At 41.9% G+C, this 285,787-nt stretch overlaps 3 protein-coding genes and 3 pseudogenes across 3 annotated transcripts; 4 read left to right on the top strand and 2 right to left on the bottom strand.

Moving 5' to 3' along the window:
- The first annotated feature begins 45,085 nt into the window (after positions 1-45,085).
- Positions 45,086-48,890, top strand: RPS16 (ribosomal protein S16). The gene is made up of 5 exons (XM_066633964.1): positions 45,086-45,203; positions 46,722-46,823; positions 47,816-47,912; positions 48,273-48,320; positions 48,693-48,890. The coding sequence occupies exons 1-5, from the start codon at positions 45,156-45,158 to the stop codon at positions 48,836-48,838; spliced, it is 441 nt and encodes a 146-aa protein (XP_066490061.1). The 5' UTR covers positions 45,086-45,155; the 3' UTR covers positions 48,839-48,890.
- A 7,749-nt stretch (positions 48,891-56,639) lies between these two features.
- On the top strand, positions 56,640-147,528 carry OTOGL (otogelin like). The gene is given in 57 exon segments (XM_066634501.1): positions 56,640-56,715; positions 57,734-57,773; positions 60,529-60,577; positions 62,209-62,275; positions 62,663-62,761; positions 63,438-63,592; positions 65,222-65,343; positions 65,871-66,076; positions 67,908-68,035; positions 68,714-68,820; positions 69,567-69,673; positions 70,361-70,486; positions 70,784-70,892; positions 71,209-71,255; positions 72,231-72,376; positions 74,296-74,422; positions 75,642-75,819; positions 76,578-76,702; positions 77,767-77,976; positions 80,092-80,257; positions 81,237-81,311; positions 82,625-82,677; positions 84,142-84,304; positions 85,360-85,467; positions 86,799-86,937; positions 98,298-98,459; positions 99,867-100,013; positions 101,004-101,123; positions 103,475-103,591; positions 106,074-106,230; positions 107,826-107,852; positions 108,513-108,680; positions 109,138-109,416; positions 110,236-110,353; positions 111,152-111,231; positions 113,352-116,032; positions 117,935-118,112; positions 118,728-118,870; positions 119,361-119,384; positions 119,496-119,588; positions 120,691-120,880; positions 123,096-123,307; positions 124,729-124,870; positions 125,610-125,795; positions 127,225-127,437; positions 128,398-128,502; positions 128,612-128,719; positions 129,812-129,913; positions 131,673-131,777; positions 131,874-131,914; positions 134,776-134,839; positions 136,494-136,672; positions 137,698-137,802; positions 138,317-138,436; positions 140,164-140,209; positions 145,978-146,057; positions 147,328-147,528. Coding segments are annotated over 57 exon segments (9,621 nt in total).
- Positions 147,529-155,347: 7,819 nt separating this feature from the next.
- Positions 155,348-282,852, top strand: PTPRQ (protein tyrosine phosphatase receptor type Q). Its single transcript, XM_066633369.1, has 63 exons — positions 155,348-155,407; positions 156,535-156,672; positions 159,735-159,870; positions 160,453-160,707; positions 160,971-161,188; positions 161,796-161,982; positions 162,577-162,861; positions 164,162-164,446; positions 165,169-165,438; positions 167,671-167,931; positions 168,869-168,999; positions 170,468-170,597; positions 171,497-171,647; positions 172,785-172,891; positions 175,105-175,202; positions 177,764-177,929; positions 179,285-179,545; positions 180,436-180,596; positions 181,494-181,605; positions 182,221-182,447; positions 188,483-188,552; positions 190,737-190,936; positions 192,292-192,526; positions 194,457-194,585; positions 197,292-197,438; positions 201,005-201,177; positions 202,016-202,226; positions 203,293-203,418; positions 203,533-203,712; positions 205,243-205,350; positions 207,017-207,298; positions 208,763-208,945; positions 209,197-209,298; positions 211,945-212,065; positions 215,187-215,347; positions 216,862-217,007; positions 218,742-218,910; positions 220,837-221,130; positions 222,713-222,988; positions 224,607-224,758; positions 225,310-225,451; positions 228,641-228,913; positions 234,764-235,090; positions 240,363-240,484; positions 246,095-246,281; positions 247,772-248,016; positions 248,455-248,521; positions 250,855-251,013; positions 254,615-254,837; positions 256,496-256,569; positions 257,065-257,164; positions 258,263-258,391; positions 259,690-259,734; positions 264,824-264,850; positions 265,467-265,548; positions 270,495-270,585; positions 272,567-272,643; positions 277,272-277,406; positions 277,519-277,644; positions 278,264-278,412; positions 279,193-279,328; positions 279,753-279,876; positions 282,464-282,852. Exons 1-63 carry the CDS (start codon positions 155,348-155,350, stop codon positions 282,499-282,501), a joined length of 10,182 nt encoding a protein of 3,393 aa, XP_066489466.1. The 3' UTR covers positions 282,502-282,852.
- LOC136657893 (5S ribosomal RNA) lies at positions 170,309-170,427 on the bottom strand (annotated as a pseudogene).
- On the top strand, positions 199,036-199,159 carry LOC136658277 (5S ribosomal RNA; annotated as a pseudogene).
- LOC136658222 (5S ribosomal RNA) lies at positions 237,794-237,910 on the bottom strand (annotated as a pseudogene).
- Positions 282,853-285,787: the final 2,935 nt, after the last annotated feature.

Here is a 285,787-nt window from a genome sequence, read left to right as displayed (position 1 = left end):
TGTACAAGGTCTTTTATAGGCCATGAGCTATTGCAAGACCTTCATTCATGAATGAATGAATGAATGAATGAATGAATGAACGAGCTAAACAAGCGCATCGGTAAAGCAGCTACCACATTTTCCAGACTCACAAAGAGAGTCTGGTCCAACAAGAAGCTGACGGAACATACCAAGATCCAGGTCTAGAGAGCTTGCGTCCGGAGTACACTTTTGTACTGCAGCGAGTCATGGACTCTTCGCTCACAACAGGAGAGGAAACTGAGCGCTTTCCACATGCGCTGCCTCCGACGCATCGTCGGCATCACCTGGCAGGACAAAGTTCCAAACAACACAGTCCTGGAACGTGCTGGAATCCCTAGCATGTATTCACTGCTGAAACAGAGACGCCTGCGTTGGCTCGGTCATGTCGTGAGAATGGATGATGGCCGGATCCCAAAGGATCTCCTCTATGGAGAACTCGTGCAAGGAAAGCACCCTACAGGTAGACCACAGCTGCGATACAAGGACATCTGCAAGAGGGATCTGAAGGCCTTAGGTATGGACCTCAACAAGTGGGAAACCCTGGCCTCTGAGCGGCCCGCTTGGAGGCAGGCTGTGCAGCATGGCCTTTCCCAGTTTGAAGAGACACTTTGCCAACCGTCTGAGGCTAAGAGGCAAAGAAGGAAGGCCCATAGCCAGGGAGACAGACCAGGGACAGACTGCACTTGCTCCCGGTGTGGAAGGGATTGTCACTCCCGGATTGGCCTTTTCAGCCACACTAGACGCTGTGCCAGAACCACCTTTCAGAGCGCGATACCATAGTCTTTCGAGACTGAAGGTTGCCAATACATATACATTCATTCATATAAGCTCCATCTCTAATGTATTCATTTATGTAAATTTATTCAAATTTGAAATGTAAATTAACTCTTTTTTTCCAGGGCCCCGTCACAGTGTCAGAGAAATGATGTGACCCTCATGCCAAAAAGTTTGGACATCCCTGCAAAGCATTCTAAATAACCAGGCTTGGCTTTCTCAGTGTCTTGAGTCAATGAATGTATTATTAGGCAGCTATTTTTACAAATGCACATTTAATTTCATAAGTATTCCAAAGTTAATGAGCCATTCTCAGTAAATTGTGAGGCAAAACCGATCTTATTTTCAATGTTGTAAAATTACTCATATCATTTTGCAGTTACACAGAGAAAAAGGTGGATTTTTTTAATATCCTAAAATAAAAAGTCATATGTGTAGAGTGTCAGTGCTGCTGTGTATTCACTTCAGGAATTTTACTATTGACTCTTCATTTTGCTCTATTTTAAGCCTGTTTTCATGGTCTGTGCCTGTTTCGGGATGCATTTTTATGTGAACTTTAAGCTGTCTTTTCTTGATTTCATAAACCTGCTTTGACTCTCACACGGGGCTGACCCACCTTTGAGGTAAAGTGAAAGGGCTGCTTCAACCAGCACATGGGCAGCGGTGACATGCTATGCTAGCCAGTCACCTCTACAACCACCTCACCTTTCCCCCATGTGGCCGACATACCTCCTCTGATTTTGCTCTCCTGCTGAGTTTTGAAATAGAGGAGCAGAGTGGGGACAGAACAAGGACTTTGAGAGAAACACCAAAAGAGGACTTTTATTTTTTTCCTTTTTTGAACGTGGGACAATGGTTCCCCCAGCTTCTTTGTTCTGGTCCTGCTCTGGCCCTCTGTTTCAAAACTCTACAGCTGAGTGAGGGCCCAATCCTAACCAATTTTTCAGTGCCAATGTACATTTGTGCCAATGTGTGGTACAGTTGTGCCAATGGGGCATGCACTACATCCTGTGGTGGGGAGGCAGTCACAGAGGCCTCCTTAAGGTGTGGAATATTTGTTCCCTTACTTTAGGGCTGCATTGCGGCTGCACCGGTGCTGGAAAATGGGATAGGATTGGGCTCTCAGGCCATAAGAACAAGGCAAGGAAGGGAAAGTGGGTGGGCAGGCTTGGGGACTGCCTTCAGTGCCACTGCCAAAGATCACAGGAGAGCTGGAGGAGAGGTGGCAGTTGTTGCCACTACAGTTTTTGCCAGCATCCTGCATGACCCATTGCTGTTGCCTCCTCTGCCACTTATTCTACACCAGTGGTAGAGAAGGAGACACTTGAGAGGTGTGGAGTGTGCACATGCATTTGTGTTTCCTCTACACACATGGAAAGGGGGGGGGTGAAGATGGTGGAACAAAATTTCAGTATTGCCTTAAGCACCAGTCTGACTTCCCAGGCCTGCTTGCACAGTATGGAAGCATGTTCTACACAGTCTCTCTTATTGTGCTTCCTTATAGCTATACCACTAGCCCATCTAGCTTCTATAGCTACCTCCAAAGTCTGCCCCAACCTAATAATTATAAAATGATTACACACTGATATTCTCCTGGACCCAATGCAATGCATAGAACTAGGTGGAAACAAAGAAGCAATGGGACTCTAAAAGCAGCCGTGTGAATGCTTCAGATCTGGTTTCTTAGGTAACCTTACAAGGCCATTACCTGAGTCAAAAGTTATACATGATTGATTAAAAAAAAAAGTCCATTCTCTAAAGAGCTATTGTATAATGTGAACATAAAATAGTTTTTTTTACCTTTATGTAGACTCGCTCGCTGTTTAGCCCACCATCTCTAAGAAAGGGCAAAGCTGAAGTTATGCATTAGTATGATTTTTTTGATGAAAAAAATGGCACTTAAAATATTTAAATGTACCAGGTTCTTTGTGTTTAATTTCATTGTTTAACTGTTGCATAGTTTCCCAACTATGTAGCTGCTGGCAGAAGCAGTGAACTGCTTGGTATTTATGCTCTGCTGCTTGCAAGAGCTTTCATGGTCGGCTAAAAGGTTCAGTTACAACTGAGGCTGCAATCCTAGCCATACTTACCTGGGAGTAAGCCCCATTGACTGTAATGGAACTTACTTCTGAGTAGACATGCATAGGACTGGGTTCAGTCTTTTATATGCTGAAGATGTATGCTAAAATACATAGGATACCAATAAACCCTCCTTTAATGGTACACAAAGTCACACAAGGGGAAAAAAAAATCCCAGAATATTTAAAGTATTAGTTTTAAAATAAGCTCTATTCTTATAGAACATTTCTGGCATTGCATTTTCATTCTGGTGTAGGGAGAGCCACGTTTATAGCATATCTGTTCCTTCAGCAGTGTTTGACATGCAGATTTAGTATCCAAGCACCTTTCTAAGAAATGTTCTCTGACAACCTGGATGTTATTGCCGTCCGTTTGCAAATAAAACAGAATTTATAATATTTGACTGGCTAGATGTAACACTACCCCACACCCTAGAAGACAGCTTAGCATAACAGTAGTTATATGTACTGTACAAACACATTAGCCAGTTCTTTCTTGATGTGCCTTTTTTACTGGGAAATGCTGGGATAGGGAAAGCTCCTAATCCTGAGTTCTAGTTTCTGTGTAAATTATGCAATGTCTGGGTGAATTGGGTGATGGCACTGCCAACGACTGCTGGGCCCCCAAACAAACCTGACTGTTTAGGTCTCCCAGTCTGATGGGAGGCTCACATCCGCCAATGGCCCTATTAATAAATGACCCTCTCCCAAATTCCCATGGCACACCTGCAGACCATTCATGGCACACCAGTGTGCCATGGCACAGTGGTTGAAAATGGCTGGAATAGATCCTCAATGTCCAGTTGCTCCACAAGAGCCCTTTCTTCCTTTGTTGTTATTGCAAAGCAATTATGGAAGTGGGATAGCCTGGTATTTCCCAAAGATAAACTACTCAGCAAGCTCTTAACCTACGAGATACACAGATGAGCAATCACAAAGAGACAAGCAATGCGGTACACATATCTATGCCTACGTACGGAACAGCCGAGAAAAGAACTACATGGATGGCTACTAGTCAGAACACAGGTGCGCATGACTTTGTTTCTGTGGGTCATATAGGAGGGAGGAAGCTCTCCATGTAATTCGAATCCTTGGCTTTGGAAATGCGAGAACATTTGCAAAGTATTCTATTAAAGGGTATGTTCCAAAATGGGATGTAAATAGAGGCTGGAATGTCATCTCTGAGGTTCTCATGCTTTATGTCAGCAACAGAGCCCCTACATGGAACGATTGCCTTCTTCTGTACAGTTCACATGAGGACAAACAGGGTCTCCATTCCCAAGGGAAGCCCTGATTACCAGTCCAATGCAGAACTTCTAAAGAGCTCCGTGCAAACAAGCACAAAGTTTGAATTTCGGCTCAGGCAGAGTGACAACAACACATTTGCATTTTTATTTGAACAAAAATGATTTTCTTGAACTCTTTATGAAGTCCTATGGTGTAGTTGTTGTTTTACAGCCAGAGTTTGCCAGTATAAGTAAATCGACAATAATTTAAAGGCAGATTAAGCAAAGACTAATTTATGCAGCTGTGGGAGGGGCTTAATTCAATCTGCCCAGCCATTTGCTTATTGCATAATATGATTCTGTGCATGAAAAACTGGTTTTGTGGTTCAGCCTCCAATGCATACAAACCATAGAGAGAAAACCCCATACAGCACATTGAAAGAATGCCAGTGGAGTATGTTTGTTGAAAGCTGATGCAAACCTTAAATATGCAATGCACACATTCTGTTCATTCAAGAAGCAACAAGTGGCAAAAGAATCCCTGAACCTAGTTAGGTGAAATTAAACAATATTAAAGTATAATGTTTGGTAGACAGGTGTGCATCTATTAACCGGAGCCTTTGGGGAATTAGCCCAGTCCTGAGCTTCCCAGCTCCCAGGGCTGCAGGGGCGCTGAAATGGCTACCACTGTATCTCATGGGGCTGGGAAGAAGCGCTGCACCTACTCCGGGTAAGGGAGCTTACACTCCCTTACCCCATGTAGCGACAAGGTGGCCCCAATGGGTCTCCTTGAATCTAAACCCACTATTAAGCAGACACAGATTTAAGGAGATCCATGTCAGGTCTCCTGGATCGGGCAGGGGGATAGGATATGACAGAAGGACCTGCTGCCATCTCCACCTGTCTCCTACCCCACTCCCTCCCCATGCCATGACTTCCCCCACTCTCACCAAGCCCCAGAACATGTCCCTCCCCACCCCAACCTACCAATCTGTCACCTGTCACGGAGTCACCTGTCACCTGTCACCTGTCACGGAGTGCTGGGTGGCGTCTGGCCAGCTTCCAACCAGCACTCATGCAGTGTGAGCTTGCGCTGAAGCAGCTATTGTTCTGGGCCAGCGCTGACTGTCGCAGGCATGCCTTATGGCATATTTGCTACAGTGTGTGCCAGCGGTGGGCCAGCGCTTGCCCTTCAAGATCAGGCTCTGAATGGCTTAAGAATTTCAAGGATCTAATACAAGGAGAAAGGGCCCTAATCCCACAAGTACAGAACTTATGCACACATCTCAAATCTTAGCTAAAAGTTATGACATGTATGCAAGCATGTACCTCTAGAACAGGTACAAACCCCAGCCCAGGGGCCACTTGCGGCCCTCAGGGACTCCTAATCCAGCCCACGGGGAGCCCCCAGTCTCCAATGAAGCTCTGGCCCTCCAGAGACTTGCTGGAGCCTGTGCTGGCCTGACACAACTGCTCTCAGCTTGAAGGTGACTGTTTGACCTCTCACGTGATCTGTGGGACAAAGGCTGCTTGCTGTTTGACATCTGTGGTGCAGTAGCAACAGCAAAGGAAACACCGACCGTGCATTGTGCAAGATCTTCTATAGACCTCGAACTATTGCAAGACCTTCATTCATTCATATAAGTTCCATCTCTAATACATTTATGCAAATTTATTCAAATTTGAAATGTAAATTAATTCTTTTTTTCCTGGCCCCCAACACAGTGTCAGAGAGATGATGTGGCCCTCCTGCCAAAAAGTTTGGACACCCCTGCTCTAGAAAAAGATTAAATACCATCATGACAATGTCCTGTCTTCCGGCAAGCTTGCTGGTAAATCTGATTTCTGCTTGTCACAAGAGATTTCTGTCCCCAAAGAAGGCTAATAATAGTTTTGGGTGGAGTAGTGATAAGAGTGTCAATCGCAGGTTGTGCTAAATTTAAGAGACCCATTATGTTAAAGGGGAAAATGAAGCAGCAGTCAGATAATGGAACAAAATTGGCTCTAGTAGGGAAGAGGTTGAAAAACTGGATGGAAAGATCCAAGGAGGAGCCAGGGAATGAAACGCAGAGCAGTGTTTCTCAAACTGTGGGTCGGGACCCACTAGGTGGGTCATGAGCCAATTTCAGGTAGGTCCCCATTCATTTCAATATTTTATTTTTCATATTTTAGACTTGATGCTCCATATGTCTGTGACTGCATTTGGGGAAATGTTACAGACCTGTACTTTTAACAAGCTACTATGTATATTCTTTTAACAATGATAGTAAATGGGATTTACTCCTAGGTGAGTGTGGGTAGGATTGCAGCCTACAATTGTGAAAAATTTTTCTTCTTGATGATGTCACTTCCAGTGGGTCCTCATAGATTCTCATTCTAAAAAGTGGTGCTAAATATGCGAGAACCACTGATGCAGAGGATGGCGGGGGCAAAGGAACCAAGGAAGCAAAGAAGTACGTTCTTCAAAATCTTCTAGAGAAATAGCTATTCTGGTGTTGTTAACACTACAGAATCTTCTGATGGAGCATAGAAAAAAATGGAAGACCAGTTACAAAGAAAATCCAGACCGTATCCTATTTACATGGCCTCTCATTGGGCAACCTGGTACTTTGCTTCTCCTTCTACCACCTCCTTGCACTATTCTGAAGCTTCAAAGCCATTGGAGGATGAACTTCTGCTCTGCCTCATTGGAATGCATGAGAAAAAGGAAGACTGGCCTGTTAGACTGATATGTGAAGTTCGCAACAACTTTTGTTTGGATGGTCGCTGTATTTTATAAACTGCAATAAAAGCTTTGAAATAATGAAAAAAAAACCTCACAACTATAACCTGCTGTCATTCAATAGTGCTTTATTATTTTAATTTAAACTTTTCTCCTTTTTTTCTGGTTAATACATAAAAAGAAATATGTAGGATAAATGACAGACCTGGCAGCTGGCAATACCAGAACTCTAAAAGACTTTTACTTGGAAACATCCCTCCTGTGCAATGCATTGTCCTATTTATAAAATTTCACAAAAGACCTGTTTGTAAGTAACTTCATTATTCCAGCCAACTAGCCCTCAGAAGCCTTATTATTATATGTTAATAAAAGAGTTACTAGTCTTGTTTTCTTTAATATTATGTACTCTGTTAGTGCTTTAAAATTTTTGGAAACCAAATTTAAGCTAATGCGTTGTCTAGCAACACAGAAATAAACATTTTACTGTTTTCTTATTGTGCATGTCAGTTTCTTACTCCATGCCACTGAAAGCAGCCTACTGCAAGGAGTAAGTTAATTGTTCCTCTGGGACCTGCTTTAGGTTTAGGCTTTGGATAAGAGCCAGATCATTCCTTTCCAAAAACCCCTAACACTCATTAATTCCTTACAGTGCATTTGATCAAGTCCACCATCCAACCCCCATAACTGAAAATAATGAACTTGCTAGGAACGATTCTATTATTTTCTCTCTCTTTTTTTACTTGTTAATAAAAATAATAATACTTTACATTTGTATTGAAATGTCTGAGCATGCAAATAACTTTGCATACATTATCCTGATTGAATTCTTACAACAATCCTTAAGGTTTTATTGTCCCCATATTGCAGATGGGGAAGACTGAGGAGGAGAGTGTGAGGCTTTCCTAAGGCCACCTGGTGAATTCATGGCTACAATGAGATTCAAACTGAAAAAGGAACCCGTGCTTTGCAGTTCAGACTGTAATCCTACAACACTTTCCAGGGAGTAAGCTCCATTGAACACAGTGGGACTTACTTCTGAGTAGACATACATAGGATCGCACTATCAGTATCTTGGCTACTACTACACTTTACCAGCTATGGGAAAATGATACTGGGTTGAAAGAGCTGGGATGAAGGACTGCAACATTACTGACATTTGTAATGAACCCTGTGCCATTACTTGAGGTGTTTGTTTCTTCTGCTGAATAAGATGGAATTACAGCCTAAATCTTACTAAATACAATGGGCTTACTGTTGAGTAAAATAAATAACATCATTTTCAAACATCTCTAGTTGTTAGTTAATTGTCATTTGACCTTTTGAAAGCTTGCATACTGCTTTCATGAATAAACTACCCCAGGAACAATTTTTCTTCCATTTTTCAGGCAAGATTCTCTAATTAAGTTCTGTGTACTGGTGCATCATTGGGCAGCCCAATCCTATCCAGCTCTGATGGAGTAGGGCCTCATGGCCCACACAGTTTCTAGCACTGAAACTGAGCAGGCTAGAAATCTCCTAGGGATAAGGGAACATTTGTCCCCTAACCCTGTGTTGAGCTCCAGCCTTCCCAATGAGGCTACTCGGATCTGCACCAGCAAAATCAATGGCACAAGTCTAAGAAGTGCCTTAGAGGGCTTTCAGGCCCCAGGAAGGGGGTCAGGATATAGTGGAGGTCTCCTCTGCTAAAGTTCCCCCTCCATTGGACCTGATCCACTCCCGTTCCACCCTCCCCTACTCTTACACCCCTTCCCATTTCCCTTTCACCCTGACCAAAAAACCAGAAAACAAAATGCAACTGTCTTATGTAACAAAAAAGTACATCTCCTTAATTCAAAGTGGACTAATGAGACTGATTGTTCAAATGAGAACTGATTGTTCAAAGAGCCAATGAGATGTTATTACGACACAGCATGAAACCAATAAGGTGTTAGTAAACACTCGGGGGAAGGGGTGTGTGTGACACCATTAGTGACCAAAATCTCTAAAATTGTGATTTGTAGGAATAATACTATCATGTTATATACCATTTGATGTGTAATTTACAGCGGAATGCAATGAAAAAAAACCATGTGGAAATATCTGTGTTCTTTCAAAAAGTATAGCCAAAAAAACAGAGGAGGTGGGGCGATGCTACATTACCATGCCCACCAGCCAAGTCAACCACTGACCAAGTCAATCTTTCTAGCTTCTGTAGTGAAATACACATTGCATAATCCTTGATCTATTGTGACGTGCTTGTGTTTTCTTATATAAAAATTATCTCAGGGCTGGGAAAAATCTACATACAACAGTGGCCCAAGTAAAATCCAAGTCTTATTCCACTTTACCAGCTTTGTAGATCACAAATTAACATTCCCTGTGAGTGAGAGTAAATGAATATAATGCTATATTAAAAATAAAACTGACAGCTGACAAAGTCCTCTGCACAAATATTCTTTTGCATATTTAGTCAATTTTTCCAGCAGACTGAATTCAATGCATTTTATCTTTTCAGGGTCATAATTAAAATGACATTGGAAATGCTATTGAATTTTTTTCCTTTCAGTGATCAGTAAATGGACACTCTATTTAGCTGACTGGGTTGTAGCCTCTTCCCACTTAATTGTTGCATCCTGAAGTTAATTTTTGAAAATAATCCTTCTTTTATCTAGAAGAATTTACATAGAAATTGCTTGTCTTGAAATTTTTCCAAAGCCACATCAATAAAAAGGTATCCAGAATATTGGGTAGAGATCTGCCATCTAGCTAGGAAATGATGCATAAATAAAGAATTCCTACATGGCATTTCCTTTAAAACAGCTTAGTATTTAGATAGTATTTTTTGAGTATCCTTGTGTACCAATACATTATCTTCCTAATCAACAACATCCGTATAAGGTAGGTCAGTTTTATTATCTTCATATTGGAGATGGGAAACTGAGGTCAAAAGATAGGAAATATTTTGCCAATACTGTACTCCCTAACAATCAAAGGAGCTGGGGGGGGGGGGGTGACGACAAAATCTGAAGTGAACACTAAAACTTCTCTAGCCAATTACATGAATACAGGCAATGTCAAAATGAGCCCCTCCCCACAAGCTCGTGGCTGAGTAATTGTGATATCATAGAATGCTCATGAACTACCTATCAAGAATTAAACTATTGGTGCAGCGGCATAAGGATAGAAAGGTGTAGGAGCAGTTGGCAGGGAAGGGTGCAGGCAAGTGAGATAACATTAATGCCGTAGCAGTGAGTGTCAGGGTGGATGAGTGCTGTATGTGAGTGAGAATGGGGTGTGTGGTTTGTCTGTGAGCCTGTGAATGGTGCGTGGAAAAGCAGTAAGTGTCAGGGTGCGTCAGGTGCGCACCCTGTGAATGGTGCGTGGAAAAGCAGTGAGTGTCAGTGAGTGTCAGGGTGGATGAGGGCTGTATGTGAGTGAGAATGGGGTGTGTGGTTTGTCTGTGAGCCTGTGAATGGTGCCTGGAAAAGGGTGGAAGGAGTGGGTAGTGCATGTTTGACTGATATGAATACTGTGTGATAGTCAATAGGATATCTGAGTGAAGTGTATGTGCATTCAGGTAGTTACATGAGTATCTGCTTGAATTTCAGTTTACCAGAGGCAGTGGATGAATAACAAGGGATGGTCACCATCATCAATTGTTTATAAGCTTCTCAGTGACATCTAACTCACTATTGTTGAAGAGAGAGTCCTGAACAACAGGGATGGCCTCAGAGGTGGGCTGGGTCAAGCATGTATGCCAGGCTGACACTCATGCCTGACCATGCCCCATCTGTTCCAAGTGGTAGGCTCACTGCTTCTGCCCATCACTCCATAAGTATTCCTGTGGCTTACCAGGTAGGTGGTGGGTGGCAGCAGCATAGCAGCAGGAGGCCATACTTCTTACCTGGCACCATTTTAGAATTCCTGAATGCCCTGCTCTGATGCAGCTGAGACACTTGCTGGCAATGGGGGTAAGGGAAACAGCAGTTTAATGGATTGAGTTGTCCTTTGTGCCATGATCGTAGTAGTGTCACAAAAAGAGGACACTCCATCTAGCTCAGTTTCTGGGCAGATGGGAGGAGGGTGCAGCTGGGACACTCACTCATGCATTTGTGCACATAACAGGGGGGCCATAGGGCTTATGCAGAAGGGCCCTCCCAAACCTGGCACTGACTGTGCAGAAGGGGATAGACCTTTCAGATGTTTGGCAAGACAATTTTTATGTTCTTATTCTGTCTGGATGTGTCCTTTGAAATGAAAATAGTTCTAGAATCAAATAATGGGCTGCTGCACAAGGGGAGAACTTACTCTCTGTGGCTCATGAGGGAAGAACTAGAATTACTTGAAACTACAAGCAAGTAGGTTCTGGCTGGATATTAGTAAGAAATTCCATAACTATAATAGCTGTCCCAACACTCGAACAGTCTGCCGTGTGCAGCACGGGACCTTGTTGGGTGTTTTTAAGCAGTGGCTAGACAATCACCATCAGAAATACTAGAGTAATTGCCTTTACTGAGCAGGTGATTGGACTAAATGAACTAAGATCCCTTTTAAGTCTAATGTTCTAAGATTTTGCAACTGAAAATAATCCCTTGTAAGAATTTACAGTCGGTTCTTGTTATCTGCTAGGGTTAAGTTCCTGGAAATCCTAGTGGATACAGACTTAGCAGATACTGAATCATTGAGCCTATGGGGAAAATGGGGTTCGTTTCCAGGAGACTCTTTTCACCATTTACTCTATGAGCTTTATGAACCTGAATCTTACCTTGAAGCAGTGGCGTAGCTAATGATCCTGTAGCCCAGTGCTGAGTTCCAAATGATGCCCTGGAAGAGATGTCAGAAACTGAAGTGAAGTCATGCCCTGGCTTTTTAAGCAGTAAAAATCAGAGGAATATCCGCCTCCTCCCCCTAGCAGCTTGCCACCCACTTGCTCTGCCTCCTTCCTCCAGCCAGTGGCATAGCTAAGGTATCTATCTGCTTCTTGGGGTCAAAGAAGATCTTATAGCCCCCCCCCACTCCACAATACCCAGATGATTATCTTTTTCAATTGCTTCACTGAACCCTGTGCTTCTTACAGAGATAGACAGTAAAAGGAAGAAAGATATAATTATAAAAGGAAGATGCAATTTTCCCTTTACAGGTAGACACCTTGGAAACAAGACAAGTCTTATTCTACTCCACTTGCACATATCTTTCTTGTTCGGGAACCATGATGGCACTGCTGGTAACTGTTACATTGCCGTGTTGCTTCAAACTTCACTGCAGTAGTTGAGAATTGGACCGGGATTAAATAGTGCAAAGATCATGGCAAGTTGTATCCCTTTGTTTGCCATTTTTCCCCTGGGGGCAATTTGTTCCAATTAGTGCTTCAGCAAGCAATTACTGCTGTACAGAGTGCAGTACAGCTGGGCCTGCTGACTGAGAACTGTACAGTCTCATGGGCAGTGGGTACATAGCAGGCCAATGCTCTGTCTATAAAGATCTCCTGTTAGGGTTCATTTTCTACCCTGTGTTTTGAATGAAGTCTTTCTTTCACCTTCAGAAACACTCATTTTCCCCAAACAATGGCAGATGATGTTTTAAGAGCAGCATGTCCCATGAGGAAATAGTAACTGTACCTTTAAGCTAATCCAACTCCTTTCCACTGAAATAAACACAGAGTGCTATAAGACACATTCTGCTAAAAAAAAAAAATTATTCCCTGGTATGTTTTATTGTAATTATGGATTTATACAGAATTAGTTATAACTCAAAGTGATTTGCCATCTTAATATTCACCCTCATGATAGCCCTTCAGGCAGCTAACTATTCTTTACACATGGAGAGATTGCAATTATGATTTGCTCAAGGCCACCCAGTGTGTGTGCATGCCTGAGGTCTTCTAGGTCTAACTCCAATCCTGCATTTACTATTATGAAATAAGAAAAGCACAGAGAAAAATGCCCACAGTATAATTGGCCCTCTGTCATTTATGTTTTTTTTAAAGAGCTGTAACACTGAGCAGAAGCTGGTTCCTGGGGGGGAAACCCTGCTTCTGAATATAAAACCTTAATGGTGATGATGTTTAGAAAAAAATAATCTCTTTGGAACCTTATTTTAAGCATTTCATTTTGCTGACAGCGTAGAACCATTTAAGTCAGAGGCAATGTGATTTACTGCAGTGCTTTCTGCTGTTATGACTTTCATACATTTGTTTTTCCATGAAAATTGTCAAGGCAAATAGAAATGTTGCTTCTTTGCTTGTACCATCTGAAATACAATGGGATTTGATGAAGGATCCTCTGCAGTGCCATTGTCCGAAGACATATATGAAATATCTCTCAGTATGCTCTAGGAACAAGAGCAATCTAACACAGTGAATAATGAAGTATTCATGTTGAATAGCTTTCCAAAAGTACTTTATAGGAAAGGAGGTTGGCTGATATCCGTGTCCCAGTATGACCTCAGAAAACACACATCTATTCCCCACTACAACAATACAAGGGGACTTAGCTCTCCATGGTCTCCCATCCATTCATTTTGCAGACATGTGTCACCACAGGCTCTATGCGTAGAGATTCACAGTATCAACAAGGGAGACAACGTACTTTATCACATATGCATATTTTTCATTTTCAATTAGCACTGGAATGCCAAAATGAAAGTGCAGGGAGAGACTGCATAGCCATCTTTCATTGGATTGCCGTGGTGGAACTGCAACTATCATTACCCAAGCATGAATTGTGAACCAGAAGATCTTATACGTGCCGGCAGAGTTTTTCCACTATGCAAATAGTCCAGGAACCATTAGTGTTCAGTGTACATTCAAGTGGTCCCCAAGACCACAGCAAAAATAATAAAGGCAACCACTGAAAGGTCAGAGGTTTTTTTTGAGGTTTCTACAGCTCACTGAAACACCCCAAGTCTATGCTGGAATATTTAAACTGAAAGTGCCTTTTCAGCAATGCAACCTGAAGCAGTGGACACAGGGTGAAACTACACATTAAGAGCAAGAAATGCATAATTTGGCCCAAGGTTTTGGGTTTTTTTTTAAAAAAAAAATAGTAAGTGCAAGGTGCACAACATGGGGAATAACAGTGGAGGAGTAGGCAGATTTTAGAACATTGCCCTGCCATCGTTCTTACCCTGAATGCACCTCCTGTGTGCTATTTAGAGGAAAAAATTAATTCCATTGGCCACAGGACGTGATCCGGGTCAAATCCATGGCAGGGCAAAGTTCTAAAACCTACAAATAAAAGCAAAAACCTCAAACCATTTCATTTAGTACTACAGCAACTGTGCACCTGCTTCTTTCCTATGCAAATAGAGATTTCCCATGCAAATACCTGCAGCCACACCAGAACAGAGCTACAGAGGTTTAACTGAGAAGCATTTAGAATCTAACCTTGTGATTGCCATAAGAAAATGTGGTGATCCACAAGGAACAAGAAAACTAGAACAGCTGTTAAGGAGCTGAACATTGTAACATACAAAAAAGAGCCCTGAGTAAATGCAAATATAGCCGTACAGGTGCAGGATAGGCACCCTTCCCGTTCCCTGTATCTCACAGCTGAAATATCGCATTGTGAAAGCACCATCAGATTATGCAACATTTTGGGTAAACTACTGTAATTTGAAAAGTGCCTTTCAGTGAGAATGTGGATCGCTGCTTTCTTGTCATGCTAGAAAAGAGCCTCTATGCTTTGAGCCATAAGAACAGTGCCTACATCAGATCTATGTGGAATCTTGGCTAACTGCCACTGAGGGTTTCTTCTTAGTGGCATGGTGGGGTAGCTTTACTGGTGACCCCCATCTTTATCTACCTATAAGACAATGTACCCATCCCTGGCTGTGTCACTAGAAGTGATGGGGACAGGTAAACCAATATGCTAGGTGCCAGCACTGCAGGTGCTGAAGCATAGGCCAGATCACAGACAGTAAAGTAAGCCCAGACAAAGGTTTGGGAGATAGTTTATCTTGGTAACGGTTGTGATAGTGGTAGTTGGAGCACTTCTTAAGAGCTGCATGGGTGGCCCCCATCATTTTCGCCAGAGCCTTAGAGGGTAGTCATGGTCCCTTTGATCGCCATGGGTCCCCAGCCAGTTCCCCAGCTGGCCAACCCCTGTTGCCAACCCTGCATAAGAAGTTGTAAAAAATGTGGAATAAACAGGCACATTCTTCAAATATGAATATGCTCAAATCATTACATTTCTGCAACAATACTGTAACTGTGGTGCTGTACTTACAAATAAGAGTGTATATCCTTTTTAACTCCATGGTTAATAGGACTAAAGAGATTATTTGCAACAAGGAATTCCATTCCCTCCCTCTTTGGTTGCTTTAGGAAATGAAAAAGAAGTTGGAAGAGCCATTCAGAGCACACTCCTGAGTGCCCAATTGGCTGGCGCAACTTCCTTGCACCGGTCAATGAGTGTCGGAAACGTTCCATAAGGCACGTCTGCACCTCCTTTCGAGATACGGAGGCTGGCGTAAGGACGTGCACCGTCCTCCGCACACCAGAGTAAGCCCTGGTGGAGGTCAGTTCATGCCAGTGGTGGGCTGCCAGCACAGGGGTTTGGGGAAGGTGGGGAGAGGGCATTTTGGGGGCATTCTGAACCAGGGGGAGGAAAAGTGGCAGGTGGACTGGTGGGAGGGGTGGACTTGGAAGGGGGGGTGGACTTGGAAGGGGGGGTGGGACCAGCCTCCTGCACTTAGGCCAAATCCTAATCCCCCTTCCCAAACAGCCTGTCCTAACTCCAGGCTGCTTGGATCTGTGCCAGCAATTTAGTGGTTTCTGGGGCAAAATCCCCTTGCCTCAAGTTACGTCACAGCCACCTCTAACCCTGTGCTGGATACAGTGCAAGCCAGCTGGCCTGCCTGTTTCATCGCAGGTTAGGATAGAACTGCCCATTAGCAAAACTGTTAATCTGCACCTTATTTTAGGGCAAAACTAAACATGATGATACCTCATGGCTTTTTATTTTGCCAACAGCAACAATTGGGGGGGGGGTTGGATCAGGAATGCAGCACTGGGTTGGAGAGATCTAATGACCCCCCCATGCTACTCCGCCAATACCAATCACCTCCCTGAAGCTGGATTCCTCACAGAGGGAAGTATGTACAAGCACAATATGTACAGCTAGTATCATAAGGTTTCCAACTCTTACTGAAGCTATTCCTTCCTAGAGATTTTTTAAAAACATGATGTAATGTTCAACATTCCTGGAGGCACTGCTAAAATCTCTACGATTGGTTTCTGTAGTTTCCTGAAGATGGATGCTGATTCCTAGAGACTCCAGGTCAATTCTGAAGGACAGCAACCCTACTTCAGGAGGAGATCCTCACTGGAAAATCAGCAAAGGGAAAGGGTTTGTGCCCCCAGCCACAGTTGACTTCCAGAAAAGACATATGAAGCAGTAGTGTAGCTATGGGGGTAACGTTGACACAGCATGTATTGTAGGTACCATAATGCACCTTGTAAGTGGCTCCTCACATTCACCGCTGGAGCCATTCTGGACAGTAATGGCAACTGCGTTGCTGTCGCTGCCCAGAATGACTCCAATGGTGAGTGGGAGGGGCCACTTACTCCGGTATGTTGTGGCACCTACAATACTTAGCGTGCCGCCCTCCTGTAGCGACAGTACTGATAAGGAGAACCACTTACAGATCTCCTATTTACATCTAGTTTGATCCTAAGGGGCACATCAGGAGAGACGTAAACACGTTCTTCTTGACTTGGAAGGCTTGTTCAGGAAATCTTATGAGGTTTTCTCAGCACCAGTGAAACTATTCTTTGAAGAAAGTTTTGAAGCCAAATGGATCATCCTGGGACAGGATAGTTACCCATAGACCAGTAGTTCCTCCCAGTGGTTCCCTGGGGAGCTGCTGAAACCAGTCAGGGGAGCCATAGTATCCTTGCAGAAAACCTGCCACTCTATACAGTGCGCAGGATTGTAGACCTAATGAGGAGCCTTGGCCAAAGGCCCACCAGGGACAGCACAGTCAAAGAGGTTTGGGGATTACTGCCATAGTCCATTCAAGATCAGTGTCTTACACTCAGGAAAAGAAATACTATAATTTCTTCAAATGAGATTTAAAAAGGAGAGACATGACTTCTCTTAAGGCTGCCCTTATTTTTTTACATTGGCATCTGCTAGCTCTCCCCTCAGCCTCCTTTACTTTAGAACTGCATCACAAACCAGTTCTAAAAGAACTTTTTTTGAAATCTTGATCTGGCAGTCTTCACCACTAGGGTCCTTTTACACCACAAAGGTTGAATAGTATTGCAAATAAGATTAAGCAGAAAACCAAAGCAAATCATAAAGTTGAGTTTAGAAAACAGGAGTTTGACCTTAGCTAGAAAGGCAGCACAGGTTGAACAAATCTATTAAACTCAGAATTGGTCAACCAGTGGAAATTCGACATAATGTTGTTTATTTGAAGCCTAACATAGTTTAGCTTGTATCAATAAATGAACTCATTTAGATGTCATTTAAGCTGCACTAAATTAAAACTGAAGTAATTACATTAGGGATTCTTAAACTCAGTCACAGCAAGCCTAACTCAATCATGAAAAAACCCTGTTTGATCTTTCCCAAATGTAACCAAGAAAGGTAAAGACGTCCTCCTCCGTAAACATTGTTTTCACTCCTCCTTGTTCCTGAGTCAAGAGATGATGTTCCACTTTGCCACCAACTATACGCTCTGGGTCAGACTAGACACTATGTTAAACCCATCATAGTCTGTCTTAAAAAGAAAAAAAGAAATAACAGTTGTGAGGGTTTTTTTTCTGGACTGGGGCTTCTACAGAGAGTGTAACCCTTTCCTTCCATGTTGTGGTGCCAGTGAAAATGCCCCAGAAATTGCTGTTTACCCCATGAAGAAAACTGCCATTATTGCCAACAGGGTTAACCAATAGGGTTAAATCTCCCTCTGCTCAAGCCACCCTTCCAATGTAGTTCAGGGCCTTGCAGCTGCTATTCATGGTGTGTGTAATGTCAAATCTCAGAACTGCAGCCAATCCTAGCTTTCTTACAGTAGTACCTGCGTATAGTATATGTGTTTGTAAAACCATTTTTTTTTTGCATTCGCGCTTTATAATTTTGTGACATAACAGTAGAGCCGAGGGACTACGATCCTTTTCAAATTGTTGTAACTAACTCATTACAAAGGACATTTTAAACATAAATGGTTCAATAGAAAACAAAGTATAATAATATTGTTTCAATAGGAATTACAATGAATGCAACTTAATAAATCATTGGAAAATAATGTTACAGTGTATATAGAGTACAATTCTTTGCAATCATATACACACTTTCTAGGGTGCGCGTGCCATTTAATTTAATGGCCCTTACTTCTCAGTAGATATGCCTAGGAATGCATTTTCCTGCTTGATTGTGTCACTTCTAGTCATGACATCACTTCCAGCGGGTCCTGACAGATTCTCATTCTAAAAAGCGGTGCTAAAAGTTTGAGATCCACGGCATGACCCACCCTTCCTGTTTTGGGGGAAAGAATTGCACAGGAAGAAGCAAGGTAAGTGGCTGCTTTTGTTTTTTGCAGGGAGGAGAGGTGGCACCAGCAGGTGCAGTATCAGGGCAACCAGATTCCTGGGTGACAGTTATCGGAATAAAATATTCTTGATTTGAAATGTGGAAGGCCTGCTGACTCTACCTGAGGGACATGGGATAGAATTAGATTTGAAGTTTTCATCTCCCTTTAAATTTCTCTTGTACAGCATGCAAAAGATAGCTCAAGGCCAGGACTTTTCAAACTGGGGCGTCGTGACGCCCCGGCCTGTGGGCCCTGGCCCCTGCCCCCTTAAGGGGCAGGAGCAGCCTGGAGGCAGGGAGGAGGCAGTGGCGCAATCCCCAGGATCGCATCGCTATCTTCCACCTTCCTTTGTCATTTAGCCAGTGACTTTCCTGCTCCTTTATGGGAATTATTTCACAGGAGCACTAACGTTTGATTTTTCACGTATACTATGAAAATGTTTCGTGTAGGAGAATACTATTACAGGTCGCATCTCGTTGTCCACTGGGTTCTGTTCCAGAACCTCTAGTGCAGGGCTTTTCAGACTGGGATGTCGCAATGCCCCAGCCTGTGGGCCCTGGCCTGTTTCCCCTTAAGGGCTGGGGGCAGCCAGGAGGCAGGGAGGAGGCAGCGCTCGGGGGAGTGCAGGGTCTTGGGTACACCTACCAGAGCCTCCTGCAGCCTCCCAGGGATGCGGGGAGCCCTGCACAGCTGTCCGCAGGGCTCCTCAAAGCTTGACAAGTGAAAGTGGAGCAATTGCGCTCCACTTCCACTAAACCGGAAGCGGAGTGCGATAGCTCCACTGTCACATGTGAAGCATCAGGGAGACCTGCGGACAGCCGCGCAGGGCTCCCCACACCCCCAGGAGGCTGCAGGAGGCTTTGGTAAGTGTACCTAAGCCCCTGCAGCCCCCCTGAGTGGCAAGATCCTGGGGATCACACCGCTGCCTTACCCCTGCCCCTGCTGCCTCCTCCCAACCCCTGCAAGAATTTACTGCGGTTTTCAAACTCCCTGAGAGTTTGAAAACTGCAGCTCTAGGGGATAAAAAAATCAGTGGATAAAAAAAAACAGTGGAAAAATAGATTTAAAGACTCACTTCCACGTTTCTTGCCCCTCCATAGCTCCTATTAAGGTCATGTCTCAACATTCACAGGGGTTTGATTCTGGGACTCCCTGCTGACACCATAAAACGTGTTAAATAAAAGCAATTTTTAAAAAAATTAAAAAGTGTTGTCCCTTTACAATTGTGGTTTAAAAACAGCTTTACTTACTGTTGTAAACAGGCAGTCAGCAATTAGAAACGCAAAGGACCCCTTGCCATTTCCTGGATCGGCTGAAGAATGGAACGATCACTTGCATGACTGTCTCTCTAGAACAGCTTTTTAAACTGTGATTTTAAAGAGATGTGTTTTCCCCTTCTCCAGAGATCAGCACATTCCTTCTCATTTGCAGTGGCCATTTGTGTTGAGTCAAATCTGTGTATAAAAAATCCGTGTATAACAAGGTTGGACTTGTATAACTAAGGGTGAAGTCCTAACCCCTTATGTCAATGCTTTCCAGCACTGCAATGCATCTCTGAGGTATAGGAACAAACATTCCTTTACTTTGAGGAGGCCCCCATGAGTGACACCCAACTGCAGGATGCAGCACACGTCCCATTGGCACCACTATGACAGTGCTGGAAAGTACTGTCATAAGGGGTTAGGACTGCACCCTAAAAGTATAAGAAAAATGTTTAGAAATGAATTCTAGAAGAAAAAAAATTTCCCCCCAACCCTACCCCTTATCTTTCTTTACTAAAGCTCCCTAAATATGCACCCCTTCCAGGAGGTGACTGATGGGAAGCCAGATGAGAGGACACAAGGGAAAGCAAAGGGAAAGAGAGATGCAGGTTGATGATTAGGCAGTCCATTTAGGGATGCTGTGCTGCAGGAATGCGTTCGGAAGGCGCAACATGCTTTATCGCAAGTAGCAACAGGCCATAGAGTATGGCTGGGCCACTGCTGCAAGTAGTGAGCAACCGCATGCCAGCAGAGCCAGGAGCAGCCCTGGCACTAGTAAATCAGTGCGGGGATTGAGGCAGGGAAGGTAGTAGTGGCAGCAGCGGCGCTGACATCTCCCTTCCAGGCCATCTCTAGGAATGCCCCCCCCCTCCACATGATGCAGTGCATGTTCTGGTGGCACATCTGCATCGGTAGGGCTGGATTTAGTTAGGACTGGGCTGTTAACCTGGCAAAAATATATGGAGGAGAGAGGTGGATAATACTGAGCTAGGTGACAGATCTTTCATTCATTCATTCATTCACTCATTCATTCAGTTTCAATTCTGCTCTGTCCCTTGGGTTCAGGTAGTTTACAACATCCTTTCTATATGTTAATAGTCCTGTCCCCAAAGGGCTCACAATCTAAAGAAAATAATAATTTGGGGGAATAAAAGAAACCAAATGACCCAAAATGACATCATAAACCCAGCAGCTATTTTAAAAGAAGAAAGAGAAATTGAAATGTGGCAGGAAAGAGTATCTCTAGAGGTCTGCCTGGAGAAAAGCAGACCTTAATTCCAGAATCCTGGAGTCTTTCCTTCTCCTCTGGCAGGAGCAGCAACAGGCAATGATGACTATTCAAAAAGCTGCCGCCGATGAGTTGGGCTGACAGTTCTGGCCTGGGGACAGAGTGCACTGTAGACTTACCAATGGAATTCTATCAGCCTTTAACTTTTGAAGTGAAATGTAGCAAAGAAGTGGCAAGGTCCATTCTAAGGGCCAAATGAAATGTGATGTCAAATCAGTGGCATTATTAGTGGGGTGAAGAGATGTGTGAACTGTGAACCATTGGGGAGGTGATACCAAGATGACTCTCTATACATTTTTTGTACAGTGTTCAAGGTTGGACCCAAGTCACCCACCCAAAAACATGAAAGAAGGACAAGAACAGAGGCCAGGTGGAAGGCTTATAACATTCCAAAGCCCACAAGGCCTTCCTCAACTCGAAGGGCACCTGCGTACAGTGGGGCTACAGCCAGGGCCAAAACAGAGGGTAGGGCCAGTTTGACACCATGAGTTAGAAACTAGATAGAAACTAGTTGAGAACCACCCTAGTGATGAGACTGTCAAATGCATCACCTTTTACTTTGGGTTTATTGTCACTTTCACATAGTAGCATAGCAGGGCCTCTGTCCAGATCACGGTATGGAGGTAGGGGATGATTAAGTCTTTGGTTTCATGCCATTTTCCTGTCAAAAATCTGCCTGGAACCAGTGGTGCTATTGTAACAAATCACAATTTCAGATGCCTATAGCAGCTCCAGAGGAATTTTCAGAGGGGAAACAGCAAAAAATTAAAGGGTTAAAACCATCTACAACACAGATTATCTGGATTGGGGCCCTGCACAGCTGCTATTTGAAAGTGAAAGTAAAGCCCTGAAGTAGTTGACACATTTATCATCACATCTAGTTCAGCCTTTTAAGCACTCCTAGTTGATTAACATGGAACAGCTGCTTCCATATTCAAAGTTTTTGAAATATGAATATTAACATTATCCTCTGTAAGTGGGATGCCTGGAAGACAGAGAGATGTAAACTATATGGACTCATAAATTACACAGAATCCAAACTACAAAAAATTTCAAGATCATCTAGCTTTTTCCAGCTTTCCCTTCCACAAATGAGTAAAAATGAGCATGTTTGTAAAAGAGCCAGGGTCTTTTCACCCTATTCAATAGTGTAATTCTTCACAATATGAAGAATTATTGTGAGTACTCCCAACTTGAAACCTTCCAACATTAAACCCTAAATTAACAGTGGGAGGCATTCCAAGGCTTTGCGTCAAAATAGAATCATAATGTTCAGAGACTTATTGTTTTGGAATCCTCCCAAGATCAGACTTTTTAAGAAAAAGGGGGGGGAGGGAGATTTGCAGTACTTCCTGGTTTGGAAGAGGCTAAAAATAGTATTTTTTAATGGAATATTATTCATTATGCTGTCCTCCAGGGAAAAAATATTGATGTATCAAGCACCAAAACAGGCATATCCCAGAACTGAAAAGATAGGTTTCTACAGCTGAAGAGCTAAAGGCCATTTTTAACATAAATTTCTGTACTCGCGTTCTGAAAAACAATGACTGAAGGCATACAACACTAACATGGGATTGGTCAGACAAGTATCTAAGACATATGCATATGGCAGAGTTCTTCTTTGTGACTTTTCTACCCTACTTTCATCTCAGTCATGTATTTTACCAGTTGCAAGTGATTCCTAGGTTATGTGATTGTATTCAAAGGTGACCTTCCATGTGCAGAAAGGCTCTTGCACTCACCAAAGAGTTCCAGAGTTAACATGAGACATTGCATGAAAGATAATTAAGGGCCCAATCCTATAAAACTTTCCAGCATCAGTGCATCTGCAATGCAAGCCCAAGATAACAGAACAAATGTTGCCATACCTTGAGGAGGCCTCTGTGACTGCCTCCCCACCACAGGATGCAATGCACACCCTATTGGCATGGCTGCAACAGTAGTGAAAAATTGGATAGGATGGGCCCTAAGAGAACCAATGCTTTACATAGTAATGTTGATAAACAAAATGCCACAAGGTGAGACTTGCACTGTGGGGGAAACTACAGGTACTCTATTCTGGAAACTCTTCTTTCCATTCTAGCTCTTGTACTAGCTCTTGAATAATGTTTGCATGATGTTGTTAGTGGTAAGACTCCTGTAATGAGAATTACAGGAGTCTCCTGTAACCAGGAGTCTCTGGTCTCTTCGTGACCAGAACAAGGAGTGGTACCGACAGGGCATACATGCCCTTGTGTCTCGCTGGAGGAAGGCCATAGAACTGGACGGAGATTACGTGGAAAAATAGGGAGTGTAGAAGAAACATCATTCTTTCTTGTGTGTAAGTTTCATTGTGTTCAATAAATAATTATTGAAGAAAAAAAATGTGGTGCATTACTTTCTAGGTGACCCTCGTACTCTGGATACAACTCAAGGTATAATATTTTGGAGGTGATAAGTTGATGGAGAGTATAAAATGAATGGGCTAAACCTCCTGGATTTTCTTACCTTCATCTATAGATAAGCTGATCCTGAGTACCAGATGATGCTTGAAATGGCTAGATAATGTGGCACCAGATGCAGGGCAAGAATACCCATTGGCTAATTGTTTGATCAATCAGCAAATGTCCCAAACAACACTTTGATGGATGGTCCCATATATTTTCCTTTCCCAGCCTTTGAATGGTCTGCATTCCATACATAAGCCAATGTGGTGTATAAGACAAGGTACCTCCAAAGGAAAACCGCCTTGTTTTAGCCTGAAAAATAAGGCAAATTGTTACTTTATTGTGGGGTTGCGTGAGGTAGGAAACTAAAAAGTAATTTTACATTGCTCTGAAAGAAAAGGAATAGCTTTTTTTTTAAATTCTAAAAAGAATAAATTAACCCTTCCCTGCCTCTTGGCTTGAACTTCTCTGCTGCTTGCCTGATCTGAATGATGGCCCCATGAGGTTTTTCATGCCATGAAGACAGTAAGCAAGCACACCCAGACATAGACACACTTGATTCTGTATGTGTGGAGATGGGTGCTGAGTAAAGGGGCCCTTGACTCAAGTGTTTTGCTGAGTCTTCCATGCACACGACTTGAGTGTAAACAAGTCAGTGAAAAGCACTGATTTTCTCCGACTCAGACTTGAGTCACCTGACTCGAGCTCCCATCCCTGCTAAGAGGTAGAGGTGCTGTGTTGTGGGGGAGTTCAGCAAGACTGATGGTGGGGGGTGGGAACCATGGTGGGTGCAACAAGGAAAACATCTGCATGATGCCCGACCTTTGTCTCTGGTACTGGAGGGCTTAAGACAAGCCTCACACTTCTCTGTAAGAGTTTCATATATTTTTCTTGACAGATCATCCAAGTGTTGGTACTTTCAGGCCTTTGGATAAGTATGAAGTAATCACAGAAGCCTCTGAGGAAGCCCCAGTGCAAATGGACAGGATGGGGGAAGGCAGGAACTGTCCCACCTGGTCAACCTCTGATGCCAGCCCTGAAGTAAACAGATCAAAGCTTACAGACCTAAATAATACACCTGATGCAATTGCTGAACTTCACAGAAATGAGAGGGTAGCTCCCTTTGGTGATCATCATCATAACAGTATTTATATACCGCTTTTCAACAAAAAGTTCCCAAAGCGGTTTACAGGGGAAAAAAATCAAATTTTTTTTGATCATGTGAATAGTTCCATTTCCATTTGCCTGCCATGATTTTTCTGTGCCCATTGATGACCAGAATTTTTCATGTAACTTGCTTTAACTTTATAGGCTTCTTGGGCTTTGTGCTTGCTTCATAGTTTCCTCTCAAGAGCTGCCAAAATGGCACTTCAGAGGAAACAGATGGTTGAGTGTGACTCTTAGAAAGCCTTTTAGCACCCAGAACTAGTTTCTATGACAACCAAGGTCTAGAGAGATGCTAGATCATTGGTGTATTCTCTTTCTGCAGGGATGCCTCATCAGATGGGTAGGTGTGAGAAGCCCTGCCCACATTCTTCCCCTGCTTCCTAACTCCAGTTTTGCAACCCTTGAAACACTGGGTTCTGGTACCCCAATGAAATGTGAATGAACAGAAATTGTGCATGGGTCAAAGGAATAAAGGAAGGAGACAAGAGTATGAAGCAAATACATATTAACGCTGGAAATTGACTTGGATTAAATATACATGAAATATATTTCCATGCACATCCCACAGAAGCAATAATAGTGACCAACAGCGGTGACACAACCTTGTCATACTTAATGGGCCATTGGTGGTCATCTCTGTCATCACAAACATACAAATAAGCAAAATGTCCTTTATTGCAACATAACATTGCTGAATACTGATTGTATGTTCAGTATTGTGGTTTCAGTCTGGAAGACCTTTTGCACATTTTGCTAACTCATTTCATTCACCCACATATTTACAGGCTTATAAAGAAGTGGCCTCAATGTTCAAGAAGAAGTGGCATATTTGGTTGCAGAGACAGTAGAATGAGCTCCACAGACTTGCTGGCTGGACTAATGCCCCAGTCTATGGGCATTCTCACATGTGATGCTTAATGGAATGTACTTCTGAGTTGACATGCATAGGATTGTCTGGTTAGCCATCTCTATTTCATCCCTGAAATTAATTTTCATGGCACACTTCCAGACACCTTTCATAAACTATCCTAACCTAGCATTGCCTGATTTATTCACTGTCACTCTTACTCTTGGTCCATCACTTGTTACTAATTAGTAATTTTTGTCCTTTCCCATCCATGTGTTCTCTGTCTAATACAGGCTGAAAGCCTTCTGGGCAGAGATTAAATCACTTCAGTGTTTGGTTCAATCAATATCTAGAACACAGCTGGTGCAATGCAAATTTTTAATAGCAACAAGCAGGAATGTCAATAAGGATTGCAAACAATGCATTCATAACATGAGTTTTACCTGATGGCAGTAGCAACAGTAGCATGGGGTGAACACCACACCTAACTATATGTAACCTGCTCTCAAATTGATGCACTGCTTTTACCCTTGAGCAGCCAGCATTCATCAGAGATCATTCATCAGCTGCTGGCCCATGCTCAGAATTTGATTACTATTTAGCCCAGCCATTTTCAACCACTGTGCCGTGGAACACTGGTGTGCCACGAATGGTCCCCAGCTGTGCCATGAGAATTTGGGAGAGGGCCATTTATTAGTAGGGCCAATGGGGGATGTGAGCCCCCATAGATAGCATGGTGTGCCTTGTCAGTTGTTAAAAAACTGATGGTGTGCCTTGACCATTTTAGTGCCTTGACAGTGTGCCGTGAGATGAAAAAGGTTGAAAATCACTGATTTAGCCCCTTACTTAGTCTCAAAATAATTTAATCCAGAGTTATTCACACTGGGGTGTCATGACGCCCCAGCCTGATAGCCCTGGCCTTCTGCCCCCATAGGGGGCGGGGGCAGGGGGAAGACAGCGACGTGATCCCCAGGATCGTGTTGCTAGGTGGGGCTGTAGGGACTGGGATGCACTTACCAGTCCCTGCAGCAGCGTTCCTGGGGTGCGTGGAGCCCTGCGCAAGCATCTGCAGGGCCCCAGAGCCTTCCAAAAGTGAAAGTGGAGTGATCACGCTCCACTTGCAATCCCAGTACCAGTGGTGAGTCAAATCAGTGAATACCAAATCAGTGGATAATAAGGCGTGACCTTTAATAAATTGGTAGCTCTATTTGCTTAGATATTCTGTGGCTTATAAATTACTCCAGTTCTCAAGAATGGGTAGACTAGGGGCCCAATCCTATCCAACTTTCCAGCACTGGTGCAACCGCAATGCAGCCCCGAGGTAAGGGAACAAATGTTCCTGTATCTTGAGGAGGCCTCTGTGACTGACTCCCCACTACAGGAAGCAGTGCACACCCCATTAGCTTGGCTGCACCGGCACTGGAAAATTGGATAGCATTGGGCCCTAGGGCTGCAATCGTAACCTCACTTTCCTGGGAATAAGTCCCATTGAACAAAATAGGACTTACTTCTGAGTAGACCTGGTTAGGATTGTGCCCTTAGGGTGTCAAAAATAAGGCCTGCAGGCTGAACTGCTTCCCAGTCCAAACCATGTCTGATTTCATAAACCGACACCTCCTCTGTGCCCCCTTTTACCCAAGCTAAAAAGCCCCTGATTTTGGTAGTCCTTCTTTGTACCTTGGTGAAAAATCACATGTGCCTTTCAGAAGGCTCCAGGAGACTTTCTAAGCCCAGGGAGGCTGCACCTCAGAATACCTCCAGGACATGACTGGAAGACACTCCTGGTCATGTCTGGACATGTGAAGCCCTCCAGCATGGGCCAGCACCAGCTTTGGATCAAACCTGTGGATAAGAAGGGCCCACTGTACTGATATATGTAGGCAGGGCTGGATCATCCAAGAGCGCAACTGAAGTGGTCACCTTAGGCAACAGATTAGCATGGGGCATGCACTTCTGTCTGCCCATTTGCCTCTTCTTCCTTCTCCTCTCCACTTCCTGAATTGGAAAAGGAACAAAGCTGAAGTGGGGAGGAGAACAGAGTAGTGGGCTACAGTGTTGGAGGAGCAGAGGCTAGCACATCACCAGGTAAGGAGGCAGCGTTTGGCGTGATACCTCAGGTGCCAGGAAGTCTTGGACTTGTCCTTTCTGTAGGGAATGATCAGGAGGAAGGTATGTTCTTCATGGCCCTGCAATCTGTACAGTTGGATAAGGCCCAATCTTATCCAACTTTCCAGCACCAATGCAGCCCTGAGGTAGGGGGACATTTGTTCCCTTTCCTTGAGGAGGCCTCTGACTGTCCTCACCTGCACCACAGGATAGAGCACATGTCCCGATGGCATTGCTGCATCAGTGCTAGAAAGTTGGAGAGGATTTGGCCTACAGTGTAACATGTTAAATTGTGAGTAACCTCTCACAGCATAGAATGGACAGATGGATGCATGAACAGCTGAATCCAGTTTGGCCATTACATCTTCAATTACAAGCAAAAGACTGCCATTTTTCTGTTTTCAACTCCACATGTTAGGACAGCCGCCAGCTGCAATCACCAAAGATTTTTGTTCTTTGCAAATAATAAACATCTGATGAATGCATCATTTCCTCCTCCAGTAAGGTTGCAATTCATTTTCTGCAGCCTCTTAAAGCCTACAAAATCCTCACTGTTAAGAGGCTGCTCAACCCATTCATCTGTGTCTATGTCGAAGGAAATAATGAAGGCTACAGAAAAGTAAGGTCTTGATCACTCTGAGAAAACAAATGGTAGGTTGCAGGGAGATCGAAGAGTTATGTTGAGGATTTAATAGAGTCTTTAATCTGAAAAGGTTGTATAGATTTGTGGCAGTGCCAGGCTATGGCTGGTAACTGCTTGGAAGCCAATGCGGAGGCCAAAGCAACTATCTGGGCCCTTGGGCTACCTAAGCACTGACGAGAGTTTGCAGTGGCAGCTTAGGGTGAGCCTGGAAGCAGTGAAGGTGACCCAGAAGAGAGGGGCCTCACAGTTACAAATGGAGTTGGGTGGCCAAAGGAGGAGGTTGGATGAGGTGAGCAGCTGCTTTGGGAATGGAAGAGGGTTGAATAGATCATGCCATGTCCCAGTGATCTCTGTGAGATACCCTCCTGTCCCCTGAATCTGGGGCACAAGGGTAAGGGACATGACCATTACCAGGTGTGTAGTGCTAAGAGCTTTTGAGAATGTGAACAAGTATTACAGATCTATAAACAACTCTAGAATTGGTATATTGGAGTGCACTGATACTATGAAAAATAGTTATTAAACCTACTCTGCTATTATTAAAGGAAGAAATAATTACAATTATTATTACAATAATTATTTAAGAAAGTTGTTAAAGCAGAAATAATTAAGAGCGGCTTTGGACATTTTTAGATACAGTACTGGGGAATTGGACCTTTGGGAAAGGTAATTGGTGACTCTTTGCACTTTACTGTAATACCTGGCTCAGAGTTTACATAGAGTTTGCCCCGCTAGTGGCATAGCTAAGGCATTTATCTGCTACCTGGGGACAAAGAAGATTTGTAGTCCCCCTCCAAGACAAAATCAAATTTAATTAAGTAAATAAATAAAAAGTGTGCCTCTGATTGGTTTGAGACATGTGCTGGGGAGAAGAGGGATGGTTATTCTCTCCCTGCTGTGTATAAGAAGAGCACCACATGATGAATTGCATCTTTACCCAGTTAGCAGGGGTAGCTGTATTATGATACATAGAAATGAGAGCTGACTCATATTAACACCTTCTTGGTTCCATGCTGTATCATAATAACATATAATTGCAACATGTCAATAACATGTCATTGGCTCTCAGAACGATCAGTCTCATAGATCAGTTTTAAGTTAAAGAAATCCTCTTTTTGTTCCTTAAGGGAGTTGTGTTTTCGTTTTCTGGTTAATTGGCCATAACATTTGATAGAACAGAGAAATTCTAAGGTGGTTTGTTTCATTGCATTCTGCTTTAAATTACCTTTCCAATGATATGTAACATGATAGTATTATTCACACATACCAAGATTTTCACAATATTGGTCACTAGTGTCAAGCTCAACTTGTTGCCCCCCTAAAGCTTGATGCCTGGTGCAACTGCTACCACCTGCACTCCTTTAGCTACGCCACTGATCAGGCTCTTTAATGAGATCAGCAATGGTGGACAAGCTTCTCTGAAAGACAGATCATGTGTCATTGTTGAACACCCTGGCAATGCACAGCTGCAGGGAGTGTTGCAATATTTTTGAGCACACTGTCAGTTTGCATGAGCAACACCCTTGAGCAGCACACTAAAAGCCCCCTCCCAAAACCTGATTCAACATTCAGGGCACATCAGCCAACAATTTGCTGTTGGTAGGAAGACTGAAAATTATTTATCATGAGGAAGGAGGCAACACTGGAGTCAAAGAGCATCTTATATTAACAACATATCCCCTTGTATTTCTGCAGGAGTTCCACTATGCAGAGAAATGAGAGACTGTGAATATTGTTTGGGTTGGGAAAAAGGATTTAGGAAAGGAGATATTGAGACATGGAGCAGAGGAAGGCTATTGCAGCTATATGTCTGACAGGGGCTACCAAGTTCTAACACAAGTTTCCCCCATGAATACTACATCGAGTCTGGTAACAGTATAACTATAAAAGGTAAAGTATGTTGGCAAGTCAGAGGAGTCCTTGCAGTATTCCTTTGGCCTTTCAGATTGTTTTAATAGGGTAGATAACCACTGGACTGAACTGCTGTGCGTGCACATCCCTCTCTAGCTGCTAATTGCCATGCCCTCCCCTTGGCCTGCAAATTGGGAACAACCCTTTTCCTGGGTAAATAAATGTGCATACAGTTGCAAAGGCTAATAGGTGCAGGGAAAGGATGAGCAAGTAGGAGATCTCAGTTATAATCAATATCAAGGAGCAAACCAATGCCTTTCCCAAATACCTTATACGGCTATAGCCAGCCTTAGTCACTTCTTGCCAATTTATGTTCCCTTTGTGTTGGTGCCATGGCAACTCCTCTCCGTTTATTGTTGGCATGCTTGACAGAGGAGTTCTCCGAGGATGAATTCCTTGACCTTCCCAGATGCTGCTTATTTGGAGTTCAGAAGATGGTTTCTTTTTATAGGCAGCGAGTTAAATTGGGATTTTCTTACATGTACAAATAAATCAGCTTGGTCTCTGATCTAGTAAGAACCAGCCTGCTCCCCTACCCCCTCCCGTATCAGCTGCTATCTAGCATTTTTTATTGTCTCAGGTAAAGATTTTAATTGTATGTCTAAAACCAGAAGAAATGTAAATTTATGAACATGATATGCCTAAGAAATATAAATGCAAACGGCTGATGGAACCTGAAGCCTGGATAAGCAGGAGTGCTGTGTTTATGTAGGGGTAGCTGGATGGAGGACAGGAACAGAATTGCAGTAACAATGAAATGTGACTAATCGAGGTGTTGGATGCTCAAGTCAAAACGGTAGCAAATATTTGGAGCACCACACACTGAGGGATAGCCTCAGCTACAGGTTTCCAAACTGGAGAGGGTGCGCTAGATCTGGGGGCTTTATAGAAGACAGTGATAGGGACTGGCTCTTGGAGATAATCTGATTCCCAGGCTAAAATCAGAATTTGGAAACAGAGGTTGGAATTCAGAGCTAAATGTCCTCTCTTCAACTGACTGCAGTTCCCCTCTCAAATCAGTCACCACAATGGCTTAGGGAGTACAGGATTGGTACCTAATGCAAAGGGCTCTTCAAGTGCCTCATACAAGCAAGCTTCAGAAAATGTGGGGTTCTGCTATTTATTTATTTATTTATAACATTTTTATACCGCCCTTCCTCAAAGCGCTCAGGGCAGTGTACACGGCTGCTCCCCTCCTTTTTTCTCACAACAACCCTGTGAGGTGGGTGAGGCGGAGAGAACGTGACTGGCCCAAGGTCGCCCAAGAAGCTTCGTGGCTGAGGGGGGCTTTGAAACTGAATCTTCCAGGTCTGAGTCCACCTCCCAAACCACTACAGATCGCATTATAGATCAGGCACTAGTTGAGAGCCCACCTGGCCAGGGAGACCCTCTGAACCCTACCTCACCTCAAATTCTTCCCTCACCATTTGACGATGGGGAAAGTGGGCGAAGCTACCACCTGCAGTCAACGCCTGAAGGCTGAGGGGGTGGAGACAGTACATGGCTTTATGCAAATCCCCAGCAATCTGGTGCTGGCACAGGTTAGTTTTTAAATTATAGCTGAGTCATAACAGCAATTTGTACATTGTTAAATACTGTATCTGCTAATGTGAGAAACAAGGACAAATATCTTGCCAGATTTAAAATTAGCAAGATGGCACCTTCATACAGATAAAAAGATGACATATTTTCTTTGTTGTTCGCAGACATTGTTACCATCCACTTTATACCGTCCACCTGTCCTGATTTCCACCCCCAAGCTCCTTGGCTTTCAATAGAACTCCTCCATACCTTCCAAGAATCATATTCAAGGATTCTGACGCTTCCAAATACAAACTGCTGTTGCACAAATCAGTAGCACACTTAGGGCCCAATCCTATTCAATTTTCCAGTGCCTGTGCAGCTGTGCCAATGGGGTGTGTGCTGCATCCTGTGGGGGGTGGGGGGAGGCATTCACAGAGGCCTCCTCAAGGTATGGGAATATTTGCTCCCTTACCTTGGGGCTGCATTGTGGTTGCCCTGGTGTTGAAAAGTTGGATAGGATTGGGCCCTTAAATGCTACTGGGGGCAGGGATTAAATAGAATAAGGGTGGGTAGGGATCTGCTGTAATGGCACAATCCTATCTGCACCTTACACTGATACACCACTGTTAAGTCCCAGGCAGGCCACTAGCACAGCAAGTGCTCTGCTGTTCTATGGGCCATCGCTGCCAGCACAAAATCTCAGAGGGTGATACTGGCCAGCAGAACATCTGTCACCAGGATGATTGTGGTGGGGGAGTGAATTGGGGGAGAGTTGGAGGTGGTTTGGGGCAGGGAGCAAGGCAGGCCATTGGTGCTTTGGGAGTGGTAGGGACATCCCTCAGGCTTATGCCAGCTAAAGAGCTGCTGAAGGTCCAAAAAGACCCATTGGGGACCAGGCAACCCACAGGGAGGTACATAAAAATGTTATTTATTTACCAAGAAAACACGTTCTTCATCTGGTCTTCTGTCTCCCACAGATGTAAACATGCATGTAAAGATGTAAACATGTTGGTGATGCTGCATGCCATGGACCGGTGGATGACAGTATTGGGCTGTAACCTTTGAAGTTGTTTCAATTCCAAGCTTAATACATGAAGAAGTAGAAAAGGAAATTGTCTTTAAGCATATGCGCAGTAACTTTTCCTCACTGGTAAATAACTGCAAATAGTCCCAAACTGCCCATTTTTAAGTCCTTTGTTAACACCTGACTTCTCATGATTCTTATAGCAGGTTCTCTGCTCCAGGAAGACTCCACACACAATCTCCCAAGTGGAACCTGCATTTCACCACCTCAGCAGAGGGCTGCAAGGGCAATGCAGCCCACAAGGCAAGCAACAGAGGATAGGGAATCCCATGCGGCAATGCATTGATGATGCATCTCAGACTCTTGTCACCAAATACTGATCCTTCAGTATTGTCAGATGTGCCTTGGCTACACACTGAGTTGCCTAAGAATCCAAAAGAACATAAGAAGAGCCCCATTGGATCAGGCCAAAGGCCCATCTAGTCCAGCTTCCTGTATCTCATAGTGGCCCACCAAATGCTTCAGGGGACACACAAGTCAATGAGATACCTGCAACCTGTTGCCACTCCCTTGTAACTGGCATTCCGAGGTAGACTACTTCAAAGCCAGGAGTCTGCACATGCCCTTTATTGTTTATAACCTGTGATGGACGTTTCCTCTAGAAATCTGTCCAATCAATCTCCTTATAAAGGCATGTAGATCAGACATTATCACCACATCCTGTGGCAAGGGATGTCACAGACTAATTACACGCTGGGTAATGAAATATTTTCTTCTACCTGTTCTCTTCCAACACTCACTTTTAGTGGATGTCGCCTGGTTCAGGTGTTCACTAGTCCCTTCCTTTTCAAATACCAGTGGGGTCTGCTCTTCCTTGGTGAATGCCACGTACTGCAAAGGTGAGTGTGCTGTTAGTTATGGCAAGCCTCCTGGCTGGGCTGAAACCTGTCTTCCAGCCTGCTTCTTTGTGCTGTGGGACACCAATATCCTAGCTTTCCTGTGGCTCCTCCTGTGATTTACCCAGACAAATTCCCCCAAGCAAAAGCTTCCTTCTAGCTGGTGAACTCAAACTCTCTCAAACGAACTCAAATCCTGCCATAGAAAGACTTGTGCATTTGTTTCAAGCACCTGCCTGCTCCCAAGGGACCTATGTTCCTTCCTGTGTGCTGCTGTAGTCAAAAAAATTACTTCTTGGAAGTGTTTGTGTGAGTAGCATAAGGGGCAAACCTCAGTTACTGGAATTCATAGCAGGTCTCTGCTTTTGCATCTTTTAGAACATAAGAACAGCCCCACTGGATCAGGCCATAGGCCCATCTAGTCCAGCTTCCTGTATCTCACAGCGGCTCACCAAATGCCCCAGGGAGCACACCAGATAACAAGAGACCTTATCCTGGTGCCCTCCCTTGCATCTGGCCTTCTGACATAGCCCATTTCTAAAATCAGGAGGTTGAACATACACATTATGGCTTGTAACCCGTAATGCATTTTTCCTCCAGAAACTTGTCCAATCCCCTTTTAAAGGCACCCAGGCCAAATGCCGTCACCACATCCTGTGGCAAGGAGTTCCACAAGAAGTTCTTTGCTGTTTACATCACAGTAGCCCCTGCAAGGCATACTTATGTGCAGTGGAGGGATGTCTTTTGGCATCTCTCCGTGGTTGGCAGCAGTTGCTGTTGCTGTGTTACTCATTCCTGGGGACCAGAAGGGGGATGTCATCCCAATGGTGGTTGCTCACTGGAATTGTGCTTTCTACTGCTCCCTGCTTGGTTTACTCCCTGCTTCTCTAGTCATTAGCAATGGGGCTGGGTAGGTTGCAATGATTGACTCCTGCGATGATTGGGCCAACTGTAGATCGACATCAGATCAACACCAGGCAAACATCAGGTTGATATCAGTCCACTGCCCCGTGACTGGTGCACTGTGTCAGGGTTTTTGTGGACTGGGAGGGCCAAACCAGAGTGGATTTGCCAGAGCTCTTGTGGCCCCTCCCCTTTTGTGCTGGAAGTGCTTAGGATATGTGGGACATCATGCCCACATAGCAGCATTGTGGGTGCAACTTTGGCATTGACCGCATGGTTATCATCCTTTCTTACCTTGCTGCTCAGAAAAAGGAAGAATTCCCAATTAATTACTTCTATATTCAGCATTAAATGGCCCTCTAGTGCCAGTACTATGAATTGCAATTCATGAGCTTGATTCAAAGTCCAAAGACTGCTGTGGATGGGAATAGAATTTTGATCAAGCAGCAACTATTTATTTAAATAAACTACTCTGGATTCAGCAGTATAATTATAGTTACTTCACTGTCACTTTCAGTTTGGCTGTTTGTATGATTTCCTTGTTCAAGCCCTGCCACCATAATCTAAACCAGCTGTCTTTCAGTACCTTTTTCATTCACAGTTGCCATACCAAGATCCCATAGTCCAAAATGGCTATGTGTCCTGATGGGGATGACAGAGTATAGATCAGTCAACCTGTATATATTTACTTGGTCACAGAAATCTGGCAGGAAACCTCTCTGTCAAGTTTCAAGGTGAATAACAACATTTTAAAAACAATCATATTAGCATGTAAAATATAAAGTATTATTACTGTTTTATTATTAGGAAAACCCATATACTGACAGCACAAGCCCAGGCATGTCTACTCAGAAGTACATCCTATTGTGTTCAATAGGAGTTACTCCCAGGAAAGTGTGCATTGGATTGCAGCCTGCTTTTCAACATTGTGGGAAACTGTATTCATTCACAAAGTGTATGAACCTATATGGGTTGTGAAAGATACTTTCTCTGTGCCCACTTCCCTTTAATGCTGATACACTTAGATAGATCTTTCACTGGACAGTCCAGGGGCAAAGCTAGCCTCCTTTGCTGCCAAGGATTCCTGATCAAGGGAAGCATGTATGTGCCATTCTCTCCTTGCTGCAGTTGTAGAGGATTTGGAAGGGAGAGGTAGGTCCAAAGAAGCCCCTCCCACTTGTCCTGTGGTAACAAATGATACTAAAAATAGGAGTATCTGGGTATTTGCATCCTGGACAATTGTGCCCCAATCAAATCCATCCTGGTCGTGGGCATTCCCTGGAAATTCACATCTAGTTTTTGGTTTTTTGCATCTTGGTCATTTGCATCCTGCTATAACTGGGTGACAAACCCTATGTTATATATCCTAAGCCTTTTATCCTAGCCCTAAGCCTAACCCTACCTAACCCTAACCCTACCTTTGTGTTTTAAAAATAAAAAAGGAAATCTACAGATGTTCGGAATGCAAAAAGAAGGACACAAATGTTCAATCCCAGGGTGCAACTACAGATAAGCTATCATGCTAAAAAGACCCCTTTCTCAGCCACAGCAACTGTGAATATAAGTCTCAATGAAATTGTTTGTTTGGTTTTGGTGGATTCTTGGGCTTGGAACTTGCCAGAGAAAGGGAAGCTCACAGATGGAGAGCAGCCTCCAGGGACATCCTTGTCAGCCTTTGCAAGACTATTATGGGAACGGCCAGCGCAAAAGCAATTTGATATTTCTTATTTTATTGGATTCCTTTTAACATGATTCTGCTAATGTTTTAACAGGTGTTACTTAACCAAGAATGTGTGCTTCACGTCTACTTGCCAGTAATGTGAATAAGCAGGCTGGAAATGGCTTAGATTGCATGCACCCAAATGTTTTCTGTCCTACTTCTGGGGTCCTTGCTGGTGTGTTCCAAGAGACTACAGATCATCACTCTAGAAAACAGCTCATCCTTTAATGGTTTCTTTTTCATACTGACTAAAGCTGGTGGCAGGAAGCCACTGTTGTTAAATATGTTTATCTCTCTATCTGACAGTGCATAGCTATTTGCATGGCAAGGAACTTTGGTGACTGTACAAAGCGACTATATGCTGAGACGTTCGCAACCATACATTTGATGGAAAATAAGGGTAAATTTTTTTTTAGAAGTGTAATAAGTTAAGAGGGGAACTAATATTAATCTTTAGTATATTAAAACAAAACCTCCCTTGACGATTCACAAAGGCATGTGCATCATGCATATAAATCCAGAGAAAGAAAATTGTTCCGCTTATTCCGCGTTGGGCAAAACAGAATGTCTGAAAGCAGTGGCATAGCTAGAGGGAGTGCAAAGCACTAAGTTTTGCAGGGAACCTCACTACAGTGTGCAAGTGGCCCTTCTCCCTCCCCTGCAGATTCATTCCAGGCGGTGAGAGCAAAACGGAGATCGATGGCCATGTCAAGTGACTTGGGCAAGTGGAATCCCAGGTCAGATCTTGGACAGCCTGTGCTGTCATTTTCACAAACGGCTTGATTTTTTTTTCTTTTTAAACAAACCACCCAGGTTCCTTCAGACATCTATTTTCTGCACATTTCCAGCAATGTCTGTTGCATGGATTGTGCTTGCAGGACCAAATGTAATACTTATCTTGACATTTTTATTGGTTTTTAATTAATGGAATTCATTAATAGGCCAGATCCTCTAGTACATTCTGAGTGCTTCTCATCATACAAATGATATAGCAGCAGTAAATCAAGTTTAAATGGCCAATTAAATATTTACAGCTGTTTTCCCCTGCTGAATAGGTTCTTTCTGGTTTATGCCTACGAGATGATATGAAAAAGTGAATCTCTTTTTTTTATTTTAAAGAGGAAATGTATAATTGGAGGCCAATCTCTTAGAAACAAAAGTCCGCCTAAAAGTGACAACAAAAAATTGAGATGATTGTTTTTAAAAAAGTATTGATGTTTGTCTTTTGTGAAAATTGATTGCACTGACCTTGCAAAAGCCATTTTAAACAATGTGCAGAACCCACTTCCTGAAATCTATGCACAGAAATCAGGATACAGACACTTCAGTATGCAAGGACTGCATGCGTAGAACATCCTTTACTGCCTTGAGTTGATGGCACAGCAAGGCAGACCTCCAGTGCCTCCCTGAGGGAAATCCCATTGCCACACACTTGTCACTGTGCAAAGGATGATCCGGCTTCAGGCGCACACAGTCCTCGAACATGTCTGGATGGGGAGCATTCAGAAACCATATCTAAAAGAGGAAATCCTGCAACCTTCCCATTGCTCCCACCAAATCATGGCCCATGGGCTGGATCCAGTGTTTGGGGAGAGCTCCCCCCCCCCCCCGTGAGTAGCGCTTACTGTTCCGCCACACTGCTGCTTAATTTTCTTCCCAGTCTGGACACAGAGATGCTCTGGGAAGTCATGTCTGCCTGGACATCCTGCTGCAAAGACTGTTGGGACATTAGGCAATAGACACAACTGCCCAGAGCAAACCTGTGCTCAAAGATGCTCAAACATTTATCTCCCTATATTTACACAAGCTTGCAAACTGCAGGAATTCAGCTCTTTGCAGGGTAATTAGCAACTATCTGTTTTTTTTTGAATAGCACCAGGGCTTGAGGAAATTAGTTGTCTGATCTTTCCATCACCTGTATTTTTCATTGGAGGCTCTGAAATCAGGTCCTGACCTATCAAGTGGGTCCTGATCTGCAGTTTGAGAAACACTGCCCTAAGAAGATGCTGCATCTAAGGTCTATAAGGATCTGGATATCACTGTGCTGTACGTGTTACTGTCTGTGCTATGAGCTGTCTGATATAAGAACAAGAGAACCCTGCTACTGTTGAATGGTCAGTGCCTACTGTTGGATATACCTTGATAAATCTATAGAATGCATGTTTGCTTCTTTTCAAATTATTTCCTTATTTTTTCTACTATCTTCAAAGTGGTTACAATATAAAAACAAAGTCAACAAAGAAATTACACATTTTAAGTGCTAGATAATAGCTTACGTGTTTCTCACTGTTAAAATGTTCCAATGTCTTTTGTATGACTTGTGTAAAGACTGTTTCAAGAGGCTCATTAGTTGTGAACTTTGTCTGCATAAATAAAAACATCTGGCTTACTGTCTATAACCATATGGTTGTCTAAAGATTTAGGTCTCCAGAGTGTTACGCACACAGACCTACATATGACCAATTCTTCACAGACCTTTTAGTTTTGTAGAAGTTTTCCCACACCAATTTCTTTGGACTTAATTGCTGGTCTGTTTTTAATCTTGTTTTAAATCTTGTTTTGTTTTAAAGAGTTACATTTTAGTAGACTTCCTAATGTTCTCTGTTTCTACATGTGCTTAGGGTGTTACTACTGGCTAAACTCTGCTTCCTGTCTCTGTTGGGGAAGCTGAATGAAGGGCATATTCATATGTTAATTTTCTGAGTCACAACATGGTGTGGTTCCATAGGTATAATGAATAGCCCACAAGGTCATTCTCCCTCTTGTACATCCTCTCTGTTATAGTTGTGTAGCTAGTTCGAGCTTTCCAGTCTCAAAGTGCTAAGTGGTGTCTTTGAAAAGTCTGGTAATACTTCCAAAAACATTTTAATGCTCCTTATGCTTGTTGTAAAAACTGTGGCATAGACTTATCTTCTGCAAGCAGTGCACTGGATCATGGCCATCTTTGTTGGTCTCAATTCCTTCCTTGTAACCTCATTTCCACCCTGTTTGCGGTTATACAGGTAAAACATTTCTTTTTTTTTTTTATAAAACTGTTTGCTCACTTGGTTCATGAGCCACAACCTTATGCAACAGAGCTCTGATAATTATGAGCAACAGGGAAAGATATGGGTTTTCAAACACACCCCATATCAAAAGGAGCTATTCATTCATACCTTTTCTATCATGGATCATAGAGATGAAATGAGTAGCATGACAATAACAAGTCATTCCAGTGTTGCTGGACTGGTTTTCTTGAAAAAACAGGTTGCAAATACTTGGTTTTAAACAGAGGATGACACACCCAAAGATGGTTAATCTGTCACTTTGATTGAGCTCTGCACATTGATCACATGCAGATCTTCTGAAAAGTTAATTTGTGTTGACTTCTGTTTCAGCCTAGGACAATTGTATCACTACGCCCTTAGGGTGCAATCCTAACCCACTTTCTAGCAAGGGCAATGCAGCTCCGAGGTAAGGGAACACATATTCCCTTACTTTGAGAAGGCCTCCATAAGTGCCCCCCAATTGCAGGATGCAGCACACGTCCCATTGGCACAGCTATGCCAGTGCTGGAAAGTGGGTTAGGATTTGGGCCTTAGGCACTTAAAATCATGTGATTTTAGGGTGAGATTATAGCAGTACCCATTCCATTCCTTAAAGACCACTCAATGGGCACCCTTTACCCATTCCAAATGACCACTCAAGAACCACATAAGAAACCACTATCTTCAGCTATATCAGCATTAATAATGCTTCATCATATTTTGGAGAGCGGCCTAAGAAATATTTACATTATGCCAGTATAGGTAGTAGGAAATCTGTTTATTTATATCACCATTTGGACCTTGGTCAATAACTTGAATTTTTGTTCCTTCAATTTTAAAAACTGAACCGAAAATGCAATTTGGATCCTCAAACCTTTTTATGCAAACCATGAGGTTGTATAAGGACCCAACCCTATCCAGCACAGGAGCAGCTCCAAACAGCCACTGCTGAATCTTATGATGGATTCGCGCAGGCTGGAGGTCTCCTTTGGGGAAGGGGACATTCACCCCCTTACCCCGTAATAAACCCCAGCCTGCTCAGTGGGGCTTCTCAAGTCTGTGCCAGCTAAAATCACTGGCAAAATCTCAAGGGGCCCCATGTCAGCTTCCAAGCCCAGCACAGGGGATTGTATTTGATGGTTCTAGCCCCTCCTGGGCCTGTTGCCCCCCCTCTTGTTCTGGCCTCCCCTTCGCAGAAATACCTCCTCCTGCCACGCTCCCCACACTCCCCATGCCCCCATGCCACTTACCTCTTCACCACTGGTGGCCGGGGGTTGTCCTGGAGCATTGATGGGCCAGTGCAAGCCACCCCACTGGCACTGCTTCCTCTGAGGGTTGTGCAGATGTGCTTTACGACACATTTGGTACACCCATCACCAGCACTGGGGCTGCAGTACCAGCTGTAGGGCAGTCTAGGATCGGGCTGCCCATCTTCTATTATTTCAAATGCAAGCTTTAAATATTGTCAAAGAATAAAGGCTTATGAAAGAGCGTAACCTCCCCTAAGATGACCAGAAGCTTCCATTTCTAAGGGAAACTTGGGCTCTTGGTTCTCCTAGCCAGCATACAGAGGAATTTATTAATTCCTCTGGTTGATTTACTCTTCTGTCATATCATGTGCAAAACGGTTTTTATCAAAAGAAGAAAGTCAACATTAGAATGTAGAAAGATTTCAAGTAGAGGCATGAATAGGCACAGCTAAGTCTTGGGCCTACAAATTTAGTTGAAAATCCAGAGATAAGTATCTGCAACAGTTTTTGTGTGTGTGTGGGCAGGGGGGACGGACGTACAGCTCTTTTTGACCCTGCTCTTGATGCTTCCTCTGAGGGTCCAATCCTAACCAACTTTCCAGTGCTGATGCAGCCATGCCAACTGGGCGTATGCTGCATCCTGCGGTGGAATGGGGCAGTCAGAGGACTCCTCAAGGTAGGCAAATGTTTGCTGCCTATCTCAGGGCTGCATTTTGGCTGCATCAATGCTGGAAAGTTGGATAGGATTAGACAGTGACAGCCTTTCTGCTCCCAAGAGCAAAGTTTGCTTTACAGAGGAAAAAAAACTACTAGGGAGAGAAAACAAAACAAACCCAAAAACCTCAGAGTTGGTGGGAAGAACAAGGCCTGAAAATGACTCACTCTGTGCATTTGACACCATTTTCCTGTGATTGGTGACCCCAGATCTCTTACATGTGTGACGGGAAGTCTTCACATTCACATGTCATTCCATCCTTGCTGTTGATTTCTCTTGAGGGCAATGAAGGACCCCCGGGATTTTCTGAGATGAGCTCCTAACATTCTGTCATTTCTCACAGTTCCGTCATCTTTGAGCTGCTCTGCAGAGAAGAAGAATGGGCGGGGGGGACTAGTTATAAAGGACCTAACCCCTCTCTCTCCCAGAGAACTTCTTCCCTTTTGGCCTTTTGGGCAACCTTGTGAAGCATATATCATCCAATGCTTAACCAAAAGCAGAACAGTTACTAATCAGGGATATTAACCTTGATCTACTGTGGTCCTAAATTGAAAACCTTTAAAAAAAAAAAAAAAAAAAAAGTCTGGAAACCAGTCTGTTGCAAAGCTTATCTCGAGCTACAGAGTCCAATCATATACTGTATGTCTTTAGTATTAAATGTGCGATGTGCTCATTTCATTGTTTATATTTGTACCTTGTGGCAGTATATTTATTTATTTAGCGTATGGCATATAATACATGGACTTATATGACAATTAACCCAGATCAAATATCAATGTCCAGTTCATCCAGCCATTCAAGAACAGAGTTATCTTCATTGAAAAAGTCAGACCATGGGCCAGCATACACACTCAGTTTGCAGCCAAACACAATGTGGTATATGGTTTGGCGGGAAAACCCACAATCACACTGTGGGGTAGATACTAGCCCCCATTTAAACACTGAGTCCTGACTAACACCATGTAGGGTACGGATCCTGTTCAAAGTTTTCCAGTGCTGGCGAGGTAAGTCGAAACCTGGCACCTTAAGTGTAGGATTGTCTATATATCTACCCGTTTCTGGGCATTCGACTGTCCATTTAACTTTCCATTGGGCATTGATGTTGAAATTATTGTGTAGATGTTGTGTGAATGCCAGAGAAGGCTTCCTAGATTTAAGCCTACCAATTGATAGATAAGGAAGATTGGCATGCACTGGTAAAAGTGGGTTGTTGATGATTTTTCTATATTCTTTCACTAAAGCCTCTTGTCTCCTTAAGGCTGGCCATGCTACGTGGCTCAAAACGGGGAGCCAACAGACAGGAGTGGGTCTTATACAGCTGCTTATGATCCTCATAACCCCTGGGGGCTGGGGGATAAGAATAGGCCCTCGGTTTGGCTGTACTTGTCGTAAGAGGCGACTAAACAGCCACCGGGTAGATGGGACTTGTTAGCTTGGGAAGGCAGCTCATCTAAGAGAAGGAAAACTCTGATCCCAAACTTCCACTGCCTTGTGGCTACATCTAGTTATGGAAGAGGCTTCAGGAGTCAACCTCGAGGCAAAATCCGGAGCCGGAGTCCCTGAGACAGTTCATGACTGAACACAGTCACATTCTGGCAACTCCTGCGACGCCGCTAGAACCAACCGTATTGGCTCCAGCCTTTCCATTGGACCATTGCAGCGACGTGGAGAGGGTAACAGTCTATCCTCCATATCTACTCTACCCAGGCTTTGTGCACTGGAGAGGACACTCTGTTCCAGAACAGAGTGCAATACCATAGTCTTCCGAGACTGAAGGATGCCAGCATAATGATCCTCACGGTTTCATTTAACCTGGCATCGATCTTGCTAGTATGACAGCTATTAAGCCATACTGGAGTGCAGTATTCTGCTACGGAGTAGATCAATCCTAATGCTGATGTTCTGAGAGTAGTGGCTGAAGCTCCCCATCTTGTTCTTTTTAATTTCTGGAGTATGTTGTTCCTGGTATTGATTTTTGCAGACGTGTTCTTGAGGTGTGACTTATAAGAGAGAGTCCAGTCCAAAGTTACTCCAAGATATTTTGGATGGGGATTGTAAGGGAGTAGGTTGTTATTTAGATAGACCTTCGGGGCTGCATTAGCTAATTTATTGTTAAGGTGGAAGCATGTAGTCACCATTTTGCTGCTACTGGGTATAAACCTCCAGTCAGCAAAATATTTTCTCAGGATCTTAAGGTCTTCTGAGAGGAGGCCATCCAACACCTCCATGTTTTTTTCCCTGCACTGCTAGAGCCAAGTTGTCGACATATCCAAATTTACGTCCCCTTGTTACTGGCAAGTCTGAGATGTACAGGTTAAATAGTGTGGGTGGCATTACAGAGCTTGTGGGAGGCCATTGTTTAGCCTTCTTACCTTACTTGCATTGTCCCCCATTATTATTATTATTATTATTATTATTATTATTATTATTATTATTATTATTATTATTATTATTATTATTATTATTAACAGTGTTTATATACTGCTTTTCAACTAAAAGTTCACATAGCGGTTTACAGAGAAAAAAATCTAAAATTAGATAAAAATCTAAAATTATGATCTGGAAACATCTGTCACTTAGCAAGTTGACTAATCGATACAGTTTTTTACAGGGGATTATTTTTATAGGGGATGACAATTTATATAGCAGTGCCCAGCTGTCACCAATGTTGGGTCCGTCTTCCAGACATCCTCAAACACAGGCCAGGAAGTAGGTTCAAGACATTTGCAGTGCTATCCTATGCATATTTATTTAGAAGTAAGTCCCGCAGAGCTCAATGTGGCTTACTCCTTAGTTATTGTGCTTAGAATTCATTGACCCTAATGACCGATCAATGATCCTATTGGAAACACTAAGGGAAAGTCATGGTGGATCTATGAGTTGTCTATTCATTGTAAGCATATGAGATAACCACTAGGTGGCACACAGAATCTTGTACAGAAGCGGCCAAAACTACCACAGATAAAGACTGAAATAATGGCAGAAAAAGGCAGGCCCTGCTCCAGAATGCCTTGCAGGGCCAGCAAGGCAGGAAGGAAGGTAGCTAGCTAGAAAGTGACATCATTGTTGTTAAGTTGTTAAGCAAAGTGACATCATTAAGCAGAAAGTGACATCGTTAAAGAGAAAGTGACGTCGTTAGCGATGATGTCGTTAAGCAGAAAGTGACATTGCTAAGCAGAGGATGGCCAGAAACAAGCACTCTGTTTTCACATTAGCTGCAAATGGTAGAAGAGAGAATGTTGCAAACCTTGTTCATGTTTTCAAGGTATGAGAGAGCCCAATTATCAGGCTGGCAGAGCCCAAGGAAACCTGGGGCTGCACTCGGCTGGCGGGCCTGGTGCTTTGACACCCCTGGTGTAAAGGGACCAAGGAAGGAGGGAGGCTGCCTGGGAGCAGGCCCATTGACTGCAAGGGGACTTCCTTCAGAGGAGGCAGGCCCAGGCTTGGACTCTGAGCGGGAAGGGCCTGCATGAGGCGAGTGCTGCTTTCTCTCAAGGCAAATGTCACTTTAAGGTGCAAAGGGCCTTCTTTTAAGGCCCCAGCTTAGGCCTGCCTACTCAGAAGAAAGTCCCATTAGAGTCAATGGGGCTTACTCCCAGGAAAGTGTGGCTAGGGTGGCACCTTGGAGCCCCATCCTCTCAGGTCTGTCCCATTCAGGTCAGCGGGGCTCACGGCCAGGTAAGTGTGGACAGGAGGGCAGCCGCAGAGCCTGGCCTCTGCAGGTCGACTCAGAAGCAAGTGCCATAATAACCAATGGGGCTTCCTCCCGGGAAAGCGTGGACAGGAGGGCCAGCGGGGCTTGCACCCAGGTGGGCGTGGCTGGGCCTGCAGACTCGCTGCCCTGATTCTCGGAGCGCGCGTAGCCCCACCCCCTCGGAGCCCCGCCCCGCCCATCTCGGCGACCGTTGCGCTCCCTGCGGCGCGCGGGCCGGTTTCCATAGCAACCCCGGCGTTTCCCTGCCCCGCCCAGCCGTAAAGCTGCGCGGCGGCCGCGACGGGAAGTGACGTCAGCCTGCGCAGCCCCTGGAAGGCGGCCCTGGAAACCCCGTCCTTCCTTTTGCGGCTGCTCTCGCTGACGGCAGGCGCGTTTGACTCTCTCTCCTCGCATCGCCATGCCGGCCAAGGGGCCCCTCCAGAGCGTGCAGGTCTTCGGCAGGAAGGTGAGGCCGCTGCCCGCAGGTCTGGCCTCGGGGGCGGCTGGCTAAAGGGAGGCGCGGCACCCACGGGCGGCCCCGAGGAAGGAGGCCTCCCCACACATGCGCCGCTCTCCCCGGTTCCTCGCAGCGAGGGTGGCCGCCTCTGCGCCTCCCGAGGCCCGCCGGCCTCTGCGCCGCCCACCTGCCCCCGTTCCCTTCCTCCGCCCCGTCTGCGGGCCAAGAAGAGGGACTTGCAGCTCTGTGCAGGTCTACTCAGAAATAAGCCCCATTGGAGTCCATGGGGCTTACTCCCGGGTAAACGTGGATAGGGTGGCAGCCTCAGAGCCCCATCCTATGCAGATCTACTCAGAATTAAGGCCCATTAGAGCCCATACGGCTTACTCCCAGGTAAATGGCCAGCATGGCAGTCTCAGAGCCCCATCCTATGCATGCCTACTCAAAAGTAAGCCCCATTGAAGCCAATGGGGCTTACTCACAGGAAGTGTGCTAGGAAGGGGTTGTCAGACTGCAGCTGGAAGGAGCAGTGGAGTCCAAGGGGTTCTCAGCACACATGGGGATGCCTGTAGGATCCTAGTCTAGTGTATAAGTTATCCTGTTTAAATAGGTACTGTATAGTATTGCTAATGGAGATTACTGTTCTATACCATAATAAATACTAACAATAGTAATAAGGAATGCTCTATAGCGCCTATTTAAACTGTTAATTACATACAAGGATAAGATCCTATAGGGATCCCTGTTAGGAACAGCTTGGACCCCCATTGCGTCCTCTCGACTTACAGGGATACGTATATCTTATCCTTGAGTATATAATCAATACTGCTTAAATAGGTGCTGTGCAGTTACACTTTAATAATAATCCAGTCAAAAGCATGACTGTGCAAGAATAGAATGTAGATCATCATCATCCAAACTATATGGAACAGTTATTAACTGGTGCTGAGCAATAGATACAAATCTCAGCCTGAGACACGTGCCCGTGTTCCCATCTTCCTTCTCTCCCACTGCCCCAAATCTGGTGGCTGAGAGAGATACTCTGTGTATTCAGACTGCAGCTGAAAGGGGCATTAGTAGTAGTAATGGGTTAGAAGTAGTGGTTCTTAACATACAGGGATGCGTGTAAGACTGTTTCTCAAGGTTTGTCCTCTGCTGTACCACTTCACACGGTCCACTTATTCAGAGTACCACCAGATGTAACTGGTGATGACACCATCACCAGTTACTTTTGGGTTGGGAGGCCAGGTGCGATACAACAAACACCAGTAAGAGTCTCAGGGTGGACAGAAGGGCTTTTTTGAGCATGGAAAATTATGCTCTGGAGCTCTGCCCACTGAGCCAAGCCTCTCACCACGGTTTGTTACATTGTGTTCCTGGTCTCCGGGTGGCAGGTGAGAAACACCAGATACCACCTTAAGTACCACTGGTTGAGAATCATTGGTATAGGATCTTAGTTTTGAGTGCATAATTAATACTGTTTAAATAGGTACTGTACAGTTATGCTTTGACTTTTATTTTTTCAAGAAAACTGCAACTGCAGTTGCTCACTGCAAAAGAGGAAATGGCCTCATTAAAGTGAACGGAAGGCCCCTGGAAATGATAGAGCCCAGAACTCTGCAGTACAAAGTAAGTTGTTTGCTGTCATTTTAGGGGTGTAAAATGTTGTATTAATTAGTGTAACTGTGCCTGTAATTGATGGTTGTCTTTACTACTTTATTTCTTAGTTCACTTTGAATTGATTAGGAGCCAAAATAGGAACTGTTTCTAAGTAGAACAGCAACTATTGCAGTAAGCTTTAAGCAGGCTGCAAACTGTTACTCAATGAAACACCTTTGTATTTTCATCCATTATTGATTTGTAGCTTCACTGTTCAGAGCAACAGTGCTCTGAAATATTGAGTGATCTGTTTATCCATTCTATGTTTAATAAGCATACTCTGATAGTGATGATAGTGATGTCCATATGTATATTTGTAGGACACAGATGAATTTTAATTAAGAAAAGTGCTGCAAATGTCCATACAGTCTAGCACCCTTTTTTGTCACAGTGGTTCACCAGCTGCTTCTAAGACGCCCACAAACAGGAGAGAAGTTGTACTTCTCTGCATTTGTTGTCCTCCTAGAACTGCATTTAGAGACATAATGCCACTGAACCTAGTGGTAGTGAATTGACATGACTAGGAGCCATTGGTTTATGCCATCTATGAATTCTCTTTTAAAGCCATCCAAACTGGTGGGCATCACTGCTTCTTGTGACAGTGAATTCTGCACACTAATTATGCACTGTGGGGGGAGAGTACCTCTTTTTGTCAGTCCTAAATTTCCTGCCTTCAGTTCCTTGACTCCTGATTCTAGTATTGTGAGAGAGGGAAAAAATGGACCTTTAGCATAATGCATGTGTTTTAGAGCCTTTGAACCATGTTAATAGTGCCTTTAGCACCATGCATAATTTTACAATATTTTTGTATAATTAGTTTGTGTGTGTGAGTGTACCTCGAAAGCTTTTTCAACATTGTCTTTAAATGTTCCAACAACAGAATAAATGTATCACCTCATTATGAATATTTAAATATTTTATTAGTCTGTTTCATTTTTTATAACTACAATGTTCTTTCTTAGCTGCTTGAACCAGTTCTCCTTTTGGGCAAAGAACGTTTTGCTGGAGTTGACATCAGAGTCCGTGTGAAGGGTGGTGGCCACGTTGCACAGATATATGGTATGATTTTATATGAGCAACTACAGGCTTTGTTTGGGTTGAAGGAGAAGAGTTTGTTTACATAAATTAAATGCATCTCAAATATGGTATTTATTGACTGTGAATACTTGCAAAGATTAAATGTTCTTAAAATATTAGATTTAGTGCTTATGTATTAAATTTTTTGGCTTGTTCTTGTGTTGCGTTGGGATTGTATTTCTCACTATAAGTGAGTTCAGTTTTGTAGGTCCATGCATGCTCATACTTGTATTTCAAAGGTGTTAAGCAGGCCATGAAGTGAAGTATCATGGCCCTTTTGGTATCCCTGAGCTGAGCCTGGCTAGTATTTGGTTGCTATTAATTTGTCTCTTTCCTTTACAGCAATTCGTCAGTCTATCTCCAAAGCACTGGTGGCTTATTACCAGAAATGTGAGTTTCTATTTCTTAGTTTTTTCCCCTAATGCACAGTTTAAACCAGTTTCATAGAACAGGAACCATGTGATGCATTTGTTTCACTTGTACTGCCCAGAGACAGTCTTCAAATACTTTGGTACCAAAATATCCACTTCTGAGGGCCCGATCCTTTCCAGTGCTGTTGCAACTGCAATGCATCTCTGAATTAAGGGAACAAATAGCTTGAAGAGGCCCCTGTGACCCCCCCTTTGCAGGATGCAGCATGCACCCTATTGGCTACATCGATACTGGATGGTTGAATAGGATTGGTCCCTGAGCTACAGACAGCATTGATTGAAAGCTAAGGTATTCACGTCTTCATATAGATTTTCATTTTTTCTCCCTAAGATGTTGATGAAGCTTCCAAGAAGGAGATAAAGGATATCCTCATCCAGTACGACAGGACCCTTTTGGTTGCTGATCCTCGTCGTTGTGAGTCCAAGAAGTTTGGTGGACCTGGAGCTCGTGCACGCTACCAGAAATCTTACCGTTAATTTGTGCATTTGGATGCATTTAAATTCTTAAATAAAGATGAAGAAAACTGAATTCTTAAGTTGTGTTTAACTTCAGACTTTCCCTTTGAACTCTGTTTGGGTGCTTGAGAAGAACATTGCTCAGTTTGTCACATCTACAGGATAGTCTTCTAGGGCAAATGAAAATATTTCTTAGATGTATCTTATGTTTTTCTGAAGGATTTGAGCAGCTAACTGCAATGTATAAAGAAATAGATGGAGTTGGTGAACTTTAAAGGGCTCAAAATAGAAGAATGTATGGGATTATCTGAAATATTATATAATCATATACTAGAGCAGCAATTCCCAAACCCCTCCAAGGGAGTTGAGACTGCTGTGCGTTGTTGCAGTGGAGTAGCCCTGATGGCACTACAGGGACCTAGGGACTTCCCCACATACCTGGGGGTATCCTGCAGCCTCCTGGAGGGTCCCAGATGCTTGCAGTCGACTCCATGACCCTCAGCATGGTTGCAATGAGCTGTGTTTTGCTCTCAGAACTCACTTCCACTTTGCAATTGTGCAAACCAGAAGAGAGCTCCAAGAGCTACCTCTAGGAGACTGCAGGACACCCCTAGGAACGTGGGCATGTCCCTGGGTCTCCATGGCGGTGTAATTGCCCCTTAAGGAGGAATGACCCATTTCCGGTGCCCCTGGTGAATTGTGACCCACCAGTCTGGGAATGATTGTGCTAGAGCAGGGGTGCCCAAACCCCTGCCCAGGGGCCACTTGCGGCCCTCGGGGACTCCCAGTCTGGCCTGCAGGGAGCTCCCCATCTCTGAGCCCCTGGCCCTCTGGAGACTTGCTGGAATCTGTGCTGGCCTGACGCAACTGCTCTCAGGGTGAGGGCAACTCACCCTGTACCTCACATGAGCTGTGGGACAGTGGTTCCCTCCACTACTTGCTGTTTTCATGCCTGTGATGTAGTAGCAGCAGCGAAGGAAAAGCTGGCCTTGCTTTGTAAAAAGCCTTTTAAAGCCTTGAGCAATTGCAAGACCTTCGTTCATTCATATAAGTTCCATCTCTAATATATTCATTTATGTAAACTTATTCAAATTTGAAATGTAAATTAATTCTTTTTTCCCCAACAAAGTGTCAAGAGAGGTGATGTGGCCCTCCTGCCAAAAAGTTTGGACACCCCTGTACTAGAAAATTCCTGTAGTGGGAGGGGATGCTAGTACTGATGGCATTAACTTTCTAGACAAATGTGGAGGATTGCCTGCAACCTCATGAGCCTAGTTGGCTGTCACCAATTCTCTGTTACGGCTGGTTGGCATTGTACAATACCCTCAAAATATATAGGCTGTCCTTATATTGACCAGTGGTGGTGGTTTTTATGGCTAATCACCTGGTAGACAGCAGTACCCTACAGCCCCTTACCCCAGTAGCATGAACTTCGGGAGGGGTTAACATCACTTTAGTGATACCTCAAGTTAGTGGTTTGTACAAGAGTGATGGTGTTCTAATGATTCCTGTAAATCTTATCAAATCATAAAAATGACTAGTTGTGTTGTATGCTAACCTTTTGCATAATGCAGATTGCCAGAAGTTCTTGTTCTCAGGAGGATCTCTGCACAAGGTTCCTTTGTGTGAGCACAACACTCCTTACTGGAACTGAAGCTGTGACTTATTGCCCCTAAGTGCACAGCCAGTGAAAGCTGACCATACCAGGTTGCAAAAAACGAGTAGTGGAAGTCCACATTTGCAGATTTGGAAGGTAACCTTTTTGGTCAGATCTATTCAAGGCCCTCCCTGTTCCTTGGATCCCAGTCATATAGGAAACAGATTCTGTGTGGGCGATGCCATGTGCACATACATGTGCTTTATATAGAGGAAACAACACAGAGTTCCAAACAACACAGTCCTGGAACGTGCTGGAATCCCTAGCATGTATTCACTGCTGAAACAGAGACGCCTGCGTTGGCTTGGTCATGTCGTGAGAATGGATGATGGCCGGATCCCAAAGGATCTCCTCTGGAGAACTCGTGCAAGGAAAGCGCCCTACAGGTAGACCACAGCTGCGATACAAGGACATCTGCAAGAGGGATCTGAAGGCCTTAGGGATGGACCTCAACAGGTGGGAAACCCTGGCCTCTGAGCGGCCCGCTTGGAGGCAGGCTGTGCAGCATGGCCTTTCCCAGTTTGAAGAGACACTTAACAGTCTGAGGCTAAGAGGCAAAGAAGGAAGGCCCATAGCCAGGGAGACAGACCAGGGACAGACTGCACTTGCTCCCAGTGTGGAAGGGATTGTCACTCCCGGATTGGCCTTTTCAGCCACACTAGACGCTGTGCCAGAACCACCTTTCAGAGCGTAATACCATAATCTTTCGAGACTGAAGGTTGCCAATACTTATATAGAGGAAACAGCAAATTCTCAGATACATTTGATAACGGTTGATCAAGAATACTAAAACAAAAAGACGGGATAGGTGGATTGGGTCCTGCTAGTCACAAGCACTGCTGATATCCTTACCCCTTCCTTGGCCTGATTCTGCAGCACAGGTGTCAATGGGTGTTAGATGGGATAGAATTGGGTTCTGTGTTATTAAATGCTTCAGGAAATATTGCTTTACCCCATTTGCTTTTTCACTGGTAGTAGGGTGTTTCTCTGTTTTAGTCCTTGTGAGACTTTCCTCCTCACTGAAGACACCTTTCACTTCTTGCTAAGCACAGGAGAACCTCAGAAAACAGTTCAAATCCCACACTCCTGCTCCTTCACAAGAGATGCATGGTTTGTCAGGATGTGATGGAGTGAACCTTTGTGTGTGTGAAGGTTCTAGGATGGTGCAGCAGCTCTCAAGGTAGCTGGGGGGGGCTTACTGATGACTGAATCTGCATATTCCTTGCTGTATACGCACTTGCTGACAAAAAATTTTTAAGGCTCAGACCATAACTGTATTTTAGAAATTCACAGCAACCATATTTATTTTATACTTGATATATACACACATTAAAAAATATACTAAGTGAAGCATAGGTTTAGTCCTATAACTGATGGTTTAAAAATACATGCTAAGGTTGTGCTCTCCCCCCCCCCCAGTAGCTGGCCATTGCTCAGTTATGATTAAGATCTGTAGATTAAGATCTGCTCCTTCTGAAGGAGCTGGTCCGCAGCTTGGGGGTCCACCTGGACTTGCAACTGCTCCTGGATTCCCAGGTGGCGGTTGTGGCTAGGGAGGCCTTAGCTTTGGCTGGTGCGTCAGCTGCAGCTGTACTTGGATCGTGCAGACCTGGCTACGGTGACCCATGCCACGGTGACATCAAGGTTAGATTATTGTAATGCGCTTTATGTGGGGCTGCCCCTGAAGACGGTTCAGAAACTGCAATTAGTGCAGAATGCGGCGGCCCGTGTGGTCACTGGAGCTAGGCGGTTTGACTGTCAGCCCGCTTCTCTGGGGGCTACATTGGCTGCCCATTCGTTTCCGGGCCCAGTTCAAGGTACTGGTTTTGACCTTTAAAGCCCTATACTGCTCTGGGCCTGGATATCTTAGAGATTGCCTACTTCCGCACAATCCAGCTCGTCCTCTCAGGTCATCAGAGAAGGCCTTTTTACATGTGCCGCTGCCTAAGGAGGTACGTTGGGTGGCCGCAAGAAATAGGGCCTTCTCAGTAGTGGCATCAATGTTATGGAATTCCCTTCCCCTTGACTTGAGAATGGCTCCCTCTCTTGAGACCTTTCGGCGAGGCCTGAAGACCCTTCTGTTTAAACAAGCCTTCTGAGTTCATGGCCTTTTTGACATCTTTCTACTTCTTTTAGTATTTTTTACTGGCCTGATTCCTTACGATCTGCTGCTGTATGCTCTTTTTACCTGATTTTTTATCTTACTGTTTTTATGATATCTGTTAATGTGTTATTATGTTTTTATCTGTTTGTTAAATCCTGTTTTAATCTGTTTTTAACCGTTGTAAGCCACCCTGGGTCCCTTTGGGGAGAAGGGCGGGGTATAAAGTTATTATTATTATTTTATTTTTATTATCTGTATGGTTCTGGGAAGTTTCGCTGAAGGAGGTTTGTATGATGCAACCAGAAGAACCTGGAAAAAAGGGGAGAGTTATAAAACGTTGATCAAGCTGCTTTCACACACTGAGATAAAGAACTCATGCATGCTTATGTGTGAAGCAGTTGCAGTGTGAAATGCTAATCTCCTTGTGTAGTATGATGATGTTGCATTATGTACTGGTGTAATTTGACTATTGAACACTCCCCCTGCATTTGCACTTGAGTGGATGATGTCCCTTTGCAGCATTTTGTGAGACTTAAGGCTATAATCCTAACCACACTTTCCTGAGAATAAGCCCAATTGAACAAAATAGGACTTCTGAGTAGATCCGGTTAGGATTGTGCCCTAAGTGCTAAATCCTACCCAACTTTTCAGTGCTGATGCAGCCATACCACTGGGGGGTGTGCTGCACCCTGCAGGGGGGAGGACAGTCATGGAGGCTTCCTCAAGAGACTGCATTGCTGCTGCATCAGCACTGGAAAGTTGGATAGAATTGGGCCCTTAGGCTCAATCTGCCAAACACTTGGGAAGAAGTCACACTAAATTCAGTGGGACTTATTTCTGTGTAATATGCATTGAATTGTGGTGTTCATGAATTCTTCTGACCCAGAGAATGTTCAGGCACTTGATACAGCCCCATTTTTAAAGTTAAGTGGCATGGACCTGACTGATAACTGGAGGGGATTTAAGATCTCTGCATATATCACTCTGGCACCCTTATGTTTGTTTATAAAAATACCATCATCCCACCTTCTGGTTGAATAGACCAGGGGTGTCAAACTCATTTCATACCAAGGGCCAAATAGCATTCATGATGCTTGCTAAGAGCTGGCAATCATGTCATTAGGCCAGAAGTGATGTCATTAAACAGGTCATAACCAAAAATAAACATTTTTGCTCACTTAGGAACTCATTAGCTGCAAATGACAGAAGAGAGAACATGCAAATCTTGGTCATCTTTCAAGATATCGGAGAGCCCAATTTTCATGTGGGCTGCCCTTTTAGCAGTAACACCTCAGCACTACGCAGCAGCTGAGCACCTGAGGGCCGGATAAAAAGCTTCCACAGGCTGCATCCGGCCCCTGGGCCTTATCCCTGGACTAGACTCTCCCAAGGCAGGAAACAATAAAGGAAGGCTAAGCTTGAGAGACTGGTGGATAACTTTGTAGCTCAATAGTAGAGCATGTGTGGAAGACTGCACCTGTAAACAAAATCTGACATGGTTATTAGGTTGTATCCTGAAGATTAAATAAATTAGTCATAACTAAGTCCCTTTGAAATCAACCCCCCTTCCAAAACTGGAATAAGATCATTGGGTTCCCTGTCCCATATGTATTTGCCATTTTTAAAAAAATGTACACACACCCCTGTGGCAGCCTTTGAGAAAAATATGCTGGGATAATGTTCTCCCTCTGAGTATAGGACAGCCACCATTTTAGAAGGTGCTTCATTGTTCAGTTAGCAGAAATTAACTTCTCTAGGGCTAGGGAACTCTGGAGAGCTATTGCTAGTCAGTCTAGACCCAGGTGGGCAGACTGCAAACTCCTGTGTGTACTGCCTGAGCCTTGGGAGCTGCCAGCATGAAAGGTGGCTTAGGGCCAAATCCTATTCAACTTTCCAGCCCTGGTGTTGCCATGCCAATGGAGTTTGCGCTGCATCTTGTGGTGGGAGGGTGGTGACGGAGCCTTCCACAAGGTAAGGGAACACTTGTTCTCTTACCTAAGTGCTGAATTGCAGCTGTACTGGGTCAGGAAAGTTGGATAGGATTGGGCCCTTAGGCAGCTGCAGAATGGCAGCTTGTGTAATTAACAGTTTTGGTTGTTTTTACACACCTACAAAACTTGGGCTGCATCCCTCTACTCATTTACCTGGGAGTAAGTTCCTCTGAACTCAGTGGAACTTGCTTCTGTGTAGAAATGCATACAATTATTCTGTCAGTTGTGCACTTTGCACAGTATTCTAGCCATGCTCCGAAAAGGAGCCGGTTCATGGAATTTGAACTTGGATTTCCAAGAGCTGGGAAGGGCACAAGAAATAGATTCAAGCCACCAAGGTATAAGGGAAGGCAGAACATTTAGAAGTGACTTGGGATCACTGTCGGATTGCTCCTATACCCTACAGGAGGGCAGAAGGTCATTTGGAGCAATCTAGGTGGTCAAGTGAAACAATGGTCTGACTCTGTCTAAGACAGTAGTTCCAACCTTTAGCAACCCATGGACCACTGGGGAAAAATTGGAATTGTTGTGGACCACATGTGGCTGCAGAGGGTCTGGTCTTCGCCCTCTCCCAAGTGCTCCCCCACGGACTAACAGAGCGGAAAAAGAATGGACCACCCACTGCTGACACAAATGTTATTACGCCTCTCCTATATCTTGAGGATTTGTTAAAGTAACTGGTTGTTACTAAAGTAAATTGGTTGTGGCTGTGGGCACTCCATTCTCTGCCCTCATTGGTGGTCTGTGGAAGATTGCTTGCTCAGTGAGACACTGGAAGTGATCAAAGGTGATTTTTTCCCCTGAAACCACTTGTGGGCCACCTGTGGTGCACAGAAGACAGGTTGGGAACCAGTGGTCTAAGGCAGCTTCATAGGTTCATCTTCTTGTTGGCATCCTTCAGTCTCGGAAGACTATGGTATCGCACTCTGAATAGTGTTCTGGAACAGAGTGTCCTCTCCAGAGCGCGAAGCCTGGGTAAAGTAGATATGGAGGATAGACTGTTACCCATGCAGCAAATCCTCCCTCTCCACGTCGCTGAAATGGTCCAATGGAAAGGCAGAAGCCAATACGGTTGGTTCCAGCGGCGTCGCAGGAGTTGCCAGGACGTGACTGTGTTCAGCCACGAATTGCCTCAGGGACTCTGGCTCCGGATTTTGCCTCGAGGTGGACTCCTGAAGCCTTTTCCATTACTGGATGTAGCCACAAGGCAGTGGAGGTTTGGGATCAGAGTTTTCCTTCTCTCAGATGAGCTGCCTTCCCAGGCTGATGAGTCCCATCTTCCCCTGAGGGCTGGGGATAAGAATAAGCCCTCAGTTTGGCTGTACTTGTAAGAGGTGACTGAAGGGGGGGGGTAGATAGGTTCATACATATGTAAATAAAGTAAAAAAAAACAACCTGCTTTTCTGACCTTCAATGGAGAAGGGGTAGGTTTAAAATGTAAGAAATAAGTAGTAAACAGGGTATGCCTTTTCCTGGTTTAGTTACTTTAATGAATCCTCAAGATATAGGTGAGGTGTAATAACATTTGTAAAAAAATCCAAGGAAAAACTTTGCTACAAATATTTCCTGGAAGTAAATTGACATCCTTGCTATTAAAGTAGCTGTACAAACAAGAACACGGTGGAATGTTTCAAACCCTAAATTGTGTTTGTAATAAGACAACGAAGAAAAGGCAGGAAATCTTGATCAATGCATTCTTTAAAACAAACACATGCAAAATGATCTCTCAAAGTATCATGGCACAGCAAGATTTTTTTCCTCTCTGTCACTGTCCCCAAGCATTATAAAGGGGTTGATTCAGTCCAAAAGAGGAGTAGGGACGTCAGTTCTTGTGTAACTAATACTGACTCAGGTAAGAAGCCACCATGCATTACTAATGAGACTAGCCAAAACGGTGTGTGCAGCATTTCCAGGGCTCTTGAGTTCATCAAGAAAACTCCGTTCTGTTCTTTTTTTCTGATTTTATTTATATCTCTTAGTTTGCAAGGGAGCATTGAAGGACATTAATGTTTAAGATGCCATCATAGAGCAACAGTCTGGACACTTTCCATATTAAGAAGCTACACTGAAATGAACATTGTGAAAAAAGTCAATTTCATGATACCGTGGAACATATTTTGGGTTCATTTTCTGTTTTCCTTGGAAGGTAAGATTTTTTTTTTTACTATGTTATTTGTATTTTGCTTACTGACTCTATCCTGGGTTTCTTTTTTTCACTTCAAAACATTAATTCTATGACCTTGAAAATTTATTGAAAGAATGTCCGGCTTCTGATGTCAGCTTTCAGTGCAATCCTATGCCTGTCTACTCAGAAGTAAGTCCCATTGCATTAAGGAAAGTGTGTACAGGATTGCAGCTTTTGTAATTTTCAGTCTGATGAGGAGTGGTTCCAACTGAGGCATTTTGATTTAAAAGTGATGGTCTTTATTTTTATTTCACTAAGTGGCTTTTTTCCATGCAGGAAAATTTCTGAACTATCTTCATGAAATGATGCATCACCTACCATGCTTGAAACCCTAAAATAAATATTTGGCTTATTATATTTAGCTGCTGCTAAAGTTTTGGTCACAAATGCTAAGAATAGATAGCTTGGATAGTTCAGAAAAATGAATCAAGGTTTATGATTTTCACATGACGTAGCAAAATAAAAATATGTGAATCTGACAGATGGAAAGAGATACCATTTTTTGTGGCTGAAAATGCTAAAGAAGTACTAAAGAAGTGAGAACCCTTATGTATAATTTCAGGGATCCCGATCGTGTAAGGATAACAAAATGATCACTGTTAAACTCTAACGTAAGACATCCAATTCATTGGTCTGGAGTGCAATCCCAAGTATACTTACTGGGAAATAATTTCATTGAAAATGACTAACTTTCTAAGTAAACATGGTTTGGCTTTTACTGCCTATACATAAACTTGTATGAAAGAGAAGTTTTGAGCTCCGATCTTTAGCATCTTCTGAGGACAGACCTCTGCCAATCATTCAAAGCAAAACAAACAACTTTACTTTTGTATGAGAAGTATTTAATTTGGGTCCATCTTTTTCATGGAGCACAGCTTCCTGCTTTTTAAAACTAAACTCTAATAAATGTTGGTCTTGTGAGCACAGAAAATAATGTGAGAAGAAGGAGAGGTTGATTCTGTTCATTTTTATCCAACAGGATCTGTTGGTGAATTGTCTGTTTTGAAAAGAACTCCAAGGTGAGTTTCCCTTCTCGTTTGCAGATATATGATAGCACATTCAGCTGGGCTTCAGAACACTACTCAGATGCTCTGGAAGTTTAAGAATAAAAGGTGTTCTTAAATATCTAGGTGTTTAACTTTTTTCACAGTGTCCACAAAGATTTTCAGGGATCTAATGTTCAAATGATTGCTGAAAGACTTTTTTTTCTTAACGAAAATATGCTTGTTGCACAACTACATAAATGCAATAAATATGAAGCATGTTTCCATGTATGTTTTCAAGGATGTGGATGTATTATATTACATAGTGGTTGAAATCATACTGGAAGAAAGACATTGCATTTAATTAAATTCACAATTATATCCTAGCATCATGCAATATATTACTATTACTAGTCTGAGAAGTATCACTTGGGGCAGAATATAAACTACAGTGTAGACATAAATTCAAAAGATGCTTTTCTGACATCTTGTCAAATACTTTGTATGTAGCTGGGCAGGGAAAGACCATGAAATGTCTGAATAACTTCTGTTAATTAGGAATTAATAAGTGTACTCTTTATCTTGAGTACAAAAGGAAATATGGGAAGATGTGTGTAGGAGATGGATTACCCAGGCCAACACACATTTTGCTTCCTTAAATGTTACACTAATTCCTGGGTATATTTGGGGTGCTGATTCCAAAAATGGCATCCGTTTTGCCCTATCACATCTAGTTTTGGAGATCTAGTATAGCCTCATTAGTGAATGGTTCAAGCAGCTTCCTCATGAGGAAGCTGCTTGAACCATTCACTAATGAGACTATACTAGGTCTCCAAATCTAGATGTGATAGGGCAAAACGGATGCCATTTTTGGAATCAGCACCCCAAATTCATATCAAACCACCATAAAGTCTGGGAAAAACTTTTCTGACCCTCAATTTTGTAGGCCTGTGTTGTTTAAAGTGGAATCCTATGCATGCTTATCTGAGAGTACGTCTTATTGACAGCAATGGGACTTACAGCACATTCTTATGTATGTCTACTTAGTACTCAATCTAATTGAGTTCCATGGTATTTGCTCCCAGATTACTGTGTGTAGGATTGTAGTTCTGAATAAACATTCACATAACTTGCAATCCTATACACTAATGGTTCTCAAACTTTTTAGCACTGGGACCCATGCTTTAAAATGGCACTCTATTGGGACTCAGCTAACTTTATGAGACTTTAAAAAAAGTGATCTAGAAATAAAATTATTTATTTATTTGCAAAAAAAATTCATTTCTTGTAATGAGGCAACCCTAATGAATAGCCTTGCGGAGCTTAGTTATATGATCTAGCCTGCACCTGCCCCCACTGCACCCCCACTGCACCTGCCCCCACTATCGGTTACAGATGAACTAGAAAAAAAAAATCTGAAAAAAGATGTTCAAACATTTATTTCCCTATATTTACACAACCTTGCAAACTGCAGGAGCTCAGCATTTTGCAGGGCAATTAGCAGCTATCTGATTTTTGAATAACCTCAGGGCTTGAGGCAATACACTTCTGATCTTTCCATCACCAGTTATTTCATTGGAGGCTCTGCGGGATCCACCAGAAGTCATGACCCACCAAGTGGGTCTTGACCCACAGTTTGAGAAATACTGCTGTACACCTACCTGGGAGTAGACCCCATTGAACTCAATGGAGCTTACATCTGCTTCTGAGTAATGATGCATAGGATTGGGCTATTAGGTGACTACTTCTTTTCTGGAAAGCAGTAGTAATTACTCTGGATCTTGAGACCATCCATGTTTAATATCCCTTTAATATTCCCTTTACCATCCCTTTAATATTGATTAACCTATGAAGTTGTTGCTAGAACTAATTTAGTGAAAACTAAATTGTTTTCTACAATTAACTTCTTTTGAAGAAGTGCAAAGCCTTTTGGTGTAGTTGCAGGAATAAACTAGTGGCAATAGAATGAGTTAAATTTCACATACACATTACAGCCTGGGCTACACACATAGCTCCAAGTAGAGATTGAATAGTGTCTAGTGGCTGTCTGCTGGTGATCTTTTTGCATCTTTTTAGATTGTGAGCCCTTTTGGGACAGGGAGCCATTAGATATTTGATTTTTCTCTGTAAACCACTTTGTGAACTTTTAGTTGAAAAGCGGTATATAAATACTGTTAATAATAATGTTCAGAAGATTAAATCCAGCTCCTTCGCCCAAATACCTGATTGCTGTTAAATTGAGGTCTCTAATGAGGAAAACAGACATGCAGATCTAGCTGGTGGACAGCTCTCCATCCAGAAAGCAAGAGGGTTTTCCATGCTCTTACAGCCTCTAGCTGTTTGGGGGGAGGAAGTTTAAAGTTCATCTTGATTCCTGTAATTTAATTCTTTGGTTTTATCCTATTTTTAGAAGATGAAAGTTTTTCAAAAGTTCCTTTTAAAATATCTGAAAATGGGCATATGTTCCTTTAAGCTTTTTTTTAGCATATGATTAAATATATATCAGATTATTTTTTTCTCACTAGGAATAATCACCAAGTAAACAAATCATGGCCAAGACCAAACATTTGGGTTGTCTTGTATTGTATCAGAAAGTTTGAAAATGGGGGACAAATGTGTGTATTGATTTCAAAAACCAAAAAAAATAAAAAATTAAAAAAAAATTTAATCCAAGAAAGCTGTCTTTGATAAGTGAGAGAAATCATAGCGAAATACCCCTCTCATGGGGGCTCATGTATTCAGGTTGCTTTGAGACCTTAGATTATACAGAATTCTTTTTGTTTTCTTCCAGGAAAGAGCTTAATTCAGTTCGTCAGAAAAGAGATCTCTTAACAGCTGAGGTAGGTTATACCTCAAAAGGGAGGAAAAACCCAGTGCCACAAACCCACACCCATTGGTCTGCAAGGGGAGTTTGCCAGCCCTACAATGAAGCCTTTGTAAAGTAGAAGGGAAACAGTCACAGCAAAGCAGGGATGAGGAGTAGTTTTTCCATACCTGTTTTCTTGCAATTCTCAAAATGCAAACCCGCATTCAGCCATTCATTCATTCATTCTTTGCAAATCGCTTCTTGAATTAATCACCCCAACAAACTAAGTGACGCACATCAAGTGGAAAAAGGGATCTTTGACTGTTATCTCTTTTGTGAGAGCAAACACAAAGACTTGGGATTTTGTTAGTGCTTGGCAAAGAGCACCCCCCAGGAAACAGGAGATGAGCTGTTTTCAAGCCTTGGTGTTATTGTGACAGCTTCTGCTCTGCCGTGCAACAGGTTCCCAGGATGGACTGGTGCTTGTGAAAACAATTCCCCCTGCTCCAGTGCCTCACTTCATTTGAGAAGGTGAGGCAGCTGGTATCGCTGCTTGAATGTGGTTTTGAGACATGGTTGCCATTTCTCCCAAAGAAAAGGAGTGAGGTGGATGGTGCAGCTTTCGCTAATTTGATATGTTTCAGGGCATACAGTGCTAAAGTGTGAATTTCCCGAGGCTGAGCTGGGAAGCAGAACCCTGGTGTACGTGTCTGTTTGAAAGTACTTTTTGATGACCAGGTTGGGAAGTATAAAGTCCTGCAAAATTTTTTGTATTTGATAGACCTGCAGGATACACAGTTGCTTTCAGGTGTGTAAAAGTGCGAACTTAGGAGCTCTGCACAGTGTTAGTCTGCTCAAAGGACAGATCTCAGCCACTCTGGCACTCCAAGAGAAGGGAGTATAAGCCAACTGTTCTACCAAGCCTAGTCACTTGTCTGCCATCTGTGCATATGGCAGTTAGAGGATTGTGTTCACTAGACCCAGTGTCCACTATGATGGGTGCCCAGAGGGGAACGGTGAACATGACATCATGATCAGTTACTTCCAAGTTGGGAGCAGACACAATGTGATAAATACCAGTAAGAGGCTCATGGTGAATGGGTGGGCTTTACTGAGTGCATGAAAAGCACTTGCTGGAGTTCTGCCCACTGAGTAGAGCCGCCTACTACTGTTTGTTGCGTTGCACCGCTGGTTTTGCTGCTTGGCAGCAGAGTCTTGGGTTCCCACATGTACCACTGGACACCACCTCAAGTACCACTGGTCATACACATACTACTGGTTGAGAAATGTTGGTCTATGGAACTCCTTGCCACAGGATGTGGTGATGGTATCTGGCCTGGATGCCTTTGAAAGGGGATTGGTCAAGTTTCTGGAGGAAAAATTCATTACGGGTTACAAGCCATGATGTGTATGTGCAACCTCCTGATTTTAGAAATGGGCTATGTCAGAATGCCAATGCAAGGGAGGGCACCAGGATGAGGTATCTTGTCAGCAGGTGTGCTCCCTGGGGCATTTGGTGGGCCGCTGTGAGTTACAGGAAGCTGGACTAGATGGGCTTATGGCCTGATCCAGTGGGGCTGTTCTTATGTTCTTATGTAAATGCTGATGTAGAGGTATTAATTTGGGCTTAGTTAGGCACGAATGTTCTGCCTTTGTCTTTTCTAGGCTGCTGCAGTTTCTCCTGAGGTTTACATTCATGAGGCTTTTATTCAGACTCAAAATTCATCAGGAGGTTAGTTCCATGTCATTATTTTGCTGCCTCTTTTGAAAAGGTATTAGTGAAATGTTCCATATCTATATAACTGGTTGCATATTATTGTGCTAGGTAGCTATTATGTCACTATTATGATAATAATACAGTAGTATAACAGAATAGCAGATTTCAAGACTGACCAACCAAAGTTTTTCACACAGCATGGAACTAATTTGTGGCATTGAAGGTGATCACCACTAGCTAAATGGCTTTGAGAGGGAATTAAATTCATGGAGGATAAGCCTAGCAAGGATAACTAGTTATGATGACTATAGCACCTACAGGCTGTTTGCAGGGGTTTTTTTTTTAAAGTTTGAGCCAAAGTGTGTGATTGTTTGTCAGCAGTTGTCTGTTTTTGTTGTGCAGATTCTTGCACTCAAGAATGCCTTAATGGAGCAGTTTGCACAGAAGCAGGAATATGTGACTGTGAGACATTCCAGGCGCAGGGAGAACGATGCCAAACTGGTAAGGCTCACTAATTAGACCAGGTGAGGATTAAGGTGAGATGTTGGCCCTCATTTGTTTAAATAAGAGACCTTACCCCCAGCACTGGTAAGTCAGCACGGGTAAGTCAGGATGCATGAATGGAGCAGGGAGGAACAGGGTGGAGACTGGGGAGGGGAGCAGCATCAGTGGCTGCTGATGTCCTATCCACCTTCCCAGGTCCATGCGGACTTGTGTGTCAGCTAAATCCCTGATGCCAGTCCAAGTAGACCCAGCCGGGCAGCAAGGGCTTACCCCCAGAAGAGACCTCCAGGACTGCTCCTGCTCAGAATGCAACACTGTCTGCAGTGGCATGGCTGAATCAGCAGGGTGGGGTTTCATTAGAATAGGGCTATCGGAAAAGTAAACTGCATTTTAAATTGAGTGCTGTTTTGCCTCTTCAGAAATGGGATCAACAGCAGGGAAAACTCAGGCAATGTACGTATTTCCTTAACTTGTATATGATTTAGATTGTGATTCGGTATCACAATGGCCTGTATCTCACAGAAAAACACCTCTTAGCATGTCTCTAACTTGAATTTTTAATTTGTCATTAAAAAACGTGAGTTGATGAATGTATTTTGGACAGGCTGTGTTGCACTTAACCATGCTGGCTTTCTATTGCTATGCTTGTAAATCAACCCTTTACTGTCTCTAGTTCCGAACGTTGGCAAAGACAGAGATGGAATTTGCAAATCATGGGGACAGCATCACTTTGAAACATTTGATGGCATCTACTATTACTACCCAGGAAATTGTTCTTACATTTTTGTGAAAGACTGCAGTGATCCAGAGCCTCAGTATACTGTGTGGGTAAGACTGGAGATTTGGTTCAAGAGAGATATAAATACAGCATGAAAAATAAGTGCACTCTTTAACGTTCTTGTAATAGACACCTGCAGTTCTTCTGCACAGCTCCCAACCAAGCTGGCAAAATGAAAAAATAACTGGCAGCTTTACTGCAGAACACGACATTCATTAAGGAGCTGCCATGATAGCAAGTGGTTATAGTGGACCACACTTTCCCTACACACCTGCATTTCTCTGTACCAATTGCCAGAAGGCGACAGATGACCAAATTAATCAGGAGTGAGCTCTCTTTGGGGCAGTAGGGGTTCATACTGATGCTTTTAAGTTTCATTTAGGGCCCAATCCTATCCCTTCCTGGCACTGTGAGAAACAGTGGCACCAAAATGACTGCTGCTGTATCCTGTGGGGCGAGGAAAGGTGCCTCGGGTCTCTTCAGGGTAAGGAAACGTTGGTTCCCTTACCCTTTTTCAAGTATGACTGGCTCTGATGGGCTTACCTATATCTGGTGCAGAACTGAGGAAACCTGTGTCAGGCAGCTTTGCTCAGCTTTGCTCTGGGGGAGATAGGATCCAGCAGAAGCTTCTACAGCTGTCCCCACCTCTCTCCTGGACTCGATCTGCCCGGTGGCTCTCCCTCCCTCTGCCTGGTTTCACCTCCTCCCACCCTCCCCCTGCCCTGAAAAGCCTCCCCACGACTGGATGGAGATACTCACCACTGGGCAGTCATCCTTTGCTTCCTTCTGGCACTGAGGTCCAGCACCAACTGGTGCTGGCCTCTCTTCCAGCAGTCAAGTGCTTTGCAGCACTTTTTCAACAGTCATTGCCGGGGCAGTGCACCAGCTGCCAGTGCAGCTGCCAGTGCAGCATAAGATTAGGCTGTTAATGTTCTGTGTTCTATATTTTGGATTCTTAAGGTTTCAGTGGAACAATGGTGTTCTATATGATAGTTATGTCAAAATGTGCAGCACATCAAATACGCAGTGGCAAATACCTGATAACAATTCTGATAAAATAAAACACCTTTATCCCTAACATCTGTAAATCTGTTAGTAGTAACATTCTAATATCCCTGCACTGTTGGTGTAATATTACTGCACAGAACAGTATGTGGCATCCAAAGCCCTTATTTGTTGTTGCAGCAAGTTTGAAGACTGGACAAGAAGCATGTATTTTATAGTGACTTTGGGTTGGCAGAACTTTGGGTTAGCAGATTTTAAAATCAGACTATATTTTAAAGAGAACAGCAGTACTGTATTCATGCATTCTTCATAATTGATACAGTACATCCAGTTACACACACACACACACACTCTTTTTATCCTATCCAACTTTCTAGCACTGATGCAGTCATGCCAATGGGGCATGCATGGCATCCTGCCGGGGGGGGGGGGCAATTACAGAGACCTACTAAAGGTAAGGGAATGTTTGTTCCCTTACCTTGAGGCTGCATTGCGGATGCATCAGTACTGGAAAGTTGGACAGGCCTGGACCATAAATATGAAAAGATGCCCTGAGTTTTTCCAGGTCCAACTCAACTCTATTTGAAAACTAGATGGAACTACACGGTTGTATGCAAATGCGGAAGAAAAGAACCATTTTATTACCAGTGTATATCTATTTCTCTTTCTTTAAGATTAATAACAGCCCACATTGTGTTGGTTCGGTGTATTCTTGTATGCGCTCAGTAAGCCTGTTCTTTTCAAATCAAGAAGAAATAATCATATCAGGGTATGAAGTAAGGAAGGACAGAATCAGGTAAGTTATCTAATCATGGTTTATAAAGACCTTTTAGCAGGAACAAATAATTGCAACTCTGTAGTCCTGATTATTTCCTCAAATATAGCATCATTTTAGATACTATTATCAAACTTTGATGTAAAATATACAGGGCTGAGATCAGATTCTGAGTAGAAAAGTATTTAATAATAATAATTTTCTGTTTTTAAACATCAAAGTAATACATGAAATAACATGAGGGCATGCTATCTAAAGGAATATTCCATACAAGAGAATAATAATTTAAAAATGAAGAATTTTCATTGACGTATTTTAAATTATATTTTGCAGTCCACATTTTGTACAACTAAAAATATTTAGAAGTAACTAAATTAGAAAAAAATGTTCATTTGTGCTGAGGATGAATTCATTACTTATATGTTTAGCACCATCCAATTTAGTGCATTAGGTTTTTGAACAAGCAAAGGTTTCTATATGGTCAAAATAATTTTTAATGAAAAGAGATACCACTGATTTGATATCGTTGACTTGTTTTACTTTTGCAGGTTGATGTTGCCTCAAACAATTGGAAATATTTTCATTGAGAGATTAGCAGATTATATTCTGGTGAAAACTACTTTTGGCTTTTCCCTGGCCTGGGATGGAAACTCTGGAATTTACGTTAAATTGACAGAAGAACATAAGGGGAAAACTTGTGGTCTGTGTGGAAATTATAACAGCAATCAGTTGGATGACCTCATAATACAAAATAGTAAGCAAATTCAGTAGTCCAACCAAGACAACTTCCTAGCATTCTGTATTAACAAGGATTATTTCAAGAATGTTGACCCTAGTTAATTATAGTTATGTAATTATTCTCATGTTCTGTTTATTTTGGGAATAGTACCAATAATTTAATACTGATATAGCTCTTTAGAGCAGGGGTCTCTAAACTTTTCGGCCGAAGGGCCATATCAAATATCTGCCACGGTGTTGAGGGCTGGAAAAAAAAACAACATAAAATTTAAATAAATACGTTAGAGATGGAACTTAGATGAATGACTGAAATGAATGAATGAATGGGCTCAAATGTCCAGGATTTCTCCAAGCACCAACAGAGTCCAAGAAATAAAGCGCGCACATTTAAATGGACCCCCGTTTCCCCACCAGAGCTGTGTTTGTTCAAGTGGGCCAGAGGATCTCAGGGGATCAGAGGCTCTCCGCGGGCCGCATCTGGCCCCCGGGCCTGGGTTTGGAGACCCCTGCTTTAGAGTCTTCAAAGCATCCATTTTCTCCTGTTCCTCACAACAACCTTGTAGATGCTGGAATAAGGGCTACTGGTGTAAATTAAGCAGAATCATACAGTGGGAGGCCCTCTTTTCTATTCGCTCCCCACCAGTTCCCACTTGTTTTCTATAAATAATAAAACAGAAGCAGAGGTAGTAAAAAGGGTTAAAAAAAACCCAGTTAATTTACAGTTCAAACATGACAATCTCTGCTGGTAATACAGGTCCTAACTCTGTATCATCTGTTCTCTGGGCAATACACTGAAATTGCAATTTGTAGACTTTGTTTTGTAAACTACTCTACTTGAGCTGTTAACTACTCACAGTTAATAGTTAAAAGATCAGCTGAATTTCCTGTTTATTAATACATCCCTTCAAATATCTCATATGACACACAGCAACCTTATGTGTTTAAACAAGGCAGTATATCCTAATCAGGCCAAGGGAGGGAAGGATGGTCATTCCCAGTTTGTCAGAAGCATCTTGTAAGGAGAGAGTGTGGCAAGAAGCTTTAAGTTGTCTCTGCCTTATTCCTGGGCATCCCCCCCTCCCACTGCAGCACTCTGAACCACACCCAGAGATATTCCCAAGGGTCCTTTAATATTCAGGAGTGGCATTTGGAGGGCTCAGGTCAGTGGTTCTCTGACTGTGAACCTTGGCTCCTCAGGGAGCCACAGAAACCAGCCAGGGGCAGCTGCGGAATTCTCACAAAAGACTTGCCACCCTTTACAGTATATAGGATTGTAGCCCTAATGGGAACCGTGGCCTATGGCCCAGTAGGTCAAGGGAGCTGCCAATCAAAAAAGTTTGGGAACGACTGGCTCAATGAAGAGGAGGGGAGGGAAGTTTCCTGTCTGTAACCTTCATTCCACTCATGCCCACCTGGCTCTGACCCACTGGGTGCATCTTGGCAAATACCTGAAAAACTAGGTAATAACCTGTTTGGAGTAAGAATGAATGAAGCTACTGCTGCTGTACTGTGTATGTGTGTCTGCAATACCCTGGCTTTTCTGCTGACATTGGCTTGGATCCAACAATACCTTATGTGACTAGAATAGTTCTTCTGCTCACACAAGGTGCTCCTCTGATTTCTACTGATTTGTTCGCTCCCATAGTACCACCCTAACATATCCTGTGCTGAACCAGTGAATCCTAAGACATGAAAAGTGGCATTTCAGATGACACAGGGGTTTGGAATAGGTATGAGGAGGAAGACCTTGTTACACCAGCAAAGTACTACTTTAATTTCTTTGTTTCCCAGCCAAAATATCACCTGTTATTATGGAAAATTATGTTGTTAAATATTGTCTGAAATAGGTGACTATAGAGAAGATATTGCTAAATTTGCAAACAGTTGGTTGGTACAAACTCCAGATGATGCAAGTTGTGTAGCTGTTGCTTCTGATTTTTCTAGTCCTTGCTCCATTGACACAGAATCTTATGAGGTAAGCTGGTTAGTTGCTATTTCACATAGAAAATTTATTTGAATGCAAGATGCTAATTTGTCTGCCTGGTTTCCCATGTAGATGACAATTTGTTTCTAACTCCAAGAGTTCTTTAATTGAAATACGTACGATTAAACACAATAAATACATTGTGAAATACAGTTAAACACAAATAATTAAAAGAAGGCAAATATGTAAAAAGGATAATCTTGTGGTATCCATAAACATGTATATTTTTAGCAAGTTATATAATTACAGAATGAATACAAGGAGCTACTCGGATCTGTGCCAGCTAAATTGCTGGGGCAGATCTGAGCATCCCAGTGCACTGTCTCAGAATCCAGCAGCCTGGTCTCAGGTGGGGTGGGTGGGTTAGGGTCTGGCCTAAGTGCCAGAGGCTGGTTCCACACCCCTCCTGGGCCACCCACTGGTCTGCCCTCCCCTGCCCTAAAATGCCCCTGTTTTGTCCTGTCATTTTGCCCAGTCAACCTTGTAAGTAGGAGACAGTATTCACATACAATCAACAAGAAGTATAAAGATCTAGTAGTAAAAATTGTACTTTCTCAGTGTGGAATTATTAGGTCATAATGTGTCTCTAGACTGGCGAGAGAAATACTTGTATGCTTGTTCATTGTAACATATAACTACTAGTAATCAATTGTATTTTTCTGTGTACAGAACATCTACTTCAAGTGCCAAATACTCTTGCAGTTTCCTTTTCTCAGCTGCCACCAAAGCATAGATCCTTACCCCTATATTTCCAGCTGTATGAATGACCTTTGTAGGTAAGTAGAGTATAAGCTCTCTGGGACAGTTATGCCTGAACTGGGTCATTGATTCCTTGCCTTGTAAATGACTTTCTGTGTTCTTAACAATATAGAATAAATCAAAATGTTGCATTGCTAAGGCACATGTTGGCAACCTTCAGTCTCGAAAGACTATGGTATCGCAGCTGTGGTCTACCTGTAGGGCGCTTTCCTTGCGCGAGTTGTCTCATAGAATCAATACTTATATCCCCAGCTGAAAGAGGGTAATAGTAAGAATGGTGTGTATACTAAAAACTTTGTGATGCGTTTTCTTGGATCTTGTTAAGTTATAGTTATTTATGAAAGATCATTCTTACTGGGTGGTTAAATACAGGAAGTGTTGTTTGCCAAGTCATTCTTTCTGTAGAGATTAATTTAATTGGACTGGACAGGAAAGATAAAGAGATTCAACAAAAAGAACTTAATGGTGCTTGACAATAGTGACTTTATAACATCCGATATACTAGATGATAGAACTAAAATTAAAACTTCCAGAACATATTCTGAAAAACAAATCTTAAATCACAGTTTAAGAACTGTTGCTGTTGAATCCTGAAGGACTGTACAGTACTTTGCTATCAAATAAATCTGTATTAATTCACCCAGAATTTCTTTTTCAAGACACAACGTTTGATCCTTACGAAGATGTGACAACCCTGCAAAGATAGTTAAACGCTTCCTGACTTAACAGTGAAAGGCTTACAGAAAGGCTTTTTCTGTTTCAGAGAGGATGATGATGAAACATACTGCCGAGCAGTGACAGAATATGCTAGATCGTGCTCTCATGCAGGTCACCCAATTCGAGATTGGCGAGATGACTTTCCTGCATGTAGTAAGTTTGGTGAATGTTTTAATACTAGGTCAACAAAAGAGTGACTGCAGTAATGTTAATCAATGTTCAAAATGTTCGTTTGCCCACACCAATGCCATCTTTGGAGCATCTTTGAGAGCATTTGGAGTGACTCCCGAGTTGTTACGTTGATTTCTCAAGGAAATGCCACAGCCACTGCAAGTCTTTTTGGTTTTAATGGAATATTGAATCCCACAAATGTGTATTTCTGTATCTCCAGCTTTCCCATGATAGGAGAGAATCACAAGGGACTCGTTCTCAAATCTGGTTTTAAGAACTTGAAGAAAGCAAATGCTCAATTTCAGATATTGGTGATTAACATTGTTCCTTCATTATATTAATATTAATTTGTGTTAAAAATTGAATAAGGGTGCAATCCTAACTAACTTTCCAGCACTGTCATAGCTGTCCACTGCTCCCAATTGCAGGATGCAGCACATGTCCCATTGGCCAGTGGGGCATGTGCTGCATCCTGCAATTGGGGGTAGTCACAGAGGCATCCTCAAGATAAGGCAATGTTTGTTCCCTTACCTCAGAGTTCCATTGCCCTTATGTCAGTGCTGGAAAATTGGTTAGGATTGCGGCCTGAATTGTTTATGTGCATTATAGCATATTAACCAGAAATGCAAAGGAACTTATTAGGGTCTTGTTTGCCTTGTCATGTTTTAGCCGATAAGTGTGAAGATAGTTTTATCCACCGAGATTGTATTAGCTGCTGTCCACCAACCTGCACTTTTGAGAAGGATTGTCTTGGTAGTAACCTCCACTGTTTAGATGGATGCTACTGTCCAGATGGTAAGTAGCTTTCTTTTTAATACATGTTATTTGGGTAGTGCAAAATAGCTGGTAGTTCAAAATAGCTGATGCAGATGCGAGTAGTCCTATGGTGAGGCCTGGAATTTTCCTCGGGGGGGGAGGGACTAAATTCCTCTGAGGAGACCTCTGGTGGCCTCCCTGGCCTCACTGGATGCAGCAGTAGCCATTTTGGCACTGCTGCACCCAGCAGTGCCAGGCTGGATAGGATTGGGCTGCCTGTCACGAAAAGATACAATCTTCTATATATTGTGATCTCATGCCGTTTTTACAACCTAGGTCTCATACTGGACAATGGAACTTGTATTTCTGTGTCAGATTGCCCTTGTGTTTATCACGGGACAGCTTTCCCGGTGGGCTCAAAAATCGAACAAGAGTGCAGTGACTGGTATGTCAGTCTTCTGTGATCACAGTGACTTCTGTGATCACTCTGTCTTGTGTCTGTCTGCCTGTTCCGTCTATGTGTGTCTGATATTTGGTGGGCCGCTGTGAGATACAGGAAGCTGGACTAGATGGGCCTATGGCCTGATCTAGTGGGGCTGTTCTTATGTTCTTATATTAAAGCATTTGCCTGGTTGTATTTTGGGAAGAACGTCTAGTTTCTAATATCTGTTTTGATGTAGGAAACATTAAGCAGGTTACAATAATGTGTTTGCCCCCTAAACTTCCCTATAGTTAACATATTTTCTACTTTATTTGTTTAGTATATGTATTGGTGGCATTTGGAATTGCACTGAACATGATTGCCCAGGTAACTTTTTCCTGCTTAAAGATATATGTGTGTGTCTGAGTGGGTGCTGCAGTTTTCCTTGTTTATCAAAAAACTTAGTTTTTGCTATCTCAAGGTTTATTAATAGATTAAAAAACTAAAACCTTACTTATTTGAAATATCTGTTGAAAGCTATGAAAACAGTAAATGTGCTAAACTGAATTCTTATCATATGTAGCTTTGGCCGTAAAAACAGCCTAACTTAAAAACATGAGCCAATAATGAGTACCCACATGTCACTGTCTCATATGCAGGTTGCAAAATGGGGGGGGCAAGCATTTTCATTGATGGAAGGGGAGCAGGGCCAAGCTTATAGGTGGCAACAGCAGTATTGGTCCTCCACTGGCCATTTTCCATCACAAAATAGTCCTCTGAAGAACAGTACGTCAGCATGTAGTATCGTTTACAGGGACATTTTGGAAAAAATGGAAAAGTACTGAGCAGGTGCCATTTTTTTCTACAACCTGTCACAGAACAACGCTGCATGTGATCATAGCATGACTCAAAAAGGGTTATGGGAAATAAAAATGACAGCTGCCAACCAGTGCCCACAGGAAGAGCCCTTCTGCCAAAGATTCTACTTTGAGAACTTAAATCCAGGTTTACATCCAAATGAAGCATAGGTCAAGTATTTATGTGTCTTCAGAAGTTGATAGTTTTGGACTGGTGGCTATAGACAACGTGATACTTCATGGCAACTTACATCCACGTGCATGTAACCATGTAGCAGGGCATCTGTCATTAGCATCTAACCACGTTTGAAACAATACTTACGATGCATCTGATCAGAGGTCTAGAAACTCAGAGAGATGGTAAAATTGTCTGTACCGCATGGTCAGATGCTAAACTCCATAGGCTACATGTTCAACTTGTTAAATTTACAAGTTGTTTACTGCTTTTTTATTCTGTTTGGTTCTCAGCAATGCATTTTCTCTATTTCTCTGTCTTTAACTTAAGCTGAATGCTCAGTTGTTGGTGATTCCCATTTCACAACTTTTGATGGTCGCCATTATACCTTCCTTGGCGCTTGTCAGTACATTCTGGTGAAAGGCACTGGGAAAGACAAATTCACTATCACTTTGCAGAAAACTCCTTGTGGTCAGGTAAGGTCACACGTGAATTAAAAAGCTTCATGGTGATAAATAAATACCTACACAATCTATACAGTTAGCGTCAATAAATTAGTTAAGCAGGATTAGCAGGTAAAATGCCTCTTTTTCTGAATATGGAGCGTCTGACTGATCATAATTTAGAGTTCGTTTCAGCTGCAAGTGTTGCCTTTTGTAAAACCAATTGTGCCTTTTGCTGAGATTAAGTATACAGAGCTTTTCATTCATGCATGATTACACAAGCATCTCCATATTCGGTTACAGTCTGAGCAGGTGTCTTAGACAGATAAATGCTCTTGGTGACAGAGCTGAACAGGTCTGATATATTGCCAACCAGATAAAGAGGCATTTTGAAGCTGACTGAGATATTTATTTGATATTTTATAAGCTCTCTCATTTCGTAAAATAATAAATCTAAGAGCTCACAAGGATACTGAAATATTAATGGTTGGGAATTTTAGATTGTGGCTGGCTAAATTCATAAAACACTGAATTTCCTGAAGCATTACATTTTTCCCTCTCTCCATATATGAAATTATTTTCTGAGTTTAATTTTCAGAGAATATTTAATGTTTTACTTGGTCAAAGGAGTTGACCAAGCTTCACTCTGCCATAGCTTTTTCCTCCAGGAGGGACAATCCCATTGGCTGATTTTAACAACAATGGCAAGCATACAAGATTTGCACTATGTTTTTAATGTAATGTTTAGTTTGGCTGTTTCAAGAGAATTCTGCTCTGCACCAGTATGGTGTAGTGATAAGAGTGTCGGGACGAGGAGGCACAGGTTCAAATATAATTCAGTCATTAAACTCAAAGGGTAACCTTCAGCCAAATTCTTTTTCCTTATCTCTCAACTTATTTTATGAGTTGAGTGGTGGGGCAGATTTTGTAAGCCACCCTGAGCTTTTTGGAGGTCGGGCAGGTTTAAAAAAGGGCAGTAAATAAAGTTGCCATTTTTATACATGATAAAATGGAATGCAGTGTAATTGCACATTGGGGCAAAAAATCAAAACTTCACATATAGGCTAATGGGTTCTTCTGAGCTGTCTGTGACAGATCAGGAGAGAGATCTTGGGGTGGTGGTGGACAGGTCGATGAAAGTGTCGACCCAATGTGCGGCGGCAGTAAAGAAGGCCAATTCTATGCTTGGGATCATTAGAAAAGGTATTGAGAACAAAACGGCTAATATTATAATGCCGTTGTACAAATCTATGGTAAGGCCACACCTGGAGTATTGTGTCCAGTTCTGGTTGCCACATCTCAAAAAGGACATAGTGGAAATGGAAAAGGTTCAAAAGAGAGCAACTAAGATGATTATTGGGCTGGGTCACCTTCCTTATGAGAGAAGGCTACGGCGTTTGGGCCTCTTCAGCCTAGAAAAGAGATGCCTGAGGGGGGACATGATTGAGACATTCAAAATTATGCATGGGCAGGATAAAGTGGATAGAGAGATGCTCTTTACACTCTCACAAAACACCAGAACTAGGGGACATCCACTACAATTGAGTGTTGGGAGGGTTACAGACAAAAGAAAATATTTATTTACTCAGCATGTGGTTGGTCTGTGGAACTCCTTGCCACAGGATGTGGTGATTTCATCTGGCCTGGATGCCTTTAAAAGGGAATTGGACAAGTTTCTGGAGGAAAAATCCTTTATGGGTTACAAGCTGTGATGTGTATGTGCGACCTCCTGATTTTGGAAATGGGCTATGTCAGAATGCCAATGCAAGGGAGGGCACCAGGATGAGGTCTCTTGTTATCAGGTGTGCTCCCTGGGGCATTTGGTGGGAGCTCACTAGATGGACTAGATGGGCCTATTGGTCTGATCCAGTGGGGCTGTTCTCATGTTAAGTTTAATAAAAATATTCTCCATATCTTTCCTTCTTTTGGGAAACATCCTTGTCCCCCTCTAGAACCTTGATCATGCCTGCATTCAGTCTGTAACAATAGTTCTTGAAGATGACATAAACAAGCAAGTGACTCTGAACCGGGGAGGTGAAATTCAATTTGGTTTTTCCAATCAAGGTTTTAACCTAATTGGTAAGATACTTATATACTATATTTTCCATTGAGATCCATGTTTGTTTATTTTTATTTAAAGTATTTATAGGCTGCTTTTCCAGACACTCAAAGTGGTGTACAGCACCACAACACAATAAGATATTCTTCCCTTTGTGTTCCTAAATGTTTTTTAATATATTAAAAATACTTCCCAAGCTCTTTCTGCGAAAACATGTTCTTTCTCAAAGCAAACAGTTTTTGATTATGTTTTCATGCAAGGCATCTTATGATAGTTTATGGATGGAAGAGCTGAGCAATAGTTTAATCCATTTTTGCCCAGGCTACAGGTGTATATATTTGGTCCCTTTTGCATATATGCAAAGTTGGGCATTAAATAACTGAAGGTACTGAATGATTAAGACATGAATTTAGCTCCTCTTATGAACTGAATTGGGTAGTTGGCTCGTGTATCTGAAGTTCTGTACACAAAAGTAAAAACGCACGAAATTACCTAAGTTTTATAGGCGACTCTTGTTTCAGGTAATTGGTATATCATGCTTTCAGCATTGAATGATTATTGTACAGATTTCACTCATCATGTGAACTGAATTACATAGTTTGCCCACATCTGTGGAGTTCAGTCCTTGAAACCAAAAATGCATGAAATGGAGCACGTTTTATAGGTATTTCTTGTCACAGTTAATTGATATATTCTGCTTTGGGCATATCTTGTCAAGAAAGGTGAAACAGTTAAAATATCTTTCACTCTGGTATATGGTACTGTATATATAAATTAGCTCCAAGAGAATGTTCTGTATAAAGTGTCTGTCAGTTAAGGCTGGATTAAACCATAGAACCCTCTGGACAACTTCTCACAAGCCCACCCCAATTTTTCTACTTTTTAGGAGACTCCAAAAGGAGAGTTTGGGGAATGGCCATTCTCAATTCTGTGTTCAGAATAAATGGGATAAGGACTGTAAAATTATATACCTATCAAAATAGTGTTGTCTTCTTTTTTAAATGTAATCCTATGCATGTTGAATGATAAAATATATGGGCCAAAGTCTGAATTTTGAAGATTTTGGTGTGTGAAAATCTCACTAAATTTTCAATAAGACTAGATGAGAATATGAACACAGAATTGCAATTCTCTGCATATATGTTAAATAATAATTAATAATTAATAAAGAGATACCATCTTAAAACAGAGAGCTCTTAAATTTCATTTTGAGATTTTTTTTTCTCCTATTATGTGTAGGTTATGTTGAAGTGCAGAACCTGTCGTCATTGTTTGTGCAGCTGAAAACTAACTTTGGCTTAAAAATTCAGTTTGCGAAAGATGGGGAGAGAGTATATATTCAACTAAGTCCTGATTGGAAGGGAAGAACCTTAGGATTATGTGGAACCTATAATGGAAATTTGAGAGATGATTTTCTGTAAGTTTGTTTTTTACTTCAGTCATTTATAGTGCAATCCTAAGTATGTTAGTATGTTGACTCAGAAGTAAGTCCCACTGAGTTCAGTGAGATTTAGGACCCAATTGTAAGGGACCGCGGTGCTGACGCTAGATGTCACAAATGAGCCATAAGCCATGTCTGCAGCACCTAGGGAGTAGGGCTGCCACTGAGTGTAGATGCCATGGGAACACCTGGGGGTAAGTCGTATCGCAGGTGGGGCAGGAGTAGTGACTGGCCTGGGAGGGGGTGGGGCTGGCAGAGCCCCACTCTACCAGATTCCATCCTCTGTGTTAGGTTGCAAAGTAACTAGTTCAGACTTGAGTAGCCCCATTGCAGGGCCTGCACCCTTACTTGGGGGAAGGGGACAAATGTTGCCACAGGGTCTAGCTACTTTTCAGAAGAGATCTTCTTGATTTTGAGAACTGATGGGTGCTGACACCAGCTTCGCAACCCTTTTTGTAGATTTATTTACTTATTTAAATGAATGAATGAATGAATGAATGAATGAATGAATGAATGAATGAATGAATGAATGATGGATATCACACCTTTCCCTCTGAATGAACAAAGCTAGAGATTAGTTTCCACATCTTCAGTTTAGCATGAGCCAGTAGCAAGCCTTCTCCCATGCATGGATCCCTAGAAGTTGCAGGAGTAAATGTGCTTTAGGTGATGGGATATTTTTCCTCTTGGGCAGACTGATTCTTTTGCTTCATCACTATTTTTTCCCCCCTTAGTTCTCCAGCAGGAATGATTGAAGGAACTCCCCAGCTTCACGCCAACGCATGGAAGGTGTCCTCAGCATGTCATGTGCCTGTCAACGTCCCTGTGGTTGATCCTTGTAACGTTAACCAACAAAATGGTGCAGTTTTATTTAGGGTTTTTTCCACATATAATCGCATTATTAAATCACAGCCCTTGTTCTGGTGTCCCAGCTTTGTTCTTGCTTATAGATGAGCTGGGGATTTTAATTTCATCTTTTCTCTAGAGTTAGAATAATAATTTTGATGAAGGTCTCTCCTGTTTGTTGTTTGTCTCCATTTATTTCAATGACCATTAAAAACTCTTAACTGGGGTGTCAAACAAGGCCCACAGGTTGGATGCAGCCCCTGGAAGCTCTTTTATCCAGTCCTGGGGTTATCCCAGCACCACTTTCAGCTGCTTTCAGTGCTGAGCTGTGCTGAGGTGTCGCTGCTGACAGGGCTGCCTGCATGATAATTGGGCTCTTCCATATCTTGGAAATATGATCAAGATATGCATATTTTCTCTTCTATCATTTGCAGCTCCTTAGTGAAAAAATGTGCTTATTTCTGGTCATGACCTGCTTAATGACATCATTTCCTGCTTAATGATATAACTTCCAATACTCAGCAAGCATAATGAAAGCTGTTTGGCCCTCTGTATTAAACACCCCACTCTTAACTTTCTGTGGATTGTGCCTGAGGACAGTGGAATGAGGACTGTGCTCCACATTTGCATACATTACAATCCCCTGTATCCATGGATTCAATATCTGCATATCGGGTCCACGGGGCACCCCTCATGCATACCCCCTTCAGAGGGCTTCCTGGGGCCTCCTAATGCCTTATAAGGCATTAAAAAGTCACTTCCGGTTTGTTCGTGAAACTGCAAGTTGCATTTTTTTCAACCTTAAGGCTCAATCTGATCCCAGCAGAGGCCGCAGACAGAGCTCGGATCTGGAGGGTGGCGGGGGCAGGTGTTCATCCTTATCTGTGGTTTCAGGTAGCTGCAGGAGGGGGGGGAGTTGTTCCGGAACTGAACCCCTGCGGATACAGGGGTATGCCTGTATATTTTAACCTGACTGTCATTTTGGAGTGGTGTGTGTTGTCATTCTTTGCAGCCCACTTTTGTCCAGTGCTTTATTACTATTCGTTTTGCTGTAAGCCCATTGTTGCTTTTCCTTAGTTGGTTATGCATCCCAGTGTGATCTCATCAATCAAGAACTCTTTGCTCCGTGCCATGTCTACATCAGTCCAGGATTATACTACCAGCTGTGCCGTTTTGATGCTTGCAAATGTGGGAGCAGCTGTTTGTGCAATGCCCTTGCACACTATGCATACGTGTGCAGCAAGCATGGAATCACTATTGACTTCAGATCTCATGTCTCATATTGTGGTAAGTTGCTGAAAATGTGTAAAACATAAATAGTTTTCAGAAAACTGTCAAATGTATTCAGTGGCGCAGCTAGAGGGGGTGCAAAGCACTAAATTTTGCAGAGAGCCTCACTGTGGTGTGCAAGCAGCCTCTCACCTTTGGAGCTATTCTGGACAGGGGAGAAAAACAGAGGAGTAAGCTGCCCCCCACTGCATTTGGCTTCTCCCCTCTTTTTTATTTTCTGCTGTGTAAGTATTGCATGCTTTGGCTTCCACACAGTAACATTTTAAAAAATGTTTTGCTCCCCTTGCCTGGAATGACTCTGAAGGAGAGGAGGAGGGTCCGCTTGCACACAGCGGTAAGGCTCCCTGCAAAACTTAGTGCTTTGCACCCCCTCTAGCTATTCCACTGACTGTATTATGCAGTCTGCAGAACAGAATCTCAGGTTTTGCTTGTTTCAATAACCCCTGTGCTGAACAAGAAACAGCACTCGTCTGTTTTTTATTGTCTGAAAGGGAAGAACACGGCAGTGATGTGGGGAGGGCAGATTGGGTCTGGGAGGTGGTGTGTTCACTGGTGGCAGTGCATGCCAAATCTTGACCCCCCCCTTTCCTGGGCCTGATCCACTTTCCTGGGTCAATATGGACTTGTACCAGTGATCAAGCTGGCGCAGGTCCAAGTTGACCCATGGCGGCTGCTGGGGGTTACCCTGGGGCAAGGGCAATAATGTTCACGAATATGGACATTATTAGTACAGGACATTATTAGTACGTTACAGTCAGTATTGGGCTGTAACATAAATATTTAGTTCTTCACTATCTCAGGGCATAACCACAGGTGAGGATGGCAAGATCCAACCTGGATCCTGTCAATTCTCTACAAAGTTGGCAGTGCACATTATGGGTGGGCAGGGGGGCAGAAATGGTCCCATTCTCCCACCTGTGCTTTACCACCCAAACAGCATTCTTAGGCCTAAGCCTTTTCTCCTAGCGTGGGTGTCTTCCAGTCTCTGTCTCCCTTTGGGAGGAAAATAGGTTGGAACAGTGGTTTCAGGAGCGAGAGGCTAGAAAAGAACAACAACAACAACAACAGTATTTATATACCGCTTTTCAACAAAAAGTTCACAAAGCGGTTTACAGAGAAAATCAAATATCTAATGGCTCCCTGTCCCAAAAGGTCTCACAATCTAAAAAAGATGCAACACCAGCAGACAGCCACTAGAAAAGACACTGCTGGGTTGAGGTGAGCCAGTTACTCTCCCCCTGCTAAATAAAAGAGGAGCACCCACTTGAAAAAGTGCCTCTTTTAGTTAGCAGGGGTCTAATTCATTGTCAAAGAATTCATTGTCTCCTGCCTTCCGTGTTTTGCTTTAAATTGCTTCTCAATCCTCTGTATATTAAAAATTTCACACACTGAGTATTTTACTATCATGTATAGTTTGGCACTTACTTATTAAAAATATATTGAGTAATGGTTTGGAAGAATTTTAACACAAACGCTTTCTAAAGGAAATAATTCTCAGCTGCAGATATTAAGTTACCCTATTAATGAGAATTAGCATGAATTTTAGTTGAGAGATCACAGGGGAAACTTGTGCTTTGTTGAATGGTGGGGCCCCTGTATCCATGGATCTGGTATCCGTGGTTTCAATTATCCGTGGATCCGGAGAACATCCCCCCCTCCCCCGCGTGTCTGTTAACGTGTTGTAAAGTATTACTGGGGTGAAAATCTGCTTGTTTATACAGGTTGCTATGAGTCTACAGGCTTATATCACCTTGCAGGCTGTCTCACAGCAGCTGGAATGCTTGAAAAAACTCAGAGGTTAACACAAAGTTGTAACTTTGCTTCCAGATGACCCTGTTGGGGATTTTTTTACAGATGTTCTGGCTGCTGAGAGACAGCCCGCAAAGTGATATAAGCCTATAGACTTACAGGGTTCAGCAGATTTTCACCTTGGTTAGGCTTTAAAGCACATTTATGGGCACACTGGGAGTTCCGTGTATCTATGGTTTCTGTATCCACAGGGGGCACATGGAACGGATCCCCTGAAGATACGGGGGCATGTCCGTACTGCATTTTGCAATCTAGTCCTGTGTTTTTTTTCTGACATGTGAATAATACATTGTTTCTCCATAGTTTTAATGTGCAAAAGTGGGATGCTGTACCACCAATGCTCATCTTTCTGTGAGCGCTCCTGTTCTTCCCTTTCGTTTTTGGACATCTGTGATGGTGATTGTGCTGAAGGATGTAATTGCCCTGATGGAAAGTACTTTGAAGAATCTATCAGTTTCTGTGTGCCAATGTAAGCTAAAATTGACTTTTTTTTCCCCACATGTTCCAAGCTAGTGTTGCAAAATATTTTTCCTGCTTTTTCCAACTTGATGTAAAAATCACAGAGCTGGAATGAACCCCCTGATACAAATTAGGACCATCTTCCTATCAGTTTTCCCTGGATTGACTGATGTAATCTGAACTGCAGTGTGTTATAACCAGAGAGCAATGAAGCACACTACAATACATAGTAGATAGAGCAATAGTTTTATTGGCTTTTTATGGAACTTTGGCTGCAATCCTAACCACGCTTTTCTAAGAGTAAACCCCATTGAACAAAATAGGACTTACTTCTGAGTAGACCTGGTTAGGATTGTGCCCCAAGTAAGCCAACTTGGGCATTTGCCTTAAAGCAACAACTTTCAGCCACTGTGCCGTGGCACACTGGTGTGCGACGGATGGTCCACATGCACGCCATGGGACTTGGGGAGGGTGATTGGGGAATTTGAGTCCCCTACCAGTAGCATGGTGTGCTTTTCAAGGACAAAAAAACTGATGGTGTGCCTTGACAATTTTAGCCCCTTGTCAGTATATCGTGAGATGAAAAAGGTTGAAAATTGCTGCCTTAAAGGGAATGTCTGGATATAAATTTTTAAATAAATGAATTACCCAGATTACCCAAGCCAGTGGGTCAAATAGCATGATGCCCCAGAAAGCAACTTACCTACCACCAAGTCATGAATGTGACCTGTGGTTACAAATATGGTGACTTCCCAAGGAAAAATTTCTTAGCATCCTGTGGCACCCTCTGAATGGGCAGTGCCTCTGCTGCAAGTACTGAGATTTCAGGGGGTCAGCTCAGCAAGGTGGGTGATGGGTGTGGACCCAGTGCCCTACCTGGCCGATGTGCCTTCCATTGCCTGATGGCAGGACCAGTCCCTTTCTCTCTGAAGATTCTTTCTGTTACTAAAGGCTTTCAGTGTCTGAATTCAGAAGTTTTGTTTTGCCAGGTCTAGCTGCCGATGTTATTATAAAGGCAGAAGTTTTCAGCCTGGAGAAATACTGCCCACACCATCAGGCTCATGGTAAGTTCCTGTATTAAGAGTTTTACCTGTTAATTATTGTATTATCCAGCGCGCTCTCTTAGGTCATCTAAGGCAGGGGTGCTCAATAGGTGGATCGCGATCTACCGGTAGATCGCGAGGCAAAATGAGTAGATCGTGGAGTGCCGACCCCCCCCTTCAGGTGCCTCTGGGAGGAAATGCCGGGAGTAAGCCCCATTGTACTCAATGGGGCTTACTCCCAGGTAAGTGTGGCTAGGATTGCAGCCTCACAGCCTAATCCTAGGCATGTCTAGTCAGGAGTAAATCCTGTTATACTCAGTGGGGCTCAAGGTACACCAACATACATTGTACACATAAATGTTATATGTTATGATGGCGCGAACATTATAAAAAAAACTCTGGTAGATCTCCGTGCCTTGCTGGGTTTCAAAGTAGCTCTCGAGCCAAAAAGTGTGAGCACCCCTGATCTAAGGGAACTTTTCAAGTGCCGCTTTTATTCCAAGTTAAAGGGATGGTAGCATGAGGGTGAGCCTTCTCTTTAGTGGCACCACAACTATGGAATTCCCTACTGGGGTGTTAAGAACTACTCCTTCATAGCTTTTTGGTGAGGGCTCAAAACGTTTCCGTCTTGCGAGTGTGTGATGTGTCATCTCTCTGCCCCTGTGCCCTTATTTTGTTTTTATTTATTGCCCTTATTTTGTTTTTATTTATTGTGGTTTATATTGCAGTGTTTGTGTTTTCGTTACTTTGTTTTTCTTTAAAACTGTAAGCCGTTTTGGGCATCAGCGCCGGCAGAGGAAAAGCGGGATATAAATCTTTTAGGCCCAAATCCTAACCCACTTTCGAGCACTGGCATAGCTGTGCCAATGGACATGTGCTGCATCCTGCATTTGGGGGGCACTCACAGAGGCCTCCTCAAAGTAAGAGAATGTTTGTTTCCTTACATAGGAGCTGCATTGCCCTTACGTTGGTACTGGAAAGTGGGTTAGGATTGTGACCTTAATTAATTAATTAACAAACAAATCTGCTATGAAACTGTAGCATGATTCCTGTCCCTAAAATGCATTGTATTTGTGGTGGCTGTATTATTTAAATATATAAAGTTGTATCTTAAGTTGAGTTAGTCATGATTAAGTCCATTGAAATCCATGTGATCTAATCATGACTGCCTTCCTTAGTCAAGACTAACTCAACTTAGGGGACAATCACATTTATGTTTCAAAAATGTCTATATATGATGAACACTACTTATTGTTTTACTATTTGACAGGGGTGTTTAAAACACACACATGCATAATTTTTATAATGTGTTAAATTTTATGTTCACTGACTAGCCAGTGTCTGAATGGAACGATGAGGTGTTCTGAAGATGCTGCAACTCCTGCAGGTAATTCTTTGTTAGTCTATAAGATCAGTTTTCATGTGTCTTTTGGTCAAATGTCCTGTTGTAGATACAGGTGCTACAAATTTTAAGGAGTGGTGTTGGAGGTGAACCTGGGTTCATATCCCTGCTTAACCATGAATTTGCTAGGTGACTTTTTGGTAAGTCATTCTCTCACAGCCTCATTCTCACTTCTCAGATGGAGAAATCCAATAAATATCATTAGATTTTGTTTAATAAAATCATAGTTTGGCACTAGGAAAAAGGGGCTTTATATTCACAAATTAGGTGATATACTAGTCTGACGTGCTGAAATATTAGTTTGTACTCAGGACCAATAAAACTCTGGTCAGTTGTTTTTTGGCCTTACCAAAATCCTTGGACTTGCTCCAGATCCTCTAACCCTTAAGATTTAGAATTTGGGGCTAAATCACATGTTACTGAAAATACATAATGTGATTCCCCCCCACCCCCCAAACAGTGTGCTGGAGGTGACCCCAAACGGCATAAAACCTTGAATGGAGAAATAGGGGTGCTTTGGCCATTTCCAAAAAAATGTGCACATTTATTTGAGCTCATCTTTCTATTGGATTTCAATTGAAGGTTTTCCCCCCAATTAAAATATCATGCGGGGGGGGGGGAGCTGTAATCATGGTGGGAACCATGGTAGGGGCAAAGCACTAAAGCCCCCCCCCCCACCGCGGTCACAGTTTTATGCCATTTTGGGTCCCCTCCAGCAAGCTATTTAGGGAACAAAGCATCCCATTACATATTCCTAGTAACATCTAGTTTGTCCTGTAATCATGTTTATTCAGTTATTATAAGCAATTTATAAATAGAACGCCATTATATTTAATGAAAATATTGACTCTCAGACTCTGTACAGATGTTGTACTTTTCACATACGTTGATTTCCTGGAGGTAACTACCAGTGTCAGACAAACACGAAACTTATGTTATTACTTTCAGAAACATTGCAAGGTAGAATTTATGTTATGCCAGCATTACTACCACAAATAATGTTGCAGTTTCCAATAGACTGAGCTGGCTGATGAAATCAAAGAAAGATCCACCAGCAATTCCAGATTTTAAATAAATTAATGCCTGTAATGATCACATGAAAAATGTAAGATAGCCTAGATCACAGAAATGGTTTTCGATCCATGTTGAAATTAGTATTGTGTTAAAAATAAAGGTATCAAATGTCAGTTTAGAATAAAAGCGTAGGTATCTTTAGAAATAGCAGTTCTAAATGCTTTCAGACTGTACTAATCCATATAGGTACTAAAACTACTGAAGGATTTTAACCATTTAAAGTATAAATGAAGTATTATGCTGCAACTTATCTATTATATATTGTTGAAAGATTATGGCATGAGCTAGTATAGTTAAGCACTTTTAAGTGCTATTGATCTCAAGAAACAGTTAAGCACATGCTGATTTCATGTAGTTTGCATTTCATCTTTGAAGTTCACGCATGTCCTGAAGGAAAGATCTACTATGACTGCCGGTCTCATGTGCCTGGCTTGCTGTCTGCTGGAGCAAACTGTGAATTATCTTGTGCCAAACTTGCCATGAACTTTACCTGCGCACCATCGCCACCATGTGTGAGTGGTTGCATCTGTCCCTCAGGGTAAGCATCTGCCTACCTCTAAAGCAGTGATTTCTAAATTCATGCGGCACCCTTTGCACTCACAGGAACACCACGTGGTCTCTTCTTTCCAGCTTGCTGGACTGAGATAATGCAAAATCCTGCACAATCTTAGCCTGGGGAGCCAGGAAGAGGGCACACAACATCACGTGTGTGTGCCATGACGTGCACAGTTTGGGAACCACTGTTCCAAAGTATCCCTCCTTCCAATGCTGCAATTCGTCCTCCCTGCCCCCACTTCCTGTGGCTGCTTTTAAAGAAATGAAAAGGGATGAAGATATCCAATGTCTCATCAGGCCTAATGCGCTATCTGTAGCAATATTAATAAAGTGGTTTTGAGTCCGTGGACCCACTTGAAGACATAACACATGGGAAGGGGGTTGCTACCATTTTAGAGATCCTGTGACCTTACAAAAGATGACTCTCATTTCGTCAACTCCAAAACCTGGCAGGTAGCAAAGGTCTCCAAATATATGTTCTGCTGCCAAGGAGTACTCTTTGATGGCAAAGAGTACATGCTTGTGTTAGCACTTAGCTAATATAATTGTACCATCTTATCATCCTCATGAAACAAGGGTGGAACTGAGATGAGGTACATGATGTCTCTGCATTTTGTTGGGTAAGTTGGATGGGACAATTATTAAAGATCCTTAAATTGATATCATTGGTAGACAAGATTAAACCTTTTATTCTGTTCAATCAGTTGCTGGCAGGTGCTCAACTAAACTCTACTATTGCTTGAACGTTTATGTGAATTATAATTATATGAATTATAATTACAAATTAATGTGGATAGTTCCTTGTTTTAAATTATTTAAATTAGCTGCCCAAGTTACTGACATCCAAATTCCAGATGGCTATGTTGGAGCTTTTGTGCTGGAGGTCATTTGGCGGTGCTCCTGTGCAGGCACAATAATGCTTGGCTGGGAAGAAGTGGGTGTTCCGACTTAAGCATGTCTCAACTCAAGTACAGACCCCTGGGACCTAACCTGTACTTGAGTAGGGAACTTAAGTGTATTTTTATTGTTATTTTGAAGGATGGCAGAACACAAAGGAAAATGCTATGTTCCTGACAGTTGTCCATGTACCTGGAAAGATTGGGAATATATGTCAGGAGAAGTGATAGCTACCCCTTGTTATACATGGTGAGTGATTTTTCTGATAGTGCCTAGGTGTCAGTTTTTAACAATAGAATCAATTTTAGTATTAGGTGTAACTTTATGTGATCGCATCTGCCTTCTTTGATTCCTGTAGAATGGTCAATGCGTCTGAAAGAAGTTAATTCAAGAAATAAATTAATGAGAGAACAATGAAAGTAGTTTTCAAATGGAACAGCATTAAAGAATACTGCAAGACCTGTAATAAATCTGCCTTTCCCAAGGCTATAACTTGATTTCTGGAGTTGCAGACACCACTTTGAATGAAGCTCTTCATGGAGCTGAAGGATCATTTGGTCACAAAGTCTCTTTGCTCCTGATATGCAATAAATGTCTCTCTCTCGAGGGGTTGTGTAACAGTAAACCACACAGTATACAATGTGATTTAAACCTTGTAAAGCTAGATAGTGGTACAGTTACACTTTTTCAAGTGCATTTAAGTCTGTTGGGTTGGAATGTGCCGTGCATAGGGTTTTTTGTAATACTTGGCCATCAAAATTTATATGTTTGTACTTATTGCTTTTGTTACCCTATTTTTTGCCCAAAAGGGCTCACAGAGTAGATTACAATCAAAGTGAAATCAATAAAAATAATAACCATTCAAACACTTAAAACATTAAATTCTGATTAGCTAGTATAGCATGGTAGCAAAGAGACAGAACTGCAAACCAGGAATCTCCCAGTTTGAGTCTCATTATGTGGCTATACACAAACTGGTCCCCCTGAGTCTCAGATCTCCAGGGTTTAAAAATGCTTACTTAGCCTACAGGATTATTGTAAGGGCAACATCAAGATGACACAAGTGAAAAACTCTGCATGTTCAGAAGGCAGTATATAAATGTCATGTGCTTTTTAATTGTTAAAAGTATAGCAAAGCATATTTCCAGTGAAAACCTAGATCTAAAAAGCCTTTGAAAATGAACAGGTTTTCACCTGCCACTAGAAAGAGACCCAGGCTCATGCCCAATTGAACCTCCTTAGGGAGTGATTTCCAAAGACAGGATGCCACAACCAAAAAGGTCCCATATTTTAAAGTATATAAATCTGCTCCCATTATGTATATTAAAATTCCTGTGTGACTGGAGAAGGGTAATATTTTTATTGATACTACCAATTGTTCCAAAATTATTAGTGTCCCATTTACACTCTTTTGTCATGCTTTCTGATCCTGGTTACCAGGAACAATCCAGATAACAATTGCAATGATGTAAATAGTCTCTTTAAACAGTGTTTTGTGGTAAGGGAGTTTGCATCTTCTTTCTCAATTTACAAATAGATATCCAAGCAAAAGTACTTGAATATTTTTCTTTACTTCACAGTGTTTGTCGACGTGGGACATTTAGTTGCACTTACTTTCCATGTCCTGCTGTTTGTACAGTGTATGGAGATCGGCATTATTATACTTTTGATGGCCTAGAGTATGATTATGTCAGTGACTGCCAGGTTTATTTGGTAAAGGTAAGAGAATAGTTTTCGCACTTAATCAGTTTTGCTTATTGAAGTGACGATGATTGTTGGCAATTTGGTACAAGGCCAAACCAGGCCACATTTTCCCTTTCTTAAACTGGTTAGGGAGAAGAAGAAAACAAAGGAGACAGTGAAAAATTTTGTCTACTGGGTATTCTTGTTCAAGAAGATTTGCTTCTATACTTGGGAAGAAAAAGGCATCAAAGTATGACAGCCACATTAACTTGCTTGTGTGTGTAAATCAGGGATTGGCAACCTTTTTCTTTAAAGGGGCCAGACATTTGGCCATGATGTCATTATATCACCTCCAAACTTCTGGGTCACCGAGCACCCAGAAGTGGCCCACACGGAGCTCAGTTTGCCTCCCGCCCAGTTTGCCAAGTGCCAGACAGGGAATGGCAAAGTTCCCAGACAGGTGACTCTGCCATTGCCTGTTTGATGTGCAGCAAACTGAGTAGGAGCTGAAAACTGCCAAGCTCTGCTTGGGCCAGACTTCAGCTGGTGGGTTGGATGACTTTGGCTGACAGGTGGAATCTGGCCTGTGGGCCATAAGTTGCTGACATTGGTGTAACTGATTGTAGATTTGATAAAGATTTATGTATGACAGAGTAAAATCTAATAGTCTCTTCTTATTCCTTTTGGTTGCAGCCAGAATGTTTTTGTTTGCATGTATACCTGCATGTACGGGGGGGGGGGGGAAGATTTACTGTCCTGCCTTAACAATCTCAAAAGGATACTCAAGAGGGCTTACAATCTAAAAGAAAATCAATCAACATAAAAAGCAGTTAAAATAAAAATAACCTAGTAAAGAAAGTGCAACAAAAACTTAACCAAAGTGCAATTGGAATAAGAGTCTTGAAATGCCAGCAAAGCAGGAGCCATTTTTATCTCCAGTGGGAGGGTACTCTGGAGAACAGATGCCATGGCAGAGAAGGCTTTGTAATGGGTAACCAGCAACTGCACCTCCATAGGTGGCAGAACCTACAATAAAGCCTCCTAAGATGTCCTTGCAGGATGGGTAGATTCATGTAGGGATTATGGTCCTTTGAGTATCTAGGTCCCAAACTATAAAGGTCTTCATAGCTCATCACTAGTGCTTGGAATTGTGCTCCGAAACATACAGGTAATCAGTGGAGATGACACAGCAGGGGTGTGACAAAGTCATAACCTGTGGCTCCAGTCAGCAGTTTTGTACTAACTGCAGTTTCTGAACAGCCATCATAGGCAGCCCCCCATAGATGTGTTACAGTAGTCCAGTTTTGTTATCGTTAATGCAAGACAAATCAAGATACATCTTGTGATTCTGAACTATTTTCTTCTGATTCTGATTTTAGTCTGTTCTTATAAAAAAAATAGAGGTTTGTTGTTTTATCTTTCTTGTGTATCCTATGAAGCTCTTGTAACTTAGGATGTGAACTCACTATAAACCTAAACTAGTTTTAAACCGCAATAGCTTTCAAGGAATCTTGGCAATTGTACCTTCCAAATGATTCATTCTTTAGGAGAGCTGAGAATTTTGTAACGGAGATAGTTAACACCTGCACAAAGTAATACTTCCTGAAAATCAGTGGATGGGTGTCTTAAGCCAGTGATTTTTAACCTTTTTCAACTCATGGCACACTGAGAAACCACTAAAATTTTCAAGGCACACCTCACTCCTGTCAAGGGCTCATATCCCCCAATGGCTCTACTTATAAGTGACCCTCCCCCAAACTCCCACGGCACACCTGTAGACCATTCGCGGTACACCAGTGTGCCACAGCACACTGGTTGGAAACTGCTGCCCTAAGCACTAAACTGTTGTAGGTCTGTGATGCAGACTTATCTGTAGTTTATATGCCTCTGTATTTTGAAGATACGAAGATTCATCTCGTAAAAAGATGAATTTGAATTATTTCCTATCTTGACTAGATATATGCATTACATGCATATTAGCACAGTCCCTGTCATGTGCCACAATATTTCATATGAAGCTATTTATTCTGCCAGGGCATTTGGAGTTCTAAAGTTCAGAAAAGAAGTCAGCGTTCACAAGAACAAGATACATGGCAAGATGCCTGCAGCCTTTTCATCCAACAAGCAAGATGACACAAAGTGATGAAAACTTTGTCTGTGTAGATTGAAGATACTAGAACTAGCCTTGTTATGTTTTGGACAGGTGCAATGCTAGCCCTATGTAGGAGCCTTTTCAGGTTTTGGTTTTTTTTTCAAAAAAGGATGAGATATGCTATTTCATAATAGCTAATTTGTTCTTAGTATTTGGATTGCATAGGACTGTTGATGGATTTTCTTGGCCCTACAGAAAAATTGTTGACTGTAGTCGATGGTAGACCAACTGTGTCATAGTTTATCTTCCTGGGAGAGACAATCAGGTCCCAGGCAAAAGGAAGGTAGCAGGACTGTACTGAGCACCATATAAATTCAATAAGGGACGCAAGCATTCTACAGGTCATATATTTCGCTCTTTCAGCCTCCTTCATCAGCCATTGAGAGTCACTGTATAGTGTTTCAGACGTGGACTGAGTTGTAACAGGAAACTATGGTTCGTAGCTGTGAGAACAAAGACAGCTCATGTCTCCCCTGTCTACTTTTGCATGTGAGAGGAGGAGATTGAAGCTTCCACTGGTCTTTTGGACTAAACTATTTATTTGAATTGTGGGCAAGTGTTGTTTATTAAAACTGCAAGTGGATAACAAGCCAGCAGTTGAAGCCATGGTTTGATCCTGGTTTGTTTTACCTGCCTGCGGCTTGAATAAAACGCATTCTGACATAATAGGAAAATGCACTTTGGTTCAAACTGAAAGTAGAAGTTTTCAGTTTTCTTCTCTTGTGCATGAAAGAGAAGAAAACAGGGAGGAGTGGGAGAACCTGCAGTTTCCTGGCGTGGCCGCTCCAAGCCTCTCTGCTGCCTGAAGTGGCACTATAGTGCACTTCCTCCCTTCCTCAGTGTTGGGCCGTGTTCTCCACCCAGTGGTGCACTTGGCTCCCTCCCCGGCAGCATGCTTCACTCCCCCCTTCCTCCATGGCACACTAGTGCCACTGCTGTTCTTCCTCCCGCTCCCTGGAGTCTGCTCCAGTGTCTCCACTCTCTCCTTTTCTCCATACTATCTTCTGCTCCAATCTCCTCATGTTTAAAATCCAGGAAGAGAGAGTGGAAACAGAAGGAGCAGCAGTGTTACCAAAAAGGGCTGTTATGTTTTAAGGGGAATTATTACAGTGCCCTCATTGGAAACTTCGGGATCACAGGCTAGGTAACAAGACAGTGTAATGCAAAGAAATTCCTTTTTAGCTTGAAAAGAGACTGGAAGAAAGATAACTTTCAATAGGATTATATTTTTATTGCAAAAAACACACAGGTAAACATAATGCACATGGAAAATGGTAAGTATATGTTTCTTGGTTCCTAGTACTTGCATCTAGTGTACCTAGCTTTATGGTGGTTGCATGTGAAAAGTATTTGGTGCATCCGAGGAAATCAGAAAAGGATAGGTTGTAGGGAAGGATTTTAGGGGTCCCTGATCTGCCAACCCAGTTGCTGACTAAAGATGGGGAGAGAAGGGGAGAAAAAAGGGGGGGGAGCAGGGAAAAGGTTCCAGACAGGTTATAGGTTACCTGAAAGGTTATAGTTACCTGTCCTGAGGAGCAGATGGATGGGGGGGGGAAGTCCTGGAAGGAGGACCTCTGCCTTGGAGGGGCAGCCAGAGAGAGAGCCTGCATGTGCCAGCCTTCTCTTAAAAGGGTTTTTGCTGACCTGGATGCTGACCTGAATGACCCGGATGTGGCCTAGAGCTGATCTGGATGCGCTTGCTCACTACACACAGTGGGGCACATGGAGCATGCAAAGATCAGGAAGTCAGGTATCAGCCATGGCTGACCTCCTGGGGGGGGGGAAAGGCAGTTTGCATACGGTACTTAAGAGTGATTAAGCTACAACAATAGGAAACATTTAAACAATTATTAGCTATGCCAGACTCCTTGTCTTCACCATGAGCTTGTGACTTTACCTGAATTTGGCCTGTGTGAGAAGTTTAAATGGGTTTGCATAAACAGTGATTGGATTGGGCTTAAAACAATAGGGGCCACTTAAGCAACGATTAACAGTGATTGAGACAACAATTTACTCTTTAGACTTTGCTGCTAAAGTCTTTGCTGCTAAAGTCTTTGTTGCTGTGTGCATGGAGAGCTGGAGTTTGTGTAAACTTATGACTTTTACCAGGGTTTTTGGAAACTGGGCCTGTTTGCTGGGCCCGTATGATATTTTAGTCCATAATAACATAACCAGATATGAAATCTCAACTTAAAAGGAAACAGGGGATTTTCACGTAGCAGCAGTGGCTGGCATGCTGTGCATCCAGGGGAGGTGCTGGCCAAACAGCAGTGTTGACATGAGGCAAAGTGAGAGGAAGTGCTGCAATGAGGAATGGAGAGAAGATAGGAAGCAGGTAGGTAGTCCCTCACCTGTCACCTGAGGCAAGTGCTCCACCTAATTTCTTCAGTTTCTTGATGCTTATCTTCCTAGCAGAAAACAGTGGCTTCCTGTTGTATCTGATCTAGGCCGAGTCTCCACTCAGCCGTAAAGGTCACTGGGTGACCGTGAGCTAGTCAGTGTCTCTCAGTTTAATCTATGTCATAGAGTTGCAGTGAGAATAAAATAGGTCCATGTATGCTGTCCTGAGCATCTTGGAAGCAGAATAAAGCCGCATTAGATAATCCACAGTAGCAACAGGATACATAACTTTGTGGTTCACAGATTGCAAGGGGATAGAGATTAATATTTTAGATGGAAATACAGATCATGGTTATGGTGTAATTTGCTTCCCTTTCTGCCATCTTCTGAAGGGATAGTTTTTTTTTTTTCTTCCTGATGTGAACTGGGGAAGGCTTTGGAATCATAATGAAATATTTAAAAGGCATTATCGCCAAGTATTATCACTTGATTAATTCTAAACCGAAGGAGCTTGATTTCCAGAATAGGAAGTTGGATCTTTGTGTCTCTGTAGGTCATGCTTTGTGGGTCATGCCAACCCATTCAGCTGGCAGTTGTTGTTTGATATGGCCACGAGCATTTTGGAATTTGATGTGCTTTGTTTCATTTGCTCCCTTTCAACTGACCACTAAATCCTGAAGTACCAAAGAGACTTTGCATTTTTATTAAAGTTTAACAAGATCCACCTGTGTGTGCTAAGAAGAAAGATTTGAGGAGTGAGGGTGACAGTAAAGTGAAATGGTTTTTTAAAATCAGATCGGTGTTGTAACATACAGGTGGTGTAATAGATAATGGTTGTCTGTCCTCACTTCTAGCTTAAGATAATAAACAGTGAAGAGCAATCTATAGCACAGAGCAAATGGAAGAGCTTAATATAAAGAAAGAAAATGTTTACTGTACACCCCTTCAGATGGACATCCTCTCTGATCAGAGACGTATGCTCTTTAAGCCCCCTAACAACCTTCTGACTGCCTCTCCAAAAGACCTTTCCCCTTCCCCTCTCATACTTGTGTACACATATGCGCACCCATATAGTTCAAAGCTTCATGTCATGGGGTGCACTTATAAAGGGAACGCAGGGAATGAGCAAGCATGTGTAGTCCACTTTTTAGATCTCCCAGCTCCAATGTCTGGGTTTTCTTCCAGCAGTCTTCCAGTTTTCTTTCAACTGTGACTCTTTTCCAAGTCACTGGCCCTGAGTCAGGTTTGAGTCAGTGACATCCGTGACTTGGGTTAACACGAGTCACAAAAGATACGTGTTTTCAAAACTCGAGTTGAGTCTTTAAGCGTTGAGTTCCCCATCCCTGCTTCGAACCATTGTAGAAAATACTTTTGTGTGCAGTCCTCATAAAGCAGGTGAATTGACCAATAACCCACCCAGGTGCTGATTACATTTATCTTAAGTGTGTTTTCTTCTTCCCATGGGTTGGATCATTTCTGTTTTTTCATTCATTTCACCTTTTCATCAGTAGGAGAAAGATCTGGTTACAGTTAGCTCTATATTTACGCTCTTCCGGCTGCATCTGCTCTCGATCTGCAATTTCAGATTCATTTATCTTTATATACCTGGCTCTTTCAGTGTATTATTCTAGGAATAATTCAGGTTTGTTCTCCAGTGTTGCTTTTAAATTGAGCAGATTGGCAGGAAAAGCATCAAAGAAGTGGCATGGATAACAAAGACAGTTATAGCAGGTGATGTAATCGATGCACTGTTGCCTCTGTTAGAGGGATCTGGGTATTCAAAAATGTCAACTTAGTTTGAAGAAAAGGACATTCAACACCCTGCCCTAGTTCTTTTTTTTTTTTTTGACACTTTCATTTCAATTGGGCATTCAGGAATCCCTTTCTAATTATCTCATAAACTCTTTCTAATTTATCAGTACTGTAGTAGCCACTCCCTTCCCTGCGCACACACTGTGTTTACTCTCTACTTGCTTCAGAGTCCTGCAAAGAATTCCTGAGTAACATTCTAGGAATTACCCCACATGGCACAATGTTTCACTGATGCAAGAACTCTTGTGTCCTTTTTGCTTTGCGCAGCAGGCTGCAGAATGGACGTGGAAAGTAGGATCTTTTGATAAGTGAGGAAGAGGCAAACTCCTTTGCTTCTTCTCTGCTACTTCAGTGTTTAGTAATGGTGAGATTGCGAAGTATGTGCATGTGGCATCCTGTATTTATTTTCAAGGGGTGTTTCTCTTTAAGCTTCTTTATGTTTTAATCTTTAGTCAGTATTGGACAACCTCTTCTGCAGCAGCATGGAACCTATCACATTCCATAGGCTTCACTCTAACCCAGTAAAGATTGTTAGCAGAGTGGAGGATTAAAACAGCCCCACACCCAGCAAACTGACTTTTGTTAAGTGCTTTACTGGAAGAAAGAAAGAACAGCAGACATTGTTACATATGCAGGCAGATATGTAACTGGCTGAAAACAAGACAGAAAAAAGAAGCCAAACAAGTCTAGTGGCAGTAGGAGAGAACAATCCCCAAGCCTTTAAACAAACAACAAAGTCCCTCTATGGTGGAGACCACCGTAAACACAGACATCCCTCATCAGGGGTGTCAAACATAAGGCCTGTGGACTGAATGCGACCCCTGGAAGCAATTTATCTGGCCCCCATTATAATTGTACTCTCCCAGCATGATAACTGGGCTCTCTTATATCTTGAAATTATGAACATGATTTGCACATTTTTTCTTCTGTCATTTGCAGCTATTGAGATTCTGTGTGAGAGCAAAGTGCTTATTTATGGCCATCATCTGCTTATTGATATAACTTTCTGCTTAATGACTACTTCCGGCTCTCAGCAAGCACCAAGAATGCTGACTTCAGCCCTCTGTATGAAACAAGTTCGGCATCGCTGGTCTACATACATAAGAACATACGCGTAAGAGCCCTGCTGAATTGACCCAAGGGCCCACCTAGTCCAGCTTCCTGTATCTCACAGTGGCTCGCTGGGCGACTCAGTTCAAATTCACATCAAATTGCCTCTCCAGCAGACCGTCTTATTCTCAGCGCTTCACATTGCTGTAGGAACAACATGTTGCAAAATGTTACAACCCAATCCTAATGGCTGCAGCACTGCCAGGTGTTTGGCTAGGTGCCAAAATGGGCACTACTGTATTCAGCGGCCCTGTTGGGGCTGCCAGAAGCTTCCTTGGGGAAATGGGGCTTTCATCCTCTTCCCCCAAGTAAGGGCACGGGGCCACAATGGGTCTCCTTCAGTCTGCGTTGGCTATTTTGCCTGCACAGACTGGAGGAGCTCTGTGTTGAGTTTTTCAGCCCAAAACGGAGCATAGGATACAGCAGAGCAGTCCTATGGATTTCAATATAATTTACCACCAAGTAAATTGATTTAGGATTGTGGCCTGTTATTGAATACAGGAAGAGAAATTTGGCCAAATATATGTAAAGACTTATATTTCTACAATATTAGTACAAAGTATACTAAACAATTTTCAGGACATTTGCCAACAGTATCACTTTTATCCTCCCCCCTTTCTTTATTCTGTTTTCACATGGGGACAAAGGATAACATTTATAACTAAGTCAAAACAGTAATCTGTTCATAAATGTGTTTATAGTGTTAGCAGAAATATAGCACAGGTATATTTCTTCATGTAAGATAGTTCGATATAGGTTACTTTTAAATGGCCTTGGGGGGGAAAAAAAAGGCAGGATTTTCACCTGTTCTGCTATGTGGATACCCACCGAGGCACATTGCTAAGTATTGTATCACTTAGAAATGGATACCTGAGCATTTCCAAAACCTAATCTTGGGACTATCATGTTTTTAATTAGGAAAGGATTGCTGTAATATAACCCAATAAAATTCCAAATCTGATACTCAGCAGGGCAAAACCAACAGAATGACACAAAAGAGAACTGTTACGGTGATTGTAGTCTTTAATTTTTTATTGATATCCTAAAGATCTCTAAGAAGCCAACTTTGGAAATTGTACTAGTTAGCTGTCTACTTCAGTAATTTGTGTGCTCATCTATCCTTTTGTGTGATGTTTTATAGGAATTATTGAATGCCCATTTACCCTTTTTATTGAATGAGAATATTCTGGAAATCTTTTTATAAAGAAACAGAGAAGAGAAAACTTGAATACGCAGCTAAGCACTCTGTTCATTCTATGGATTAACTCTTCTTTATATACAATAATTATATACAATAATTACCTAGGATTTGTTTACAAAAGTAGTTTAATTCGGCAACTCCTTAACACATCACAATCACTGATAGCAAGAAATGTGACTGAATAATTAGGGGCTTTTGGCTCACCTCAATTTAATCCTTAGGCAAATGACCAAGTAAACAAACAGTTATCATAATTTTAGACGTGATACTGCTCAAATATCGTTCAAGTACAAATCTCTCTTAAACTTGTTTCACAGCCAGGAAAAGAAGATGTCATTTATTGCTCTTATGTGCCCTATTACACATAAACAAGGATTTTTTTCCTTTTTCTTGAGCAGCTGTGTTTATGTAGCACTGGGGTGTCATTGAGGTTTTTCCCTTAAAAGAGGAAATTAATTATGTTTTTAATTGTAATGTGATTTTTAAATCCTTTTTTATTAGGCTACATTTTGTGATATCCTTCTGATCTTTTTATTAGCTGTTATGCAAATAATTTTAAGAAATACGATTTAAATTTATTGTTCAGAAAAAAATGTGTGATTTTTGTGCAAACTAAATTTTCCGTACAAAGGAGGAAAAGTTCATTTGTTTACTTATGAAGCCCTGATATTTTTTGAAAATTCAGGCCTGTTGCTGCGTTCTTGGTTGCTTGCCCAGATTTCTGTCACTGTTTCTCCATTGCTTAGCAACACCATGCTATCACAATGGAACTGAACAGGCTTGTTTTGGTAATTTAATGGGAAGATATGAGCTAGCCTTACAGTGGGAAAAGTATTTTGTTTTTGTTTTCTATCAGCTTAATTTGGCTTCATGTGACAGGCTATACTCCATTGTGTTTTACCTTAAAAGGTTACTGGAGCTCTGAGTCAGAAGGTGAAGATGCAAAAACCACATTTTCTTGTTCATCTCTATGTTGTGCTATATTTAGTGGCAGGGCATAGAATTTGCACGATGTTCTACCCTGGTATTTCAATTGAAAAAGATTTTGGGTTTTCAGTAGGTAAAGACCTTGAAAAAATGCAGGCTGTCAGTCTGAGAGGCTAGATAGCCTGATTTGCTATAGGGCAGTTTGATATGTCATTAAATCAGCTTCATAACATAGTTGGGTTGCAAGATGATGGTCTGCATACTGTACACCATTAGCGGCTAATGTTTCAGGCGAGTCTGCCACATGTAAAAATATGTGATAGCACCATTTTGCATTCTGTTCTCTGGGTTTCATTGGCATAAAGCATTTGCAGATATTAGACTGGAGGCAAGATCTTTGTTTGTGTTCCAGCTTAACTATTACAAGTCTGCTCTCCTCAAGCTGTAATGAGCTCACCCATCCTCAGACTTGCTGCCCAAAAGCTTCCACTTGTCTTTCCCAGTTGTTTCTCTCTCGCAAGACTATTAGTCATGTTATATTAGTCATGATATATTTATACCTCCCTAACATTTTCCTTGCCCCTCTTGTACCACCTTTGCACACGCGCACGCACACACACACACACGCACAAAATCTGTTCTAGAACTTATAGCATCCTTTTAAAATCTTTTAATATCTTTTTAAACATCTGGTTACAGGCCTGATCCTTTTCTAATTTGCTGCGCTATGCTCTTTTACCTGGTTATTTTTTTTTCTTATCTGACTACTGTTTTTATGATATGTTATGTTTTTATCTGTTTTTAAATTATGTTTTGTAAGTTGTTTTTAACCTTGTTTGTAAGCCGCCTTGTCCCTTCGGGGAGAAAGGCGGGGTAAAAATAATAATAATAATAATTTTAATAGTAATAGTAGTAATAGTAATAATAGTAATAATAGTAAATCCTTGCCAGAGAAAGGTTGGCCCTCACTGTTGGGATGAATTTGCAAGTTTGCCTTTAAAAAGAATCCTTAAAGTGAGGCATGTGATTAATTCAGACTTCAAGATGAGAAGGGTGTTTTTGTTCTGTTAAACACTCATCCTAAGTAATTTGGCTGTATGGTGAAACTGTGCAAGTCCAGCATCCATGGATTTGACTCACTGCAGATGCCAGTAGGTACTGTGGTCCACAATAAAAGGGCTTTATCAACAAAAAAGCATACTAGTTTCATGCGGCCAAACCATGCTGTTTCCCAGCTTCTAGAGCTGTTTTTAGCTCTGAAAACCCCAATTCTGGGTCACGCTGAGGTTCTGCTCTTCTCCCAGCATCACCCCGGAATTAATTGCAATGCATGCTGGGGTGAAGTTGGGTGAAGAGAGGTACTCCATGTGATGTGGAAGTGAGTTTTTCAGAGCTAAAAATAGCGCTAGAAGCTGGGAAACAACATGGTTTGGTGACATGAAGGTGGGAAACATTTTGGTGCACTTTTCTTGTTGTTAAAGCCCTTTTAATGTGGTCTCAGGGTTTCAGCATCTGCAGGGGTTTCCAGAACAGAACCCCTGTGAATACTGAAGTCCCACCTGTAGTCAATTCAACTTAGAAAGTGACATGGACCACTTACCTTACACATTGTGAATCAATTCCTTCACAGTCATCCCTTTTATTGCATACTGATGGATCTGAGTTTATATCTAGGTCAACTTGACACAACTTGATTTAAAACTCGGGCTGACCCACAAACAGCCCAAATATAGCCAAAGCCCAGATGAGGGAATAGGAGCTACAATCTAACAAGTTCTCTGTTGCTTTGCTCTGTGGATGCCTCAATGATATATAATTGTCTTTTCATACGTAACAATCCTTTCTCCTTTACAGGGTGTAGACAGTTCAAACTTGTCTATAATCATTCAGAACAAGAAGTGCTTTGATAATGACATTGTTTGCTCAAAGAGTGTCTTTATCTCTGTTGGAGACACTGAGCTTTATTTCAGTGAGCCCCTAGACATACAGGTAAGTTCCATCTTCTTTTTTTAACTTGTCTTTTGTTCAGGAAACCATAGTACAACTTGATAACAAAATCACAAGCTATCTAAACAAACGTAAGAAAAAAGCTCATGTTCTCAAGTAACAAAAATGCTCCCAGGTTTTTGTTTCCTGCTCTTTTTTTTTCATGGGCTTTCATATAATTAGCATTCTACTGGATACTACGGAACTTCACTGGAGCCAAGGATTCCTCCATCCTGCCCCCAAAGAGCTCTTTGTGTGTCTGACTCTGCTTGGGAGCCAGCATATTGCTTGTTGGGGATGGAGATGTAGCTCAATGGCAGAGCACAAGTTTTGCATGATGATCTATCCCTGCCACCTCCAGTTGGTCAAGGGAAGACCCCTGTTTTAAAAACATGGTAACCTGCTGAACTAAAGAGACCAAAGGCCTGACTTGGTATAAGGCAGTGTTATATATTTATATACAGGTGAGTCTCATCTTACATGAGGGTTAGGTTCTGAAATTAGCATGTAAGACAAAAATAATGTACAGGTTGGTTCTCAACCAAGGGGGATTCATTCCCAGTATCCCCACACCTGCGGATACTAAAACCACAGATAATGCAATCTGCAGGTTTCTTTCAGAAATCTAACATGTGGGATGAAAATGACAAAGAGCCTTAAAGATGAATGCGTTTTTCAGCATAAACTTTAATGGATTACAGTCCATTTCATCTGATGCTAACTGAGGATGACACCATGCATTGGATGAAGTGGACTGTACAGGTGTGCCCTGGTATTTGAGGAGTTCCACTGAGGAACCCCTCGCAGTTACCCGAAATTCCGGATACCAGGGACGCCTCCATGCCCTCCAGAGGTGAGGGGAGCTCTGCAGGTCTTCTGTGGGCCTCAGAATGACTGTTTCAATGAAAAAGTCACTTCTAATTTTGCTGAAAAACCGAAAGTGATGTTTTTATGCCTTTAAAAGGCATTATGAGGGCTGGGGAAGCCGTTTGGGGTGTCCCAGTCAGGCCACCCTGCAGGTTCAGAATCCACAGATAATCCCTGGCATGCGCACAGCCTCTCTGGGGCTCCGAAGACCCTCCAGAGGCAAGGGGAGCCTAACCTCCAAAGGGTACAGGGGGTGTGGGGACCCTCCCGTATCCATGATTATCTCTAACAGTGGATATGGGGCCCACCTGTAGTTCACTAATGGAGCAATATTGGATAAGTGTGCATAGGACAGAAGCCAAAGCCTTAGTCTTGATGTTTGATATACAACCCTACATTGATTTAGCTGCAGTAAATTCAGTTACCCCTCTGGATGTGAGACAGTATTTACCTAGACCTTGCACTTTAAGAAATGCACTTTGCTGCTTTTGTTCCCCCGACATATTTTTTTTTCTTATGCTGCCATTGAACATTAATAATTTGTCTTTCACAATATTAATTTTTTTGCAGAGGATGCTGAGGAGACATGAAGATAAAACCAAGTATCAGCTTTGGAAGGCTGGATATTATACAGCAGTACATTTTCCAGAGCAGGACCTCACAATCTTGTGGGACAGGAAGACAACAATGCATATAAAAGTTGGAGCTCAGTGGAAGGTGAATGACTTTAAGATTGAGCCTCCTGTATTTTTCAGTGTTGAGCTATTCATAGAAATGGGAGGGGCATTGATGTCACAGACTGCTAGGCTTTGTATGCTAATTGACTCTTGACAAAGACAAATCCAAAATTTGGAAGGTTGGGGGGATGGGGTAAAATAAATGATCAACATTATCATTTGAATCACTGGCATTCGACACAACTTGTTGAATTGTGAAGAAAGAATTGTGTTGTGAAGAAAAGGGAGTCAGCTCACTCTCTAGGAGAAAAAAATTGTGTCCTATTTAAAGATATATCTGTATGTATCATTATTAATAGAAGAAAGAGAGTGCAGAGGAGCTCCTGTATCCATGGATCCCATATCTGCAGTTTCACTTAACTACGGATTGGGTCCACGGTTTGCCCCCTCCAGAGGCAAGGGGAGTGGGCCTCAGAATGAAGCCCTCTGGGGCTTCCTTGGGCCTCAGAATGCCTTATTAGGCGATAAAAACATCACCTCCGATTTTACAGTAAAACCAGAAGTTGCGTTTTTTACCTCTAACAGTCATTTTGAGGGCTGCAGAGGCGGCAGGAGGATGGACATTGTCTGCTTCATTAAAAATTAGTCATATATGTTTTATACATGGTCGTGCTCACTGACATCAATGCATTCAGATTTAACGAATGTTTGGCATTAATGGAAGCCCTTCTCCCCCATTAGTCTGCTGAATCAAGGGTTCTCTGTACCAGATTTTAATTTTAAGGAAATAACCAGTGCCTGCTTAAGTAGTGTAAAATATAAATTTAAGCTTTAAAGATAGCAGCTCAGTGGGGAAATGTTTATCATATTTCTCTAACAGTTCTTGTGTTTCACTCTATTTTGTGGTCCTATTACTGGAATTTGGTTTTTTTGTCACTAAGAATATTTTGGAAATCATTATCTTGAGGGCTTTGTTCTGATTATTTTAAATCAAATGATGACCAAAAATGGTGTCCTGTTATAATTTCAGGGCAAACTGTCAGGTTTGTGTGGGAATTTTGATAAATTCACTTCAAATGATCTGACTACATCAAATAATATGGAAGTAAGAAATGCTCAGGTTTTTGGAGAGAGCTGGGCAATAGGGCAGGTAAGCAAGATGTCCATTCAGTTTCAAAATAAATAATAATGTGGTGTTTAGTGTATTGGAATTGGTAGAAATATCAAAAAGTTACCATGAAACCAACAACTAGTTTGATAGGAGGGGGTGTTTGGAAACTCTTCTCTTTCACTGCCTCCCCCATTGCTGTGATTGTGTACATTCACCTTTTAATTCTTCCCGCTCTCACTGAGTCAAGCAGTTTCCATGTGGGGCAAGGAAATGGAGAAGACAGTCATGCTCTAGACCAGTGCTTCTCAAAGTATCTGCTGTGGTGGGTCGACACTTTTTTTGTTCAATGTGCCAGGGACCAGAAAAATAAATAAATAAAACTCAGCTCTTGCCTCATCTCTCCCATTGTCTTATAGTCTTTTGTGAAACCTGGCATGTGTTGTCCTGCGGCAAGCTTCCAATTAGTCTGTGGAACTCTTTGCCACTGGAAGTAGTGATGATGGCATCTTGCCGAGATGCCTTTAAGAGGGGATTGGACAAATTTCTGGAGGAAATGTTCATTACGGGTTACAAGTCATAGTAGGTATGTGCAAGCTCCTGCTTTTAGGCTGCCTCTGATTGCCAGATGCAGGGAGGGTACCAGGACGCAGGTTGTGTCTGTTACCTTGTGTGCTCCCTGAAGCATTTGGTGGGCCATTGTGAGATACAGGAAACTGGACTAGATGGGCCTTTGGCCTGATCCAGTGGTCTGTTCTTATGTTCTTAAACTTCAGGAGAATTCATGGCTCTGATCTCTCAATGGCTCACTGGCTAGCCATAGACCACAGTTTGAGAAGCACTACTCTAGTCTAGACAGTGCCTAGAGAGGTTTCCAATGTATTATCATGTTACAAAAAGTGTGAGCGCATTGCAGTGCCAGTTCCAGTGTTTGGGGGCAGGGGTCTTTGGACATAAAGTCCTCAGTGGGCCCACCTTCTCCTAACCACTGTTACCACTGCACATTCACTTGTCCTCAGGGCATAATCCAGACAGCCAGCCAAAGGATAAACCGAGGCTGCTGCTCCATTTCCTGGCTCATGTCCTTGCTCACATTCTTAAGAACCTCTGTAATGCAGAAAACCTCAGCAGAAAGAAACAGCAGCAAGGCAAGGGGGCACCATGATTGGATTGGTAGTGGTCCCTCTGCTGAGGCAGGCGCCTGGCAGTGCTGGCCTCTGATTCCTGCCTTGTGAGGTTATTATAGGGAGATGAAAGCTGCTAATTTTTTGCCTGTGTGTATTATACTACCTCAGTAGTGCTGATGTGGACCCTATTGCTGTCAAAACAATGTATGTTGGGAAATATTTAAAGAAACTCTTGGTTCAGTTTGTTTCCCTGCTGGACTGAATGCACAGATGAATACAGTTCCTATTCAGCTGAAGCGCAGTTACTTGAAAAAATGTCAGCCCTCTTCTCCGTGACTCTCTGCCTTTGCAGATGCAGTTCAAAAGTGCAATGACTTTTTTTCTCCCATTCCTTTGCTGCCATATCAAATTACAAATGCTTTCACTAATTTTCTGTCTTCTACGTGCTCTGGGCATCTTTCTGCATTACAGTTCATTCTGACTGCTTGCCGTAAGGCCGTTTGTTTCCTATATGGATACGGCTTCTACATTAAACCAATGTGTCAAATCTGCGTATTCTATAACATTTGACAAAGGTATACATGTCTGTTTTATACATGCTTCCAGTCCTATGTACAATAGTTGGAGAAAGTTCGTCCTCTGTATACACAGTGAATGGATGCATAGGCATTTTAAAACACTTTGAGATTTATATGCGGTGTACATATAGTGTTATCTTGCAGAGAGATGTTATCACACAAAACAATTTCCTACACAGAGCCCTTTCTCTAAAAGGCTTGGAAGGAAGAGTCATATTCCCTGCAGTTTTTGACATTGTGATAAGCTTTTTGTAGTTTTCCCAACAGTTAATGTGTCTCTATTGTTACTTCCATATTCTAACTTGTTGGGTAATGTTTGCCCTCATTGTCGATGTGTTGACGTTATTGACGTTAAACCAAATAATATATTGGATAAACCAAATTTTGTTTATGATTTACAGTTGGCTGCTCTGGAAACCAGGATATGTGACAGGGAAAAATATTTGGTTTGCATGCCAAAAAAGGGGGGGAATTGAGTTTATTTTAAAAACGAAACAGTAAAAATTATCTGTTTCAATTAAATGTTTTCAGCTGTAAGGAGAGTATGAGGTTCAGGAGAAGATACTGCATGTGGGTTCTTTTTTGTGACTGTTTCTAAAAGTCTTTTGTATTCACAAGAAAGCATACTGTGCCTAAATAAAATTGCAGTGCAGTAATAATTGCAATGTTGATTTCTTCTGTAAACCAGTGTGCAAACTCAAATGAGACCATAAAGCCATGTGAAGTACATCAGAGCAAGTTCCCTTATGCCAAAAAGGAATGCTCAGTTTTGTATAGTGATGTTTTTGCCCCCTGTCGCAATGTGGTAAGTGAATATTTCATTAATTTGTGAAAAAGGAACAAATTAACTGAATCTCTGATCACCAAGTATTTAAAGGGCTGCCTTAGCACCAGAAACTGGTTAATTCTATGAATGACTACGCTTAGGTTGAGCAAGTGGACCAGACAATAAACTTCCCCTGGACTTGATGCTAGGAATCTACTTATGAAATGCTGAGAAGGTGTCAGTTATAGATTGCTTCTACACACCTTGTCCTCCAGTTGTTTCATTGGTCTTACATGGCAGCAGTAGTCCTTGGTAGATGGTATTTAAGTATGTTGGAGATTTTTCTCTTAGGTACACCACACAAAAAGAAATGACTCCAGAACTGCCCCTGAAAGATTCTGCATATATGTTTGGTTTTCTGTATTTCTGTTGGAAATACCCCAGTTGTTTTTCTTCTTGACCATCAAACTTCAGTGTCTTGTTCTTTATCCCTATTGTTTTGCCTGTAAAACGTAGTATTAGTAGGTGTGTAGACCATCCAGTTGGCTTTTTAATCTGCTGTTGTACGGTTCAACTACAGCACCACCAAACGGTGCCATAGAAGGTGGCAATGGGGTGTTTAAAGATTTCTGTGTTTGTGCAACTAAAATATTGATGTTATGATTTACCTAATATACATACTTAGTATAATATTTCAATATAGATTAACTAATCCACCAACGTTTGCCCAAGCTTCAGAATTGAATGGAGATATACTTTGTTGTACTTTCATGCGTAATGAATTGTGTCTTAGACTACCTGAAAAGGGAGCCCAGAGAGGATGTTGGAGGCACAGCCAAAAGTGAATGATCTGGAGTAAGATAACACTAAGCACAGAAGATTAACTGCTCAATTTGTTTTGGAAAATCAACCCATTTTTGCCCAGCCCACAGGTGTACACATTTGATCCCTGTTGCATATATGCAGCATTGGGCAGAAACAGTTTAAGTTCAGATGCAATGACAGTCATTGCAGTAGATGGCAGCATAAGAAAGGAAAATTATAATTGCTTATAATGTTTGGCTTGTAGTTACACACAATCTTGGGCAGAGCCAATAAAAGCCTATGTTAGGCATTTAAAATTAGAATGGCTACACCGACTGTCACTGTCTATAGTACTTTGGAAAAAGATCTTAGAATCATGATGAACAGCTAAATGAAAGTGTCAACTAACAGCCTCCCCGAACTGGGGCGTTGTGACATCCCAGCCAGGGAAGCTCTGTCTTTGCCCCCTTTAAGGCGCAGGGCAATGGCAAAGGCAGCAACATGATTGCTGTGATCGCACCCCTGCCAGGAACAAAAGGGTTTTTTTTCTTACCCCTGGCAGCGCCAACCCTCTAGAGCAGTGGTTCTCACACACTTAGAACTGGGACCCACTTTTTAGAATGAGACTCTGTCAAGACCCACCAGAAGTGATGTCATGGCTGGAAGTGACATCATCAAGCAGGAAAATTTTTAATAATCTTAGGCTGCAATCCTACCCACACTTACCCAGGAGTAAATACCATTGACTATCATTGTTAAATGAATACACGTAGTAGCTTGTTAAAAGTACAGGTCTGTAACATTTCCCCAAATGCAGTCATACCATGGTAGTATCAAGTCTAATATATTAAAAATAAAATATTGAAATGAATGGGGACCCACCTGAAATGAATGGGGACCCACCCACATAGTGGGTTCTGACCCACAGTTTGAGAGACACTGCTCTAGAGGGTGCAGGGAGCTTGTGGATTTCTCGGCAGGGCTCCCCAAACAAACCGGGTCACTATTTTTAGCTGTTCTGAGGCTTGGGGAGTCCTGCAGAGGGGTCCACAGGCTCCCCGTACCCTCCGGAGGGTTGGCACTGCTAGGGGTAAGTAAAATAAACTCTTTTATGCCTGGCTGTGGTACGATTGTGGTGATCGTATCGTTGCCTTTGCCCCTGACCCACAAGCACTAACAGCGGTTTCCAAACTCCCAGAGAGTTTGGGAACCACTGTCTTAAGCCGTAAAGGGCTTTAAAGATAATAACCAGCACTCTGAATTGGACCTGGAAAAGTATTGCCACAGAGCTGAACTGCTGAACCCCAGTAACTGTATGGGCTGGTGCATTCTGCACTAATTACAGTTTTTCAACCATCATTGGGGCAGCCCCATGGAAAATGTGCTTCAGGAATCTAAACAAGATGCTACCAAGGCTTAGTCCACTGTGGTCAGGTCTGACCAACTCAGATACTGCTGCAGTTGGTGCACAGGTCAGTCAAAAGCTCACCCGGTGACAGCTGCCACCTGGCGATACCCAGGAGCCAGCTGTGGATCCAGGGGGACTCCCAAGCTGCGCATTTGTTATTGTTACGGATTCTGTGACTTGACAGAATCAAACCACTGAGCCCCGGTATAAACCCACAGGTATCCATTTCTGAAACTGTTTCTCCAGAAATCTTGTAGAAGTTTGAAGGAGATTGGAGCTAGCATTTTGACTTCCCTCCCTCTGTTACAGATCGATGTGACGTCTTTTGTCAAAAATTGCCATACAGACACATGTAATTGTAATCTTGGTGGAGACTGTGAGTGTCTGTGTACAAGTATTGCAGCCTATGCTCATAAATGCTGCCAGCAGGGTGCAGTCATTCACTGGAGATCTCCTTCTCTCTGTCGTAAGTATGATGCTGCCAAACATCACAAAACCCCTCTTTTCACGCTTCGTCGTTTGATTTTGTCCAAAAGCAATTTACCACACTAGTTCTTGTAGGTGATGCCAGAAGGTCTAGTACTGCACAGAGCGCTGTTTCTCAAAGCGTGCTCCGAGGAGCCTCTGGAACTCCCTAAGACTCCTGCCATGTGCCCCCTCCCCAGTTTGCGCTGGTGTTCTGGGTCCTCCCGGGACTCTTTGCATGTGCCAGCAGGGCTCCTAGAGACTCCTCTGAGGAGTGCAAAGGGCTCTGGAGACCGAAAAGTTCGAGAATCTCTGATACAGAGTACAGGCACGCCTTTGCTTTCCTCCACTTGGCTTTCATCACTTTGCTCTTTCAACTGCTTTCAGTTATAACTGTTGGAGTTGGTACAACTCCGTCTGCTTCCAAGAGGTGGCAGGATACTGTCCATTGAAAGGGTTAAGCCATAGCCCAGTGACCTTTAACTGTCCCCTTTGGATGACCTATGTGGGGGTGTGGCCCAGACACAATAACTATCCCTTCTTCTCCGAGCACGCCGTCTCTTCCTCACCGACCACTGAGCAGACAAGATGCCACGCAGCAGGGCTCTGCTGGTGATGCCATCTTGACCACATGGCACATGCAGGACAAGGCAGCTTCAGGGCCTTGTTGTCTTTAAGTTAGTGTACCTCTGATCTCAATCAGATGCTGTAACCATACTTCTAATGAACTGTGAGTAAATGCATCTTCTTTGCAACTTTGACCAGCCAATGTTGTTTGTCTTTCTTGATTAGCAGTCAGCCGGGTGTGGGAGGCTCCTTGGAGTTGATTCCCAGCAAGAGGGGGGGGGGGGGTCTGCTGCTGAAGCTACTCTGCTTCCCCCCTAAAGAGGAAACCAGTTTTAAGAGATTCCTCTGACAATAACTACAGATTTTGTTCACATGCTTTCTTGATTTGTGTGGTTTCATCCAACTCTCCCTGACATTCGTCAATGTTCTCTTGGTTTTTTTTCTTTTTCTTTTGTTTATTTAGGTTTCACACATATTTGCATGTGTTATATAGTTTGTTGTATATGGTTTTTGCTTACCAAAATAAATCTGCAAGCTGAATAAGGTTATGCTTTGACATTCGTCCACGCTCTGGTCCCTAACCAAATGAAAGTGCAAGGTATTGCTGTAGTTCTGATTTATATTTTTACAGAAGGACCTCACGCTAAAACTTTTCTCTCTTACAACTATATTTATAACCCCACCCAAGAAACCAGATGAAAAAGATAAAGTCTTAAATTGGCCTCTGCATTAGCATTGACTTTGGACAAGTTCAATGAATGTACAAAAACATTTGGAAATCTTTTCTTTTTAAGTCCACATGGTGTGCCTGGTGGTCTCCCATTCAGGTTACTGATCATACTAGCACTGGTTAGTTTTTGTAAAGCTCCAGCATCTGGGTGTTTATTCACTGGAACCTGGGAATCAGAGATAATCCTCTGAGTGTGACATGACCTTCTCTCAGAGTGAATGGCAATTATGAGTTTTCTATTGATTATTTTCTGATATAGTATGGATAGTATTAAACAGTGTACCTATCTCTTTTTTCAGCTTATGATTGTGATTATTACAACCAAGGTATGTAGCATTTCCAATGATTTGGGTTCTTTAAAAAGTTGATGATGATGATGATGATGTACTGAACGTATATAATCTCTCAAAATAGTAATACTTGTGTGAGAAGAGGCTTGTTTCCAACAAGTTTAAAATAAAAATTCTACATGATACAGGCACCCTTTTCAGCATAGAAACAACTTTTCGTGCAAGGAGCAAGCTCTTTTTTTCTTCCTTCGTTGCTCTGCTTTCTAGAAATCCATTGGTACAAATATATAGAACTCAGGATCAGCTGCATGGTGAAGTAGGGAACCCATGTGGCAGAACGTTATTTTGAAACTGTTCCAAAATAGATCAGCTGCCTGTAAGGATTGTGAAGGCAGAAACTGACCTGGTGTGAACAAAGTGACCACAGACTATGCAGGTAAACATGCATCCAGAGCTGAGGACAATGAAGGACTGTGATTGGTGCTCTATTCTTTTAACAGGAAGAAAGTAACAAGTGAGGCTTGCTGGAACAAGAAGGGCATTCTTCAAAGCATTTGCTCAATCTGGGCACTTTGGTGCTTTTGGAGAGAGTTTAGAAGGGTAGGAATAGAGTTGGATGTGTCAGAGGAAAGCTTGATAAATGCTTGCTTTTCATACTGCTATGTAATATTTAATTATCATATTTTTTTCCTCTAGGACTTGGAGAAGGACCATATATATTGACCAGCTATGGTCAGAATGACACAGTTGTAGGAGTCGATATCACTGACAGAAAGATCTTTCCTTTGCCTAGAACTAGTACCAGTGGAAATGTGTATTTTAATTTTATGATAACTCCAGGACTTTTAAAGGATAAAATTCTATGTGAGTAACTTCTTCAAAATTTAGTATAATTGAACCCCTAAAAGTTACAAAACCCACTAACCTTTTCACATTAGAGCATCTGTTTTTAAGCATATTTTCTAAAATTTGCTTAAATTTGGATATTTTAGTCTTGAAGTCAAGAATTATGAGAGAGGCAAAGGAAGCTTTCTCATTCCTGTATACAGTTAAGGAAAGATAGAAAAAAAATTAGGTACTAATAGGCTTGGGCTGCAATCCACTGCACAACTAACTAATGCCCCAACCCTAGGCTAGTTGGGCACCAGCATACTGTGTGTTGCGATTGGGGAGGCTGCATTACAGCAATCAGGAAGCAGTCTCTGCTGATGTATGCTGCTGGGCAGCTGGTGGGGGAGGCTGAAACAGTAGTGTATCTTCAGTAATTTTTAGATTTTGATAGTGAAATCTTGCTACTTACTACTTTTTTCTTTCCTGGCAGCTCCATCTCTAGTTTCCCTTGAGTCCGCTGAAAGGCCAAACTACTTTCTTTATGTCCAGGACAATGGAAGTCTTTGCCTCGAGCAATGGGATGCAAATTCTGCATTTCGCAGGAGAGCCACTTTTTTTCACCACCAGGGGCTCTGGATCCCAGGCTACAGTGCGTTTGAACTGCACAGCAAGAAAGGCTTCTTCATTACACTCAATACATCCACTGTGAAAGTATCAAAGTATGATGATTCTGAAGAATTCAAGCATTCAAGCAGCTTCAGTATGGAAGGTAAGTTATGCAAAGAAGTAAGTTGGAAGTCACTGCAGATCAGGGCGTCACTAGAGTTTGCGTCACTTGGTGCGAGAGCCCATTGCGTCATCCCCATGATGAACCTCCTCCTGTCCCAGACCATACAGAATAAATTGCAATATCATATGCACAGCCTAAATGCAGTGGCAAAACGAGGGTTGATGTAACCTCCATCTATTTTAACATATAGATCAGCCAGCAAATTGGTAACCAGCAAAAAACCAGTGGCCAGCTTAATGGCACTCATACAATTGAATACGAGTTTTAGTATTAGCTCTGATACATGGAACTGATAGTTGACTTATACTAACACTTCATTGGTTCCTTGCTATGTCGTAATAACACCTCATTGGCTCTCAGAACAATCAGTCTCATTGGTGGGTTTTGAGTTAAAGAAATCCACTTTTTGTTACATACGACTGTTGTGTTTTGCTTTTCTGGTTATTTGGCCATAACGTTTGATAGAATACAGCTGTGTCAGTGTGGTTTGTTTCATTGCGTTATGCATTAAATGATATATATTGATGGTGTTCAAAAACAGCAAGATTTCACAATGTTGACCAGTAATGGTGTCTCACACACACACACACCTGAGTGCATCAATCACCCTGTGTGGTCTGAACCCCTTGCACCCCACCTGAAGATGTATTATTTGCAAGTCAGCAGCCCACATTGGAGACATGTGCTCCCTCTCCCTTTTCAAAGAGAATTCCTTGTCAGCATATTAACCATTATTTTGATATAGCAATAGCTTCTGAATTCATTTTCAAAATAATTTGTATTTTTGTTATTTCTTAGAACTCCCTGCAGCAGTACCTTATAGGAGGATGTGTGAATGGAGATATGAACCTTGCACAAGTCCTTGTGTCAAAACGTGCAGTGATCCTGAAGGAGCAGCATGTATATTTCTTCCACCGTGAGTTCAATTAAATGGGATAAGCTGCAATTCTATACATGCTTACCTGAGAGTAAGCTCCAGGGGATACAATGGGTCTTACTTTTCAGTAAATGTGTATAGGATTGCCTGGTAAGAATAGTTTTTGGTGCCATATTTTTAAAATTAGATGGTGCTTTTTAAAAAAAAAAAACCTCTGCAGTTTAGAATAACCAAAATAATTGTATCCCACTGTATAGAATACATTTACTGGATACATTCTTCTCCCTCCCCTGCTTCCAGCCACAGGAACATTAGAAGCAGATATAAATCTGAGAATAATCTTTCCCACTCCTCTGTCCACCAGGGACATGGTGAATGAATGGAGAGATCATTTATTTGAATGTGGGAATCTCCTGACCCTGCAATACAGAATCTGTTGAAAACTGGTTATCAACAGAGTTTATTTTTCAGGGTCAGTATGTTTCAAATAAATGTGAGAGAACTCAGTTCACTTGATTCCTTCTCCCTTTAGGGAGGGGAACTTTGGGGAGAGAAGTGGGAGAGAATACGCTTGCTCAGATTCCACTCACAATCTAAGCAGAATACTCGGGGTGAAGGAAGTGTGTGAAAAGCCTTGAGCCGCTCAGAATAGTTAGCTTAAGTTTTCTACTAGTCTGTCATTTGAGTTTCCTAATAATTTTTACAAAAATGTCTTCCTTTGTCATGAGCAAAGTAAGGGTTAAATAACAGAATTCAGGTATCTAAAGAGAAGCTGTTATGACTTCAAAAGAAGTACATATAACAAACATAATTACTTGTTGAATTTTCTATTCAAAGGGTTGAAGGATGCTTACCATATTGTCCTAAAGATATGATCCTTGATGAAGTCACACTTAAATGTGTCTATCCAGAAGACTGTGAGTACACACTGTCCCCTTTTCCTTGATTGCTGCAATAATACAGTATGCATTGGTTAGCAACAATATTTTCAGTCTTAGTATTTATACTGTGTGATCACAATACAATATTAGAGTCCATTTTGTGCCTTCTATATGAAATTGGCCTTTGCAATAAGATTTTAGATAGTACCTCTCCTGAGGCATCTAATCCTCTCCTGTGGCTTTGTCAGAAAAGAACACTAGAGGGCAGGTTTAATTTAATAAGCGTTTGGTTGCATGGTTTTCAAAATGCTTACCAAATGTTTCTCTGTCAAACTGAATGAATGGATGCTATTTCTTATCTGGGTCTGATTACTACTTGTAAGAAATCCAAGTAAGAAATACTGTCCACCTGTTCAGTTTGTCAGCAAAACATTTGGTAAATATTTTCAAATATAGTAGAACCTCCAAAGTTGACCACCTCTCTATAACGACCACCTCTTTAAGTTGACCTAATTTTCACAGTATGGACAGACACTGCATATACACTATGGGAGACCAACCTCTCTATATTGACCACCTTTGTAAGTTGTATCTTGACCACTTCGACCACTGCACAGAGTATTAATTTACCCTCCGTAAGTTGCCCACTGAATGTGATACTCTGGGCCTGTGTCTTGTCTGGTTTGTCCCATCTTGGAAAAGCAAGAAGCCACGCAACAATCCCTCCCCTACGCCTGCTAGTGCGTGTGCAAAAGGGTTTTTATAGGTGGGCGCACTGCACATAGCTGACAGACCTGCGCCGGCGGCTGATTGTACCTGGACATGTACTAAGTTGTGAGGGACATGAGGTTGCTTGTGCATAGTGAAGCCACTGTCCTTTCACTTTGGTTCCCATCACCAGTGCATTACTTTACACCTATATTGAAACACAACTGCTATTTTGCTGCCTATTCTCCAGGTTTGGAGAGATCCTTCTGGAGCACTTCACAATCCCTTCTGGTCTTCACCACTCAGAAAAGTTTAGTGTCGTTCACAAATTTGACCACCTCCCTGCTTATCCCTGTTTCCAGGTCATTTATGAAGATGTTGAAAAGCACCAGTCCTTGAGGCACTCCACTTTCCACCTCTCTCCACTTTTTTTGTCAATTGCCCATTAACACCCACTCTATTTCCTGGTCCTCAGCCAGTTCCCAATCCACAATAGGACCTGTCTTCTTATTCCCTGACTGTGGAGTTTTCTCAACAGCTTTTAGTGAGGGACCATATCAAACACCTTCTGGCATTTAGTGAATCTGAGGAGACCCAGTGGAGGCCAGGCAGCCTAAGTAAAAAAGTTTTTTTGTGTTTTTTTTAAGCTGTTGGGGCTATGTAACATGCTACATGCTATGGGCTGGCAAGGGATAGCATTGGTCTGCCTGTCTGCTATGAAACCAAGTATTTTTTTTTAACTTACCATTTTTTTTAAGCTTATGAATTTTGGGGTTTTTTTTAAAACACTGATTGTGGGCTGTTTATTCTCTGTCTCTTGATATAGATATAGATGATATAAATAGTAAGCATCACGAGGGGATCAATTCTCATTGATATTTGCAATAACACTTTTAAAAAATCCAATCTAAATAATAATTTGGCCTTGCATTTGTTGTCCTGGGAGCTAAACATGATGATATTTAAATGCCTTTTTCCCCCCCGTATGTTGACCACCTCCCTATGTTGACCAATTTCCTCCAGTCCCTTGGGTGGTCAACTTAAAGTTCTGCTGTATACATATAGTTGATAAATCTAAGACAACAAGACTACTGATCACCCTGATGTAGCAAAGTCAATGCATATGCAGAAGTAGGTTTTCATGTGTTCACCTCAAGTGACTGAGAACTGTGCACACAAAAGGATATTAACCCATTTCTGCCCAGCCTACGGGTGTACATATTTGATCTCTGTTGCTTATATGCCACATGGGGCAGAAATGGCTTAAGTTATTACAACCTGATTTTTTTGGCATCCATCATTGGGGTTGTGCAAATGATCCTGATATTGTGCACTCCTGCGCACATCTTTTAAGGGTTGGAGAGCCAGAACCCAGTAACTTTCCTTTCCCTCCCTTTCTTTTCGTTACCATTACCAGGGAATAATAATTGAGTGTACTCTCTTAACAGGCATACCTGTGAAACCTACAGAATCTACATCTGGGACAAAACCACTGAGAACAAAGCCCACGACATTAAGTTCCCATATAGTGGACACAACTGAAACATTTTCTCAGATACCTTCTATATTTGTCAGTGAAGAGGTTGAGACAGCACACGTCAATCTCACTGCCAAAATCCCAACTGAGAAAATAACAACATTAAGAGGAACAAACACTATGGAAAAAATACCTACTGATCTTATTTCAACAGCTACACCTAATGCAAGCATATATTTGCCTGATTTGTTACCACTTCCAGAGCATGCTTCTGAAGAAAGCTACAGTGCTACAAGCCCACCTGTGCTACTTGCACCTATATCGCCAACGGCTTTCCCAGCTACTTCCAAAGCCCCAACAGTTACCTTAAAGGTAACATCCCACAGTGCAAGTTCTTCCTTTTTATCATTGCAACCTGCAACCACAGCTGTACCACCCTTTTCTGTTTCTCCTGTAATAATCACAACATCAACTATGCCATCAGAATCTTCAGGCTCTTTTGCCACATCAGCTACTTTACCACTTGGGCCAGTCTTGATTTCTACTACAACACCTACAAGTACCTTAATGACTACAAGTCCTTCCACAAGCCGTTCTCAGGGGACAGTGGCAACCACACAATCTTCATTACCAGAAAGAACATCTCTTCCAGGTCTTACGCTATTTACAAGTTCACCATTGACACAAACATTTACTGTAACTTCAAGACCTAGGTCTAGTGTGACTGAACCTTTCATTCATTCAACCTCTCTCTCTGCACTAACTACACCCATGTCAAAAATTCCCTTATTTACTTCTAAATTTACTGCATTACCGACAAGTCCTCTTTATATTACCACAGCAACTGGTTCAGTGTCAATCCAACCTGATTTGGAGAAGTTAGCTAGTACTTTGCTGCCTACAACTGTGTCATCACCAGAAGCACTTCTGACACCTTTTGCTCCCTTAACCACAAAATATTTTTCTACTACTGCTGCAGGTATAGTTAGTAGAACACCATCTTCTATTGCTACACAAAGTCCTACAACTGTATGGTCTTCACTGAGTCCCAAAACGACACACTTGATGTCTACGTTAGTGCCTCCTCCAATTACATCTCAGCGACCCAAAGCAACTGGAGAAGTTACGATTTTCTCAAAAAGCTTTCATATAGGACTTTCTACAGCTTCTCTCCCTGGTGTCCCTCAAGCCTCCAAACCACTTGTAACCAGTGTAGTTCCAACAGAAGGCATACAAGCATTACATAATGAATCATCTCCAGCGTCAGCTATTTTTGTAAGTTTCCCAGAGCTTGCACATACCAGGACTTTACCTAGTAGTACCTCAACTTTACCTACAAAAGTTTCATACGATACAGCACAAACAACTTCTAAAGTAAGTGCTTACTCATTTGGTCAGCACACAGAATTAAAAACTGCTTCTGTGGTTAAAAGTGCAGGCACTTTAACTACATCAGAATTTCCAGAAGCTTTATCTCCTTCTACAAGTCCATCCACATTATTTACAGTGCTGCCAACGACAAGATCTTCTACTCCTAGTACCTCTGTCTCAGGATTGCATTCTGAAAGTTCTCCAGTTATTCCCAAGGTTATTATAACTTCTGCTGTGATACAAACTGACACTCACATACAAATGCCAGTTGTATCGCTTGGTACGCATGCTACCTCAGCAAGTTCAGGTTCACCTCTTGCAGCCTCTCCATCTGCTATTCCTTTGTTAACTTTAAGTACAGGTATTTCCCCACTACGCACTACATCTTTGCCTCCTCCTAAGCTCTCTACAACTATGCTGTCTTGGGAAACAAAAAGTTCCTCTTCGGCTTCTTCAGCAGACAATAGAATGTTATCTTCATTACCAAGTGCATTCAGCATTCAGTCTGCAGAACCGTCATCGACTGTGGGCATACTGTGGAATATGACATCAACCCCAGCTGGCATGACTGAAAAGTTTTCCCATAGCCCCTCAGTAAGTGCATTAATCCCCTTGGCCAGGACAACAGTTCCTGGCAAAACTTCATCAGTCACTGAACTCTCTCCTATCCGTTTTGAACTTTATACAGCTACTACTTTAGTCCCAATTCCTGCTACCTCCCAAACACCTATATATGCTCCACATGGTACATTGTTCACACCCAAAACTTCCACAGAAGCCTTCAGAACTATACCCATAAAAATGGATGAAAGGACTACCTCGGGTTGGGCGGCGCCAACCTCAGAACTTCAAAATGCAACTGCTGTCAGCACAACTGCATCTAAAGAACAAGAAAATGCGACAAAGTATGCAACGACTGAGGAGTCTTCACTACTTCCTTTGACATTGTCTTCCGTTCCGATGATGTCATCTACAGGTGAAAGCAGCACAGCTTCAAGAGAAACCGTCTCTGAAATGACAGATATAACACTATCGGATTGGTCTAGAGTTCCACCACCCAAATCAATTAGTCCTTACTATAGTGTGACTGAACCAGAAAAGATAAGAGCCACCAGCCTACAGAATGTCACAGTGGCTGAGTCATCTAGATCCACTTCAGTGCCTTTGGGAATCCAGACTTCACAGGTCGCAACAGAAATTGTCACAACAGATCACGAGGAACATGCTTCATTTGGCACAATGATACATACACTAATGTCTACAACATCCCCTGAATGCACGGTGAGAGCATTTTATCTACCCACTTACTTTACTTTTTATTTTAAAAACGCACATGCTGTCTTGAGTATAATTAAATATAAAAAGATACTTATTCTGATTCAATTATACTTAAGATTCCATTATACAGTACTTAAGAAAGCTAACAAATTTTTAAAAGGTTATTAAAAATTGTCCACTTGTGTTGCTTCAAAGACTAACTCTTTGCGAGATAGCCTCTACAGCTAGGGTTCCCAACCCGTGGCCCGCAGACCACTGGGGGTCTGCAGCGCCCCTCCAGGTGGTCCGTGACGTCTCTGGTGAAAAAAAAAAAAAGAATGCCCTTCCAGGAAGAAAAAAAGCCTCTGCAGTGCCAGCAGCCGATCAGAGCAGCTCAGAGCTGATCAGAGCCTAGCCTCTTCATCTCCTGCCTCCCCCCTCCACCTCCCTTCCCTCCTTGTCTGTGAGTGCCCAGACAAGCAAAAAAGTGAAGCGCAGGCGCCTTGTAAGGTGTGCATGTTTGTGCAGCCTCCTGGCTCAGCTGCATGCAGAGGAGAGGTGCTCTGCCGCCCACTGCCTCCAGCCTACTGCCTCCATTCCTTGACCCTGTGCCTTCAGGTAAGCCCTGGCAGCCTGGTTTCTCAGGAGTCAGATCAGGACTCCCGCCAGCCTGGGAAGACCCTTTTGCGGGTGGGGGGAGCTGAGGGGGTGCCTGAGGGGGGAGGCCGGAGGAGGAGGGGGGCCTGAGGAGGGGCAGGAATGGGAGTAATGAGGAGGAGAAGGAGCAGGCTCCCAAAGGCATTGCTGGCTGGCTGGGGGGTTTCGCTGGGAGTGGGTTTCTCTGGATGTAATTTCCCTAGGAGTATTACAAATGTAATTGTATTTTGTGTGTGTGTGGGGGGGGGGTTGCATGTGGTCCCCACGGTCTCCAAATTTTGCCTTAGTGGACCCTGAGCTCCTAAAGGTTGGGAACCACTGCTCTACAGCAACAATTTTCAACCATTGTGCTGTAGCACACTGGTGTGCTGCGAATGGAATGTAGGAGTTTGGGGGAGAGTCATATATTATTAGGGTCATTGGGCCCTAAAAATTAAAAGGTTTAACTATCAACTACCTATTAAAAGCTTTGTCTTTCTGCCATTGATACCTCCAACTAGCTGTTGAAGCAGTAGTCAGCATGAGATGGAAATTTCAGGCTGTTTAATTGCAAGGCACCATGGTTTTATGAATGAACCTGGAGGATTCCAAGAAAACCATAGGCTCAGCTTAGATAACCAGGTTCCACAATTTGTGGAATGTTGTGCTGATTGGTTTCTGGGCCCTTATTTTCCTGGTGTTAATTTGTTGGGAAGCAGATTTGCGAATGGTTGCATGGTGTACAGCTAGTATCAAAGCAAAATAAGAATGATAGGCTGAGCTTATGCATACATATACTTTAAACCTGTGTGGCCAGATGACCAGTTCTTTGAAAGAGTATCAGTATGGTATTATACTGAATAGTACAGAGTACAGTGCATCGTTTGAGCAGTGAGGTTAGGTTACCATAGAAACATACTTGCCACATTTGGTTTAGCTGTATAAACCAATAGCTTCTCACCTGGATCAAACTCTGGGAAAACCAGTCCTGTATCTTTACAGTAGAAGCCAGCTTTGCACATCTTTGATTGGTCTGAAATTAGTGATGTCAGTATCTTTATCATTAGATATGGATGATCTAGTTTCCATCCATGATCATCCAGGATGATCTAATTTTCATGGGGCTGAATTCTAATTTTTCACTGAAGTCACTTGTTTACAATAAGTCATGCTCCTGATCCATTTTCACCATGAGATAACTGTTTACAAATGTGTCTGCTCAGGCCACAGTGCTGATACATGGTCAGATGTTAATGACTCCAATTTGTTTTTCTCCTTATTGTGGAGCAGCCAAGGTACCTTGATCCAGTAGACCGATGCAGTCAATATGTATGCATCAATATGGGATGGATGCTTTACAATCTCTCAAGGAACTGCCATAAGAATGTGGAGAAGCCTGACTGTGGTTTTAGAGGGATGCCAGTGCAGGTTAACAGTGACAGCTGCTGTCCAGAATGGGAATGTCCTTGTAAGTCTTTGCCTGGATTACATTATCTCTTTCCATCAAATGCTTGATTTTCCTTTTAGAAGTTGCAAGGAACTGATAATAATTTGGAACAGTGAGCTGGTCTACTCTAGGATAGTTACAGAACTGGGGTTGACGATATGTAAGTATCAACCAAAAGGTTTAATCAGAGGCAGAACAGAAATGCAGGCCAAAATCAGCAGCAGCAGAGCCTCCTTGCAGTTGTCCATGCATAGAAAACAGAAAGGGACATTGTGCTTTCATACACTGTGGGTACACAGTTGATTTACAGGCCCGTTCCTATTAATTTCATATGGTGTGAAGCCATTTTAAGATTACACTTAAATATAACTATTTTGCTGGTGAACAGTGTGCTGTAGGGTACAGTCTTAAATGTACTTACCTGGGAAGAAGCCACATTAAACTCATTGGGGCTTACTTCTGAGAAGACACACATGGGATTACGCAGCCAGTTATTTAAGAATTCACTTAACATCCTGCAGGGTTCACTCTGTTAAATATTTCCCACTAGCCCAGGAAGCCCTCTGTAATTTAAAGAAGTAAAACTCCAAGTGCCATGCTTAGTGGCAACCTCATTAACTGTCAGTTCTCTCCTAGGTCAATGCTCTGTCCTTTCCGAACTAAGCATTATTACATTTGATGGAAATAACGTAGCACTGTATAAAGTAGCCTCCTACATTTTAGTCAAGCTACCTACAGAAATTATTGTGGCTCATATTGAAAAATGTCCCACTAACCAGGTAGGAGACGTGTACAATATTGCACAGAATTAAATGTTCTAGATGTTTCTCTTTAAAAAAAAAAAAAAGTCATTTGACAATGCTTTTAAAAGGAACTGCTCATATTTTGGTATGTGTAAACACCTATTCTTTTTGGAAGAAATAATAAAAAATAATGTCTCCATTGTGTATTGCCATCTAATAATATGTAACGCTTGGAGATAAACTGTATTAGGAATTGTGATAGATTTCTGCATAGAGAGAATAATTAGCAAAATTGTCTATTGAAAATACAAACCTTTATAAATGTTAAAGTTTATTAGAACTGTACAATCTGTTGTATCATCTGTTTTATAAAGATATTTGTTTATATTCAGGCAACTTTTAGCTAACAAAGAATTTAGAATAAAAAATGATTCTCCATGAAACATAATTTGCAATAGTTATAGCTATGCTGGAACTATGCTACTTTATGCAACAACTCTAACCCATTTTCAAAAATGTTTTCCAGAGTGCCAATTCCATAAGAAAATTAGTGAGTATTTTCTTAAGTATATTTTAAGTACATTTACATGCATTCACTCCTATAAGTATTAATTATTCATTTCCCCTACATAACTCTCTCTTTGTTTTTTTTCCTTTCAAGGTTCCACCAGGAAGTGCTTCAGGACTCTGTTTTAGAAAACTTAATGTAACAACACGTTCATATACTGTACTTATCAACCGGCTAGCAAGAAAAGTGAGTTAAGAATTCCAGTGTTGTAGCATTTTTCTTCTAAAAGTGTAACCGGAGTGATAGTGCAATCAATGTTCTAGATAGAATGCAATAAGCTTACCTTATTTAATAAGAAACAAGGTGTTTTGTTTTTGTTTTTTTGGTGTGTGTGTGTGTGTGTGTGTGTGTGTGTGTGTGTGTGTGTGTGTACGCGTTTGGTAGTATATCAATTTTTCCATAGGAGTCAGAGGTGTGAGAGCCAAATGAATGATCCTTTCATTTTGGGAATATCTTTTGTGGGCTGTGCATAAATTATATCTCTGTGGTTTTAGTATATGAGCATTATATTTTTATGGGGGTATATGTGTAACAATTATGAGTGCTAGCTAGACTTCTACGCACACAAAAGTCCACCATTAAGAATAATGCTTATTTTAAAAATTGCAAAGACGGTAATTCCCCTGCTTTCAGAGTCTGTCTGGTACCCATGTATTTCATTGCATGCTTTGCACTAAGCCTACAACCAAACCTTCTGCACAGATGAAAAACATCCTCTCTCTTGCTATCATTAAGGTCTCTGGGCATGTCCTGAAAGAAGAAGAGGCAAAGCTGTAGGCATCAGCCTCCTTTCCAGGATAGCAGTATGCACCAACCAGCATTGTTCCACCTTCCCATACAATCTCTTAATTCTTCTGCTGCTTTAATAAAATGCAGTCATCCATTTCTGTCTTCCTTGTCCACTCCCTTTTCAGACACATTCTCCTGTAGGATGCTTTGAACTATGTTTCTGGATCTTGAGTAGCATTCTTCCCCACCCCCATTAAAACCTCTTCAGGGCTTTAAAAGGAAATAAAACACATAAACAAAACTTCACTCCCTGGCAACTAGATGCCAGAATGAAATGCAAGCCCCCCCCCCCCCCAATCCTCCAAATAGGGAATCACTGTTTTACATTTTAATCTGTTCTTGTATCATTGTTTAATTTTTAATGGTTTTATTTTAATGCTTTTGAAAAATTCAGATGTTTTAGCTTTTGTATGTTTTATTTCTATGTTGTGCACCACTCTGAGTACCAAAAAGTGGTATATAAATCTTTTAAATAAATAAAATGTTTGGATTGTTTTAGGTAGTTGTGGATTCAATGATTCAGCCCTTGCCTTTCTCCAAACATGGTTTATGTATTCAAGATACTGGTGCTATGTATGTAATTAATACACCGGCCGGAATCAACATTAAGTGGGCTCATGTAACAGGCATTATAGACATCCAGTACGGCTTTCATTCCAATACATCTACCAAGACTGAAGGGCTTTGTGGTGAGAATGGTTTTCAAATCATCATTTTTTTTATTTGCTTCAATTATATTTTTTAAAAATTCCTTTTACTTAAAAAAAATTAACAGCTTTTCTTGCTCTCCAATACCTTGTCAACCAAAAATATCTTTGCCATGAACTGATGTCGTTCTTTTTCAGTTGACTCCAGATAACAGATACCACCCCTAAAGAAAGCTATTTGTTCAGAGATCTTTACCAATGTTAGGGTTAACTTAAACGCCACTGGGCTCTTGTGAACAGATAGAAACTCATTCTAGCTACCTGCAAAGGAAGACTGGTTTGGAACAGAAAGATTGTTTACGTTAACAATTAAATTCATAGCTCTACTGTCGCCTGGGGGCCAGGAATGCAGAGTAGTGTGCAGCCACTTTGAGCATGCCATGGGGCAGTGGAAGGTGGTGTGCTCCCCACCATGTCTCCTGGTGGGACTGGCCCCCCCGATCCCTAATGTACGCCAGTCTACATTAATTGTTGCAGAGAGAATTCATGTTTGTGTTAGATATTATGCTGGATTACATTGTGTCATTAATTGAGATGAGCTCTCTGAAGTTTTCTGTTTATACTGAATTCCAAAACCTTCTTTATTCCCATGGAGTGTTCAGGGTTCTAAGCTATATGTCAGAAAGGTAGCCTATGCTAGAAAAACAGAGCTGGCAGCCACGGCCCTGCTGTTCAGCTTTCTGATTGTTAAAGCAAGAAAGCTAAAGCTATTCATAATCATTAGAACTGCTGAACATTGTCCCAATTGAACTCACAGAATATCAAGATGACCTTTACAATATTACTTCATGCGGATTAATTAACTTTTCACTATTCTGTTTTATGTGAAAGTTGATATCTTTTAAAAAAATGTTAAAAAGCTGAGAAGGTTCTGTATTGAGAATGCTTCATTTCCGTTTAAACCCATTTTTAAAAAATCAGGTTAACCGTGCAATCTTTTACTCAGTAGATCATATTGTCTTTAATAAAGGCTTCTCCTAGGTAAGTTTGCTTAATGCTGCAATCCTATGTACACTTACTTGAGAGTAAGCCCACCAGTTATAGTAGGTTTTTTGAGTAAGTAGGATTGGACCATGATATTGTCAGGATGATCTTATTAAAAGAGTAGGGAAGAATATCCTGTTTTCCTGCGCTTTAAAAGGATCCTGATTGCTGAAAATATAAATGTACCTTGATGTCATAAAACTGTATTTTTAAGCATTGAGTATGATTCAAATCATACTTGGACTGCAGATACAGAATTGATAGGCTGTAATTATTCCTATGTGAGTAATTAATCAGGGATCAAACAATGTCATCTTGAGAATGTTCATTCAGTGTTCATTTGAACTCTTGAATTGCCAGCAGGGTTCCTGAAAGAATCTAAATCAACTATTTTCAACTACTGTGCTGTGGCACACTGATGTGCCACGACTAGTCTGCAGGTGTGCCGCAGAAGTTTGGGGGACGGTTGTATCTTAGTAGAGCCAATGAGGATATGAGCCCCCCACCAGCACCATGGTGTGTCTTGTCAATTGTCAAAAAATCCGATGGTGTGCTTTGACAACTTTAATACCTTGTCAGTGTGCCACGTTATGAAAAAGGTTGAAAATAGCTGATCTAAATGAAAGAGCAGAGACAAATGTCCTGGGATATATTTGGGAAGTGCAGTTATAGGTAGCATTTTATTTTTGTGGAAATCTGGCCGCATTCTTAATCTCACTTATCACTTTTCCAGTTAGAAGCAAGAGTTATAGCCAAGGCCCACGAGAAGGGGATGCAGGGGGTACATCGTACCTGGGCCTGGAGTCAAAATGGGATTTGAGAGCCAAAGGAGGGGAGCCAGAAATTTCTTGGGATCTCAGAAAATGTTTTCATATATTGTGTGAAGACTGACATTCACAGATTGTGTAAGCCTACATAGAAATTTATAGACTGTAATTCATACACTGTAATTCATAGAAATTAAAAATCTGTAATCATATGAAATTATGATCCACTGGAGAAGGGAAGAGACCCAAAAGAAACTTTGTACTCCCTGATAAAATTCTGCTCAGAGGCTCTGGCTATAGCACAGGCTAATCCTATAAAACAAAGGAAAACACTGCTATTTATAAAAAGCTACCCATATGTAACTTATGTAACCCATATGTAACCCATATGTAACCCATATGTAACCCACCCATATGTAACATTTATACTCATTTGTAATTTTAAGGTGTTTGCAATGGTGATCCAGTTGATGACCTAAAAATGCAAAACAGAACAGTAATTACAAATATGGAAGAAATTGAGGCTTTTATTAAGAGTTGGGAAATGGAGAAATCTGTTGATGTAACAACAGGAACTGTAAGGAACTGTACAGAAGACAACTGTACCTACTGTATGGAGCTTTTACACAGATGGGTGTTTTCCCCCTGTCACAAAAAAGTAAGTACTGCGCATAGAAGTAGTGACACTATGTTGATAAGATCAAATCCACTAAGTCAGTGTATACAACAATGAGGTACATTTTGTGTATCCAACAGGCAATTCTTATGACAAGAATCTTGCCAATATCTCTGCCTACTTATTAAGGACATCCTCTTTCCCTAGCAATGAGGACTGATTTGCACGCACACATATCCTAGACAAGGGTGTTAGTGCTCATGCCAAGCACCCCACCAAAAACATGGACATTTTGAATTGTGAATGTTAGTGAGAGTTTGTATGGTGTCGTAGCTCAGTTTGGATCATAAGAACATAAGAACAGCCCCACTGGATCAGGCCATAGGCCCATCTAGTCCAGCTTCCTGTGTCTCACAGCGGCCCACCAAATGCCCCAGGGAGCACACCAGATAACAAGAGACCTGCAAGGCTTTCTGGGAATTGTAGTTAAGAACAGCCCCACTGGATCAGGCCATAGGCCCATCTAGTCCAGTTTCCTGTGTCTCACAGTGGCCCACCAAATGCCCCAGGGAGCACACCAGATAACAAGAGACCTGCAAGGCTTCCTGGGAATTGTAGTTAAGAACATAAGAACAGCCCCACTGGATCATGCCATAGGCTCCTCTAGTCCAGCTTCCTGTATCTCACAGCGGCCCACCAAATGCCCCAGGGAGCACACCAGATAACAAGAGACCTGCATCCTGGTGCCCTCCCTTGCATCTGGCATTCTGACATAGCCCAAACTGTTGTTCAATGGCAGGGCACATGCTTTGCATGCAGAAGGTCTCAGAATAAATCCCTAGCATATCCATGTAGGGCTGGGAACCAGTGACATAGCTGATGGGGGCGGGGGGGTCAATTATCCCAGGTGACACTCCTGGGAGGGGTGTCGGGAGTGCCTTTCTGACGCCCAGGAAGGCTGTGTGCAGCCTCCCCGAGCCTCAGAAGATCTGAGAAGACCTTTAGAACCAGAAGTGTCTTAGAAACCAGAAGTGTCTTTCTGAGGTCTCCGGCAGGCCTTCCAAGGGTCAGGGAGGTCATACATGGTCTTCCAGGCATCAGAAGGCCTGCTGTAGGCCTTAGAAGGATGCTTTTGGTTTTAACAAAGAACAGAAGTGCCTTACTAAGGCCTTCTGGGGGGATGCTAACCATTTTTTTTTTTTGCCCCTGGTTGCCAGATGGCATAGCTATGTCACTGCTGGAAATCTCTGTCAGAAGCTTTGGACAGCTGTTGTCGGTCAGCGTGAACAGTTCAGAGCTTGCTGGACCAATGGCCTGACTTACACCAGCTTGATGTTTCACAATTTTGTTTTGTTCTGACTGTAGACACTAACAAACTCTGCAAAATGAAAAGGTCGCTGGATCAAGAATAGAGATAACTGTTAGTGTTCATTGAACAAGCTAAATTATTCTTTTAAATCTAGGTTTCTCCTCAAGACTTCTGTGAGAAAATGTGGATTAATAATACTTATTTTTGGAACTATGAATGTGATGCTCTTTCTGCCTATGTAGCATTGTGCAACAAACACAATATTTGTATTAAATGGAGAACACCAGATTATTGCTGTGAGTATAGTACTGTGTTTTATAACTAAGTGGTAGAGGTTTAATTGCTTCAGATTTGAATACCCCAATACTGTGGTGCAATACACAGAACACTAGAGCCCCTGTGGGGATGCAGGGGGAAGGTGTAATTTTTTTTTCCAATAAATAAAAACTTAAATAAATAGGCTCAGATTCAAATCCATGCTAAATCATGATGTTTACTGAGTGCCCCTGGTGCTTTGCAGAACACAAAAGTTATACAGTGTGTGCTCAGGTCTTGCTGCCTACATTAGATGGAAAAGACTGGGTTATAGGTGGGGCAAGGAGGCCAAAGTCAACCATTGACCATAGGGACTAAGGATGGAAACATGCATTAAATGGTATTTGAGGGCAAGTAAGCTGAAGTTAATTGTCCAAGGGAGACTTTATTTTAAAAGTTGATCATATGGGTTATGTTGGACTTATGTACAAATCAAACAAAACATTGCATATCACGTGATACCTCCTTTTTATCATAACCTTTTTTTCCTTTGATAAAGAGAGCTCCAGTTATCAAATCTTGTAATTGAAAACCTTGGCTGAGTTATATCAAGATGTATTACGTAAGATATGTAGTTAAACTGATCGTTTAGATAAGTTGTGCTATGCTATATATATGATACATGTATTTTAGCTTCTCTTCCTCCCCCCCCCACTTTACAATGATCATAAAAAAAACTATTGGCAACATTCAATTTTTCTCTGTACATATGACATGTAGCACTCAGTTGCCCTGATGGGAAGGAATATCAACCATGCGTGCAACCCTGTGCTGCCAAAACATGCCTAAATAAATGGTTTTATGAAGAATCACCCTGCTCCTACTTGCGAGAAGACTGTGTTTGCAAAAATGGGACTATTCTTCATAGAACAGACTCTGACCTTTGCATCCCTGAAGAAAAATGTGGTGAGTAAGCCTATAGGTATTTAATCACATTTTTTCCCATTAGACCCAAGTGTGCTTGTTTTCTGGTGGAGCTAGGAGGCATGGTCTCTGTCTTCTGTTTAGTATTTAGCTAGAGCAGTGGTTACCAATTTCACTGTTTGCATTTGCAAAGGGACATATTGCCAGTATAGGAATCTTGGATCCTCAAAGTTCCTTCAACCCACTGCCTGCTTAGTAGGTCAGATGTATGTTTTTTTGTTACCTTGGATAGTATCCCAAGTAGCTGGGAGCTCTCTTTGTGAAGTTGCCTCCATGAAAAGAAAGAGTTCTGCTTGTACAAGGACCCTTTAAATTTACAGAAGGACTAACTTCTGTTCATGGAGGGAGCTTCTGATGGTGGAAGTGCTAACTGGGATGCTGTCAAACTTTGTAATGAAGAAAGGGTAGATAATAGCTCTGGTTTTCTGTGCTACAAGTACAGTGGTATGAAGAAAGGGTCAACGTGGTCAAGTTTTGATAGACAACATTTATTGAATGATCTCAACTGACTTTTGAGAAGATAAAGGCAACCTTGGAATACCAGAATGCTGCAGACAACCACAGGAAATGGCCATCGTTTTTGTCCCTGTTTATAAGGCTCTTGAAGTTTCAAGAGACATTCAGCTGCTAGTTGCTGTACTAGATGGAATTTAGACCAGTGGTTCCCAAACATTTTAGTACTGGGACCCACTTTTTTAAACAACACTTTATTGGGACCCACCTAGGTTTACCAGACTTAAAAAGAGGAGATCTAGAAAGAAATATTCTATTTATGTATTTTCTTATAAGTAATAATAACCAGAAAGAGATTTTCAAATATTTATCTGATCTTGCAAACTTCAGGATCTCAGCTCCTTGCAGGTCAGCAGCTATCTTGCAAACCGCAGGAGCTGAGCTTTTTGTGAGGTAATTAGCAGTTTTTAATAACCTCAGGACTTGAGACAATTAGTTATCTAGTCTTTTCATCACCCTTTGGCAACCCACCAAAAATCAGGTCACCACCCACCCGTGGGTCCCAGCCCACAGTTTGGGAACCAGTGAAAATTTTAGACTGATTCAGCAATGTAATTCTTAATAGTACATAAGAACATATCACTTCTTACCATTGTATTGTGAAGCAAATGGGTAATCTGTACAAAAATGTAAAATCGGATTTATATGAACCCCTAGTCAGGAAGACAGATTGTAATATTTTTTAACATGAAGCCTGTATTTACCAAATATCTAACTTAACACAATTTTTCAAAGGAACTCTCTAAAGCTGATCCAGGAAAAATTCAGCCCTTTAATTAGAAAATACATATATTAATCCATGTTTATTCTTGATTGTTATAAGCAGATATGGTTTTACATCAAAACAGAAGTCAGCCTTTACTGGAGAACTGAGTGTTTTTATGCTTTTCACCCATAGCCTGTACAGATAATGAAGGACAGCCTCGTTCTGGTGGAGAGGTTTGGAATGGCTCCAATAAAGGATGTTGCATGTATAAATGCTTGGAGAACGGGAGCATTATTGCTGTAGAGCCTGAATGCAATGAAGAGCCACCTCCAAAATGTGAGCGGGAGGGTGAAGTGATTATTCATGTCATTGAAGAGCGGGCCTGCTGCCCAAAGAAAATCTGTGGTAGGTGTACAACAGAGCGCATACTTTTTGCAACAGTAATGTCCATGCGGTGTTGTAGCATTCAGTTGTAAGAAATCAGTCTATCAGGGGAAGGAGGTGTGGTCTGGAGGTTGAGCGGTCACCTTGCATGAAAAGACTAAGCAGGATTGGCTGCTCGCGTATCCCCGCGAGTTCTTCTCTGGCCCTCCAAAGGAAACCACAGATACAGGGAAAGCTATATAGATAGCACCCCCTGCTTGCCCATTACGAGTGCCTTTGTTTACCGTGGTATTGCTTGCGGCACCAGTTCTTCTTGCTTAATATTCTTCCTTAACTGAACTGCGGAACATGCAGTCAACAAGCCTGCACGCTACAAATTGACTAACAGGAAGCAGGAACTGTTCTGCTTCCTGTTAGTCACCCTCTAGCATGCAGACTGGTTGCCTTGCTGTTCGGTCCATTGTTAGAAATTATGAACTGCAAGCTGTCATGTGTAGTTGTGTGAGATTGTTGGGTATTTATTTATTTATTTATTTAAGAGATTTATATCCCGCCTTTCTATCCATTGAGGACACTCAAGGCGACTCACAATTAAAAACATAAAATATACATATATAAAGACATTAAAAACAATAAAACACAATAAAAAACCTGGATCCCAAGTTAAAATCCATTCAAAATGTGCCATGTCCCCTGGTGTCAGCATAAAAGGCCTCCCTAAATAAAAAGGTCTTAAGCCCCCGCTGAAAGCACTCTAAAGAGGGAGATGTTCTCAATTCCAAGGGGAGGGAGTTCCACAAATGGGGAGCCACCACTGCGAAGGCCCTCTTTCTTGCCGCCATTCCCCTCACCTCCTCCAGTGGCGGCACAGTCAGAAAGGCTCCCTCTGATTACCTGAGAGGACGGGTTGAATTATATGGAAGGAGGGCAGTGTTTCGTTGACTCACTCCTGATTCAGTCCTTTGTGAAAATTATTTTTAGAGTGCAACCTGACTCTGTGTGACCCTATTATTCCGACATGCAAAAGTACTGAAAAGTTGGTAGTGGGATACAGTCCTTTTTCCTGCTGTCCTCAATACCGATGTGGTAAGTTATAAACGGAAACAAACGGGTTAAGAAGGGCGTTTGTCCAGATGCCTCGACAATTTACAAAGAAATAAAAAATAGTTATATTTCACTGTGTTTCGTGAAATAGAATGTGATCCGTCAGCATGTCCCAGTGCTTCCCGTCCAGAGTGCAGAGAAGACCAGTTTATTGTTGAAGCTAAACAAGAAGACCCTTGTTGTTTCTCCTATTTATGTGGTAAGAAAACTTTCCCATGTTTTATTTAGTTAGGGATGTTTATCCCACCTTATCTGTGTTATAATGTGTACGATCTGCAGTGACCACGTATGAGAATAGGTACAGGGCATGGAGTTTACCATGCTGAAATCTTTACCACAGGGCCAGCCCAAGACCTCCTGGCAACTTGTCAAATGCTGCCTTTCCTTTACTGGTGGTAAGTCAGCCTCTCCTCCTGGATTGGAAAAGGGAAGGGAGCAGAACTGAGGAGGCAAGGAGAATAGTGGAACATTTACTTTGTCCTCAATTCCTGTTCTGCTCCATCCTCTTCCTATCCAGGAATTGGGAAAAGGAGGAGGAGCAGCAGTACTGGGGGTGAACAGGCAGTCAGAAATGGGCACCCTCTCAGCAATCTGTTTCCTGAGGTGACCAGTCAGCCTCATGGATGAGCCGGCCTTGCTCTAACACAGTGGTTCCCAAACATTTTAGCATTGGAACCCACTTTTCAAAATGACACTCTGTTGGGACACACCTAACTTTATGAGACTTAAAAAAAAAAAAAAAGGTTTCACTTTACCAGTCACTCAAGCCTCTGTTTTTATTCTGATTTTGTCATATGGGGTGTTAAAAAATTTCCCTCCTTGATGATATCACTTCTGGCCATGATTTCACTTCTAGGTTGATGACATCACTTTTGGTGGGTCATGACAGATTGTCATTCTAAGAAGTGGGTCCTGGTGCTAAAATACTTTGAGAACTATTGTGCTAGCTGGTTGGTTGGCAACCTTCGGTCTCAAAAGACTACAGCACCCAGTATTCCCAGGCGGTCTCCCATCCAAGTACTAACCAGGCCTGACCCTGCTTAGCTTCCAAGATCAGGCATGTGCAGGGTAACAGTTGCACTTCTGAGTTCTGATGAAATTCAGTAGAATTTTTTTCACCACTAGTAGGAGACGGTTGCTCATTTTTTGCAGAGTTCTGACAGGTTCAGTTATTTTAAGAATAACAGCTGTAGTAAGCAAACTCACATACCATAACATGCTATAAAACTGGCAAGGAGTCAATTTAAAGTATTTTAACTTTGTATTTTATCTGTTTTGCTATTTCCTGCAGTTTGTGAATCCTGCATTGAACCTGTTCCATTATGTAACGAAGGGGAAATTGTCACTGTCGATCTTAGCACCACCCATTACTGTTGTCCCCATTACCACTGTGGTAAGCTCTGCTTTGTTATAATATATCTTGGAATAGATTTAAGATGACCACTAACTTCTTCGCATTCAAGGGTTATTGCAGTTGCCATGTGGTGGGATCAGTACAGGACCTGGTTGTGTTATTTTGCTCAGTCATGTTACATAAGAACATAAGAACAGCCCCACTGGATCAGGCCATAGGCCCATCTAAGTCCAGCTTCCTGTATCTCACAGCGGCCCACCAAATGCCCCAGGGAGCACACCAGATAACAAGAGACCTCATCCTGGTGCTCTCCCTTGCATCTGGCATTCTGACATAACCCATTTCTAAAATCAGGAGGTTGCGCATACACATCATGGCTTGTACCCCATAATGGATTTTTCCTCCAGAAACTTGTCCAATCCCCTTTTAAAGGTGTCTAGGCTAGACGCCATCACCACATCCTGTGGCAAGGAGTTCCACAGACCGACCACACGCTGAGTAAAGAAATATTTTCTTTTTTATGTTTATTTTTCTTTTATTATGTTCTGATAATACTTATTGGGAAGTAAGGAGCAAGGGGACCACAGACCATTTTGACTTGTATGGCTTGCATCTGATAGGATTCCTACATCTGGGACTCATATCTCATCATTGGCACATTTAGAAAGCTGCACGTCCTCCTCATCAGTTCAATTTATAGTCCATTCTTCCAAGGTGCTTAGCACAACATTCTAGCTTCACAGAACTATGAGGTAGTTCATGTTGAACATTAAAGGCTTGTGCAAGGCCCAATCTATTCAAAAGTAAGTCTTTGTGTGTAATGGGGCTTACTCTCAGGAAAATCAGTATAAGATTGCAGTCTTATGGCCCAATCCTATGGGACTGTTGCGCCGCCAGAACATGTTCTGGCATCTCAGCATGGTTAATAGTGAATGTAAAATGTGACCTGCTATTTCATGCAGGTGGTCTGCTCTGTGAGTGGCTTCCAGAAAAGCTCTGGTGCTGGAAAGTTGGGTGGGTGGGCATTGGGTTGGTGTAACTGGGAAGGAACAGGGCAGAGACCCCAGGGATAGGGGAGTTGTTGAGACTGGGAGGGGACAATATCAGTGACAGGAGCTCTATACTCCTATGCCCCTTCCTGAGGCTTACTTCACCTTCAAACTTGAGTCAATTGCTGACACAGGTCCAAGTAAATCTACTGCAGCGGCAGCTTACACCTGTGCAAGGGAACAAATATTCCCTTACATGGAAGAGACCCCAAGGATTGCCCCTTCTGCAATTTCAGCATGTGTTCCGGTGGCGCAGCTGCATCAGCGGGGGGGGGGGGAAATTTAGATAGGATTGGGCTGTTACTGAGCTGCAAAGCTAAGCAGGAATTTGAACCTAGTTTTCCAACACTCAAACCCAGCACTCTAGCCATTCCAACATCTTCCCTAATTCATGGTATTACAAAACTTGTTGCTTTATATAAATCATTGCCAAAATAAAAAGAACCATGTAAGCTGTTCTCTTGGCACTTTTTCGCATGCCACATAGCAAGCTCCTCTTGAAACTACAGGCTTTCTAAAGTCATTTGTGATATGTAATGAGGTTGGGTTGGGGCCAGTGGTCTGCTGAAAGAGGTCAAATATCCCACTTCTTATATGAATCTAATCTAGTTTTTTGTTTTGTTTTTGGAACCCAGCCTATGTAATTAAAGATGACAACAGTAAAGAAATAATAATGTAATGTTGAAAAATTTTGTGTCTTTGACAAATTTGTCCAAGGAATTTTTATACCATTGATTCTCTTTCTGCAGTCTGTGATGAGAATCTCTGTCCCTTATCTCTGATGAACTGCTCTACTGATATGAAACTTATGAAGAAAAGAGTACCTGGACAGTGTTGTCCAGACTGGTACTGTGGTAATTGCATTTTAATTTTCTCTATCTTACTTTGATTGGCAGCTTATAGCCCTTTCCCTCCTAGTGATAAGGTCATTTTGATTTTTTTCCCCCCAGAATGCAACTGTGAAAATGCTTCTGTATCACCTTGTAAACTGGTAAGAAATTTTCAGATTGGATATTCTGCTGCTACCAGAGTATTTTCTAAGATTGATCATTTGGAGCATATTGTTCAGTCTGCACTGGCTACCTATTCATTTCTAAAATAAATGCCTGAGTCCTGGATACTTTAAACCCTTCCTTCTTCTGTAGTACTACTCCTGTAGTACCCCCTGTGTGTTCCTCAGCATCTGAGGTCCTGCTCTTTGTTCCTCTGCTTATTGAAGTACAGTGAGTGACTATGAGGAACAGAGCCTTTTCATTTGTGGCACCAACTTTAAAGAGTGATCTCCCCTGGAAAGCAAGATCCCATTTTTGAGCATTTTCCCATGTCTGGCAAAGGGCCCAACTAGATGTGGCATTAATGGTGTTTCTACTTTTTCTTTGTTAAGTAGCAGCTACAGGGGAGGGGCAGTCAGACTCAGACCACATTTATCTCTTTGTTCCTGCTTTATCTCTTTGTTTCCTGCTGTGGTCCTAATCCAAAAACAATGAAAAATGTAGAGCAAATTACATGATAAACATCACACCTGGTTTGGTGCAAATGCTTAGCTATTTCAGACTGGATGTTGGTTTTTCAAGATGTTCCTGCTGTGTCCCTTTTACTGACTTTTCTACTGCCATTTTTAAACTGCTTCAATGATTTTATTCTTCTTTGCCTTGATTATCTGCCACAGTGCCTTTAATTGTTTAATGGTTTAGGTGGTTTTAATTGTTTCTTATTGTCCTAAACTGCTTTGATTTTTTTTTTTTTGAGGTAAATTAATAGAGCTTTACTTAAAAAATAAACATTTATACATATTTATATACATATATATGAAAGTTGAGATTATTTCTGCAACTGAGGTGTAGGAAGTTTTGTTAACACTAGGTTGCAAGCTTTAGTAAGTTCTAACGGAATCTAGGGCAAGTACTTTAGAAGGTGGTAGTAGCACTGCCTTGGAAGTAGTCAAGACTGGCCAACATGTCAGCAGCTCAAAGTCAACATGAGAAAATTTATCCAAAGAAACCAATTCGACTTGGTGTTATTGTGTGATGAGTCTTCAGTGTCAAATGATCATATAATAACTAAAGTTTCCTCTAATTTTCAATGGCAGTGCAAGGCTTTCCTTAGAGCTGTGTGGCCATGCAGCTTACAGGGAAGTCTGATGATAACTTAGGATAGTAGTTTAATATGTATAATTAATCAAGCAGTAACTCCAATGATCGCACTAAGAAATTTTCTGAGTCAATAGGCTAAGCGTGTATTAATACCATGAGTTGTATCCTAAATTCTTATTCCATTTGCACAAGACAAGAGAGGGAAGGGTGATTTTGCTCTGCAGTCCCCTGAGCCCCCCAAATGTCTGTTCCTGGGAGGGTCCCCCAATAGGAATAGGTATTTGAAGGACTTAGGGGACTGCAGAGGAAAGGGGTGGAAATTACCCTTTCCCCATGCACAAACGGCACTTCTTTTCATGGAAGAAATTAAGATGCCTCATATCTCCTGATCACTTCTTCTTGTGATACATATGGAGCATAATCCCACTGTTTTCTTTAAAAATACATGTGCAAAATTCATGGAATCTATGCAACCCAGTCCAGGATAGGGGAGTAGTGTAACGGCTTTTTTAGGTGGCAGATTTCAGGAACTATTAAAAGTTTTGGTTGTTTAATTTATAAGGCATACCTTCAATGAAACACCTGCTGTTTAATCTATAGGGAACACCATTTGGATTTTTGACCTTGGGCTACCTTTTCATGTATTCCTATATAATAGTCCTATTGGACTTACACATGGTCTTGATTTCAGACTGGTGCTAAAACTACCCCAAATCAGTGTGATTAAACTGTTATCACTAGCATAATTACACTGGCCAACAAACCTTAAAATTTATGTGCATATTTATCATGTGTAAGAATGTACACTTGTTCTGAAAAATATATACACTTCCTATTAAAAGATATTAGTTTCTGCTGAACTTGCAAGATATGAGCTTTCAAACAACTGCTTTTCTTCCATTTTTCTAACTTGGTTTAAACAAAACCTGTGTCCTGGAAAATGCCTGATAAAAATCCCTATCTATCATGATGATAAAATGTTTTTTGTCTGTCAAATCCTTCCCCACGTGATCTAGGGAGTGTAGCACATAGCACAGTGTGGTAGATGGTGTGTGATCTTCAAGTAAATAGAAATTAGAAAGGTTTGAGGATGACCCAAAAGTGGCCAGATCAGAAAATACATCTGAAGGGATCAGGTTCTGTGATTTTCAAAAAAGACACTGAAAGCTCCCTCCCAGTTACCCAATATTTTTTAATACAAATGAAAGGGGAAAACCAGTTTTGGTTGGCAACCTTCAGTCTCGAAAGACTATGGTATAAGCCTACAGCACCAGGTATTCCTAGGTGGTCTCCCATCCAAGTACTAACCAGGCCTGACCCTGCTTAGCTTCTAAGATCAGACAAGATCAGGCATGTGCAGACTATAAAAGGCCTTGTTATTGCTGTTAAAAGCATAGCTGTTAAGCTGTGAGCCTCTGATTGGATCTCAGTGCAGCAGCAGTGAGCAGTGTTGCATGCAGAGGTGGCTCTGAGCCTCAAGGACCCTCCAGGAGACTTCAGAATTTCCCCAGGTACGTTTGCACCTGGGTCCCTATAGTGCTTTAATTGCTGCAATGTCTTCAGGGTACCAATTCCTGGGCCGCTCCTCTTAAGAGGAAATGGCCCATTTCTGGTTCCCCTGATGGGTTGTGACCCTTCAGTTTGGGAATCACTGTAGTAAATGTTTTCTCCTTTGTACACGTAAGATTACATTTGGGGTGTGGGTGTATGTGGGGGATTTGACATGTATCATTTAAATTTTTTGTTTTAAACATCACAGGGAGAAGTTCAGAGAATAGATGATGATGTTTCTAGCACATGTGGCTGCCCACAGTATACTTGTGGTGTGTATCTATATTCTCAATATTATTCATATTGCTTTCTGTAAATATTTATTTCTGCTTGGGGGGAAAAGCTCTGAATTATTTTGCTTCTAAAATTCTCAGTGTTTGTTAGGCTTACAAGTAAAGGGGAAACATCGTCACATTTGTTAGAAATAAATGTTTACTCAGGTTGATTTCTGTAGTTCTTCAACAGTGTAAAGTTTCTCAATCATTGTACTGATTTATTTGGCTATGCATATGCTTTGTGAACTGCTTTTTATTCAAAGGTAGCATAGAAATCTTACTAATAAATAATAATCATGCATAATAAAAATGCAGAGAATTTAAAGGTGAATGCATCATAATGTTTGTAGTGTCCAGACAGTATCTATTTCATTTGGGCAAAATGATAAGATAAACACTGAACATTATAAAAGTGCTATTGAAATTTATAGAAAATTTTTTAAAGTGCATAAATCAGGTTATTTCTGTTGTTGGCATCCTTCAGTCTTGAAAGACTATGGTGTCACGCTCTGAATGGTGGTTCTGGAACAGAGTGTCCTCTCCAGAGCGCGAAGCCTGGGTAAAGTAGGTATGGAGGATAGGCTGTTACCCATGCAGCAAATCCCCCCTCTCCACGTCGCTGAAATGGTCCAATGGAAAGGCACAGGCCAATACGGTTGGTTCCAGCGGCGTCGCAGGAGTTGCCAGAACGTGACTGTGTTCAGCCATGAACTGCCTCAGGGACTCCGGCTCCGGATTTTGCCTCGAGGTTGACTCCTGAAGCCTTTTCCATAACTGGATGTAGCCACAAGGCAGTGGAGGTTTGGGATCAGAGTTTTCCTTCTCTCAGATGAGCTGCCTTCCCAGGCTAATGAGTCCCATCTACCCGGTGGCTGTTTAGTCGCCTCTTACAACAAGTACAGCCAAACCGAGGGCCTATTCTTATCCCCAGCCCCCAGGGGTAATTTCTACGTGCTTTATAAAGCACAAGTGGTTTCGTGTTGAAGGTCCATCTTTAACTGAAAATAAAAACTAGCGATAAATAAATTTGATAGGTAAAACAGTCATCTGTAAAACTGTTGTATTGATTGCAAATTTATGCACATTCTAATAGGATTTAGCTATGATTTAATTTAGTTATAATTGAACCCCGAAGAAGTTTTGTGTCTGTATGGTGGGCGGAGCAGCTATCCCTTAAAAAGTACCTAATTAACATAATTGCAGGTTTATATAGGTTTAAGACTGCAAACCTATACATCAGTGGTCTAAAATTGGAGACCGTTGTGTCCAGAAAAAACCCTCCCTGTCCCAACCGGCGCTTATTGTTCCGCCACACTACCATGTTTGCTCCAAGCTGATCTAGACACAGGGATACTCTGGCCAGCCATGTCTGCATCCCAGAAGGCTGTGCAGAAGGTGTCCAGATCAGCTTGGAAGTAATAAAGTGACTCGGTTGAACTGTAAGCGCCGCTCATGGAGGGGGAGGTCTTTTTCTAAATCCAGGATCCAGCCTTTGGAGAGCCTTCCTATATATACTTAGCTAGATGTAAGCCCCATTGAACTCAGTGGTACTCACAGTTGAGAACTCAAACATAGGACTGTTCTCTGCAAGTGATTCTTATGCTTGGTAGCATTGTTGACATTATTTATTTACTTACTTGTTTTACATTAGAAAAAGATAATGTCTGTGTATTCCAAGAAGTCACCGTGTTGAACCCTGGTCAGTCTATGATTCAAAATTTGGATGGGAATCTTTGTTACACTGCAAAGTGTTCACAAGAGAGAGACCCCAGTACAGGATTTTATGCATTGGATGTGACGGTAGTTAACTGTTCCCAAAAATGTGAAGATGTAAGTAATGCTAAAACGCGAAGTCATCTGTGTGAGTATAATATAAACAGATGGAGTTGTCCCTTACATTTGCGCAGAATGTTTTAGGCATTGTACTGAACTGTTGTTGTATGTTTTGCCCCATAAGTAGGTAAATGAGTATAAAAAGATGTTCATGTATTGTTATCAGGAATAGTTATAGGTATAGTTGTAATGGTTAATAGTTATCCAGTATAGTTATGACTATGCTGGATGGTAGCAGTACCATCCAGGTACTACCCAGTACTACCCAGGTCTACCTCTTTTAGTTTATGCACTCCTTGACAGAACCATTTTCTAGAACAGACAAGCCTTTCTGCATTCCTTTCCTTCTCCTGTCTTTGCTGTAGGTGAGAGAATCTAATAACAGTGGAGGCAGAGGCATAGTCTGCCTCCCTTAGCCTGTGAGCAGGAAAATGAAACTATTGCATATGTAGGTTATATGACTGAGAGGGAGCTTTTTATTTTGGTATGTATGATTTGGTATGTATGATGGAACTTATGGCAGTAAGCTTTCTGCAAGGCAGCAGTTTCATGCAGGCGGGGCGAATCCAAGGGGGGGCCATGGAAGCATGGTCCCCCTCAAACTGTCTGCCAGCAGGCAAGGGCGCCCACCGGTCTGGGGAGCAAAATTGGGCACAAGGGGAATGCCTACTGGGTGGGTGCCGGCAAGATTGGCTACAATGGGAGCCCAGTTCTACCCAGCTGGTAGACTTGGGTTCCAAGCTCAGGTCTACCCACCCATCAAACTGTGTCTGTTGACCTGGGCTCTGCAGTTGGTAGTGCTCATGGCCTCCCACAAACACAAACACTGAATCCACCCCTGCATGCATGATTGCGGCATGGGAACAATTATGTCAAAAAAAACTGAGAGAAAAGCCACATTATTTATATTTTACCATCACAACTATTAAATGCAAATCCAGCAGTAGGGTATAATTAGCTGTGTGTATTTTAAAATAATACTACCAATACAGAAATGTTAAAGGTTTTTCTCTCTTCAACAGCACCAAGTATACGTTCCTTCTTCAAGTCAGCTTTCTTGTTGTGGTTCTTGCATCAATGTGTCATGTCCTTTCTATACTGAGAATGGAACTCTAGTCATTTATGAAGTAAGTCCTTCTAAAAGGCTGTAGACAATAACAGCGCATCTAAATTCTGACTATATCATTCTTTCATAGTACAATACTTAAATTCTGTAGCATACTTCTTGTATTCCTGCTATTCATCCAAACACAAGACTGACTTCAATTGGGACAGGCCCCCTGGATTGTACAAGTGCAAGAATGCTTATATATTTCTGTCATGCAGCCTGAACATTCTATTCTTTCTAAAACCCACACAATTTGTCCTGCCAGTATTAAATTTGCCTATAAAATCTAAAGAATAGGTTTATTTTGGCCAAATGTTAGAAAAATCTTAGTTAAAAATGGCTGAGTTAGACCTTTTCCCTTATGCAGAGATACCTGTATACAGATTTTTGACTGTGTTAAGGTTCCTGTTGACCATGGGTATCTAGACTGTGGTTAAAGATTGGCTGATAGACCACAAGTCATAGTTTTGAAGAAACTGAAAAAAAACTTTTTTTTTTTAAAAGAAAACTAACCTCTTGTTTTTTACTTTTAGGAAGGAAGCACATGGGATTCAAATTGCACTAAATATGAATGTGTAAAGACTGCAGTAGGCGCAGTAGTTCTTGGATCCGGTGTCATTTGCCCACTGTTTAATGAGACTGAGTGTACAAAGGTTTGTACCTTTATTCATTCTATACAATTGAGATTATACATGAGCATTCTTGTTTGGGAGTTTGGTATCTACCTGTAAGAATATAATAGAGTGAAAATACCTAGAGGAACATATTATGGTTTCCATTACTACTACTACTACAGTCTGCAAATGATGTCTGTAAAACATTAGTTCAAAATGTGTTGTTTTTGTTATATCCTGGTAGCCGGTATTACATACTGTACTTCCCCTACTTATTTCCCCTTTGATCCTAAGCACAGTTACTTGGCAGAAAGTGTCATCCATAGTCCATGTATTTGATCACCTGGGCTACTCCATTAAATTTAATAGAAAGAGCAGATCCATGTGCACAAGAAAATGTACATATGGGTCTACATCCTCCATTGCAGTGAGTGGGGAGATGAGAGCATATTGCTCAATCAGGGTTAATGTGGCTAGGACTGGATATAATACTCGTAAGAATTCACAGTCTTCCTAATTTATAATGTGAAAAGTTTTGCCCTTATGAAAAAAAAAATGCACAAATATAGGACCTGACTTGGCAGCAGTACACTGCAGAAAGCATTTTTGGATTGCACTCTATCACATGCTGAGCACAAATCAGCAGTGAGATATAGCTGCAAAAATGGGCTAGTGTGATTTTAGGCTGCATTGAGACAACAATAGTTTCCAAGTACGTAGAAGTACGTAATAGTTCCCCTTTACTCTTCACTCTTAAGACCTCATATGCAAGTATGATGTCTATTTCTGGACATTACACTTTAAGTAGGATGTAAACACATTGGAACAGAGTCAGAGGAGGGTAATGAAGGTGTTCAGGGCTCTGGAGAACAAGAGGAACCCTGTGAGGAAAGGTAAGGGACCTGGTCATGTTTAACCTGGGGAAGAGATGGGTTGTATTTTGGTTGAACATTAGAGAAACTTCTTAACAGTAAGAAAAGTTTGAGAATAAAACCAGTTACCTGAGGATGGTCGAACTCTCCTTCACTGGAGGTCTTGAGGCAAAGTTTGGACATCTATTTTTTTTTTGGGGGGGGGGGATATCTAGCATTGAATTCCCTGCATCAAGTAAGGGTTGGACTAAATGGTCTTCAAGACACCTCTGTTACAGAAAACAGAGTAAGGGCGCAATCTGATCCTGTGCTCAAACAGGCAAGCCAAGAGGCTTGCGCTGTAACCAGCGCAGGATAGGGGCCAAAAGCGGCTCAGCCAGAGGGAAGGGGAAACATTTCCCCTTACATCTGGGTAAGGATCGCTGGCCCCTATGGGTCTCCTCAGACGTGGCGCAAGTCCGAGGAGAGCGGAGCGGCTTGGAGCCACTCCGTTCTCCCTGGGAATGGGGGTTGGGACACCACTGACTGTCTGCCTGGGCTTTTCTTCTGTAAAACAGAAACTTTTATAAAGTAGGTCACCCACACATAAAAGTATACAGGCCCTGGTATCTGCTGATCCAGTATCCATGGTTTCAGTTATCTGCTATGCCAGGGCTACCAGGGACCTGCTCCAAACATGTTCAGAAAGTTTTTTTTTTTAAAGCCTCCAGTAACATTCACAATCGCAGCACAGCTCTTTGCTTCATATGCAGCGCTCCAGGCACTTTCTTTGACTTCTCCCAGTCTCTTCTAGGTTGCTTTGAGACCGAGCTTCACCCCAGAATGCGTCGCGATGCATCTTTCATGTTTCGTTGAGCACAGTCTTTTTTGAAATATTTCTTTCTATTTTCCTAGAATGGAGGCACTGTAGAAACATATAATGATGGCTGCTGCAAGACCTGTAAGTAAAGACAGCTGCATAAAATGCTAGTTGAACGCTAGTTTGGCTTTGGTTTTGGATAGCTGTTTGTGTGGGTTTGTTTTATTTAAACTCCTTTTATGGGACATAAGGAAAGAAAAAGCATGCTGTCCCCAAAATCATGTAAAGTGTGTATAGTTCTTAACAATTGTTTTTGACAAGCCTTGCTTTATATGGCTGCTCACTTGGTGATTTTTTTTTTAACCTTTTCCTTCTGGAGTATAACCAAATTTCTCCAAATACAACATGGGGATGACTAAAAGCTATTTTATTTTAACTACCTAAGGGTGGGTTTTTTGGCTAATGTTATCCCAGAACAATACAGGCACATACATTCAAAGGAAAAGCTTAAAACATGGTCTTCCAAATGTGATTTGGGGCACATCGTCAAAGAAATCAGTGTAATGGTGAATATAGGCTCTTCTTTTGTATTCTGTAGGGATAAATGCTTTTCAGCTGAAAAGTTAGCTATTTCCACATGGAAGTTTAAGGTCCAAGTACTAACAAGATATTTCACAGAGGAAATTATTCTTAACAGGAAAAAAATTGCAATTCAGTAAAAAGGGCCACTTGCCCATTGAATAAATTATTTATCATATTGTATGTATATGTGATAGTATATTCATTAGATATAATATGGCAGGGAACCCTTTGCGTGAGCGGAAAGTGCTTTGTTTGCGCAAAGGAAGGTGTATCTTATTTTTGCCAATTCTTCCTTCCCCCCCTCCCGCAGTCCCCTCCATGCAACCTTTCCATAGCATTTACCAACCCTCAGGAGTAGCTTTTCAGCGGGAGGGTAGTAATGGTGCAAGGGGTTCCACAGGACAAACACAAGTCTGCTTGTGGTTCTCTGGTTCCTGTCCTCTGTGCAAACAGGCAACAAACATTTTAAATCAGTCTGGCTGATTCAACGCAGCATTTTTTTACATGGTGTTATACTTTGTAGGGAGAGATAAAGCAAGTTCCTTAAAACCAAAAATCCACCAGTTCAACAGACCAATCATATCTGTTAAAAGGCACAATAATATAATTCCATATTGTGCTCCGAACACGAACACTAGAGATAAACATGACACACTGTGATATGTATATGTTCACCTTTTTCTTTGAAAACACAATACTGCTTGAATGCATGTATTTGCTGCGATGTTTCACATCATCCCTTTTTTTCCAATTTAGTTTCAGGCTGTTTGGTATGGCTCCTGTATATATCATGACTAGAATCTAAAGATGCTTTTAGCTAAGGATAAACTTGAAGGAAAATATTAAGGTCTTAACAGAATCTCATGGAAAAATTTCTCTCTTCATTCACACATTCATTTATTGAAGCAGATTTCCTTGAAAAATTAGTTTTGTTTTAATGGATAGAAGTATTTTCTGCTTATTCTAGCATTAAAAAAAATTATTAGCCTTCACAGTATTTTAGTCTCAGGGAAGGCACTGTTATACTTCAGAACTGTTTGCTGAGTTGGCATCTGAGGAAAAAAAAGTAACACAATGAAATGCTATTTTACATGCTAATAGAGAATGTCTTTTTAAAACTAAAAGCATGTGCTTTGTGGTAAAGCAGTCTGAAAGTCAGCTACAAGTATAGCTTGCAACTCCTTGGGTTTTAATGGGAGAAAATAATCTTTCTTTGAAAAGGAGAATGATTAAATGCATGCCAAGTGCGTTTATATATTTAATTCTTACCTTGCCAGAGTTATAAGATTCCCATGGAAATGTTGTTTTCATGGTTGTAAACCTGATTATCCAGGCGAGTATTCTTAAAGCATAGGGTTATCACAATTTAGACAAATAGGCTCGCTCTTTTCTACAAAAAAAGAACAATTTGAGTTGGCAGTGTAAGAATTAATACAATGTCATTTATATACAATGTTTTTTATTATATTACAAGAAACTTATGTTCCCAATAATTCTGCCAGGTTCTGGACGGGGTGTATTACCCTTTGCCATTAGCCCTGTAGTCTCTACTGCTAGTATTAATTGTGAACCAGGTATTATTATTTTTAATAATGTATTTTCTTTTAAAAAAAAACAGTTGTGAAATGCTAATATTCTTTACAGAGGTGTTGTCCACATATGCAACTGTGACTCTGTGTAAACTCTATCCAGATCTGCTCCTGATAAGTGCTGATTGATATCAAGCACCTACTCAGTGGCTTCTTAGATAGGGACCAGAGTTCATTGCTAGGCATTTTGCAGAATTGAGTGCTTTGGCCCTTCCTCTTTTCTTTTCTTTTTTTTTAAATATTGTTGAGGTTCTTTCCATTCTAAGAGCCACTTGGCAGAGTTGGCCAGTGCCACGGTGTGTCAGCCAGTAACTTGCCAATACAAGCTGTGCCAAGCATGTGTCAACAATGTTAGCACTTATGCCAGGCATTGCTGGCCAATCAGGAGTCATGCACTTGCGTGATGCTGTCCAGGCTGTTCTCTGCCGCCTTGTGATAGTCATTGGCAAGGGTGTTGAGGTTTCCTCCTCCTTTTTTGCCCATCAGCAGAGACTGCCTGTTACTGCCTGCCTTCTCCTTTACTGGCTGCTGCTATTGTTCATGTCATTACATTGCCTGTATAGAAAACACTTACACGTAGGCACCACTGTGGAATCATTTCTACCAATTTTCAGCTTTTTAGGTTGCAATTTTCAGTGCGCAGAACCTGCCACCTGATGCAGCTGCTTCCCTTTGGGTCCTTTAGGGATGATGCTCTGCATATATGTCACCACATGTGACTAACTCACCAGTACTTTCCTGCATCTTTGTGTGTAATTGCTGTGTGTGACAATCTAGATACGGGCGTTACCTTGTTTTGTATGTGAAACTGCATATAAATTGGTCTTAACATATGTTGTGAAGCAGCTAGAATGTATACAGAGAATCTGTAATGGGCATTGATGGTTCTCAAACAAGCAGGGATTTACTAATGAGTTCACACAAGGAGGTATCTTTTGAATAGTCTTTAATACTGAGTTAAATGGAAAGTCCTCTGCTTGGTGACATGTCTGTTGGCACTTCTACGGAGACTTGAATGGAGCAGAGGATAATTATCCTAAATTACAATTTGAGGCACAGAATAAAATTAAGACTGAACTGAGTTTCATTTTTAAAAAACTTATATTGTGTCATGTGGGACTTGACTATCTGAGGCCCAAATCCTAACCAAATTTTCATCACCGGCATAGCTGTGCCAATGGGGCATATGCTGCATCCTGCAGTTTGATGGCACTCATGGAGGCCTCCTCAAGGTAAGGGAATGTTTGTTCCCTTACCTTGGAGCTGGAAAGTTGGTTAGGATTGTGCCCTAAGTCAACAGTTAACACTGCATAAATTTGGGTCTACTCGCACATTTCTCTAAATATGTAACATGGCCAGGTGGCTGTGTGTTCCTTCCTTTTAGAAAAATAGCAGCTAGTGTGGGGACTGTGAAATACAGCAGAACTTCAGTAGGGGAAGTTGGGGGGCTTTAGGACTTTGCCTCACCTTGATTTGTTCCCAATCATGCCCCCCCCCCCACAGCACACCATTTTAAAGGAGAAAAAAAATCGATTGAAAACTAACAGAAGCTTATTTTCGTTCTTTAAAATAGTGTGAGGGAGCCTGATCAGGAGTAAAATCACGGTGAGGGAAAAGTCTTAAAGCTCCTTTCCCACATGCTTTTATTCTGTTTCATGCCCCTCCCGACAGCTTTTAAAAAACGCACACACACAGATCCATGTTACGTGTTTAGAGTAGCATGTAACTAGACCCTAACCCAGATCTTGGCATACCCATATAGATTCTAAGAACAGATCACATGTATACATCTTTTTTTCATTTTACAGTTTTAGATAATGTTCAGAAAAACTCCTATGATTGTAAGTACTTCAATCCAGCAAGGGTGAGCTCTACAGAAAAACAGGCTTATACATGCAGACCACCATTCTAAATTAGATTCTGCATATACAAAGCATGCAGCACAAAAGAAAAGAAAAAACAGCATCCAACAAGCGGAGAAAGTGTATGTAGTAATCCTAGGTGGATTGAGGCCATTATGGACTTAGAGCCCAATCCTATGCATGTCTACGCAGAAGTAAGTCCCATTAGAGTCAATGGGGCTTACTCCCAGGAAAGTGTGGATAGGATTGGGCTGTTAGGCTGGAATCCTATGCACATTTTCCTGGCAGTAAGCCCCATTGAAAGTTGGACTTACTTTTGAGTAGTCATGCATAAGATTGGGCTGTTAGCAAGGTAAGACCAACTTGCCTAACAAGGCCATATTGTACCTGTAGTTTACATCAAATTTCATTTTGTGATTTAGTGGTAAAAATCTGGGCCTCAATAATGTATTGAATCATTTGTATAGCACAGCTTGTTTTCCCCTGCATCTGATTCTTATGACTTATTCAAAAATTCATCTGTGATACCCACTGGAAGAATAGCAGTACTTACACTTTCCTAATTTTATCAATATTTGTTTTCTACCAAAGAATGTGATATTTTTGCTTTTTAAGAGGAGTGTTGAAAATGGCAAAACAACAGTAGTCAGTCACTTTTACTAGGATTGTAAAATCAGCTGTATATACATGGCACATAATTTTGAATCTCCTGTGGTCTCTATATGTGGAGTGTGTACACTGAGATTTATTTAAATGTAGTTAATTTTGGTTGCATATTTTTTTCTCTGTTGTCTTTATGTTCCAGATATGGGGTGAGGTGGGAATTACATAACCTAGATTCTTGAATACTGCAATTTTTCCACATGCCTTTCTTAAACTTCCATCAACTTGTTTTCTTTGGAACAGCAGGTGCTACCCATAGGAGAATACCCATGTCCCTCTGCCTGGTCATCATTTTTGTAGATTCAGTTCATACACAGCTCCAGCATGTAGGATTTACGTGCAGCAAGGAGTACAGGGGCAAACTGTCATGTGTAGAATCCTCAGTCTAAACGGAGGCCAGTGTGTATAAACATCTATGATCTCTTTGCTTCAAAAAAAAGATGGACAGGACAGTTTATGTGAGCAGAGCTTAGTTAAGTAATCATTTATGTAGATATACACTCTTTACACATAAGTCTATATATATGCTTGAGGCTTACTCCTGCATTTCATTACATGTAAAACCTATATGTTGGTTTGTGTGTACCAGACCATGAATAAGCTAAATTTACTCAGTGTTTTAGTCATTTAAGATAGCTTGCACTTCAATTTGCTTTCCTCCTTGATTTTTATAATGTGACTTCAGAGTTCACATTTTATTAACATGAGTATCAAACATTAAATGACAGCTGACATTTTTAATCTTAAATTTTCTCCACATATTCAGGGAATGTGGGGGTGTTAACAGCACAATAAAACCTTACCTATAGCAGTTGTTTTCCCATGTCCACAATTACTGGGAACATTAACTGTGTGACAAACTAATACTGAAGAAATGGCTAAAGGAACTGAAACAACTGTAACTTAATTACTAAAGCCCTAATGCAGTCTGCTAAACACTAAATATGCCATGGGGTATGAACTTTCTGCTTTTGCAAACAGCCACTGTATCACCTGATGGAGAGACTCCAAAAACCTGAGGAAACTTCTGGACTGTCCTCTGCGATAAGGAGGTTACAGTCAGGGGGAAAAGCATGAGGTACTCTGGTGCCTGCCCAAAAACATCAACATTCTCCTTGTGATCTCATTGATTGGTAGTCTAGTGATCTTTATTCATGCTTTAACAGCAAGAGTGTATGAATAAATGAATGAAGACTATTTTATATTTCATCAGGCAAAAGGGATGAAAGAATTTGCCAAAAGGTGACAGTCAGGACAACTATAAGGAAACATGACTGCATAAGTCGAAGTCCTGTAAGTACAAATAGTTAAATTTTTTGCACTTTCTTGAGTCAATGTGGGTTATATCAGCAAACCAACCACTGAAAGGGGGGGTCATAATCAGTATGCTAAATAAGCAGCCCTACAGCTACCCTGACATCTGCAAGCTCTCTTAGTCTAGCAATGTCCTCCTACTCTTAAATGTTCTTGCAATTTAATTGCCTATCTACCCTTGCATGACAGAAATGCTGAGTATTTCTGCTTGGAATAATATCTACTCAAAAGCACACAATATAATTGCCTACATCTAACAAAACCATTCACGTCTGTCGTTAAATATCCTCCCACTTTAAACGAGACCCACTACATCTGCCTGTAGATAGACAACTTGGTTTTATAACCAGCACATGATACATCCTTTTCGAACACCTCTCTGCTATGCAGCTTCTGATAATGGATGTGTCTTTGATGTCATACAGCAAAGATTTTTTAAAAGCAGTTTATATATAATACGTACCTCTGTTTTGTGAGATTGCTTATTCTAACAGCAATAAATCTATTGAAGAATGTATATATAGGAATGTCACTGTTTTGAAATTTTTTTGAATTACACTTGCTTTATGCCTTTTACAGAGGTGCATACACCATCACAATATAATGAATAATGATGTTTTCAAACAGCCATGCAGATTAATCTCTGCAGCATGCTTTAGACCAGTGGTTCTCAAACTGGTGGGTTACGACCCACCAGCCCAGGAAGCTCTGTTTCTGCCCCCTTAAGGGGTGGGGCGGGAGCATGGCAGCGATGTGATTCCAATGATTGTGCTGCTGGTGGGCACAAGGTTTTTTTTTTTTAATACCTCAGCCAGCACTAGCCTCCTAGGGGTGCAGGGAGCCTTACGGACCTCTCTGCAGGGCTAGCTGTGCCTTGGAAAACATAAAAATAGTGATCACAACCCACTTCTGGTTTGCAGTTGTGAAACTGGGTTGTGATCACTATTTTTACCTTTTCCAAGGCACAGAGAGCCCTGGGGATTTTGGTAGGATTGGGTTGACCCTCACTATTCTATGTGAGCTCTCATCTGCCATGACTATTTTCCTAGGGTTTGTTGTCTCCGTATAAATAGGAATTCCGTGGTACCACTGGAGAAGGCATATACACACTGGGGTCTAAATGTACACACTATAATCCATGTACACACTGGAGTCTTCACCAAGAGTCTGAATATACATGTGTGTGTGTGCTTTTTTCATTTGGATAATAAAACTTGATTGATTTTTGTTTCCTTCCTATCTCTAACAGATAAGTGTGGCTTCTTGTGATGGAAAATGTCCCTCTGCCACAATTTTTAATGTCAACATTGATAGCCATTTAAGGTTCTGTAAATGCTGTCGTGAAAATGGAGTGCAGAATCTAACTGTGCCTCTCTACTGCTCAGGAAATGGCACTGAAATTATGTATGTCATCCAGGAGCCTACAGATTGTTCATGTCAGTGGAATTAAGAAGCTGGTTGATATTGTGCAGGACTGCATTCAGACAGGGGACTATAAGTTTATTATTGTGATTATTCAGATGTAATAAATATCCTATTAATATATACTTTTATATTTTTCTCTCATGTTTTAGATATAGTTACTCAACCATTAATACTGTTGCTGCATCTAGAATGTTTTATGTTGCAATATATTCAACAGTTAATTTCTTTTACAATAAAATTTTTAAATTTTACTCTTACAGAATTTTAAAAAAATTCACATGTGACTTAACCAGCTCATGGTAAGCAGGGTTAATCACATCTAGCACATCTACTTTGCTGGAGAGTTATGATTGGAAACATTTTGTAGCTATTAGCACTTCAGCTGGTATCATTCACTGCATGTAATATGCTTAAAGTGAAACCTACCATGCAATATAATATTTGTAATATTTCCCTGATTGATTTCAAAAACCTGCAACACACCAGTATTCCATGTATTTAAAGTGTTTTTGTTTTCTAACTTCTTTCACACTTTTGTATCCCTTCTGATACAAATCTATTCCCAGAATGTTGTGACAACTTTTCAAGTATATGTAGAAGGTCAAATTAACCACTTTTGATATTAATTTTGTGTTTGTATTTTACATTCACATGTTTTTACAGAGAAGAAATTGAAATATTATGTATTTCCCTTCCATTGAAATGTGATACACAATACTGCATGTATATGCACACATGTTAAAAAGAAAAATGCACTTTTATTTTTTTGTTTGCTTTTATCATTTAAGATTTTGTCTTACTATTCCAGTTAAATTATTTGATAACGCTTATGACAGATATGGGATGTGGATTTCATGAAGATGCCTTTTAACAAGCAACTCCCCATAGATAATGAAAAAGGATTGTATCATGTCAGAGAATGCATTATTTGCACAGGTTTTCCGTTTGAGATGAAGAGCTAATTGGGACTGATCTTGCGACAGCATTGACTGTGCAAAGCCATTTATGGCCTACCCAGAAATAAATCTTCTAGTCTTGGGCTGCAATGCCATTCACGCTTACCTGGGATAAAGCCCCAGAGAGCTTAACGAAACTTACTTCGAAGTAAAACATGCATAGGATTGCACTGTAAATATATCTTGTGAACCATAATGGATTTTATATCAACTTCATTATCTCCATGTGTTATGTAGATTCTAAACACATTGCTTTTGTTACATATAGCCCTGCAATTAAATATATTTTGAAAATCATTTGTTTTATTTATTTGTAAAATATTTGTATCCCATTTTTTGTTTCATAGCATAGGAAACCAAAGGTGATTAACACATCAGATATAAAAATAATAATCTAATACAGTGCTTCCCAAGGTGTGGGTTGCAACTCACTGGTGTACTGTGAGCCTAAGCACAATGGGTCAAGATCTGGGCCCTCCTGCCCATCCTTGCACCAGTTTGGCTTCAAATAGGAGCCATTCCGGAAGACCCATTACTTATCTTGTCTTCTGTGATGGGTTGTGACACTCCTGGTGGTGCTGGAGGCCTCTCCTGGCCCAGAAACCCACACTACAGGTCTCTGCAGGCTTCAGAATGGCCCTCAGGAGCCTTTTAAACCACTTCTGGTTTTCAGGAGCCATTTCCAGTTTGCTTTCAAACCCTGGAACTGACTTACGGGGGACTTCTGAAGGACATTCTGAGGCCTGAAGAGTGGGTTGCTGGGCCAAGAGAAGTATCCACCATCACTAGGAGCATTGCATCCCAACATAGAGGATGAAGTGGGTTACGATGCTTACATAGTTTGGGAACCCCTGATTTAACATAAAACAACCAAACAAGAAAATTACAGTAAACTGTTGCTGAATAAAGCTTATTTGTATAACACTCTTTTAACTAGGAGTTCTACTTTGATTTAATTGGGAGCAGGAAACAGAAGTTCAAGAGAATTCCATTCTTCAACAAAAATTGGTTTGGTGTTTTTTTGTTTTTTAAAAAATGTTCCTTCGTAATTTTGAAACTTCTATGGTTTGGTGATGCTCTGGAGTAAGCTAAACATTAAATACCAGCGCATGCATTGCAGCTTCTTATGGGGGGGGGGGAGCCTCTTCTACAGAGAAGCAGTTTACCAGGCAATCCTGGTATCCGTTCAGAAGTCCTGTTTTCAACTGGATTTACTTCCAGTGAGTGTGTATAAGATCTTAGGAGGCCTACATTTTTGGTGAAGGGCATGGAAAGGCAACACAACATTCACTAGAAACAGTTTACAGAAAGGTAAATATTTTCATTTAGGGAGCATCCATTTAATTAAATTAGACTATGCTGCATACAGACATAGTTACGTTGTTTTGTTTTGAAAGGAGCAGTTCTGCTGATCGCTTAAGATTGCCATGTTCGAAAGCCTTCGCTTACAGCTGACGGATGCAAAGCAGTGCTTGAAAAAGTTTTAACTTCACACATGAGCTTATCTACCTGGGCAGTCAGTTCTGTGCCCCAAACTTTTTGCAATGTCCTCAGAAATTCCTGTTCATTGACAATAAGATAAGCTCAAGTACTTGGAGGTAAGGGGGAATTTACAAACTTAACATAAGAGACTATACAGAATGAAGACTATACTTCATTTTTAGGAATGAAGTATCGGAAGTGATTGTGTGGGCCATCTAATCTAATCCTGGCTGGCTTCAAGGCAAAAAATTCTATTCATAAATATTTCTATTTAAAAAATTACATCCTGCAACACAAGCATAACCTTGAAGATAACCGGAATTTTGTGCAACAGAATTGGACCCTGAAATGTCACAAAAGTGAAACAGCAGAGTTTTTACCGTGTATTTACAAATACCGTGAATCACATTTACCTTGACCTGATTTTTAACCTTGATCCTCATCTTTTAAAACAAAGCATATAATCAAATGATGGAATAGTATGTGTACAACATTTCAAAGTGAAGCTTAATGCTCTGTGATGTCTTTTTCTTTTCAAGGAACCTTTATTGGCATAATAATACAAATCTACATGAGATCCGCTCAATCCCACAAGTACCCCAAATACAGCATCATTGTTGTTTGGTTTGGTATTGCTCAACTAAAGAGTGCCTTATGCCTGTTAAGAAATAGGCTTTAAATCACTACACATATGGAATGGCAGTCATAACTTCGGGACATAATTCACATATGGGTGACTTAGGTACCCATCAGATCACAAGCAAAATGAGGCCACTCCCACATAAGGTAGTGGTCAATATATGCCTAGCTATGCAGAAGTAGAAAAGTCTGTAAGTGAAAGGAAAGGTTAAAAAGAAAAAAAAGCAAACAGCCTATTGTGGAGTGAGCATACTCAGTGACCCTCTTATGGAATATTGGGGTATCAGATGAAAAAACAGATGGAGAAGGGTTGAAGGGAGAGGACACTGGGCTTCTTGAGCCAATTGGGTATTGGATTGGAAAGATCCAAACTTTTTGTTGCAGGTTTCTCTTGTTTTACAACAACCTGAAATTGACAGCGTGGCAGTAGGAAGAGTTGGGAACTCTTCAGCCTAGAAAAGAGCCGCCTGAGGGGGGACACGATTGAGACATACAAAATTATGCAGGGGATGGACAGAATAGATAGGGAGATGCTCTTTACACTCTCACACAACACCAGAACCAGGGGACATCCACTAAAATGGAGTGTTGGGAGAGTTAGAACAGACAAAAGAAAATATTTCTTTACTCAGCGTGTGGTTGGTCTGTGAAACTCCTTGCCACAGGATGTGGTGATGGCGACTGGCCCAGACGCCTTTAAAAGGGGATTGGACAAGTTTCTGGAGGAAAAATCCATTACGGGTTACAAGCCATGATGTGTATGTGCAACCTCCTGATTTTAGAAATGGGTTATGTCAGAATGCCAGATGTAAGGGAGGGCACCAGGATGAGGTCTCTTCTTATCTGGTGTGCTCCCTGGGGCATTTGGTGGGCCGCTGTGAGATACAGAAAGCTGGACTAGATGGGCCTATGGCCTGATCCAGTGGGGCTGTTCTTATGTTCTTACCTACAATTCCCAGAAAGCCTTGCAGTTCTTCTTGTTACCTGGTGTGCTCCCTGGGGCATTTGGTGGGCCGCTGTGAGATACAGAAAGCTGGACTACATGGGCCTATGGCCTGATCCAGTGGGGCTGTTCTTATGTTCTTCTCACATCTTGGGGCAAGGAGTTCCACAGACTAATGGCAGAGTAGGCAGCTGTTGTTTTGTGGCTGCAGCCTACCTATAGGCTTGCTCATACTCTCTTAGCTCCAACCAAAGTAGTCCACAGCTAGAGCATGACAGCAATTAGAACAGGAAGTGAAGAGAGGCTCCCCCCCCCAAAGACCTTGCAGTGCACACCAAAAGGACTTTTCTTCCTGAGACATGCAGCAGCCATTCTGAGATGTCGCTCTGAGCTGGTGCTTCTCCTTCAGGACCAACCTTCCTAAATTGTGTTGAACACTTTCCTAAGGACTCTGGACTCACAAGTGGGGGAGCAGAGCCAGGGCTGTGTAACAAACGGAACTGTGGAGGGATGTGTGTGCTTTCTGCTGGCTCATTTAACTACCTTGCATGACTTGTCTATAATCCCCTTGTGCTTACCCTCTCCCTTTTAGAGGAGTTTTTCCACACTTAAAAGAGGCAAGGGCTGTGCATAATGTGGTCTGGTGTGGGGAAAAAGACTGGATTGATTTGGGTGGGTGTGAAAACCTCTGAGTTGGGTGGATATTATTTTGTGTTCCATGTATTCCATGTAAACTCAAGACTTTCACAGCTAGTGAAGCAAATGTAAGCACAACCATCACATTAATTATTAAATAATCTTCTTATGTATTACAAATTTAATTGTATTTTTTGTGTGCGAGGGTGGGGGGGTTGCATGTGGTCCCCGCCATCTCCAAATTTTGCCTTAGTGGTCCCTGAGCTCCTAAAGGTTGGTACCCACTGTTCTAAAAGGAATGGATTTCAGGTGTGAATTTCACTTTCTAGATGTAACACCTGAGTATTATTTTCCATATCCATATGGCTGGGGGTCCTTCAGTTTTAAGCCTCACTGGTAGGTGTCTCAGTGGCGTAGCTAGAGCGGTGCAAAGCACTAAGTCTTGCAGGGAGCCACACAGTAGCATGTAAGGAGTCCCTCTCCCTCCCCTTTGGAACCATTTCAGGTAGTGGGAGCAAATGGAATGGCTCTGAAGGGGACAGGTCCCTTATATGCTGCAGCGAGGCTCCCTGCAAGAGTTAGTGCTTTTCACCCCCTCTAGCTATGCCACTGAGATGCCTTGCAATTTCTGTCCAGCAATTGTTAGACTGTCAACTTCGGGCCCAATCCTATCCAAATTTCCAGCACTGAGGCAGTGCCATGCACCCCGAGGTGAGGCAACAAATGTTCCCTCACCTTGAGGGGGCTTCCATGATTTCCCAACCATCACAGGATGCAGCACATGCCCCATTGGCGTGGCTGTGTCAGTGGAGGTTGGAGTGTGCCCAGTGGTGTAGCTAGAGGGGGTGCAAAGCGCTAAGTTTTGCAAGGAGCCACACTGCAGCGTGCAAGCAGCCCCTCATCTTCAGAGTCATTCCAGGCAGTGGGAGTGAAAGAGATGACTCTGAAGATGAGGGGCTGCTTGCAGGCTGTGGCGAACCCCCCTGCAAAACTTAGTGCTTTGCACCCCCTCTAGCTATGCCACTGTTTGGGCCCTAAGTGGTTTCAAGCCCACTTCTACCTGGCCAACACATTAGGTCCTTGTTGCGTGGATGCAAGGCGGGGCAGAGGCCCCTGTGAGAGTGTGGTGGCCTTGGGTGACTCTCCCACTTGGCTTCCTGTGGAGAAGGCAGCTGCATCTTCCCAGCTCTGGCTTTCAAATGCAATGTAGGACTGCGGTGTCCCAGCTCCCCTCCCAGTGTGCCCAGCCTCGCCCCCTGCCAGCCCCCTCTCCTCCCCTCCCCTCCCTCTGGTGACCTGCCCTCAGCAGCCTCCAGCAAGCAAAAGGGCAGGAGTGCCCAGAAGCCGTGGGAGAGAGCAGAAGGCACAGCAGCTGCTGCCGCCACCCTCAGAGCGCGCGGGCTCTCTCTCCGAGGCGCCAAACAGGTGGGTGGCTGCGCGCGCGCCTGGCTGCCCGTGGTGCCGCGCCGGGGAGGGGGAGCGCGGGCTTTGGGGGGCCCTGGCGCGCTCTGCACTGCTGTGGGGAGGGAGAGCGCGAGGGGCGGGGCGGCTTCGCGCCTTCTCAGGGCGGACGGAGCGGAGAAGGAAGGGCACGAGGATGCTCTCCGCAAGAGGCGGCGCGCGCCTTGACGCACCTCTGGGCGCGCAGCGGGGCTCCCGCCCTTCTGGTGGTCTCTGCGGTCTCCCCTCCCCCCAGAATGGTGGTGTTGCCAGTGGCGTAGCTAGAGGGGGGGCAAAGCACTAAGTTTTGCAGGCACCTTTGGAGCCATTCTTGCGCCTCCATTTTTGCTGCAGAGCCCAGAATGGCTCTCTCCAAAGGGGAGAGGCCGCTTGCCTGGCATGGTCAGGTTTTGGCAAAACTAAGTGCTTTGCTCCCACCTCTAGCTATGCCACTGGGCGTGTGGCAAATTACTTCAGCACAGACCCAGGACGAGGACGCCTGCATTTTGCTCTAGAGCCTGGGATGGCTCCAAAGGGGAGAGGCACGCTCAGGCACCTGCAAAACGTAGTGCTTTACCCCCCTCTGGCTACGCCACTGGGTGTGGCATATCGCTTCGGCAAAGACACGGAGGAGCACATCCTCTGTAACCGTTTTAGACCCAGTAGTGGCTGAAAGGAAACCCCCCCCCCTTAGTTAAAAATGGGAAGGTGCCCTCAGGAACTTGTGGATACTTCCAGAACAGCCAAATGACTACCACATGACCATTATGAGCCCCTTCTTGAGCTGAAGCCAACACAGCAAACCATTGGCTTATATGACATTAGAGCAGTGGTTGTCAACCAGTGGTACTTGTACCACCAATGGTACTTGAGATGGTGTCCAGTGGTATCCACGGGACCCCAGGACCCCTGCTGCCTGTGATGCAACATGACAAGCGGCAGTAGGAGGCTCAGCTTGGCAGGCACAGTTCCGCTGTGTGCTTTTTGCGCTCTCAAAAGAGTCAGTCCGTCCACCCTGACAGCCCAATCCTGTGCATGTCTACTTAGAAGTAAGTCCCATGACAGTCAATGGGGCTTACTCCCAGGAAAGTGTGGATAGGATTGGGCTGTGAGCATCTTACTGGTGCTTGTCACTTTGCATCGGCCTCCTTATTTGGAAGTAACTGCGGGTGGTACTTCCAATAGGTAGACCTTGTGACAATGACAGACCTGCCCGTGAGGGCAAAGGTCCGCGATGCTGCCCCCCACGCATTACTGCCCCCCCAAGTGCGATGGAGCCTTGCATGACTCCAGGACTGACTTGGGAAGCGTTCTGAGGCTTCCCTTCCAGAAAACCAGAAGTTCCAATTGCATTGGAAGCCTCAATAAGGCTTCCTGTGTTGTCCTAGAGTTGCAGGGCTCAGCACCTGGGGCATTTGCCCCCATGGCTCAGCGCCAGGTCTGCCGCTGCCCATGTGAAGTACAGCAGAGGGACAAATATTGAGAAATGCTGCATTAGAGCAGATACACGCTGTATCTGAAAGGCATTCGTGAGCCACTGATGGCATTTGATTTTGTGCATGTGTGGTTATAGAAAAATGCCCTGAAAGCTGAACACTGTAGATCTCAGCTAGTTATGAATATGAAGTATAAAATGCAATGTGCTGTTATGTTACTTCTTCCTGTCTTATTCTTCTCGAAGTATCCAATCGAAATATAAGTAGAAGTAATTAGGATTCGGCCATTGGAAGCTAAAGCCGTCACATCCTATGGAAAAAGCAGTTTGGTTACTGTTGGTTTTACTGGTGCGAATACAGAATGCATTTCAGGTAAGAAGTAACGTTTCACTGTTCCAACGACATCTAGCAATAATGAAAATAATTATTTCTATAATTATAATTTATCTCTTTTTAGACTGGAACCCTTTGGGAGCAGGGAGCTAGTTGCTGATATTTTTTGTCACGTATACTGCTTTGTGAACTACTTTTTGTTGAAAATTCAGAGGCAAAGGGCTGATTCTCAAGAACAGCTTTTGTCCTCATCCTTTTCCCAGAACTTCTTTACCATCACCCAAACTGTATCTGGTGATGGCTGAAACGTCTCAGCATCCAAATCACCAGAGCCTCTGCAATACATTGCTTTCCATGGCACCTTGGTGTTCAATGGGAATATCAAGCAGCCAGGAAATTCCATGTGCAGGAGCTCCTTGTATCTGGGATGCTGTTGTGAGCATGTGATGCAGTATTCCAGGTGCAAGAAACCTTGGACCTTGTTTTCCATGTCTATACGGTACACAGGCCCTGGAAGAATGCATGTCAAGCATGGAAGTGTAGCTTTCCAGGGGCTCCTTATTGATCTGCCCAAGCCCAGAAGTTCAGTTTCCATTCTAAACTTGAGAAGAACTTCTCAGGGACTTAGCATTCAATATATAATGCCCCTGGAGAGTATGATCTGGAGATGCTTATATTGTGGGCAAGGTAAATGCACACTGGCATGACACTTTTGCTAACTGTTTTCAAATAACAATCCATTGTTTAGAATCTGTTTTCATATGTAAATATACAGTTCATTGTCTTTATTTGACATATACTTTGAGCTTGGACTGTGCCAAGGCTGGTTCATCGACCACAGGGCCATCCTTCTAGGAGGAGAAGAAAGAAGAAAGAAAAGTCCTCAGGGCAAAGACCTGCTATCACAACCTCCACTTGCTGTTGCTTCTTTAAGTTTGGACTGTGCCTCTTGCTTCACAGTGGCCTTAGAAACAACTGCCATGTGAAGAAGGGGATGAGAAAAGAAGCAAGCAAAACATTTTCTACCACTGCCCTCCCAATCTTCTGTTGTAATGATTTCCAATAATTTGAATATATGTTAAGCTGCTCTGGGAGACTTGTCAGCTGAATAGTGGGGTACAAATGCTTTATATACACAAATAATATACCACTCCTTTGTATTGCAGGCATCCAGTGGTCTGGAATGTGGTAGAGTTGAAAGACCTTATAGAGCAGTTTTATTGGAGTGGCCAGAGTTTCCAAAAGGAAGACATCCAGATTTTTATGTTGTGTCGTACCAACCCACAAGTAACTTCATTAACAAAGTAAGTTCCGTATATCATATCATGTGCCTCCTTGTAGTATTTCAGTTTGATTCCAGGATAGTAGAAGAATGACATTTTTGGTTAAAAATAGACTGTTGGACAGGATGAGAGGTTGTTAAAAGAACATTTAGAAGAGAAACTAAACATCATTGAAGAAACATTTTTACCTATAACTTCAGTCCCATCTGCTACCTTTTGATAAACTCTTCCTCCTGCACACAAAGCTGCACTCATTAGATATCCTAAAGCATAATTATTTGGTTTGGTTTATATATACTCATGCTCAGATTTTATTGACTGCATGAAGATCTGTAGATGATTAAGCAACCCACCCATGCAGTGCAGGTGTTTGAATTTATGGGCAGAGAGGTGATGAGGTTCCATATTCCTATATTGGGTGATGTAATCATGACTCAGAGCCCTTGAGCATCCGCTTCTTCCACTCCTGGTTTGTAATAGTCCACATAACAAAGATGAGCTAAGAGGGGCCTTCCCCTGAACTGGACAGTCCCAAAGTGAATGAGGCTTGCAAGTCCAATTGAGTTCCTGACACAGTTCCTTTAGCTTCAAGGAGTAATCTGAGGAAGCACTCTTCACACTCTTGGAAGCCCATCACTGTCTTTAATTACCTTTCCTCCCAGCCCACACTGACCCCACCACATAGGGGCATTTGCCTTGCTTAGTGGTTCCACCCCCCCTCACTTGCTTAGGTTTCCTCAATGGGGGCAAGACCCCTTTGTTGCTCAGATCCTGAGCCTGTGTTCCTAAAGTGCGGTTTGTGCCTTGTGAGGTAAGCCAAATACAACAGGTTTGAGAGTATAGACACCTTTATTGTTTTAAAACTCCAGCTGTGAATGAGAGACAGTTAAGAAACTGCAAAGCAGGTTTGTACAGGTAAAGCAAATCTTTACCTGTACAAACCTTGCAACATTTATACAGCAAGTTGCCTTTCTGAATTTAGGCAGATCTCCTACCGTATAAGGCTTTTCTTTTCCTGGTAAATTTTCACTTTATAATGTTTCAACTTATTTTTTTTTCCTTATGGGTTCAGCTTGAGCCGGTTCTTATAGGTTTTGCAGTGTAACAGCCAGAATTCCTCTTCCCTTTGGGCTGCTTGCAAGCTACACAGGTCGCTATGGATGGTTATTTTATATCACCTTTATAATTGATTTGCCCTTTCCAGTCATGCTTGAAAAGGTGAAGTATTTTTACTCAGGCATCAGGCTGAGAAACAGCACAATCTATATCCTAAAGTCACACAATGTCTCTGTGAGTGCAAAAACAAAACATTCATCAATAGGGGTCGCAAGTTTACAAGATAAGCTTGGACTGCAGGTGAGAAACAGGATACTAGATTAGCCTCCAGGCTTCTGCCTCATTGTTTGGTCCATATATACAATGTGGGAAGTGTGTATAGTGTCTCTTCCTTCCTTCCTTCCTTCCTTCCTTCCTTCCTTCCTTCCTTCCTTCCAACCAAGCACAAAGTTTCCCTTCCCCTCATTGATGTGACAGGTTGCAGAAAGGAGTATTGTACTGAACTCATTTATATCTACACATCCATTGCTGCAGGGCACAGACTACAGCAGCAGCTCCCAAACTTTTTAGGAGTTTGGGAGTTGCAGTAGGTCTTTGTGGAGGAGGGGGAAAATGCAGCAATGTGTTCCCTAGGATTGCGCCGCTACCAGGGGCAACAGGGGCTTTGATTAACTCACCAACAGCAGCAGCCTTCTGCGGGGTGTGGGGAGCCCCATGGAAGACTCAAGCAGGGCTCCCCAGGCCTTGGAAAATCTAAAAATAAAGATCGTGATCCACTTCTGGTTTTCAATCTGGGAGCAGAATCCCTCAGCCTGGGCAATTTAGAAGTGGTGACAGCAGAGGTGGTGATGGGAATGAAGAATGTAAGGTGTGGATCATGGTGAATATATTCACTACCCTGCTGAAATAAACAATGTAGATATAGTGTTTACATAACAATAATAAGAACATAAGAACAGCCCCACTGGATCAGACCAATAGGCCCATCTAGTCCATCTAGTGAGCTCCCACCAAATGCCCCAGGGAGCACACCAGATAACAAGAGACCTCATCCTGGTGCCCTCCCTTGCATCTGGCATTCTGACATAGCCCATTTCTAAAATCAGGAGGTTGCACATACACATCATGGTTTGTAACCCGTAATGGATTTTTCCTCCAGAAACTTGTCCAATCCCCTTTTAAAGGCTTCCAGGCCAGACGCCATCACCACATCCTGTGGCAAGGAGTTCCACAGACCAACCACACACTGAGTAAAGAAATATTTTCTTTTGTCTGTTCTAACTCTCCCAACACTCAATTTTAGTGGATGTCCCCTGGTTCTGGTGTTATGTGAGAGTGTAAAGAGCATCTCCCTATCCACTCTGTCCATCCCCTGCCTAATTTTGTATGTCTCAATCATGTCCCCCCTCAGGCGCCTTTTTTCTAGGCTAAAGAGGCCCAAACGCCGTAGCCTTTCCTCATAAGGAAGGTGCCCCATCCCAGTAATCATCTTAGTCGCTCTCTTTTGCACCTTTTCCATTTCTACTATGTCTTTTTTGAAATGCGGCGACCAGAACTGGACACAATACTCCAGGTGTGGCCTTACCATCAATTTGTACAACGGCATTATAATATTAGCTGTTTTGTTCTCAATACCTTTTCTAATGATCCCAAGCATAGAATTGGCTTTCTTCACTGCCGCCACACACTGGGTCGACACTTTCATCGACCTGTCCACCACCACCCCAAGATCTCTCTCCTGATCTGTCACAGGCAGCTCAGAACCCATCAGCCTATATCTAAAGTTTTGATTTTTTGCCCCGATGTGCATGACTTTACACTTACTGACATTGAAGCGCATCTGCCATTTTGTTGCCCGTTCTGCCAGTCTGGAGAGATCCTTCTGGAGCTCCTCACAATCACTTCTGGTCTTCACCACTCGGAAAAGTTTATGAAATAAACTTTATGAAAAGTTTATGAAAGTTTATGAAAATTTTATGAAATAATACTTATAAAACTTTAAAAAACGCCATTTCTTTAAATTGTAGAATGTGAAAAGCGTTGCTGCAACTCAAGTAAATGCACAAAATTTTACAATTCTGCTTGAAGAAGAAAAGAAATATAATGTAATGGTACAGTCACTGAAAGATGGGAAAGTTTTGCATGCAGTATCATTCGAGACATGTAAGTACCACAGTGTACAATCTGCTTTTGGCATCCTCATGTCCTAAATCTGTGACAAAAATGCCAAACAGAAGATGCTAGAGAATGTTACATTTGTACTAACTTAGGATCCAGTCCTGTGGTTGGTCAGCACTGGTGCTGAGCTCCAGCGCTGGTGCTCGGTGTCACAAACGTGCCATAAGGCATGCCCGCAACATCCAGAGAGGAGTGAGTGCTAACCCAGTGCCAGTCGGCACTGAACCCAGCACTGGACAGGTGCTGCCTGGAGCACAGTAAGAGCTGCAGACAGCCTTGAGAGCCTTTGGGCGGGGAGAGGGTGAGGTGGAGGGAACCAGGGTGGGAGGGGTTGGGACCGGGACCTGTTCTGCCCTATCCTATGCTCCATGGGCTGTAAAGCCCAACCTGGAGGTTCCCAAGTCTGCACTGTTAAAATAGCCAGCACAGACTTGAGAAACCCCATTGTGGGACTTGGGGCTTTCCCCACGGGAAGGGGACGGAACTCCGCTTCCCCCATGGAGACCTCTGGCAGCCCCGGTGGTGAAATATTGTAATCTCCGTGATTTTTTTGTTTGTCTATTACAGGTGGAATTTCAGACAATAGCGTCAGAACACTTGTGACAAGTACCAGTGTATCATTCAATTGGAGTGTACTAGCGCATGATTTTTCTGTTGAAATTGCTTATAATAATGTTTCTCAAGTCCATACATATAATGAAGGCTTCTATGAATTGACTGATCTGAGACCTGCAACTTTGTACAGTTTTACCCTTGAGTTTCAGCAGCTGCACTTGGACTGTATTAATGTCTCTCAGACGTTGAATGTTCAAGTTGAAACAGGTGTGTGTTATCATTTTTCTTCACTGCTATTCCTGGTCTGAAAGGCACATTTGGACCAAATGTAAGGTGCTGATAAATGTTTCTGTTTGCTCCTCCCTTTTTCTTTTTAAGCAAATATTACTGGGGGAATGTATAAATATATGTATCTTTTAAAGCATCATCATGTCTGAAGATAATTTTTCTTGTCCTGTGGCAGATTTATCTTGCCATTTGTTTAGTTGGAAAAAAGGCTTTGGAATATTAAAATGTCTGTCCATCTTTAGGTTCGTGTTCTGATGGTTGGACAGCTTTCAGACAGAACTGCTATCAAGTCAGCAAAGAAGGCAAACCTTGGAGTGTTGCACAACAAAATTGTGGTTTATTATCACATGGAGCACATCTAGTTGATATAAGAAATAAGGAAGAACATGAATTTCTGTCTTCTTATCTGCGGTCACTTGATCAAATCATTATGTTGTGGACAGGTCTCAATGACATTAAGGTGGGTATGTTATACCTTAGTTGATATTAATATCAACTATTATATTATATATATATGATATTGTATAGTACTTAGGGGTGGCCCATCTATCCGGTGAGGTGATTCCGGTTGCATCAGTGTCAGTTTATAGGGGAGCAAGATGTCAGCAGATTGGGGTGCCTTCAAAATGTTTTTGATTTGCTTTAACTAACTGCACATACTGGGAGAAAATGCAGTGTGGGGGGCACACTGAAACAGGGAGTACCCCCCACTTTGGGGAAAAAATGTTTTTAAATTGATTTTCATTTAAAAAGCTGAAATATGCTTATACATCATACAAAATGTTTACTAGTAAAATTATATTTGCTTATTTAGGTTCTGTTTATTTACTTTTTTGTTTATGTTTTGAAAAATTATACTACTGCTTAGCAAAATACTGCTTTTTGAAAATACTAGTAATAAATGACAGGCAAGATTTTTAACAACAGAAATGATAAAATAAGAGATTTATTCAACAAGAATAAAGCAGAATATTTGCTTAAAATGCATCAGCAGTGTTGTAAGAAGCAATTATCCAATTTGTCGATTTAATTTAAGGAATGTCTTACAGCAATTTTGATTCTTGTAGGAAGAAGGACATCGGTCATGGACCGATGAATCTCCGTATCGTGGAAAATCTGAACTCTTTTCTCTACCAATGATACCAGAAAATGAGACTGATTGTTATGCTTTCCAGAGAAATCTTGCCGGTCCAGAATATTTCTTCATTGGGTTTTTCTGCTACGTTCCTTTGCCATACATTTGTGAATATGAGTGTAAATATTTTATCTGTCTTTAAAACTTCCTAAAGCAATGGTTCCTAAACTGGTGGTCCACCAGGGGAACCAGAAGCATTCCCCCTTAAGGGGAGTGACTCTGCTCTAACAGCAGTGACAGGGATTGTGGGGCTGCCACTATCAAGGTGCTTTTATACTCACCTGGGGGCCACGCTGGCCTTCTGCAGAGACCTGGAGGTTTGCAGCCCCCTCTGATCTCTGCAGCTGCTTTACAAAGCCATCTCAGATCTAAAGCTACTTCCTGTTTTTGTGGGGAAATAGGAAATAGCTTTAGATCAGAGATAAGGGCTTTGTAAAGCAGCTGCAGAAGAGATAAGAGGGGGCTGCAAGCCTGCAGGACCCTGTAGAAGGCCAGAGCAGCCCCCCCCATAAGCAAAAAAGCCCCTTAGCAGCTGCAGCTCTGCAATCACTGCCCTTTCCCTGCCCCTCTCCATCCAAACACTTACCTGGTTTCCAACTCCCTTATAGGAGTTTGGGAGCAACTGTCCTAAAGATACTCTTAACAAAAGAATAGATAACATTGGCTATATAGATTCAGCATTTGCATTTAACAATTTGAAAATGTCTTTTCAGTGCCTTCAGTTCCTGAAAACTTCACAATAAAAGTGCAGGATGTTAACACAACGGCAGCAGCGCTTTTGTGGAGCAGTTTGAACGGCTGGCTTGATTCAGGCTTTCAGCTCACGATTAGATATTTTTCTGAACATTCGGAACAACATTTTGTGACTTTTCCTCTGTTTTCAACACACACAAAAATTTTGCAGTTGTGTCCTGGTCACTTCTATAGATTCCTGATGTCAGCAAGGAGCCCTGAAGGGGCACAAGTTAGCTTGCATCCAGTTGTGACGGTCGAAACAAGTAAGTGATAACACCCCAAAATAACTTATGTATACAGTACTCATTTAAAATACATTCTCCATGACAAATGTTATCTTGTTTTAACATGATATTTAAAAACTGAATAAAAGTTCAGATTTAAATATAGTCATTATTTGGAATAGCAAAACATTACACCAGGGGTGTAGTTGAGGGACATGTGCAGCATTGGGATTTCTATAGCAGTAGCAGTTACATCAGCAGCAGGAGAATTGGTTCCCCCCCCCCCCCAAAGGATCTTAGCTGAGAAGTGTCAGGGCTCAGTAGGAGGCAAACTGAGAAATTTGCCTACAGAAATAAGTGCTAATTTGTTCTGCTCTCAGATGCAAATAGGCGATGGATCGAGAAGGGAATGCAAATGGGTGGATAGACAAGAAAGAAGGGGCAGGTGAATAAAAAGAGTGGGATAAGGTAAGCTTGGATCATCGCTCCTGCCAGGAGGAAGATAAGAGTTTTGTTTAACACTGACCCCTGCTTGAGCTATCATAATACATGGCAAAAGGACGGCAGCCCAATCCTATGCTTACTGGATCATGGGGCTGCCGAGGTACCAGAAGTGGTTGCTGTGGCATCCTGAGTGCTAACTGGGCAGCGCTGGCAGCACCTCAGTAGAAGGAGACTTTTGTCCCTTTTTCAGGTAAAGCAGGTAGCCCCACAATGGGGCTATTCAATTCTGTGGCGACCCTTGGGCTGCCTTAGAATCAAGAGCCTGCCTCACTCCCGCCTTGCTCCAGCATGCCTCCTCCTGCCCCTCCCCCTGTCCCAGGATGCCTCCTCCCCGCCTTCCCCACACCCCCAACTACCTCTCTGCCACCTAGTGGTTTGAGCAACTGCGGAGCGACGGAGCACCAGTGATCCACCATCACTAGCCCAGCGCTGGAGTAATATTTTCAGGTCTTTCTTCTTTTAGTACTTCAGTAGCATTGTTCAATATGCAAATTCCACAAAGGAATAAAGATTGATAAATGAAGCTTAACAATACAAAAAAAAACCCAGTTTCCATAACTGTGGTTGTGAAAAATATAGAAAAGGAGAAACTGTATAATTACTTCATCAGGCTGGTATTATAGAAAAGGGAGGGGGTCTCATATCTGATTTTTAGAAATTCCTTGTTTATAGAAAAGTAACTTGTTCAATACATCCATCCAAAATGTAGATTTTAAGTTTTACTTCTTGTTTTTCAACCTGTTATTTATCTCATCCTCTGTTATTTGTCAAAGAGTATTTTTACCCTCAGCTACCCTCTTAATAGAATTAAGGTTTCCCATCTTTTAATCACCAGGGCCATTACACTTACACAACGTAACGGCAACTCGGGTGACATCATCAGAAATAGTTTTGCAGTGGGACCTTCCAGTGAGCTCATGCAATGCATCTTTTCATCATTATCTAATTAGCATATTGGACAGCAAAGCAAGAAAATGGATGAGCTTTCCAGTCAAAAAAAGTAACACTTCTGCTGTAATTGGAAATATCAAACCATACCATCAATATCAGTTACATTTTCAGAGTGTTGCTGAAAAGGGAACTCTAAGCTGCTATGAGGATCCCATGGTAGTAATAACAGGTAAACAGTGTTGATTTTTTTTTTAAAAATATACATATTAATTATAAGTGGTAGTGAATATAATTGCTATGCATGTAGTATTAAGACCTAAATACAGTAAAAATTGTAAAATTTATGCAATGTTCCTCTCCCATTGTTTGGTCAGTATTGGTGTCCCTGCACATGCCTGATCTTGTCTGATCTCAGAAGCTAAGCAGAGTCAGGCCTGGTTAGTACTTGGATGGGAGACCGACTGGGAATACCAGGTGCTGTAGGCTTATACCATGATCTCGGAAGCTAAGCAGGGTCAGGCCTGGTTAGTACTTGGATGGGAGACCGACTGGGAATACCAGGTGCTGTAGGCTTATACCATAGTCTTTCGAGACTGAAGGTTGCCAACCATTAGTGTTTGCAACCAAGAAGGAACATAAATGTTTTAGAAAAATTCTTTTTGTGAACTGATGTGTGACTTTTTCATAAGAAACTGCTTGTATCCTTTCTCAACTAAAATGCAGGAGAGGGGCAAAGCAAATTCCACTTTTGTCTGTCTAAAACTATGCTGTAAATATTTTTTGAACACATGATTATACGTAAACATCTAGCTCTGCTTTGTCTGCAGTGGCTCTCAAGGAGCAAAGGTCTTTCCCAGGTCAACCTGGAGATGTCAGGAATTGAACCAGGAACCTTCTGCATACCAATCAAGGGTTCTTTCGGCTGAGCTATGCTTCTTTTTCTTTTTGTAGATGTCAGTCCACCTACCAATCTATCCATTCATCCATCTGATATAGGAGAGAATAATGTAATTCTCTGCTGGAAACGACCACAAGAGGGCTATGGATACTACATTCAAGTAAAACCATTTGCAACCATGGCTAAAAGCAAAATGTTTTTTGTAAACAACACAGAAAGATTTAAAATTGAATTCCTTATTCCTGGAATGACTTATGAATTTGGTGTCGCCTCAGTAACAAATGGAAATAGGAGTGATCTGAAGATTATTAATTGCACTCTTAGTAAGTTGTTTTATGACTGATCAGTGTTGTTGTTTTTCAGTTTTTAAAGCTTAGCTCATCAGGTAGCTCAATTTTACTATCAAGGGCTGAAATTAGAATATTGTTAGAAGTTTCATTCCTCTCCCATTGAATCCAATGATAAATTTTAAGTACTGTAACTCCAGGGTTTCCCACTTGTTGAGGTCCACTACTAAGGCCTTCAGATCCCTCTTGCAGATGTCCTTGTATCGCAGCTGTGGTCTGCCTGTAGGGCGCTTTCCTTGCACGAGTTCTCCATAGAGGAGATCCTTTGGGATCCGGCCATCATCCATTCTCACGTCATGACCGAGCCAACGCAGTGGGAAACCCTGGCCTCTGAGCGGCCCGCTTGGAGGCAGGCTGTGCAGCATGGCCTTTCCCAGTTTGAAGAGACACTTGGTCAACAGTCTGAGGCTAAGAGGCAAAGAAGGAAGGCCCATAGCCAGGGAGACAGACCAGGGACAGCCTGCACTTGCTCCCAGTGTGGAAGGGATTGTCACTCCCGAATTGGCCTTTTCAGCCACACTAGACGCTGTTCCAGAACCACCTTTCAGAGCGTGATACCATAGTCTTTTGAGACTGAAGGTTGCTAACAACATGTAACTCCAGGGGAATACATCCTGCAAATGTCATATATTTAGCACATGATAGAAGCAAAATTTAATTTAAACACTGCTATATTGTGGAATTCATTGATACAATGCAATAGAAATTACTTCCGTTGTCAACCAGTATGGGTGTATTAACTTTCAGCAGGATAAATGAGAAACAAATTGACTGTGTCTTTTAGAATTAATAACACAGCATTGCCTAAGAATTTTTTTTCCGTTTATTGAGACAGCATCACATGTGTACATCACAGCTTTTTGAAAAAAATCAGTTTTAGAAAGAATGCAGATGATTCACTCCAAACATGTATGAGACTGCAGAAGGGATAATGTTCTAAATTTGTAGGCATCCCAAATATGCCGGAGCAGTAAATATGGTTGAAAAATGCTACATTGGAGAGGGAGGGCAAAATGGCATGGCATTTTTAAAATTAAGCCCAGCTGAGCACTAGCCTCCAAAGCAGCTACAGAGATAATACAGAAATGGGTTGATCAGCTTCACAGCCCAATCCTGAGCTGCCCGGAGCTCCGGGACCCAGCGGCTCCACGGAGGGCTCCCGCCGGATCCTGTGCCTCCTGTGCTACCACGGGAGGCTCCTCAGGAAAAGAGGGTGTTCATCCCCTTCCCCCAAGTAAGGGAAGCAGCCCCGCAATGGGGCTACTCACTTTAGCGGTGACCTTTTGGTTGCCACTAAAGTAAAGGTGCTTGTGTAGGGCGAGCAGCCCTACCCAAGTGTCTTGGATCCTGTGGAGCTTGGCTCTGCGGACCCCCCTCCCCCCAACACGCCTCCTCCACACTCCCGGCCATGCTTCCCCCCTCCGTGGAATGCCTGCCCCACGCCCCCGGCCAAGGCCCCATCTTCCGTTCTGCAACCTGGCAGTCAGGGAGACCGCTGAGCCGCGGAACCTGGGTGCCCGCTGTGCACTGGCTCAGCGCCAGCTGGAGCTGGACTAGCTCTGGTGGGAGCCTGGCGGCAAGCCCCACAAACGTGCCTTACAGCACGTTTGCAACTGGACCGTACCGCGGTGCGGACCACAGGATCTGGTTCTCGGCCTGCTACACTGCATCAGTTGCCATTCTGCCAATATGTATGGTAAAATCACAGAACATGTGATTCCCAGGAGGGAATCCCACATTTGGGGGCCCATCACTGAGAAGGCCCTTCCACTCACTGCCATTGAAAAACACCTTTAGAACAATGCGCATGTGAAGCATCCTTAAATCTGTACCATGTAAATATTTTGGTCAGACAGATTTGAGTAAGGTCAGAGGAACCATTAGCTCAAGATTCACAGGTGCTAGGCTGATCAGTGGCTTATCAGTCTTCTGAATGGCTTGAATGTTCAGAAATATCCCCTGCAAATAGTTCCACTGAAGTGAATGGGATTTGTACTGGCCACACAGCAACTCAAGAAATTGAGTACAAATTCATAAATTTGCAAACAATCTAGTAATCTAAAATTTAAGACTGATCCTAATATTCTTTAGTTTATATATCCCTGTATGATAAACTCCAGTCCATGTTTACTGTGTTTGTTTTCAGCTATTTGAAAATGATGTTTGTATGTTTGATTTGATTTCCCCCCCTTCTTTTTACCACTCTAGGACCCAAACCAGTACAGATTGTCATCCCCTATGAAGTTCATAGTAATTATGTGGTTTTATTTGTTGAAATGCCTGCTACTGGAGTATCTGATGGCGTATATGTCACAAGTCAGGGGGGACCTAATGCATCATTGACTTTACAGATGGATGGGAAAATAACAATAAAAAACTTGATCCCAGGAACGGAATATGATTTCTTTGTTTACACAACCAGCGGACATATGTTAAGTTCTGTATACAATCTGCCAGCAGTAAGAACATGTGAGTTACTCAAAGTGATCTGACTATGTTCTTATACAGGTACCTCCCCCGTATCCTCTGGGTTTCATTTCAGGGGCTGGTTATGGAAACTATCCCTTGGATATGTAAACTGCATAGGGGAACCTTATGTAAATAGCAGTTCTTGCATCCTGTGCCCAAAAGGTATTGAAGCTCAGGTGTTTCTTGCTTAACAAGGCAACATCCTTGCTTAACTGAAGAATGTGTAGGTAGCCAGCACATTGCAAGAAAGAGACTAACCAAACATTAACAGGAAGCAGGACATTCTCCTGCTTCCTGGTAGTTTGGTTAATCTCCTAATGTGCAGTCTGGTTGCATCTGGCCCGTAGGGAGTATCTTTATCTGGCTTTCAGTGTTTGTACCAAAGTTCCTCAGACCTTGCAATTGATTACATCAGATGAAATCCCTAATGTGTGCAGATGGCTTGTAAGTTGAGTCAGGGTAGTAAGTGGACAAGAGTGCTGAGTGATGATCAAGGGGGAGAAACAACTGGGTAGGGGCACCATGTCCTTACAGTTTTTCCCAGTTCCATAACTGCTATTGGGTGGTACTAACTTTGTTACATAATCCATCTGAGAGGGTGTTGGTTTGTTTCTGCCCTTTGTTTAATGTATGGAAAATATAGTTGCCCCCAAGAATACAGAAACTGACCATGCCTGCTCTAGGCATTACAGGAGTGTTTCATTTGTCTTTTGAGAGATCTCTAAGGTTCTTAATTGTACAAAAAGTTTTGAAAATAAAAGATAACCCTTAAATTGGAATAAATCCAGTATTAGGTTGAAAAGCAAGATGTCTCTGGTAGTCCATCTGGAATAGATAATGATAAGAATCCAAGAGACTCAGACACTCATTCACTCAAACCTTTTAGTATGACATGAAAAATGCAACGTGTGATGTGTATGTTTTATGTATCTCGTAGGTCTTGCAGTTCCACTAAATGTACATGAAGGCAAAGTTGCAGATTCGTCCATACAGATTATTTGGGATCAAGCAGATGGAAACTTTCAGCAGTATGAAGTTACATGCACAAATTGTGCAAGTATTTTCATGGTATGTTTTAAAACAAAGTAGTATATCGCTAAGAAAGTTATTGCTGTCAGGTGAACTATGGCAAAATTTAAAACACCCACAAAAACATTTTCTTATTGTTTATCTGCTTCTGTATTTATTTCAAATGATATATGAATGCATCCAGATGGTATTTATAACTTTACAGCCCAATCCTACCTAAATCCCCTTATGGTCTTACAGCGGTGCTCAAGTGACTTTTGCTGCATCGTCCAAGGGATTTTTGACATTTGTCCCCTTGCGCCAGAGTAAGCCCCAGCAGCTGCTATGGGGCAACATAGACCTGCCCCACTGATAGTAGTATTGGCAACCTTCAGTCTCGAAAGACTATGGTATCGCGCTCTGAAAGGTGGTTCTGGCACAGCGTCTAGTGTGGCTGAAAAGGCCAATCCGGGAGTGACAATCCCTTCCACACCGGGAGCAAGTGCAGTCTGTCCCTGGTCTGTCTCCCTGGCTATGGGCCTTCCTTCTTTGCCTCTTAGCCTCAGACTGTTGGCAAAGTGTCTCTTCAAACTGGGAAAGGCCATGCTGCACAGCCTGCCTCCAAGCGGGCCGCTCAGAGGCCAGGGTTTCCCACTTGTTGAGGTCCATCCCTAAGGCCTTCAGATCCCTCTTGCAGATGTCCTTGTATCGCAGCTGTGGTCTACCTGACAGTGATACCGCCCCAGTGATACCGCTGGTACAAGCCCACATTGCTTTGTGCAGGTTGATCAGTCCAGGGAAGAAGGTTTGGATTCAACATCACCGTTGCTGCTGAACCTGCCTCCATCCTAACCCGATCCACACATCTCCCACCCCACTCCACTCAATATGCTGGGCTTACCTGCTCCAGTAGGCCTCCCAGCGTCCACCAGTGTGTGTGGTTTGGCTCTGGCCTTCCTGCTGGTATCCTGGCTGCTAGTGCTGTTGCAAACTGCTTTATGCTACATTCTGTTGATGCTCACTCTAGTTAGGACTGAGCCATTTGTTTAGTACTATTGTGCTTGCTAGATCACAAGTTCACAGAAAGGGTTTGTACACTGTCAGTCATGATATTCATCCTGTGCATGTCCAGCAGAATAAACTGGGGCAGTGATGAACATGTTCAGGTTGACGTCACAGGCACATGTTCAGATGTTGTGTGTGGTTGGAGGGTGAGGATATCACACTCCGTAAAATTATCAATGGATATGTGCAATGGATTAAGTCACATGTTGACTGGAACAGTTCTACGTGCATTCATTCGATGTATATGCGCTCATGTAAATGAAGGATTGGTTGGCAACCTTCAGTCTCGAAAGACTATGGTATAAGCCTACAGCACCCGGTATTCCCAGGCGGTCTCCCATCCAAGTACTAACCAGGCCTGACCCTGCTTAGCTTCCAAGATCAGACGAGATTGGGCATGTGCAGAGTAACAGTTGCGTAAATGTGCACATACAAAGCAGACACTGCCTTTATTTGATTGTAGGTCCAAAAAGTCACAAAAGAAATGGTAGAATTTTCCAATCTGATCCCTGGCATGCTATATAACTTTACTGTTAAAACTGAAAAAGAAGGATTCAAAGACAGCCTTCCTGTAAACATACAAATAGAGACAGGTAAGAAATTTCAATTATAATAATTCAAAACATGACAAATTCTTCCTGTAATTCTTGTGGGTTTTTTTTTTTTTTAAACACAGTACAGAAATGTTGGATGGAAGTCACATCCATGTCACAAAGGGCTTGTTTTAAATATTTGCTTTATGATTATGATAAATTGGGTTTTGTCCTATGGATGTTTTTATGTTTCAAAAATAATAAAAGGGATTTTCTAATATGACAGTATTAGAAACTGCAGGAGCAGGTTTAGTAGACTCAGGACCCAATCCTATCCAATTTTCCAGGGCTGGTGTAACTGTGCCAGTGGGACGTGAACTGTATCCTGTGGTGGGTAGACAGTCACAGAGGCGTCTTCAAGGTATGGGAACATTACCTTGGGGCTGCATTGCGGCTGCACCATTGCTGGAAAGTTGGATAAGATTGTTTTCATGCAATAGCATCTAACCTGTGAATGTACATACCGTTAGGGCACAATCCTAACCAATATTCCAGCACTGACCTTACCACAATGCAGGCCCAAAGTAAGGGAACAAACATGCTCTTACCTTGAGGAGTCCATCCCCTTGACTGACTCCCACTGCAGGATGTAGGGCATGCTACATTGGCACAGCTATGCCAGTGCTAGAAAGCTGGTTAGGATTGTGCCCTTAGGCTGCAATCCTAACCATACTTTCCTGAGAGTAAGCCCCATTGAACAAAATAGGACTTTCTTCTGAGTAGACCTTGTTAGGATTGTGCTTTTAGTCTACCTTGTTAGTAGACCTGAGTTAGGATTGTGCCTTTAGTCTCATAAAGCTCATTATAGTGTATAATTATTAAAGGCAATGCTGATATATATGTTGGTTTATATATGAGCCTGAACTGCTATTTTTAAACATCAAGTTTTTTGTTGACAGTACCAGCTTCAGTGAAGTATGTAAATGTCAGTAGAGACTCTGGGTCAATAAGTCTCACCTGGCCCCCAGCAGAAGGTATATTTGATGGATACATCATTTCACTGACCTGCAAAAACTTCAGGAAAGAAGAACGTTTATCTTCAGATATAAGGTACCACATGGAGATTGTGTATTCTTCTTTGGGCACAATATGGTCAGGTAGTATTCTGTCTTCACCTTCCTTTAACTGCCTTGGCCTTTATGTTGAGTGGAAAGGTGCGTATCAAATTAGTAAACAAACAGATGTTTTAGATTGGTTCCAAGGGATCACTTCCTCCATTGAAGGAAACTCCTTGCACTGGAGGAAGGGACCCTTTGAATCCAGCTCTCTGTGCTGCAGTGTTGCATATTTTCAAAACAATAAACTTTATTTCCTGCTAAGAGTCTTTTTGAAGAATTATAACTGAGTAGGTAAATTGATGTTGAAAAAGACCAAAATTAAGATCTTGGTTAGAACCAAACTAGTCTTGTATACATATGGATTTTGTTTTTTAAAACTGTCTGCAGTTGCAGTGAACTCAGTTTTATATATTTTCAATCTGTTTTGTCAGTTATCAACAGTTCACTTGTTTACTTAGGCCCATAGCCAGGGAGACAGACCAGGGACAGACTGCACTTGCTCCCAGTGTAGAAGGGATTGTCACTTCCGAATCGGCCTTTTCAGCCACACTAGACGCTGTTCCAGAATCACCATTCAGAGCGTAATACCATAGTCTTTCGAGACTGAAGGTTGCCAACAATACATTTCACTATGTTTATTGGGTCTTACTCCCCAAGGATTGCAGCCCTATTTTCTTTTCTGTGTCAGGACAAATTAGATGTGACTTTGAACATGTCAGTTGGCCCTTTGAATGGAAGGTTTTGAGGAAGGGGTGCAGCAGTATCCCTAATTTGCTGTGGTAGTGGCAGCGAGGTTCCTGCTGTAGGAGTGGAGGATTTAACCCGTTGCCCCTAATCCAAATCAGGTCCCCCTGTCAATGCTCTTTACTAACACGCACACTTGCATGGACAGGGTCAAATGATGTGTTTAAATCATGACTAGTGTGACCTTCTAGTTTGCATCTTGCCTAAGAATCCATAACCTCATTGAATGCCGTGCTATTTAGACTTGTTCCCATATAGATAGATGTATTTGTAGTGTGACAAATGTGATGACTAATTTAATCTTGATAAATCTGTGGCTCTGTATAGCCCTTGTATGCCTGATTTCAATCTTTTTAAGCAGTTTATATTTTTCTTAACTGTGCAGAAAATTCAAATTTGATGGACTTTCTTCGGGATCTGATTATTTTGTTGAAATTGTTACAGCTAATAGATTGAAGAGAAGCCTGCCTACTACTCTGATAATTAGCACTTGTAAGTTTATGCTATGTATACAGGGCTTTCAATCCATACCTTAGCAAACCTTCCTGTTTTCCGGGGGAGAGGGGAATGAAGACACAATCTAACCCACTGCAGGTGCAGTGCCTGTCTGAAGATGATTTCCATAGGGCAGTGGTCCTCAAACATTTTAGAGGTCCTAGAGGCTGTTGCCTGATGTATAAATGTCAAGTGTGACAATAATGGTGATTGGGCAGCAGTACTCCCCCCCAGTAGCAGCTTGATTAACCCTTGATGTACATAGCCTAATCTGCCCTCTCAGTTTTATGAACCACCAAAAACTAGGTCACGATCCACTGATGTGTTCCAGTCCACAATTTGAGAACCACTCTCGTGGTTCCATTACTCAACACTACTACTACTACTACTACTACTACTACTACTACTACTCAACAGACCCCTGTATTTGCCCCTTCCAATGCCTACGCCTGCACATTAGTGTGAATGTAGGCAGCACATAGGGCTCTTGAGATAAATGGAATGTCCATGGAGGCTTTTCATATCCCCTTCCAGTCCTCCCTTTCACCTCAATACAACTTACCCATCATTCAGAGCATGATTAAAGTGAACTAAGTAAAAGGGGAAGGCTGGATTGGTCTAAGGAAATGCATGCAGATCTCTCATTCACCTCAGTGTACTTTGCACTGCCTATGTAAGTGAATAAGGGTGCGATGCAATGCAGATATGAGGTAAGGGAAAAAACATTCCCTTACTTTGAGGAGGCCTCCATGAGTGACACCTAACTGCAGGATGCAGCAGCACATGTCCCATTGGCACCGCTATGCCAGTGCTGGAAAGCAGTGCCGTACGGGGTTAGGATTGCGCCCTAAGTGGGAGAAAGATTGTGGGGATAGACCTCTTGTTGAGCCAGCAGAATCCTTTGTGTTCAGACTCTGCACCCATAGTGAACTGGACCATGCCCTCTTTGATGTGAAATAACCAAACAGAGGCACATTGGATGACATTATTAATTCTTATTCAAGACTGTGAAAAGAGCATGTTTTTGTGACTATGAGCCCCTTTAGGTCACTGAGACATTTTCTTGTTCCGCTTACTATGTAAACTGTTTTGTGAACTTGTTGAAAAGCAGAACATAATTATTGCCCTGGTACTTCCCAATAAACACATGAGATAAGATTTCATGGTTATAATCAGGTCACATTTATTAAATCAGTACCAATCAACAAGATACTGTAAACCCGATACTGTGTCGTATCTCTAAACATCCACCTTTTAGAGCGGGCATCTACTCTGGAGATGATAGCGTACCTGTTCAGGTGTTCCTACCTACCTGAAAGACTGTGGATGATCCCAGCTTCGCTATGGTGACCCCCAAAGGCAGTGGTTCCCAAACTGTGTGCTGTGATGCTGAAGGGCACAACAGCAAACTCACTGGGGCGCTGCAGGTTGTCCCTGGTGGCCTCTTCTTCCTGGCTGTTCCAGGTGCTGCCCTCTTGGATTGCACAAGCTCTCACATGATTCTCAGCACCCTTGAGCCATACAACCAAATGTTCTTAAGGTGGTGGTGGTGGTGGTGGTGATGATGATGATAAATTAATATAATTTACTATAAACTGAAAATCCATAAGAAATGGCATTGACAGTCAAAACCATCAATCAGTACAAAAACAAGGGGAAGGACAGATAGCTGTGTAGCCTCCATTTCCTGGAACAGTCATGACAAATGCCAAAACTGGTCTGGGAAGCAGGGAAGAGCACACATCTCCCTTACCCAATGTTCACACTTCTTTAAGGAAAGCTTTAAGGAAAGCTGCTTCATGCTTTAAGAATTTTAGTTTTAAAGGATTATGATTATAATGATTATTATGATTATGGACAATGAAGTCTGTTGTGTTTGTCTAAAATTTGGTTTGGCGCTATGTTTTTATTTCATCAATCAGTTTTATAATGCTTGACATTAATAGGGCATTTATCCCCTTTTCAACGGCAGAATGAAATATTCTGATATACAGCCATGCAATGCAGTATGGCTCTCTATACCACATTTGTGCATTTTTATAGTTTGTATTAAAAAAAATACACTAGAAAAATACATTCTATCTAGTACTTGTATAAATGTGAAATATAAACAGTGTTTTATTGTAAAATAAAGTGTCCGAATGTATCTGCTTTCTGTGTTAACAAATTAATGTGATGTTGTGTGTTTGCCTGCTTGCTTTTTAATCCAGATCCAGATCCACCTTCAGATTTACAGGCTTTCGGAATAGAAGAGAATGCAGTTCATTTGTCATGGGAATTTCCAGGTGGAGGCTTTGATAATTTTGAGGTGAGAAAAATAACATGTAAAAATTATTACTGATATTAGTTTTGTCGCTCATATATATTGGAAAGCAGGAGTGGATCTGCTGAATGGATCTGCTACCTGAACTGGGGCAGATCCACTGCCCCTGCTGGGATGCACCCCTGAAAAATCCTAGGCAAATTAGCATGTGCATGCTCTCCCCACCTCTTGCTGCTGCCGCCTCATCCTCACCCACCCAGCTGCTTAGGAAAAGCAAGGTGAGGCAAGACAATCCAGAGCATGGTGATGCAGAACCAGCCCACCCACCTTTCCTTGTCTCCTTATGTTCTGCTCCATTGCGATCGCCTTCCTCCATGCAGCCCTTCTTGTTTCAAGCAGCAGTACAGAGCTTTTGTTCCCCCCCTCCCTCTCTTCCGGTGGCATTGAATGAAGGGTTGAGCTGCTGCCATTGCCCTAATCCTCTTCCCACTTGCTAAGGCTGCAAGCCTAACCACACTTTCCTGAGAGTAATCCCCACTGAACAAAATAGGACTTACTTCTGAGTAAACCTGGTTAGGATTGTGCCCTAAGATTGATTAAAGACTGAAGTGGCTGAGCCAGCCATGGGTGAGTGAGGGGCGGCAGGCAGGTGCAGGAAGTGGGGCACCTCTCTTGCCGGTTTGCCATTTCTCCCTCCCCAACTTGTTGCATGAAGCAAGTGTTTCAGTCACCCCTGTCACTAGACCAGCCCTGTCGAAAAGCTTTCTGGTTGTGCTTTATACCATGCAGAAATTCAAAATAAAGGCAGATGCCCTGATTTTTATCTCTTCTACAGCAAAAGTAAAAGTACCTGGGGGTGGATAATCTTCATTAGAAAAATTTTTGCAATTGAAAATGACTGAGAAACCCCCTTTCCCCTCCTACACTGCCGTTTCTCAAAATTTGCTTCAAATAAGAAAGATCTCAAAAAAAAAATAAATTGTGAAATGACATGTAGCATCTTCTCCCACCTCTGTTTTAGTTACTCTGTTAGCACCTGCACTGGCTTGACCGAGTCGCATTTTGTGATGCATCCTAGAATAGTTTATGACCTTTAAATTCAGTGTTTTAATTTGTATGTACATGTGTGGTAATGCATGTCTGCCCACGGACAACACTTTTTGAAATTGTACCTTGTAAGGGTGTTTTTAGTGCATTATGGAAAGAAAATGGCATTTAATATTAATCATAATGACATAATATAATTGTCTGACATGCTAGAGAGCCATCAACCCTGCTAGACTGTGTTCCTCCTGAATAAATGAGATTATGTGTAAAATATTAATGAGGAAAGGCTTTGGTAGAGTGGTTGCTTAGCAAAGAGCACCTACTCAAACAGGATCGTTTTACCAATCATTTAAAATTAATCATCCCAGCTCATCTAATTTCCATTACATGCTTAGAAACTGATGGTGTGAAGACAATATAATAATTGCTTTAGTAATTTGTTTCCTTAATGTCTCTATTTTTAATTCATAATTTTGCCCTTAATATTTTGCAATTAGCTATTATTTATAAAAGTTACTGGGGGCGTTAATACACTGGCCAATTTTGTCTGCTCTCAGAAGCTAAGCAGGGTCGAGGCTGGTTAGTACTTGGATGGGAGACCGCTTGGGAATACCGGGTGCTGTAGGCTTATTATACCATAGTCTTTCGAGACTGAAGGTTGCCAACCAATTGTTCTACTCAAAGCTATGTTCAGGTGGTGCATGTGTTTATACATATCAACTTGGTCAATTTCTTTTGCCTGGAAGTTTTTCATTTGTATAACTGTGATTAAAAAAAAAAAATCAATCTCTTTGTCTGATCTATCCGCTGAGATAATCAGCCTGGACATTTCAGTCTCCTGTCTGGCATTTCAATTATTTTTTCCTAGGCCTGGGGTATTCAAATGTCGTCATAATGGACGTCTGTTATGACAAGGAAAACCCTGTTTGAGCTTTCCCAAGTGTAGTGATCAAGAAACAGATGTAGTATGTCTTCACAAAGTAGCAGAAAAATATTATTCTTTGAAAGAGAATGAGAAGAAAAAACCATCTGCTAAATAGGAATTTTGCATGTTGGATTTCAGCAAATCCAATCAACATTTGAAATCAAAGTGGAGCAAATACTTGTGGCATCTGATATTAGGCATAGAAGATATAGAAGTTCCACCAGTGTGTTTAGGGTTAAGTATGTACCACTTTTATACTATACATGGCTTGCTGTTCAAGCTGTGCCAAAATGAATCTGGTCACCATAAGTTAGATCCAAAGGTGCCCTTCTACAGGTGGAATGCATCTTCTGTTCACAAAAGGTCTGCTTTTGCTCCTAAATTCAAAGACATTCTTCTGCTTACTCAGGGATTTGAAAACTGCTAATAGAACTTGCCTTTTATGATATTACATGAACTCCTGGGGCAAGTGTTTGTGAAATAGCATTAGTGGCTATTTTCCTTCTGCTCTCAGTTCTTTGAATTCAAGCCAGTGTTTCACCTTGTTAGTTTGTACTATTGTGATGACTGATACTTGCAGTAGATTTAAAGTGTTACTATGAATGTGACCAGAACATACGTTTTTCTCCTTTAGCTTTCCTATCATTTGGCAACAAGCAATGAAACTCTTCTTACAACCACAGTTTATGACACCAGAGCTGTAGTGAAAAATCTGACACCTGGAACAGAGTACCTCTTTCAAGTGAGGACAAATAAAGGGAAAGATTTCAGTGAGGCTGTGGAGAAAAAAGTCATCACAAGTAACTTCCTGATAATTTGTTTTAAATTTTGTTTTGAAATAGCTCGGTGTATAGACATTTAGGCTTGTAACGGATGTACATAAGTACAGATAATATTAAAATTAAATGTGAGGCTGTGGGTATATAAAACTACCCTGTGTTAAACTGTCATGTGGCAGCCCAATTCTATGCATGTCTAGTCAGAAGACTAGACATTAGAGTCAGTGGGGCTTACTCTCAGAAAAGTGTGGATAGGATTGGGCTGTGAGTACAGTAAATTCCCATCATCCACTGAGGTTAGGTCTCTGGAAACCCCAGTGGATACCAAATTTGTGGATAGGGAGTCATTGATCCCATAGGATCAAAGAGGTTTGGGGAGGGGTAGCCAGCGGCAGACACCCTCAGAAAGCCAGCAAAGAACTTCAAAATGGTGGCATCCACTGGCATTCTGAACTTCCCACAGCCATTGTAAAGCTCTCCATCCTATTCACAGGTGCCATTTTGAAGACCTCCACTGCATCTTGAGGGTCTCTCCAGCTTTCTTAAGGTCTCTGCTGGCTTTCTGAATGCAGCGGAGAACTTCAGAATGATGCAGACACTTTTAAAATGCCCTTCCAGCAAATTCCTTCAAGGATGCCTCAGATAACCATTCGCAGATGGTAGCTGATGGTGCAGAAATCTCAGACAGCTGAAAACAGACCACAAATTAAGGGAGGTAATGGTCAGTCCTGTTCCCTGCCGATCAGCAAACCCATGGGTAGTAAATCCTTGGGTAATGAGGATTGACTGTATGTCTGGGTTCATTTTGAATGTAATTACTCTGTAGTTGAGCCAAATGTGTGCTTAAACCAATTCTGTCAAACCCCAACTATGAAACAACTTAGTTGCAAATGGTTCTTCAGACCATAAGGCCCCGTCATATACATGAGCAAATTCCATTGGTAATTCTAGAATGTGCAAGGGCAACCCATTCCTATCTAGTGCTTATGCTGATGGATTTCATGATCCATCAGCAGAGCAGTAACTGACTATCCTGGTGCCAGTGCCTCCTCTGTAACTAGGGCAGAACCTGGGGTAGTCATGTGCCCCCCACTTGGAGGAGTGCCAAGGCCAGGTGCCCCTCAGGATTTACCCTGGTTACGACTGTGTCCATCAGTGTAAGTCCCTGAATGATGGCACAAAAGTTGCTCCATCATTCTAGTGGGAGGGAGTACTCAAGTGCAACCTTTGTCTACTGTGTTTTGGCATTACAGCAGAATTAGTCTCTGGTTAATTTAAGTCTCTGTTTAACTCCCTCGGCACACCGGTGTGCCATGGCACAGTGGTTGAAAATGGCTGATCTAATCTATTCTCTCTCTCTCTCAAATTTTGATCAGAACCAATGGGGATATGTGGTCTAACTTTAAAAGTGGTAAATACTTCCTCTGCCACGTTAACATGGAATCAAAGCAAGACTAATTTTACCCATTATAAAGCATCTCTGTCGAACAAGACATTCACAAAGGAATTTACTATCCTAGGAACTTCGACTTATTTCATCATTAGAAATCTAACTGCTGGTGGAATTTATAATTTCACATTGCAAAGAATGAAAGACAGTGTTGAAGGTTTAATTGCCTTCATAGAAATCGTTGCAGGTTTGTAATTTTCTCAGTTGCTATGTTTATTTATTAATGTGCAGTAAAAAATTTATGTACACCCCAGCCCATTTTGAAGGTTGACACTCCAGGACTTTGTGAAAAAAGGGACTGCTTAAGTTATAATGCGTGCTAAACTTTAGACAGTTGTTTGTATCAAAAAATGCAGCACACGGCAGAATTAGATGCAAAAATCTGCAAATCTTGTAAATTTGAAAATATTGCAAAAACTTGTTTAAATCCTGCATGTAATACTGCCAACACAGGCTGTGGGGTTTTATAAGTGTAAGAAATGAGCAACACAAAGGGCTCTCGGTTCTCCCCATTCATTCTTCCCTCAGGCTGCCCCATTCATTTAAGTGGGGGATGCTGCTCTGTGCATTTGAGCCTACATGAAGTTCTGGATAGGAACAGCCTTTGATGATTTCCACAATTTAAAAGTTAAAACATTTGAAAGGTCAGATCATAAGACTGTCTTTCTGGAGCTGTAATCCAGACATCATTTTAGAAGAGAAACACCAGTTCAGACTCATACCTGATTTATTTTCTCAGGTTTCAGTCTTGATTTAAGAACGAGTACTGTATCCACCCAGTGGGTACTTCCACTTTATCACTTATTAAAGCAGTACTAAATATGTCCACTTTTCATTTAGTTGAAGAAGAAAAAAGAAGGCCTCAAATATTTACTGTATTTATTCTGTTTGTAAACAAGTAATGGAGAATCATTGACTATCTGAGATTTGTAGCCTTTCAGATTTGGCTGTGTTGTCATGTGAAGACTGCGAATGTATGTGAAATTCTATGGACAGACTTTTCCACTCTTCTTGTTGTTGTGGTTGTACACTATCAGTTCCAATGAATAATGGTTTTTAAAAAAAAATCTCTTTAAGAGCCTGAAATGCCACAGAAACTAAAAGTCTTCAACCTGTCATCACATTCCTTTTCTCTGTACTGGAGAGTGCTGAATGGATATGTGGAAAAGTTTCATGTGGATCTCATACCTCCTCCTGGCTTTGTTTCTATCCAGGATCTGGGAGGTGGGGAGTATCAGGTATGTGGGGGCTTTATTTCATCTTATAGTGCTTGGATGATCAGCAATTGTTTACAAACTGTGCTGATAGGAAAATTGGCCAAGCATGACGTTCTCTCTTTAAGCTTCTAAACCTGGATGAGAATGCAAAATTGCAAGTGCCAAATTTTGTGAGAGCAAATTTCAACATCTATAGTTTGTTGCCTTAACAACAGTTATGATACTTTTACAAAGTCTACCACAGACCTCCAGCCAGTCATTTAAGGGTTCATGAATAGTTTAACAAAGGCAGGGCAGAGCTATTGAGTAATACAGGCTCATTAATTGTGTACTTGCCAAGGAGATCTAGCCTTAAATCATTAATGCAGGCAACAGTTCCCTCTTAAGCCATCACAAAGTTATAGGAGCACTGTTTGATACTAGTATTTGTAAAATATTACAATTAACCATGGTTTTTCATGTTTTTTTGCTTCTGTTTTTGATTGGAGCTGCAAGGGCACAGGTACTGCATATGAATGCTAACTATTGGTTCTTGTGGATTATATTTCAAACGATTAAAGAACGCAAAAGATTTTCTAGGATACCTTTGCAGAGATGAACAGAATATTCTGATGTTTCTAGCTGTGAAATACTAATCTGGAAACTAATCAAAACCCTAAATATAGAAAACAGACAGAGCCTCTGCATTAAGCTGTTATTTCTCTTTCTGCTTTTTCATTTCTTTTCATATCTTTTAACTGACAACTCCAGTATGATAGCAAATTGCCATAATGCAAAAAGTATGATTTCTTAACAACTTGAAAATGTTTTTTGTGCCATGAACCTTTGTTATATGAATGCCATTTAGTTAGTGCTTGCTTTTATTCATGTTTTAAGTTGAGAGTAGCGGTTCTAACAGGGTTGATTTTCATATTCTAGGCTGATATTTCAAGTACTACTCCTGGAACAACATACAATGTGTCTGTTTCTTCAGTTTCCTCTTCAACATACAGTTCACCGGTCAGCAAAACAGTGACGACTAATGTAACTAGTGAGTGCATGACAATATTATACTTTACTGTTTATATTCTATTCTGCATAATATTCTATCCTGCAGTTTACAATATGCAAGGTGAACTTGTCCTGTCTCTATTCATTTTTGTCTTAAATCACCAGGGAAGTTTCATCTTATGTGAACAAATTGTTTCTGTGTTTGAAGGAGAAACAAATTTGAAAAATCGATCGCATATTGAAATGTACACTTACAACTTACTTACCGAAACGTGGTCAGACACCTTTCTTTGATGTGCTTTCGTGAAGAAACCTCCTACATCCATATAGTTTTGTAAAGCTTTAGGTGCAAAAGCCTGACGCTAAGGAAGCTTAAATAATGTGTTTTAAAAACTAAACTGGCATCAGAATCTATTTTGTCTGTAAATATTTCAGCATTCCATTTTTTGAATTCTTATGGAAAGAATGTAGTTGGTGCTCCAAAAGGCATTTAATCATCTTTCATAAGAATTTTAAAGAAAGCCACCTTCATATTAACTGCACGACCATGTTTTAAAGAACTCAGAAAGGCCTTTACTGGCAAATTCTTTTATTATTATGCTCTCACTGTGAAGGTATACAAGTATAATTTAATTAAAGGGTGTCTTTTATGCAGATCCAGGACCTCCTGTGTTTCTAGCGGGGGAAAGAGTTGGATCTGCAGGAATTCTACTCTCTTGGAACACACCACCTCATCCAAATGGGAGGATTATATCCTACATTGTTAAATATAAGGAGGTTTGCCCTTGGATACAAAATACTTACACTCAAGTTACAACAAAGCCAGATAGTTTGGAAGTTCTTCTCACCAATCTTAACCCTGGAACAACATATGAAATTCAGGTAAGCTTTTGGGCCTTCTTGATTAATTACACGCACAGTATAAAGTAAAATGTAGTATTTATTAAGTAGGTCGGGTTAACTGCATGTTTTATTCATAAAATATTAATTACAAAGTATCTTTAAAACAGTTAATCACAAATTATTTCAGGACTTGGTTTTCTTTTAATCATTTCATTTCTTATTTGAACAAAATACATCAGGCTCTGAATTAATCTGACTTTGTGCAATAACATAATGTAAACAGTAATTGCTTCCATTTTCTGTAGACTAAAAGTGAACTTATGCATCCTGATTTGCATGAATGATGCAGTGATATCATGACATGTTGTTGGCATCCTTCAGTCTCGGAAGACTATGGTATTGCGCTCTGAATGGTGGTTCTGGAACAGAGTGTCCTCCAGAGCACAAAGCCTGGGTAGAGTAGATATGGAGGATAGACTGTTACCCATGCAGCAAATTCCCCCTCTCCAAGTCGCTGAAATGGTCCAATGGAAAGGCAGAGGCCAATACGGTTGGTTCCAGCGGCGTCGCAGGAGTTGCCAGAACATGACTGTGTTCAGCCATGAACTGCCTCAGGGACTCCGGCTCTGGATTTTGCCTTGAGGTTGACTCCTGAAGCCTTTTCCATAACTGGATGTAGCCACAAGGCAGTGGAGGTTTGGGATCAGAGTTTTCCTTCTCTCAAGATGAGCTGCCTTCCCAGGCTAACTACCGTCCCATCTACCCGGTGGCTGTTTAGTCGCCTCTTACGACACGTACAGCCAAACTGAGGGCCTATTCTTATCCCCCAGCCCGCAGGGGTCTATCTTAAAAGGGGTTTATCATGACATAGGTACAATATAACTAGACATTTTAGTTTATTTGTATTTGTAATATATATTTTTCAACAAAAAGTTGTTCACAAAGCAGTTTACACAGATAAATTCTTCCCTGTCCCCCAGTTAGAAGTCAGAGACTTCTTTAATATACAGCATATTTGAAAAAAATTGGCACAAGTTGTGTAGTGGTCAGAGTGCTGGACTAGGAGTAGGGAGAGCGAGGTTCAAATCACCATTCAGTCAAGAAGCTCCCTGGGTGTGCTTGAGCCATTTTCCCCCAATCAAGCTAAACTACTTCGCAGGATGGTTGTGAGGACAAAATGGTGGGGGCAAAAAATAGGTACATCACCCTGATCTCCTTGCAGAAAGACCAGGATAGAAACAGGACCAGTATACCAAATGAGGCCAAATGACAAGGCTGTTCTGAGCAACAGGTTGGAAAGCAACAGGTTTTCACAATGGAGAGAGGTGAAAAGCGGTGTGCCCCAAGGATCTGTCCTGGGACCGGTGCTTTTCAACCTCTTCATAAATGACCTGGAGACAGGGCTGAGCAGTGAAGTGGCTAAGTTTGCAGACGACACCAAACTTTTCCGAGTGGTGAAGACCAGAAGTGATTGTGAGGAGCTCCAGAAGGATCTCTCCAGACTGGCAGAATGGGCAGCAAAATGGCAGATGCGCTTCAATGTCAGTAAGTGTAAAGTCATGCACATTGGGGCAAAAAATCAAAACTTTAGATATAGGCTGATGGGTTCTGAGCTGTCTGTGACAGATCAGGAGAGAGATCTTGGGGTGGTGGTGGACAGGTCGATGAAAGTGTCGACCCAATGTGCGGCGGCAGTGAAGAAGGCCAATTCTATGCTTGGGATCATTAGGAAGGGTATTGAGAATAAACGGCTAATATTATAATGCCGTTGTACAAATCGATGGTAAGGCCACACCTGGAGTATTGTGTCCAGTTCTGGTCGCCGCATCTCAAAAAAGACATAGTGGAAATGGAAAAGGTGCAAAAGAGAGCGACTAAGCTGATTACGGGGCTGGGGCACCTTCCTTATGAGGAAAGGCTACGGCGTTTGGGCCTCTTCAGCCTAGAAAAGAGACGCTTGAGGGGGGACATGATTGAGACATACAAAATTATGCAGGGGATGGACAGAGTAGATAAGGAGATGCTCTTTACACTCTCACATAATACCAGAACCAGGGGACATCCACTAAAATTGAGTGTTGGGCGGGTTAGGACAGACAAAAGAAAATATTTCTTTACTCAGCGCGTGGTCAGTCTGTGGAACTCCTTGCCACAGGATGTGGTGCTGGCGTCTAGCCTAGACGCCTTTAAAAGGGGATTGGACGAGTTTCTGGAGGAAAAATCCATTATGGGGTACAAGCCATGATGTGTATGCGCAACCTCCTGATTTTAGGAATGGGTTAAGTCAGAATGCCAGATGTAGGGGAGAGCACCAGGACGAGGTCTCTTGTTATCTGGTGTGCTCCCTGGGGCATTTGGTGGGCCGCTGTGAGATACAGGAAGCTGGACTAGATGGGCCTATGGCCTGATCCAGTGGGGCTGTTCTTATGTTCTTATGTTCTTAAAGGACCAGTGAACTAATGGGATGCCCTACACCCCACATCTGTCCACTGCCCCTCCTGGCCCACTGAGCCACTTCAGTCAGCTTTCTGATCCTCTTCCAACATGCTGAGAGTGAGAAGGAAAACAATCAAGGGCCCAATCCTATCCAGTTTTCCAGTGCTGGCGCTGCTGATGTGCCAATGGGGTATGCACTACTTCCTGTGTTGAAGGCAGTCACAGAGGCCTCCTCAAGGTATGGGAACATTTGTTGCCTTCCCTCGGGGAAGTATTGAGGGTGCACCAGTGCTGGAAAGTTGGATAGGATTGGGCTCCAAGGCAGCAGTAGCCACCCCTTCTTCTAGCACCACTAGAGGAAGAAAAAAAAGCTGCTGCCTCTTTGCCTTCCTCCTTGCTCACCTGGCTACTTAGGAAAACCCCTGTGTGGGAAGGAAGAGTTGGAGTGCAATGATCCAGATGCCTGTTTCCAGCATGGTGTGCCCATCAAGACAATGAGAAGGAACAAGGCGGTTCTGGAGCTCAAAGTATGGGAGGGATGAGATCTGCAGTGCTTCTCTTTCATTTCCTTGCCCAGTTGGTTGCTTTCTTAGAGCAATCCTGAGCTTGTTGCACCAGCCTTAAGCCAGCTCTGAGTGCTGCACTGGTAAAGCACATCTGTGACACTGAGTGCCAGGTCAGTGCTGGCGCTGGCCAAGCGCCAGTCTACGTTGAGCCCAGCGCCAGCCGCATGCCCGCCACATGCATGTCGCTCAGAGCAAGGGAAGAGCTCCTGGTGGTGGAGAGGTTTGTCAGGGTGGGGAGGGAAGCATTCCAGAACAGGGAGGGCAGGGCGAAGAAGCAGGGCAGGAGAGGACAGGATGTGCCGAGCATCTCTGCCAAATCCAGAACCCTATGCCAGGCCTTCTGGCATGACACAGAGACTATAACGCTGCGCCCACAAAATAGCCTGCCAGACTTGAGAAACCCCATTGCTGGGCTGCTGTGGTGCCGTTAGGATGCAGTGGTAGCCCTGCTGCTTCTGTGGGCGCCAGGCAGCTCAGGATTGGACTGTTAAGCAACTGGATGGTTGAGGAATAGGAGGAGGAGGTGGTGGTAGCAGCTAACATGTGCACATGGTTTTGGGGGGCAGTGTTGGCGGAATGCATACTTTAAGGGAATGCAGATTCACTCCTCGAAAGAAATGTAAGAATAACCACCAGAAATGAGAGAGAATAGTTTTGCTTTGCTGCAGTTTCCTTTGTATAGATCGGATGTTCGGTGCCTTGATAAAATGACATCAAACAAGTTTCATACAAACCTGCAAGTCACAAAAATCTCTTTCAGAAAGCTGTCTGATTGCTCTTTGTAGAATATTATAGCAGACGTGGGATCAATACAACTATGTCAATTGTTTCAAGATAATTCTTGAATTGATTCTTATGTTGATACGTATACATATAAAATGCAGATTGATAAACAGCTTTGATTTCCAAGTGGCATGGCGCTTCTTTTCTTTCAGATTTTAACGAGACTATTTTTAGATCATTTCTTTCCTTCTTCCTTTCCTCAGCTTTGATTCTGACTGTCAAATTGACAGTAGATTTTACTCTTGATTATTTTATTCATTAAAAAGGAATCATATTCCTTCAGCTGCTTCAATGTAGTGGGCATCCCCCATATAGGACCACATTTATTGAAGTATAGTATGACAATATAAGAGCAGAGACTAAAGGCCCTATCCTATCCCCTGCCAGTCCATACCATGCAACAGTGGCAATGGCACACCTACTGCATGCTATGGGGATGACGACCAGATGGTCAGTAAAAAACTTTTATTCTTACCTCCTGGTAGGCTACCTGGTTCCTGATGGGTCTCCTCAGACCCATGCTAGCTGTTTTGCTGGCATAAGTCCATTGAGAGGAAGAGGATGTGTCAGGCTACAAGAAAGGGGATAGCCTCCTTGTCACATACTGCTGCCATCAAGATCCACATCCACCAGCCCCTGCCCTCCTGACCCCAGACCTCCCCCAGACTGCCCATGGCATGCCCACTGCCTACTTCCGCAGCTGCTGGTGGATGTTTGCATCAGTGGCTTCAATGTTCTTGACAGCAGCACACTGTTTGTGGTGGTGACGCATTATTTACAATGGCAGAAAGTGAGTTCTGCCATCATACACAGTTCATAGGTTTGGGCCACCAGTCTTCTGTCTGAATAATAATAATAATAATAATAATAATAATAATAATAATAATAATAATAGTACAGATATTTCTATACTGCCTTTCTTGGTCCTCAGATTTCTCCTCGGACTTTATTCCAGGCGGTTTACATAGGCAGGCAATTTAAATCCCCGTAGGGATTTTTACAATTTGAAAGAAGGTTTCTAACTTTCAAGAAATCACAACATTCAGATGTTTCTTTCTGATCTGGTCGCAACATTCTGGCCTCCATCCTCCCACGCTCAGAGCAGATGGAATAACTCGGCTCAGCTTGTCAGCTGCTTCAAGGTTGCATGGTGCCGGTGGCCTTGAACTGGCGACCTGCGGATGTTATCTTCAGGCAAATGGAGGCTCTACCCTCTAGACCAGACTTCCTGCCCTGAAGATCCTTGCATTGCACCATAATTAACTAACTATGCTCCTTGCAAAATTCCAGTATTATTTTAATCCAGTCACTGTAAAACCCACAGTTTATGTTACTTTCCTTTCATTACTGAGCTTAAGAGCACTTGCTATAATCTTTTGCCATGAGAAAAAGGTATCCCAGGATTCATCATTCCTGTATTTATTATTACTTTATCTGGAAAGTTGGATAGGATTTGACCCTAAATCCACACAGCTGCAACTGTCTTTGCAGAACCTCTAACTGCAGATGAGAGTTTGGGAAAACTAGTCCTGATGTCTAATTGTGCCCATGTGACAGTCATCCATGGCCAGGTTCCACCAAATTTTTTAGAAATGGGAATCCTTTGAATTTTGTGAATTTTGTGGCATAATTCTTACTTGGTAGCTAAAAAATGTGTGATGTATGCCCAGTTCCCCATATATGTTCAAACTGTGTGGAGTCAGATGGTTCAGTGTCACATGGTGGCCACTTCCAATCTCGCTGTTCAGTGGCTGCACTCTCCTAGGGAGCGAGTTGTCTGCAGTCCTACTATATTTATGTGAAGGAAAAAAGGAGTCAGTAAAGTTGCAGTAATATCAATTTCACTACATAGCTGGTCCCTATAGATACCTGTCTTTGAATGTGTATTCAGTTGTCCTGTACTAAAATTATCATTGGCTGCCATGTGGAGCTATGTTGACTGAATGCACTTTTCAATTTAATGCCTAAGGACCTAATCCTAACCAACTTTTCAGTGCCAATGCAGCCCCAAAGTAAGGGAACAAATGTTCCCTTACCTTGAGGAGGCCTTTGTGAATGTCCCCCCACCAAGGAAGGGGGTTGCAGTGCATGCTGCATTGGCCCAGCTGCATAGGCACTGGAAAACTGGTTAGGATTGGGCCCCTAATTTTATTATGCTGCTTTGGGAAGATAGATGGAATTGTGAATATAACTTGTTGCTATCCTTTAGGGTTATAAATGGCATACTAATTACTGTGTTTTACCTTTAAAAATAGTTACTCTAATACTACCATTTTGAATCTGTTGTAGGTTGCTGCTATAAACAGTGCTGGCATTGGAATATTTAGTGACCCATTTCTCTTCCAAACTGCAGAAAGTGGTAACTTGATTGACGATGTTTGCTTTTACATTACTGTTAGAGTTTGAAGAGTTCACGTGACAATATTGTGGGGGTGGGGTGGGGGTTTCAGGTGTGTTCGAATCAGTTCAGTTGTGCAGCAAAAAGTGACAGAATTTTGGGTGCTTGACTATTTAGTCCTGCTCTTTTTTTGTTACTGATTTTGCAATTTGTGAAGAATTCTGCCATGTACTAGACAAGCTGTTGTGCAACTCAAAACCCTGATTATTTTTATTGGACTACTAATGCACATAATGATTTGATGAAAAAGGATTTTCTTGGTATTTTTGTGCATACTTGTTTGCATGGATTGTCCTATGAGTGAGAAGGTAAGGATCTTAAACCAATTGCACCAGTTCAAATGTTGTTGAACATTTCTCTCGAGTGAGGATGGAAAAACTGATGTAGGTTGATGACCATCTTTCTTTGGCAAGAACTGGCTGAATATCTAGGATACTCATATCTTGTCTGATCTTGGAAGCTAAGCAGGGTCAGGCCTGGTTAGTACTTGGATGGGAGACCGCCTGGGAATACCGGGTGCTGTAGGCTTATACCATAGTCTTTCGAGACTGAAGATTGCCAACCATATATTAAATTGTGGTTCTCATCAGAGGCGTCCTACCTTATGGAGTTCTGCATCCTGGAAGTGACATAATGACATAATCACATCGCTCTCAATCTTCCACTCTACTGCATTGGTTTTAATGCAATAGGTGCACCTCTGGCCTTTGTTTGACTATTATTGTTAAAAGCATATACACAGTACAGATCTGAAACATTTCCCCAAATGCAGTCACATTCCATGGCAATGTCAAGCCTAATATATTAAAAGTAAAATATTGAAATGAACGGTGACCCACCTGAAATGGGCTTGCGACCCACCTAATGTGTCCCAACCCACAGTTTGAGAAACACTGACTTAGTGGCATACCAAATGGAGGCAGCCATGCTATAAAGGCAAAATTTGAACTGAGTGTCCTTTACTGCTCATCCCAAGGGAAAACTCTTTGGATATTTGGTCCCAGCTCGACTTCAGACATCCATGGGGGAAGTGAATAAAAAAAAAAGCAATTTAGGCTGTCATTCTAAATATACTTACCTGGAAATGAATTCCATTGAACAAAATGGTACTTACTTGCAGGTAAACATGTATAAGTCACGTTTTAGGACCTAGTTTAAAAGTTTTGAACAGAAGAATGCCTTTCCATTTCCACTTCTCTCAGAAGTACTCTCAACTGTTGTCACATTACACAGCCATGTGGATACATGTTTCTGTGGCAGAAAACCAGCAAAGCTAGATAGGCATATCCTGGGCAGGTGAAGCTGTTATTTAAGCTGAAAATGGGAAGAAAGGAGTCTTGACTGGGACAGCACTGAAAGCAGTTTATTTTGCACATGCACCTTGTAATCATCTACATCAGCCGAACCCTACATAACTGATATGCTAGCCAGCTATTAAAACGGGATTTGAATCTGACATGTTTGTTACCTTGAAACAGGGGTGCCCAAACCCTGGCCCTGGGGCCACTTGCGGCCCTCGAGGACTCGCAGTCCAGCCCTTAGTTAGCCCCCAATCTCCAATGAGCCTCTGGCCCTTCGGAGACTTGCTGGAGCCCGTGCTGGCCTGATGCAACTGCTCTCAGCGTGACGGCCAACTGTTTGACCTCTTGCGTGAGCTGTGGGACCAGGGCTCCCTCCACTGCTTGCTGTTTCACAACAGGGTAAGCTGTTTCACCAGGCCTTTTATAGGCCTTGAGCTATGGCAAGACCTTCATTCATTCATATAAGTTCCATCTCTAACAAATTCATTTATGTAAATTTATTCAAATTTGAAATGTAAATTAATTTTTTCCCCTGGCCCCTGACACTGTCAGAGAGATGATGTGGCCCTCCTGCCAAAAAGTTTGGACACCCCTGCCCTGAAATAAACTGTCTGTACTATTGAAGATATAGGATTGGGATGTTAGGACTATAACAGAGCAGATTGTCTGAAGATTACATTTCACCTGATAAAAAAACACTGATACTGTTCAGATTCTTAAATGTATATCAGAAGGAGGGATAATGGAGTATTTTCTTACCAAAGTCTGTTTAATGTTAAAATGCATTTAAGCATGTAGCAAATTTATTCATTACTAATATCCGATTCTGATTTTGTTTTTAAAGCTCCAGGTAAAGTGGTGAATCTCACAGTTGAAGCTTTCAACCATTCAGCTGTAAATCTGATTTGGTTTCTGCCTCGGCAGCCAAATGGAAAAATTACCAATTTCAAAATTAGTGTGAAGCATGCAAGAAGCGGGATAGTAGTGAAAGATGTCTCTGTTAAAGTGGAGGACATTTTGTCTGGAAGGTTACCAGAATGTAATGTGAGTAGAAATTATTATTATTATTATGCATGCATACATACATGCATACATACATATGTATATACAAACATACATACCCTCAAGGTATGTAAACACTTTACAAAAAGTAAAGGATCCCTGCCCTGAGGAGCTTACAGTCTAACTATTACTAGCATGTACAGTCAAGTATAGACATAAACATGAACTACTGCCTGGTTTATAAATGTCAAGGTGTGTGCTATAATGGTGATTAGCTAGCAGTTCTACCCCCCCCCCCCAAGTAGTAACTTGTTTGCACAGAGCCTGATGTTTATAGGCTGTTAAGGTTTCCTTTTTCAATGTATTTTTTACACAAGGCTTTACACAAACTTTACATATTATCTGAACAATGGATTTTCCAAACATCATGACAAATTTGTCCAATACCATGAGTGCCCCTTAATGAAACTGCCACACCGTTTACTGCATCAGTCATATAATTATGTTATATAGTATTGTACAATTACAAGCTACACTGATTAACAACATTTCACATTTCTAATTTACACTAATTGCAGAGATGGTGAGTACTAGAAACAAAAATTGGGAATGCTTAATTAGAAATGGAACTGTGGTTCTATCAGACATACGCAGGTCCATTAACACTCATTTACAGGGTGGACGTAGAACTTGGCGATTCAAGTTCATAATGGTTTAGGAAATAGCCTATATTTGAGTGTTGTCAAATGAAAAATAAATATTTGTATAAAGATTAACGATAAACGCCAATCCTGTGCCAGGGCGTTGCTGGCAGCCTGTTTGCTGCCCTAGCAATTGCCAGTGGGATGTCTTGCAGGAGCTGCTGACAGTAAGTTGTCTGCTGAGCAGAGGGGAGGCTTTCCTGGGCATAGGGAGGGTGGGGAAGGTGTGAAACCGGGCTGGGGGAGTGTAGACCAGGAGGCGATTCAGGCCTGAGAGTGGGGTGGGGATGGCAGCAGAGAATGCTGCTGAATCTTATACCCCCTCCCAGGCCTCGGAGCTGACTTGATCTGCTCAGTTCTGTGCCAGCTAAAAAACGGGCACAGCTCTGAGTAGACCCATCAGGGCTGCTGGGGCTCTGCACAGGGTAAGAGAACTGAAGTTTCCTTACCCTGAGGAGACCTCCAGCTGCTTCCCCAGCCCTCTAGGATGCAGCTCTGGCCATTTCAGTGCCACTGAACCACGGCCCTAATGGTTTGGTATTACACTTCTAAGATTTTTATTCTTTTTCCTTATTTATTTTGGTTCAGGAGAAATTTGTTTCCCAGTAACACTCCCATTTGCTTTGCATTTTGTGCTTTGTAAGAAGGATGACGCTAATTTTAATTTAAAATCTAGGGACTATTTTGTCTTTACAGGATAACAGCGAATCATTTTTGTGGAGTACTACCACTCCTTCAACTACTTCTAGCAAAACTACTATATTTATCCCAAGTACAGTTGCTTCTAGCAAAATGAGCTCCGTCTGGAATGAACCTATCAGTTTTGTCGTGACTAATCTCAGGCCATACACGACTTATCTTTTTGAAGTCTCTGCAGTTACTACTGAAGCAGGTTACATTGACAGCGCAATAGTCAGGACCCCGGAATCAGGTATGTATTTTTTAGGGAGGAATTTTTTTATTATAGGCAAATTAATGCGTAAAATATTCATGATTGTTTTTAAATGCAGCACAACAGCTGCTGCAGCAATAAATACATTTCTGAATCTGCTGTGTATTTCCTTTTGGATAAACATCCCCTGCATTTCGATTGCTGGGGCAGGCTGTGGTCAGATCCACACCTTCCTTAATAATGTAGAAAAAATGATTGATACAATATACACAGAATGGTTGGTCTATGGAACTCCTTGCCACAGGATGTGGTGACGGCATCTGGCCTGGATGCCTTTAAAAGGGGATTGGACAAGATTCTGGAGGAAAAATTCATTACGAGTTACAAGCCATGATGTGTATGTGCAACCTCCTGATTTTAGAAATGGGCTATGTCAGATGCAAGCGAGGGCACCAGGATGCAGGTCTCTTGTTATCTGGTGTGCTCCCTGGGGCATTTGGTGGGCTGCTGTGAGATACAGGAAGCTGGACTAGATGGGCCTATGGCCTGATCCAGTGGGGCTGTTCCTATGTTCTTATGATACATTGAAGCTGTTTCCTTGCACACAAATGGCTGACATGTATAACTGTTAGTAAAACAAAGGGAGGTATTTTATTCCTTTCAGGTTATATACTAAGATAAAACAAAGCATAACTGTGTTTTTAAAAATACAGTGAGAACAGTACAGTTTCTTCTAAAATCAGCAGTAGTGGACCTGAAGTGAATCAGGACTGGGTAAAAGGATTAACACCTTCTCCTCTGCTGTTTTCCTAATCTAAACGGACCTCCTGCAAGCTTCTATTTGTGCTGTAGGGAAAGTGCGTGGGTATCCTTTCCAGTTCCCTTCACTAGACAGATCATATTTTGGAGGCACATGACTTTATGTGCATAAAAGACTGCTGAGTTCCTCAGGTGAAGACAAAAAAATGATATGACCTTTTTATAAATGCTGAAATTATTCATGGAGTAAGATGTGGGATTATGTTGGGAGGCATCTGTTGGGCCACTGTGAGATACAGGAAGCTGAATTAGATGGGCCTTTGGCTTGATCCAGCAGGGCTCTTCATAAGAATGTGACCCATGACCAGAATTGCTGGTTCTTCCAAGGATAGAATTTTAGAATAATGCATTGATTATAGCTGATGTCCTAAGAATTGGCAAGAGAGAATGACACCATGATCTTCAGTAAAGAGAGCACCTAAAAATTCTTCAGATAGGCAAGAGATTTATTTCCATTCCTCAACACCTGTTCACATTTTGACAGTGTGATATAAAGTATTTGCCTTCTTTTTTTTTTTTAAGACCAGCAATGTTTGACCTAATCTTTGTTACACTTCAAACAGCTGAAGCATTTTGTCAGCTGTGCAGAAATAGCAATATGTTAGGGATATCACTAACAAAATAAACATTCAAGGAAACATTCGAGACAATTTGAATTCGCTGCCAAGATTATTTTTAGAAAGTGGTTCTAAAGTTTGGTGTTTAACACTTTTGGGAGGCCTTGGATAACATCACTCAATATCTCTGTATTGATTTCAACTGATATATATTTTAATTGATGGCCTGAAATTGTCCCATTTGCCTAAAGTTTGACTTTAGAGCCACAATCCTTGATATATACTTGGGAGACAGCTCCCATTAAAATTAGTGGAATTTATTTCTGAATGTATTTGTTGACAGGGTGAATAAAAATTATTACTTCATTCCCAGCCCTTGACTAAAATTAAGTGAATTTAATCTGTTCAACCATCATTGTTGATATACAGCCTGCACCATTGTGCATAGTTTTTCATTCCAAAACAAATAGTAATTCCTTTTTTGTTCAGCTGCTTTATTACATCAGACAGTTATTTTGTATGTATGGTGAATTATAATATCAGTGAACTGCTGTGTGGGGGGGAATCATAGGATTAAACGTTTCTTATTTTAGTTCCAGAAGATCCACCTCAAAATTTGATCAAAGGCAACATTACAGGAAAATCTTTCTCGGTTTCTTGGGAGCCCCCAACCATTGTGACTGGAAGATTTAGCTACAGAGTTGAGTTATATGGACCATCCGGTAAGTCAAGAGTCAATATCATTTTGTACTCCCTTCATGTTCTCAGTACACATCTTTTTTTTTTAATCCGGCAGAAAACAAACACTGCAACTTTCATTGCTACCAGCTGTAGCAACATTAAATTTTAGCCTCAGCCCAGTAGCATATTCAGAACCAGCAGTTTAACACATCCACAGGTGTGTTCACAACCCCTACCTTTTTCCTCCATGTAACTGGGGGAAGTTGGCCACCTCTTCCTTGTCTATTGCATTGCTCCTCCCTGATGATGATCTCTCATGTTTCAGCCCTCTCACCTTTATCCAAATGCCACTGACAAAGTAATCCATTTCTCCTGTTCTTCATGAGCTTTCCATCCCCTTCCATATCCAGGATAAAATGTCCTTATTTTTAAATTTATTCATGACCTTGCCCCACCCTATCCTTTTGGGTTTGTTTGCTTTTTATATCCCTGCCTATGACTTCCACTCCTCCAGCTCTCTCACCCTCAGTCAATTAAAGGATTCCTACTCCCTTAAATGCCTCTTCCTTCTATTGCTGCTCTTTACATGTAAAATCACTTTCATGAGAAGGTATGTAGTGCTACCACTCTCCATTCCTTTAAACTCCTCCTCAAAACCCATCTGTTCTATGTGGCCTTTGGCCTGTCCTCTTAATCCTTTCCCAGTGAAGCCATGCTTTTTAAAATACATATTGTACATACTCATCACTTGTCCAAGAGGTCAGTAGTTCCAAGAGCAACACTAGCTTCTAGCTTCCTTATGAGGAGAGGGAGAAAGAGCAACAGAGGCTTATGATGTCTTTGTAAATGTGCAGTATTTACAAATACAGTTTACCTGTCTAGCATTAGATGCAGGCAGATAGCAGAGCACCCCCTGCAAGCGACAGTAGTTCACATTAGTTCTACAGATATTTCTGCACCTTAAAAGTGCTGCTGTTTTCCTCTTCACTTCCATTTCAAGATCTCTTTCTATCCCTTTCTCAGATCAAATTTCTCTGTCTTAGAAGCTACCAACAGCAAAAAAAAACTTGCCTACCTGTTTCCTTTGTTCTTCCTCGCACTGATTGCACGAGGGAGGTAGAATGGGTCACCTTACATTCTCCTCTTTCAACCTCTCCTCTCAGCTGGGAACTTGCAATTTTCTCAGCTTTCCAGTGGAGTCTCCTATCTGGAAAACATCCTGGACCATTAACTGTCTTTAAGAAACATCAACTAGCTTCTTGAATTATTAACCTAATAAAGTCATGGCCAGCCAGCATTCATGACTTCAAAGTCACAGCAATAGAATGTCCTACATTCTGCCTGCATTATCCCCTCCCTACTCTTGTCTCTCCCCACTCCCTCTGTTTATTTTATGTTGTACACTTAAATCACAGATTTGTTTACACAGCTCTTCAAGATGCCATACATACTTGTAGCATGGTATTGATGAGTATGATGATAATATAATGAGTAGCTACCAAGTACTCTACTATCTTCTATAACTCATTTCCCCTCTCCTAAACCCTCAGACCAATGTACTGTATATAAAAAAGAAGGAAATGGTGGGGTGGGCAGGGAGAGATGGCAATGATGTGGAAAGAAAAGTGGCCACCATTGCAGGATTCTTCTATATAGCTTCTGGTAGTTCCTAGATGAATCCTTGTGTAAGTAAACCCAGAGATCTTTGCACCACATTTTTAAAATCACTGAAGGGCTACTTTCAGTTGGACCAGCAGAGGTCTTGTTCTTCACATTCAAGAGAATTTTTAGGGATGCTATGGCCTGGAGAGACAAATCTGACAGTCAGAACTTAAGAAAGGAACATTTTTTAATGTGAAAGCATCACCTATTGTTTTCTGCTTGTTATGTAGTAGTTAAAGACAATTTCTGCCGATAATGATATCCCTGTTTCTGCTTAAAGAGAAATGATTTTCTGTGCTGCCCTATCTACTCTTAGTCCTATCTAACTGTGCCCCCTCCTCTGATTCAGCTGCACAAGCTGTCCTGGAGTTTTCCCCCAGGTAAGAGAACATTTGTTCCCTTGCTCAAGGATAAGCCTCCATTGCTGCAATGGGATTACCCAATTTACGAACAATTTTGCTGGCATAAGTCTGAGTGGACCCAGGAAGGTGAATCAAGGCCAGGAATGGGGATAGGATATCGGTGGAGCTGGTGCCATCAATACTGCCCCCTTCTTAGCCTCAACATAACCCTACTCTGTCTGGTCTCTGCCCTGTTCCTCCCCCTCCCTTTTCTACCCACCCATTGACCACCTCCTGCACCAACTTACCAGCACTGGGGCTTTTCCAGAAGTGGCTGGCACACAGCCACTTGCCACTTCCAGCTGCACAGAATGTCAGGTCACATTTTGCAGTGTGGTTATTGGACTTGGAAAACCATCTGAAAGCAATAATCACAGGTCAACTGCAGTACAGACCTTGGCTAACAAGTCATAGAAGAGAGTGCAGGAAAGTCACTCTGGAGGACATAAAATGAAACAAATCTTCTGTTTGGTTAAATGAACAAGGTATATTTGCACTGTCATGCAAATATATATGAGACTTTACCAAGTCTCATAATAATGTTTATTAAAGCACAGTACATATTTGTCATAAATTGATCCAGTAAACGTTGGGTGTCTTTCAGTGTCAGTAAGCATAACCTTATAAATGATATGTAGAAAAGGTCTTTCTATTTTTTTTTTAAAGCTGATTTGTTCATTACAGGTCATATTTTGGATAACAGCACAAAAGATCTCAAGTTTACCTTCAATAATTTAATACCATTTACAACATATGATGTTTTTGTTGCTGCTGAAACAAGTGCTGGGGTAGGACCGAAGTCAAACCTAACGGTTTTCACTCCTGCAGGAGGTAAGTTGTATGCTTGCCAATAAACAACTTAAACCAGAAGTCATGTGAAACTGGAAGTTACCCGTTTTGAGCTTGGAAGCCCCTCTGGAGGTGAGGGGAACAGAGCTTCCCTCACCTCTGGAGGGGGGGTGGGGGGCCCCCAGACCATGGGGACAGGCATTCACCCATATCTGCAGTTTCAGCTATCTGTGGGTGGGTGGGTGGGTTCCGGAATAGAACCTTCGCAGATAAGGGGGCATGCCTATAATTGTTTATTTGTTTGAAAAAACTCCATTTCTCATAACAGCCCTGTTGAATATCCTCAAAGCTTAAGGGGCTTAATTATGTGATCCAGCCTTCGTCTGCCCCCACTACCTGCCATTGATGGATTTGGCAAAAGAGAAAACAAAATAAAACAGAAAAAGAACACCACACACACACCAGAAAAAAGGTGCTCAAATCTCCATATATTTACACAAACTTGCAAACTGCAGAGCTTAGCTGTTTGCAGGGCAGTTAGCAGCTATCTGATATTTGAATAGCTTCAGAGCTTGAGGGTATAAGTTATCTGATCTTTCTATCACCCTGATTTCATTGGAAGCTCTGTGGGACCCACCAGATATTAAGTCACGGCCCACCAAGTGGGTTCCAACCCCCAGTTTGAGAAATGCTGGGTTAGAGGATAGGCACTGCTTGTCAAATCATTAGGGTAACCAGTGAACAATTTATATGCTTGAGGAACTGAACACCTGGAGTCCTAGGAGTACGGGATCCAAGGATGCATTGGTGCTTGCTTCAAACAGATGTCCAGAGAAGGCATGAATCATATGCCTTCTCTGCAGATGCAGATGTCTGGGAGGAGATCGATCCATGGAGATCAGTCTTTTGAGGTAGTAGTTGAGGTGGTGATGGAAGTGGGACAGGAGGAGAGGTTCTGAGATACCTTCACAATCTATACCAGTGGTTCTCAAACATTTTAGCACTGGGACCCACTTTTTAAAATGACAATTTGTCAGGACCCACTGGAAGCGATATCATTAACCTGGAAGTGATGTCATAGCCAGAAGTGACATCATCAAGGAGGAAAACTTTAACATCCCTATACGACAAAATCAAATCAATTAAGCCATTTGTGCCCAACGTTGCATGTACGAAACAGGGATCAAATGTGTACACCTGTGGGCTGGACAGAAATGAGTTAAGTAAGTAGGTAAATTAAAAGTTTACAATAAATATAAGTTTAAAAAATTTTTTTTAATCAAGAAGAGCTGTCCTGACCCTCCTAAGCAGTTGCTGTTCTGTTTAAAAAAAAAAAAAAGTCCCCAAACATCCCAAAGGTTGTAATCCTATCCACACTTACCTGGGAGTAAGCCCCACTGAGTGTCATTGTTAAAAGCATATTCATAGTAGCCTGTTAAAAGCACTGCACTGCACAGTCAGCTCACTGCACAAACAGAGAGCATATTTTTGTATTTGGGGTACATCCTCATTTCAAAGTGCAGACACCCTTGGTCTTCTCACCCTATCTAGAAGACAAAAACCTTGAGCAGCCTGCATGGTACACACCATCATGTTTGAAACTGCTACCTGTACTTATTCCTCAAAGAACCAGAAGAACAGGTGCACTCATTCTGCATGGGTCTGCGCATGCCCGATCTCATCTGATCTCGGAAGCTAAGCAGGGTCAGGCCTGGTTAGTACTTGGATGGGAGACCGCCTGGGAATACCAGGTGCTGTAGGCTTCTACCATAGTCTTTCGAGACTGAAGGTTGCCAACCTGATTAAATTTCCATAGTTTTCATTTCAAAAGTCTTAATCTCCCAGTTAAAAAATCAGTTGAGAAGTAACATATGCGATCAGCATAAATAAAAACTTCCCCTGGTGTGTATGTGGTATGTTGTTATACCGCATCATAAAATGCTCTTGTATCTAATTCTCAAACTGCTTTTTTTAAAACAATGACATTTGTAGAAAAGGTTGGAAATTCCAAGGACAATGTTTGAAATATAAATAAAAAACCCTATACATCCTTCCTTCTAGGACCCAGTTATATTTTCTGAATGGAAATCCCTTTGTGTAGTGGGAACACAGATTTATATGACCATTAGATGGCAGTAAGAGTAAATGTTAAACTAGAATTTTAGAGCTAAATTTCATAAACTGAAATTTCAATGAAGAGAGTAACTTTATCTCTACAGCTTATTTAGTTTTAAGTGTTACCATCTCATGTAACATTTAGTATAAAGCTCTACTTTCATATGGAGCTGATATATGATACATTCATATATGAAGCATGAACTTCAGAAAACTATTGCAGATGCATAGGAATATACATGCTGTGTTGTTCGTTCATTGCTCAGAAACCACTTAAGCACACAATTGATCTAATCGGTTCCTATGCAGTCTTTCCACTGCTTCCTTTTAGCATAACATTATATTACACAGTAGGTTTTATGTGAGCATAGCAAATACACAGGACACAATTGAATCAGAGGGTCCAGAGATCCTCCTCTGAGATACAAATTTGTTTTCTGACCAAAATGATTAATGGGTTGGGGCACCACCCTGATGAGGAAAGTCTACAGCATTTGGGGCTCTTCAGTCTAGTAAAAAGGGGTGATGTGATTGAGACATACAAAATTATGCAGGGGATAGAGTGGATGGATAGAGGGATGTTCTTTTGCCTCTTAAACAATACCACAAACAGGGGACCCACTAAAATTGTTGGAAGAGTTAAAACAGACAAAAGAAAATATTTCTTTATCCAGCATGTTATTAGTGTGTGGAACTTCCTGTCACGGGATGTGGTGATGGCATCTAGCCTAGATGCCTTTAAAAAGGGATTAGATAAATTTTTGGAGGAAAAGTCCATCACCGGTTACAAGCCATGATGGGTATGTGGAATTTCCTGATTTTAGAAGTAGGCTACCTCAGAATGCTGGGTGCAAGGGAGGGCACCAGGATGCAGGTCTCGTCTTGTGTGCTCCCTGGGGCATCTGGTGGGCCACCGTGAGATTTAGGAAGCTGAACTAGATGGTCCTCTGGCCTGATCCAGCAGGGTTCATAAGAAGAGCCCTACTGGATCATGCCATAGGCCCATCTAGTCCTGTATCTCACAGTGGCCCACCAGATGCCTCAGGGAGCACACAAGACAACAAGAGATCTCATCCTGGTGCCCTCCCTTGCATCTGGCATTCTGACGTAGCCCATTTCTAAAATCAGGAGGTTGCATATACCCATCATGGCATGTAACCCGTAATGGATTTTTCCTCCAGTAACTTGTCCAGTCCCCTTTTAAAGGCATCTAGGCCAGATTATTTTCTGGTGCAAGCAAGTTTATTCAATGCATCTAGTGTGCATTTTAATATACAATATTTCACAACCATTATAGCAGAACTGAAGTCTTGGTGGCAATGTTTAAGAACATAAGAACAGCCCCACTGGATCAGGCCGTCGGCCCATCTAGTCCAGCTTCCTGTATCTCACAGCTGCCCACCAAATGCCCCAGGAAGCACACCAGATAACCTCATCCTGGTGCCCTCCCTTGCATCTGGCATTTAGCTTTCATCCTTTTTGTTATATTTTAGTTCCTGGTCCTGTATTTGATCTGCATGCAACAGAGGTAGCAGCAACCTTTATTAGCGTTGCTTGGAAGGAACCACAGCAACCAAATGGAATCATCACCCAGTACAGAGTAAAAGTATTACTTGAGGACACTGGAGAGACTCTCGACGATACGATTCTCACAGAAAAGATCAAGGTGATTTGATTTAAAGCAAGTTGCTACTGGTTTGTTATTTGTGAAAGTGCTGTAGCCGAGTGGTGGGCCACATGCCTTGCATGCAGCAGGTCCCAGGTTCAGTGTCTGGCATCTTCAAGTAGGGCTGGGTAAGACCTCTGTCCAAAACCCCTTGGGAGCCTCTACCAGTCAGTGAAGACAAGACTGAACTAGATGGACCAGTGATCTGATTTACAGCCCAATTCCATCCCTTCTGCCATTGGCAGAATGTTTATTCTACCAGCAGGAGGAGGAGGATGGCAGTGAAATGTCACTTCCACCAGCAGCAAGCACAGCAAGGCCACCAGTGCAATTGCTGGCAACTGGGTTTGCTGACTGATGGATAAGACTCCATCCATCAGTGCGGGGTGAGTGGCAGTGGGGAAGATGTTGGAAGGAATGGGGTTGGAGGAGTAACGGGAATTTCTGGGTAAAGAGGGAGGCAGAACGGGAAGAAGGGGCAAGATCAATGGCTGAATCCTAGCCCTCTCCCTTCCCACAATTATTAATGCTTCTAAATTCTGCACCAGCAAAATATTTGGTGCAGGACCAAGGAGACCCACAGGGAAAGCAAAGCCTTTCCCCAGGGAAAGGGAACAAAAGTTCCTTTACTCTGAGAGCAACTCTGCAACTGACCCCCCCCATCCTAGAATGCAGCATGTACTCCACCAGCACATCTGTATCAGCGGATCAGGGGAATTAGGTAGTATTGGGCTGCCCAAAGAAGCCGACTTTCAAGCTTATTCTAATATAAGAATTGAAAATTAAAGCATTTTTAGCCAGAAATCATTTCTTTAACTATTTTGGTTTTTATTTTTAGGATTTTATTGAATCTGAGGATGCAGACATACTAGATGGAAATACACCATCATCTTTCACATGGAGTGAAATAGAAACTGTAACTGGCTTATATGAAGGTTCAGCTGAAATGTACGCACTGGAGCAAACATTTTCTCCAGTAAAATTTACTAGTGTGTTTGGTGATAATTTACCCACTTCGAATGGCGTTGCGGAACTACACTCAGACATGGGTAAGTTTTAAAGATGTGCATGTGTTTTTGCTCTATACCTACCTCATCGTTCAAAAAGCTGCTGTCACATGTATGATCTTTAGCACAAGAGTTCAACCAAATTATTAATGGGTCATTTGCTGAAGTCAGGTTTCCCCCACCCCACTAAATGCCCTCTGGAGCAAATGAGGAATGCCACACAAGCAGAGACTACCAGCATCTTGTCACCCAGTTGACCTTCCTCCTAGAGAAAGAAGATGCCAGTACTATTGTACAAGCTGCATAGACAATCAGTTATTACAGTTGCCAGAGCAGGTGTGATTAGAAGAGATTAACATATCTCCATGTCCCTTATGGACCTTAATTTTTCCAGGAGCTCTTGACTAATAGGTTTTCAGATGTCTCTGAAGGTAAATAGGTCAAAAAGTTACAACTCTGCTACATGGGGCAGCAAACAGGTGGAGATGACCCTGTGACATGATGATGTCATTAGCGAACTCACTTGCACAGCATTATCAATGGAGCATTTTTCTTGACTAAGTATGGGTATTTATGACCCATTAAACAAGTCCTGGCTGACAGATACAGGCTTAAAATGCCTTTCTGAATTTTTAGAGGGAAGGCATTAAACAAGAGACAGAAGGCCACATTCTAATTTTATTTACATTCCTTTGAAGGTCAGTTGTAAATGAAACCAGAGCTTTATGTTATTTTAAAAGAATACAGCTAATTGTCTAGAATACCATTACTGATCTAACACCAACTGCTCAAAAACACATATTCCATTTTCATTCTAATAGCCTTTTTCTTTTACAGTCAATCCATATATAATAAGAATTGAAATATTTTGAAACTCCTGTTTTTCAGTCTTGTGTATTTTATGAAATGCATGGTTTATTCCCCTAGTCTACACTATGTAAGAACAGACTCCATTCTGTCTCAAACCTTTGATTTTCCTTTATGGGAAAAATTGCTCATTAATTTTGATGTTTTTCAATATGGCATTAATTGTAGTGATGATTGTTTAATATAAGTAACACGAGGTGTTTTCTCTCTCTTTTATAATGTAAACATTTAAACTTCTCAGCTGAACAGCTGTCATATCTTGTAAAAGGACTCCTACCTTTCACTAAATATGCAATTGCTATCTCTGCTTTCACCGTCATTGGAGAAGGACCACCAGCTATTCTCATTGCTAGGACAAGTGAACAAGGTAAACATTTTTTTGACTGAAATAATTTCATGCTGGTAGCTTTTAATTGCTCTCTAGTTTTTTTAATCACTCAACAACAATATCTTATATACATTTTTTGTTTCTGTTCTGCAGTTCCAAGCTCTGTAGAAAATATAAACTATAAAAATATTAGTTCGTCCTCAGTTTTGCTGTATTGGGATATACCAGTAAACCCCAATGGGAAAATTATATTTTACACCGTTTATGCAATGGAGCTGGATACAAATTATGTTTTCCACAGGACAACATCAAATAACAGCATCTTGATTACAGGTGGGTTAGTTTAAAAATTGTGACAATGACAGCTATGAAAAGTATGTTGGATTGAGATATAAATGAAGCTGTTTCCATATCTCCATAACTGCTATAGAAAACTAACATTTACAGATACTGGAGCACATATTCACATTGTGGGACTTAAAGGTAACTTAAGTGACACTAAGCTAGATCTGAATCTCTTATGTTGCAATCCTACTGAATTGCTACCTTGGCAGAACACATGTTGCACTGGAGCATGTTCTTGCAAAAGCTCCATAAACTGCTTTGTGACAGCTTTTCTAGCTAGCTAGGAGGCCAGAGCCTTCCTGTACTTGTTGACACAGCAAAGGCGGAGGAGGGAGGGTTGGAATAGAGCATGGGGAGGGTGGTGGTGATAGGGCTAGGGGGTGGGTAGCTTAGGCCAGGAGGGGGCAAGATGGGCAGTGCCAGCATGCACCATATCCTGTCTCCCTTCCCATGCTCGATTCGCTTGCCTGATCCACCTACAGCAATATTGTTGGCGAAGATCCAAGTTTAGCCATACTAGCTGCTGGGGCTTACCCTGGGGCAAGGGGACAATTGTCCTCTTACCCCAAGGAGACCTCCACCAGCCAAAAACCCCCAATAGAATATAGTGTAGCTCATTCTGGAGTAGCTGCTTGGCTGTGAGGAAATTTACAACCCAATCCTGAGCTACCCGAGGCATCCAGGCTTGGCGGCACTGAGAAGGGCTGCCGCCAGATCCTGTGCACCCCGGGCTAATGTGGGAGGCGCCTCAGGAGAAGGGGACTTTCATCCCCTTCCCCCAGGTAAGGTAAGCAGTCCTGCAATGGGGTTGCTCACTTTACCACTGACCAAAAGGCAAAGGCGCTTGTGTAGGGCGCCGAGCCCTCCACGAGCGCCTTGGATCCTGCGGAGCAGAGCTCTGCGGACCCCATCCCTCCCTCCCCCAGCATGCCTCCAGCTGCTCCCCGCCTCTGTGTCACTCCTCCCCCTGCCTTCTCTCCACTCCCCTCCGGCCTCCCCCCCACCCCCATCCTGCCCCCGCTTACCATGCAGTGGCTTGGCGGTCCAGGAGACCGCCAAGCCGCAGAGGCTGGGTGACCGCCCTGTGCTAGAAAAATGTCTCCAGTGCTGGACTAGCATGGGCGGGAGCCTGGTGGTAAAGCTAGCAAACATGCCTTATGGCACGTTTGTGACAGTCCGCTACGGCATGGATCCGCGGCACAGAGCTCAGGATTGGGCTCTTAGTTATTTGGATCATGGTCATAAAAATACAAGCTAAAATCAAGTTCTGCCGAAGAAACTCAGTATCCTGGACTAAAAGGTCTTACTGAATGAAGCTAATGGTTTTTCCTACATTTTTGTATTTCTAATTTCTTAGAAGGTGATATGTTTTTTCCCTTCAAAAATGTAAACCAAATTAAAATATCACCATGCAGACAGAATCTCAATCAACCATTCCTAGGAACGTGCTTCTGCTTAATCCCCAGAGTGAAAGATAACCAGATTGTGTCTGAAGAGTCCTCTTCTTACTCATTCTAGGTTTGAGAAAGTATACAAATTATAAAATGAGGGTAGCAGCTTCCACTACTGTTGGAGAAAGTGCTTTATCTGAAGACAATGATATTTTTGTGAGAACGCCTGAGGATGGTAAGCGTGTTGTTTGTTCTGACTGATATATGTTTGATAATATGTGTAACATCTTCAGACTCAGAATGGGATATGAATAAATGTGAATTATAATTACTCTGTCCTCAGTTTCTGTAAAATGTAATTTTCCAGAGCTCATTCAAACCAATCCTAATATGACTGCCTATGTAGGTCTGTCCAAGTTGAAGCAATTCTCTAATTTCCTACCCCTTCCTTTTTTCAGAACCCCACGCTTTTATTGTGTACACATTTGTGTGCGTGCACTCTTTTTCTTGCCCAACCAGGCATTTAAACCAGGCTGGACAAGGTGAGGGGAAGGTAAGAGAGACCTGTGGACCATCCTTCTTACCTTCAGCTCCTGTGATAAATGCCGTGCTTTCTTCCCTATTCTTTGCCTATTTTTACTTATTTTTGATCATTTAGACCTTCCCTAGAGGACCTTCTCCTGGAGGACTTTGGGAGGTCATTGTCTCCCAAAAAGCATGACTGACATCCTAGATCCAGGAGTCATTGCCCTGGGATGTTCTTCTGAGATTCTTTGGTCAACACGCCATTTCCAAAAAGCAACATGTGCAGATTCTGAATGGCTCTTTCTTCAGGTCTGGGATCAGCAGAATGTAATAGCCTCTGGCTAATCCCAGGACTGTGATTAGCTGAGCCTGCTGACTGGTGAGCCAAATCCACCTGTCTAGGTAAAGGGGTGGGATGGAACATTCAGGTGGTTTCCCTTCATCTAATCAGATGATGCAATGGCATAATCAAACCTAGATTCTGGTGTGCAGATGGTACAGCCAGTTATTCCCAGTAAGCACAGAAGGTCTGCATTACTAGAACAAAATAAATAGATAAAATAAATAAATAGATAGACAGATAAAATTGGGGGCTGTATTTTTAGCTGGACACTTTTACAAAATTGATTATTTTGTTTGCTCTTTTCCCTTCAAGCCCAGTCTGTCAAAACTTCCCCTATGTAGGAGTCTATGCGGGAGGGGGAGTTGTGTTCCTTTCATTACACATTCCCCCCCCTGCTGGGCATTACTAGTCACTGCAACCAATGTTGTTAGTCTATCTCAGGGGTCTCCAAACTTTTTCTCCAGAGGGCCGCATCAAATACCTGGCACGGTGCTGAGGGCCGGAAAAAAATTTAAATATAAAATTTATATAAATAAATTAGAGATAGAACTTAGATGAGTGAATAAACAAATGAATGGGCTCGTTCCTTCAACGTCTCTGGCCCTTAGAACACCCTCCAGACACAACCAGAGCATTGTTCCTGTCACGTTTGGCCAAGTGGGCCAGAGGCTTTCAGGGGACAAGAGGCTGGCTGCGGGCCGGATAGAGGCTTGCTGCGGGCCACATCTGGCCCCCGGGCCAGGGTTTGGAGACCCCTGGTCTATCTCCTTGTGACTCCCTAGCTGAGACCAGGCATTTCCCACCCAGCTACTTGTTGTACTTCTCCCCACCCCTGGAAAGAGATAATGGTGAGAAGCTTGCTGTAACTGATGTCAAAGGAAATATGAAAAACGTCTCTTCGTTTAGCTCTTGGACTTGCATTAATTCCCCATTTAATTTCTATATACTGGATTTTTGAAACAAGCATGAACAAGTGGAAACCTATGCTTAGTAAGTTGGAAAAGCATCCAGAACTTTATTTTCTATATTAAAGAACCAGATTCACCACCCCAGAATGTTGAAGTATTGAACGTGACTGCTACTGAAATAAGTTTAAAATGGCTGCCACCTGAGAAGCCTAATGGAATTATCACTCATTATGAAGTCCTGTATGATAGTGCCAATGCATTTGTTTGTGAAAACACGACGACAACAAGTCTTCTTCTGAATGGGTTGAAACCATACACACTCTATAACATTTCTGTAAGGGCATTCACTCGCCTTGGTCATGGGAATCAGTCGTCTGCGCCGTTGTCGGTGAGAACTGCTGAAACTGGTAGGTGCAGAATTTTAGAATATTATTTGTCTATGGCTGTAATCCTAAGCATAGTTATTGAAAAGTACGTTCCTGTTGAGTTAGTAGTACTTTACTACCAGATAAACAAATTTAGGTCTGGCATGTGAGAAGGTGATATATCACGTATTTGCTTATGGATGTGATATGATTGAGTGTGGTGGCTTTCAGAGCTGGGAGATTAGTCTCCCTAGGGAAATGTAGGAATTTTCCCTGGGAGAGGGCAAGGTGTGGCTGGGAGGGTGGAATTGGAGTGTCTTCTTTGTATGCAGGAGGTCTCAGATCTAGTCCTCAGCATCTCTAGGTAAGGCAGAGAAAAATTTCAGTCTGAAACCTTAAGAGAGCTGTGACCAGTCAGTGTCTGTGATATTGAGCTAGACAGATCAATAATTAAGGAAGCTTCCTGTATCCCTGGCTTGCCTTGACTCCTACTAATGAGTATCCTGATTGAGCAAGATGCCAGGTACCACAATGCAGTATAATCAGTGAGTGCCTGTACCATAGTTGCAAATTGTTTTGCAACGTTTGGGTTACCTAAGATTCTTACAATGGGTATTCCACAATATATTTGTCCCAGTTTTCAGTAGCAATAGTGAAGTGTCCTATCTAGTGATGTTGCTGAATTTTCTATTTCCTGACTGATAAATATGGATCTCAGGACCTTATAAAACTGGTCTCGTAAAAAACACAGCAAACATTACAAGTCCCCGATGTTCTTACCCAACTTGCTTTTAATCTGAGTTAGAAAAAAGCAGAAGTCTTCCCAGATGCCTGCCATTCTCAATCCCTCTTTTCTATTAACCCACAACTTCCTTGCTGCACTGGTGGTGATAGTGGGAGAAAGGAGGTTTATCTCTTTCTTCCCCTTCTCCTCTGTTGTCTGGCATAAAAATATTCAGGACAATTCAGGCAGCATTGTTCTCTAGCAAATCTTCCTTTCTGTTGGTCCTGCCCCTTTGCAAGGCTTGGGAGGGGAGAATGGCAGGGAGGCCTGGAGTTAAGTGCCCTTAAATTTGCATTTTTCAAGTTTCTCAAAGGACATAGAAAGTCCCAAGCTTTTTCTGATAATTCTCCTAGAAAGGTCAGGGGGAAAAAATATTATGAGAAAAGTCTGGGGGAGTTTTCCTGTTATTAACAGATACTAATTATAAAGATATTCACATTTCCATCTACCACAAGTAATTTTAACGTTCTTCTTGTGTTCTTGTGACTTCTCTGTTGTGGTGCCTGGATTGGCACAGCTCCCTGCCTTAGGAGGCCCTCAAATATTCTGCCAGTTCTGGTAGAATTTTTTGAGTTGTTATTGTTTTAAAGTCAATTGTTTTCAATCTGATTTGTTAGAAATTTAATTATTGTTTTGTTTATTTATTTGGATTTTAAAATGCCCTTTCACTTTTAAAAAAGGTTCTATTTGAATAAAACTTTGAAAGAATTCTTTCCTTTCAGTTCCTGACTTTCCACCAGAAAACATAACCTACAGGAACATCTCTTCTTCAGAAATAGAGATATCTTTTCTTCCCCCATCTGAGCCCAATGGGATTATAGAATACTATACCATATATCTGAGAGAGATGGATGGAACTGAAAAAACAATTATCAACACCACCCATCTGTCACTGATTATTAAAGGTGAGTAGTATAACAGCCTTCACCTTTAAAATTTGGTAGTGCCCCTTCTAGTCTATCTTGGTCGGTGTGTAACATATATGCCATATTTTATAATTTCCCATTAGATAATACATCAGAATTACAAGTGGAACCTGTGCCAGTGAGGCTGTAGTTGTGCCAGCATCTGAGGGCATACGCTGTATCCTATAGCACTCAGAATATTGTTCCCGAACCATAGGATTGGTCTGTTGATATATTTTTTCTTTATCTAGATTTAAAAATATATACAAAATATACAGTTGAAGTGTCTTCCAGTACTGTAAAGGGTGAAGGTGCTTGCAGTGCACCTCTGAGCATACTGACTGATGAGGATGGTAAGTTTTGTTTTTAAAAATCATTGTCCAATTACAGTGTTTATTTTGCTGTGGTGGTGATGCTTCTGACACCAGTCAACCGAGCTGGTGTAATAGTATGGATTGTTTACCAACATTCCAACAGTTCAGGGAGAAAAGCTGCCACAATGCAGCGGCGTAGCTGGAAGGAGTGCTGCCCCGGGACACACTTTCCGTGGCCACCCCCTCGCTCACCCCCATGCCCCGTCCGAACACTACCAGAGCTATGCTCCGGCTGCGTCCGGAGGGTGTTCCGAAGGCCTTGGAAGACCTTCTGAGGCCTGAGGAGGCCATGTGCAACTGCAGTCGTGTTCAGAAGGAGCACAGGAGTGAGTGAGGGGAGCAGGACCCCGGCAATTGCCGTGGGGCAGCATTGCGCACCCCACAGAGGGCCACCCAGGGTCGCAGCATCCCTGTAACCCCTCCTCAGCTACGCAACTGTTGAAATACTTGTGATCAGTCATCTCTTAGGGAAAGGGAAACTGTTAGATTTGGATTAAACTTTGTACAGGTCTGAGTTTTGCAGGGCAAGTTGAAGACTTAAGTGCCCAATCCTATCCAACTTTCCAGCACTGGTGCAACCAAAATGCAGTCCCGAGGTAAGGGAACAAATGTTCCCATACCTTGAGGAGGCCTCTGTGACTGCCTCACCACCACAGGATGCAGTGCACACCCCACTGGCATGGCTATACCAGTCCTAGAAAATTGGATAGGATTGGGCCCTAAGATGTCCTAATTAGGATAACAATATTAAGCACCTAATCCTATCCATATCCAGTACTGATGCGGCTGTGTCAATGGAGCGTGTGCTGCATCCTGCATGGGGGGGACGGACAGTCACAGAGGCCTCCTTAAGGTAAGGGAACATTTGTTTTCCCTTACATTTGGGCTGCATTGCGGCTGCATCGGCACTGGAAAGTTGGATAGGATTGGGCTCTGAATCACTGAATGCAGCCATCATTCTCTCAGAAGCCCAGTAAATACAGACATTTGCTAAATTTAAAGTGCTTATCTGGCCAGAACCAAGAATTGTAGCAAAAATGAATAAAAAGCAGAAGGCAGTACTCTAAAAGGATAAGCAAATAAACAAATCATGTTATAATGTACCACAACGTAATATAGTGCAACGTAACTTCCTTGCAAGTACAAGCTGTTCTGATCCTCAGACCAAATACTTCACAGATTTGCTAATCGCTATGCCTATGTTCCCAATTCCCATGCATGACTACCATTGTGACTTGATCTTTTGGTACGTGATGGTGTTTTTGTGTTGTTTAAAATAAACATGATTTGGCTGGTCGTATGAGTGTATTTGTTTATCAAGACAATGTTAAAATGCTTCATCTTCTGTCATTTCAGTGGAAAATAGGATTATTTTTTATCACATTTTAACAGAGAAATATATCAATTTTTTTTGTATTGCCCATTTAAGCAATAATGAAATCAAAAGTGTTGTGTTGTTAACAAAAGAATTAAACAGCTTTTTGACAGGATGCCTTTTTAGATGCTGATAGCGCATTCAGTGAATGTTTGGAACGGGATTATACCATTGCGGTGGCATGTCATTGTGGTGACTGCTTGTGGCTGCCTGCCGTGTTTGTCGCCCTGGGGGATCAGCTGGGGCCATGGAGTCGCTGGACTATGCTGGGTGATGACATCACCACCAAGTCACGGCAGGAGTCAGCACCCTCTCGGTTTGCCAGCTCAGGGCAACGCCAGCAGTAAGGAAGGGAGGCAGGAGATAAAATGGAATGAGGTGATACGACAGGGAAGCAATAAGCAGGGAATGAGGAGAAGGGAGACAGTGTAAATAGACGCTGAGAAGGCAAGAGACACAAGGGACTAGAAAGGGGAAATGGCGGACATGGCAGAGAGCAGACAGGAGTGAAAGGCTGTAGGAGATTACAGATGATGAAAGGAGGGGATATCTAGTGAAAGAACCAGAAAAGAGTGGTTGATGCAGGGAAGAAAGAAGTTGGAGATACAGTGAAGCAGAGGTGACAGGTGTAGGAGCTGAGCTGGGACAGGTGTGGAAGGGTCTTCAGTGAAGCAGCTTACCTTAGTGACTGCCAACCTCTGGGTGTGTGTGTGCATGGAGCTCTGCAGTCTCCACTGCAGGGCTCCCCAAACCTCCGAAACAGTTTTTAAAAAAAACTTGATTGAAAGCCACTTTCTGTTTTTGATTGAAAACTGGAAATGTCTTTCAATCAAGTTTTCTTTTAAAAAAAAAACTATTACAGAGGCTTGGGGAGCCCTGCAGAGGTGTCTGTTCAACATTGTGAACTTTCGTATACAGAGGAATAACACAAACTCTTACAACAACACCTAAAAAAGTCCTGAGTTTATTACAAGGGAAAAATTACAATAATGCACTTGGACAGTAGATGAATCGTTGTGACACAACCATTGCTCTATTTTCTCGTGAAATAACTGTTCTCCCATCATATAATAGAAACAGATGTCTTAACACCACCATGAAAAATTGTTCTTTATCACTGCTCTACAAAAAAGCCCCAAACCCTGCCAATGGCACTAACAGATATGGATAAAAGTCCAATTTTCGGATGTGTTTTGAGTCATCTCTGAAATCTTAGCCATTTAGCAAGATGTGCTGTCCTTGCTTTGCAGCTCCTAGTTCTCCTCCACGATTGCTGACAGTAAAACAGTTGTCTGGTGTCACTGTGAAGTTGTCATGGAAACCACCATTGGAGCCAAATGGAATTATCCTCTATTACACAGTTTATGTCTGGTAAGGTTTTTCTGGAAATAGTTCTGAAGAGAAATATTAATCTGTCAGCTACCAGGAATGTGTTTTTTTTTCTTTTCTACTTTATGGTTGTTGTTTTTAACTTATACATTTGCTACAAATGATTATTAGCACACAATGTAAAGCTGCATACCCTTTTAGATGAGGCTGAGCTTTTCATGGAGTGTGGAGGTTGAGAGTGCCTGCTAGTTTCTGAAGTGTTTTTGGAAGTTGGGTTTCAAAACCAAAACATTTTGCCACACAAAATGCTGCAACAATGGTTATACAGTGCAACACAGTGATTTATTAGTGGATTGCTGGCTTCTGCCACTGAGTACTTTCTTATTTGGTCCAGTTTGGTTTCTTTGCCTACAGTGCATGAAGGCACTCTGGAAGCATTATTATTATTATTAATAATTATTATTAACAGCATTTATATACTGCTTTTCAATGAAAAGTTCACAGAGCGGTTTACAGAGAAAATCAAACTTTTGAGCTGTGCCTAAAGAATGCAGACTTAGCCATGGGCTTGTTCTGTGCAATGACGGGCCTGGAGGGGGGGCAGGGAGGAAAATACCCCAAGCGCTGCGTCCGCACAGTGTACTGGACTGCGCGAGAAGCCTTTCGACGCGATCTTAAGCAGTACTTCCAGGAAACTTAAGACTGCTGGGAAGCCTTCGAACACTTTTCCAGTTGCACTGAATGCCGTGCGAGGCTCTGTTGCACTGCATAAGTATGGGGGGCAGCATGGCAAATAGGGGAAGGCAACATGGGGACCTTTGTCCCAGGGCATGTCCAGGTCCATTATTAACACTGTGTCTGAATCTTTGGTGCTTTTCCACTTCTTTTCTTTTCCCCAGTCACCCTCTCCGCTGCTACCACACAACCCCCTGTTCTTCAGTCTCTGTTCCTAAGATCTCTTTGATTTCCCTACAGTGCTAATCTCCTGCTCTCCGTCATCTCTTTCCTCCTCCATTTTGTGCTAGAATGTGCCACTTTTTCTTTGTAATTATTTTCTCTTTGTCTTCTCTCCTGCCTAGAAATCGCTGAAGCACTGGGCCTAGTTGTGTGAATGTGTGTGAATATTGCATTACAGGTGTGTGGTTTGGATGTCTTCCTGGATTCTCAATTACTTTGGATAATCAAATGGTAGCAGTGGGCAGTGAGGCATTTTTTCAGCTTTGACTGCTGCAGCAGTTGAAGCCTTACTTGCGTCAGTCAGACCTGACCACTGTGGTCAAGTATTGGTGATGTTGAGACTGAACAACTGTAATATACTCTAAATGGTACCTGCCCTATAAGTCCATCTGGAAACTGCAATTAGTGCAGAATGCTGGTGTTAACCTTTAAAGTCCATGATGATTTAGGCCTTGGTAGTAGTAGTAGTAGTAGTAGTAGTAGTAGTAGTAGTAGTAGTAGTAGTAGTAATCTATAAGCAGTTTTGGAGAATAGATAGAGGGATTTCCATCAGGACTGTCATACAAGAGGAAAGGGTTAAATATCTTCTTGTGTGCCATGATACCAATCATGATCTTTCCCCTGTGGCTGCTGTATAACTTTTAAAAACCATATGCACATGGCCAAGCATTAAACAAACATGCATTTTGGCTATGTGTGGCGTATATGAATTAGGGCGCAGTCCTAACCCTTTATGTCAGTGTTTTCCAGCAATGCAGCTCTGAGGTGAGGAAACAAACATTCCCTGACTTTGAGGAGGCCTCCGTGCGTGACACCCAACTGCAGGATACAGCACATGCCCCATTGGAACTGGGATTGTCATTTTAAAAAGTGGGTTCCAGTGTTAAAGTTTGGGAAGCACTGGATTAGATAGACATAGGATTTCACTCTTAGGGCGCAATCCTAACCCCTTATGTCAGTACTTTCTAGCACTGACGTAAGGACAGTGCAGCTCTGAGGTGAGGAAACAAACATTCCCTTACTTTGAGGAGGCCTCCGTGAGTGACGCCCAACTGCAGGATGCAGCACATGTCCCATTGGCACCGCTATGCCAGTGCTGGAAAGCACTGACATAAGGGGTTAGGATTGCACCCTTAATCATTTCTGCTATAGGACGTCTCCATCTCTGTTATAGGGAAGACAAAATCACTGCTCTTGTTGGATGGAAACTTTACTTGTTGTTTTACAGCTTTGAGCATGAGACCGGCCAGATCTGTTTTACTTATTACCCTCATATTTATACAAGACCAACCGTAATTGACTATGTAGCTAGAGGAATTGCTATTTTCTGTATTTACTAAATAACTTTCTCAGCATAATCTCCAGAAGTGTAACTGCAATGTAAAGTGAAGGAGCTGGGCGCAGGAGGGCAAAAATTATGACATTGTACCATTTCTACATTAGTTGAGTTTCATGGTCCAATCCTAAATGAAGGAAGCACCAGTGAAATGCTTGCTCTGCTGACCTTGGCTACCGCAAAAGCACTGCAAAGCTCTTTGCACCAATGAAGGGAGCTGGTGCATCAATGGGAAGGTCAGAGCCTTTCCGCATGCTCCAGCAGATTGGTGGAGACTTGCTGGCAGAGGTAAGTCTGTGCAGTGGGAAGGAAATGTGAAAGCGTGGGCAGATTGGTTCTTGACACCTTCCCAGGCCTGATCCACCTACACAGATCAACATATCAACAGATACCACATGCAGAGGTCTGAGTTGACCCATTGCGGCTGCTGGGGCTTACCCTGGGGCAAGCGGACAAATGTTCCCTTAACCTAAGCAGGCCTCCAGCAGCCAAAAATCCCCCTTGGGATGCAGCAGAAGCTGCACTGGCACTGTGGCATCGCTGGTGGGGATTTAGGTAGAATTGGGCTCTTTTTCTGAAATATGTAGCATAAGCTGCTTTGAAATCTTTAGATTGGGATGTAAAGTAATAATAAATGCAATAAATAATAAAAGCAATAATATGATATAATTATTCAAATAAAACTATTTAAATGTAACTATCTATTCTAAGGATAGTGTAGTACTTACACAGTGGATCATAGGCATTTTGCACCTACAGAACTTGCAAAATCCATAATAGCAAAATTGTCTTAGTTGTGTCTTCTAGTTTATTAGTATAATTTTGTTAAGTAGCTACTAATCATATATTATATGCCATGTTTTTCCTTAGGAATATAATGTCAAGAAGAAGGATTAATGTTACAGAAACATCCTTAGAGATCACAGATCTTGAGAATAACAGTGAATATAGTGTTTATGTAACCGCAAGTACGAGATTTGGGGATGGAAACATGAAAAGTAACATGACCAGCTTCAGAACTTCTGAAGGAGGTAAGAGTATATATTGCCATAGCCATAGGAGACTGGAACAAAAGAAGAGATTTGGTTTACTTTTGAGAATGATGTTATCCGTATACAGTAAAAATAATCTTATTCATCCAAATTACTTAAGAAGGGATGGAGAGATTTTTAGATAATGAAAGCTCTGTGGAAATAAGTATCCTCTGAGGAGAACATTATTTCCCCCCCTTAGTTATAGTATTTCAATTCTGTTCAAGGAAAGTATGCTCAGAAGCTGATTTTTTTTGCTTCAGTAAAATAAAGGGAAGTCAGTTTTGAAACATTGCTTCCCTTTGCATGGGTTTCCACGATTTAAGCTGTGAGGCCAACCTTCAAGCTGAAACTGCAACAGAGAACCCACTTTTACTTTTGTTTTGGAAAGTTTGTTCCTTTTGTGGAAGTGGGGAGATGTTTCTCCCAACTTCTTTGTTCTGACCTCCTTTTCTCCTCTGTATTATAACAGAGATGGAGGAGGTATATAGGGGCAAAATGAAGTAGCTGCAGGATGCCTGAGGTGGTGCAGGGTGCCACATCTGCCTGAGGTCCTCGCCTCATGGATGGGCTGTCCCCGGTTTGGAGTCACAAACCTCCAATTGATGAAATTATAACCAGTATTTTCAGAGTCCTCTTTAGCCCCCTTTCTTTTCCAGTCTAAGGAGGGGAAGGCAAAGGAGGCGCAATAAAGTCGAGTAGGTGGACACCACCTACCTGAAGCAACCACTTCAGTTGACCTCATGGCTGTCTTTATGCTCAGTGCCTAACTGATGCATGCTCAGTGTTTATGCTCAGTGCCTAACTGATCATGATACATCGGTTCAGCACATTTCCACAGACCAAAACACCATGAGATGTCTTTTGTTGTGTTTGACTTGTTCGAACTGTCAGAATTGATTTTGCTAAACGATTCCTGTATGAGGTATCTGCTGCTTTGTTGGTGATGATTTATTTATTTGTAGATGATTTGTAGATGCTTTATTTGTACGTATTTATTTGTATTATTCGTAGAGTATCATCACTGTGTATGGTGCTCCTTTCGAAGCTTTTGGAACCTTCATCACTCTTCGTTGCCTCATCAGTGTAGTTGTCTCTTTTTCTCTCTTCTCATTCTTATTCATTTGCTGCCTACCTCCATGGCAGCATTAGCAAAATGCACAGCAAATAGTGGGAATGTATGTACGAACACAGGTTAAAGCTAAACATAGGTTAAATGTTTAACCTCCTAAATGAATAAAATTTGCTTTTATTTGGCCCAAGCCTTAGATAATGCACCCCTGCTTTGTTAAGCGTCTGTACAGTCGTTCTGTTGTACTTCTAAACAATTGCTTTGCTAGTTCTTGCCTACTTCTTTATCCCCACATTCTGTCTCGACTGGGCTATAAATCTGAAGGAAATGAATGATACACAAATGAATGAGTATTGCTCATTGTGAGATTTCCGCCCTGCTGCTTGCTGACCAGGAAAAGCACCAGTTTTGTACACATTCTAAATGTTAACATGTTTTTCAGCTCCAAGTGGTCCACCCAAAAATGTTTGGTATACAAATATCACTTCCTCGTCAATTCGAATTTTCTGGAATCCTCCTCAAAAGCCAAATGGGGTTATAAAGTTTTATTCTGTTTACTACAAAAATGATTCAGACACTTACATACAGGTACATTTCCTTTGTTCTTGATTTCTCTGAATTTTTAAAGGAAAAGTTGATGAATTCTTTTGTAACTTTAACTTACTGTAAACAGTGTTCTGATTTGTTCAGCATTTCCCAAACTGTGGGTTTGGACCCATCTGAGCCAATTTCAGGTGGGTCCCCATTCATTTCAAGATGGGCCCTTGACATGATCCAGTGGGGCTCTTCCTCTGTATTCACATGTAAAGTACTTATTTGAATTGTGGACTCGTTATAATTTGTTGTTTGTTTTTCTTAAGCAATGGCATTGCATATTTTAACTTGAGAATTTAATATTAATAATAATATTTAAATATTTGACACTGTGCTTCACTTTTTTTTATTATAAGATAGGCTCCCTCTAGTGGATGAATGAAAACTTAAATGCTTAGAAAGAGCCGGAAATAACAATAAACAGCACACTTTAAAAAACAAAAATCCTCTCCTTAACTTTTCAGTGTTTTTGCTGCTTATCTCTGTTAGAGACTGAGATGATTTCTGTTTCTTTCCCCACAGATAAACACAAACACTGAATTTGTTTTGTTTGTGAAAGGGTTAGAAATAAAGTCAAATATATACTGCTTTGGGTAAATTAATATTCAGAAGGGCAATTCTAGCACATTGAAAAACCAAATAGTGACATTCTTCTTTGATTCAAGTAAATGTGAACATTTTGCAATTGATTTCAAATCAAAAAGGGTTTCATTCAAGGATGAGGAATTTATGTTGTGAGCAGCAAAGGTGGTGACGTTTAAATTTCTACTCAGCCATTCAGATAAACAATGAATGTGTGGGGTGTGTGCATCACAATTACATTTACTGTCCCCATCTCTGCTCCTTACACATTCTTCAGCAATTCTGTACAACATCTATTTCATAGTTTGTAGACGCCTGGACCCTCTCTGCATCGTCTGCTACACTGCCAAATGTTTAATGGCACAGAGACAGTTTATGTGCATACAAGTTTTACATGCAAAGTTGGGACAGGGTCAATAGGTACAAGGCTTGAGTTCTTTCCTGGCACCTCCAGTGGAAGGATCTGAAGTAGAAAACCTGGAAAATAGGCCCAAATCCTAACCAACTTTCCAGCACTGGCATAACTGTGCCAGTGGGACATGTGCTGCATCCTGTAGTTGGGTGGCACTCATGTAGGCCTCCTCAAAGTAAGGGAATGTTTGTTTCCTTACCTCTGAGCTGCATTGCTCTTATGTCGGTGTTGGGAAGTGGGTTAGGATTACGCCCTTAGAATTACTGCTGGGCTGTATGAACTAGTGGTATGATATTCGGTATAAGCATATATTTTGCTATGAATAGGAACCTAGTAACCTGAACAAGAAACAGGAAAGGAAAAGGTCCATGTCGTTTATGTGCAAGACAAATTAGTGTAAAGAAACTTGAACTGCTCTTCCTTTGGTTTGGGTCAGTTAGGTCAGCTTGTGTTGAGTAGAGATGTCAGTTCTGTTAAGTTCAGCCCAATCACCCAGCCTTAATTTCTTGGTTTGCCAGGCCAATGGTCAAGACAGAAAGTTCAAGACAAAAAGCTCCTGATATTACCTGTACCTATAGGTGTGAACATGTCTGTTTTTTGTTATGTATCAGAAAAGTATACACCAGAGAGAGGAAAATAGAAGTTACATATATACATACTAATCTGGTTTTTAATATTTAATACATTTTATATTAAAAGATTGAATATTGTGTGCTAATATTTTCCCCCCTCAGAATTTTACCAGTAATCATATTGACAATGGTGCTGACAATACAACTTTGTCTACAGTATTAAACAACTTAGCAAAGTGGAGCCAGTACACACTTTGGCTAACTGCAAACACAGCCTCTGGAAATGGAAACCAAACTAGTGAAATAATGCAAGTGTACACAGATCAAGATAGTAAGTAAAGAAACTTATGTAGATATATAGATATATAGATATATATTTAATATTGAAATCTACTTTTAGAAATTATTGTGCTTGGAAGGTTTCTGTTGAGAGGATTACCATAGAAGTCACTGTGTCAGCATCAGTGTGGTGCCTTCTTTATAATTTATTTTTATTAATATTAGATCAAATAAATTAAAAATTTCAAAATAACCAAGACAAAATAGCCTAATAATTCAGCAAAACTAATCGCTAATGACTTGATATATTAGCATTTCTTTCTTTCTGTAATTTATCATATTTCTTTTTATATTCCAATAAGTAAAAAACCTACTCAACTGTGGTACCTCCTTTAAAAAGGAGGGGGGTTATTGTACTCTTACAATAATGGTCATTCCCCATTCTTTCCTTTTTGGACAGGATTTACGGCATTCCCTCCACTAGGGATCAGGATGGATGTAACATTCATCAACCTAAAGGGGCATTGGAATTGACGATTTTTCAGGGACCAATTGACATCAGAGTCACTCTGATGGGGTGACTCTGCATTCCAGACTGCACCTGTTTGCAGCCTATGCTAATTTCCATCCATCTGCTTTGCAGACTTTTTATAATAGCATTTATATCTTCCCTATTCTTCTCTTATGTGGTAGGATGTGCGTCACAGAATTCTCTCACTCCACATCATTCCTGTATTTAGAGGTATAATTTTTTTTCATTTTCTAGCAGACAGGGAGAGGAAGAACCAGTAAGTTTCAGTGTAAATGCACCTTATTTTTCATTTTTTGTTTGACTTTTCATCATTTGATTTAGGCTATTTGTCTTTGTTGTCATCATAATTTTTTGCTGAATCTATCAATTTTTATTATGTGCTGTGATCCTAACCATGTGTATGTGGAAACAAGTCTTACAGCAATTAATGGGGTTTGCTTTCATATAAAAATTGTTTAGGATTAGAATGATAGACGTGGAAGATCTTCCGCAAACATGTCTTTGTCACCCACAATGCCATATTTCCATTTTCATGGGTAGTTTAACAAGCATTATATATTTATTTATACATGCATACCCCGCTGTATCTCCCTGATGGGCATTCAAAGCATTCATTAGCAAACTGATGTCACAGGTAACCTCTCTTTAGTTCTTCCTAGATCAGCTTCTTTCATTCACAATGAAACAAAAATCCATCCATTATTTTGAAGGGACAAAAAGCAAAACGCTCTGCTTAAGTTTAACAAATGCTTTATTCAAATGAAATGAGGAGGAGAATCAAGTGGTGCAGGATTGTACCAGTTTAGACTACCTGTGCTGGATCATATGTTTAAATGCTCAGAGCAGAGCAAGGGAAGTGAGCGGGCAGAACTTCAATCGCTGTTTGCACCTCTTGGGGAGGGTGAACAGGCTGGGGGTAAGAGAAGATGGAGAATTTTTTTATTTTTCCATTTTAAAAAAAAGCACCTTGTGTATGACATCACACCCAGAAGTGACATCGCTTTCAGGGTGGCCAGCTCCAGGATGACTAGCTACACCACTGCTTCCACGTGTTTGAAAACTATACGAACATTGAAAAGTAGTTTGTCAGAGAGCGGCAAAACTACAACCTTGTGCCTAACTTTCTAGTTCTGTATTTACTGAAAGGTTTTTATAAATAGGGAGACATCAAGCATGATTGACTCTAATTGTGGCACACATTTGTTAAGGAGAAAGATATCAACATGTATTGACAATGTTTGATTTTAATGGAACATTAGACAGGTTTTCACTGTTTATTTAATAAACTGGGTATTCAAAGAATGTCTTAAGTATCACTGAACCTAGATACTAAAGTCTCACTAAAATCAGTGGTTTAATACTGTGTAATCTCTTCTATGGGTAAAAAAGATTAAAGTGTACATTTCATGCATGTCAAATTTTTACCTCTGGTTACCTGTGCTGCAGTTCCTGATGGACCTATTGAACAGCTGACATACCAGAACATGACCTCCACTGCTGTGAATATAAGCTGGATGCCCCCATCCCAGCCAAATGGAATAGTCTTCTATCACGTTTCACTGACAATGCAGGATGCTCAAACAGAGCATGTTGTTCTGTCACTCATTTTGTATGAAACAAACGTGATTTTTGATAAGCTGGAAAAATATACTAGATACCTCCTGAAAATTAGTCCAGCAACAGAAAAGGGGAACTCCGAAATGCACATGGCTAGCTTACACATCACAACTGAGGAAGATGGTAAGTTCTGAATATGTTTTTTGTGTGCGCGTGTAGGCTTTGGTTTTGGAATGCATGTTGGAACCTTAAACTCTTAGAGAGCAATCCACAGCAGTCGATGGGCTGGCGCAGGTTCCTTGTGCTGGCCTGGGAGTGGTGCAAATGTGCCATAAGGCACATTTGTGGTGACTCAGGAGCAGGCTGCACCGTTGGAAGGGCATACGCCGGCCTGCTCCTGCTGGATCCAAACTGGTGAAAGCTAAGGTTGCGCTGGCTGAGGGTGGCCAGTGCAGGGGGTTGCAGGGTGGAACAGGAGCATTTCGGGCAGGGAGTGGGAGGGCTGGTGGGTGGACTGGGCCCGGTACGGGGAAGGAACTGGCCTCTGGCACTAGGGCCAGATCGTCACCCTTCTCCAAAGCAGCCCAGTATTATACCAGGCGAACTGGATTTGTGACATTGAGGTAGCTGCTGTGCGACACAAGGTAAGGAGAGATAAATCCCCTTACTCCGTGTTGCACAGAATACACCTACAGGTGTCCTGTTCAAGTGCAGGAGAGGGCTGTTAATCATTGTCTAAGTATCTCATGAGACTACAGGTGTGCGCCATGTAACGACAGGGATACATTCTCCTATCCCTGTTGTTATATGATTCGGTTGTTAAATGAACAGTCAACCCAATCTGGTGCCTTTGTTGTGTGAACAGAGGCTCCCTGCCAGACATTTGCAAATGTGCACAGGCTACTGGAATAGACTGCCTGTATGCCTTAAGAGCCTCCTTGTTGTGTAGACAGACACTGTGCTGCAGGCTATGGGAGATCTGATTGCCTCATTAAGAACGTCTTTGTTGTGCTTGGACCACACACACACACAAACACACACACACACACACATGCAGATCATATATGCGGTCCATCGTTATGCAGTCTGTTGTTAAGCAGCACACGCCTGTATTTTAATTATTTTAAACAGCTTTAATTATAGCTATTTAAGAGCCCAAACCTGAGCTCTTCACACCGGTCTTATTCTGGCGCTGAGTGTCGCAAACATGCTGTAAGGCAGGCCTGAGACACTCAGTGCCGAGTCAGCACTGGCTCCTGGTGAACCAGTTTGCCCTGAGCCCAGCACCAGCTGTTTGCCTGCTGCATGCTGTCCAGAGCAAGGGAAGTGCTCCATGCAGCAGAGAGGTTTGTGGGGGTGGGGGGTGTTCTGGGGTGGGTTGGGCTGGCAGGACCGGCAGGACCTTTTGGCTCAATACGAGGACTCTCAATCCTGTGCCGGCAAAAGAGCTGGCGCAGACTTGAGTAACCCCATTGAGGGGCCTGCACCCTACCTAGGGGAAGGGGACTCTGTCAGCTACCCGGCACCCATAGGAAGCAGCAGCAGTCATTTTGGCACCACTGCCCCTTTGAGCACTGGGCGGCTCAGGATTGGGGGGACGGGACCACCAGACCTCTCATTATTGTCATCAAGTTGTTCTGCTGTTTTAATTTTCAGCGCTAAAGGAAGTGAGCTTTTATAATATTGTGTGTTTATGCTTCCAGTATATTCCATTTTTTCTTTTTCTTTTTTCAACAATTTAATACTCCCTCATTTTTTGATGCAGTTCCAGAATCTGCTCCTATAATGAAGTTATACAAAAATCTTTCATCTACTTCAGTGATGTTGTCATGGGATCCTCCAGTTCAGCCAAATGGCATTATAGTAAGCTATGACTTAAAGCTGCAAGGACCAGATGTAAATGAATCATTCACTACTGCCAACAATTCAATCATTTTAGAAGACCTTTCACCATCTACACTGTATAGTTTTTTTGCCTCTGCAAGAACGGTAAAAGGACTTGGCCCCTATGTTCTAATTATGTTCTCCACAGATGAATCAGGTGAGTTCTCAGCAGAGATGGAGCATAATTACCAGACGCCAATTTGATAAAAGGTCAACAAAAGTAAATGTAAATGTGTAGCTCAGTTTCACTTTCCATAGGGTTCAATACATTTTCTTTTTCAGTTATCAATTCGTCACTTTTGCGACTCACCAAAAATCAGGTCGTGACCCACTGATGGGTCCTTATCCGCAGTTTGGGAACCACTGGTAAAGATGCTATGCAGCATTCCACCACTAGATTCAGTCATCAGAATAATTTAATTCCATTACATTCAGCAACATGTAGGGGCTGAATGCTGTATATACTAGTGCATTCTGGTGCAACACTGCAAGATGCAAGGAATGAGATGCATCTCAAAAAAGACATAGTGGAAATGGAAAAGGTGCAAAAGAGAGCGACAAAGATGATTACTGGGCTGGGGCACCTTCCCTATGAGGAAAGGCTACGGCGTTTGGGCCTCTTCAGCCTAGAAAAGAGGCGCCTGAGTGGGGACATGATTGAGACATACAAAATTATGCACGGGAAGGACAGAGTGGATAGAGAGATGCTCTTTACACTCTCACATAACACCAGAACCAGGGGACATCCACTAAAATTGAGTGTTGGGAGAGTTAGAACAGACAAAAGAAAATATTTCTTTACTCAGCGTGTGGTTGGTCTGTGGAACTCCTTGCCACAAGATGTGGTGATGGCATCTGGCCTGGACGCCTTTAAAAGGGGATTGGACAAGTTTCTGGAGAAAAATCCATTACGGGTTACAAGCCATGATGTGCATGTGCAGCCTCCTGATTTTAGAAATGGGTTATGTCAGAATGCCAGATGCAAAGGAGGGCACCAGAATGAGGTCTCTTGTTATCTGGTGTGCTCCCTGGGGCATTTGGTGGGCCGTTGTGACATACAGGAAGCTGGACTAGATGGGCCTATGGCCTGATCCAGTGGGGCTGTTATGTTCTTATGAATCTCCATGCAACCCAAAAGTGGTTCTTTAGAGCTATTTTTAGCCCTCAAAGGCTTGGAAATGGTGTAGTTTCACCATGTAAAGATAGGTTTGAACCCAATTTTCATGCTTTTTTCAACACTTTTTCTAGATAAAACTGCACAATACATGTCTCTTAATATCCTGAGCATAAATTAAAATGTTTGACCAGTATATCTATCCACAGTGCTGGATCAGCAGCTTCTCAATGAAATATAATATCATGCTGTATAATGTGCAAGTACAGACATTGGTGATACTCAGATGAAAAACCTGTATGTGGCATGGCAAGCTTTAGGAACAGGCAAAGTTTTTCTTTTAATTGCTTGAAATATATGACTCTGCTGACAGATTTTCATCTTTACGTGAAATTGCTTTTCTTTAGTAATAAGAATGAATACTTCCTACAATTTCTTACCTTTGGAGAAAGTTACATCTTTGTAATTTATCTTACAGATTGAAAAAAAAAAAGTTATTTAACATGTAAAACCTTATGAAACAATACCATCACTTTGTTTGTTCAAAAAAGTTAATAAATGAGTACATAAGAAACCTGCAATGATGGCCTTTTGTTTCATACAATCCATATGTATCTGTAGTAGACAGTGTTAAAGCTAAGAGGGCTATTTCTTCTTACAGTTCCATTGGCTCCTCCTGAGAATCTAACAGTTCTCAATTACACGTCCAACTCTGTGTGGCTGAAATGGAATCCAAGTCCTCAGCCAAATGGTGTTATTAGAAGATACATTTTTAACATTTTTGAAAACAGCAGCCAAACTACTCTATATCAGGTTTGCACCCTTTATATTATACTTAGTTATTATTATAATTAAGATTATAATTAGCAGATTCTGTAAGTTTCTGATCTGATCCCCTGTCTGTGTCACATAACAAACTATTTCTGAAACTGGGGAGACTTTCACAAACAGTTTTGTACACTGCTGAAAAAATCAAAGTCAAACATTGTACCGGGCTAACTTTCTTAGTGTGAGCTTAATGATCGGTCTGGATCCCTGGCAATGTTTCTAACCTGTTGTCAACTGGCTAATTTTGAATCAATTCTCAACTGGTGTGCTGCGAATTGTCTGAATTGTCTGTTGCAGGAATTTAGGGCACAGTCATTTATTATTAGAGCCGTTGGGGGATGTTAGTAGCTCCCCCCCACCAGCAGCATGGTGTGCCTTATAAATTATCAAAAAGCTAATAGTGTGCCTTGACAATTTTAGCACCTTGTAGTGTGCTGTGAGATGAAAAATGTTGAAAATCGCTGTGTTAATGTTTCTACAAAAAAATTAGCAATTGAAAAATGATAATGTTATAGTAATTGTTTTCTTAATCTAAGAACATTTCAGGTTCTCAAAATGAAGCTAATATTCTTGGATTAGAACCATTCAGCACCTATTTCATCAGTGTATCTGCATTTACAAAAGTTGGAAATGGCAATCAATTCAGTGACCTTGTTCAATTCACAACCAAAGAATCAGGTTAGATTACTTAAAAATTCAGAACCGTATGTTCAAACTTGCTTTCATTGCTCAACTAAATTCTTTCCGCCCTCTTCAAATGTGGTGTAACATCAGTCTCTGCAGTTCTAATTGTGCTGTTTAACTTGCAGTTTTGCATCAGTTGCATTCACATTTCTCCTTTTTCTTTAACACAATAGAAGAAAAGTGGCACAAAATCCTTTATTTGACTTTATCGCAGTTAAGGCAGCGCCTATACTGGTTGTTTAAACTTGCATGATAGACAAACAGATGGAACCCGATTCATACCCTTGATAATATGAAACATTATGACTTAGATCAGTGAGACCATGACCTTATACTTCTGTATATACTTTGTACTTTTTTTGTGGTCAAAATAGCTGTGTTCCCTGCGTTGGGGCATTAGAAAGCATTGGCCCAATCCCCAGTACAATTACAGTATAACTTGGAAAAGGGGCTAAAAGATGTTAGATTGCTAGAGGTGGTGAAAGTTGACTTGAGAATAATTTATGGATAAGGTGAGGTAACATATATTGGTTGTTGGCAACCTTCAGTCTCAAAAGACTCTGGTATCGTGCTCTGAATGGTGGTTCTGGAACAGCGTCTAGTGTGGCTGAAAAGGCCAATTCGGGAGTGACAATCCCTTCCACACTGGGAGCAAGTGCAGTCTGTCCCTGTTCTGTCTCCCTGGCTATGGGCCTTCCTTCTTTGCCTCTTAGCCTCAGACTGTTGGCCAAGTGTCTCTTCAAACTGGGAAAGGCCATGCTGCACAGCCTGCCTCCAAGCGGGCCACTCAGAGGCCAGGGTTTCCCACCTGTTGAGGTCCACTCCTAAGGCCTTCAGAACCCTCTTGCAGATGTCCTTGTATCGCAGCTGTGGTCTACCTGTAGGGCGCTTTCCTTGCACGAGTTCTCCATAGAGGAGATCCTTTGGGATCCGGCCATCATATTAAATACACAAATAACCCAATGACTACAAGCCAGGTGCAAGAGCTTCATTGCTCTTGTCTCATTCCTTGATGTTGCTTTAGTTGCTGCTGTGCACAGTGATGTCACTAGGATTCGCGTCACCCGGTGTGGGAGGCCTGTGCATCACCCCATGCAGTGGGCGGGGCAACACCCCAAGTGGTGGGCATGGTGATGTACAATCGTTCTGCCCCCACTGGTTTTTTGGCTGTACCTTTTGTTACAACACACATATTTCAATGTGGATTGTTTCATTGCATTCTGTATGACATTACGCATTGATTTATAACATGATGGTATTATTCCTCCTAATTCTGATTTTAGTGATTTTGAAAACTTGTAGAGTCTCTCTCTCTCTCACACACACGCGCCCGTGTCAACTTACTAACAACTTACTTCAGCAGTTCTCAAACTTTTAGCACTGGGACCCACTTTTTAGAATGACAATCTGTCCAGGACCCATTGGAAGTGATGTCATGGCCAGAAGTGACATCATCAAGCAAATTAAAATAAATAATTATAAATAATTAAATTAAAATTAAAGAAATAAATAAGGGAGAGCCAGTCCTATTCCACCAAGTGAATCTACTCTGAAGTAAGTCCTATTGTGGTCAATGGGGCTTACTCTCAGGAAAGTGTGGGTAGAATTGTAGCCTATGAGCTCAAGCCTATGCATGTCTACTCAAAAGTAAGTCCCATAGTGGTCAATGGAGCTTACTCTGTATTCTGCCTGCAATAACCCCCCCCCCAAAGAATCAGATTTCCAGCCCTCCCCAGTGCCCACTTTAAAGTTCTGTTTCAAGCATATTGAGATAAAGACCCACCTGGCTTTGCAAGTGCAAAATAGAAAACATTCCCCTTAGCAGTTCAAGCCTCTTTTTTGTCCTTTTTAGTGGGGGGGGGGGCTGCCTTCTGGAGCATTTTTTGCACTCCAGCTCCATTGGATCGGGACCATACTGGTGACCTCACATTCCCCTTTGCCTGGCCTGACACAAGCCAAGGCACGTCTGCCTACTCACGAGTAAACGCGGCCATGAGGCTGCTTTGCTTTCCATAGGGCTAAATAGACTTGCAGCTGGGAGGGAGGAAGGGACCTCCTACTCAGGTTTTTTGGGGGCTGCATTCATTGGATCAGGACCATTCTGATGTTGTTTGGAGTCCTCTCTGCCTGCCCTTTCCAATGGACTAAGGCAAGTTTGCCTACTCACGAGTAAACGCGGCCACATGGCTTCGTTTTGGGCTCAATAGACTCGCAGCTGGGAGGGAGGGAGAGACCTTCTTGGGTGTTTTTGGGGGGCTGCATTCATTGGACCGGGACCATTCTGGTGTCGTTGGATTCCTCTCAGCCTGCCCTTTCCGACGGACTATGGCAAGTACGCCACGAGTAAACGTGCAATACGGTTCACTTTCCATAGGGCTCCATGCATTTTTTCTTTCTGGTTTTTTGGCCATAACTTTTGAAGGAAAGGAGTGATTTCACTCGGGTTTTTTGCATTGCGTTCCGTTAGACATTCCGCATCCAACGGTGTATGGCATGATGGGGTAGCTTCTAATGCCGCAATTTTAGCGCATCATCCCCCAGGGCGTGTCACCCCCCTGGCACGTCACCCGGTGCGGCCCGCACCCCCCTAGCGACGCCACTGCCTGTGCAAGCCTTTTTGTACAACAGGAAAAGTAGGGGAATCGATTCAATTTTGCTTTGTGTCTTTCATACTGGAATGCCAACATGATTGATTTGTGAACTGGGTTCTAAAACAGGAGAACATGATGAATCAGACACTTTACTAGTTGACTTAAGAATCAAGATCCTAAAGCACAATCTTATGCATCTCTCCTTAGAAGTAAGTCTTAATGAGTTCAATGGGACATACTCCCAGGTAAGCGTGTATAGGATTGCAGCCCTAGTTTTGAATATCAAGGGACTTGCTTAGTAACCCTCAAACTGAAAAGCTAAATACTGTTCTGCAAAATGTATCAAAGCCACTGATTGCTTTTTGGGAGGGGGGCATTAAATCAAATTTGAGATTGCTGAATACGTAACATGCAAAACTCAAGGAGTTTTCTTAACAGTGCTAGTCAAGTCCTCCTGATATGCTCTCACTATCAAATGCTGGACTGTCTCCTTTACTTGCAACATTATTATATCTATACTGAAGTATAGTTTGAGGTTATTGCTCTTTCAGTATTGTAAGAATGAAACTCTGGTACAAACTTTTCTTTGAAGCTCCAGATCTTGTCCAGAGCATCCAATGTACTGCAACCAGTTGGCAGTCAGTTCTAGTCCAGTGGGAGCCTCCTATGAAGACAAATGGGATTATTACCCATTACGTCATAACGTTTGGAAGGAATTCAACAATCATATCTTCTGATAATGAAACAGTACATACTTTCAGAGATTTGTTATCAAATACCTCTTACCAGTTCAGAATAAAAGCTGCCACAGCTGCTGGGGAAGGAGAAGAACAAATATGCAATGCGAGTACATTTCCTGAAACAGGTAACCATTCCTGTAATTATAATTGTAGTTGATGTTTTCTGTGATTTTCCTGTCTGTTCATATTTGCTTGAGGATTGAGACAATATTCTTGTGAATTCCTGTGTTGAACAAAGACATTGTTATCAGTGATAAAAGGAATAGGGGGATGGCTTACATTTCTGTTGTGCAAGTTCCCATTTACTGACTTTACTAGGAAGTTAGTATTTTATAGAAATCCGTGGAACTTACTTTCAAGTGTTTAGGAAGTTAAGTGTTTAATGTGTTTAGGAGGAGATGCCATGAATAAGTAATTACTATTAGATCAACAGTTTCTTAACTATATGTTCACATGAATTCTGTTGAGTAGTAGCCACTTGAAATTGGAGACTCATGGTTGGGAATGGAAACAGTTTTATAGTTGTTCTCAGCTTCTTATTTATGGTGGTCTATGTTAGTCACAGACTCGTAGCCAACAGTGAGTCACTGCCAAAGCATTTATTTTTGACACCAAGTGAAATCAAATTAGGTTCACTGTCTCATTGCAAAGTTTCTAAACAACAGTTCTTGGAAAGATTACTTGATTGTTTAATGTTGTGTTCGTCACAGCTGAATGTAACTTAACATGAATCACAAAGAAGGAGATGTATTAAGATACTAGGGTACAGTATCTAATCTAACAATAATATATTCAGCATAAATTTGAGGGTATTTGTCTTCTTTCATAGGAGAATAAGGGCACAATCCTAACCAGGTCTACTCAGAAGTAAGTCCTGTTTTGTTCAATGGGGCTTACTCTCAGGAAAGGGTGGTTAGTATTGCAGCCTAATGGAAATATGCAAAGGGTGTAAGCATAAATGTTTTATTCTTTTAGATCTGAATGAATTTGGAGCACATATTGGGGGACTGTACAGTTTACTACACCATGACTTAGGATGGTGGAAAGCGCATGAATATGCTGGCTACAAATTTATTTAAATAATTTATATTCCACTTTTTAATACCAGATTTTCAAGGCTACAGAAATGCATTAAAACAACAACAAAAGAAAACTAGCATTAAAAATACAAATCACAGATCCAACAGCCTAAAATGATTAGAACAGTAAAAATAATAAGGTAATAGACATAGAAAAGTGGCAGCACATCCTGATTAGCCATCCTGAGACTGATGGACTGGATATAAATGTTCTAAAGAAAAGAATAAAAATTACTAATAATTAAGGGCCCAATCCTGTCCAGCTTTCCAACTCTGGTGCAGCCACAATGCAGCCCCATGGTAAAGGAACACATGTTCCCATACCTTTGGAAGACCCCAGTGACTGCACCAACACCACAGGATGCAGCACGCACCCCACCGGTGCAACTGCACCAGCACTGGAAAATTGGGTAGGATTGGGCCCTAAATGTGTAGGCATTTACAAACCTATTTTAGCACGCAATAGGGACTGGGAGCACAATCCTAGGCATGTCTACTCGAAAGTGTTCCGAGTTGTGTTCAATAGGTCTTTCTCCTAGGAAAGTGTGCATATGGTTACAGCCTGGGTCTGCCTAATGTGAGGATTTAGGCGGCCCTTCTAAAGCCCAGCAAGTGGGCACCCACATGATCTTTCCTAGCCATCAAGACCAGACCTGGAAAGCTGCTCCAGTGTAAGTTGCAGGACTCTCCACTATTTCAGGACATACATTATGGTCTACATCTACACCAGACCAGGAGTTTGGGCTTATAATTACATAAACAAGGGTTTTCAAATTATGTAACAGACAGCCCAATGCTAAACTGCCTTGGCACAGCAGAGCCACACGGTCTATGCTGTATCAAGTTCTGCTCAGGAGGTGGCTGGAGGTCTCCTCAGGATAAGGGGGTCCTTTCTTCCCCTTCCCAAGCACACCCCTTCCTGCCTCCAAAATGCCTTCCCGCCCTCCTTTCCCAGCTTGGTGTGGGAAAGGAGGGCGCCATCCGGCACAACCTTGCCGGTGCTGCCAGCTCATGAATAGCCACAAGTGTGCTTTACAGCGTGTTTGTGAGCCAGTACAGGGGCGGCCGTGCTGGCTCAATTGGGAGTTAGGATTGCGACATGAAACCTCCCAAAAATACTATATACATTTATACTACACCCCCCCCCCACACACACACATTACAGCTGGATGTGACCTACACTTTGAGAACCCCTGGATTAAGACAATTGGTCCATCTAAGTCAGTATTGTCTGCCATATGCTTACTGGCATTGGCTTTTCAGGATTTCAAACAAAGGTTTTTCCCAACCCTACCTGGAGATTTCAGAAACTTAGCCTAGTTCTTTGGAACTTCATGACCCCCTTCCAAATTGTCCACACCTTGAGCACCCCTGACATCAGCTGGATTGTAAGAACATAAGAACAGCCCCACTGGATCAGGCCATAGGCCCATCTAGTCCAGCTTCCTGTATCTCACAGCGGCCCACCAAATGCCCCAGGGAGCACACCAGATAACAAGAGACCTCATCCTGGTGCCCTCCCCTACATCTGGCATTCTGACATAACCCATTTCTAAAATCAGGAGGTTGCGCATACACATCATGGCTTGTACCCCATAATGGATTTTTCCTCCAGAAACTCGTCCAATCCCCTTTTAAAGGCGTCTAGGCTAGACGCCAGCACCACATCCTGTGGCAAGGAGTTCCACAGACCGACCACGCGCTGAGTAAAGAAATATTTTCTTTTGTCTGTCCTAACCCGCCCAACACTCAATTTTAGTGGATGTCCCCTGGTTCTGGTATTATGTGAGAGTGTAAAGAGCATCTCCCTATCCACTCTGTCCATCCCCTGCATAATTTTGTATGTCTCAATCATGTCCCCCCTCAAGCGTCTCTTTTCTAGGCTGAAGAGGCCCAAACGCCGTAGCCTTTCCTCATAAGGAAGGTGCCCCAGCCCCGTAATCATCTTAGTCGCTCTCTTTTGCACCTTGTATAAAATGATTCTGAAAACTTTTGTTGTTATTAAGGCAGACCTCCTTCCTTTTATTTTCTTTCAGTAAAGTGCTTTTTCAGTTATCATTGTAGGCTTATGAAATTGCAATTAAATTGTAAAAAGAGAATGTTAGATGTGTAGACCCTTTGTTAGAGTGATGCAAGTGCTTGCTTATAGCAAATAATTCATGAACATGAAATTTATTCACTTAAAAAGTTTTAATAATATTTTGACCACAGGGTCATGATAGATGAGTCATGTTTACAAAATTCAAACAAGCAGCAGAATTACACTAGGAAGCATTCAAAGTAAGACCATCTGTGCTTAGAAAAAGTTGAGCGATTTTGGTCTTTCTAGAAGAATGGGTATCTGGTTCCTTGTGCTAAAGTAATCACAGTCCTGTTTGTAACCTAATAGTATAGTTGACATGAAGTTGTCTGGTCTGACCTGTATAGGTTATCAAAGGATAGCCTACCAAAGGATACTACCCGATTTTTAATTGCTTCCTATACATCCCTAAAGAACTATATCTATTTTTAAGTAAACTTGCAAACATTTGGAATATTTATTTTAACTAAAATATGTGACTTTATTTGGTTTGCTGGTTTACTAGAAAACAGTATGGGACAATTTTTATGTGGTCTGTTTTTAAAAAAAAATTGCTATAGCTGCTCAAAATTGATCGGGTATCCTTGGTTTGCCTTTTAAACTTCCCGTGTGTTAAATTTTTCCATCCGCCATTCAATTTGAAATAGAGAGGTGGACAGTGGGTATTTATTTATTTATTTATATACATACCTTGCTTTTCCAAAAGTTCAAGGTGGCTAAATATTCAAAGGATAGATATTCTGAAGTAATGAGATCAGGAGAGCAGAGAGAGGGAGATAAAATGAGTAGAGATAAATGAGATAAAATTAGGTAATTTCAGGGTGGAAATTTTCAGAGATGTAGTTACTGATTGCTATGCTGAACAGCTAAGTAAGAAGTTATTTCTTAGAAGAAGAAAGGGCTGGGGTTCTGTAAGGGTTCAGAAATATTTTAAATGTATTTCATTTTCTTATTCTGTTTAAGTATTTGTAATTGAATTAAGGAATAATGTTCATTATGCACCCTGAATTTTTAAAGAATTGTTTTCTTACAGACTTACCGCAGATACTCATGTATAGTGCATGAAATTTTTGCCAAGTAATCAAGCTCCAACTATCACTTTGACTTATCTCCGGGTCAATCAGAGGGCAGAGCCTTTCAACTCTGAACAGTTTCCTTTCTCAGCTGAGCTGTTGCTCAGCTCAGGCAGGCACCTCCTTAGTTGCTGTAGTTACTTTCCAGGGACACTGCAGCCAAAGTTAACCTTTTCTTCTCCTTCCTCTGCTGCAGCCTGGTTCTGCTTTGCAAATGCTTGCAAAGCAGCTCTGTTTTTGGAAACATCAGGATGGGACCCTCCTTCCCAGGCTACAATTCAGTGCACCCTTACTTAAGAAAAGCACCTATGGAAAGCAGTGGGTCTACTTCTGAGTAAAAAGGGTTGCAAATATCTCATCTCTCTGATGTAAATTGAATTGCACACTCTCAGTTATGTGTTATGGGTTGTATGTTGTATGTAGAGCCAGACACCTTAAAGGTGGATTTGATTCATGGTGGTTCCCAGTCTTTTTCACTTGCATATCCCTTGGCAGCACATTTCCATAAATTGTACCCTTCATATTAGCAAAATGCTTGTAATTAATAATTCAAGCCCTCATTTCCTCCATATGAAAGCCCAGACTTCATGTATTCATCACATATTTTCTCTTTTCATTTGTTTGAAGAACAGAAGACTCTGCCTTTGCACTGTTTTGCACCAGAAGTGTGCTGGGAAATTCTGGGTGATTGATCACTTTTCACATTATGTTTCAACTTTTTTACTGTGATGGTTTTCAATCACTGGTTCATAGATGAATTGATGACCAAAAACTAGCTATTGATGGGGCTTTCACAGCCAACTAGCTACCTCCTTTCCTGCCTTGCTGGTCCTTGCAAGGCATTCTGGAGCATGACCTGCCTTTTTCTACCATTATTCCATTCTTTTTCAAGTACCCCTAAAGGTCCTGTTGAGTGTCCCTAGTAATACGTGAATACCAGTTTGGGAACCACTGTTTTACTGGTATGTCGTTTACAGTGCACTTACTCTGATAGTTTTTTACAAAAAGGTGGTGAAGACCAGAATTTAAAAAAGAATAAAAATGTATCTTATGATCTTTTACTATGTTTTTAATAAATTAGAGACTACAGTTCTTAGGTAACAATTAGTGGTAGGTTATTTTTCAGGATCTAGCCTCAGGTAAAATCAGACAAAACTATAGTCAGACACCCCCCTAAGTTTAACCCCGGACTTATCCGAGGGTCATAGAAAATTCCATGATTGCTGACTCAGAACCTGCCCTCGACTTATCTGTGGGGGTTGACTTGTATGCGAGTATCTGGGGTGTTTCAGAGTTGAGCTGGTATTCTGGAAGTTTCCTGTGCGTTTTTTAGATAGAGAGTTAGTATTAGTTTCACACTTCAGTCCTCATAGTCTCATTTTTTTGGAAGTCCCATTTCTTGTTATGGAAATTACTTTCAAGTTGGCATATTGAGGATTGCAACCTTAATCTGAGGTTTCTGTACCCCTATAACCCAAGTCTTTGTTCGTTTTCCTTTTTATTTGTCTTTTGTTTTATGTCTTTTTTTTGTTCTACCTGTTATTAAAGTATCTCTTATGTTTGCCAGCGTATATCATCCTCAAAAGAAATTACTAAAATATAGAGTTATTTAGTTAAATGTACTAGGATTATTCTGTGAAGGTATGTCTTTAAGTAACGGTACAGGCTTGTATTCAGTATCAATTGTGTTTAGCAATAAACTGAAACTCATTGTGAAGTGAGTGTATTGTTTTGATTTTGCAGTTCCCAGCGCCCCCAGAGATATTGCATTTGCAAGTGTGCAGTCAACAAGTGTGACCTTGAGATGGAGAAGGCCAGTTACTATCTTTGGCTACTTTCAAAACTACAAGATTACTACACAGTTACGATCTACACATTGCAGTATTTGGGAAGCTGCTGACTGTATTGAATATCAGAAGGATCAATATTCATATTATGCTGGCACTTACGTAGAAGAAACAGTGTACGAGCTAAAAAAATTCAGATGGTATAGATTTAAAGTTTCTGCAAGTACAAATACTGGTTATGGCAGATCTTCACCTTGGATTTCTACACAGACTCTGCCTGGCTGTAAGTAAAAATGAATGTTGTACCTCTAGTTTTATGATGACATCAAATCTGTAAAGATCAGGAACAATTCACATCCAGGCATAATTGACCATACAGAAGGTATTCCGAAGTATCTCTAGATATTTTGTTGAAAACTGCGGCTGTATCAGCATTGTGAAAAGGTTATCTGTAAGAACTTGTCTTCCACTGTATCCAGAGAGACATGCATGTGCTGGAAATATCAGGAGAAGCATGCAAGATAGTCATGAAAGAGAAAGTGAGTCTGAGAGCAATCCTACTGCACTGCTTACTCACAATTTGCTTCTGTTTCTTACTACTACTTTGATTTCCACAGAAAAAATAGTAGCAAAAAATAGGAAGTTGTATATAAAATATGTTTAAGCAGAGTATAATTATTGATTGATAATTAATGTGCCATTTTCCCAATACATTCTGGCAGAATATTGTCTAAGATTTTTTTAAAATAAAACTAATTTTTCAAAGTTCCCAGAGAAAAGCTTGGCATAGCTGGAAGATTTTGAACTTTTAAAATAGACCTATCATTCCCAATTCTGTGGAAAAATGTGTAGGAAAATGTACTAAACAGTCCTGGGAAAGACTTCTTGTATATCTCAACAGCTGCTTATTGAGCTAAGTTTCAAGAACAGCTGCTGAATCTAGAATATTTGTTCATATTATGGAAATCATTTAAAATAAGAGTGAAAGCACAATCCATGTTTCCCATAGAATTGTTACTGGAAAAATAATAGACCAGCAAGTCAGTGTTCACTCCAATAACTTACTGTTTCTAGCATAAAAACATTCCTGTTTGTTGTATGTTTGTTTAGGGATTTTGTGCAAGAGGTTTTTAATATACACAAGCACAATCATTCAATCTCCTTAGAAAAAGGTAGCACCCGTACCAAATCTTAAAACTGCTTTTTGAATAAAAGGAAATTTAAGACGCAGTATTGCAGTCCAGTGGGGCTTCTTGTGAGAGACAAAGTCGGGGGGGGGGGATTCAGATGTTTGTTTGGGCTATGCATATTTATTTATTTAAAATATTTGTATGTGGCCCTTTGGTCCCAGCAAGGAACGAACCACCAAGGCAATTCATAAAAGTAAATAAAAATGCGAAGTCCAATGAAAATCAATTAAATAATCTGTCAGTCAATAAAAACAACAGGAAAAACAAATGATGCAGCAAAGGAACAGTTAGCAGGAACAGATCAATAAAAGACCTGACAGAACTAAAAAGTGTTTGCTATCCACTGAAAACCCCTGCTAATTGGGTAAGAGGCACTTTTTCAAGTGGGTGCTCCTTTTTTTAGCAGGGGGAGAGTAACTGGCCCACCTCACCCCAGCACTGTCTGTTCTAGTGGCTGTCTGCTGGTATTCATTTGCATCTTTTTAGATTGTGAGCCCTTTTGGGACAGGGAGCCATTTAGTTATTTGATTTTTCTCTGTAAACCGCTTTGTGAACTTTTAGTTGAAAAGCGGTATATAAATACTGTTAATAAATAAATAAAATAGGTAGTCTTGGCTTTGTTTCTCCTATAGTGTTATCAAATAATTATTATTATATACGGATTATATACTATGTGAACCAGTCCTTTCATGTTATAATTACGACAATTTGCATGAAAAAGTAAAATTGATTCTGTTGCATTTTAAAATGTCTTCTGGGTAGATTAATTAAGGACCCAATCCTATCCAATTTTCCAGTGCTGGTGCAGTTGTGCCAGTGGGGTGTGCATTGCATCCTATGGTGGAGGGACAGTCACTGGGGCTTCCTCAAAGTATGGGAACATGTGTTCCCTTACCACAGAGCTGCATTGTGGCTACAACGGAGCTGGAAAGTTGGATAGGATTGGGCCCTAAGACTGCAACCCTACACACACTTTTCTGGGAGTAAGTCCTGTTGAATTCAACAAGACTTACTTCTGAATAGACATGCATAGGATTGTTTGCATGCTGGCAATAACTGGAATAGAGTATTATCTTTATATGTAACGTGTCACCAATTCTGTTTTTGTTCCCACGTTTAGATAGAGTACTCAGCCTTCTGTTTTATAGATTGCCCTCTTAGGAACTGTCTTTCTGTCTCATAAAATAGTTTGATGGTCCTGCTATTGCAACGCTGATAAATTATTCACCCCCACTTTGCAATGGAATCTGTTTTCTGAAGAACCTAACTCTGTGTAGCTGCCATAATATAGTAAAGAATTATTTCGCAATAGAAGAAATTTTGACAGCTGCGGCTTGTCGTAGAGGGGTGAGAAAATACTGAGTTTCCGTCTTTTACACAGCAAAGGTAGGAGCAGTGAAGTCACTGGCATTAGAGCTGGGATCCACATGGTACCAGGCAGCAAGGCTTCACACTGTATCCTGAAGCACATGGAAAGCCTTCTGAGCTTCCGGACGGCCCTTTAAACAGTACTTTGGGTTCTCTGGAAGTATTGTTTAAGGGAGGCTTAGAAGGCTTTCTGAGCACTACAGGATGTCATGCAAAGCTCCAGAGCACCCAGGTAAGCAAAGGGGGGCACCAGCTTCAGGGGGGGACGCACTCTGCAGTCATGGCCCTGGGCATGACGTTGCCCAGGGTCACCACTGGATAGGAGCCCTGTCCTCCTTTGCATCTGGTCACCAAAAAAAGTTGGCTGTCTCATCTGCTTACATATTCAGCCTGGTTGGCAACCTTCAGTCTCGAAAGACTATGGTATAAGCCTACAGCACCCAGTATTCCCAGGCGGTCTCCCATCCAAGTACTAACCAGGCCTGACCCTGCTTAGCTTCCGAGATCAGACGAGATTAGGCATGTGCAGGGTATTGAGCACAGACTGCTTACATATTCAGCCCAGACTTGAGCCTAACTTTTCCTGCATTATCTCCTTCACTGCCTAAAGTTTAAACAGACATCCTAAGAACCATGACCGTGTGTGGATCACGCTGCAGAGAACCACAACAAAATATTGCACTTATAGAAGTGCTCCTATGAAGGGTTATAGTCAACCTGTAGCACTTCCTGAGGCCTGAATGGATCCAGAGAATAGTTTAAGAAGGAGTAATGAAGGTCACCTTTTTTGTTCTCTTTACTGTCCTCTTGAAACTCCTCTGCTATGCTACATAGTTCTGAAGGGCTCAGGTTCAGGGCTTGGAGCCAATCCTGAACTTGTACACTTCTTTGCTGTGTTGCAGGGACTGGAGAGTGAAATCAAAAACCTTCCTGAAACTTTCCCAGATAACAGGCGGAAGAGAGAACTTTTTAAACTTCAGAGCACACATCTACCCAACCCTCATCTCCCACCCAGGGTGCACATAGGTTCAAATGAGCCAGCTGTCTCCTCTCTTTTCAACAGGACCCTCCACAATCCATAGATTCTGGAAGCCTACAGGTCCTTGTCTGGCAATTAAAGCTGCCAATCTGGATCCTTTTGAATGGGGCAGGGGAGGGCAGAATGGGGAGCAGAAGAGGCAGGGTGGAAAGATCAGGCCTGGGAGGGGGTGGGTTCGGAGGGGTCGACACACGCCACTTATCAACCCCATTCCTTGGCCTGATCCATATGCACAGATCAATGTGGACTTGTGCCAGCAATGTCTCTCGTTCAGGTCCAGGTTGACCTGTTGCAGCTGCTGGGGCTTACCCTGAGGCAAGGGGACAGATGTCCCCTTTCCCTGAGGAGACCTCCAGCAGTGGAAAATCCCTTGTGGGTTATTGTGCAGGGATTTAGTTAGGATTGGGCTGTTAAGACGTTTTCTTGAATAATTTGGTATAACATGATTTTTTATTTTATAAAAATGCAGGCATGAATTTATGGTAAAAGACATGATAAGCAGAGCTTTTAAAATCCTCTGCCAATATAAGCTCCCTTGAAGTGAACAGAACCTGGGACACAGAGGGTGTGTTGGAGCATCCGAGGATTAGCTTTGCTTTTTGAAGACCTGCTTTGTAAAATGATAAGCTATCCAGAGGTATCTCCCAGCTAACAAACTTTACTGCTGCCTTAGCATCAGGACACAGATGGATGGGAAAAAATGACCCTGACCTCCATAAGACCCACATTCCTGTGCAAGCATGGAAGCATGATAATCAGGAAATTATGGCTATTAGTTACAGAAAATGCATTATTGTGAAAACCAGGAGAAAAGTGCTCATGAGAGGAAGTGATTGGATTATGGGGGAATGAGTGAATAAGACTAGGTCATTCCTACTGAGTAAATTGCCGTGATTTATAAGAGAAAGGGTATGGTGATATTTTGCCCCGTTACTGGCTTGACTCATTTCACAAACAATCTTAAATCAGTATGTGACAGTTAACGTTAGCACAAAGTTTGTTTGTGTAAGAAGTTGGCTTGTAACTTTGTAATGAAGCTTAACATTTGCAGTATTTGTCCGTATTTTATATATCACAATTATATTTTTCAGTGAACGTTCTTCAGCTATGCTGAAAACCAGTGAAGCAATGTTTAAAGGCGTCACTATCCTTCCAAGTTTTAAATTTGCTAACATGCTGATCTTAAGTGCATTTGCACGGAAGGGTCCGCGTGCAGTTGTAGTTTTCACTCAGCATGTACTGTTTTTCAGTCATGTTGTCCCAGGCTAGCTGGGCACATGAATGCTGCCTGTCACAGCCCATGTCACCTTTTGATGTGTGATCGCAATTGTCCAAAAGCTGGTCCAGGCTGAGTTTAGTGTGTGGCAGCTTTGCCTGTACGTCACCGGTTCATCCTATGGTAGCAAGGCCTGAATCAGCATTGGTTAACTTAAAACTAACAGTGGTACAGATTCAGAACATCATGTGACCAGTCCCAAAATGTCATTGATATCAATGGAACTCTTTCAGTGGTACAGTGGGCCCTTGGCGTCTGGCAGGGGATCTGTTCCAGGAGCCCCTACCGATACTGAATTCCATGGATAATGAAATCTGCAGGGAGAGCATGTGGCACTCCAATTAACACCTTGGAGGCTGTTCCCAGCCTCTTCAGGAGCCTCCCAGACACAACTAGAAGGCACTTCTTGTTTGCATGGGCAAACCGATCAAGTCTGGGAGAGTCGCAGGGAGGCCGCCTGTGACTTCAGAATGCCTCCTGAACATGACTGGAAGTCACTTTTAGTCACCTCCATGAAGTTTTTTGAGGCCCTCAAATCTGTGGATGCTGACCCTGCATGTAAGGAGGGCCCAGGCACAGAATTAATCAAGAAAATGTGAGAATCATAATCAGCTGTTATTACTGGTTTGCTCTAAGTGAAGTTCATTTTCTTAATCCAAATATAATCTGACTTTTTTCACAGTTCCGGATGCTCCACCAGAAAATGTATCTGTGGTAGTTACATCTCCTTATAGTATTAATATTAGCTGGAGTGAACCTGCCATAATTACTGGACCAACGTTCTACCTCATTGACATTACTTCAGTAAGTCATTTTGCTGTAATAACCCTTGATTATTAATTATAGTTTTGTTTTATTTTAAAAGAGTATAATATCTCACCTTTCTCCAAAGATTCAAGGTGGCTCATGACACAAAATATCTATGAAAATTGAAATAATAAGAAACAGACCAGCAGAGAGGGCATTATCAAAAACATCATCAACATCAAAGCAAAGACAAAGATAAAATTACAAAGGGAATCAAAAGTAGTCAGAGAAAGCATGTATGTTTTCAGGTCTCTCAAAAAAAAACCATGCAGGAAGGGGAAAAGCAACCATCTTGTGGGGAAGAATTTCAGAGGGATGGGGCCACCACTATGAAGGCCCTCTTGTGCGTCTACACAAGCTGCAACTCAGAGCACACAGCATCACCTCCCCAGAAGATTTTAGGGCATGGTCAGATTCATGTGAAGTAAGGTAGTCCTTCAAGAACTTGGTTCCAATCTATTTAGGCCTTTAATAGGGTAGTCCTATCCAACTCTATGGTGCCAATGCAGCCCTGAGATAAGGGAACAAACATTCCGTTACCTTGAGGAGGTCTCTGTGACCTCCCCCACCACCGCAGGATGCAGTGTATGCCCCATTGGCAGGGCTACAGCGCTGGAAAGTTGGATAGGATTGTGCCCTAAATGTCCTAGCCAATACTTTGAATTGTGCCAATGGTACAATTGACTATTTGGTTAATTAGTTGTACTGGTACACATGAAGAACATATGAACCTGCCTTGTACTGAATCCAACCAATTCAGATATATCCATGAATTATGGTAAGTATTGTCTATGCTGAGGGGTGGTGGTTTCTAGGGCTGCAGACAGGGATCTTTACTAGCCCTACCTGTATGTATGGGAATGAAACTGGGACATTCTGCACCCAAAGCACATGCTCTTTGACTGAGCTAAGCCCCCTCCAATGTGTTGCTTTTTTATTTTCTATAAAAGAAGTTGGGAGACAAAGGCTTACCTTGAAATCACAACTCTTGTTTTGAAGACTCTTCTCTATGTCACTTTGGGTACTTAATGGCCAGGAAAACATTACAGGGTTCATTATCAGAAGTAGCAGCAGTCTTAAGATAGTGATAGGTTGTGATGAAAGTGATGTCCAGTTGCAACTGAGACAATGCAGGTCTAGCCTATTTATACATGGATTTTTTTATACACGGATTTGACTCAACAGAGTGGCCCCTGAAAATGAGAAGGAATGTGCTGATCCCTGGAGAAGGGGAAAAATGCACCCCTTTAAAATCACGGTTTAAAAACTGAACAGTCCTTTAACAATAGCCTCCTTAATGAGAGAGAGAGAGAGGGCAGCTGGCTGACAATCCATCAATCCTTCTCTCTCCATCTGGACTGCTCCCTTCCCCCTGAGCACATGAAAGAAAGGTAATCACTTTGCATTGGTAAAGGGAGGGGCTGAGTGAAGCAGAGGACTGATTGATGCATTGTTGTCTTAATGACTCTTGTCTTACATCACAAAGGTCAGCAAGGCTGTTTTTAAATCACCAGAGCAAAGAAACATTGTTTTTTAAATTGATTTGCTATAGTGCGTTTTGTAGCCATCCAAGTGAGTGCTTGGGAGGAACCTAGGAATAATGAGGCTCAACCTGTATGTTATTTGCTGGAGTTAGCATATCATGTGTAAGTCAAAAAGGAAAGTTACTCTGTTGTAATTTCATTCATTCCTGGCTCAAATTTGACTTTACTTGGCACCTCAGGAAATCTCATAGAATGGGGAAAAAGCACCCTGTCACAAAATGTCCCACACAAAAAGTTGTGAAATTATCTGATGTCTGCTGGATCTTAGTTTACTAATGTATGTGCATTTTCAAAATGTCTTTAGCACTGTGTACTATTAGACTATTATGCTGATGTGAGTTTTTATTTTGCATTTAGGTACTTTTCAGCCTGTAGACATATAGCATATAGACAGCAGCATATAGACATAATAAATCTGATGTCCAGTCTAATGTTGGATAACTTACAGCCCAATTCTGAGCTTGCCAGAGCCCACTGGAGTAGCAGTGCCAAAGCAGCTACTGCTGTATCAAGCAGGTGCCAGGCAGCCAGAAGTCTCTTTGGGGGAAGGGGACTTGTGTTCTCTTCCCCCAGGCCAAGCTCCAAGCCCCGCAATAGGGCTTCTCAAGTCTGCACCGATTATTTTGCTGGCGCGGACTTGAGAAAGTTTGTGTTGGGCCAGAAGGCCCGACATAGTTGGCAACCTTCAGTCTCGAAAGACTATGGTATTGCGCTCTGAATGGTGGTTCTGGAACAGCGTCTAGTGTGGCTGAAAAGGCCGATTCGGGAGTGACAATCCCTTCCACACTGGGAGCAAGTGCAGTCTGTCCCTGGCCTGTCTCCCTGGCTATGGGCCTTCCTTCTTTGCCTCTTAGCCTCAGACTGTTGGCCAAGTGTCTCTTCAAACTGGGAAAGGCCATGCTGCACAGCCTGCCTCCAAGCGGGCCGCTCAGAGGCCAGGGTTTCCCACTTGTTGAGGTCCACTCCTAAGGCCTTCAGATCCCTCTTGCAGATGTCCTTGTATCGCAGCTGTGGTCTACCTGTAGGGCGCTTTCCTTGCACGAGTTCTCCATAGAGGAGATCCTTTGGGATCCGGCCATCATCCATTCTCACGACATGACCGAGCCAACGCAGGCATCTCTGTTTCAGTAGTGCATACATGCTAGGGATTCCAGCACGTTCCAGGACTGTGTTGTTTGGAACTTTGTCCTGCCAGGTGATGCCGAGAATACGTCGGAGGCAGCGCATGTGGAGCAGAGCTCCGTTGACCCCACCCCCTCCCATCCCAGTTCATCCCCTTCCTCTGCCTTCATTCCACCTGACCCCCGAAGGCGACACCAGTGGTTGCACTTACCCCTGGTGGTGGCACATCCCCTTCCCGCGCTCTTACTCGTTGGGTGCTGTAAATGTGCTTTATGACACATTTACGACACCTAGCATAAGCGCTAGGGCTCAACACCGACTCTGGGCCTCTTTAGGATTAAGCCTTTAATGCACAGCCAAAATAAGGCAGTTTTCTATTGATTTCAGTAATTTCCTTAAATATAAATATTTTGGTTTAATGGATCAGAGTCTATTTAACTTTTAAGCAACATACAGATATAGTGGTTAAAAAAGCCAAGCTACTGTACATTTTTTCCCCAGTGTATTGTTTTGTTTTTAAGAACAGTTCCTTGTTAAATGTCATCATATATGTGATCAGTATTTGCAGGTGTGAAGTCTATATTGAGGAACCAATCACAGCTTAAAATCCAATAAAACTATCAGGCTGTCTGTAGTGAAAATGCTGGAATAAAATGTTGTGGCCCTCTAGGGAAACTGTCCTACTGCTTCAGATTCCACAGATCTGAACTATATAACACTCCTTTCTATTTTCTCAGTTAATTAGAACATTATCTTAGATTTAAGATTTTTAAGACAGTAATTTAAAATTTTTAAAAAATTCAACCTCCCGCTATGAACTTTAGAAAAAAGAACTCTTACTATGGCAATATATGTTAGTTAAATTGTCTTGTTCTATTAACCTTTCTTCAACTTCAGCTGGTCATTAAAAATCTGATCAAGCTAAAGTTTTAATTATGCAGAGCCTCATTTTAATCAATGGTAAAATATCTTTTAGTTCTTGTGAAAAGTATATAGCGTTTTATTATTACTTATTATTCCTATAGCATTTTTTTAAAAATATCCCCTTTTATAGGTAGGATCTTTATTTCTCTCCTCTTGGTACAACTGATTCTGTTTTTAGGCTGAGAAACAGTTACTTGCTGAAGGCCACCCAGTGTGTTTCCTTACAGACCTGGGATTTGAAATTCTCTCTTCTACCAGTCCCAATCCTCTGCCAACCGCATTACGCTGGCCTCCTGTACTGTTCTCCTAAACTACACAGATCAAACCTTTTCACCTAACAGAAGAGGCAGATGATAAATGCAGTAACCTTAACAACAGTCTTCTGTGGGAAATGAGCTACTAGTTTACAGTACACACACACTGCAAAAATGGAGGGCACTAGTACAGTTCAACGTGAATAAAGGCTGGTGGGTGCATAAATACTGTGCACATAAAAGAGTGACATTTATGTTTGTCTTGAAAATATACTTAAATACTGATAAATAAAAAGTGCATTGTCTCTTGATGATAATCCCAGGAAATGAGAGTCTGTTTAGTACATCAGAATCTTTAGTGAAGGTTAACTCTCAGTGGGGATACAAAGTCACATCTGTCAAAGAAAATATATGCTTGGACTATCTTAATGTGTTAGCAGCTGCATCTATTACAAATTTAACCCACTGGGAATGCTCCTATAAAGATCAATAATGTTGCTTTTGATCATACAATAGTAAACAAACATGCGGAAAGGATTTTTTATATAATTATATCTGTTTATTCAATTGTTGCACAACCTGCTTTCTCCTCCTGCTTATTTCTTGAGGTTTGTCTGTGCCTTTTGGCTCGAGAGTCAGGAGGCAGGGTTAAGTGATGTTTTCCCATGTGGAAAAGGAAAAATGTAGTTCAATAGACGTCAAAGCCAGGAACTTTCTGAGAGCATTCGGGCTGTATAATTGTAACACCTGCTCCAGGTTGTGATACTGTATGGATTCTGCTAGGGCAGGGGTTTTAATTTTCTGAGACCCCACTCAAAGCTTAATTAAGAAATGCCTGTAATTCCAAAAGACAAACTCTGGTGTCATCTCCTGTCATCTTATCGTCTTTAAAATATACTGTGGATTATTTTCATTAGGCTAAGTCCTGTCTTCCCCTGCCCTGTTCATCTGCACCTTTTCAGGCCAAAGACTTGTTCTTGCCCCGCCTATGCCATCTCTCTTTTCCCTTTCTTTCATGCTGTTTTGATGAAGGGCAGCCCAGCCCAAAACCTCCAAGTGCCTGAGGCAGCATGGAAAGTGCTGGCGTCCTTTCCCGTTTATGTGCCAGTCTCTGCTTCTCTCACTATCCAGTGCACTGGCTGAGCGCTCTCCTCTCCTCGCCATTCCCCCTCTTCTTTTTCCAATCCAGGTTGTAGGAGGAGGAGGAGCAGTGGTGGAAAGTAGGTGGCCAGAGATGGATACTCAATCTGCTTCCTGAGGCCACTGCTTCAGTTGGCCTCATGGTGGGCCAGCCCTACGAAGGAAAGTGCCCAGCTTAAGAGAGAGGGTTCTGTTTTCTTCCACAACTAATGCTTTCTTCCTCAGCTTTACTGCCTAGGAGGCTTGAATGGCATGAATCAGAATTTGTAGGAATAGTTGCCCTTTCATGAGTAAGATTCATCTCATTAACTGCAAATTACATGAGTGGGCCAGGCAACCCAAGATTGAAGAAGCAGCATTGTTAGGTCTGCCTACACTTACTGCATCCTGATGGCTTCACTATAGGAGATTTGAAAAGACTGCTACATTTTATGCACAGCCTTTCATTGATGTAAAAAAATTTAATATTCCAGAATCCAGGGTCACATCAAAGAACTGATGTTGATTGGAATCTAACTGTGCTTACTGAGCATCCCATTTGATAACATATCACCCATGTCTTCATTCTGCCATTTTGCTAAGTATTTTTGTTTTTGTGTATTTTTGTTTGTTTGTTTGTACAGGTGGATACTGATGACTATAAAGCTTCGTTTGTCAAAACAAATGATGAGAATAAAACCCTTGATGTTTCAGGTTTAAGGGCATTTACAAGGTATTCTGTAGTGGTCACTGCTTTTACAGGAGATTTACATGCTGCACACATTGATGGCAAGTCTAGCACAGCAGTAATTGTTTCCACTTTTGAAGCAGGTATGTCAATGTCATCGTTTAACTGTTGTTTTCCTGTTCTTTGTGTCTGTTAGGAGAAGGAAATGAGAGGTAAATAATTTTTGTACATTTTAATCTAAGATTAATATTGTGTCAGGGATTAAGATATGCACTAGAATCCTCATTCCTCTTAGCCATAAAAACCCAAAAGTTTATGGACAGAACAGCAGCCACTTTCTGGAAATGCAGAAAGGAACACACTCACTGGTTGATTTCTACATGTTATGAAGCTGTTAAAGGCATATATAGCTTCTGTCCATAAAAAGTGGTTAAGCAATGTTAAGCAACATGTGGGATGCTCTTTCCAAGGAAAGAACTGAATAGGGCCTCCTTGGCCAGGCCTTCAATGGTTACTGAAGTGCCCTGATGATATTCTATGTTGACTTCAAACTTGCAATTTACAAAGCAAAGGTTTTGGGGAAGGTTCCCTTGGCAGGAAGCAAAAGCAAATGGTTCTGTCTCACTTTCTTCACACTGAGAGTCTTTTCACTGTAGAACAACAAACAACTGTTGTGTCATCACAGAAAGCTATACAACCAGAATACCAGTTCTGATTTCTAAATCATTCCTTAATATGGCTGGAGTGTCTACATATTTTAGAGTAGGCATTTTGGACTAACAAACTTAAGAAAGTGGATAGCAAAGATTTACACCACAGACAGCCTCATCCTATCCTGCACTGGCACAGCTGGGCAGTGACTTATCCTGTATCCAGTGCAGGTTAGGAGCAGATGGGAGATCTTTATCTGGATAAGTGGATATTTTTCCCCTTACCGTGTGTAATGCTCCAGACTAATCAATACGGCTACTTGGATAAGCGCTAGTGAAATCGCTGGCACAAATCCGAGCAGCTCCGTGTAAAGCCTCCCGGGAAAGGGGTTAGAATACAACAGAGGCGTCCTCTGCTGATCCTGCCTCCTTCCTGGGCCTATCTTACCCCATTTCTGCTCTTCCCCAACCCGCTTTACACCTCTTCCCTGCCTCCATTCTGTCCTCTCCCATCCCATAGCCTCTTGGTGGAGTACTCACCAAAACTGGCTGACTTTCCTTTGACTATGGTGCCAATGGGCCAGTACAGGCCTTCCCACCAGCGCTGCTTGCTCTAGAGTAGTCACAAACATGCCTTTATTTGTGACACTCTAGCCCAGCGTAGTAGCTACTGTGCTGGCAGAGCAGAAGTTTAGAATTGCACTGAGTTACCATATTCCAGGAAAATAAGTATTTTATTTTGTATCCTTTCAGAAGTTAACCATTTCTGTAATCTTTGTAGAACTTGTACTCTTTGCGATGACATCTACTGCTTTGGTGGTGGTCTTTGTTTTTTAATGGAACCCTACAAAGGGCAATTACAAAACTAAAGTGTGCAAAATCATATCTGAATTAAATTATGCAAATAAATTGGGAGTTAATTTTGACCGAAAGGACGGATATAAATAAAATATATTGATTTTTTTTATTGCTAATTATTTCAGTGCCCAGAGACCCACTTAACAACATAACATTTCAGAAGATCCCTGATGAAGTAACAAAGTTCCAGGTGACGTTTATACCACCCTCTGAACTCAGTGGAAACACTCAAGCATATCAAGCTATGGTTTACAAGGAGGATGACCCTACAGTTTTTCAGATCTGTAACCTGAGTGTTATAGACAGAACAAATAAATCAGTCACTGCCATGATAGAGGGTTTAAAAGGAGGATATACTTACAATATCAGTGTAAGTTGGTTTGTGTGTCTCCTTCTTTAACATTCTGAAATACCGTGTTATTTGTGATCAGTAATAAACCACATGTAAAGCTAAACCAAGACAGTTTTGCTGTATGGCAGTATATACATTTCATTAATTAACACATGACTTGATTTTCAGAGGTATTTTTTTCAAATTATTTTTAAATTGGCAAAAAAAATAAATACAGTGGGGTTAGCAAAACACTGTAGAGCCAATCTTGATGTATGCAAATAAGTCTGCTGATTTTAATGAAGTGTCGTTCCACACTGGTGCTGAGGATCAAACTTTTAGTTTACCCATCTTAATAGTATGCCATTGCCTATATTTGTGTGTGTGTCCCAGAGAGACACAATTATTTGACTCTTTAAGCGGTGTATCTTTGAGTAAACTAATTTAAATATAATGAAAAATCTCGTTTCTATTTAGGTGTATGCGATCAATAGTGCTGGTGCAGGCCCAAAGATCCAGCTTAAAATAACAACAGACATTAAAGGTCGGTAGTAACATATTTATGTAACTAGACATTTATATTCCAGCTATCCATCTCCTAAAAAGCTCACGGCAGCCCACGTTTGGTTTACACCACAATAGACATGTCTTTTCTCTTCTCCCTATAGACTCTATAGGGAGCCTATAGTACTCCCTATACCATAGTCTATAGTACTCCCTTCTCCTCCTCCTTATAGTAAAGAGCAGTGGTTCCCAAAGTGGTGGGTTGTGAGCCACCACAGGAACCAGAAGAGGGCTATTCCCTGTTTAAGTGGAAAGACCCAGAAGTGGGTGCCCCATGGCACCACAGTGATTGCGGCACCGCTGGAACCAGGGGCCTGTGATCATGTCTGGGGGGTTGTGCTGGCCTTGTGAAAGGTCTGGGAGGCCTGCAGCCCCCTCTGCAGCTTGATTGCTGCAGCTCCACCCCAATCCCCGCCCACGAAACAACTTAGTGTGGTCCCAAAGGAGGACTTTGGGTACTGCTGGTATAGAGGAAGGTGATGATCTCTGTGAATGGACGGAGGAGACATAGTAGTACTTTTAAGGTACAGCAGACAGTGATAGTGATGACAGCCTTCTGCCCTGCTGGCCTTCCTTCCTTTTCTCCTCTTTCTCCCTACAGAGGCTGTTGATGGTCTTCTTTATAAGTAAGTTCATCTCCATTGGTTGTTCCATTCTTTAGAAGGTGCAAATCCTAGAGGAATGCTGAGAAACGGAGTACTTTTTAACTCCTCATTCCTTTAACTCCTTTTTAACTTCCATTGTCACCCTTGACATGAATTCATGTTTGCACTACTTATGATACAGTGCTTCACTGAGTACACTGGGAGTTACTTCTGAGTAGACATGCATAGTAAGTCCCACTGTATTAAATGAGGCCTACTGTCAGGAAAGGGGATTGCAGCCTAATTTCTCACCTACTCGAAGGCTGCAATCCTAAGCACCTTTACGGATGAGAAGGTTCTATTGAAGAGGACCTTTTTCAAGTTATGCTAATTTGATATTTTATACCCTCTTCGATCCTGCAGAGTGTGTTTTCTTGTAGTTATTTGCTGGTGTTTATCCTGTATCTTTTTATATTGCTAGCCCTTTTGGGACAAGAGACCATTTAGTTGGTTTTTCCCTGGAATCCACTTTATGAACTTGCTTGGTTGAAAAGCAGTATAAATATTCTTAATAACAACAACAACAACTCAATAGGACTTGGGTCCAAATAGTCATGCATAGGAGAGAATATTTTTAAAAATTTTATACTAACAGACAATAATTGTGTATAGCAGAGGTTCCCAAACTGGTGCACTGCAACGCCCCAGCTAGGGAAGCTCTGTTGCTGTTCTCTTAAGGAGTTGGAGCAGCAGTGATTGCGGCAACAAGATCATCACCATCGTGCTGCTGCCAGGGGAAGGGGATTTAAAAACTTACCTGGAGGTCACTATGGCTCTCCAAAGGATCTGGGGTGCCTGCAACCCCCTCTGCAGTCTTCTCCACGCCTCCAACATACTGTAAAAAAAGGGCTTTATGCCTAATAAAGGTTTTGTTGACTGACTGTAAAAAGGGTGCCACTTCCGGTTTCACAATGAAAACTAGAATTTCCCCCTTTTTACAGCACTTTGGTGGTGCGGGGGAGGGCTGCAGAGCGGTTGCAGGCTCCCCAGATCCTCCAGAGAGCCATAGTGACCCCCCAGGTAGTTTTTTAAAAATCCCTCCCCTTGGCAGCAACGCAATCATGGCGATTGCGTTGCTGCCTTTGCCTCTCCCCCGCAAGCACTTATGGAGGTTCCCAAACTCCCAGAGAGTTTGAGAACCACTGGTGTATTGGATCTTACTGTGAATGAGATTCACATGTGTGTAACTCTTTATGTAATGTATTTTGCAGTATCACTTTATTTCCGCACTATAGCAGTGTAAAACCATGTAGCTCTAACCGCTATTTGATTTAGTTATTTGATTTTTCTCTGTAAACCGCTTTGTGAACTTTTAGTTGAAAAGCGGTATATAAATACTGTTAATAATAATAATAATAATAATAATAATAATAATAATAATAATATTTGAATCATGCAAAGCACAGTCATCTACCCCTCCCCATCATAGAGAAAGCAGGAAGTCGAGTGTTTGAATAGCAAAGTCTATGGCTGCCGCACACATACTGAGACAGTGCTGAATCATTCGTGTTTCCATTCATAGGCTCATAGTGCTGAGCTATTAGAATATTAAGGGGTTTGGACTCAATACAAAAATGTCTTCTTTACCTACTTCAAAAGATGCTTTAAAAATAATGCACTAACTGGATTTAACAGCACAGCGTCATAGCATTTATTTTCCTCTAAACAGAACCCCAAAGGCCTAGTAAGAAGCCAATGCCAGTTTATGATACCAGCGGGACCCTACTTGTCACTGCTACAACGATTACTGTCCATATGCCAGTTTGCTACTATAATGATGATCATGGACCAATCAAGAAAATACAAATTCTTGTTTCAGAAGCAGGAGGTACGGAAATATTTTTTTAAACATGTACCTTTATTCCTTTCTGCTTTTCTTTTTTCTGCTGTCCTATTGTTTTACTTGATGGTTCAGTCGTAATTAAAGAAACCTTCTAGCTATACCTCTAATGCAGGGGTGTCCAAAGTTTTTGGCAGGAGGGCCACATCATCTCCCTGACACTGTGTCGGGGGCCGGGATGGGTGGGGGGAAAGAATTAATTTACATTTAAAATTTGAATAAATTTACATAAGTTTACATAAGTGAATATATTAAAGATGAACTTCTGTGAATGAATGAATGAAGGTCTTGCAATAGCTCAAGGCCTGTAAAAGGCCTTGCACAAAGCAAGGCTGGCCTTTCCTTTGCTGCATCTGCTGCATCACAGACGTGAAACAGCAAGCAATGGAGGGAGCCCTCATCCCACAGCTCATGTGAGAGGTCAAACAGTCGCCCTCACGCTGACAGCAGTTGCATCGGGCCAGTGCAGGCTCCAACAAATCTCTGGAGGGCCAGAGGCTCATTGGAGACTGGGGGTTCCCTGAGGGCCACATTGAGAGGCCTCAAGGGCCGCAAGTGGCCCCAGGGCCGGGGTTTGCGCACCCCTGCTCTAATGTCAAAATGTACAAATGTCAGCAGCCAACAGTGTTACTCTGTGCTTTGTGGGCTTTTTAATGTGCCTAAAAGTGACACACAAGATGGAAAGAAAACTAGTTTGGGTAGCAGTGTGAATTTGCCTTCCCATGTGATAACCAGTGTTTTCTCTTCCTTCTGTATTTCTTGAAACAGGAGCCATGAAATACGTGAATGAGAAAATGGAGCAGAAATAGTATTCATAGATAGGAAATGCCACGGAGGGGAGGAATCTCCTCTTGGTCATGGGTTATATGACTTTAGATTCTTTCTAGAGAAACTGTCAAATAGAAGACCTGTCTAGACCTCACTTCAGCCTCCCATTATGTTCTAGTCTGGCCTTTCCTCTGCTTCAGGTTATCATCTATTTGCTTTTATCAAATTTAAAAAAAATTAAATTCAAATTAGGAATGACTCTCAAAATGGTTGCTTCCCTGGGTTCGAATTCTCTGCCACAATTCCTATGGGAAATTGCTTGTCCACATTTACTTATTGTGTCGGTTTCTATTCTGCCTTTCTGCTGGAGTCCCCAAAGCTCACCATATTGATAAGATGCAGTAGATACATTAATCTTCCGCTTTAAACAAAGTAATAATAACAGAAACTAGTCCAACCCTTTAAAGGGCAGTTGTTAATGGCCCTGTGGGAGGGCAGCTGAAAGAGGAGCAAGCACCTTCTGTCTTTACCTCCCTCCTTCTCCCCTACAATCACTCATTGAGTAATCTGGTTCCTGCTCTCATTATTCCCTCTATAAAAATGTGTGTAAGCAATAGTTCTTTACCTAAGTAAAGATTGTGGCAGTTAGAATAATGTTTCTCTGGATGGCAATAATGCTTCTTTACCAGCAGATGGAGGGAATACATAATTTTTTATATCCACAGTGAAACCACAACAGGGGGATAAGAGAACTCTAATACTTGGTCACCACTGTGGTCCTGATTGGGCTAGACACATGCACACAAACACACAATAATAGCAAGGAAAAAAAGCTTCAAAGCTTAATAGAAACTTTTTTTCCTTCTGGAGATAGGGCATGAGGAGAGGACAATCCTGATTAGAGCCACAGTGGAGCAAAGTATTCTTCCCTGCAATGCTGCAGTTTTTTTTAAGACAAAAACGCACCAGATGAGTTTTTGGCCAGCAGTAGCAGTTGTTGGAGTACCTGGTAACTGCCAAGAGAAAGCAGACATCTACTGTTTATATTCGTGGTGCATGGCACACATGTGATTAGTAAAACTGGAGGGGGTTGAGTAGAGACATTAAAAAGATATGCCCATAAATATATCATGGCATGGGATTCCTTCCTCTCAGTTGCTTACCTGTGTGGGTGCATGTCCTTGCTCCCCCCTGTTGTGGTGGTGGACTGGAGGTTTCATTTGGGTGTCTGAGTGTGGAGTCTTCCTGGGACTACATACTTGCAATAAGAGTTCTGAGAAGAGATACCAAAGTATCTTGCCATGCACGTTGTGAGGATGGCAGACTGTTTGTGCTTAGTACTCCCTTTTTTGTGCAAAGTGCCCTTTCTCCATAGTTCCCATCCCCACAGTTCCCATGCGTAAGTGTGCATGATCTGAGATCAGAGAGGCATAGTCCAATATTGTGCACCCTGTTATCTGTGTCCTAGTTTCCCCAACAGGGGCTTTAGTACTGTGGTTGGTGTGCTGTAATTGGCTGTAGACTATATTCTGTGCTATATGCTCTGCTGTAGAAAGTGAGTAGGCAGAGAAGGTGAAGGAAGTTGAGATTGTCTGGTGTCTTTTGCCCTCCTTCTTGTCTTCTACCAGTTCTTGAGTCCCTATACCAGCTCTGTTGCGCAGCGTTCCTCATACATCTGAAGAAAGTTTAGGACATGGTATATGGTGGCTCCTCTCCAACCCACCCACTTCTCCATCCCATTTTGGGCTTTTATGCCCACTGTAGTTACACCAGTGGCTGAAGGTATGTCAGCATAGTGTCAAGTCGGTATCCATGGCACATCTGCTGGCAAAACTACAATGCTACAGTGGTGGAACTTTATGCTGCTAGCACAGTTAAGTTGCACTGGCATCTGTGGTCTCTTGTTATCTGGTGTGCTCCCTGGGGCATTTGGTGGGCCACTGTGAGATATAAGAAGCTGGACTAGATGGGCCTATGGCCTGATCCAGTGGGGCTGTTCTTATGTTCTTATCTGAACATAACATAAAAGCATAAGAAGAGCCCTGCTGGATCAAGCTGAATGCCCATTTAGTCCAGCTGCATGCATGCATGAATCCTATACTAGCCTATACTAGGCTCATCCTCTTAGGTCATCAGAGAAGGCCTTTTTACAAGTGCCGCAGCCTAGGGAGGTACATGGGGCAGCGGCAAGAAATAGGGCCTTCTCAGTAGTGGCACCAGCACTATGGAATTCCCTTCCCCTTGACTTAAGAACTGCTCCCTCTCTTGAAACTTTTCGGCGGGGCCTGAAGACCTTTCTGTTTAGACAAGCCTTCTGAGTTCCTGGCCTTTTAAACATCTTTTTAACATCTCTTAATATTTTTTAACATCTGTTTACAGGCCTAATCCTTTCTAATTTGCTGCGCTATGCTCTTATCTGACCAGTTTTTTATCTGACTACTGTTTTTATGATATATGTTTTTTTATCTGTTTTTAAAGTATGTTTTTAATGTGTTTAAACCTTGTTTTGTAAGCTGCCTTGAGTCCCTTCAGGGAGAAAGGCGAGGTAAAAATAAAGTATAATAATGATAATACTCAGAACAGCATTTTCAAAGTCTGAGATTGGGCTGCAAGTCATCTTTCAATCTTATTTTGTACTTCTTGTTTTTATTTTTGAATTAGACATTTCAGCTTAGTCTTACTGACACTGAGAAGATGCTATCCCAGGAAGTTAGGTGCAATCATAAAATTTCTGTATATTTTATATTCATGATTTATGTTCAGATAATTGACAATCCAATCTCATTTTATGCTATGTTCATATACCACTTTTTTCCGACAGTGCAAAATGATGGCAATGTAACTAAGTGGTACGATGCCTACTTCAAAAAACCAAGACCCTATTTTGTAAATGAGGGCTTTCCAAATCCTCCGTGTGCAGAAGGAAATGATGGATTGAGCAGCAAAGAAGATGTATATGTAATAGGGGCTGACAGTACATGTATGATACCAGGCAATGAAGAAAAAATTTGTAATGGCCCACTAAAACCCAGAAAGCAATATTTGTAAGTATATCATATGAGGAAAGGAACCAGAGAAGAGAGAGGTTGATAATGTAGTGGGCAGGAGGGATAATTGCATGGCTGATGCAGTGGCATAGCTAGGACATCTGGCACTTGAGGCCCATAAATTTTTAACACCCCCATACACCCCACCTGCATGTGGCCTTGCTGAGTCTCAGAAGGCATTCCTGGTCTTCTTTAAAAACCAGAAGTGCCTTTTGGAGGCCTCTGAAAGGCATCCCCACAGCATGTTACCTAATAGACCCCACCCTCCTAGCTATGCCACTGGAGTGATGACTGTTAAGGTTATGTTTGTGGGATGATTGGTGTAGGATCCCTGTTTTGACCCACTGCAAGCAGGTTGCAAGAAAAACAGCAAATACAGCAGAGTACTTTCAGCAGATGTATGAGCAAGGGATATCACAAGTAGAGTAGTCAGTAAACAGTCCAAGAGTCAGCACGATGAGCAATCAGTCCAAGTATAACAAATCCAAATCAGTTTCCAACAATACACAGTCAAAGGTTCAGTCCATAAGTCAGTGATAACATATACATACAGTATCCAGCCTCCTCAGTCACTGGCAGCAGTTCCACAGACAACTCCCCTACTGCTGCACTGGAAGCTCCAGCAGACTAACCTTATGTAGTCAGCTTAGCCAATCAGTGCTGGCTTGGTCACACCCAGGGTGTGTCAGTCCCAGGTGCCTGCTGATTCTGCTGACTCAGCAATCTACACCTGCTCCCTGAACCAACTTGTAAGCTGTGGTTCTGCTTCCCTCAGAACACAAAGCTAACATTGACAATGATGAGTCAACAGGGGATAGGGTGAACAAGACATGTGGTGAGGTTATATTATGGCAGCAAGGTGGCCAACTCATCATCCAAGACAGAGGGAAAAGAAGGAAATGTCAAGAGAGGTATTGCACAAAGAGCTGAAAGAGGGAGTAGAGATGTAGTCAATGGATTATTTCAGTACAGGTACTTAAGGAATTGAAGTATGAAGTGGAGGCTGAAGAGGAGAAAGAGGCAGTGGGGTGTGTTTTAGGACAACACTGAAGGCAGAGTAAAGGTGTATCGGATTTGTAGAGCTGGTGTGGATCAAAGATATATAGTAGTGTTGTTTGGTTAAGTAAATGGTAGAAGCAGGCATAGTGCCAGGGATTGACCAGCTTAGGCCCTGGCTGAAGGCCCACACAAACCAAAGGGCCCATGTGACCATCAAACCCCCTGCACTTCAGTACAAGTTGCAGTGATAGTGCCTAATATGCATCATCAAAAGATACGCAAGGAGGCCAGTGCAGGGCTTTGCCCTGGTGCCCAACCACAACCTGGGCAAATGAAGAAAATGAGGAGAGGTTGAATTTATAGTGCACAAAACCAGTCAGTTGTTTTCCTCTTCTAGATGAGTTCAGCTATATGAGAGCATGAACAGAGATATCGGATGGAGGTGATAAAACATGTTGGGGGTGGGAAGGGTGAATAATTTGTTTGGAAAGCTGGGCAAATGTGTCCTCTTCTTGAGGAGAAGGATGAACTGAAGATTGAGACAGCAGAGTCTGGGAAACAGGGAGAAGTGACAAAAGTCAGAGGAGAGGAGAATTAATCAGAGAAAGGAAATGGGTCAATGTTCCTGTTCCTTAACCTTTTTTTTTTCTTTACAGATTTAAATTCAGAGCCACAAATATCAAAGGTCAATTTACAGATTCAGACTATTCTGACCCTATCAAGACTTTAGGTAAAGAGAATATCATTATAAACATTTTGCTCTTTTCAAAGTAGATCTACTTTCATTGTAGCAGTGCACAGTAGTTTGCACCATGTGACTTCTGCTAAAAAGACACAGTAAACCTGTAGCTGTGTACCAACTGCTATGTAAAAGTCCTTTGCACATTTAGAGTCTGGTTAGATGTGCGTTTGTGCATGCAGTTTGCCCCAGCCAGGTGAAGCCAGGTGCAAAATCAGGCAAAACTGCAGTGACAGTATGGGGACTTCAAGCAGTTTAGCAGTTTGCCCCCACCTACCAGGTCTCAGCTGGGCATGGGGATGCATGAAAATCATGAAAGGGCAAACTGCTAAAGCTACTGTCCCTTAGCAGTAGATGTCCCCAAAGTAAACATTTCATTCTGCTCTTATGATCTCTGTTAAAATCTGTGATGGCTTATCCCAGAAGCAATTTTGCAGAAAATTTATTTCCAAAAGTAAAACACATGGTACCCACTTTAAATTGCAGGTGATGGACTGTCTGAAAGAGCTGTAGAAATCATTCTTGCAGTTACTTTGTGTATACTTTCCATAATCCTCCTTGTGGCTGCAATCTATGCTTTTGCAAGGTAGGTGCATCTCCACTTGTTTCAGTTACGTTATTCCAGAAGAGGGTGCAGTGCTAATTCATCAGAGTAAATTGGGCGTTTTCTGACACTGCATGCAAGGTTTCAGTGAAAGTAAGCAAGATCACTGTGGGGGTCTGAGCAGTGTATTCATTTGTTACCAGGGTTTTGTTTGTTTGTTTTTGTTTTTGGAGAAAGTATGCAGGGAAGTTCATTGTTCTAGCCTTACAAATTTAAAATCTAATCTTAGCTGTGTTTGGTGTAGAAATTGGGAGATTATTCTGCATTGCCCATGTGGAAATACCCCAAATACATTTTCATAGCTTTTTTGGGAGTGCTGCCTGGTATATAAGGGCTTTTATTGCTATCAGAAGCAGGAGAACAATAATCCAAAAGCTTTATTTTCAGTCCTGAAATACTGCATTAAAATCATTAGGATGGATTAAGGAAATTTTCTAAATTTCAAGAGGTAAAACAAAAATATGTAAGAATTCTTAGTGTGAAAGAAAGCAAGATTTCATCTTGAGGTTTCATTTTATTATTTGACAGCTATTAATTATTTTTGATAAATCTTAAAGTAAAGGATATTGATGTCCAAAATGATGATATAGGAATAAGGTCTTCCAGGATTTTCTTTGTGGTAGAGAAGTTCCAGAAGGAGAGATACTGGTACCCCAATATGCTTGTCAAAATTGTGTTTGTAATTCTGATAACATTAAGACACTTCAGCTTCAGTCCTATTTCCACTTTCCTGGGAATGAGTCCTACTGAACACAGTGGGACTTATTTTTGAGTCCCATTGCATTCATTAGTGCATTGCATTTACTATTCCTCGTTTTCCAATATTTATTTGAGGTCCAGACTTTTTCAGTGATGACAGGAAAAAATGGCTAGAACATTTCTCAGCAAAAATATGAAATGGATAATAATTGCTTGCACTTCCAGACTTCCAGACTTTGACAAAACCTTAACTTTTTTCTTATTTTTATAGTGTTCATACTGCTAGAATTTTGAACCATTGTATATACCTTTCAAAGAAGTCCCTCTGTTGAATTTTTCTAACTTTTTTCAAATTCAACTTTCCTGTGGCCTTTGGCTTAGAATTCGACAAAAGCAAAAAGAAGGAGGTACATACTCACCACGGGATGCAGAAATTATTGACACTAAATTCAAGCTAGATCAGTTGATCACAGTGGCAGACCTGGAAATGAAGGATGAGAGATTTACACGGTAAGCGTACTCCTTAAGCAAAACAGTAGTTCAGGGGGTCTTCAGCCATGACCCCGTTGTGACCTTTTACTTGTTTGGAAGTATTTGTGGTGTTCTTATTTACACAGGTCACAAGGGTCCTCTTTCAAAGAGTGACCTCCTTACACTACTCTCAGGAATTCAGAAAATCATTTGCTCTTCCAGTATTTTGGAACAAAACTGAAATGCTTTATTTTATAATTCTTCGAAGAACATTTGCTACATTTTTTCCCAGTTGGGAAAACATTGCTTGGTTTCCTGAGGACTAAATATTTAGTCAATCTGAATACTCTGAGAACTTGATTGCTGATGTTCTTTTTGACTCAAGAGTAACTCAGTAGCATGCTACTCTGACCATCATTCAGAAATGTGTCAGCATTAGAGCCAGTGTGATGTAGTAGATGGAGTGTTAGATTTGGACCAGGGAAACCTAGGTTCAAATCCTTGCCCAGACATGAAGCTCACAGGTTGATTGTAGGTCAATCACTATCTCTAACTTTCTAACAGAATCGTCATGAGGATAAGATTGGAGACAATGACAGTGTGCTCCATGTGGGCTAAAAATGGGTGGGCTGTAAGGGTGGGCTGCAAATATAATGAATAAAATACATCTTAAGTGCAGATAGAAATATATAAACCTTTTAATTCCTTTTAAAAGTAATTTAGAGAGGTTTATTTTTGACATATTTTAGCAGTCCTAGCCCATTCCTTACAATAGGATTGACTACAAGTAAAAGTACATTGCGAGTAAAAGTTACCTGCGTAACGTTTGAATTTTTTCATTATACAGTCAGCCCTCAGCATCCATAGGCAGACAGAGGCAGAGTCATCCCCAGGGCAGACAGATAAATGTGTAAAATCATATGTTGGGAAGTGTGCTTTTAAAAAACAAATTGATTGCAATAATAACAGAAATGTTTGATTCAAGACAGACAGGTAAAGCTATAGTGTATAACCTTAAAGCCAGTGGTTCCCAAACTGAGCCATGGCTCCTTGGGAAGCAGCAAAAACAAACCAGGGGAGCCATGGAATCCTTGACAAAAAGCTGTCACCCTATATAACATATAGGATTGTAGCCCTAATGGGGAGCCGTGGTCAATGGCCCAGTGGGTCAAGGGAGTCACCAGTCAAAGACATTTGGGAACCACTGCCTTAAAGCTATTGAACCTAAAGCTTTACACTTATCTTGTAATGTCAGCACACTGCTTTGTGCAGTCTTTTATCTGAACTAGGAATGCTGGTATTTGAATATTTAATCATGAATGGCATTTTGTTTCCAGATATTCCTCTTTTTTCTTTAGACGCAAGGAGATATTTGTTATCCAGTAAGTTACTGCATGACTGAAGAATCCGTGTGTGGTTTCTAATGTGCTGTGTTCTCTTGTGTGATTCTATGCTTTTTTGCCTTCATCCAAAATAAGTGGTGTTTCCCCCCCTCCCCCGAGTTCCTTGGGTAACTTTGAAACTTTTAGTACTGGGAGATAACATTTTTTTTCAAGCTATCAATAGGCAATGCAGGGTCTTTCCAGATGAAAGAAAAATGAAGGTGTTATTAATACTACACTAGAACTAGTTCTAAACCAGGATCAGTGATACACTAATCCAGACATTCCCAAACTGGTGGGTCATGACCCTCCAGCCAGGGAAGCCCTGTCTCTGCCCCCTTAAGGGGCAAGGAGGAGTGAAGGCAGTGATGTGATTGTCAGGATTGGGCCACTGCCAGGGATGAAAAGGTTTGTTTGTGTTTTTTGTTTTTAACTTACCAGGGGCAGAGCTGGCCTCCCTGAGGGGTGCAGGGAGCCCACAAATGCCTCTGCAGCACTCCCCAAGCCTCAGAATGTCTAAAAATAGCTATTGCAACCCACTTCTAGTTTGTGATCTCTTCTTAGACATTCTGAGGCTTGAGGAGGCCTGTAGAGGCATCTGCAAGGTCCCCACACCCCTTCATCCCCAGGAAGCCGAAGCTGCAGCTGCTGAGATTTTAAAAAGCCCTTTCATCCCCGTCATCTGTGCAATCCTGGTAATTGTGTCACTGCTTTCAGCCCTCCCTTGCAAAGACTTACAGGGTTCCCAACTTTTGATAAGTTTGGGAACTACTTTACTAATCTGTTGCCGGGCAGTGATGGAAATGAGAGGTAACCCTTCTTCTAGAAGGATAGCCTTTTTGCTGCTACACACAAACACATGCACACAAATGTGTGCTCCAGTGCAGAAGAAAGGTTGCACACTGCCCTGCCTTATCTTCTTAAAAAAAAAAGTAAAGAAAGGCTCACACAGTGGTGGGGAATTGTTATAAGAGACATAGCTGGTGCTTGCACTTTGTTTTTCTTTTGAAGTGTTTGCAACAGAAACTCTATCTTGTAAACTGATATTCCATACAAAAACTGGATAACTACACATTTTGTAGTGTGAAGCAGTCATCTCGAAAGGCTCTCATGGTGGATTCAAGTGGTCATTGTATCTGTGGGGAAATGATAAATGTCCTCTTCGAGTTCAGGCTCAGCAAACCCTATTTTGGAAATTTGCTAAACTTCATTGACTTGCAATCCAAAGCAGTTCAGGCTGCAATTGTATACTATACCCACTTTACACAAGATTCCAATTGTGGTTACACAATAGTTTTATATAAATGTGTGATGAGACTGGATGGATGCCATCTACACAGGGTGTTTTGTTACATTTTAATTTGTCAATATTTGTCCTAGACTAGAACATGGGCGCAGCCACCAGAAGGCCAACCAGAGGTATTTTTACTTACACTGGATAGACCTTCTGGCAACTGATGGGTTTCATCTGACTCACACCAGCTATGTAGCTGGCATAAGTCTGAAGGGGTCAGGATGGCCTGGGAAAGAGGGGAGAGGGTCCTGGTGCAAGTTGTTGCTGAAGGGATCCTTCTCCAAACCAACCCTTTGAACCTCCCCCTCTCTGTACCCACTAACTTACCAGCACCAGCAGGGCCTCCCAGATCCACTGGTACACACACTGTACCTCTTCCCATTTACAGCAGAAGCTTTGAAGCACATGATGGTGGCCCAGTTTTCACACCACTGCAAAAGGCATTATGCTGCCATAACACAAGTTCCGGCAGCAAAAGGCCCCAATAGGATTGGGCCATGAGTTTGGAGTAGTTATCAATCGAATTGCACTGTAAATTTGGGGAAGAAGCTCAAAAAGTGGTTAGTCTTAGGTTGCCAGATCAAAACTTCAGAAATAAAAAGTGGTGTATACAAATGTTTTGCACCATTATAAAGTATTCCAAGACCTGGAATTGAATTCCAGCCTGGTGTCTGAGGGGAAAAAAAGTGTTATATGGTCCTTTCAAACAGAATTATTGTTCCATACTGTCCCTGAAGGGTTAGGTCTTATGAAGATCTCAATTAACTTGTTGAAAATAATTTCCTTGGTTATTCCTAGGAAGTGCTTGTGGTGCTTATGAGTTAAGCCTTTAGTCTACATATTAATTTCTGTGGTTTTCCATGGAACAAGTTTTAATTCCCCATAGACTTCAACTGACTGACCCAGAAAGTAAGCTGATTCTGTGTGACAACATGAACTTCAGTCACCACTGCTAACAAAAATAAATGGTGTTTTTTTTTTTTTTTCCCCAAGACAAAGAACTAGAATCAGGGGAAGGGTAGAAATTCATGCTGCGTTGTAAAGTTTTAGCTAGGCTTAAAATGTTCCACCTATCACTCGGGACAAGATAAATACTCTGACATGAACCACAGCCAATTTGTATAGCAGTTGTTTTATAAAAGTTTGTCAAATCTCAGTTGGAGTCTGGTCCAAAGTCCCATTTTGAATCACTCTCCCTTCCTCGAAGTTGTGCACCCTAATAATAAAGTTATGGGATATGGTTTCCTTGCGCCCCCTGAAGGTGATCAGCACCATTGATCTGGTCACTTGTTTAGCAGTATGTGAATGTGGCATTGATTCAACAAATGACATTGGAAGCTCAGTCTCTCCTACTGGATACCCTTATTATGCAGATAAGACCTGTTCCAAAAGAATAACTTGCATTCAGTAGTTTGCTTCCAAGTGTAGATTGTCTTTGATTGATTGAGGTTTTGTATTCAGATTGCCTGTCGAGATTGGGTGTTTGATTGACACAGTAGGGTGCAATTCTATGCAAACTTACATGGCAGTAAGGCCATTGAGCTCAGTCAAATGTATATTACCCAAGTAAATATTCATAAGATTGGGCTGCCAATGAAGCAAGCTGTTATATGAATAAAGCCAAACTCCTGTCAAAACCATCTCTGATACATTTCAAAAATTGTAGACTAAGAATGATTTTCTAAATATCCATAATGTAGCAGCAACAGTGCAACTACCGCCTTATCTTGCAGGAGATTTTTGGCTGCTGGAGGTCTCCTCACGGTCTTCTTCAGTCTTTAGCTGGTGCTCGGAGAGCAGGTTGTCCTCTCAGCCCATGTGCTGCTGTATGTGTTGCTGGAATCCATGTGTCATTTATGACATGCTTCCACTCTTTGTGATTGCTGGAGATATTTCTTGCCTCATTGATGGTCAAATGCTGGTTCCTTAAGTCTTCCTCAATGTGTTTGAGCTGCATTTACTTTGGTACTGCCCATGGACCCCTCCAGTAGGAAGGTCACTCTCACCAGAGGAGCTTGTGTGGCAGCTGACTGGTGTTCATTCTACACACACAGCCAAACCATTTCAGTCTGCGTTTCTGCATTTGTTCTTCAATTGGTGGTTGATGATCGCACCCTATCCGGATTGTCTTGTTATGATGGCGATCATGAAGAGAGACACCCAGGATTTGTCACAAGCATCTCATTTGTCCCCTTTCCCTGAGACAAGCTCCAGCAGCTGCTATGGGTGAACTTGGACCTGTGCCTCAATCACTGACACAAGTCCAAATTGACCCAGGAGGGCGGATCGGGCCTGGAAAAGGGGTCAGTATTCAGCATGCACTGCTGCCACTGATCCCACCACCCTCCTGGACCTGATCTGCCCTCCTCCCTGCCCCATCACCACCCTGTTCCGCCACTCCCCCACTCAACCCACCTATGCCTTCCCCCAAGCCCCTGTGTGGGCTTACCTGCTTCATTGGGTCTCCAGGGATCTACCAGTTATCTCATTCATTATCATCCATTCTGCAGCACTGGAATTTCAGCAGCCTGAATTTGGTGACTATCATAATGGAATTCTTAAAATATTTCATAGAATAAAGCAGGGAAATTCTCTGACCAAGTTCACTGAAGCTGGTACACTAACCTTTCTAAGTAAAATGCCTTAAAGCAGCTGGGGGGGGGAAGAAAACTGGCCGTAGTCTTCATAATTACACCAAAGTAAAAGAAAATAAGAATCATGCTTATGTTAGAAAGATTTGTTTTTTGGAAAAATTCTAATTCTCCTGATGATCATTATTATTTGTTCTTCACAATCCTCTCCATATTTCGTAGAGTGGACATCCTGCCTGTGAATATGACACCCAAATAAATGTATATTGCTTGTAATTATTATATTACATTTAATTTTTCGGTATGGCTCAAACTTTTAAATGACTTCTTACTCTGAGAATGCTCCTTCCATCTGAATACAAGCAATACATGAGAGAGTCACAAGGATTTTTTAACAGGCACCCTTCAGGAAATGAGAGGCCATCCTGGGGATCTCTGAGACAGCCTCTCATTTCCCAAAGTGGTGGGGGGGGAGGATCCTGCCAACGTCTCATGTCTGGGAAGAAGGTAGACTGTCCTTTGCCAAACTACTGATGGGAAGGGGATAACTATAGTTTCGGGATGGGATCTGATATCTGAACAGCTTTGATGGGAAGAGTCAGTCACAAACCCATGCCATCTTCAAACTCAAGACATTGATCTCTGGCAAATTCAGGTGATGAACAGTTTAGACTAACACAGAAAAGCAAATAAAAGCAAAAACACTAAGCATATGATCATATTAAATATTGTAATAGTCCATCAGAACCTAGTGTGTTCATTAAATAGCAGCTGGTGAATCAAGCCATAAACACCTTTAAATATTGATTTATTTATTTTTTTGTTGCCATTGTGAGCACAGCAGGTTAGGGAAGGATGTGAAATGAGTAGCAGCATAAACTTTCTACTGTAAAGCTGTTAAACATGCCATCCACAAAGCTCTTTTTTGCTGAATTTTCTTTCTACCATACAAATCACACTTGACTTTTCATAGTGCCAAGATCTTTTTCCCAGACTAATAAAAAAACTTAGGCATGTTTCAGTACTGGCACAACCACTTTGATATTCTTTAACAGGCAGCAAACACAAATTATCCAGACTGAACCATTTGAAATATTAAATGCATTTCTGATTCCTTAGCTTTGTCTGTGTAACATCGAGAACTTAACCGGAATGCAGCCTTTCGACTCAGAACTTACTTCATTTAACATAATCTCTGTTGCAGGTTACTTAGTTATAGAAAATCCATCAAGTAAGTTGATTGTCGATTTTTATTTTCTGATTGTAGATTTGCTAGTTTGATGAATCGTAATGTGTGGTTCCTTTTTGTATATTTATTAGAAAAGCTCCAAGCTGTGTATAAATCATAAAAGCATGACTAATTGCATGGTAACTGGAGAAATCCTTTCTCTCTCTCTGGGGTGAAGCCTGCATGTCTGTGTTTTAGCTTGGCAAGTAATACAGGGATATTTAACTCCATGGGGTTTAAAAACCATGTCATTATGGGAATGAAGTCACTGCTATATTTTACATGTCTAAAGCCCTGCATTGTATAAAATGGTTTCTGTGTGACAAAAGAAGTATTATGAGCCCAAATGGAACTGAAAGGTGACTTTACAAACATACACAAATGTGAAAATATCGTACACATCAGTACTATCAACTAGACCAAGCAAAAGTTTAAAGTGGTGAGAAGCTATTATTTCAAAACAGTTCCAAACATTAAGTAAATTATTCTTCTTTGTAAAATATTCATAAAGCAATTTTCACTTAATCTTCATTGCACATCCAGCTAACAATATTTTGACATTCTGATAGTTAGACATTAAAAAATACAACCCTAAGCTACCACTCTTCTTTATTTCTAGGCCAATAAATAAGAAATGTTTTCTACAACATGTTGAAGAACTTTGTACGAATAACAACCAAAAGTTCCAAGAAGAATTTTCGGTATGTTCCCAGCAGTTGTCACAACATCGCAAGACCACTCGTTTCATGTGTCATGTTTCATGTCCATTTTAAGCATGCAAAGCTGTCAGGGACTCTTGCCTTGATTGTCAGTACCCAATTACCAGGTTGATTGTTTAGAAAGTAATGTTACACTCATTTGTGTACTATTCTCATTGCAGTGTGGTCAGAATTATTTACACAGTGATCATTGTTACACTTCGTCTGCAGTAACTCCAACACCAACTCTTTAATTTTTGTATTAAAGCAGTATTTATTAAAAACGGTCCTTTCAGACATATACATGGAAAGTTTATATAATTGGTTCTCAAACTATGGGAGCTGGGCTTCCCCTTGAAGTCATGGAAGATATGAAAAGTGGGATAAACTTCAGAGAGGAATAGCATCTTAAGGCATGTTAAACCTTCCTTTCTTTGCCAGATATACCCAGGGTATATTTCTTTGCCAGATATACCATAGCAGAAGCTCCTAACTGATTCACATTGGATTTGTGGTCAGGTGTTCGTGTTGAGGCCTGGATTCATACCTCATGTCACCTACATTGTGGAGGGGAGGAGAGTGCTGTTTCTCCTCTGTTCAAATGTTTCAGCTGATATATGAACAGTTAGAACTTACTCTGCTAGTGAGAAGCTTTAGCACTTTGCCCATGTTATATAGCTGTGGAGAGTACCACCGCATTGTGCAAAACTGGCAAGAGTTAGCCTGCTCTGGAATTGCTTGAGAGAAGATGGTGAAGTAGGCTGTGGCAAAAATATATTTATTGTATACCCAAACTGTCATTGTGCATGGACGTGCATCCCAATCCTAACCTGTGCTGGAACACACAGGCCAGCTGGCCTATGCTGTATCCAGCACAGGGTTGGAGGTGGACTGGCACAACTTGGAGTAAGGGGACAGCTAAATCAATGGCGCAGATCCGAGCAGCCCAGTGTAAGGCTGGGATGCTCAGGAAGGAGGGGTTTGGATCCAGCCTAAGTGCTAGAGGCCATTCCCACACCCCTCCTGGATTCGGCCTGCTCACCGTCCCATTCGCCTCCTGCTCTTCCCCACCCTGGAATACCCCCAAGTCCGCCCTCCCCTGTGTGCCCCAAGCTTGCCCTCCCCAGGCAAATTTACTGGTACTGGAGTTGGATGCAGCCGGGGGAGACCAGCACGCGTCCTTGTGCTAGCCTGCCTGACTCCTACAGTGACACAAACATGCTTTACAGCACAGTCACAACACCTGAAAGCCAGCATGGTTCCTTGCACCAGCTTAAGCACAATTTAGGATTGCACTGTATGTCTTTGAGACACATTTTCTGCATAAGCTTGTCTGAAATAAATGAGAGTTTGGCAAGGGTACTATATGGCTGTTTAACTCCCATTCATCATAGCAAGGTGTGACAGGAGCAGTTCACAATGGACTGCAGACCATATGATAACCAACAGTGTCTCAGCCAATATCTCTTTAAGTCTTTGCTCCTGTTGAAAACAGATAGGTGTTGCAAAGTGTGCATGACATTTATATACTATGTCATACCAAAACTATGCTTATAACTTGGGTTTCCCATTGTTTTTGTAAGTAACTTGTTTTTTATGGCTATCAAGTTTTTAACATTTAAAAAATAGATCCCCCTTTTTGTTGTCTCAGAAACATTGTGTTCGTCATTACTTGCAGATGGAGTCACTTACCATCCCCAAAATCATTTATCAGTCTCCAATAACTTTATTATTTTGGATTTATAGATTTGCTATGAATTTACTTGCTGCCTGAGTCTATGAATAATGAAGAAAAAAATCAATTGACAGTTATACTATTAGATTATAATATTTCATCCTGTGGAGAAATGGCAACAAAAGAGTGAGAAGATTAATTGTATTTCCTACAGATTCTTGATCTTGGAAGCTAAGCAGGGTCAGGCCTGGTTAGTACTTGGATGGGAGACCGCCTGGGAATACCGGGTGCTGTAGGCTTATAGTCTTTCGAGACTGAAGGTTGCCAACCTTGGTTATAAATCTTCAGCAGTTTTTATCTCCATTTAATAATGGTCTCACCGTAAGATACCTCTGAGCAAAATTGCATGAAGAGTTCATTTTTTTTCTCTCACAAGAGCAGAAATTTCACCTTACGCAAGAAAGTTTGTGCTACGCTGCTCTAAGAGATGTTTTGTAAATGACAATATCTACAAGCGGCCCACGTTATCGGCCGGAGGTTCTATCCTCTTGCCTCTGGAGGGTGTTCTGAGTCCTGGAAAAGTAGTGTGCTACTGCCTGCTGCCTCTGTGGGCCTCAGAATGGCCATTTAGGTAGGGAAAATGCAACTTCTGGTTTCTTCATGAAAGTGACGTTCCACAAAGTAGCATTTTTGGGGGCCTAAACAGCTGTTCTGGCACCCACAGAGGCAGTGCATGGTTGTGCGCTGCCTCTCAGGACACCTTTCCCTCACCTCCAGAAGGACCAGGTCTGCCAGTCCATGGGTTCAGGAGGACGAACAGATGAGGAAATCCACAGGTTCTGAAACCGCGCATAACACAGGTGGACAATTATCTAAGTAGTTAGATAATACAAGGACTTCCACATGAACCTCCCTATTCACTCTGCGCCGAGCGGCAGAGGTTGGGTGCCTACCCAGCAGTAGCCCAGCACCAGACAGCTCTGGGTTACCACCGGCACTTGCCTGGTGGTAGGGCCCACAAGCATACCTTACGGCACGTTTGTGACAGTGCACGCTGGTGCGCAGAGCCCAGAATTGGGCTTTAAGTGAATTCCAACATGAACCTCCCTATTCACTCAAATCAACAGCAGAGGCCCAGCAGCTCTGTGCCCCTCCACTGTCAGAACTGCAATCAGATGGGGCCTTTTTGGTTGTGTCAACTAAGCTTTGCAATGCCATCTCTAAGGAGGCCCACATGGCTTCATTTCTGCTCATTTTGCTTTGGATGGTAAAGACCTGACTTTTTATAGGAGGCTTTGGGTTCAATTATGACTAATAACATGGTTTTATAGACTTTTTGAAATGCTGGAGGTTGTATTTGTATCTCTTGTGCTGTTTTTATGTTTCTTTTTTTGGACTGTTTTACTTTTTAGATAATTAGCTCTCTTGGGAATCTACCTACTAATATAAAAATAGGTAAATCTTTGTCTAGATAAGTGTTTCTCAAACTGTGGGTTGGGACCCCCTAGGTGGGTTGCAAACCAATTTCAGGTGGGTCCCCATTCACTTCAATTTTTTATTTTTAATATAGTAGACTTGATTGGATGTAGTGGACTACATTGGCTGTAGGGGAAAGGAACCTCCCATGACTCCCTTTTATTGTGCAAAGTTTTGAACTTTTTAAAAGCATCTTTTCTTAACCAATGTTCCAAATATTGAAATTAAGAGTAGTCTTAATTGTTTGCTTCTGGAAATGTTTTAATGTGAATGCTGGGTGGGGTGATACCTTAAGAAAAGAAGCTACACTGTTAGTCGTAACATAACTCACTGAGAATTGCTCGGGAAATAGTGAAGACAGTGAACCTTAATAACAATTTGATTTTGAACCTGTTATTTCTCTTCAGTTTTTCTAACTCTTGGGAGCTTTTATAAAAGTTTGTCATTGATGTATTCTTGTTTTTATGTGACTATGGATGCAATCCTAACCAACTTTTCAGCACTAGCATAGCTGTGCCAGTGGGGCATGTGCTGCTTTCTGCAGTTGGGGGGCAGTCACAGAGGCCTCCATGGAGACAATGTTTGTTCCCTTACCTCGGAATTGCATTGCCCTTACCTCGGTGCTGGAAAGTTGATTAGGATTGCATCCTATGCCACTTCCATGCCTTTGCATTTAGATTATTGTTAATACTTTGAACTGGGATGTGATCCACTCATCCCTTTTCTCATCCCTGTTCATTATGCCCAACATGCATCTTCCTGCCCTTCCTGCACTGAGGCAGAGGTCTGTGAGCAATAACAAATTAAATACTTACTTGTTCTCCTACTGTAGCAATTGCTCTCTCAAGCTAAAGAGTTTGGGGAAATGCATTACTGATAGGTGAGACCAAGGCCCTAGGCCACCATTTGTGTATTAAGTGGCTCAGGGAAAGGCCCTTTCCCAATTCAGCTGCCTTGCCAAAAAGCCACATGAAAACACAGAAGGTGCTATTCTGACTTTATCCAGACATCTAAGGTGAAAGTTCATATAAGCTTCAATTGGTCAGCCTGACAGTCTATTCTGTAGCTTAGCATCTGACACTGCTGATGTAACTGGGTTGACAGTGAGGTGAAAGTCTTCTTCATGTTACCAGCTGCCCTTGAAACGTAACATCCTTCAAATCCACAAAATCTTTACTCCTACTGGAATGACACAGCTGAATCCAATTACTTTATTTGAGGTCGTTGTCATAAGGACAAATGCTAGAATGCCTCAAAATAAAATATGACTACATTTCTTAGTAAACATACTGCTTTACAATTCAGTGAATTTTTATTTGGATTACATATCATTTTAGAAAAATTATGTATGTAGACTAGCCAGTAAAAACAAGCTTTTCTGCTACCACTATTTTTTAAAGCAAAAATGGATCAATTTCCTCCCTTGGCACAGCACCAATATACAAACAGATCTTAGGGCACAGTCCTAACCCACTTTCCAGCACCAACATAAGGGCAATGCAGCTCCAAGGTAAGGAAACACACATTCCCTTGCTTTGAGGAGGCCTCTGTGAGTGACACCCAACTGCAGAATGCAGCATATGCCCCATTGGTACCACTGTGTCAGTGCTGGAAAGTTGGTTAGGATTTGGGCCTTAATTGATTTATGAATTGATTCAGGGTCAAAGGCTAATTAGCACTAAACCTATAAAGCTCACAATCAGGATGCACAATCAGGATGAAAGATAATCTTGTGTATACCACTCTCAGATTTATGGTGCAGCCTAAAAGATATTCTAATACACATGTCTTTTTACAGGAACTCCCTAAGTTTCTTCCAGATCTTGCTTCAACTGATGCTGACCTGCCTTGGAACAGGTCTAAAAACCGCTTTCCAAACATCAAGCCATGTGTGTATTTTATTATTACACTCTCCTTATTTTTTTCCGCCACTAGCAGAAAAGTATGTTTGAAATGTGTCTTGAATTTTTATTTTCTGTCACTCTAATGTTTGCATGCAAAAGTGCATGTCCTGTAACTTCTTACTGTGGACCATGTATACCATTTTTTGTTTTGTTTTATTAAAGATTGTTTAGGAATATTTTTTTTTGGACATTAATCTGCAGGTACAGAAAAATATAGCTGCAAATAGTGTCTTAGGTTTGTAACATAATCCAGGTATAGCTTTAAAAAATTCTTCCTAGACTCTTTGTCCTAAAGAAAAATAAATTTCTGATATAACAATGTAAAACACACCTGTTTATGTGTCCGTTGTCCCTTGGAACACAGCAGTGCTTTCTTAAGGATACTTGTAAATGAGCTGTGCAAGAGCTCCCCTAAAGATCAGAGTGAATATATGGTAACTTATAAATCCAGGATAGATTTTATCACAGGAGACAGGAGTCTGCTTCATTTTTCAGTTAATAAGACAAGAAATGCCATTATTATTTTAAGCATTAGCTGTGATGTGAGATTGGGAGCAAGGCATTCCTCTGTTAATGTAGCACAGTCTATGCTATTTTCAGAACAGCTGCTCTGTTTTCTGCTGCTTGTTCAGGATATATTCAGTGTTTTAATTTACCCATGCTAAAAATGTTTGTGGTATAACATGGCCTGACGTGGACTCTCCACATTTGTAGTGTTTATTGACAGTATAGGTTTGTCACACATACATGTGAAGCACAAGCCCTGTTTCTCGGTGGGGTTTATTCCCAAGCAAGTGAGCATAGTATGTTCCTTATTGCAGTATTTATGCCCATGCTCAGTTATAAAAGCTTCCAAGATTTGTTTGTCAACAAACAAATTTCACAGAAATGGAACAGAGGGCACAATCCTAACCAAGCTTCCTTGGTGACCTTGGGCCAGTCACTTTCTCTCAGCCTCGCCTACCTCACAGGGTTGTGAGGACAAAAGAAGGGGAGCAGCTGTGTACACAGTCCTGAGCTCTTTGGAGGAAGGGCGGTATAAAAATGTGAAAAATAAATAAATAAACTTTCCAGCACCAAAGTAAAGGCAGTAGAGCCCCAAGGTAAAGGAACAAACAAGGTAAATTCCCTTACCTTGAGGAGGTCTCCGTGACTGCTACCAACTGCAGAATGCGGCATATGCCCCATTGGCACAGCTATGCCAGAGCCGGAAGGTTGGTTAGGATTTGGGCCACAACCATATTAGAAGTTTTCACATAAATGCTGTGCATAAATGAACAAAGAACAGTACAAACCTTGATTTTTCTCATTGTTTTGCCTCCTATTAATGTATGGGTTGAGGCAGAAGATAAGTGAGTAAAGACCACCAACTCACAGAAACATCTCATCAATGAGGGCGCGATCCTAACCAACTTTCCAGCACTGACCTAGCCACAATGCAGCCCTAAGGTGAGGCAGCAAACATGCCCTTACCTTGAGGAGGCCCCCTTGACTGCCTCCCCACTGCAGGATGCAGTACACGCCACATTGGTATAGCTTTGTGCTGGAAAGTTGGTTAGGATTGCCCCCTGAGTAAATTACCAAATAAATATAGTTTATTCACTACTGACTTTGCAGGCTTATTACCACATTAGGACCCCTGTGGTATTGCTGCATCCATTAAAAATGAACACCAAACACATGGACACATGAGGTATGAGGAAGCAGGTCATTTTTCAAAACTGGGGCTGTAGGTGCTGGCTTACAAGAAGATTAATTATCGTTTGATGAAACTAAGTAAACCTGCACTAATTTATAACAGAAGGACAATTACTATACATTAACAAGGGTGGATGATGATCTGTTAACTCTTGTGAGATATGGTCAGGTCACATAATTAGGGATGGGGTGTGTGTGTGTGTGTGTAAAGATCACCAATATTGGAGCAAGCTTAATTAATTAAACTGATTTTATTTTTACTGTACAGATAATAATAACAGAGTGAAACTAATGCCTGATTCTAGCATTCCTGGATCCGATTATATCAATGCTAGCTATGTGTCTGTAAGTTTGGAACTATTTATAAATTGTTTTCAAATTTTTCCTATTTTTAATCTCTTTTAGAAAAGTGACTTACAGCCTTATCCTAACTGGGCTCAGAGGCAAAAATTCCTAGAGAACTTGATCATGCATTCATCATGCATCATTCATCATTCATTATGCATCAATGCATGCATCATGCATTGAAAATGGCTGCTTTTGGCAATGTTTCAGAGACTGTGCCATTCTGGCACAGTCTCTGAAACATTGCCAAAAGCAGCCATTTTCAACCACTGTGCCATGGCACACTGGTGTGCCATGAATGGTCTCCAGGTGTGCTGCGGGAATTTGGGAGAGGGTCATTTATTAATAGGACCATTGGGGGATGTGAGCCTCCATTGACAGCACAGTGTGCCTTGTCAATTGTCAAAAAGTTGATGGTGTGCCTTGACCATTTTAGTGCCTTGCCAGTGTGCCACAAGTTGAAAAAGGTTGAAAATCACTGAGCTAGACACCAGTTTCATACACCTTTGTCCAAAGAGAAAAAAAACAAAATTATTGAACTATCAGGTTCTTGATGCAAATAGAGTTCATTATTCTGACTCAACTTCTGAGCATGAGAGTGTCTTGCCAAGTCATAGTGGATTGGTTTTGATTGAATACATGATCCCTCTCCAAAGCAGTATGTTCCCATTTCAGGATACCTCCAGGAATGTACACATATTTTTTCATCATGGTCCCTACATGCTCTCTACTAAAAAACCAAAATCAACACAATATTAATTTACTTCCCAGGATCACCAGTCATTCTGGTGAAAACACTTAAGGAAAGTTTCTTCTCTTTCACATATGTAGTCATATTTAGACCTTGAGCAAAATTGATCCACTGACATACCAGCCTCTAGCTGTGGCAATGCCCTGGCCATTAAAATGAAAGAAAAATCAATAAAAGCTGTATGTTTTTTGTGTGGTGAAACAGAGGAATTTTCACAGCTTCGATCATGTTTATTTGTCATAGGGCAGTAAGGGCCCAATCCTATCCAACTTCCCAGCACCGGTGCAGCCACAATGCAGCCCTGAGGTAAGAGAACAAATGTTCCCATACCTTGGGAAGGCCTCTATGACTGCCTCACCACCACAGGATGCAGTGCATGCCCTATTGGCATGGCTGCACTAGCAATGGAAAATTAAGATAGGATTGGGCCCTAATTGTCCTATTTCACCACATTGGAATTAACGAGGCTAGGCTTTTATTGATTTTTTTTTCTTTCCTATTGGAAAATAAAATTATTATTATTATTAACAGTATTTATATACCGCTTTTCAACTAAAAGTTCACAAAGCGGTTTACAGAGAAAAATCAAATAACTAAATGGCTCCCTGTCCCAAAAGGGCTCACAATCTAAAAAGATGCAAATGAATACCAGCAGACAGCCACTAGAACAGATAGTGCTGGGGTGATGTGGGCCAGTTACTCTCCCCCTGCTAAAAAAAGGAGCACCCACTTGAAAAAGAAAAACAGTGAAATGGTGAGAGGATAAAGTGAATTCTGGAAAACAGTGAAATTCTGAAAAACACTGAAAAACAGTGAAATGGTGAGAGGATAAAATGAATTTTTGACAAGTATGTGATCCTGGGAAGATCCCCCCATAGTTGATGCCCTGCAATTTTAAAAAATTGTTACTCCCTGGCACTTCTAGTTTGTCTTCTTTTGTTTGTTCTTTGTTTGCTTTAATAATCTTGTTGATTTTTTTTTTGCCAGATCAGGTACAATTTAGCCTTTATTCATATTCAAACCTTATAGTTTTGCCATTCTAGTCCTGAATTAGCACCCAAACAAAGCAATACAAACCTTATTAAAAAAAAAGAGGTCCCTATTTTGTTTAGCCTGGAAAGTGCTAGATGAATCAAACTATTTCCAGTGACTAAAAGTGTTTAGTAAAAACTCTGGTCCAGATGCTATATTATCTTTGCTAAGGAGTCATTTCCAAAGCAGCTGCGATTGTACAGGGGGGAAAAAAAACACAAAAATGCAATTTAATAATTCTCAAATAAGTGATTACTACTATGTTCAGGCAAGTATAACAAGACTTCCATCATACTAGCTTCCTTGACACCTCCAGGCTCTCTTCCAGTCTAGTTTTGTTGTTATTGCATTCAGTAGCGATGTCACACCTATTATCCAGAAGAACAGGAGTTCAAATAGTATTCCTCTCTTCTCACTCGATCCAGCTATTATAACTCATATGACCTATGACAAATCTATTTTGGCATGTCCACAAGCATCAACCCTCTGGCAGGGACATTCCTTGGGCTTGTGCCACCCCAGGGCTGTCCCTTGAAATGCTGCTCTGACCCGGAAATAATTATGATGACGCCACTGCAATTACTTCCTTACTTACTTACCTTCCTTGCAATTACTTCCACGCTCTGAGTGACTGCAGTTGCTTGGAGTGGCCAGGCCACCCAATTTTTTATTGCTTTGAATGAAGTGGGCAGTCATTCAGAATGGCTGCCCCACTTCTTTCACTTTGAAAGAAGTGGGTGGCTTGCCACTCTAAGTGACCACAGCCACTAAGAGTGGTTACACGTGGCTTGGAGTGACCAGGCCACCCAGTTTTTTTGCTTTGAAAGTAGTAGGGCGATGGTTCTGATCATCCACCCACTTCTTTCAAACTGAGTGGTTGCAGAGGAGGCAGTGGATGGTGATGGTTCCCCCATCTAGAAAGTGGATAGTGTCAAAGCGAATGGCCCTCTCGCCTAAAGCCTTGCTCTCTTCCTCTCTATTTACTTCCATGTGACCTGTTGCATACAAGCACAGGGTAGGATAAAGTTCCCAGTGTGAACAAGACCCTTCTTGGGGGAAATGGGATCAATTCCACAGTCTGGTGTGCCTTGACTCCGGCCATTTGTCAGGGTCCAAGAGTGGCCTTTCAGTCTGGCCAGTTCCTGCTTTTGGGATCTGAATCTGCTCCAATGCTACAGATAGGGGTAATCACAAATACAACAATGTTTTACTTACAGTATGTGGTTCTCTGTTCCCTATCAATATGTATTCTCTTATGGATGTCAGAAGGGGCAGTCTGCTCATAAACCCTCTTTCCTTGTCAGAACAGAGGTTTTTAAGAATCAGAGCTTCCAGCCCCCAAAAGGACACTTGCAATTTATATCTACAAGGGGATAATAATAGAATCCCTCTAGGACTCTTTCTATTCTTAATCTTCTTGTGGGAAAATAATTGTAGTTTTTCAGGTTTCAGATAGCAACTGAAAATAAAGGCAGGAGAATGAATTTTGCAATCAGAACTATCAGCATGCATTCCATTTGGGTGTTTTCCCCCCACTGACATTGTTTCTAGATACTCCAGTACTAGTTCATAACTGGAGAATGATTATTCCTTTATGGAATTATACTCACAAGTCAAGCAAAAATCTAGATACTTACAGGTCAAGTAATTCACAGCTGTTTGTTAGTTATCTGATATATAATATATACAGCAGGTGGCAGAGGAAAGCTATGTTAATCCTCCTCACTGCAAGAGAGGTGAGGGACCATAACTTGAGGATGCGAACATTTACACTTGTTGTGTGGCCTCAGTTCTGGTAGGCTATTGTTAGAAACAAAATAATGGACTAGATGATCTGACCCAGCAGGGCTCTTCTTTTGTTCTTATACCTTTACAGAAAAGCCAACAAAAACAAACATAATAATGGGGCCAGTTTCTGTCTGTAATATAATATGCACCAATAATATCACAATTATGTACAGAACCAATATTTATATTAAGGATATTGTGAGGTCCTTTTCTCACCAAACTGATATATGTTTTGGGATAATTAGGTTTAGTGAAGGACAACTAAATAGATGAGTAGACTACACCATCAGTTTCTGAAATAATACACTATATGGTGTACACTATATAATACACTATTATCACACACTAGAAAGACTCAGTTATGACTCTGAGAGCCCTATCCTCCCTTGCTGACGCAGTGCACTGTATCCTGCGGTGGGGGGGGGGGCGGATTGGGAGTCTTCACAGGAAAGGGAGAATTATTTTCCCTTACTCTTCTGTAAGCCTCTTGCTCCGCAGTGGGTCACCTTGGACCAGTGCCAGATCTTTAGTCAGTGCAAGCTTGAGGAGAAGAATGGGATGGGGAGGTTTGAAAAAGAGGGGATGGGATATACCGTATGCCATTACCACCAAATCCATCCCTCCCACTTCCTCCCTACCCCATTCCTCTCCTCCACACCCACCACCTGTCTTGTCCAGTGGGTACAGCTGGGTCTGTTGGTAGGGTTGGAGGGCTGCTGCCTCTAGCTGTAACACTTGCAAAATGACCGCAGACAGAGTGCTGTGCACTCCATCAGCAGCCATTTTACAACAGAGAAACTCGTTCTGCTGTTGTAAACGCTGAAGCACGACAGCCCTATCCTGCATAGAATGACTACATGAATGTAAATGTACATATTTCTTCTGAATGGCCATAGAAATACATTGAAATTCCTCAATAAATGAATTTCTAAATGTCATCATGCAATGAGAGTGTTTGTTTACGCTAAGAATATAGTCATATACGTATATTCCTAGCTGAATGCTTCCTCACTTTCCCCCTTTTATTAGTATTTACTAAAGTTCTTCTTCTCTTTAGGGCTATTTATGTCCAAATGAATTTATTGCTACCCAAGGACCATTACCAGGCACAGTGGGGGATTTCTGGAGAATGGTGTGGGAAACTAGAGCAAAAACCCTTGTGATGCTTTCTCAGTGTTTTGAGAAAGGACGGGTGAGTTACCTGTATCTGAACTGCAAATAGTTCTGATAGCTGATAGTTACACATCTAATAAACTTACATATGATCATTTTTAATAAGCTGTGTTATTTCATACTGATTTCAGATAAGATGCCATCAGTATTGGCCTGAAGACAACATACCAGTGACTGTTTTTGGAGATATAGTGATTACTAAATTAGTGGAAGACGTTCAAATAGACTGGACAGTCAGGGATCTAAAAATTGAAAGGGTAAGGCCAGGTCTGAGAAATTATTGTTTTTAATGTTTCTGTATGTTTTGTGAAAATCATCCATTTGCCTCTGAAACTTCAATGGTCATCTAAACTTATCTAGTGCTCCTGAATGCTTATTATGTCTTTCCTGGAGTTCATGCTGGTACTCCTATCTTTCTAGAAATGTCCTCAGATATTAATCTATGGAGTGAAGTGTTCAGATGACTATTTCTTCTACTCTTGATATAGTACGTAACCAGGAATGTTCAAAGTTTCTGGAGCCATGAAAATGCAATGGTTCTTAGGGTGAATTCACACGTGCATACCCATCATTTACTGACTGCGGTGTGGAGTGATGACTAGCTTCTGTGAAACACTTATCACAGATCAGACAGCTGATCCACTCATGGTGTTTTGGAGCCAGCCAGATTTTTTGGCCCCAGAAACCATTAATTGTATCTTACGAAGATAATTCAAAGGCAAGCTTCTTCGGTGGAGGGGCTTAGTATACTGTAATGAACACAATCTTACTAGAATTTAACTCAGTATATGTGCACAAATTGCAAGTGAGAATTAGCTTTGAAATTCTAAAGTAAAATAAATCTTTCTTTCTTTTTTTTCAACTTGTCTTTGCAAGCATGGGGATTGTATGATGGTCCGTCAGTGTAACTTTACTGCCTGGCCTGAACATGGAGTACCTGAAACAACTGCATCGCTAATTCATTTTGTGAAGCTGATCCGTGCCAGCCGAGCACACGATACTACACCTATAGTTGTTCACTGCAGGTAAGTGGAGAATTTATTTCACTAGAAATTCATAAAACTTCAGTGTAACTGACTGCCCAGTTCCAACTTGCGCTGGTGCGGCCAGGCCACATGGCCTGCGCTGTATCCAGCACAGGTTAGGAGGTGCTGGAGGTCTCCTTGGGGTAAGGGGATAGGTCTCCTTGGCTCCATAGGGCTAAACAGCTGTTGAGTTGGCGCAAATCCGGGAACCTCAGTGTAATGCTGGAAGGCCCAGGAGAGGGGTTAGGATATGGTGGAGGAGGCTTCTGCTGTTCCTGCCTCCCATTCTGCGCTTCCCTGCCCAGCATGTTCGTGACAGCCGGGAGCCAGTACAAGGGATTGCACTGCCCATGTTTCTCAACAACTCATTTTATGTGTCTCAGCCATAAACTGGACAACAGTCTGTACCAGTAGATTATGAGTGGCAATGTGGTAGCTATAACACTGCAGCTACTATTACAGCAGAAGCCTGCATTAGTACAGAACACTAAGGCTTCATTTAGACTAGCAAATTCACATTATTTTGGTTGCTACTATAATATACAGTATAGCTGAGCATGCAGGAATGTTTCCAGTAAAATGTTACCACCAGGGGTGTTTTGTATCCCCCATAATAGTACACTGAAATATAAATAATTTTCAGCTTACATTTCTCCAGTTATTTCTTTACTTTCAGTGCATCATATCCAAACTGCAGTACAGTTTCTCTTGCAACTGTGGCTTGTCATTAACTGTTTTACACGTTCATTTCTAAATGCTTCACTCTCTACTTCCTTCTAGTGCTGGAGTTGGCAGAACAGGGGTTTATATCGCTCTTGACCATTTAACACAGCATATAAATGACCACGACTTTGTGGATATCTATGGGCTTGTAGCTGAGCTGAGAAGTGAAAGGATGTGTATGGTACAGAACCTGGTAAGGCGTTTAGAACCTCTGCTATGGCTTACTTCATATAATCAGCACTTGAGATTGTAATGGTTGGCTGAGTCATCTGCACTATTTAAACTGCTGTTTTTCTCTGTCTTTTTTTGGGGGGGGCAGTAATCCCAGCACACTTGAGCCAGCTGTGTGTGGACTATTATAGTCTGTGACTGTCAATTGCTGGATGGCGTAAATCTCTGGATGCCCCTGGATTTTCAGCTAGCCTCAACCTTAGCAAAGTGCAGCTTACTTTTCAACTATTTCAACTTTTTGGTAGTATGTCAAACATGAATAATATCGGCTGAAAGTGGCAAATTTTCCTTTTTCAACAGTTCCTCAAAATGTTTTACTATTAGCAGCAAGCTCTCCCAGCTATACATAAACTCAGTTGAGTAACTTTTCATTTTCACATTTCCAGGCGCAGTATATATTTATGCACCAGTGTGTTTTGGACTTACTGACAATCAAGAGGAGTAGCCATCCTATATGTTTTGTTAATTATTCAGTATTGCAAAAGATGGATTCTTTGGATGCCATGGAAGGTGAGCACATAGACACTGTATCAATTTTTTAAAATTATTTTTTAGCTGCCAGTTTTATTTAGTTGACCACAGTGAATTAGCATGTCTTGAGAAACATCATTTGCTGTTCTAGTTTTGTGGTGCGGGGGGGAGGGGGAGGAACCGGGGCGGGACGAGGGATGCGGCCCTGCTCTGCCATATCCTATCCTTTGGGTTGTGCTACAAAGCTTTCCTTTCGTGATAGATCCTTGTCCATGACCTTTACTCCTTCAGCTACCTCACTCAGTTACATAAGAACATAAGAACAGCCCCACTGGATCAGGCCATAGGCCCATCTAGTCCAGCTTCCTGTATCTCACAGCGGCCCACCAAATGCCCCAGGGAGCACACCAGATAACAAGAGACCTCATCCTGGTGCTCTCCCCTACATCTGGCATTCTGACTTAACCCATTCCTAAAATCAGGAGGTTGCGCATACACATCATGGCTTGTACCCCATAATGGATTTTTCCTCCAGAAACTCGTCCAATCCCCTTTTAAAGGCGTCTAGGCTAGACGCCAGCACCACATCCTGTGGCAAGGAGTTCCACAGACCGACCACGCGCTGAGTAAAGAAATATTTTCTTTTGTCTGTCCTAACCCGCCCAACACTCAATTTTAGTGGATGTCCCCTGGTTCTGGTATTATGTGAGAGTGTAAAGAGCATCTCCCTATCCACTCTGTCCATCCCCTGCATAATTTTGTATGTCTCAATCATGTCCCCCCTCAAGCGTCTCTTTTCTAGGCTGAAGAGGCCCAAACGCCATAGCCTTTCCTCATAAGGAAGGTGCCCCAGCCCCGTAATCATCTTAGTCGCTCTCTTTTGCACCTTTTCCATTTCCACTATGTCTTTTTTGAGATGCGGCGACCAGAACTGGACACAATACTCCAGGTGTGGCCTTACCATCGATTTGTACAACGGCATTATAATACTAACCGTTTTGTTCTCAATACCCTTCCTAATGATCCCAAGCATAGAATTGGCCTTCTTCACTGCCACCGCACATTGGGTCGACACTTTCATCGACCTGTCCACCACCACCCCAAGATCTCTCTCCTGATCTGTCACAGACAGCTCAGAACCCATCAGCCTATATCTAAAGTTTTGATTTTTTGCCCCAATGTGCATGACTTTACACTTACTGACATTGAAGCGCATCTGCCATTTTGCTGCCCATTCTGCCAGTCTGGAGAGATCCTTCTGGAGCTCCTCACAATCACTTCTGGTCTTTACCACTCGGAAAAGTTTGGTGTCGTCTGCAAACTTAGCCACTTCACTGCTCAACCCTGTCTCCAGGTCATTTATGAAGAGGTTGAAAAGCACCGGTCCCAGGACAGATCCTTGGGGCACACCGCTTTTCACCTCTCTCCATTGTGAAAATTGCCCATTGACACCCACTCTCTGCTTCCTGGCCTCCAACCAGTTCTCAATCCAGGAGAGGACCTGTCCTCTAATTCCCTGACTGTGGAGTTTTTTCAGTAACCTTTGGTGAGGGACCGTGTCAAACGCCTTCTGAAAGTCCAGATATATAATGTCCACGGGTTCTCCCGCATCCACATGCCTGTTGACCTTTTCAAAGAATTCTATAAGGTTCGTGAGGCAAGACTTACCCTTACAGAAGCCATGCTGACTCTCCCTCAGCAAGGCCTGTTCGTCTATGTGTTTTGAGATCCTATCTTTGATGAGGCATTCCACCATCTTACCCGGTATGGATGTTAGGCTGACCGGCCTATAGTTTCCCGGGTCCCCCCTCTTTCCCTTTTTAAAAATAGGCGTGACATTTGCTATCCTCCAATCTTCTGGCACTGTGGCCGTTTTGAGGGACAAGTTGCATACCTTAGTCAAGTTGCTTGAAGGTCTCGTTCTCTCAAATGATTCCACTGTTGCTTCCTCCTATACCTGGAACTGCTTCTCAAAATGCCTGCATGATGTCACCTCCAATCCTTATTGAAAATAAGCTTTTTCTATGAAGCTTAAGGGAGCCTGGCCCTAATTGTAACTAAGCCTTAACAGTAATGCATATTCCTTCCTTGTTTACTCCTGCCTCCATCTCCCTTTTCCTCCACCAATGTCCCCCCTATGTCAAATTTTAGAATGTATAAACTTCTCTGGGCAGGGAACCCCCCCCCTTCATAATTTTTAGGGTACCATGCACATTGAAGGCACTATGTATGAATGAATGTAATTACTTCGTTCACTGGACAAAATTAATTAATTGCGCTGAAGTTCAGCCTGCCTGGAATAAAAAAAACAGAGAAGAAATGGAACAAAATAATTAAGAACTTCTACACAGTTCTCTCCACATTAAATTGATCCATTTGATACAGACAACGCAGTGACAAGCAGCCAGCAAGTAAAAACAAGGTGCTTGCTTGCTTGCTTATCATGGTTCCTGCAAAACAAAATGCTTGATCATTTTCATTACCCTTTCTTTGCTTGTGAAATTACAGGCTGTTAAGCTATGTCTTTTTTGCTCTTGATACGTATAAGTTAGTGCTAAACTATTACTTGTAGCCTGCTAAAATTAATTTTCAAAAGCTTCAACCTGTGTATTTGCTTCTTTTGCAGGTGATGTAGAACTTGAATGGGAAGAAACTACTATGTAAATACCGGGATGAAACCTTATTATGTTTCAAGAAACAAATGATTTTTTTTTAACATCAGGGGCCAAAACAAATCCCCCTCTTACAATGAGTAAAGGAGAGTAATTTTTGTTAAAATATTATGCTATTGTTTATGCTCTATTTATGTGCCTTCATAAAAACTATAAATTATTAAATGATACTTTTGTACAGAGTGCAGTTCTATTATAATATAAATATTGTATTCAGTGAATGCTGATGATTGGTGACCTGAAGATGGTGTAGGGCAGCGGTGTCCCATTGTTTAGGCACAAGGGCTGCATCATATATCTGACATAGTGTCAAGGGCCAGAAAATAAATAAATAATAAATACATGGAGAAACAATGTTCTGATATTTTGATTGAGTACAATAACTGGGTGGAGATGGAAGGAGTGGAGCAGAGGATAAAATTGACTTGCACAGGAAGAGGGGGAATGGATTTTGAAAAAGGATTGAAAAAGCATATACTGCTATAAGCAGTTTTCTATCTGCTTTTCTCATTTCTAATATGAGATCCAGGCTGGTGAAACACTGCTTAAAAGCAGCGATATGTAGCAGATAAGGCAAGGAATGGAGCACGTTTTGATCCCCTCCCCCACGTACTCCTTTTAGAATAAAGAACTGATATGCACAAACACTTTATTAGCAAGTGGGGTAAACATATTTAACAAACACAGCCTTGCCCCTGTAGCAAAAACATTTATTGCTATGCCTACACATTAACAGGACACTTTGGCCATACCTGGCTCTTTTTTTGGATGAACCTATCTGATCATTGAACAGTATTTCCCAAATAATGATTCATACTTTTATGTTTGTAAGTGTACACATAAAAATTTTTACATGCGCACTTCATAGGCTCAATCCTATCCAATTTTCCAGCACTGATGCAGCCATGCCAATGGGGTGTGCACAGCATCCTGTGGTGGGGGAGCAGTAACGGAGGCCTCCTCAAGGTAAGGGAATGTTTGTTCCCATACCTCGGGGTTGCATGGCCGTTGCATCCGCACTAGAAAGTTGGATAAGATTGGGCCTAAAACTTAAAGACAACAATCCGAGACACATATAAGCACGCTTAAGCCCATTAATTATGGTGGGTTTAAAGATGCTTAATTCAATGCATGAAGTGGCTCTTAATTGTGATTGGTTTTCTCTGGATTGTGCCCCACATTCTGAAATAGCTAATCCATGCACCTCCAAGTCCCATAAGTCTGTACATGATCATGCGATCCTTGATGGCAATTCATCTGCAGAGGCAAGCTTCCGTGTATATTTCAGGAACTATGAGTGTTAGAGCACAATCCTTTTTTTAAGATTGAAACAACTATAACAAAAACTCAAAAAACCTGGAACTTAAACTTAATACTATTTGAAACAAAAAAGAAACAGAAACAGAAAAAATAAAGACAAATATTGAAAGTTATATAGCAAGTGCAGAGTCCTAAATCTAAATTACTTTGTTCTTCTACAAAATCATCCCAGTTGCGTATATGCAACGTTGGGCAGAAATGGTTTAAGGAGACCCATTGCCAATTGTGGAGCTTCACGTGGGGTAAGAGGACAACCATTCCCTTACGCTGAGGATTCTCCAGTGGTTGCCCCAGTCTGTAGGATACAGCAGTAGGCCATTTCTGTGCCGTTGTACCGCTGGGTACTGCCAGGGCATAGGATTGGGCTGTTAACCCCTGCTAATTGGGTAAGAGGCACTTTTTCAAGTGGGTGCTCCTTTTTTTAGCAGGGGGAGAGTAACTGGCCCACCTCACTCCAGCAGTGTCTTTTCTAGTGGCTGGTGTTCTTTTGCATCTTTTTAGATTGTGCAGTGTGCATCTGCGGGCTTAACCCCCCCCTTGAGTTTATGCTTAACACTTTCCCACTTAAACCAATAAGACTCTAAAATCAGTTCCAAGCAGAAAATTCTTCACAGCTTATTTTGAGAAGTGTTTGAAAATGGTGTTATTTACCTTACTCAAAAGTAAGTCCATTGTGTTCAGTAAGACTGTAAATCCTACCTTACCAGAAACAAACACCTCTACCTATTTGGAAGCACTTGAGACCAGTCAGCATCCTGAATAGTTATAGATAACACATGCAGACACAAATGTTTTAATTATTTTTGATTATTTTGTTGCCATTGCCACCATCATCAATATAAACCATGCTGAAGTTAATCAGATTGTGCTGGATTCCTGTATCAAGAAATCTGTTTGGATGCTCAAATGACCCATTTGTTTATGTGATCCATTTGACGACAGGCTATAGAACTTCTTTATCCTTCTGGCATAAGTGCAGTGGCATAGCTAGTGGCGGGAGTGCAAAGCAATAAGTTTTGCAGGGAACCTCACCTCAGCATGCAAGTGGCCCCTCCCCTTCAGAGCCATCCAGGTTGTGGGGGCAAAACGAAGGCGAATACAGGATGGAGCACATGGGCAGTCAAGGCCCATGCCGAAGAGGAGGGGCTGCTTGCATACTGCGGTGAGGCTCCCTGCAAAACTTAGCATTTTGCACCCCCCTCTAGCTACGCCACTGGCAGGAGGGTCAGAAGGCTGTGGCATCTTAGGTATCCAATCATTGGGGTTTTGTCAGCATCTCTGTCTCTGACTGAATGAATCCACAGTACTTTTGCAAACACGTTCCATGCCACGCTGGTGCTGAAAATCCCACAGCATGATAGCACTGTAGTAGGGTCAGGTGGGGTGTTACTGAATGCAACTGTTAGCACAATGCGTTGGATGTTTCCCCATTGAAATTTAATTTTTTAGGAGCTGTGCCAGGAAAGGCAATCTACTGCCCCATGCCAAAGATGTCACCACACAGGGGTGATGAAAATATAAACCTGTGTAACAGCTCATCTCAGGTTGCTTCTGATTAGGTAACACTTCGAGGAATAGAAGATTGTCCAAAAGTGGATTCGTAAGAGCAAGCAGAATTGTCAATTGGCTTGTTTTCAGGTCACCTGACTCCTGGCCATCTAGCTGAAAGCAATGGTGTGTTCACTTCTGGCTGTTATGAATTATGATATCATCTGGGGATCTGCATCTCTGTACTGTAGTGGAATGTGGCTGTTCTCACAGGTTGAATTGGCTGTCAATTGCTTACCAAGAAGATGTTCCCATTAACTGCTCTTCTAAATGCTGGTGTGAATTTGACACTGATGGATGGGTGACATCTGCTCAAGGTGAGAGGGAGGTCTCAGGGATTACCATTTTGAACGATAAATTTGTCTTTCACCCTCTGAACTCTTCCTCTGCACTGAACTAAATACTCATGT

Source organism: Tiliqua scincoides, chromosome 7, assembly GCF_035046505.1.
Source record: "Tiliqua scincoides isolate rTilSci1 chromosome 7, rTilSci1.hap2, whole genome shotgun sequence".
Lineage (NCBI taxonomy): Eukaryota > Metazoa > Chordata > Lepidosauria > Squamata > Scincidae > Tiliqua > Tiliqua scincoides.
This window is presented reverse-complemented; position numbering and strand designations above follow the sequence as displayed.

Excerpts from the sequence above, each read along its gene's own strand:
- RPS16 (XM_066633964.1), top strand. The coding sequence starts at position 45,156 with ATGCCGGCCAAGGGGCCCCTCCAGAGCGTGCAGGTCTTCGGCAGGAAG. Across the intron at positions 45,204-46,721 it reads TGCAGGTCTTCGGCAGGAAG|AAAACTGCAACTGCAGTTGC; the intron begins GTGAGGCCGCTG and ends TATTTTTTCAAG. Across the intron at positions 46,824-47,815 it reads CCAGAACTCTGCAGTACAAA|CTGCTTGAACCAGTTCTCCT; the intron begins GTAAGTTGTTTG and ends GTTCTTTCTTAG.
- PTPRQ (XM_066633369.1), top strand. The coding sequence starts at position 155,348 with ATGGAAAAAGCAGTTTGGTTACTGTTGGTTTTACTGGTGCGAATACAG. Across the intron at positions 169,000-170,467 it reads ATTGTGCAAGTATTTTCATG|GTCCAAAAAGTCACAAAAGA; the intron begins GTATGTTTTAAA and ends ATTTGATTGTAG. Across the intron at positions 257,165-258,262 it reads GCAATCTATGCTTTTGCAAG|AATTCGACAAAAGCAAAAAG; the intron begins GTAGGTGCATCT and ends CCTTTGGCTTAG.